This window comes from Dasypus novemcinctus, chromosome 18 (genome assembly GCF_030445035.2).
Source record: "Dasypus novemcinctus isolate mDasNov1 chromosome 18, mDasNov1.1.hap2, whole genome shotgun sequence".
NCBI lineage: Eukaryota > Metazoa > Chordata > Mammalia > Cingulata > Dasypodidae > Dasypus > Dasypus novemcinctus.
The window spans coordinates 44,384,923-44,617,380 of record NC_080690.1 but is presented as its reverse complement, the minus strand read 5'-3'; the positions used below and the strand labels follow the sequence as shown (position 1 = coordinate 44,617,380).

At 40.1% G+C, this 232,458-nt stretch overlaps 4 protein-coding genes, 2 non-coding genes and 1 pseudogene across 12 annotated transcripts in view; 3 read left to right on the top strand and 4 right to left on the bottom strand.

Moving 5' to 3' along the window:
- The window catches only part of SHCBP1 (SHC binding and spindle associated 1), a 35,896-nt gene extending 28,914 nt beyond the window's left edge, over nucleotides 1–6,982 (bottom strand). For both annotated transcript variants that reach the window (XM_071209187.1, XM_058280076.2), the window contains exons 1-4: nucleotides 6,849–6,982; nucleotides 4,415–4,582; nucleotides 4,116–4,231; nucleotides 2,501–2,709 (exon numbers count right to left, since the gene is read on the bottom strand). In XM_071209187.1, coding sequence (XP_071065288.1) covers nucleotides 2,501–2,709; nucleotides 4,116–4,231; nucleotides 4,415–4,582; nucleotides 6,849–6,957 — 602 coding nt within the window. In that variant the 5' untranslated portion in view covers nucleotides 6,958–6,982. The remainder of the gene's footprint in view (nucleotides 1–2,500; nucleotides 2,710–4,115; nucleotides 4,232–4,414; nucleotides 4,583–6,848) is intronic.
- An 81,484-nt stretch (nucleotides 6,983–88,466) lies between these two features.
- VPS35 (VPS35 retromer complex component) lies at nucleotides 88,467–123,061 on the bottom strand. 3 transcript variants are annotated; one of them, XM_071209184.1, is made up of 18 exons: nucleotides 122,983–123,061; nucleotides 122,613–122,872; nucleotides 115,550–115,648; nucleotides 114,422–114,518; nucleotides 113,516–113,639; nucleotides 112,743–112,925; nucleotides 111,198–111,411; nucleotides 109,391–109,474; nucleotides 108,804–108,913; nucleotides 106,884–106,980; nucleotides 106,628–106,776; nucleotides 105,105–105,312; nucleotides 100,166–100,321; nucleotides 97,848–97,970; nucleotides 95,335–95,514; nucleotides 94,589–94,828; nucleotides 90,765–90,908; nucleotides 88,467–89,440 (listed from the first exon to the last, which is right to left on the bottom strand). In XM_071209184.1, exons 2-18 carry the CDS (start codon nucleotides 122,613–122,615, stop codon nucleotides 89,261–89,263), a joined length of 2,391 nt encoding a protein of 796 aa, XP_071065285.1. In that variant the 5' UTR covers nucleotides 122,616–122,872; nucleotides 122,983–123,061; the 3' UTR covers nucleotides 88,467–89,260. The 3 variants fall into 3 exon arrangements, with proteins under 3 accessions (XP_071065285.1, XP_058136056.1, XP_071065286.1); XM_058280073.2 differs by lacking the exon at nucleotides 122,983–123,061 and adding an exon at nucleotides 121,909–122,102 and having other exon boundaries at nucleotides 122,613–122,859; XM_071209185.1 differs by lacking the exon at nucleotides 122,983–123,061 and having other exon boundaries at nucleotides 122,462–122,668.
- LOC111760879 (small nucleolar RNA SNORA31) lies at nucleotides 98,137–98,268 on the top strand. The gene has a single exon (XR_002794452.1). It is a non-coding gene; the product is annotated as a small nucleolar RNA SNORA31 (small nucleolar RNA).
- ORC6 (origin recognition complex subunit 6) lies at nucleotides 122,954–129,390 on the top strand. The gene is made up of 7 exons (XM_058280075.1): nucleotides 122,954–123,249; nucleotides 124,425–124,554; nucleotides 125,782–125,945; nucleotides 126,156–126,245; nucleotides 127,513–127,625; nucleotides 128,215–128,283; nucleotides 128,838–129,390. The coding sequence occupies exons 1-7, from the start codon at nucleotides 122,954–122,956 to the stop codon at nucleotides 128,963–128,965; spliced, it is 990 nt and encodes a 329-aa protein (XP_058136058.1). The 3' UTR covers nucleotides 128,966–129,390.
- Nucleotides 129,391–139,664: 10,274 nt separating this feature from the next.
- Nucleotides 139,665–139,767, bottom strand: LOC111760878 (U6 spliceosomal RNA). The gene has a single exon (XR_002794451.1). It is a non-coding gene; the product is annotated as a U6 spliceosomal RNA (small nuclear RNA).
- Nucleotides 139,768–141,120: 1,353 nt separating this feature from the next.
- Nucleotides 141,121–220,482, bottom strand: MYLK3 (myosin light chain kinase 3). 4 transcript variants are annotated; one of them, XM_004479674.4, is made up of 13 exons: nucleotides 220,279–220,482; nucleotides 193,478–193,568; nucleotides 191,603–192,032; nucleotides 187,654–188,114; nucleotides 185,382–185,487; nucleotides 184,598–184,691; nucleotides 183,842–183,951; nucleotides 182,785–182,926; nucleotides 152,948–153,018; nucleotides 147,570–147,698; nucleotides 146,001–146,153; nucleotides 145,050–145,182; nucleotides 141,121–143,925 (listed from the first exon to the last, which is right to left on the bottom strand). In XM_004479674.4, exons 1-13 carry the CDS (start codon nucleotides 220,294–220,296, stop codon nucleotides 143,866–143,868), a joined length of 1,998 nt encoding a protein of 665 aa, XP_004479731.2. In that variant the 5' UTR covers nucleotides 220,297–220,482; the 3' UTR covers nucleotides 141,121–143,865. The 4 variants fall into 4 exon arrangements, 3 of the variants coding, with proteins under 3 accessions (XP_004479731.2, XP_023440737.2, XP_004479729.2); XM_023584969.3 differs by lacking the exon at nucleotides 220,279–220,482 and adding an exon at nucleotides 206,943–207,096; XM_004479672.5 differs by lacking the exon at nucleotides 220,279–220,482 and adding an exon at nucleotides 199,508–200,297.
- On the top strand, nucleotides 164,359–173,154 carry LOC101432581 (serine/threonine-protein phosphatase PP1-gamma catalytic subunit-like; annotated as a pseudogene).
- Nucleotides 220,483–232,458: the final 11,976 nt, after the last annotated feature.

The following is a 232,458-nucleotide window of genomic DNA, read 5'->3' as shown; positions in this document are numbered from 1 at the left end:
GTTACCAGAGGTTCAGAAGGGGAGAGGGGAGGGATGAATAGGTGGAACACAGGGCGTTTTTGGGGCATTGGAATTGTTCTGTATGTTACTAAAATGAGGGATACATGACATTATATGTTCATCAAAGCATATAAGCATTTTACAGTGCAAAGTGCAGTTTTATTGAGATATATTCACACATTATACAATCTATCCAAAGTGTATAAACCAATGGCTTTTAGTATAATCTAAAACTTCTCTAGAAATAAAACGACTGGAAGAAAACACAAAATAACAAAAAAATTTCTGGCTCCCCAGTTGCCCTCAGAATGAAGCCCAATTTTCTCAGCTTGGTGATATTCCACAGACTCATAATCTCATTCTAAACCACGCTTTCTAGCTCAGAGCTCCTGCATGCAGACTGCGCTCTTCTTTACTCACTCCACCCCTCAACCCCCACCAAAAAAAAAAACTCTTCCAATTTCATATACACATCAAACTATTCCAAACCTTCAAACCTTTGTAACATGCTGGCAAGGCTGCCAGAAGGGACTCCCAAATTATATTTACATTTTATGAGTCGGCTCAAACATCATCCTCACCAGTATATTATAGCAGGCATTCACATCTGCTCCTCCTTCAGTGTTTATTCTCTTAGGCAAGAAATATGAGAATGAACCTTGACTTGTCCCTCACCCTTACTCTCCACATGCACTCCACCCTCACATCCTGGCCATTCTACTTCTCAATAAGCCTCACTGTCTTCTCCATATCCCCTCTTGCCTTTGAACTGGTATCCCTATTCCATCTCCCTCAATTCATTCTCCACATAGCAGCCTTTTAAAACAGAAAGCTGATATATTCAACCTTGAATGAAAATCCTTCAGCGGACTCCCTTGCTCTTTGAACATGAAGATTGACTGTATAGGCCAACTTATCAGCCCTGCCAACTCACAAACCTCATTTCCTAGGTCTCCCCAATACTGTCTGTGCTCCAGGCACACTGGTCTTTCAGGTCTTAAAATCACCAAGCTCCTGACACTGTTCCCTATCCCACTCCACCACAACCTGTTTCATCTAACCCTTTAGACCAAGTTCCAATGTCATTGTCAAGCCTTTCTTGACTCCTGAACCATATAGCAGCAATCTAATATGGCCTTAGAACACTTCATAGCACTTTTCACAGTTTACAATCACGTATGTATCTGTGTGTAATCACTGCAACCAGGTTCATTTCCCACCTTTACACTGACAGCTCCTGATGATGACGATTGTGCCTATTTTATGCACCTCACCCTCAGTCAGGACCCTGCACTCAAATATTTATTGAATTAAAAAAAAAAAAAAGAAAATCCTCATAATTTGATCTTTTCTGGGCACTGGCCCTTCAGACACATCATTACCAATTCCAGGTACTTGCCTCTCTACTAAATTCAATACCCATAAAGAAAGTTTAACTCCCTGATTCCTAGTGTTCTAAAATCATTCCTTTACTTTCAAATGCTTTAATTGCTGGGTTTTACAAAAAGTAATAGAAACATAAGGGAGTTATTCTGTTATGGGAAAAAAAAACAGTTTTTTAGATTTATGTTGCGTGGCCTGATATTGAACATCTAGGGTTAAATGTTCTTGCATACAGTTAGGAATTTTCCATAAGATATCAGAGTCAGGGCATGAAACACGCTGCTTCTTTATGGGGTATTCAAATTAAGCTCGGCAAAAGTAGGATAATTTACTAAATTGTGTAGAAACTGGCCAGTACTTTTTAAACTACAAAACACCAAGAAATATTATTAGCATTATGATCATTACATTATCCTCCCATTTAGTACCTAGAGAAATATAAGTCCATTTCTAAAGAGCTAAAATTAAGCCTTTAGTGAATATATTTACATACAGAAAATCCAAACAGCCAAGAACTATCTGATCAATGATATACTTGAAAAACATACATATTTTATCTAAATATGGGCTTTCCTTCTCATTTAAGGAACAAGAGGTATATCTGTACAAGTTGAAACCACCTATGCCAAAAATCACTCCCCCATGTATCCTAGAAGATGCTTTCTTTGAACAGACATCCTTGAAAAAAACTGTGTTAGTCTAATGAGTGCACAGATCATGGTATATAGCTCTTTCTTCACTTTATCTTTCCTTCCTTTTATATTCAAATATACTAATCCCAGAACTTCTAAGGCAGTTCCTAAATATATATAACACAAATCAAGAATCCCCTATCTTTTGTTAATATTTGGGAAAACCAGGGGCAGGGCATATAGGAATTTTTGTACTATTTTTTTTCCTCCATTTTAAGACTGAAATTATTACAAAATGAAGATTTTAAACATATAAAAATATTTTTAATATAAAAAGACTCCTATCTTTGAATATTCTTAAATATTGCAAAGATGCAATAACCAAGTTGACAGTTTTTAAAATCTGGTTCTAATACAGAGCAGAATTCCTTTGTTTCATTTGCAGTTTCTAGCCACAAGATAGTTTTATCAACTTCTCTTCCTACCTGATGTGCTCAATTGCAAGTGCAGTCTGGTCAAACACTCCCGAGTCATCAAACACCACCCACAGCTCCTGCAGGGGTAGCTGATGATCCTTCAGCTCTAAGAGCTCTTTCATGCACTCCACAGTAAATGTGCTCACTTGAGATTCACAGAGGTATGGTTCAGCAAGCCTCACCACTGCCTTCAGGGCTAAGAAGTCCACATCTGTGACCTGGAATGTATTAATAAAATAAGCCAACTTAACACATGGAAAATTAAAATTAAGACTCACATATAAAACACTAACTATAGCCTGATTTTTTTTTACAACATGAAGTTGGTATGTGGGAGAGAAGCTCCATCTATTACATAAAGGATAAACAAGACAGACCCGTCTCTTACCCTCATGGAGGTTATGTTATAATCAGCAAGACAAATAAACAAACAAATGAGATGGTGACAGTTATGTAACAAAAAATAACTGGCAGGGATGGTCTGGTTTTGCTAGGATGGTCAGGGGGAGTCACTTCTGAGCCCAGACAGTAAGGATGAAAAGGAAGCAGCCATCCAAAGGGCCAGGGAAGGTATAAAAGGTGCTGTGGCAGATATAAATTTGGCAGCTGGAGGAGCAGGAACAACACAGGTATGGGGGATAGCATAAGGAGATGACGTGGAAGAGAGGGGCAAGGAGAACAGAACATCCAGAACATGAAGGGCCTTGGAGGAGCTTGGATATTATGTGTTCTCTAGCACAGTGAGGAGCCATAAAGTCAAACTAGGCCCTTGGTAAATGCAATGAATTAAGGGCTTTGAGGAAGATAATGACACATCTCCCTTTTAAAACAATGACGCTGTTTTTTAGAGAACAAACTGGTGTGGGGGTGAAGGGAGACTCACAACCAAATCAAGAGGCCTGCACTACAACCAAAGATACTTACATAATCCAAAATTTAAAACTTCACGAGGGAACAGTAGCAAACTACTGCCTAGTACATAATCACTGCAGAATATGATGGTGTATTCTAAACGAGCAGCAGCAACAACATGGACTCATACTCCCTGGTTTAACATTTTAGTTTACAGGGTTTTTTGTGGTCCAGTTAACAAACACTGAGAAAAATTCATAATTGTAATTAGAGTGCAAATTTAATGTAAAGGCCCAGTCAGTTGAAAAATAAGATTTTTTTTACCTTTTGCAGTGGGCACATTATCAAGAAATTAACCACATACCTACAAATTTGTTAAGGAAAAAATAGGCTGGTTTTAAACTGCCTATTTGGTTTGAGTTACTTAATGAGCTACAGCTAAGAAGGTAAAAAATTAATTGAAACTCACTGACTTCATAATTAGGCCCCCTATTTTCTAAATGATCTCAAATATCTCCTCCATTTCATAGGTTTATAATCCATTTCCCCTTGTCAAAGACACTGAAAAGTAAACCACCACCATTCTCTGCCACTCCTCCTCAGTTGCCTTTAAATGTGTAGAACACTTTCTACACCATGGCAATTAGATGTGAAAAACATGTTATTTTCAATCAGCTCATAAACTTTAATTAAAAATAAACACTTTGGCTATATCAGTCTCAAGAAAAGTGCTTTTAGCTAGAGACAAACGTCTTAACAGAATTAAATTTACCTCAACCAGCACCTCAAACACATTAGTGTGCCAGACTGCCCGCCATCCAGATGGTTCAAGGACCTTCTCCAAGAACTCAGCTGTGAATTCCCTTACTTCAGAGGCCTTGCAGTCAGCTAGGAACAAATTAAACACAATAAGAACTGGGACTGCGTAATGCAGAAAGTTAATAAATTCATTAAATCTGCATCTCTCAGACCCAACAACTGGCCAACTGGCCATCTGAGAGACAGAAATAGATCATCTATTTATACAAATTAAAAATACAAAAAAAAAAGCAAAAAACAGAACGTACTTACCTAAAATGTAATCCTGATAGGCTCTAAATCGTTCATAGAACAGAAGTTGATTTGTGTGGAAAATTTCTGGAAAAAGTGTTTTCCCTTCTGGCACAAAACTTTGTAAACTAGTGCCTGCCTTATCACAATCGCTACAATCACTGCATGAGTCTCCATCTTGGAACAAACCTAAAAGAACAATAACAATAAGCAGGCTCAACTTTCCCCAATATTTCCAGTGTTTGTAAAGTGCTTCTATTTTCATATCCTTGCATAAAATCTCACGCAGAGTACAAGCAAAGCTTTGGGGACAATGCTTTACTTACCTCTGTCATTGTCAGAAGAAACTTGTATGCAAAGCTTAAAAATACCTCAAAATCCAAGTTCTGCTTCAAAACTATAAGAGCTGAAGAGCTTTCACTTGTTAGTTTTTTGTTGTTTTTATTCTGTGAGGTTTTGGGGGGAGGCAGAGGAGAAGGGTTGCTTTTTAATTCAGTGGAAGCCACCCAAGTTCTCCTTAAAAGGATAAAACTATGATATTTATTGTAGTTAACAGCTTATAACGGTCAAGTCTCTTGCAATCCTTTTGCTGTAAAGCTGCACCAAAATCGGGATATGACTGATTTCCTATACTTCTCACACAAGCTGAAGCCTGCCTTTATTTCCTACAATATCAGTCTGGCAAAGGCATCTCAATAAACAGTATTTGGGGAATCTTAATGCATAAGGTTTATTTCATTAAGGCTACTAGGTTCTTCCTCACTAATTTCAATGACTGTTTCTAAGGAAAAGGTTAGAAAATGCTAATCTCATTAGGTTTAGTCTGTGTGTAATTATGTTTCATAAGGCATGACTCAACCAGTGGCATATCTAATTATGTGTTAATAAGATGTTTTTAATAGATGAAACAACTTCTAAATAAACAAATGCTGAGGATAGCATTTCAACTAGCAGAGAAGTTGGTTTCACAGAGGATATCTGAGACTGTTAATAGCAGCAGTTTGTCCCCTGTTCACTTTTATTCTCTCCTTCCCTTTTCTCCTTCTTTCAATTTCTTTGCTCCCGTTCAAGCCACTAGAATTACTTTCTCTACAGATAATTCACATATACTCAAGGGTCTACTGCTCTCAGACAAACATGGTTGCACATGAGCCTTGGAAGTCATCAATACCTTACTAAGAGTGTGACAAAAATCTCTCTATGCCTCAATTTCCTTGGCTATAAAAGGAGGATAAAATAATATGCCTACTTCAATTAATTAAGATAATTAAAGTACCCCAAGGATTCAAACAAATATTTGCATACTTATGTTCATAGCAGCATCATTCACATTGAGTTAAATAAGTCAGACATAAAAAAAAAAAAAAAAACAAATATTGTATGATCTTACTTATATGAAATAGCTAGTATAAGCAAATTTCATAGAGACAAGATAATTGATTACCAGGAGGTGAGGGAGATAGAGAGTTATTGCTTAATGGGTACAGAATTCCTGTTTGAGGTGATAAAAAAGTTGGAATAATGGATGGTGGCAATGGTAGCACAATATTTTGAATTGTACCCATGAAAGTCGTTAAAATGGGAAATTATCATTTGTATATGTTACTACAATGAAAAGTTAAAAGAGACTGTAGAAAAAAATAAAATATAATGTCCCCATCATGCAGTATATATAAATGTTTGTCAAATATGCAACGCCTTCCTTCAACACAATTCTTTACAGCCAGTTTGGAAGTAATTACTCTTCTCACATCATCTCATTCATCTTTGCAGTTACATAGTTTTCCAGATGGGAAAACTAAGCCAAATGACTTTTGCCAGTTCGCCAGGTTAGTTATAAGTGAAATTAACTCACTCATATTTCTCAGTTGGCCAAGACCCTTTCCACCACACAATTTAAAATATTTGAATAAAAGCCTGACCAACTTCAAATGTCAGGAAAAGCCTAATGCATGGAGCATGGAGAAGCAGAATGGACTGGGAATTTGCAGACCTGGGTTCTAACTCTAGTCTCTGTCCCAAATTAGCTCACCTAACCGTGGGCTGCCACCTGCCTTTCGAGTACTCAGGAAATCTAACTAGGCCAAACATTCAAGCTTTCGTCTTCTGGGGAGGAGAATGTGGTTCATGATCTTCTCGGACGTGGGACGAGACATGAGCCCGTACTCCATGCCTCAGGGTGCACGAAGCGCCTTGGGGCCCATCCCGGCATCCAACTAAGGTTGAGAGTTCCCGGTTCCGTCGAACTCGATGTCTCGGAATACAGGGGCCCTGGAGGAACTGGGAGAGGAGCAGCCCCGGTCCCAACTTGGACGTCCTGACAAATGTGTCGGCCTCGCATAGCCATCCGCACGGCCCTAGCCAGCCGGATCCGGAAGGCCTGGGACCCTGGTGCCTCCGAGATGTCTGGCCGCTGGGAAGTGGGTCCTCGGGTTCGGATATGGCAAGCGCTTACCTTTCTCCAGGCGCGCCGGTTCCTCCTTGGCCACCCAGCTGGTGCGCTCCGGCTCTGGAGCCATCACTTCTGACCCCAGACCGCTACCCACCAACAACCCGCCCGCCATTTCAAATTTCCGCGGGTTGACGCCTCAGCCCAGCAACGTGATGACGCCGGGACTTCTGATTGGGTAGTCAGGCGGAGGCTCTTACCAATTAAAGGAAGATTGTGTGCCGCCATTAGGCACCAGCCCCGCCCCTCCCCGTCCCCCTCCGGTCTCCACTAAGGTCGGTAACAGCGCCTCGGCGCCACCTGCTGTCTGGACGGATGGCTGTTGTCGCTCAAGCTCCTGATCTTCTGAACAAACCGAATAAAATTCAACCTGGACAAAGTTGATTTGGGGCATAATTTCGAATGATTTCCAAAAAACTAATAGGGCAAGCCTGAAAATGGGAGTATAACAGAAAAGGCACTGGCTTAAGAGACAAAACACACCATGTTTTGACTTATTTCTGCCGTTACTTGTGTAATCTTGGGTAGGTCACTCCATGTTGCCTAAGCACATCTTCAACAGAATCAGGATCTTGGTCTAGGTCGCCCAAACCTTTCACCACCAAAAACCAGCTTGCTTGCTTGCTCTCAACTAACGCACACACAACTGAGTGAATATTTTCTAACAATGTCAAATTATATTTATTACCTAAAAGTATATTTTACTAATGTTATTAATCAAAGGCCTCCAATAATCTCTAATCTCCAATAATAATCACTAACATTTATTGAGTACTAAGGGCAAAGCACTCTGCCTCATACTTTACCTGCATATCTTATTTAATCTTCAAAAACCATTCTATGAGACAAGTAGTCGTATTTTTCCCATTTTACATGATAAGGATATAACTTCAAGAATTCAAGTAACTTGCCCAATTTAATGCAGCAGAACTGACATTTGAAACCATTAGACTCCAGAAGCTGCTCTTTAATGGCTTTGCTAGACCATAATTATAGCTGAGACCAGCCACAGGTAGCAGAGGTTACCAGGACACCAAGCAGGATGCATCCCACAGAGGACATGTCATGACAGCCTGTGCAGTCTTGTCACTGTAAAGCATTTCCATTTATTGCTTTCAAGGAAAACCTTGGGTTAAAGTCCTTCTGGTCCCTTATAGCTGAAACAAACTGGAGCCAGGAGAGCCAACTGTGGAAACCTGCATTTAATCCAGCTAGCTTCTCCAATAAACAAGATTTCTTTGACACTTGAGTGCAGAGTCTGACCTTACATTTATTCATTCACTGAACAAATATTTATTGAGCACTACAAGGGATTCAACATGAAAATAAAAGAATAAAATCGAGACTAGCATCAGGCCTTGAGGACTATGTTAACATTCTCATCATTTTCCCTTTTAACCTTCCCACTCTACAAACCCCACAAGAGGAAGAATTTTTTTCTTCATGCATTTCCTTCACCACTGGAAACAGCATTTCTCTCTTCTTGTTCAATTACCCATTATTTAATCAACCCTCAAGATATCACACAAACCAGTGCTTCTGGAAAAGTCTTGGAAAAGAACAAGAAGCAACAAAGAACCTATGCTATTGAAAAAAAAAATCCATTTAGGACAAATTATTTATTAAACTGGATATATTTGCTATATATAGCCCTTCTCATTGCCAAAACTATGTCAACATGTATTGATTATTTGCTCAGTTTATATTAAGGTATTCAGCATTTTCCCCAAAGTGGAGATATTTTAGGAACACACATTTCCTGGGAGTATGCTTCTCATCCTCCCCCACCTGTCCTAAGGAGAGCATTTTGTCCTTCTGCCTTTCCAATCCCTTCACCTGTGGCCCATCAAAACCTTCTAGCTTCCCTAAGATGGGGGTCACTCACTGTCCTCTTTCTTTTTTATATCTTCACTCTTTTTCTTGCCTCTAAGCCCTTACACCATGTAGAAAAACATGCTCAAATCTGCTCCCAAAAGAACTACCCAAAATCTCACAGCACCCTTGCCATGCTGCCCTCATGCTTTATTTCATTCTCTGTAGCATCAAACTTCTCAGAACAGGGCCTTCCTTCTCTGACTTTTCTGAAAACCCCCTCCCCAGGCCTTTCCCCATCTCATCACCATCCACCCAGCTGCAGCATTCAATTCTGTCACACCCCACCTTTGGAAAGTCTTCCCACCCTTGGCCTTTGGGTCCTCACTCACCTGATTCTCCTAGTTCTCTGACTGCTGCTCCCCTTCTGGACTCATTCCTCCTCTTCCCCTCATATTCCCTAAACTTAGGTCATTTCCAGGGGCATAGCCTGGGTCTTCCTTACTCCACAGGTGACATCAAAGTGTGAAGAGGACCAGCTGGAGACTGTGGCAGTCACTATGACCATGCGGAGAACTGAACTTACTAATTCACTTGACAAATATTTATTGAGTATAGACTGTATGCCAGGCACTGTTCTAGGTTCAGGAAATAGAGGCAAACAAGGCAGGCAAGTTTTCTGCCTTCATAGAATTCATAACCTAGTGGGAATACACAATAGTCAAATAAAAAATAAATGAGCAAACTTATTTCAGGTCATAAAAATACTAAAAAGAAAAACATATAATAATGTAATAGAGAATGATGGGTGGGAAAGCAAGATTCAGATTTTTGTGTGAAAAATCCTGATTTTAAAATATTAACTAATTAAAAATATTTTCAATACTATGTAAGCCAGACAAATCTCATTTCTTGGGCCAAATGTGGCTCATGGCCCAGGAGATTTAAACTTCTGCTCTAAGCTCTGGCTACAAAGTCTAGTCCAAGGACCAGGAGATTGTTGGAAATGAAGAGTCCTCATCCCTACCTCCATCCCCAGACCTTCCAGGTCAGAATCTGCCTTTAACAAAATCCTCAATCCCAGGGGATCATTCACAACCGATACAAAGGCCTTCAGTTCTGACCGCTCTCCTGAAGTTGTTTGCATTTTTATCTTCCTCCTGAAAGCTCCAACAGGGATTCTTGTCTCAGATTCACATTCACGGTGATGTGAAGCCAAACTTAAATCCAGCCTATCCTTCAGTTTAAACAGCTCTCCTTTCATCCCACTTCTGGCTTCCACCACCTCCCACTCTGGCAAGCAGGCCACCACATCTTGGAAGTCACCTCTTCTGGAGAAGCCCTAACCTACTATATTACCCCATCTGTTGCCTCCAAAATTACTTGAACCTCTCTTGCTGCTACTAGTACATGAATCTGAACCTTAAATGCCCAGAAAGGACAGACAGAAACGCAAAAGAACAAAGTAGATCTGGTGTACATCCAAAGGGAAGTGGTGGGCAGTGGGTCCAGTGTTGCCATATTGATTTTTCAAAAGAAGCCAGACATCCACATTCTATGAGAAATTTCCCATTTTAAAACGTTGGCAAATGGTTTTTTAAAAAATTTAAACACCATGCCAGCTAAATAAAACCTATGTGTAGACTCCCAGTTTGCAACTTATGAGACCAAGTTCACTTGTTACATGGAGTCAGAGGCTGCAGATTCTTTGAAGGCAAGTACCATGTCATATTCATCTTCGTATGGCTAACACCAACTACTAAACCTCATCAAATAAAGGGGTAAACTAAATTAACACTGCTCCTTTTACATGTGATATAATATTGCAGTGGCATTAGCCAATTGGTTCAGGTTTAAATCAAGTAGCAAAGAGCCTGGGCCATTTTTTCACTTTTTTTATTTTTTAAAAGATACTTCGATTACGTAAATGTTACAGAGAATATATAGGGGATTCCCATATGTCCCACTCCCCACACCTCCCTCATTTTCTCACAATGGCAACATCTTTCATCAGTGTGGCACATTCATTGCAATTGATAAAACACATTTTGGAGCATTGCCACTAAGCATGGATTGTAGTTTACATTCAACTCTGTAGGTTATGGCCAGATATATTATAGTCTGTATCTATCATTGTAATGTCATTAGGATGACTCCCAAATCCCAAAAATGCCCCCCCCCACACCTGTTTTTCCCTCTCCCTCACCCCAGAACATACATGGGTCATTGCCTCTACATCAATGGCATTTCTTCCATTGCTAGATTCACAAGTAGTCTATAGTAGAATACTAGTAAATTTATTTTGGTCCATAGTTCATTTCCCAATCCTGAGGACTCTGGGATGGTGATGCCCACTCCACCATTAATTGAGGGGGGCTTCAATCCTATACATCCAATGGATGAGACTCTCTTGCTTGCAGTTGTAGGCACTCTTTTCCTGGTCTGGACCATTTTTGCTACTGCTATCCAGAGGCCTCCAGTCAAAGCTGGTGGAAACAGCCTGTATGTGGACCCCACTGTGCCCCAAAACCAACCCACCAACTTCCCCAAGAACAGGAACACCCACTAGGGTGGCAAGTCACTCTATACCTAAGGGCTTTCTTCCCAGGAGTTGGGAGCCTCACTCTAGGTTATCCTGGACATTTGTGTGAATGAGAGCAAAGAACAGATATGGACTAGGACAGGCAGTGCATTTTCTCAACAGCAAGGACAGGTAAGGAGGACCCCCAGATCCTGAGAGGGCTCCCATTGTGGTGAGGCTTGCCCTTCCACTTTCAGTTTTACGGAGCTTCACATGTACTCAGGGTGGGCCTGAGCATCTTCAGTAGGAAGGGAAGGTAGCCCATGGTGTCCACTCTGCTCAGGGAGAGAGAATATGCTAGATCCCTACTATTCTGATTTTTTTAGGTGCTCAAATCAATATTTATTGAATAAATTTAAAATCCCAGGCTAAATTATCTTTTACAATAATCAGTAGAGTTTTGTGGGAATTGTGCCAGCATTAGAAAGAGGAATTCTTCAGCTGTCTCCAGAAATGAGGCCCCATACAAAGGGGAATGCTGACAAAAGTCCAACTTGGGCAGCAGCTTCCTGGAGAACTTCCTGCCTAGACGTATAAGTCTGTGTTTCCAAATGTGGGTAAGAAGGGCAAGTAGTTCACTGTACTGGGAGAGCTGGTCTGAGGTCCCAGAGCTTGCGGTCCTCTGCAATCAGCAACCTGGGCTCTATGGGACTTGTAGCTGCTAAGTGAATGGGTGCAGTCAGGAAACCTGGATCCAACTCCACATCTACTAAGCTCTCTCTCTGAGTCTCAGTTTCCTCTGATTTGAAGTTCAGGGCTCCCACTGACAAAAACAAAAACTAAAGCCAGGCGCAATTATGACTTGTATTTTCCACTAGAGGGCAGCTTGAACTTTTTAAAGGAAATAAATTGTCAAATATTGCAGAGTCCTTTCAACAAGTTTCCTCCTGAGCCTCTAGACCTAGTGTGAGGCCCTAAGGATAAGAGGGCAACAGACTAACCCAACCTTTGCCTCATGGACCCAACGAGTCAGTGGGGGAGCAGCATATTGAACAAGAGAAAATCCAGTGATGATAAATTCCAAACCTGGGTTAACTGCCATCAGGAGAGCCCACTGTCAGTTCACTGGGAATGGGCACTGGACTGCAACCTTCCTTTGAGACAGAGGCAGTCACTAGTGGGAAGTGAGGGTGGGGAAATTCGGGAAGAAGGAGGTTTGGGGACAGGGGAATCTGGGACTGAGAGTGGAGGGAAGTCCCAACTCTAGAAGCCCTGAGGCTGAGGAGAGTTTGGAATGTTCCAGAAACAGAAGAGTCCTTGAGGCTTCAGTGTAGTATGTGAAAGAGGGCTGTAGATGATATTGCTGGGGTAACGAGGCCTTGAAGGCCATTGTGAAAGTGCATATTTTAAGGTGGAAACAACTCAAGTGTCCCATCAACAAATGAATAGATAAAATGTGAAACATACGCACAATGGAATATTATTCAACCATAAGAAAGAATGAAGTTTTGACATGCTGCAACATGGAAGAACCTTGAAAACATTGTGTTGAGTAAAATAAGCAAGATACATAAGGACAAATATTGTATGGAATCACTTAGAAGAGACATCTAGAAATAGCAAATCCACAAAGACAGAAAATAAATTAGAGTTTATCAGGGGATGGGGGAAGGGAAAGGGGTAGTTTATGTTAGGTGGATAAGGAGTGTGCATAAATAAAACTAATAATAATTTTAAAAATTTAGGTTCAGATTTTATTTTATTCATAAGGGGATGCCATTGACAGACTTCATGGAGAGTCAAGGTGACCCAATTGATGCTTTGGCAAGAGCACTTAACTGCTGTAAGAAATGAATTGCTGAGAGACTTTGGTTGTTTGGTATATGTGCCTCCTACCCACAAATCTTACATTAAATTAATAGGAACACCCCACATTTGCAGAGTGCTTTCTAGTTTACAAAACTGATCTTAATTGATCTCCCCTTATTCTTCCCCTTCTCCAATCCTATTATGATATGTTTTTAGTCTCATTTTATTTATTTATTTTTTATTTTATTTTATTTTATTATTGACTTTGTAATAATATTACATTAAAAATATATCTGTGAGGTCCCATTCAACCCCACCCCCCCACCCCACCTCTCCCCCCCCCCCCCCCAGCAACACTCATTCCCATCATCATGACACATCCATTGGATTTGGTAAGTACATCTTTGGGCACCTCTGCACCTCATAGTCAATGGTCCACATCATGGCCCATACTCTCCTCCATTCCATCCAGTGGGCCCTGTGAGGATTTACAGTGTCCAGTGATTGCCTCTGAAGCTCCATCCAGGGCAGCTCCATGTCCCAAAGACGCCTCCACCTCTCATCTCTTCCTGCCTTTCCCCATACCCATCAGCCACCATGTCCACTTTTCCCAATCCAATGCCACCTCTTCTATGTGGACATTGGATTGGTTGTGTCCATTGCATCTCTATGTCATGAGGAGGCTCAGATTCCACATGGATGCTGGATGCAATCCTCCCATTTTCAGTTGTAATCACTCTAGGCTCCGTGGTGTGGTGGTTGTCCTTCTTCAACTCCATCTTAGCTGAGTGTGGTAAGTCCAATAGATCAGATTGTAGGTGCTGGAGTCTGTTGAGGCTCAGGACCTGGCTATCACATTGTCAGTCCAGAGATTCAAATCCCCTAGATATATCTTAAACCCCAACATTAACTGCACCTCCAACACATTAGCATGAAAGTCTTATGAAGGAAGATCCCATCTGAGTCCAGATTCATCACACATAAACACCATTTCCAAAGAAGGGCCATCTGACCTGGTAGTTAACCCCATCGGCCATGACCATAACTCCCATGGGTCTCTTTAGCCCTCAAAGGAACCAATATCTGGGGGTTGCATCTGCTTTATCTGTCTCTCTGACTCTGCTCAGTTGTGCATGAGGGCAATCCTTCTGCCAGCCTCCAGACTCTTTTTTAGAAACTCGTAGCCATATAAACTCATTTCTCCTTTCCATTTCCCCCTTACTTTAGGTCAAACAGCATTTTAAAGTCATGTTATTTTATGTAGACAGGGATATTCTGCTGATCCACATTGAACCTTCCGTTTAAGGTCATTTTCCAGTTGCATCATCAGTTGGTAGTTGATAGTGGTCCCTCGATGCCAGGGAGGCTCATCCCCGGGTGTCATGTCCCACGCTGGGGGTAGTCTCATTTTATACTAGAGGAAATTTGTTCAGTGTATTCTCATGAGTTGCCCCAAGACAGTGGGATCAGTAATTGGGGGATCTGGATGTAGCCTGAGGACTGCCTGATTTCCAGCTCTTTTCATTTTACTTTAGCCACATGGCCCAAATATATTTGTGCACATCAAGCAAAGGTAATGCCCATATCCTGGAATTCAAACACCTGCAAAGAAGAGGTCAGGTATATCTAGGGACCAGTGTAGGACAGAACTGAAAAGTCTTTAAAAAGTTTAGAAGAGGAGAAAAGAGTCATTGCCCACTGATCTGCCCTCTTATTCCAACATTGGCATACCCTGACTTACCCAGATTTAGTGGCTTATGCTAGACCTATTGTAAAACACACTTCAGTACTTCTGCTCTGACTATGATGACAAACTGGAACTCAGCATTCACAGAGACAGAGATGGCTGAAATTTAGAAGGAGAAATTGTTAATAACTAAAAGAGTTTCAGAAATATGCATAGGGGTCCTCTCTAGTCTGTGTTTCACATTTGTAAAGGGTGAAACTACAGGAGGCTGGACAAGGAACTATAAGTTAAACAATTACCACAGCTCCAACCACAAGGTGTTTTACCTAAAAAAAAAAATAAAGAACCCTCAAGACTCAACAGTAAAAGCACAAGCAATCCAATTAGAAAATGGGCAGAAGACATGAGCACAATTTCACCAAAAAGGATATACAGATGGCAAATAAACACATGAAAAGAGGTTCAATATCATTAGCCACTAGGGAAATGGAAATTAAAATCATAAAATATCACTAAACCCTTATCAGATTGGCTAAAACAAAAAATAGTGACACCACTAGATGCTGGTAAAGATACAGAGAAACGGCATTACTCATACATAGCTAGTGGGAATATAAAACGGTAGCAACTGTGGAGAAGTTTGGCAGTTTCTTTAAAAACTAGACTTGCAACAACCATATAGCCTAGCAACTGTACTCCTAGGCATTTATTCCAGAGAAATGAAAATTTATGTTTATACAAAAAACTATATAACAATGCCCATAGCAGCTTTATTTGTAATTGCCAAAACTGTAAGTGTCCCAGGTGCCCTTCAACAGGTAAATAAACTCTTGTACATCCATACCATGGAATATGACTCACCAATAAAAAGAAATTAACTGTTGTTACACACCACAACTTGGATGAATCTCCAAGGAATTTTGTTGGGGGAAAAAAAACAGTCCTAAGAATTTACACACGATAGAATTTCACTTATATACATTTTTAAAATAACAAAACTTTAGAAATAGAGGAGTGATTTGTGTTAGCTAAGGACTGGTGGGGAGTTGGAGGAAATATGTGTGGTTATAAAAAGGTAACATGAGGGATCCTTGTGGCAGGTATCTTGACTATAGTGATAGATATATGAACCAACACAAGTGATAAAATTGCATAGAACTTACACACACATACACACACCATGAACACAAGCAAAATTGGGAAAATCTAGTTAAGATCAGTGTCAATGTCAATATCCTAGGTGTATTCTTACATTATACTTTTGACCAAATATTACCTTTATGGGAAAATGGACAAAGTATAGGAATCTTAATACATCAGGAGGTTTTTGTTGTTGTTTTTAGATCAACTATTTAAAGTTATAATTTACATAAATAAAATTCAAATAAGTTTTAACGAATATATGCAATTGTATAACCACCATCACAATCAACATATAGAATATTTTCATCACTCCAAAGATTCCCTTTATGCCTCTTCTCAGTCAAGTACCCCCAATTCCTGCTTCCAGTCCCTGGAAACCACTGATCCATTTTCTGTCACCACAGATTTGTCTTTTTAAGATTTCATATAAATGGAATCAGACTTTTTCTGTTTGGCTTCTTTTCCTTTTTTGAAATTCATCTGTGTTGCTGCGCATATAGTAGCTCATTACTTTTTTCCTAAATAATATTCCATTGTACATATATACCACAATTTATTACCCATTCAAATATTGGTAGATATTTGCATTGTTTAAATTTTTCCATTACAAATAAACCTTCTATGAATATTTGAGTATGTCATTTCTTTGTGGTCATGTTTTTGTCTTTCTTTGGTAAATACCTGGGAGTGGAATTTCCAGGTCATATGATAAATGTGTGTTCAGCTTTTGAAGAAACTGCCAAATTATTTTCTAAAGTGGCTATCCTATTATCCATTACTACCAGTGATAATTGGGAGTCCCAGTTGTCCCTAATACTCACCATCACTTGGTATTGTTAGCCTTTTTAATTTTAACTGTTCTAGTGTAATAGTACTCTCTCACTATGGCTTAAATATGTATATGCCTGAAGACTAATTATGTTTAGCATTTTATCATGTATTTGTTGGCCATTTGTAAGGTATTTATTCAAGTCTTGTGGAACATCAAATTATGTACCCCAGAAAATCATTTTCTTACTCTTAACCCATTCCTGTAGGTATGAACCCATTGTACCCAAGAGCTTTTGAAGATGTTATTTTTAGTGAAGATATAATCAACTGAATCAGCAGGGGTCTTAATTCTATTACTGGAGGATTTCTAGAGAAGACCACAAGTAGAAAACCACCACAAAAGAGTAGAAACTGGAAGTCAATGGAACTTGGACAAGAAATAAAACATCACCATGTCCATTGTCATGTGACAGAAAAATCAAGGACTCAAGGATCACCAGCAGGTAGTCCTAGAATGCCACAATCTTTGGGGGGAAAAGCATTGCCTTTTGGTGCCTCAATTTTGGACCTCTTAGCCTCAAAATTGTAAGTCAATATATTCCTGTTGTAATGCTAAGACTTTGTATGGTATTTGTTGTAGAAGCTGGGAAACTAAGACAAGTCCTCTGCACATTTTTGTTGTTTTTATTAAATAGTTTTATTGAGATATAATTCACATACCATACAATTCACCTTTTAAATGGTACAATCCAATGGCTTCTAGTATACTAACAGGATTGTTCAACCACCACCACAATCAATTTTAGAATTTTTCTTCAATAAGTAAAAAGTTAGCTGTAGATTTTTCATAAATGGTCTTTATTAGGTTAAGGAAATAAACTTCTCTTCCCAGTTTATTGAGTGTTTTTTATCATGAATACTCATTGAGCTTTTTCAAATGCTTTTTCTATGTTTATTGATATCATCATGTGGTTTTTGTCCTTTGTTCCATTGACAATGGTATATCACATATAGCATTTGCAGCTGTTAAACCACTCTTGCATTCCTAGGATAAATCCTAATTCATCATGGTATATAGTACTTTTTATATTTTGCTGAATTGAACTTGCTAGCATTTTTATAAGGATTGTTATATCTATATCCATAAGAGATATTGTTCTGTTATTTTTTTATCTTGTGGTGTCTTCATCTGGTTGTGGTATCAAGTTGGTACTGACCCATAGGATAAGTTGGAAAGTGTAAACCCCTTTCTGTCTTAGGGAAGAGTTTGTGAAGGTTTGTCAGTCTGTCTAAATGCTTGCCAATTTTATTGATCTTTTTCAAATAACAAACTTCTATATTCTTATTATTTCTTTCTTTTGCTTTCAAGATTTTTCTTTTTTGTTTGTTTGTTTTTTTATTTTTGACTTTCAGTATTTCTACTATGGTGTTTCTGTTTGTGGATATCTTTGTGTTCATTCCACTTGGATTTCATTGCATTTCTTGGATGCTTAAATTAAAACTTTTCATGAAATTATGAAGTTTTCTTCCATTCAAATATTTTTTATGCTCATTTCTCCCTCTCATGTCCTTCTAAAAATCCCATTACATGTATGTTGGAGCTCTTGAAGGTGACCTACATTTCTTGAGACTCTGCTCATTCCTCTTTATTTTTTTTTCTCTCCATTCTTCAGATTGCATAATCTCTATTGCATAATCTCTACAGGACAATAGAAGAAAGAAAAAAGAAGAAGTTTCTTCTTCCAGTTCAAAACTACAGTTAAGGCATACTAGTGAATTTTTCATTTTGATTATTATACTTTTAATCTCCAGAATTTCCATTTGATTCTTTCTTATAATTTCTATTATAAAATCATAAAAATTTTATAATCTCTATTCAATAAAGCAATATCATCACACCTTGTTTTTAGTTCATTAAGTGTTGTTTCTTTTAGTTACTTGTACACATTTGTAAGTCTACTATGAAGTCTTTGTTAAATCTGACATCTGGTCCCTCTCACACTCTGCAGTTTTTCCAATGTATGGGTTATACTTTCCTGCTTCTTTGTATGACTCATAATTTTTCTTTGAAAACTAAACAATTTATATTAGAGCAACTCTGGATGTTGATTCACTTCCCTTCTCTCTGGTATTTTTGTTATTATTTTTGTTTATTTTTCTTATGTGTTGGATAGGCTATTTTAGTGAAATCTATTTCTGCTGCAATGCAAAATCCTCTGGTGTTGCTCCTTGAAGAATACAGCCTTGAAGATCTGCACACCTGGCATGATGGTGGTTTTAGCAGAGCTCTCTTTGATGGTCTTTTGACCCTCTCTTTCCCTGAATACTCTGTTAAACTGTCTGGCTCATTTCATAATACATCCAGCTCATTCAGCTCCACTGATTACTGACTAATTGCTCTATTGCTTTTAGACAATGCTCTGTGGCATAAATTGTTTAGCCGTCTGTTTTATTTTTTAAATCTCCAGGGGGACTCTTTTTAGCTGTCTCTTTTCCTGGTTCCCCCTGGTGAGCTATCTAGCCTATGGTTCAGCTTGCTGCTCTTAATTAAGAAGAGTTATTGTTTTTGATAATATCCTTAGAGTTGAATTTCACCACACTTTGTTTCAGATAAAATCAGTTTCTTTGGAGAGAGCTATAGAGCTCTCTTTTCTTGTGGAATACCACTCCCTTGGGAAAAAATCTCTGAACCACTACTTTGAGCATTGGGAAATGTGGTAGCCATCAGTCTTCTTGGCTCACCCCTCCTGACTGGAACCTCTGATCTATGAGTGAGATGTAGCAAGGGTAAACCCCAATATTCTAATTTTCTGCACGTGGAGTAGATCTTACATCATATGGGTAGGGACTGGGTGGAGGAAGAGAGGAAGGGAAACCCACACTTCTTGGCTACACTCATCATGAATTTAACCTCTGCAACTTAGAGTTGGAAAGGTGAGGGTGCTGGCATCTTGTCCCTTCCAGTGAGATAGTCACTCTCAATTGGGAGCTGAGGAGAGAGCAAGCTCAGTATTCTTGGCCACATTCACCCATCAAGAGCAGTAGGTGAAGGTGAGAGAAGTAGGTAGTGGCTCAAATACCACAGATTTCCACTATTCTTACAAAGCTTTACTAGATATTCTTGAATAAGAATTTGCTGTAAGCCTTTAGGAAAATTTGCAGGGAAATTAGATGGTTTTAAAAATAGTTTTCACCAGCCTTGTTTGTTTTGTTTTATCTTTCCTAGGGAGTGGATTCACAGAGCTCTTCACACAGTCATCTTGAAAGCCTTTCAGCTATTATTTATTATAACTGTATATGAATCTGCAATTTCATTTAAAATTTTTTTCTTTTTTTTCCCAATTTCATATTTATTTATTTAACAAATCAATTTTATTGATACATATTAATAAAGCATAAAATTTATTGAAAGTATACAAACAGTCAATGGCATTTGGTATAATCACATAGTTGTGCACTCACCATTTCAATCATTAAAGCATTTTCATTATTTCTTTTTTTTTATTGACTTTGTAATAATATTACATTAAAAATATATATGTGAGGTCCCATTCAACCCCACCCCCCCACCCCCCCTCTCCCCCCCCCCAACAACACTCGTTCCCATCATCATGACACATCCATTGGATTTGGTAAGTACATCTTTGGGCACCTCTGCACCTCATAGACAATGGTTCACATCATGGCCCATACTCTCCTCCATTCCATCCAGTGGGCCCTGTGAGGATTTACAATGTCTGGTGATTACCTCTGAAGCACCATCCAGGGCAGCTCCATGTCCCAAAGATGCCTCCACTTCTCATCTCTTCCTGCCTTTCCCCATACCCATCGTCCACCATGTCCACTTTTCCCAATCCAATGCCACCTCTTCTATGTGGACATTGGATTGGTTGTGTCCATTGCACCTCTATGTCAAGAGGAGGCTCAGATTCCACATGGATGCTGGATGCAATCCTCCCATTTTCAGTTGTAATCACTCTAGGCTCCATGGTGTGGTGGTTGTCCTTCTTCAACTCCATCTTAGCTGAGTGTGGTAAGTCCAATAGATCAGATTGTAGGTGCTGGTCATTTAAAATTAAAGTCCAGGAGTGATGTCATCAGCATGGCAATATAAGTCATCCCCTGGGAAAGTCTCCCCTCAGAACTAATAGAAGGACAAATCTCACTTGCTTGGAACTCTGGAGGATGATAGTGACTGGAGAAGGACTCAAGAAATATTGAATTAAAGGGAAAAAATTTAATACCAAAAAAGATAGTAAGTAGATCTACAACCCAGACATGCCAGGCTACATACCTCTGCCCTACTTGGTCTCACACAATTTAAGAGTCACATAGAGGCAGCATGGCACAGGGGTTTCCTGCCATGGTTTGAGACCATAGAGCCACTCCAGCAGTGAGTTAGAACCCCATGCATATATCCAGGAATAAGGACCCAAATCTGCAGAAGCACAGGGCAGAACACGAGTGGCTGGTGAGATAATGCATACAAAAGGGCCACCCAGGAAATAAAAGAGACCATGGCAGAACTGTTTGCAAGAAGTGCACATACTCAATCCAGTCTCTGATTACTGGATCAACTAATCAACAACAACAACAAAAAACTGGACTTTTATGAACATTGGGATACCCTAATAAGGAAGTAACCAGAGGCAGAAAAACATCACAGAAAAAAAAGGGGGGGGGGGGGGAACGACTGAATTGCTGTAAGATAAGATGGGCTCAGAATTGAAAAATGTAACTGGAAGGAGGATCTATGTATCTTTTTTTTTAAAGGCAATTAAAAAATAAATTTAAAAAGTAATGAAAAGGAAAGGAACCTAATAGGAAAAAAAAAAAAAGGAGACACTGAGTAAGGGAGAGAAATTGAACAAATATAATAAGGTGAAAGCAGAGAAAGAGAAAAACTGCCACCCCAAAATTCTTTGTCCAGCAAAACTCTCCTTCAAAAATGGGGGGGGGGTGGGGGTGGTTGAAATAGTCATGGATATGTAGAATCTGAGCAGGTTTATCACCAAAAGGCCTGCCTACAAGAATTTCTAAAGGGAACTGAAAGATAAGTACAGGAGAGAATGTTTTAGATCAGAGTGAAGAAGTGAAAGTCTTCAGTAAAGGACACTGAGTAAGTAAATGTAAAACCCAATAGAACTGTGTCCTGAATATATAACTCTAGTCTTTACCTCTTATAAGACTTAGAGTATGATTGAATAAGACATGATCGTATTTCCTGACAATGGGCACATAAAATATAAAGCGGTAGTGTGGAACAAAAACAACATAAAGAGGAGAAACAGAGGGATATAAGAGCAGAAAATATGTATACTATTGAAGTTAAGAAGTTAAGTTGGTATATTTTCAAATTAGTTGGTTATAGACTTGGGGTATATAATACAAATCCAAGGATAGCCAGAAAGAATTTTTTAAATATACAGGAAGAATATTGAGAAAGGTATCAGTCAGATACATCACAAAAGACAAAAGATCAATGTGATGGTGAGCCTCATGTGTCAATTTGGCCAGGTAATGGTGCCTAGTTGTTTGGTCAATTACAACGAAAGAGGTTGAATCAGTAATCAAAAGCCTCCCAACAAAGAAAAGCCCAGGAGTAGATGGCTTCACAGGGAATTATATCAAACATTCCAAGAAGAATTTGTATCAATTCTGCTCAAACTCTTCCTTAAAAAATGAAGAGGAGGGGGCACTTCCTAATTCATTCTGTCAGGCTATTACCCTAATACAAAACTCAGAAAAGATAGTAAAAGAAATGAAAATTATGGACCAATTTCTTTTATGAATATAAATGCACAAATCCTTATGAAAATACTAATGAATCAAATTTGACAAATCAAATTTGACAAAATCCAGTATCCTTTTTTTAATTAAAAAAACACTTAGAAAAATAGGAACAGAAGGAAACTTCCTCAACATAATTAAGTGTATATGTGTTGGTTTGAGTATTTTATGTGGATACCAGAAAATTATGTTCTTAAACAGAACTTATTGTGAAACTTTGGTTAGAACAGTTAAGTGACATTTGATTAGATTGCTCCAGTAGAGCATAGCCCAAGGTGGATATTAATCCTCCTATAAGTGTCTTTTATAAATGGAGGAATAAAAGCTACAGTGGCAAAAATTGGCAGAGAAAGAGAAACCCAAAGAGGCTGAGAAAGAGGCCCCAGAGACTGGAGGTTGGAATCAACAGAGCATGGAGGCACAGAAAGAAATCCCCAAGAGGCTGAAAGAGACAAAGCCCAGAGGAGAGGGGAGAGATGACCCAGATGCCTGATCACTCACAACTGAGCTCAGGGAGAAAGTAAGTCTGGAGGGGAAGACAAAGATCTTGGCAGAGCTGCCACTGTGCCTTGACATTTGGCAGGAGTACAGGGTCACCAGGAGCTGACCTTTCATAAGACAGCATCTCTGATAATGCCTTGATTGGGACATTTTCACAGCCTCAGAACTGTAATATTTTAACTGAGTAAATCCCCATTGTAAAAGTCAACTGCTTGTTGATGTATTGCTCCTAGCAGCATATACCAGACTAAAACAGCATATATGGCCCACTGGATGGAATGTGGGAGAGTTTGGGCTATGATGTGGACCATTGACCATGAGGTGCAGCGGTGCTCAGAGATGTATTCAACAAATGCAATGAATGTCTCATGATGATAGAGGAGATTGTTGCAATGGGGGGAAGAGTGGTGTGAGGGGGGTGGGGAGTAAAAGGGGACCTCATTTTTTTTTAATGTAATATTAAAAAAATAAAGACAAAAAATAAATAAAACAGCATAAATGAAAAACTATGACTAACATCATCCTCAATGGTAAAAAAAAAGAAAAGAAAAAGAAAAAAGATGACAGGATCCTATATATAGAAAGTCCCAAAAAAGTACAACAAAACTAATAAAGCTAATAAATGAATTCAGCAAAGAGGCAGGGTACAAGATCATTGTGCAAAAATCAGTAGAGTTTCTATACACTAGTAATGAGCAAACTGAGGGGTAGATGAAGCAAAAAAATCCATGTATAATAGCAACTAAAAGAATGGAATATATAGTAATAAATCCAACCAAGGATAAAAAGGACTAGTACACAGAAAGCTATAAAACATTCTGCAAGAAATCAAAGAAGACCTGGATAAGTGGAAGGACATTCTATGCTCATGGATTGGAAAACTAAATATTGTTAAGAAGTCAACTCTACCCAAATGACTCACAGATTCAATGCAATCCCAATCAAACTTTCAACAGCCTTCTTTGCATAAATGGAAAAGCCAATCATCAAATTTATTTGTAAGGGTAAGGGGTCCCAGATAGCCAAAACCATCTTGAAAAAGAAAGTCAAAGTTGGATGATTCACGGTTCCTGACTTTAAAATTTATTACAAAGCTTCAGTGGTCAAAACATCACAAGGGTAGATATTTGCACCAATGGTATTGAACTGAGAGTTCAGATGTAGATCCATACATGTTTGTCAATTGATTTTGGACAAGGCTGGCAAGTCCACTCAGGTAAGAATAGTCTCTTCAACAAATGGTGCTGGGAGAACTGGATATCCATATGCAAAAGAAGGAAGGACCACTATCTCATACCATATACAAAAACTAACTTAAAATGGATCAAAGACCTAAAAATAAGAACCATAACTACCAAAGTCCTAGAAGAAAACATAAGGAAGCATCTTTAGGACCTTGTGTTAGGCAATGGTTTCTTAGACTTTAGGCTAAAGCACAAGCAACAAAAGAAAAATAGATAAATGAGATCTCAACAAAATTTAAAACTTTTGTGCATCAAAACACTTCATCATGAAAGTGAAAAGACAACCTGCTTAATGGGAAAACTATTTGGAAACTGCATATAGCCAATAAGGGTTTAATATCCAGAATATACAAACAACTCCTACAACTCAACAAAAAAGACTAGCAGCCTATTTTTAAAAGGGGCAAAAGACTTGAATAGACATTTCTCTAAAAATGATGCACAATTGGCCCAAAAGCATTTGAAAATATGCTCAACATCATTGGCCACTAGGGAAATGCTAATCAAAACCACAATGAGATACCATTTCACACCCTCTTGAATGGCTGCTATTAAAAAAAAAAAAACAGAAAATTACAGATGTTGGAGAAGATGTTGATTGTTGGTGGGAATGTAAAATAGTGCAGCCACTGTGGAAGACAGCTTGGAGGTTATTCAGAAAGGTAAGTATAGAATTACCGTATTGCGGTCACCCCTCGGGCTGAAGTGTGGTTTGCTGGCCTGGCGGGGGGGCAGCCGCGGCAGGCCAAGCCGCTGCCCCCATAATAGGGTGGTTGGTCAGACTCACCGCCACCCCTGAAGGAAGCTCGGCATGAGCGCAGAGTGCCCTTGGGTCTCCCCTTCTCGGCAGCCATGCTTCCGCGGCCGCCCCTCCTCCCAGATGGCGCCGCACGATGCCTGTGGGGCGGCACCCTTCTTCTTCTTTCTCCCTGCGCAGGCGCAGGGCAGAAAATTCCAGTCTGCCCTTTTCCCCTCCCCCGACAGCAGCAACAGCCAGGCGTGGGCGGAAAAATCCAGTCTGCCCTTTTCCCCTCCCCCGACAGCAGCAACAGCCAGGTGTGGGCGGAAAAATCCAGTCTGCCTTTTTCCCTCCCCCTGACAGCAGCAACAGCCAGGCGTGGGCGGGAAACTCCAGTCTGCCCTCTACCCCAGCAACAGCAGCCACCAATCCCTAAACCCTGCCCCTTCCCCCAGCAACAGCGACAGCCAATCCCTAACACACCACCCCTCCCCCATCCAGCACCTCCCACTGACCTTTCTCTGGCAACCAATCAGAGCAGGGTGTGGCTTCAACCAATCAGCCTTCCCCATCCCCTATAAAACTGTTGCCTCTCCCTCAATAAAGTGGACTTGCGTGTTTACCTTGTCTCCGCGGTAGTTCTTCTGCCGTGCGCCCTCCAGTCCTGAGAGCCCCCGACAAGGGCCTGGCCTCCCTTGTCCCCAGTTCGTCGCCTGCTTCTCCGGGCGACCCCTTCGTCGCCGGCTTTGCCAGGCGACCCTGTCAGCCGAACCGCGCAACCCCTGTGAGACCGACCCCTCGTCTGCTGCCGGACCGACCCCTCATCCCAAGTGGGACCGACCCCTCGTCCCAAGCGGGACCAACCCCTCGTCCAAAGCTGGACCAACCCCTCATCCGCAGCCAGACCCCACCTCTACCAACCGAGCAAGCCGCCACAGTTGGCGCCCAATGTGGGGCAAGGCAACCCCACCACAGCCTCACTCCATAACCTGGCGGCCCCTCCCCCTTCTCACCATGGGGTTTCTCTTGTGCAACATTGCTGCTACCTGAGCCTTGGCTACCTCATATGATCCACGGCGGTCTGGGAGAATTGCTGGATGGCTTTCTCCTTCCATGTCGGGGGCTTATACCGACCCGCTATGATTAAAAGGAGCCTTGGATTTCTCGGGAGCGCGCGCTTGCACGTCTGAAGTAACCCTCCCACAGCCCTACGCCCTCCTCTCTTCTCACCCCTATCTTTTCACTCTGCATTGCTGCTCCTGAACCTTGGTGACCTCATATGATCCACGGCGGTCTGGGAGAATCGCTGGATGGCTTTCTCCTTCCATGTCAGGGGCTTATACCAACCCGCTATGATTAAGAGGCGCCAATAAAACTCTCAGGAGAGCGTGCCTGAGCACCTCCACCCCTGCCTTCACCTCTGCCTCCTCCCCTCCGCGCTAGCTCCCCTTTGACTTGCTCCACTGCTCATCGTTCCGCCCTCCCCTCATCGGGGCCTTCTTTTGGCCCGCGACCACCGTCGGAGTCCCATCGGCTCCGACCCCTCGTCTCACCGCGCACCTCGGCTCCCATCGCTGCGCTCTCAAGGTAAGGGCCCCTTTTCTTATCGGCTCCAAAAGGCCATTAGCAATGGGTAACATCCTATCTGCTAAGCAAGCCCCGCAAGTTCAGGCTCTCGCCGGTCTCCTAGACACTCACCGGTGTAAGATCTCTCTGAAACAGTCCCAAGTCTTCTGTAACCGTGGCCCCCCATGCCACCATCACTCTCAAGCAGCTCCAGCCCCGCGAAACGGCCCGCAACCCGCTTTCCCTGGCCCGCGGCCTGCTTTCTAGCATCCAATAACGTTTCTACTCTTGCCTCCCCATACTTCTGCGGAGCTTCCTCCTGTCTCAACCTCACTCCTCTTCTCAGCCATCCAAAGCGTCCTTTCTCGTCCCCTGTCCCCCTCCTTTTTTGTTTGAACCCCCATTGCGTTGCAGATTGGGCCGCCCCATGTCGGCCCGCCCCGTTAACATCGGCCTCTCTCGCGCTCGTGGAGACTTTGGCCTTCTTATTGCCCTCGCCTACGTCTCCACCACTCCTGACGCTGCCGCCACCACCGTCGCTGGTGCCCTGACGTGACTTGTCCTCACTGCTGCGATCCTCCAGACCATCTCATAGTCTGCCTCTACCGCTCTTCGCCGCCAAGAAGAGATCAACTACCTGTAACGCGCTGTCTTTCGGGACTTTTAACAGCAAATGGATCTTATAGCCACCGAGATCAACAAGAATTGGACATTGGCCACCCTTGCTTGCAACGGCAAGATACCGCCCCCTAAATTGTACATTTATATCCCCTTCATACTCACCTCCCTCTTCAGCCCCACTTCCCTCATTGCTTACTGCCTCTTGGGCCTCGGCTACTTGTTGCTGCTGTCATCCTGGCCCTTATTTGAAAAGAAGGGGGAAATGCGGTCACCCCTCGGGCTGAAGTGTGGTTTGCTGGCCTGGCGGGGGGCAGCCGCGGCAGGCCAAGCCGCTGCCCCCATAATAGGGTGGTTGGTCGGACTCACCGCCACCCCTGAAGGAAGCTCGGCATGGGCGCAGAGTGCCCTCGGGTCTCCCCTTCTCGGCAGCCATGCTTCTGCGGCCGCCCCTCCTCCTGGATGGCGCCGCACAATGCCTGTGGGGCGGCACCCTTCTTCTTCTTTCTCCCTGCGCAGGCGCAGGGTGGAAAATTCCAGTCTGCCCTTTTCCCCTCCCCCGACAGCAGCAACAGCCAGGCATGGGCGGAAAAATCCAGTCTGCCTTTTCCCTCCCCCCCGACAGCAGCAACAGCCAGGCGTGGGCGGGAAACTCCAGTCTGCCCTCTACCCCAGCAACAGCAGCCACCAATCCCTAAACCCTGCCCCTTCCCCCAGCAACAGCGACAGCCAATCCCTAACACACCACCCCTCCCCCGTCCAGCACCTCCCACTGACCTTTCTCTGGCAACCAATCAGAGCAGGGCATGGCTTCGACCAATCAGCCTTCCCCAGCCCCTATAAAACTGTTGCCTCTCCCTCAATAAAGTGGACTTGCGTGTTTACCTTGTCTCCGCAGTAGTTCTCCAGTCCTGAGAGCCCCCGACAAGGGCCTGGCCTCCCTTGTCCCCAGTTCGTCGCCTGCTTCTCCGGGCGACCCCTTCATCGCCGGCTTTGCTGGGCGACCCCGTCAGCCGAACCGCGCAACCCCTGTGAGACCGACCCCTCGTCCCAAGCGGGACCGACCCCTCGTCCAAAGCTGGACCGACCCCTCGTCTGCAGCCAGACCCCACCTCTACCGACCGAGCAAGCCGCCGCACTGTATGACCTGGCAATCCCACTTCTAGGTATATATCCCCATATAATTGAAAGCAGGGAGGGGAGCTGATGTGGCGCAGTGGTTGAGCACTGGCTTCCCACATAAGAGGTCCCAGGTTTAAGCCCTGGCCCTGGTACCTCAAAAAAAACAAAACAAAACAAACCCAGATTGGGAAACGGACTTGGCCCAGGGGTTAGGGTGTCCGTCTACCACATGGGAGGTCCAGGGTTCAAACCCCGGGCCTCCTTGACCCATGTGGAGCTGGCCCATGTGCTGTGCTGATGCGCGCAAGGAGTGCCGTGCCACGCAGGGGTGTCCCCTGTGTAGGGGAGCCCCACGCGCAAGGAGTGTGCCCCGTAAGGAGAGCCGCCCAGCGCGAAAGAAAGTGCAGCCTGCCCAGGAATGGCGCCGCCCACACTTCCGGTGCCACTGACGACAACAGAAGTGGACAAAAGAAACAAGACACAGCAAATAGACACAAAGAACAGACAACCGGGGGGGGGGGTGATTAAATAAAATAAAAATAAGTCTTTTAAAAAAAAATGAAAGCAAGGACTTGAACAGTTATTTGCACACCAATGTTCATGACACTATTATTCACAATTGCCAAAAGGTGGAAGCGACCCAAGTGTTCCTCAACCATTGAATGGATAAATAAAATGTGGTATATGCATATAATGGAAAGGAATGAAGTTCTGATACATATGACAACATAGATTAGCCTTGAAGACGTCATGTTGAGTGAAGTAAGCCAGACACAAAAGGGCAAATATTGTATGATCTTACTAATAAGAAATAATTAGAATAAGCAAACTCATAGAATCAGTGTAGGGAATGGGGTGTTAATGCATAAGTGTCTCTATATGTATTGAATGTAAAGAATTGGTAATGGATGATGGTGATGGTAGCACAGCATTATGAATGTAATTAACAGTGCTGAATTCTATGTGAATATAGTTAAAAGGAGAAATTTTAGGTTGCATATATGTTATTAAAATAAAACTTTTTAAAAAAACATAGTACTATACAACACAAACTATGAAGCCTGTTGTAAACAACTGACTATAAATAATAGTACAATTATAAAAATCTTCTTTCATGAATTGTAACAAATGTACCACACTAATGCAAGGTGTTAATAATAGGATGTATGTGGTAATGTATTTTATGCATGATTTTTCTGTAAATGCACAAATTATTTAATTAAAAAAAAAGAAATGCTCATGGGAATGGCCACACCAGCACTATCTCAGACCAGAGGCCCATCAAAGGGCCTTCATAAATGTCTAATCCAAAGATTTGACATAGATTGGCCATCTTGCTCAGGGCATTTATACTACCATGTGCTTTAAAGAAAACACAAAAGTGATTAAAACATTATTTTTACATGTTTGTGAAATGTGATTGATTTTTTTTCAGACAAAGTGTATGCCAAATATTTCCACAATATGTGTATATTTAAAAATAACTTGATGGAGGTTCAAAATGGCAGCAAAGAGTGTTTTACAAATCACTCCTTCCACTAGAAAAATGAAAAAGCTGGGAAAAGATACTGGAATTAACTATATGGTAACTCTGAAACCAACATGGACATTTAGAACAACTACAGGAGAGTCAGAGACTGCCAAGAATTTGGCTTTTGTAAGTGAAAGCACAAACCAGTGACTAGTCCCTTCTACTCAGCCACATAGTAGGAATGAACTTGGAGATTTCCAAGTTAACTGTGAAAAATGCAGCCTGGTTTCTCCTTGCAGCTTACAGTGAAATGTGAGAAGGAAAGGATAAACTGAAAACTGAACTCTTAAGCACAGAAAAAACAGAAACTGATAGTTTGGAAAATTCTGAGCCTATCTAGATAGTGTGCTCTGAGAATAGGGCCAGAAGTGACTCTATTGGACACCGCCCCAAGCTTCCAAAAAGTGAGTCCTCAGAGTATAGAGCGCCATCTGAGGATTTAACATGGAATCAGTCAGCCATTTCAATGGAATTCAGAATTGGAAATATTTTGTTCAGGAAGAGTGCTGCCACTCAATGCTTGGAGATGGTGAGGGTTGTGCCCAGGGTTTACAGAGAGTCTGGTCATGACCCCAATCCTCAAAGAAGGTTGTGCCTGTGTTCTAATGTTTGTGTTCAGGAAAATATGGTCACTGTGCAAGTACTTGGAATAGGTGGACTGCTGATCCATCAGGCCCAGAGGACAAAACATTAATATATAGGTAACTCCCAGACCTTGAAATCTAATGGTATTTACCCTGCTGGATTTCAGAATTGTTTAGGACCCATGACCCCAGCTTTCCTTACAATTTTTTGCTATTGAAATTGGAATGTTTATCTTATGCCTATCCTTCCATTTTATATAGCAGATAACTTGTTCTCTAAGTGTCACAGATCCACAGACAGAGGGGAATTGTGCCCCAGGACAGACCACACCCATAGCCGATTTTGATGAGAACTTGGCATTGTTTCTGAAATGACTTAAGACTTTTGGGATGTTGTAATAGTAATGAATTTGCATATTGGAAGAGCATGTCTTTTTGAGGTCTAGAGGGTAGAATGTGGTGATTTGGAGCTGCATGTATCCCAGAAAAACATGTCCTTAAATTTAATCCATTCCTGTGGGTATGAACTCATTGTAAGTAGGACTTTTAAAGAGGTTACTTCGGCAGCGGACTTGGCCCAGTGGTTAGGGTGTCTGTCTACCATATGGGAGGTCCGTGGTTCAAACCCCGGGCCTCCTTGACCCGTGTGGAGCCGACTCATGCGCAGTGCTGATGTGCGCAAGGAGTGCTGTGCCACACAGGGGTGTCCCCCCGCGTAAGGGAGCCCCATGCGCAAGGAGTGCGCCCCGTAAGGAGAGTCACCCAGCATGAAAGAAAGTGCAGCCTGCCCAGGAATGGTGCTGCACACACGGAAAGCTGACACAACAAAGAGAAACACAGATTCCCATGCTGCTGACAACAACGGAAGCAGGCAAAGAAGACGCAACAAATAGACACAGAGAAAAGACAACCAGGTGAGGGGGGGAAGGGGAGAGAAATAAATAAATAAATAAATAAAAATCTTTAAAAAAAAAAAAAAGAGGTTACTTCAATTAAGGTGTGGCCCAATCCAATCAGTATGTGCCTTAATCATATTACTGGATTTCTTTATAAGCAGAATGGAATTCAGACAGAATGCAAGAAAGCCATAAAGCTGAAGATCGATGGAACCCAGAATAAAAGGGAGAGGCCAATATGGGCCACTATGTGCATTAACATGTGACAGAAAAGCCAAGGACCAAGGATCACCAGCAGCTGACCCCAGAATGTTAGTCTTTGGGAAAAAAGTGTCACCTTGATGATGTCTTGATTTGGACTTTCTTTTAGTTTGAAAACTCTAAGCTTTTATAATTTCCATTGCTTAAACCAACCCATTGCATGATATTTGCTTGAACAGCCAAGGAAACTAAAACATATATATAGAACATTTCACCCAACAATGCAGAATACACATTCTTTTCAAGTGCAAATGGATCATTCTCTAAGATAGATCATATGTTAGGACATATAGCAGTTTGATATTGTTTATGAATTCCAAAAATAGATATTGGATTATGTTTGTGAATAGGTCTGTTCCCCTGGGCATATATGATTGTATTGGATTCAGAAGTTTCACTTTTACTTGATTAAATTATGATTAAGGCTTTGATTGGGCCATGTCAGTAGGAGAAAACTACATGGCAGAGGAGTTAGTTAAGAGTTTTGATGCTAGAGTGTTGAGCTGGAGTCTCTGGGAAGTAAACACACAGAGAAGCTGATACATGAGGAAAGAGAGAAGGATCCATTAGCAAGGCAGAGGCCCCAGAAAGAGCAATCAGCCATTTGTCTGATATTTTACAGCTGGCCTTGTGGAGAGAGGAGAGCAGCTGAGCCCACAGAAAAATAAGCCCAGAGAGAGATGAGACTTATCCCAAACTACAACTGATATTGGAAGAAGCTGGGGCCACAGGGCCTAAAGAGGAAGAGAAAGAGGAAGAGGAAGCCTGACCCTGGCAGACATTGGCAGCCATCTTGCTCCAACACATGGCAATAGACTTTGATAAGGGAAGTAACTTATGCTTTATGGCCTGGTCACTGTAAGCTTCTACCCCAAATAAATACCCTTTATAAAGGCCAACAGATTTCTGGTATTTTGCATCAGTATCCCTTTGGCTGCCTAATACAGGGCACAAACAAGTCTCAGTACATTTAAAAATATTGAGATCATTAAAAGTAATCTCTCTGACCACAAGGGAATGAAACTCAAAATCAACAACAGAAAGAAAAGTGGAAAATTTTCAGATATGTGGAAATTAAACAGCACATTCAAACAGTCAATGGGTTAAATAAATGATTACAAGGGAAATTAGAAAATACTTAGAGGCAAATGAAAACAAAGACACAAAATACCAAAATTTACAGCTATAAATGGCTATATTAAAAATGAAGTTTGAGCTCAAACTAATAACCTAAATTTACATCATGAGGAACTAGAAAAACAAGAGAAAAATGAACCCAAAGTTAGCAAAAGCAAGGAGATAAAAAATATTAGAGTGAAATAAATAAAATTTTAAAAATAGAAAAGCAGTTGAGAGAATAAACAAAACAAAAACTTGGTTCTTTGAAAAAATTAAGAAAACTGAAATCTTTAGGAGACTGACCAAAAAAAAGCAAATAACTAGAATCAGAAAGGAAAATGGTGATGTCACTACTGACTTTTCATGACCTTTCAGAAATATAAAGAGAATAATATGAACAACAGCTTGCCAACAAACTGGATAATCTAGAAGAAATGGAAACTTTCCTAGAAAAACATGAATTATCCAAATTGACTCAAGAAGAAATTGAAAATATCCACAAGTCTATCACTAGTACAGAGATTAAATCAATGATCAAAAACTTCGTTCAAAGAAAAGTCCAGGACCAGATGGCTTCTCCAAACATTTAAAGAAGAATTAATACCAGTCCTTCTCAAACTCTTCCAAAGAATTCACGAGGGGGGAACACTTCTTAACTCACTCTATAAGGCCAGCATTACTCTGACACCAAAGCCTCATAAAGACATCATTAAAAAAAGAAAAAGAACATTGTGGACGAAATTCCTTTATGACTATGGATGCAAAAATGCCTAACAAAATACTAGCAAGCCAGGAGGGAGGGGCAAGATGTCAGCAGAGTAGGGTGCTCTAAGAGTCAGCTCATCCTATAGGGAAGTTAATAATCAGCCAGGATCTCTCTAAATCTCCTGTTTGCGGGGCTCTGGAGACCAGAAGAATACCATACGTCATCCAGGGGAAAAAGGGAAGGAAAAGACTGGCCATGTATGATGAAGAGTCATGAGTAGATCCCGCCACATTTTGGAGGCCAGTGCCCATCCCCCCCTTGTGGGGCAGGCCACTTTGGGAGGCACTCCCTGGTGGGAATTGGAAGCTCCACTTCCCAAAAACAGGAGAGGAGGAGATGGCCCAGGCATGGACTATGGCTATTGATTAGCAAATTAGGCTAGCTAGATTCAAATCCTAAGTATAGCTAAAGTTTGAACCTGTCCAAGGTGAAAAGAAGCCAGCAGTCTCCATTTTAACTCTGCCCCTGGCAAGAGTAGAAGCAGGGCTGATTGAAAATCACACTGACTTCCTGGACAGTAGGAATCTGCTTCTTTCTACCCATTTCAGGTTACTGTCCTAGCCTAGTCTCCAACCCCACCTCTGGCAAGGGAGCAAATTTGGTGGAGATACATAAGTCTCTTCAGAAATATAAAGAGAATAATATGAACAACAGCTTGCCAACAAACTGGATAATCTAGAAGAAATGGAAAATTTCCTAGAAAAACATGAATTATCCAAATTGACTCAAGAAGAAATTGAAAACATCCACAAGTCTATCACTACAAAGAGTTTGACCCTGCAGGGCTTAGTTTACTGCATGCACCCTCGACTCCATTCCCACCCCCGGCAGGGGAGGAAGGCAAGCAGAATTTCCTCAGTCTCTCCAAGCATCTACAGTCTCAGCCCCACAGTCTTCCTCCTGGTTCTAACTTTTGTATGACAGCCAGAGATTTTCAGGAGACATATTCAGAATGCACTACCTGGGACTGTATTACTACCAGTTTCTTCATAGACACAGCTCATAATATAATTTATTATATTAATACAATATGGAAAATACTCAAGCCAGGGAGAATTTGAATAAATCTATGTCCTCTGTTGTACCACTTTGAAAATTTGGCAAATCAAGTTTCTATAGAATTGAGCTATGAAGATATAAAAAATGTTGTTCTACAGTATGGATTACAAGTGGGGGGCAGGAATCCATTTGTCAAAATATAATATACTCTGAATGATCTCTCCATGATGAAATACTACTATGAATTTGTCTTGTTTGTGGTCCATAAATCACAGTAATTGTCTCAAGTGATGTCACCAGGAAAAAAAATTTTCTAAGTGCAAATCTGAACTAAACAACTCAAAATCTACTATCAGTAATGACAGGAACAACCTCAAATCAATGATGTCTTCTTATTCCTAACAAAATTTATAAATAGTGTCTATTTTCTAAATATGTTTTTATTGCTTTTTCAGAAATATACATTATGCTTATTTGTACTACACAAGTGAAAATGGGAAATGTCTTTAAGAACACTTTTTCCTTGAAACACAGAATTGTTATCTTTCAGTAGGAAAAAACCTTCTCTCAAGTGTCTTCATGAAGCTCTCCTGTTTCAAGGCTGCCTTATTCGTACTGAAATCCATAACAATCTTCCTTTTTATTTTGTACCCATTGCACATGTTCTGTTTTAGGAGTCTAGGGATCCTCTTACATTCAACATCTGAAACTGTGACTTGTTCGTTTTTTATATAATCTAAAGTATGTCTATTCGTTTATCATTCAAATGATTTGGGTTTTTTTTTCTAGCTTAGCTTGAAAAGAGAAGCTTCAAATATTTCATTTTTATGAAGTGCTAAATTTAATAGCATCACAGGGCAGTAAAACACATTCAGGTAATCTGAGAAAATAGTAAGTCTTTTTTGGCAACAGTTACTGGAAAACTTTTTGAAATCACACTCATCATTGGATCACTTTGAAATATTTGAGATCTCAGTATCCTAAGTGAGGTACAAAAGACTTTATTAAAGGTAATACTGAAGAAAGTGCTAGTAAACTGGGAAAATAAGAATAAAATTTGCCCATTTGAAATGTATCAATCAATAGAAATGTCACTGAAGGATTTATTTAATTTTGTATTCCTTGTATTTAGTCCTAGCTACTGAAGTGTATAAACTGTATTACCTCTTTTCCTTAAACTAGCTCTCTATGCAAATGTTTTCATTCATTTTCATGAAGTGGGGAGGAAATATGTTATTGTGATTGCCTTTTAATTTTAGTTTTTAATTTTTATTTCATAAATTGAAGAGTACAAGTAAGGTTATGTTAATCAAGTAAGCAATGTGGAGTATGTAAAATATAAAAAGAAGCTGTATAAATCACAGTATGTAATTACAAAGTTTAGGAACTTTAAAGTGTACTCTATTTATATTTAACGCTCATTCTAAAAGTTACCACAAACACAGAATTGGAAGCTTCATGTCTGCATGAAATTTCTTATATTTTTAATGTGTATTAAAAATATACTTTTAAATTTTTCTTGATTATCAAAGTCTGACAATAGCTACAAAAAATTATCTCCAGCACCCTCAATTCCATCCCCATCCCCAGTGAGGGAAAGAAGTGTGCCAAGTTTCATCAGTTTCTTTGGACAAGGTGGTCAGTTTCAGCCTAATCAGTTCAGAAAGTGAAGAACTGTGGCTAATTTAGAGACATAGTGCCCTCTTGGAACAGTGGGAAGCTTGTTAGAGGGAAGCTCTTCCCCAAGTAAAGGAGGGTGGGGTGGGCAAGGCCCAGCACAAGTTGTGGAGGTTGATTAGAGATCTCAGACCACAGTCGGGGATCTGTGCAATAATTTCATCCCAGTGTGGTTGCAGCCTCAGTCTCAACCATGCTTTTGAGAGGAACTAAGTCAGCTGAGAATTAAAGGAGCAACATTCCTTCAGGGCTGTGGGGACCAAGCACCACCTGTTGGGGCAAGAATCAGATGTACAAGAGCTGAATAAATCTGATTTGTTAAACATGAGCTACTGTAAAGTTCCAAAATAAGTTGAATCAAGTGTCAAGGAGTAGCTTTAGCACACAGCAAATCAACAAGAAAGTCCTAGGTTAAAGAAAGAAACTGAACCCAGAATAAAGAAATAAAGAAAATCACCTAAATGTCCAACAAAAGACGAATGGATAAACAAAATTTGGTATATACATACAATGGAATACTACTCAACTGTAAGATGGAATACAGTACTAACACATGGGATAACATGGATGAATCTTGAGGACCTTATGTTGAGTGAAGCAAGCCAGACATTGAAACACAAATACTACATGACCTCTCTCATATGAACTAAGCAAATCAAGCTGTCTCAGAGAGCTAGAAAGTGCAAGACAGGCTTACAGGAAATAGGGGGAGAGAGGAAGGTTGTGAGCCAATGCCCACATGAGTGAAATCTATGATAAAATGGAGGTAAGTAGTTGTGCAGTGAAGGGATAAGACAGGGGCATAGGGATACTATTGGGTTGGGCTTTGCAGGCTTGAAGGGGGCTAAGGTTGGGAGGATGGGTCAGATGGTCCAAGAAACTGGGGGGAAAGTTAGGAGGGAGTGGTGAACATAGGAGATTGTCAGGTATGTGGTTGAAACTATAATGCTGAGAAAATTCTTTTGAAAATATAAGGAAGGGTTACAGGTTTAAGGTGTCTGATGGGGGACATCTGGCACAGGGTTCACCTGGGGCAGGCTTCTAGGGAGTATGTGAGTGCTCATCTTATTGTCATAGTGTGTTATATCAGTGGGTGGAGACCCATAAAATGAGCAGGGTAAAATGTTATACCCCTATCCTGGGGAGGCCTGATGTTCTCAAATAGAGGGGATGATGTCTCTTGAGAGCATGCATGACTCCCAGTGGGGGAGGACAGAGTAGTGTGTCAAGTCCTCAGCATTGTTGCAAGTATCTATGAATCTTGTCCTTCAAGCAGTGAAGCTTGGTTGTCACTGTGGGCCCCAAGGGGAGGGGGAGAGAGGAATAGAATAGATGGAAGAGGAGGAAACTGGGGGCAGTGGAAGTGTTCTGCGTGATCATGCAGTGATGGATACAGGCTATGTTAAATTTCACCAAAAATTCATAAAAATGTATAGTCTAAAATGTAAACCATAATATAAACCATGATGTAACCAAAAGTTTATAAAAGTGTACAGTCTAAAATGTAAACCGGGAAACGGACTCTGGCCCAGTGGTTAGGGCGTCCGTCTACCATATGGGAGGTCCGCGGTTCAAGCCCCGGGCCTCCTTGACCCGTGTGGAGCTGGCCATGCGCAGCGCTGATGCACACAAGGAGTGCCATGCCACGCGTCCCCCGCGTGGGGAAACCCCACGCGCAAGGAGTGCGCCCGTGAGGAAAGCCGCCCAGCGTGAAAAGAAAGAGCAGCCTGCCCAGGAATGGCGCCGCCCACACTTCCCGTGCCACTGATGACAACAGAAGCGGACAAAAGAAACAAGACGCAGCAAATAGACACCAAGAACAGACAACCAGGGGAGGGGGCGGGAAATTAAATAAATAAATCTTTTAAAAAAATAAATAAATAAAATAAAATGTAAACCATAATGTAAACCATAATGGAACCATGGTTAGTAGCTATGTTTCAATACCTGTACATCAGTTGCAGCAAATGTAACAACTACATGTAAAAAGATCAGTGCTGGCGAGGAGAGAAAAGGGTTTGGCCTTTGGTATATGGAAGTCCCCTGTATTTTATATGTGACTTTCCTGTGACCTAAAACTTTTTTGAAGACATTTTTAAAAAAAGGATGTAGACACTGAGGAAGAAATGGAAGAGATTGCCTTGCCACTGTACATACAGTGCAACACCTATTACAATGATGAAAGGCAAAATGTCAAAAAAAATTTATATTTTTCATTTTTTAATAACCCAATTTATTTTTTACTTTATTTTAGTTTTTCTAAATTATTATGTATTCTATTTCTAATCCTTAAACCTATCATTACTATTACATTTTCCTATTTATTAAATTTGGCAATATATTAGGCTTCACTTTTTAAGAAGTTTTGGATCACAGAGGGGCTCAACTTTGGCAGAGCTAGAGAACTGATGTGGGGTGTCATTGATGAGGGATGCATGTGTGGGAGGGAGTTCTCCAGGGCATGCATATAAGGTATATAGATATGTTCGTACATTTGTTGAGTATTGACATAGTGGGTAGAGGTTCAACAATTGAGGGAGTGCTGAGTTCCCATTCTGGAGAACTCTGTCACATTTCCCAATGGAACAGCAACAATTCCCCAAGTGCAAGGGCAAAGACCAGTGAAGAATGACCCAATGATGGGCCCTTGATATTGATGATTATGCTTATGAAGCTGTGTGCTTGAAATTTCAATTAGGCCTAGAGCTGCAGAGGGCCTAAGAGTTACCTCCTGAGAGCCTCCATCTTGCTCAAATGTGACCACTCTCTAAGCCAAACTCAGCATGTAAATACATTACCTTCTCCCCACCATGGGACATGACTCCCAGGGATGAGCCTCCCTAGCACTGAGGGATTACTACCAAGCACCAGCTGGTGATGCAACTAGAAAAAGACCTTGAATAAAAGGGGGAAATGGTAAAGACAAATGAGTTATATGCCTAAGAGACTTCAAAACTGAGTCAGGAGGTCATCAGAGTGGATGCGCTTATATACATCTCAGCACTGATCTCAGAGATAGCCAAAGTAGATACAACTCCAGGTAGTGCTGCTCCTGAGGGCTACAGAGACACTCAGGTCATACAGTCATGGCAGATGACTCTGGAGTTCAGTGCCTTGCCAGTGGACCCTACTTTGGAATTTGTGCTCCTGAGTGTGATGGAGTTGGACTCAGATTTGACCTTTCTACACATGCCTCTTCTGTCACTTTTACTGAACCTGTGGTTGGTGCTGGGATTGGTGTATGCTAGCAGACTTGAATCTCTGGACTATCCATGTGCCAGACAGGTCCTGAGACTCAGCAGAGTTGCAACACCTCCTCTCTAGTTCATTGGACTTACCCAGGTCAGCTAACAGGGAGATGAGGATGGTCCACCACCATACCAGGAACTAAGATAGTCTACAACTGCAAGCAGGAGAATCCCATCCATCGGCCATGTGGGATGTAAGCCCCCTCTCAATTTAGAGATGCAGTGGACATTACCATCCTAAGGTCCTCAGGATGGATGAATGAAATATGGACTAGAGTGGACTTACTGGTATTCTACTATAGAATTAGTGTGACTCTAGCAATGGAAGAAACTGTATCATTGATGTAGAGACAGTGGCCACAGGAGTTGCTAAGGCAGGGAGAGGGAGGAAGAGGTGGATATGGGGGCATTTGGGGACTCGGAGTTGTCCTGAATGATATGCAAGACATTATATATCCTGCCATAATCCACTGAATGGACTGAGAGAGAGTGTAAACTACAATGTAAACTATAATCCATGCTGTGTAGCAGTGCTCCAAAATGTATTCATCAAATGTAATGAATGTGCTACAGTGATAAAAGAGGTTGATGATGTGGGAGGAGTAGGGGGTGCAGAGTGGGGTATATGGGAAACTCTTATATTTTTTAATGTAACATTTTGTGTGATCTATGTATCTTTTAAAAAGAGAGAGAGATTAAAAGATTTTAAAAAAGAAAATCAGGTGCCAAGACACAAGCAAAAATTTATAAGCCATACTAAGAAATAGAAAGATATCACCTAGTCAAAGGAACAAATGAAACCTCCAGAAACCTACAGGATTTGAGACAACTAATCACAGATGTTCAAACAAACCTCCTTAATAAATTCAGTGAGATGACTAATAATATTAAGGATATTGAAAGGACACTGGGCAAGCACAAAGAAAAATTTAAAAGCATGCAAAGAAAAATAACGGATTTTATGGGAATGAAAGCCATAATAAATGAAATAAAAAATACACTGAAGGCATACAACAACAGCTTTGAAGAAGCAGAAGAAAGATTCAGTGACCTAGAGGACAGAATATCTGAAGTTGAGAAGAACAAAATAACAGGGAAAAGAATAGGAAAAAATTGAACAGGATGTCAGGGAACTGAATGGCAGCATGAGATATACAAACATATATGTCATGGGTATCCCAGAAGGAGAGGAGAAGGGAAAAGGAGCAAAAGGAATATTTAAGGAAATAATGGTATAAAATTTCCAAACTTTTTTGAAGGACATAGATACCCATATTCAAGAAGCACAATGAACTCCAATGCAAACTGAAAGAAATCTACTCTTAGACACATACTAATCATAAAACCAAATACTAGAGATAAAGAGAAAATTTGAAAGAAGCAAGAGAAAAGCAATTCATCACATACAAGAAATGCCCAATAAGATTAAATGCTGATTTCTCATCAGAAACTGTGGATGTGAGAAGGCAGTGGTATAATATATTGAAGATACTGAAAGAGAAAAACTGTCAGTCAAGAATCTCATATCCAGCAAAATTGGTCCTTCAAAAATGAAGGTGACTTTAGAATATTTGCATATAAACAGAAATTGAAGGAGTTCGTCACCAAGAGACTAGTCTTACAAAAAAATACTAAAGGGAGTGCTGCAGCCTGAAAAAAAAGCACAGGAGAAAGAGGCTTAGAAGAGAGTCTAGAATAACGATTATCAGTAAAAGTAACCAAAAGTGTAAAAAGAGTGTGAAAATAAAATATGACAGATAAAAGCCAAAGGACAAAATGGGTGAAGTAAGTGCTGCCTTTACCATTATAACATTGAATGTTAATGAGTTGAACTCCCCAATCAAAATATATAGAATGGCAGAATGGATAAAAAATATGAGTCATCTATATTCTGTCTACAAGAGACTCACTTAGACACAAGGATACAAACAGGCTGAAAATTAAAGGCTGGAAACAGATATTTCACACATACGGTGACCAAAAAAAAGCTGGGGCAGCTATTCTAATATTGAATAAAATAGACTTCAAAAGCAAAGCTGTTGTGGAGCAAATGTAATTCAAGTGGTTGAGTGCCTGCTTCTCATGTATGAGGTCCCAGGTTTGATCCCTAGTACCTCCTAAAAACCAAAACAAACAAAACAAAGCTGCTGTAAGAGACAAATCAGGAGGCGCTTCCGCCTGGAGCCCCATCCCCACAGGTCCGGCTGCCGATCTGCAACGGAATTGGATTTTGAGCAATAAGGGGACACAATTGGGAGACTGTTGTAGGGTGCAGTGAGGGAGGAGGACACGTCTGGAAGCTGATTGGGGAATATTTTGCGAAGTTTGGGATTTCGGATCTTAGAGTCTGTTTTCCGCGTTTCCAGCTGAAGCCCACCCCACCCGGTGGGGCTTGGGATCTGGGTCATTGAACTGGCCGTGGTGTAGAGGCGCCCTCAAGTGGCCGTTGCGTGGGAGCACAGGGAGCGAGCTGTCCAAAGGCTGATACCCTGAGGAGTAGGTGAATTTCAGGGATTAGACATTCAATTTAGAATTCGCGGATCTGGCTTCCCCCACGGGGCTGGCACCCAGCTACGGGGATCCCTGAGGGCTGTGTTGCACTGCGGGGCTCCTAAGCTTTCCGTGGACCAGATTTGAGGTTCCCAGGTCTGGGTCCCCTGGACTCTGGCAGTCCACACCCCAGACTCACACCTCTTGAGTCTTCAGTGTCTCAGACTTTCCACCCCTGAATCCATCACGCTCTGGGGTCTACCTGGGATCCTTGAGTGCTTTGGACCTTAACGTTTGTGTTTTATCTATATTGGTTCATATTGTTTTGTTTTTATTTTCACTTTATCTTATTTTTTACTCTTTTTGACGCCCTGATTGCTAATATTGCATTATCCCCTAGTCTTTTCTCCTAGCGTGTCCCCCAAAGTCCTTTTTTTTTTAATATACAGTTATTTAGGGGTTTTTTTGGTTGTTGTTTTAGATAGTGTTGCAATTGTGACACGTGTATACCTGTATCACTCTTCCCCCTATCTGTTCCCCACCATTTGCTTATCTTCTTTTTCTTTCTTCCTTTCTTCTTGTCTTTCTTTTTTTCTTTATTATAATTAGTTTTTTTTTCGGTTTTCTCTTTCCCTCTTGTCCCTCATTTTCCACTTATTTTATTTTAATTCAAGTACACAATAGGTGCTACAGGGAACACCTCACATTTGCTGGGTTTTCCCATCCTCCACTGCCTCATTTCTGTGTGAACTGATTTAGGTTACCTACACTATCCCCCTTCCCCTGCATCTTGATATCCACTATCATCTACTGTCTCTACTATATTCCAACCCCCACCTCCCATTCTTTGATCCACAAAGTGTCTAACTCTTAATTTCTAATACCTTTGCTCTGTTTTTTGTCTGTTATCCACTCTTGAAACTATTACCTTTCTTTTCTTTTTCCCTCTCTCATGAAAACAATAGCTTTGTAGTTCATACCATATTCCGCCCATATTCAGTCATCTACTTCATAAAAGGTACTCTACCTACAGCTATAACTCTGTACAATCTACATGAATCTAACCTCCATCCTCCCAGATCTCATATTCTTGCTTTGTTAACATACATTACTAATACTACTTTACACTTTTCCCTTGCTGACACAATTGCCTTTCCCCAACACTAATACTTTCTTCTAAAGTGAACTTAACCAACAACAAGTAACTTGAATAAGAAGAAAAAAGTGACAAAGAGAAGATATAACACCTATGCAAAAATAACAACTAATTAACCTCCAAAAGCAGACAAAGAAGCTAAGGAACTGATTAAATTCATCAAAATAAAGAGATGACCAGAAAGCAACAAAAATCTACAAACCAAACCAATAATCAGGAAAACATGACTGAATCCAATCAACAAACCAATAATCACGAAGGGGAGCAAAACTTGGCACAAGCAATGAAAGAACTCAGAACATTTATCACCGACAAATTTGATGCAGTAATGAAAGAGGTTAACAACATGAAGACATCACTTGGAGGGGAAATTGCAGACATACGCAAAAACATAACAGATATGATGGGAATGAACACCACAGTTCAAGAAATCAAAAATACACTTGCAGCAAATATCAGCAGACTAGAAGAGACAGAGCAGAGAATTAGTGATGTGGAAGACAGTACATCAGAAATCAAACAGATAGTAGAAGGGGTCAATAAGAAGATAGAAAAAATCCAATTAGGATTTAGGGACCTGAATGACAATGCAAAATGCTCAAGCATACGTATTATAGGCATTCCAGAAGGTGAAGAGAAGGGAAAGGGGTCAGAAGGAGTGTTGCAGGAAATAATGGCTGAAAACTTCCCAAATCTACTGAAAGAGACAGATGTACATATCCAAGAAGCACAGCACACTCCACAAGTCATAAACCCCAACAGGCCCACCCCAAGACATATACTTATCAAATTATCCAAAGCTCAAGACAAAGAGAAAATCCTAAAAGCAGCAAGAGAAAAGAAAACCATCACATACAAGGGAAGCTCAATTAGATTAAGTGCTGATTTCTCTTCTGAAACCATGGAGGCAAGAAGACAGTGGTATGATATAGTCAAGGTACTAAAGGAAAAAAACTTCCAACCAAGAATACTCTATCCAGCTAAACTAGCATTCAAACATGAAGGAGAGTTCAAAATATTCACAGACAAACAGAAACTGAAAGAGTATACCAACAAGAAACCTCCCCTTCAAGAAATTCTAAAGGGAGTTCTGCAGGAAGAAAGGAAAAAACAGGAAAGGCAAAGTTGGAGGAGAGTATAAGACCAACAACAACAACAAAAAAGACAAAAAAATATATACAAACAAAATATGACAAACACAAATCCAATCAAAATATGGCTAACACAAATAATTCCTTGATAGTAATAACACTGAATGTCAACGGATTAAACTCACCTATCAAAAGATTCAGACTGGGACATTGGATAAGGAAATATGACCCATCCATATGCTGTCTACAAGAGACACATCTTAGACCCAGAGACGCATGGAGATTGAAAGTGAAATGGCTGGAAAACAATCATACAAGCTAACAATAACCAAAAAAAGGCAGGAGTAGCTATATTAATATCAGACAAAATAGACTTTAAATGTGAAACAATTGTGAGAGACAAAGAAGGATACTACATTTTAGTCAAAGGGAAAATCTGTCAAGAAGATCGAACAATCATAAATATCTATGCCCCTAACAAGGGTGCCTCTAAATACGTCAGGCAAACGCTGGAAAAACTAAGTGAAAGAATAGATACATCTACAATTATAGTGGGGGATTTTAATACACCACTATCAACTCTGGACAGAACATCTCAAAAGAGAATCACCAAAGAAACAAAACATCTGAATAGTATATTAGAGGAGCTCGATCTAATAGACATATATAGATCGCTACACCCAAACACAGCAGGATATACATTTTTCTCAAGCGCACATGGATCATTCTCCAAGATAGATCATATGCTAGGCCACAAAGAAAGGCTGAACGAATTCAGAAAGATTGAAATCATACAAAACATTATCTCTGACCACAGTGGAGTCAAGCTGGAGATTTGCAAGGGACAGAAGCCCAGAATTCACACCACAATTTGGAAATTAAACAGCACACTCTTAGAAAAACAGTGGGTCAAAGAGGAAATCTCAAAAGAAATCAATGACAACCTTGAAACAAATGATAATGATAACACAACATACCAAAATTTATGGGATGCAGCAAAAGCAGTACTGAGAGGGAAGTTTATAGCCATAAATTCATATATCAAAAAAGAAGAAAGAGCAAAAATTGAAGAACTAACTGCACATTTGAAGGAATTAGAAAAACAACAACAAAGTAGCCCAACAGGAAGAAGAAGGAAGGAAATAACAAAGATAAGAGCAGAACTAAATGAAATAGAAAATAAGAAAGCACTTGAACAGATAAACAAGACCAAGAGCTGGTTTTTTGAGAAGATTAACAAAATTGACAAACCTTTAGCAACACTAACAAAGAAAAAAAGAGAGAAGATGCAAATACACAAAATAAGAAATGAGAAAGGTGATATCACCACTGATCCCACAGAAATAAAGACTATCATAAGAGGATATTTTGAAAAACTATATTCCAACAAAAATGACAATCTAGAGGAAATGGACAAATTCCTAGAAACACATAAGCAGCCCATATTGACGAAAGAAGAAATTGATGATCTTAACAAACCAATCACAAGCAGAGAGATAGAATTGGTTATCAAAAATCTCCCAACTAAGAAGAGCCCAGGACCAGATGGCTTCACAGGTGAATTCTACAAAACATCCGGAAAGAACTGACACCAATCCTGCTGAAACTATTCCAAAACATTGAAACGGAAAGAACATTACCCAATTCCTTCTATGATGCCAACATTACCCTAGTACCAAAGCCAAACAAAGACATCACAAGAAAGGAAAATTACAGACCAATTTCTCTAATGAACCTAGACGCAAAAATACTTAACAAAATACTTGCTAATCGTATTCAACAACACATTAAACGTATTATACACCATGACCAAGTGGGATTCATCCCAGGTATGCAAGGATGGTTCAACATAAGAAAATCAATCAATGTAATACACCATATAAACAGATTGAAGGAAAAAAATCACATGATTATATCTATTGATGCAGAAAAAGCATTTGACAAAATACAGCACTCTTTCTTGATAAAAACACTCCAAAAGATTGGAATACAAGGGAATTTTTTGAACATGATAAAGAGTATATATGAAAAACCTAAAGCCAATATTGTTTACAATGGAGAAATCCTAGACTCCTTCCCTCTAAACTCAGGAACAAGACAAGGATGCCCACTGTCTCCGCTTCTATTTAATATTGTCTTAGAAGTACTTGCACGAGCACTGAGGCAAGAACCAGAAATAAAAGGCATTCAAATTGGAAAGGAAGAAGTCAAAATTTCATTATTTGCAGATGACATGATCCTATACATAGAAAACCCTGAGAGATCTACAACGAAGATTCTAGAACTCATAAATGAGTTTAGTAAAGTCGCAGGATATAAGATCAATGCGCAAAAATCAGTAGCATTTCTGTACACCAATAATGAGCAAGATCAGGAGGAAATCAAGAAACAAATACCATTCACAATAGTAAATAAAAAAATCAAATACTTAGGAATAAATTTAACTAAAGAGGTAAAGAACTTATACAACGAGAATTATACAAGATTGTTCAAGGAAATCAAAGAAGACCTAAATAAATGGAAGACTATTCCTTGTTCATGGATAGGAAGACTGAACATTATTAAGATGTCTATCCTACCAAAACTGATCTACACATTCAATGCAATCCCAATAAAAATCAACGCAGCCTTCTTTAAGGAACTAGAAAAACTAACTATGAAATTTATTTGGAAATGAAAGAGACCCCGAATAGCCAAAGACATACTGAAAAAGAAAAACGAAATTGGAGGAATCACACTACCTGACTTCAAAACATACTATAAAGCTACGGTGGTGAAAACAGCATGGTATTGGCATGAGGAGAGACACATAGACCAATGGAATCGAATTGAAAGCTCTGATATAGAACCTCACATATACAGCCACATAATATTCGATAAAGCCACCAAACCCTCTCAATTGGGAGAGAGTGGCCTATTCAACAAATGGTGTCTGGAGAACTGGATAGCCATATGTAGAAGAATGAAAGAAGATTACCATCTCACACCTTATACAAAGATCAACTCAAGATGGATCAAAGACCTAAATATAAGAGCCAAGACCATTAAAACCTTAGAAAGCAGTGTAGGGAAACATCTACAGGACCTTGTAATAGGAAATGGATTTATGAATATCTCACCAAAAGCACGAGCAGCAAAAGAACTAATAGATAAATGGGACTTCCTCAAAATTAAAGCCTTCTGCACCTCAAAGGAGTTTGTCAAGAAAGTAAAAAGGGAGCCCACACAGTGGGAGAAAATATTTGGCAATCATATATCTGATAAGAAACTTATAACTTGCATATATAAAGAACTCCTATATCTTGAAAATAAAAAGATAAACAACCCATTTAAAAAATGGGAAAAAGACTTAAACAGACACTTCTCCGAAGAAGAAATACAAATGGCAAGAAACCACATGAAAAAATGTTCCAAATCTCTAGCTATCAGGGAAATGCAAATCAAAACTACAATGAGATACCATCTTACACCCATAAGATTGGCAGCTATGAAAAAAACAGAAGAATACAAGTGCTGGAGAGGATGTGAAGGAAGGGGAACACTCATCCACTGCTGGTGGGAATGCAGAAGGATCCAACCATTCTGGAGGACAGTATGGCGGTTTCTCAAAAAACTAGCCATAGATTTGCCATATGACCCAGCAATACCACTGCTGGGTATATACCCAGCAGAACTGAAAACAAGGACACAAACCGATATATGTACACCAATGTTCATAGCAGCATTGTTCACTATTGCCAAAAGTTGGAATCAACCCAAATGCCCATCAACAGATGAGTGGATCAATAAAATGTGGTATATACACACAATGGAATACTACTCGGCTGTAAGAACAAACACACTACAAACACATGTGATAACATGGATGAATCTTGAGAACATTATGTTGAGTGAAGCAACCCAGACATTGAAGGACAAATACTACATGACCTCAATGATATGAAATAAACAAGCTGCCCTAGATAGCAAGAGACTGAACGATAGGCTTACAGGAAATCGGAGGGTGGAGGAAGGATATGAGCCGATGTCTGCAGGGGGGGAATTTAAGACGAGATGGTGGTAAGTATGAACACAAAGAAGAGATAAAATGGGGGCAAGGGGTTGCCTTTGGTTGGGGCTTTACGGGTTTGAGGGTGGCTGGGGAGGGATGGTTGGGTAACGTTGCCCAAAAGTGGGGGGAGGGAGGGGGAGCATACGAACACAGGAGAGGGTCAGGAGGTGGTGGAGAGTAAAATGCCGAGAAAATCATATCAAAATATAATAAAGAGGGTACCTGTTTAGAATGCTCGGAGGGGAGGGTCTGATGCAGGACGGGCTCCTGGGGAATGCCTAAATGCTCATTCTGCCAGAGTGGGTGACACCATGGGGTAAAATCCCAAGTAGTGAGAGTGGGGGTGGACCCACATCCTGGGGAGGACTAATGCCACCAAATAGAGGGAACTGTATCCCTCGAGAGAAAGGGTGGCTCCCAGGGCATTGGGGCAGTTGAGCAAGTTAGGCCCTGAACACTATTCCATCTATTTCTGGAAGTGGCTCCTCAGGAAACGAAGGTTGGCTGTCATTGTGGGCACCAAGGTGGAAGGGAAAATGGACGTTAAATGTGTGGAACCAAAGTAAAAGGGGGGCAAGAGAGGAGTTTTTTGAGAGTACACAAGGATGGATATAAAACATGTAATATTACACCATAACATATAGGAGATGACAGACTGATAATGTAAACCATAATGTAAAACATAGGATAACTAAAAATGTAAAGAACTGTGTATCCTAAAGTATGCACCATAATGTAAGCACAGATATTACCTTGTTAGAAAGCTAATATCTCAGACTCTGTACATCACCTTAAGTAAATATGATGTGAAAAGGGTGTAAGAGTATCGCTGTGGAAGGAAAAAGGTTTTGTGGTGGATGTATGGGAGTGCTGTATATTATATATATGCATTGCTGTGGTCTAGGACTCCTGTGAAGAAATGCTGGATAATTAGGGGGGGGGGGGGAAGGATAGGATGTGGAATTTTTTCAAGTCAACATTCTTTATCTAATTTCTTTATCTAACTTTATCCAAGTTCTTTATCCATCCTTTAAACCCATCGCTATATACCATTCCCTAGTAAGGGACCATGACATTATATTGGGCTTCAAATTTCAGGGAGTTCTGGACCACAGAGTGTTTCAACAATGGCAATGGAGGGATACTGGTATGGGATGCCAATGACAGGTGATATATGGCTGACAGGGAGCTGTACAGAACATATGTCCAGGGGGCATGGTAATGATTGGATATACTCATAGTGGCAACAATTAAAAACCACAGCAGGGGGGGTACTGGGTTCCTGGCCAGTGGTGCTCTGCCGCGGTCCCTAGGGGAGCAGCGACAGTCTCCCAGGTACAGCGGCGGGGACCTGGAGGGAGTGAGGGTTCAACAGTGAGCCCCTGATGCTAATGACTATGCTTGTGAGCTGATAAACCTAAAATAAGAACAAGGCCTAGAGCAACATTGTGCCTGGGAATTTCCTCCTGTCAGCCTTCATGTTACTCAAATGTGGCCAGTCTCGAAGCCAAACTCAGCATGTAAATGCAATGCCTTCCCTCCAGCGTGGGACATGACACCCGGGGACGAGCCTCCCTGGCAACGAGGGACCACTATCAAATACCAACTGATGATGCAACTGGAAAAGGACCTTATACGGAAGGTTCAATGCGGATCAGCAGAATATCCCTGTCTACATAAAATAACATGACTTTAAAATGCTGTTTGACCTAAAGTAAGGGGGAAATGGAAAGGAGAAATGAGTTTATATGGCTACGAGTTTCTAAAAAAGAGTCTGGAGGCTGGCAGAAGGATTGCCCTCATGCACAACTGAGCAGAGTCAGAGAGACAGATAAAGCAGATGCAACCCCCAGATATTGGTTCCTTTGAAGGCTAAAGAGACCCATGAGAGTTATGGCCATGGCCGATGGGGTTAACTACCAGGGCAGATGGCCCCTCTTTGGAAATGGTGTTTATGTGTGATGAATCTGGACTCAGATGGGATCTCCCTTCATAAGACTTTCATGCTAATGTGCTGGAGGTGCAGTTAACGTTGGGATTTAAGATATATTTAGGGGATTTGAATCTCTGGACTGACAATGTGATAGCCAGGTCCTGAGCCTCAACAGACTCCAGCACCTACAATCTGATTTATTGGACTTACCATACTCAGCTAAGATGGAGTTGAAGAAGGACAATCACCACACCATGGAGCCTAGAGTGATTACAACTGAAAATGGGAGGATTGCATCCAGCATCCATGTGGAATTTGAGCCTCCTCTTGACATAGAGGTGCAATGGACACAACCAATCCAATGTCCACATAGAAGAGGTGGTATTGGATTGAGAAAAGTGGACATGGTGGACGATGGGTATGGGGAAAGGCAGGAAGAGATGAGAGGTGGAGGTGTCTTTGGGACATGGAGCTGCCCTGGATGGTGCTTCAGAGGCAATCAACGGACATTGTAAATCCTCACAGGGCCCACTGGATGGAATGGAGGAGAGTATGGGCCATGATGTGGACCATTGACTATGAGGTGCAGAGGTGCCCAAAGATGTACTTACCAAATCCAATGGATGTGTCATGATGATGGGAACGAGTGTTGTTGGGGGGGGAAAGGGGGGGTGGGGGAGCGGGGTTGAATGGGACCTCACATATATATTTTTGATGTAATATTATTACAAAGTCAATAAAAAAAAAAAAAGAGACAAATCAGGAAAGAGCAGCCATTCTAAAGAGAGAGAGAGAGACAAATAAGGACTGTTGTGGGAAACTGGCTTACTTGTTCCTTATTGTAAATGTTATATCTGTTCTATTGTAGATGTTGCAGTTGTGAGGTGTTGCAGTTGTTCCTTATTATTGTAGATGATGTTGCAGTTCTAATAGCAAACAGCTGCTTGGTAGTTTCCAATAAGTACAAGGTGGAAACTAGGGTCAAGGCTCTCAGTTCCAGAAACTGTGAGTCCCCTGGTCCCATCTTTATCTCCTCTCTTGTGTCTCTCTCCTGGTCTTTTATTTCTTTAAGTTCTTCATTGCCTTCCCTTCAAGCCAACCTTTCACTGAGCTGATCTCAGCAACTGGTGCCCAAGGGGGGGCCCAAAGGGAAGTTCAGCAACCTGCACCAAACAGGGACTCAAAGGGAAGAAAGGTCGTTTTGAGCGAAATTAAGGCCTTGAAGGGAAGAAGGATCACCTCAAGCAAAACTAAAGTTGGTGTAACAGAGCAGAGCCCCAAGTGGAAAGACTTCAAAGTCTTTGAGGTTTTGCTTGTATTTCCCCAGGAGACGGAGAACATCCTGTGTGGGTGCCAGCTCAACAGATAGAACTGTGTCATGGACACCAAGAGATGATAAAAGTTCCTGTGGAACTCAGAACCTCCAGTCATGCAGATGACGAGAGACAGACACTGGAAACTGCGTGGCTGGGTCTCATTCTGAAGATTAGAATGGCTTTACCTCAAAGTATCTAAACTACAGAACTTGTTCAAGCATGGCATCATAAAGCAAGTATGACTTGGGGACAGAAAGAGATTAAGAAGGAAATTGAGAGGAGAAAAACTGGGAAAGAAATGTTGAATTATAAAAGGAAGCAATGAAGAAATTCTAGATTAATAGATTTGGAACTGCTTTTGTGTTTATCTGTCAGTGTGTGTGTTGTAATTGTTTCAGTGTGCGTGATTGTTCAAAAAAGAAAGAGAAAGAGAAAAGAGAAGGAAAAAAGACAGAAAAGAATGAAGAAAGAGAGATAGAAAGAGAAAAAGGAAGGAAAAAGAAAAAAGAGAGAGAAAGGAAGGATAAAATGAAAGATATAAAAGTTAAGCAAATATTGAAAAAGGTAAAAAGTTTTGGGGAATGCTAACTGAAATTTAATAAGGTATATTTAGTCCTAAAATAAAATGGTTACTTTTATAAAATCAGAAATGGAGATATGAGGGACAGAACTAGTATGCATATAGCAAGTTATAAAAGTATTGTGGTAGCATTCAGTGAGATAATGTGTTTTGTAAAAGTAAAACAAGCTTTAATGAATACAAAAAGTGCAAAAACTGTGTAAAAAGGTCAACAATGGACTTTTGCAGTTCTTCAAGGCTTTCTGCCCTGGCCTGATGGCAATGAATTTGGCTGCAAAGAAGAAACCTGTGGCAGTGACCCTACTAAGAAACATCAGAGACAATGGTATTTTAAGTGTCTGGAAAAGGCCAACAATTGGGACAAGCTGTAAGGTTCCTGATGCTCAATCAAATTCTTAAATGTTTAGGTAAGACGAAACCATAATCTCTGCTGTAATTGGTAAATACAATGTTTTCTCATGTTAATGGAGTTTGTAATGAGTTAGCCTGTGAATTGGATGTGACCAGCACTAATATTGAGTACTGGTCTATATATCCTTGCCAGTTGGGAATTTTAAGCCCATGAGAAATGAAAGTCTATTCATTAAGTGTCTGCTAGTTGGAAGTCTTATTGTTTGTTGTTGTATAATCTATAGTAGTTGTGGATTATGTATAAAATTCTTGATTACTAATCAGAAATTTAATAATGAAGCATATTGTATACTTAAGTGATTTGATGAACTGTAAGTGATATACAAATGTACCTTGATGTAAATCTTTTGTTTTAAGTTTGAACAATCCTGGGACTGAATATATTGAGAAAAAAATTTAATGAGTATTGTTCAAACCTAAAAGTGAAAATATCATGCAGAAAGCTTTCTTAATCAGTGAAACATCATTTGTGTAGACTTTGCAAAAACAAAAAGGGGGAAACGTTGTGGGAAACTGGCTTACCTATTCTTTATTGTAAATGTTACACCTGATTTATTGTAGTTGTTGCAGTTGTGAGATGTTGCAGTTGTTCCCTATTATTGTAGATATGTTTCAGTTCTAATAGCATACAGCTGCTTGGTAGTTTCCAGTAAATATGAGGTGGAAACTAGGATCAAAGCTCTCAGTTCCAGAAACTGTGAGTCCCCTGGTCCCATCTTTATCTCCTCTCGTGTTCTCTCTTGGTCTTTCATTTCTTTCAGTTTTGCATCACCTTCCCTTCAGGCCAACCTATCACTGAGCTGATCTCAGCAAAGGACATTATATATTATTAAAAGTGCCAATCCTGGGAAGCGGACTTGGCCCAGTGGTTAGGGTGTCCGTCTACCACATGGGAGGTCTGCAGTTCAAATCCTGGGCCTCCTTGACCCATGTGGAGCTGGCCCACGTTCAGTGCTAATGCACGCAAGGAGTGCCATGCCATGCAGGGGTGTCCCGCGTAGGGGAGCCTCATGTGCAAGGAGTGCGTCCCTTAAGGAGAAAGGAAGTGCAGCCTGCCCAGGGATGGTGCCGCACACACGGAGAGCTGATGCAACAAGATGACACAACAAAAAAGAAACAGATTACCATGACGCTGACAACAAGACAAGTGGACAAAGAAAATCACACAGCAAATAGACACAGAGAACAAACAACTGGAGCCAGGCGGGTGGGGGAATAAATAAATAAATAAACAAACAAACAAATAAATAAATAAAATCTTTAAAAGAAGTTTTTAAAAAAACATAATACTGGTAACATTTTTTTTAAAAAGTGTCAATCCACCAAGAAGAAATAACTATCATAAATATCTATGCAAGTAACCAGAGTGCCCCCAAAATATATGAGGCAAATTCTAGCAAAATTGAAGGGAGAAATAGACACATCTCCACAATAATAGTTGGAGACTTCAATACACCACTCTCACCAATAGAGAGAACATCTAGACAGACAATCAATAAAGAAACAAAGGACTTGAATAACTTGGAAAATGAACTAGACCTAACACACATATACAGAACAGTGTACCCCCAAACAGCAGGATACACATTCCTCTTGAGTGCCCGTGGATCATTCTCCAAGATAGACGAAATGTTGGGCCACAAAACATGTCTCAATGTATTTGAAAAGACTGAAATTATACAAAGCACTTTCTCTGATCATAATGGGATCAAGCTAGAAATCAATAATAGGTGAGAAAGGGGGAAATTCACAAGTAAATGGAGGCTAACCAACACTCTCCTAAACAATCAGTGGGCCAAAGAAGAAATTGCAAAAGAAATCAGTAAATATATCAAGACTAATGAAAATGAGAACACAACACATAAAAAACTTGGAATGAAGCAAAAGCAATGCTGAGAGGAAAAATAGCATTAAACACCTACATTAAAAAGAAAGAGCTAAAATCAAAGCCCTAACTGCACACCTGGAGGAACTAGAAAAAGAACAGCAAACTAATCCTAAAGCAAGTAGAAGGAAAGAAATAACAAGATTAGAACAGAAATTAATGAAATTGGCAACAAAAAACAGTAGAGAAGATCAACAAAACCAAAAGTTGGTCCTTTGAGAAGATCAACAAAATTGAACCATAGCTAGACTAATAAAGCCAAAAAGAGAAAAGATGCAAGTAAATAAAATCAGAAATGAGATGGGGGACATTACTACTGAACCCACAGAAATAAAAGAGATCATTAGAGGATACTATGAACAACTATACACCAACAAACTAGACAATGTAGTTAAAATGGAAAAATTCCTAGAAACACATGAACAATCTATATTAGAAGAGATAGAAGACCTTAAAAACCAATCACAAGTAGAGGTTGAAAGTCTTCAAAAAACTCCCCAAATGAAAAGACCAGATGACTTCACAGGTGAAATCTACCTTCATTCAAAGAAGATTTAATACCAATTGTGCTCAAAAACTTCCAAAAAATTGAACAGGAGGGAATACCAGTAAACTCATTCTATGAAGCCAACATCACCCTCAACGAAAGCCAGATAAAGACACTACCAAGAAAATTACAGACCAATTTCTCTAATGAACACAGATGCAAAAATCCTCAAAAACACACTCACTAATTGAACTCAACAGCACATTAAAAATTTATTCATCAGATCAAGAAGTGGGTTTCATCCCAGATATGCAAGGGTGGTTCAACACAAGAAAATCAATCAGCATAATACACCACATTAATAAACTGAAGAAGAAAAATCATTTGACAAAGTTTAGCATCTTTTCTTGATATAAACACTCTGAAAGATAAGGATAGAAGGAAAGTTTCTCAATATGATAAAGGACATATATGTATTAAATGATGAAAGATCCTACTGAGAACAGAAACAAGACAAGGATGCCCAATGTCACCACTGTTGCTCAATTTTTCCTAGAGGTTCTAGCTAGAGCAGTTAGGCAACAAAAAGAAATAAAAGGAGTGGGTGTGGCTTAAGTGGTTGAGTGCCTGCTTCCCACATAGGAGGTTCCAGATTTGGTTCCCAGTGTCTCCTAAAAACAAAAAACAAACAACAAGCAAACAAACTTGGGGGAGCCAATGTGGTTCAGTGGTTAAGCACCAGCTTCCCACATATGAGGTTCCAGTTTCAATCCCCAGCCCTGGTACTTAAAAAAAGAAAACAGAAAGAAAAGAAAAGAAAAGAAAAGAAAAAAGAGATAGGAAAGCAGATGTGGCTCAACTGATAGAGTGTCTGCCTACCACATAGGAGGTCCAGGGTTTGATACCCAGGGCCTCCTGACCCATGTAGTAAGCTGGCCCACACGCAGTGCTGCCGTGCACAAGGAGGGCCATGCCATGCAGGGGCGCCCCCACAGAGGGAGGCCCCACATGCAAGGAGTGCACCCTGCAAGGAGAGCCACCCCACGTGTAAAAAGCACAGCCCGCCTAGGAGAGGTGCTGCACACACGGAGAGCTGACGCAGCAGGATGATGCAACAAAAAAGAGATGCAGTTTCCCAGTGCTGCCTGATTATGCAAGTGGACACATAAGAACACACAGCAAATGGACACAGAGAGCAGACAACGGGGAGGGGTGGAAAGGAGAGAGAAATAAATAAAATAAATCCTTAAAAAAGAGAGAGAGAAAGAAATGGGACCCAAATAGAAAACAAAGAAGGAAAAGTTTCACTATTCATAGATGATATGATCCTCTACCTAGAGAGTCCAAAAACATTTACAAGAAAGCTACAAGAAAGAGGCAAGTGTAGAAAGGTCACATCTGAGTCCAACTCCATCACACTCAGGAAAACAAATTCCAAAGTAGGGCCCACTGACAAGGCACTGAACTCCAGAACCATCTACCATGACCATAGAACCTGTGTGTCTCCATAGCCCTCAGGAGCACCAGTACCTGAGGTTGTATCTACTTTGGCTGTCTATGGGATCCTTCTGAGGCATGAGTAAGCATGACCCCTCTGATGACCTCCCAACTCTATTTTGAAGACTCTTAGCCATATAAATTCATTTGTCTTTACCATTTCCCCCTTTTATTCAAGATCCCTTTCTAGTTGCATCACCAGTTAGTGATCAGTAGTAATCCCTTAATGCCAGGGAGGCTCATCCCCAGGAGTCATGTCCCACACTGGGGGGAAGGTAATACATTTACATACTGAGTTTGGCTTAGAGAGTGGCCACATTTGAGCAAGATGGAGGCTCTCAGGAGGTAACTCTTAGGCATCCTGCAGCTCTAGGCCTAGTTGAAATTTCAGGCACACAGGCTCATAAGCATAGTCATCAGTATGAAGGGCTCATCATTGGGCCATCCTTCTTCACTGGTCTTTGCCCTTGCACTTGGGGAATTGTTGCTGTTCCACTGGGGAATGTGACAGGTCTCTCCTGGCTAGGAACTCAGCACTCCCTCAGTTGTTGTTTGTAACTGTGACCTGGGGTTGGTGTATAGTCAGAAGACTTGAATCTCTGGACTGCCCATGTGCCAGCTGGGTCCTGAGCCTCAGCAGAGTTGCAACTCCTACTCTTCAGTCTGTTGGACTTACCCAGGTCAGCTAACAGGGAGGTAAAGAGGGTTAACCTCCACACCAGGGAAATGAGAGTACCTACGATTGCAAGCAGTAGAATTGCATCCATCAACCATGTGGGACTTAAGCCCCTCTCAATATAGAGGTGGAGTGGACATCACCATCCTGGGCCCACAGGATAGAGGAATAAAATATAGATTAGAGTGGACTTACTGGTATTCTACTATAGAAATATTGTGACTAGTAATGGAAGAAACTGCAGTTTTGATGTTGAGAAAGTGTTCACGGTAGTTGCTGATGACAGGGAGAGGGAAGAACAGATTGATGTGGGAGCATTTTCAGGACTTGGAGTTGTCCTAAATGATATTGTAGGAACAGATGCTGGACATTATATATCTTGCCACAACCCACTGAATGTACTGGGGGAGAGTATAAACTACAGTGTAAACTATTATCCATGTGGTGCAGCAGTGCTCCAAAATGTATTCACCAAATGTAATGAATGTGCCACAATGATGAAAGAAATTGTTGATGTGGGAGGAGTGGGGGGGGGGGCGGTATATAGGAACCTCCTATATTTTTTAATGTAACATTTTTTTGTGATCTATGTATCTTCAAAAAATACAATTAAAAATGCATTTATAAGAAAAAAGGAAGAAAGCTACATGAGATAATAAGTTTGGTGAAGTGGTGGGATCAAGATTAATATGCAAAAATCAGTAGTATTTCTATACACTAGTAATGAGCACATGGAGAAGGAGGTCCAGGAAAAATTGCATTTACAGTAGTGACTAAAGAATGAAATATTTAGGAATAAACTTAACCAAGGACTTAAATGACCTGTATGTAGAAACTACAAAACATTACTAAATGAAATAAAATATGACTTAATTAAATGGAAGAACATTTATGTTCGTGGACTGGAATTCTAAATACCATTAAGAAATCAACTATATCCTAATTAATTTACAAATTCAATGTAATCCCAATAAAAATTCTAATAACCATTTTTGCAGAAATGGAAGAGACAATTATAAAATTTATTTGGAACAGTAAAGGGCTCTGAATAGTCAGAAACATCTTTTTAAAAAGAACAAAGTTGGAGGACTCTCACTTCATGACTTTAAATCATATTACTTAGCTCAAGTGGTTAAAAACAACATGGTACTGGCATGAAGATAGATGATTGACCAGTGGAATCAAATTGAGAGTTCAGAAATAGATCCTCACATCTATGGTCGAGTGATTTTGACATATGACTGTCAAGAAGGTAAAAGGCATTGGGAGAAAATTTTCAGAAACCACATATCCAATAAAGGTTTGATCTCTGTTGGAGAAAATACGGTGCTTACTGGGACACAGAGACTGATTGACTACGAACAAAGAAAGATTTATTGAGAAGTTCTCCCAATGGAGGGGGTCTGAAGAACAGACTTAAGCCCCACCCCCACCCCTCACCAGCATGGTGGGGGTCTGAAGAGAGACTTCAGCCTACCCCTGGAAGGGGGGATTTGGATTTATACAGAACTTTCCTAAGGCAGGGAAATGATAGTTGGTGGGAAGGGGTTGAGGGTCCAAGTGAAATACAGGGGCCAATGGGAAACCCTTAGAGCTAGAACTTATCCTGATAGTGACTGGAAGATAGTGGGTTAGGGAGTTATGGTTTCTTGGAATGCTGCAGGAGCAGATGTTTCTTTGTTCTGCAGGAATTTTATCTCCCTCTGATATGTGGATAGGGAAGCTTTCCATTTCCCTTTACTCGGGTCTCTATGGGGTTTCTTTATTTAACCTGTGGGGAAGCACCATGCCCTTGGACACGTAGGCTTATGGGGGATGGGGTTAGCCTTTCCCCAGTGCATATCAGGGGAAATTGAGCTACAGCTTGTTAATTATTGCAAACCTCTAACATTCCTAACTAGGGGGGACTGGGTATTGGGGTATAAGGTACTGGGCAGGATGGGGGGGTGAGGGGATTTGGGGCGGCGGTTCATTCTGCCTACTTATTGCTGTTAAGGGGCAGAGAAAAGTTCCCTTCCATCCTGTACAGTGGGCTGTGGTTTCAGGTCCTGCAGGGGTTAATATTGTTGTTCACACAGCAGAAAGACACCATTTACGTATTCCTGGGTTATTGACTGTACAATTTGGTGTATGACTCAGACAAGAAGCTGTAAGAGAAAAGGATCAAAAAGCAGCAGCAGCAATACTATTAATAATGGTGTTATACCCCAGGTATTGGTTCTTCTGAGGGCTACAGAGACCCACAGGTTCTATGGTCATGGCAGATGGAGTTCAGTGCCATCTCAGTTGGCCCTACTTTGGAGTTTGTGTTTCTGTGTGATGGAGCTGGACTTAGATGTGATCTTTGTCCACAAGTCTCTCCTGTCACTTTTACTGGAACTGTAGTTGGTGCTGGAGTTTAATGTATACCCAGGGGACCTGAATCTCTGGACTGACCATGTGATAGCCAGGCCCTGAGCCTCAACAGACTAGCAACTCCTACACTCTGGTTTATTGGACTTACCCCACTCAGCTAACATGGAAGTGAAGAAGGTCAACCACCACACCAAGGAGCCAAGAGTGCCTACAACTGAAAGCAGGAGAATTGCATCCAGCATCCATGTGGAATCTAAGCCCCCTCATGATATAGATGTGGAGTGGACACAACCATTCCAAGGTCCACAGGATGGAGGAATAGAGTATGGATTAGAGTGGACTTACTGATATTCTATTCATGAAATATTGTGATTAGTAATCGAAGAAAATGTGGCATTGGTGTGGAGAAAGTGGCCATGGTGGCTGCTGGGGGTGGGGAGTGGGAGGAAGAGATGTGATGTGGGGGCATTTTCAGGACTTGGAGTTGTCCTGGGTGGTGCTGCGGGGACAGTTACCAGACATTGTATGTTCTCCCATGGCCCACTGGATGGACTGTGGGAGAGTGTGGGCTATGATGCGGACCATTGATGGTGAGGTGCAGCGGTGCTCAGAGATGTATTCACCAAATGCAATGAATGTCTCCTGATGATGGAGGAGTTTGTTGTTATGGGGGGAGGAGTGGGATGAGGAGGGTGGGGAGTATATGGGGACCTCATTTTTTTTTTATGTAACATTAAAAAAATAAAGACAAAAAAATAATAATGGTGTTACAATGGGTAAAAGGATTGATTTTAAGGATGAAGAAAAATAAGAAAGGAATGAGGATAGCCATAACTGATTTCCAAGTTATTTCTAGGATACTATAGACACTTTGCATGATTTGTGAAGTAAGTGCCATTCCGATGTCTGACTGCAGGGAAGAGGGAAGGCCAAATCTGGGAATGATTTCTGTTAATAGGGTTTTAACAACAAAGTTTGCCCCTTCTGAGGTTACCGGGAATGCTTTAGCCCACCCAGAAAAGGTGTTTGTGAGGACTAAGAGAAATTTATTTATTTATTTATTTATTTATTTATTTATTTATTTATTTATTTATTTTGGTGGCATGTGAGTGAAGTTTAATTGCCAATCTTGTTCTGGTTTAGAGCTTCTATACTGGTGTGTTTTAAAAGAGAGAGAAGTAGAATTTCTGAGGATATTAGTTTGTTGGCAAAAGGAACAGTTTTTTGTAATTATTTTTAAGAGTTTTGAGAGCTCAGGACAATGTAGAGAATTAGGAGTAATGAGAGTGGTTTGTGTTTTACATGGTATTGATTGTGTAAAGAAGTGAGAATGTTATGTTTTTGCAATTCAGTCTTTTCTGTCTTTCATGAACCATCCTTTGATTTGTTTTGCTCCAATAAGGGGAAGCTTTGAGGTTTTTTCAGGTGTATAAGGGGAAGCAGGATATGGGAGTGCTAGGAGAATGGGTGAAATAGTGGTGTGTGCACTTAAGTAGGGTTTTGGTAGCCTGTGCTTTGGCTTTAGCATCGGCTCGATTATTGCTAACAGATACGGGGGAATTTGATTTTTGGTGCCCTTTGCAGTGAATTATAGCAGCTTGGGTGCTTGGGTTGGAAGTGATGCAGTGTTGAGTAATTGTAGGATGAGATCTTTATTTACAACGGAGGATCTGTTAGAAGTTAGGAACCCTCTCTCCAGCCAGATGGGTGTGTGTGAGTGTAGGATGTGGTATGAGAATTTGGAGTCAGTGTAGATGTTTAGGGCTTGCCCTTTGCCTCTGACTAGTGCTCTGTGAGGGCTATAAACTCAGCTTGTTTGTGAGGTTGTACCGGGTGGGAGGACACCCTATTCAACGGTGTCAGTCAAGGTAACAATAACATATCTGGCCTGGGTGGAATTGTTAAGTTCAGTGGAGCTGCCATCAATAAACCATGTGTGAGTAGGATTAGGAAGAGGAGTATCTGAAATATTGAGAAGAGGGTTAGTGAGGAGATTAAGCACATTACCACAATTATGAGTGTAATCTGTGTCCAGTGTTTCTGGGGATGGATTAGGATCAATGGGGAGGACGGTGGCAGGCTTGAGAGGAGGACAACAGTGTAAGAATATGCCAGAATTTTGTAGAAGAGTTGCATGAAGGGTTTGAAGATGGGAGGAGAAATAGATGCAGTAGCTTTGTGAGTTAAAAGAGGAGATAGGGAATGTGAGGAAAAACATTAAGACGATTAATTAGGGATAGTTTAAAACTTTCTTGGACTAGGAGAGAAGCTGCAGCGAGGACTTTGAGGCAGGTAGGCCAGCCTAGAGTTATGGAATCTAGCTGTTTGGAGAAGTAGGCAATGATTTGGTTATTAGGGCCATATGGCTGCATTAAGATTCCTAGGGCATATCCTTATCTGGCATCTACGTAGAGAGAGAAGGTTTGGAGGGATTGGGGAGAGCTAGAGCAGGTGCAGTTAATGGGCTTTTTAAAGCTTATTGAAGGGAAGTTTGAACGATAGGGGGTGATCAAGTGGCTCATGTAAGGTGCCAGAAGCATCTTAGTAAAGGGGTTTAGATACAGGTTTAAAGCTTGGAATCCAGAGATGGAAAAAGTTGACAAGCCCTAGGAAAGAAAGGAGGTCTGCTTTAGTCTGTGGAAGAGGATAGCTTTTGATGAGCTGGATTCGGTCTGCAGTTAGATGTTTATGTGAGGGGGAAAGGTGGAGCCCTAGATAGGTTACTTCAGATTTTAAAAATTGTCCTATGCTTGGGGAAACCCGATATCCCTTATTACCGAGAAAGTTAAGAGGGTGATAGTGTGGATTATAGAGGTTTGTAAGGAGGGGCTACAAAGGAGGAGGTTATCAACACATTGGAGAAGGGTACTGGCAGGGAGTTGAAGATCAGAGAGATCTCGGTATAGGGCCTGTCCAAAGATATGGGAACTACCTCTAAAGCCCTGGGGAAGAACTGTCCATGTTAATTGCTGGGGATTTAGAGGGTTTTCAGGATCTGTTCATGTAAAGGCAAAAGTGTTTTGGGAAGTTTTGTCTAGGGGAATAGTGAAAAAGGCATTTTTGAGGTCAGTTACAGTGCAGTGTGTAGTTTGAGGGGGTATGTGGGACAGAAGACTGTATGGGTTAGGAACCAGAGGAACAATAGGCTGCATGGCTTTATTAATAGTTCTAAGGTTTTGCACAAGATGATAGCTTCCATTAGTTTTTTTTACTGCTAGAATCGGAGTATTGAAGGGTGAGTTAGTTGGACGTAGAAGGCCAGCATTACAGAATTTGCCAATGGTAGGTTTCAAGCCTTGTCGGGCAGTGATGGATAGGGGATACTGAGGAATATTTGTGAAAGACAAGGGTTTTTTAAAGACTATTTTGACAGGGGGATGGTGTGATGCGACTGAAGGGGAGATGGTATTTCAGACCTGGGGATGAAACTTCTGTTTGTGATATAGGTGGAATGTTAGCAGGGATCTGGGAGGGGGAGGGTGTGGTAGACAGAAGAAGGAAGTTGGTTTGGGAGGATGGGAGTGTAAAGGAAATGGAGGAGTGAAGTTTAGACAATATAACGTGACCTAGAAGTGGAGAGAGGCAGGTATGGATTATGAGAAATTGGTGGGAAAATGTATGATTTTTTATTGAGCAAATGAGTGGTTTGGTGATTAAAGGAGAAGGGATGCCGTCAACTCCCACAATAGAGATAGAGGAAGTAGAAAAAGGTCCTGAATGTTCTACAAGGACTGAATATGTGGCCCCGTGTCAATTAAAAAGGAAATCGGCTTACCTCTAACCTTGATGATAACCTTCGGTTCGGACTTACTGATGGAGATTTGGGGCCGTTCTGTACTCAGAACTGGTCAATCATCTTTTGTTTTGTTTTGTTTTGTTTTGTTTTTAAAGATTTATTTATTTATTTAATTTCCCCCCCTCCCCTGGTTGTCTGTTCTTGGTGTCTATTTGCTGCGTCTTGTTTCTTTGTCCGCTTCTGTTGTCGTCAGCGGCACGGGAAGTGTGGGCGGCGCCATTCCTGGGCAGGCTGCTCTTTCTTTTCACGCTGGGCGGCTTTCCTCACCGGCGCACTCCTTGCGCGTGGGGCTCCCCCACGCAGGGGACACCCTTGCGTGGCACGGCACTCCTTGCGCGCATCAGCGCTGCCCATGGCCAGCTCCACACGGGTCAAGGAGGCCCGGGGTTTGAACCGCGGACCTCCCATGTGGTAGACGGACGCCCTAACCACTGGGCCAAAGTCCGCTTCCCTCAATCATCTTTTGTCAGTCCGAGAAGGTCTGGAAAGGGAGATCTTAACTCTGGATCTGTGGGATGCACTGGAGGAACTTTTCTGGAAACAGGGTTTTCAGGACAGTCTGACTTAAGGCCCTTTGTCCTGACACACTGGGCAAGGCATAGATGGGGGCTTTGAATTAAGGCAGGAACATGCTCAGTGCCCTTTCTTTCCACATTTGAAACAGGGTCCGGGTGGTGGCCGAGGGGAGGAAAAGGGAGCGGGTTTTCAAGAATTGATCCTGAGGGCAGCAGCAAGGAGGGAGGCTTTAACCTGATCTCGCTTATGCTTTTCCAGTATGGCTTCCCCTCTCTATTGTTAAAGACCTTGAAAGCAGCTTTAATTAGGTTTTTCTGAGGCGTTTGAGGGACTTTTTTTAACTTTTGTAGTGCTTTTTTTTTAAATATCAGGATAAGATTGGGTAATGAAGTAGGTGTGTAAATAGAGTTGACCAGAGTCCGAATCAGGATTTAAATTAGTATATTTAAGGAGAGACTTGGTTAATCTGTTTATGAAGGCAGCTGGATTTTCATCAGATTTCTGTGAGATTTCTTTAATTTTATCATAATTAACTGCCTTAAGAGCAGCTTTTTTCATGGCTTCTATTATGCAGGTTAAGAAATGGGCCATACAAGCAAGGTCAGTGGAGCTGACCCCAGGAGGGGTTAGTGGTGGGTACTGCAGTGGGATTGGCTGGATGCTTATTGGGATCTTGAGTATGCATGGAGTCTGCGAAAGCAGTAGCTACAGCCCAACAGTGATTTTTTTCTTCTGGAGTTGTGGAGGAGGTAATGATAACGTATGTGTCCTGATATGTGAGGTCATATGAGCGAGTGAGGTGTTGAAATTCTTTGATACATGTAGCAGGGTTTTCAGGGAAAGATCCTAACTGGTCCTCTATTTGGCTTAAATCTGAGAGTGAGAAAGGAACGTGTACTCTGACTATTCCCTTAGCTCCTGCTACTTCCCAGAGGGGCAGGAGAGGATCTGGCATTTGCGTGGAGTTAGGATTGTGTGCTGGTAGAGAGGGAGGGCCGAGGTGCAGAAGGAGGGGGAGGTAATCCTCACGAGTGAGTATGAGGAGGAGAGAAGGGAGGGTTAGAGGGCAGTGATGATGAAGAGGAGGAGGAAGAAGGGATGGAGGGTGAGTTCGGGAATAACACCAGAGGATTATAGGGAGGAGGCACAGGAGAAGCGTGATCTGCGGGATCAAAGTTGGAGTTTTCAGAAGTTTTAAGGGGTGGAGTTGATGAGGAGGGAGATTTCTGAGGAGGTTTCTGGTATAAAAGAAGAATTTGATAGGAAGAACAGGACTGGCAGAGAGAGGGGTGATTTCAAAGATAGAAAAATGCCTGAATGTAAGGGATCTCTGGCCATCTGCCATGGCGCAGATAAAGTTCTCTAAGTCTTGGAGAACTTGGAAATCAAAAGTGCTGTTTTCCGGCCACTGATTTTCATTGTCCAATTCGTATTGTGGCCACACAGAGGTTGAATAGAAAATGAGTTTTTTAGGTCTGATGTCTCCTTCCGTATACAGAGTTTTAAGGTTATGAAGGAGACAGCCCAGAGGCATGGATTGGGGCGGGGTGGTGGTGAAATTGAATTCCCCATTTTAGGAGGCAGGGGTGAGACTAAGGACCTCTAGAATGGGGGAGATTCTGAGTGAGACAGGTGAGCCCGAATCAGTTGGTTAATCAGTTAGATACCTTCAAGGAAACAGGAAACCACTCTTGGAGCCAGACGTCTCTGGAGCCAAGGGGTTTCTTCCCACGAGGACGCAGGCATACCGCCCGCCATGGCCCTCGGGGAATGGTGAGAATCCTGACCTAGCGCTAGGTTTTCCCAGTGGGTTGTCCTGAACAAAGGGAAAGGAAAGGGAGAGAGACAGCAGGATCCTCCGGTGGAGAAATCCTTAACTCGCCCAGCCAAGATTTGATGTCTGGTGTTGGATGGGTGTTTGGCGTTGCAGAGAGGGATTCCTCACTAGTCAATCAGTCTCAACATGATCCCAGTCCCGGACTTTTGGCACATATGTTGGAGAAAATACGGCGCTTACTGGCACACGGAGACTGATTGACTATAGACAAAGAAAGATTTATTGAGAAGCTCTCCCAAAAGAGACTTCAGCCCCCCACCAGCATGGTGGGCGTCTGAAGAGAGACTTCAGTCCACCCCTGGAAGGGGGGATTTGGATCTATACAGAACTTTCCTAGGCAGGGAAATGATAGTTGGTGGGAAGGGGTTGAGGGTCCAAGTGAAATGCAGGGGCCAATGGGAAACCCTTAGAGGTAGAACTTTTCCTGATAGTGACTGGAAGATAATGGGTTAGGGAGTTATGGTTTCTTGGAATGCTGCAGGAGCAGATGTTTCTTTGTTCTGCAGGAATTTTATCTCCCTCTGATATGTAGGTAGGGAAGGTTTCCATTTCCCTTTACTCGGGTCTCCGTGGTTTCTTTATTTAACCTGTGGGGAAGTGCTATGCCCTTGGACATATGGCTTATGGGGGATGGGGTTAGCCTTTCCCTAGTGCATATCAGGGGAAACTGAGCTACAGTTGGTTAATTATTGCAAACCTCTAACAATCTCTATATTATATTAAGAGATCTTACAACTCAACAATAAAAAAACAAGAAATCCAGTTTTAAAATGGGCAAAAGACTTGAGTAGACAGTTAACAAAGAAGAAATACAAATGGACAAAAGGCACCTGAAAAGATGCTCAACATCACTAGCTATTAGATAAAAGCAGATCAAAACTATAATGAGATGTAATTCATGCCTTACAAAATGGTGATTATTAAAAAAACAGAAAACTACAAGTGCAATGGTTAAGAGCTTGGAGTCTCAGAAAGACCCATGTTCAAGTCTTGGATCTATCATTTACTGGATCACCTTGAGCTTATTCTCCATGGGTTTCCTCATCTGCAATATGGAGTTAGTAACAATACCTCCCTCCAACGTTGTCAGGAGTATTAAATAAGAGGACGAGGCAAAGCTCTTGACATGGCATATGCCGAGACTAAGCATCTCTAAATGTTCACTGACATTATTAGATTTTCCCCTAAAATATTTGCAATTGTAAATGGCTCTGTTATGAAACAGAGATTCCTGAAATTGAAATTTCGCAGTATGCCCTCTTTCAAGGTTCTCAGGAGTTTGCCAGATTGTTGTTCTGAAAGGTAGGCAACCTCACCCCACCTCCAGGCCAGAAGACATTCAATTATTAGCAACAAGAAGTCTTTGTCCCTCTTTCCCTCTCTTCTCACCTTTCTCCCTCTGCCTCCTCCTCTTTCTCTGCCTCCTTTTGCTCTTCCTCTTCCTCTTCTTCTTTCTTCCTCTTCTTCCTCTTCGTCTTTGTTCTCTTTCTCTTTCTTCTTTACCACTCCAACGCCCCCTCTCCTGCTTCCCCCATGCTATCCTGACCCTCCTTTGATAGAGGCCTGTGTCCCAGTCCCTAAGATAGCTGCTCTTTCATAATCCCAGAAGAAGCCAGCATCTGGGGCCTGATAACTATAGAGAGCCCCTGAAATTCAAATACCATTTTTCTTTTGCCATTTGGAGAGTCTTTAATCAGCCTGCTTTCAGTGTCTGTATTTTACCCAGCCTGTTATGTTATCTTCATTCTTCTCTCATTTATTCATCCAGATAGAGTAATTTCAGGAGCATTCATTGCCATTTTATGCTATCATTTTAATTTATTCTGTTTAAAATATGTGTGCCTGCCTAGCTCCTTCTGTGCCTTTTACAGAAATCTGGTTTTGTTTCTATAGCAACCCAGATATTATAATCAAATATCAAACCCCATTAAATCACAATCGTCTCATCCCAGCTATCGTTTCCTCTGACTTTTATGCTGCATTATACTGCTTTTCTTCCTGCATCCTCAATCAGGCAGTCAGTACTCATTTCACACATTTGACTATAATGGACAGAAGTTGCCTGGAATGGCACTCTTAATGGTTTATGAATAGGCATTCAAAAAATTATGTCCACCTCAAATGACAAAGCCAAATGCACATACCTGATTGAACTTTTAAAAATGCAAAGTTTCAAAGAACAATGTTTCCCTCAGCAACATTCTCATGTCATAATTACCTGTGATTTCCATATTTTACTCTAAATTCTAAATCCACAATAATGATATCAATAAGCTGTCATGTATTGAATACCTACTGTAAGTCAGGTACTGTACTGTCTTTTCTATTGTTATTGGTTGCTGTTTAATTTTTGAATAAATAATAGACCACAAGTTTCCAAATTTTAAAAGTTAAAAAGTGTGGGAAGTGAATGTGGCTCAAACGATACGGAAAGTCCAGGGTTCGATTCCCGGGGCCCCGTGGTGAAGGCAAACTGGCCCGAGCAGAATGCTGGTGCAGCAAGATGATGCAAGAAAAAGAGACACAGAGGAGAGACAATAAAAGACACAGCAGACCAGGGAGCTGAGGTGGCACAAGAGATTGAGCACCTCTCTCCCACTCCAAAGGGTCCCAGGATCAGTTCCCAGTGCCACCTAAAGAGAAGACAAGCAGACACAGAATTCACAGTGAATGGACACAGAGAGCAGACAATGGTGGGGTGGGTAATGATGGAAGGGATAAATACGTAAAATTTTAAAATAATAATTTTTTATAAAGTAAAAACGTATATAGAGTAAAATTTTCTCTTCCCACCCATCCCTCCATCACCCAGTTTCCCTCCCCACAAACAATTCATGTTATTATATTTTGTATGCTCCCAGACATATTTTGTACATATGCCAACAAATATGTATGTATGTAATCCGTATCCTACTGTTTCCACTTAATAGCTCTTGGAAATAATTTCATATTCATTCATAAAGAACTTCCTTATTCTTTCTGTGGTAAGATATTTTTCCTTTTATACAGAAATGCCATAATTTATTTAAACATTTCTGTACTACTGAACATTTGGGGTTGTTTCTAATCTTTTGAATAATCTTGTGCAGTCTCATTTCACATGTGTACAAGTATCTATGCAGGAAAATTCTTAGAAGAGAAATGCTGAGCCAAAGGGTAAGCACATTTTAGATTTAAATAGATATTGCAAAATTGCCCCCAAAGATGTTTTACCAATTTACACTGCACCACCTATATATAAGCATCCCTACTTTTACATAGCTTTATGTAGCAACCAAGAGAAGAATTTGTTTTGCTGGGGTGGAGGTTGTGCAGCAGGGAAGGGACAGAGTACCTCGCAGACCTAGGAGGGTGGCAGGCTTCATCATGATGTGACCCTCAATCTTCAACAGAATCTGTTAAACTCATTCAATGTCTGATGGGACTACATTTATCATGAAAATTGGTGAAAAGCTTCATTTTGCTTCTAGCACATGTAATGTGAAGCAGAGGCAGCCTGTGGGGATCCAAGCAGAAAGGATATGAGGACACTCACAGAAACTGGAAAGAGGGTTTGGGGCTTCCAAGGACTGTGGATGATGGAGTGCTAACCAAGTTTACCTCTCCAGAAACAATAGGCCACAGGGCACATTTAGGGGACACACCCACTCCCAATCACCTGGTAATTCATATGTTAATGGAGCCAGTGCTCTCTGGAAGATTGGTCTTGGGAGACATCCATCTCTCACCAGTCATTAATGTCCTGTCTGGAATAATAGCGTTGCCGTTCCCCCCCCCCCCCCCCCCCGTGAAAATGGTTTGTCACTCCCTTTGGGAAGTCCTCATACCAAACATGAAACCCCGTCTTTATTCCGAAGAACTGCCTTTGCCTGAGCTGGTATGCCAGCGTTGCATAGGTTCTCTCATATAACCCTCACAACCAATCTCTAATACAATGGTTTCCAAACTTTACTGCCCATAAGAAACACCTCTGAGCTTTTAAATTTTAAGACTCCCCATCACCAGCCAAACCACATATGAATTAAGTCAGAATGTTTAGGGATGGGAACCAGTAGTGGCACTTTCTAAGACCCCCAGGCAACTTATTTTGCAGCCAAATTACGGATAAAGAAACTAAGGCTCAGTGTGGCTAAAGACCCACTACTGCTGAATGTTCTGGAGCTGAGACTCAAATCTCCTTTGCCAGACTTCTAAACCCACCTGCTAGCCACCAGATTGAACTGCCTCAGAACCATGCAAAGCCCTCACTACACATATCAGGAAATCGAGACCCAGAGAAAGGAGGGGTCTTGCCTAAGGTCATATAGCTGGCTGGTGGCAAAGCTGGAACTGGAGCCCACTCAAAGGGCCACAAATGGGGCTAAGGTGGCATTAGCCTGTGGCATTAGTGGGACAGTTCCACTAATGAATGCACGAGTGACTTGGCCATATGGCTTTCTGAGACTAAGACAGTTCACACTGTTCGCAGCCACCAGCCCCAGCCCTGACCCAGAAACAGGCTCAGGTTTGCTTGGCCTGCAGGCCTTTGCTGAGTGCATATCACCTCCTTTCTCTGACTCACCTCCACCCCTGGAAATCTCTGAGCTTCAGAGAAATCAAAGGGTTACTCCTCCTGTAAAAGTGCTGGGAACTCTTCAACTCTTTTTCCTATAGATGAAAAATCTAAGGCTCTGTTAGGCAGAGTGAAAAAAAAAAAAGACAATCTAAAAAGGTTATATACTATATGATTCCACATATATATCATTCTCAAAATGATAAAGTTATGCAGATGGGGAACAGATTAGTGTGATCAGAGTTTAGTGCAAGGAGGAAAAGTGGGCAGGGAGGCGGGGTGGAGCAAGAGAGTTGCAATTATAAAATTAGCACAAGGGAGTTTCTTTGAGGTGCTGCACAGTTTTGTGTCTTGACTGTGGAGGTGGGTACACAGGTCTATACATGGGATCAAGTTGCATAGAATCAGACACACACACAAACAATTGCATGGAAATGTTGATGAAATATGAATAAGCATGAAAAAGCTCTGTTATTGTCCCAGTGTTATTTCCTGGCTTTGATGCTGCACTGTTGTTATACAAGATGTCACCACTGAGGGAAGATGGTGAAGTAGATAGAGGACCTCATCTACTATTTTTGCAACTTCTGAGTCTATAATTATCTCAAAACTTAAAATGGTAAAAAAATAAAACAAAATGAAGGACCAGAGAAGGTGGTGAGTTGCCCAAGACTAAGGCAAGTTAGCAATAGAATCCGGATGAGAACCCAAGCCTCACCATCCAGGGTTCTTTCCACAAAATAAACTTGTTTATTTTGCCCATTGCAGTAGATAGCTGTCCTTTTGCTGTGCACCACCTGGTACCCTGCTACCTCTAACTGCAGCCTAGTTTCCCTTGGAGAAACACCAATCCTCAACTCAGTCCCTGTGTTTCAGGAGGAACTGCACCATCTCCCCATGCTAGTTTCCGGAGGGTGTACACAACCTGGGGACCTGGCCAATCAGAATACTCCACCCTCCTGGCCACAGTGATTGGGTCCAGATGGCCATGTGACACCAGAGGTCCAATGAGACAGAACCCTAGAATTTTTGCTAGAAATACTACAGAAGTTTGTACTCACTGTCACACTTGATGATGGAAGCCCACAAATAAACCACCACTGAGGCAGCAGTGCCAAGAGTCAGAGAGAGACCAAGTACTGATCACATTGTGTGAGCCCCTGGATCTACCCATACTTGAAGCAGGTATCCTCTGACTTTACAGTTATGTAGTTAGATGAACCAATGGATTTCCTTTACTGACTAAGGAAACTTGAGTTGGGTTTCTGTCACTTGCTACTGAAAATGTTCTAAAATATCTACTAACTGGCTTGAGACACTGACTTTAATGATCTGAGCTTTAATTCCCTCATCTGTAAAATGTGGGTGATGATATATGCATATTCAGGGTTGAAGTAAGGATCAGTGGATAAAGCAGGTAAAGCACCCATTGGGTCACTGCTATCTAGTGGGTGTTCAGGAAATAACAGCTACTTTTTTTTAAAAGGTGAAAAATAATAAAAAATTTAATCATTTTCAATATAATGTCATGTAACTAATTCGAACTTTCTCAGACCGAATAAAAAAAATATGTAGTGATAGAAAGAACCTTGTGATTTCTCATATGCCAATAGCTAATTTTACTGAGTACTTCTAAGAGTTCTCTGAACATTATCTCATTTTACTCTTAAACAACCCTATAAATAGTATCATTTTTTAAATTGGAGAACTTGTGAGTTTACAAAATAATCATGCATACCATATAGGATTCCCATATACTGCCCTACCACCAGTACCTTATAATGTTGTGACACATTTGTTACAATAATGAAAGAACATCCTCATAATATTACTATTACCTATATTCATTGCTTATACTTGGTTTATTTCACCCAGAAACCATCCTAGACTGCCCCTTTCAATCACATTCATGTTTATAAGTCAACAGTGTTAGTTACACTTATTATAATGTATTACCAGCAACTCTATCCATTTCCACACATTTACAATCAAACTTGTTAACCATTCTACATACATTCAGCATTATCTCCCCCTTCTCCACCCACATGGTCTCCTAGTAAGCTATTCTCTATAGTTTAACACGATGAGTGCACTCATCATATTTAGTTCATGTTAGTAAGACCACACAATATTTTTCCTTTTATATCTGGCTTAGTTCACTCAACAGAATGTCCTCAAGGTTCATCCGTGTTGTCAGATGCATTTCAAGTTCATATCTTCTTACAGCTCAATGGTATTTCAATCGTACGTACATACCATATTTTGTTTATCCATTCATCAGTTGATGGATACTTGGGTTGTTTGCATCTTTTAGCAATTATGAATAACACTAAATATCTGTTTTAATCCTTGCTTTTGGTTCTTCTAAATATATTCCTAGTAGCAGGATTTCCAGATAATATGGCAGATCTATACTTAGCTTCCTGAGGAACTGCCAAACTGTCTTCCACAGAGGCTACACCATTTTACATTTTCACCAACAGTGGAGGAGTGTTCCGATTTCTCTGCATTCTCTCCAGCACTTGTAGTTTTCTGTTGTTTTTTAATAGTGGCCCTTCTGTAATATGTAAAACGATGTCTCAATGCAGTTTGTTGATTCTTTAAAAAAGATTTTTTATTCATTTCTCTCCCCTCCCCCAGTTGTTCCTCTCTGTGTCCATTCACTGTGTGTTCTTCTGTGTCTGCTTCTATTCTTGTCAGTAGCCCAGGAATCTGTGTCTCTTTTTGTAGTATCATCTTGCTGCATCAGCTCTCCGTGTGTGCGGCACCACTCCTGGGCAGGCTGGACTTTCTTTCACGCTGGGCAGCTCTTCTACAGGCTCACTCCTTGCACGTGGGGCTCCCCTACGCAGGGGACACCCCTGCGTGGCACGGCACTCCTTGTGCGCATTAGCACTGCATGTGGGCCAGCTCATCACACGGGTCAGGAGGCCCTGGACTTGAACCGCAGACTTCCCATGTGGTAGGCGGACACTCTATCCATTAAGCCAAGTCCCTCAGTGTAATTTTGATAAGCATTTTCCTAGTAGCTAGCGATGTTGAACATTTTTTCATGTGCTTTTTGGCCATTTATATTTCCTCTTTGGAAAACTGTTCAACAGGTGTGCCCATTTTTAAATTGGGTTGCCTGGCTTTTATTGTTGTTTTATGATCTCTTTATATAACATGGAAATGAAACCCTTATTGGATATGTGGTTTCAGAAACGTTTCTCCCATTGAATAGGCTGCCTTTTCACCTTCTTGACAAAGTGATTTGATGCACAAAAGTGTTTAATTTTGAGGAAGTCCTATTTATCCATTTTCTCTTTAATTGCTGGTGCTTTGGGTGTAAGGTTTAAGAAACCACCACCTACCAAAGATCTTGAAGATGTTTCCCTACATTTTCTTTTAGGAGATGTATGGTGCTAGCTTTTATATTTAGATTCTTGATCCATTTACAATTAATTTTTGTATAAGGTGTAAGATAGGGCTTCTCTTTCATTCTTGTGGTTATAGATATCCAGTTCTCCCAGCACCATTTGTTTGGCATGACTGTTTTATCCCATTACCATGGATTTGGTAGGTTTGTCAAAAACAAGTTGGCCATACAGGTGAGAGTTTATTTCTGGATTTTCAATTCTATTCCATGTTCAGTGTGTCTAGCTTTATGCCAGTACCATGCTGTTTTGACCACTGTAGTTTTGAAATATGTTTGAAGGTCAAGGCAGTGAAATTCCTTCCATGTCACTCTTCTTTTTCAGAATGCTTTTGGTAATTTGGGTGCAACTTCCTTTCCAAATGAGTTTGGTAATTGCCTTTTCTAATTCTGTAAAGTAGGCTGTTGGAATTTTCATTTGTATTGCATTGAATCTATAAATCAGTTTGGGAAAGACTGACATCTTCATGATATTTATTTTTCCAACATGAACACAGAATGTCTTTCCCTTTCTTTAGGTCTTTTAAAATTTCTTTTAGCATTGTTTTGTAGTTTTCTGCACATAGGTCCTGTACTTCTTTGTTAAATTAATTAATTCCTAGGTATTTGAGTCTTTTTAAATGGAATTTCCCTCCTGATACTTCAGAATTTCCTAAATAGAGGATCATATTATCCACATACAATGAGAGTTTACTTCCTCTTTTCCTTTTTGGATGCCTTTAATTTTTTTTTCTTATCTAATTGCCCTAGCTAGAACTTATAGTATGATATTAAATAACAATGGTGACAGAGGACATCCTTGTCTTCTTCTGGATCGTAGAGGGAAAGCTTTCAACCTTTCCCCATTGAGTGTGATGTTGGTTGTGGGTTTTTCATATATGCCTTTTATCATACTGAGGAATTCTCCTTCTATTCCTTGCTTTTGAAGTTTGTTTATCAAAAAAGGATGCTGGATTTTGTCGAATGTCTTTTCTGCATCAATTGAGATGATTATGTATTTTTTTCCCTTTAATTTGTTAATGTGATGTATTACACTGATTGATTTTCTTATGTTGAACCAGTCTTGCATACCAGGAATAAATCCCACTTGGTTGTGATGTATTAGTCTTTTGATATGCTGTTGGATTCGATCTGCAAGTATTTTGTTGAGAATTTTTGCATCTACTTTCGTTAGAGAGATTGGTCTGTAATTTTCTTTTCTTGTATCTTTATCTATCCTTGGTATTAGGGGGATGTTGGCTTCATAAAAAGGGTAGTTTTCCCTCCTCTTCAATTTTTTGGAAGAGCTTAAACAGGATTGGTGTTAATTCTTTTTGAAATGCTTGGTAGAATTCACCTGTGAAGTCATCTGGTCCTAGGCTTTTCTTTGCTGGGATATTTTTTTTATGACAATCTCTTTAAATGTGATTGATTTGTTAAGTTCTTATATTTCTTGTGGGTCAGTGTAGGTTGTTTGTGCCTTTCTAGGAATTTCTCCATTTCATCAAAGTTTTCTATTTTGTGGACATACAATTTCTCATAATATCCCCTTATGATCCTTTTAATTCTGTAGGGTCAGTCATAATGTCCCCCCTTTTATTTCTGATTGTATTTATTTGCATCATTGCTTGTTTTTTCTTTTTAATCTATCTAGGGGTTTCTCAGTTTTATTGATTTTCTCAAACAACCAGCTTTTGGTTTTGTTGATTTTCTCTACTGTTTTGTTGTTGTTGTTGTTGTTCTCAGTTTCATTTATTTCTGCCCTAATCTTTATTATTTCTTTCCTTCTGCTTGCTTTGGGATTGGTTTGCTGGTGAGCCAAGTGCCTGCACAAGTGCTGCCATGGTGAGCCAGTGACACACGTGGTGAGCTGAGTGTTCATGTGGTGAGCCAGGGCCTGCACAAGTGAGTCACGAAGCAAGATGATGATGCAACAAAAGAGAGACGAAGGGGAGAGCCAAGGTGAAGCACAGCAGAAACCAAAAACTGAGGTGGCACAATTGACAGGAAACCTCTCCACATCAGAGTTCCCCAGGACTGAATCCCAGGGAATCCTAGAGGAGAAAAATGAGAAGAGAAGACAAAAAAGAGAAATAGATACAGATCACACAGCTAATGGACACAGACAGCAAAAATAGCAGGGTGGGGAGAGGGGGAGGGGGATGGGAGGGGAGCAGGAAAGAGTCCCTGGTAGGGAGTGGCTTGAAAGTATTTTTAGAATAGAAATGCCTAAAGTTCACATCAAAGCCACTAAGCTTGTATTTCTGAGAAGCCCTTCCTGTCTCTATTACCCAAATCATGTGGCGCAGATTTTAGGGAAATCAAGGAAGAAGCTGAGTTTCCCACCTGGGTTGAAATGGTCCAGAAAAGAGAAGACACCCAAGGGATAGTGAGACAATCCACAGACAGTGTTCCAAGCTCATATCTGGGAGCTTGCAGTAACCTTGGGAAAGTCTTTGGACCCTCCCAGCTGTTCTAAGAGTCAACAATCTTATCTCCAACTCAAGAGGCCTAGAGGATCCAGCAAATGTCTTTATTGTTTATCTGCCTTGGGGCATGCATTGTGTACTTACTGTCCAATCATCTTTATAGCAATGTCACTATCATCACCACTTGATGCTGCATTAAGTCAGCTATCGTTGCCTCAAAGGGAAGGCACACAGCACTTTATGGAATAAAAGACACAGAAAGAGAGATAAGAGAGGAGGTAAAGATGGGACCAGGGGACTCAACAGTTTCTGGAACTGAGAGCCTCAATCCTAGTTTCCACATCATATTTATTTGGAAACTAATGAGCAGCTGTTTGTTATCAGAACTGCAACATTGGGAAGCGGACTTGGCCCAGTGGTTAGGGCGTCCGCCTACCACATGGGAGGTCCGTGGTTCAAACCTCAGGCCTCCTGGACCTGTGTGGAGCTGGCCCATACACAGTGCTGATGTGCGCAAGGAGTGCCCTGCCACACAGGGATGCCCCCGCATAGGGGAGCCCCACGTGCAAGGAGTGCGCCCCATAAGGAGAGCCGCCCAGCGTGAAAGAAAGTGCAGCCTGCCCAGGAATGGTGCCGCCCATGCGGAGAGCTGACATAACAAGATGACACAACAAAAAGAAACACAGATTCCCATGCCGCTGACAACAACAGAAGCAGACAAAGAAGACCCAGCAAATAGATACAGAGAACAGACAATGGGGGTGGGGGAGAAGGGGAGAGAAATAAATAAAATAAAATAAAATAAATCTTTAAAAAAAAAAAGAACTGCAACATCATCTACAATAACAGGAAGCAACTGCAACATCATCTACAATAACAGGAAGCAACAAATAGGTAAGCCACTTTCCCACAACAATTTGACAGCTCACTAAATAAGATTCAGAGGTTTTGAAATTTGTTAACCTCATCTGACAATTTGGTGGCAGGACAAGGATTCAAACTCAAATCTGTCTGCGTACAGAAGCAGGAGCATCTTTAGGACCTTGTGTTAGTAAATGGTTTCTTACACTTCATACCCAAAGCACAAGCAACAAAAGAAGTAAAGATAAATGGAACCTACTCAAAATTAAAAACTTTTGTGCCTCAAAAAATTGTCATGAGATTGAAAAGAAACTACTGAATGAAAGAAGATACTTGGAAACCACGTATCCAATAAGTTTTTTTCTTTAAGATTTATTTTTTATTTATTTCTCTCCCCTTCCCCACCCCACCCCCCAGTTGTTTGCTCTCTGTGACCATTCTCTGCATATTCTTCTGTGTTTGCCTGTATTCTTGTCAGTGGCAGTCAGAATCCGTGTCTCTTTTTGTTGCATCATCTTGCTGCGTCATCTCTCTGTGTGTGCGGCACCATTCCTGGGCAGGCTGTATTTTTCTCGCACTGAGTCACTCTCCTTATGGGGCACACTCCTTGTGTGTAGGGCTCCCCTACACAGGGGACACCCCAGCGTGGCATGGCACTCATTGTGCACATCAGCACTGCGCATGGGCCAGCTCATCACATAGGTCAGGAGGCCCTGGTTTTGAACCTTGGACCTCCCATGTGGTAGGTGGACACCCTATCTGTTGGGCCAAATCCGCTTCCCCCAATAAGGTTTTAGTATCCAAAATATATAAAGAAATCCCACAACTCAACAATAAAAAGACAAAAACCCAATTTAAAAATGGGCAATAGACTTTAGAATAGACATTTCTCCAAATAAGATACACATGCTAAAAAGCACATGAAAAGATGCTCACCATCATTAGCCATTAGGGAAATGCAAACCAAAATCACAGTGAGATATCATTTCACTTTACAATCACTGGAACAGCTACTTTTCAAAAAAATTAAAACAGAAAACTATGAGTGTTGGAGAGAATGTGGAGAAATAGGAATGCTCATTCATTGCTGGTGGAAATGTAATATGGTGCACCTGCTATGCAAGACAGTTCAGGAGTTCCTCAGGAAGCTAAATAGAGAATTACCATATGGCCTGGCTACTAGTTATTTACCCAGAACAATTGAAAGCAGAGACTTGAAGAGATATTTGCACACCAACATTCATAGCAGCATCATTCACAATTGCCAAAACATGGGAGCACCCCAAGTGTCCATCAACTGATGGATAAGCAAAATGTGGTATTTACATCAATGGAATATTGTTCAGCCATAAAAAGAAATGAAGTCCTGATGTATGCTACAACTTTGCTGAACCTTAAAGACATCATGCTAGGTAAAATAAGCCATGAACAAAAGGACAAATGTTATATGTCCTCACTGTTATGATGTAATTATAATAAGTAACCCCATAGTTAGAATCTAAATACAGATTATGAGGGATCGATTAGGGTTAGAGAAAAGGGAGTTAATACTTAATTTGTACAGAATTTTTCCAGGTAATCCTTGTGCTTTTGGTCCAGGGACCACACTTTGAGTAGCAAAGCTCTACATGACAATTCTATAGGAAACATTTTTTAAAAATTTTTAACAAATCAATTTTATTGATACATATTATAAAGCCCAAATCCAGACAAGGTGTACAATCAATGGTATTCAGTATAATCATGTATTTTTGCATTCATCACTTCAGTCATTTTTAAAGCACTTTCATTATTCCAATGATAATAATAATAATAAACAAAAAACAACCAAAACTCATCACCTTTCAATCTTTTTATGCTTCCCCTGCTGTACATAGCTGCCATTCCTTTTCCTTCTCTCTAGTATATTTGTATTTATATTTTGTAAAAACAATCTTATATGTGCTATATCACCCATATTCATGTTTTACATGAGGTCTGTATTTGTCAGCCAAAGGGGTGCTGATGCAAAATATTAGAAATGGGTTGGCTTTTTAAAAGGGTATTTATTTATTTGGGGTAGAAGCTTTCAATTACCAGGCTATAAAGCATAAGTTACTTCACGCACCAAAGTCTATTGCCACATGTTGGGACAAGATGTCTGCCGATGTCTGCCAGAGTTCAGGCTTCCTAGGTTCCTTTCTTCTTGGGGCTTGCTTTTCTCTGAACTCAGCTCCTCTGTTAGCTCCACAAGGCCAGCTGTAGTCTATCAGGCAAATGATTTATTTCTCTTCCCTCAGCCTCTTCTCTTTCCTCACGACCAAGTTCCTCCATGTGCTTACTTCCTGGTGCTCCAGCTCAAAAAATCTAGCATAAAAACTCCAACTCTGTCCTTTACCATGTCTTCTATCTGTGAGTCCCAGCTCCTTGGTGGGTGGGAACTCAAGACCCCCACTGATGTGGCCCAATCAAAGCCCTAACCATAATTTAATCACACCCAGTACAGACCAGTTTATAAACATAATCCAATATTTCTTTTTGGAATTCATCAATAATATCAAACTGCTACAAGGTCTTACAGTTTTTAGCTTTCCTTCTAGTAATATAAATGACCTTAGACTTTCCCTTTCAACCATTGTCATACCCATACAATAGTACTGCTAGTTAAAAAAACATGATATACTTTAACCATTTCTATTCATTTCCAAAGATTTATGAAGAATATTTTACCAATTCTGCACATATTAACCCTTAGCTTTCCACTCTCTACCCTCCTTCTCTTTTCTTGTGACCTATATTCTAACTATTAACTCCATGAGTTTACACAATATATTTAGTTCATAATAGTGCAATCATATAATAGTTTGTCCTTTTTGTCTGGCTTGCTTCACTCAACATAATGTCCTCCAGTTTCATCAATGTTATCATATGCTTCATGACTTCATTTCTTCTTACTGCTGCATAATATTCCATTATGTGGAATACAATTTGTTTATCCATTCATCAGTTGATGGACACTTGGGTTGTTTCCAACTTTTGACAATTGTGAATAATGCCTCTATGAACATCATTGTGCAGAAGTCTGTTCGTGTCACTGCTCTCAGTTCTTCTGGATATACACCCAGTAGTTGTATTGCAGGGTCACATCAGAAGCCTGTATTCAACTTCTTTAGAAACTGCCAAACAGTCCTCCACAGTGACTGTACCATTCTGCATTCCCACCAAAAGTGACTAAGCATTTTTCTCTCTCCACATCCTCTTCAATATATACAGTTTTCCAACTTTTTAACAGCAGCCAATCTAATAGGTGTGAAATTATATCACAATGTAGTTTTGATTTGTATTTCCCTAATCGCTAATGGTGCTGAACGTTTTCCCATGTGTTTCTTCGCCATTTTTATTCCTTCCTTAGACAATTGTCTTTTCAAGTCCTTTGTCCATTTTTTAAAAAACTTATCCCCCCCCCTTGCAGCTTCCTTGTTGTTTGCTCTCTGTGTCCAGTTGCTGCATGCTCTTCTGTGTTTTGTTTTGTTTTGTTTTTGTCTCCCTTTTTGTTGCATCACCTTGCTGAGTTGGCACTCTGCGGCACTTGCAGGCCAGGCAGCTCTCCACAGTGTTCGGGCCAGTCTGTCTTCGCAAGAGCCTGCCATCACAAGGACGCCCCAGGACATGAACCCAGGGCCTTCCACATGGTAGATGGGAGCCCAGCTGATTGAGTCACAGCCACTTCCCCTTTGTCCATTTTTTAATCAGGTAGTTTGTCTTTTTATTTTTGAGTTGTATGATCTATTTGTGTATCATGGATATTAAACACTTATTGAATATGTGATTGCCAAATACTTTCTCCCATTGAGTCAGCTGCCTTTTCACCCTTTTGTCAAAGTCCTGTGAGGTACAAAAGTGTTTAAGTTTGAGGAAGTCCCATTTATCTATTTTTTCTTTTGTTGCTCATGTTTTTAGATATAAGATTTAAGAAGCTACCACATACCACAATATCTTCAAGATGTTTTCTTACATTTTATTCTAGGAGTTTTATGGTTGTTCCTTTTATATTTAGGTCCTTAATCCATTTTGAGTTAATTTTTGCATAAGGTATAAGGTAAGAGTCGTCTTTCTTTCTTTTGGGTATGGATAACCAGTTCTCCCAGCTCCATTTGTTGAATAGACTGTTCTGGCCCAGCTGAAAGGCTTTGACAGCCTTGTTAAAAAATCACTTGACCATAGATGTGAGGGTCTATTTCTGAGTTCTCAATTTGGTTCCATTGGTCATTTATGCCTGTACCATGCTGTGTTTACCTCTGGAGCTAAGTAAGATGCTTTAAAGTCCTGAAGTGAGAGTCCTCCAAATTCGTTCTTCTTTTCTAAGATCTTTTTGACTATTCAGGGCCCCTTACCCTTCCAAAGAAATTTGGTCATTGGTTTTTCCATTTCTGCAAAAAAGGCTGTTGGGATTTTTATTGGGATTGCATTAAATCTGTAAATCTGTTTGGGTAGAATTGACATTTTAACAATATTTTGTCTTCTAATGGATGAATGTGGAATGTCCTTCCATTTGCTTAGGTCTTTTAAAAAAATTCTTTTAGCAATGTTTTGCAGTTTTCTGTGTACAAGGTCTTTACATCCATTGGTTAAATTTATTCCTAGATATTTTATTCTCTTACTTGCTATTGTAAATGGAATGTCTGTCTTGATTTTCCCCTCAATTTGGTCATTACTAATGTATAGAAACACTACTTATATCTGTTTGTTGATCTTGTATATTGCTAAATTAGTTTATAAACTCTACTAGCTTTGTTGTAGATTTTTCAGAACTTTTTAATAATTGGATCATATCATCTGCAAATAGTGAAAGTTTTACTCCTCCCTTTCCAATTTGGATCCCTTTTATTTCTTCCTCTTGTCTAACTGCTCAAGCTAGAACTTCCTATATGTTCCTGTAAGTTCCTTAAGTTCCTGTAAGTTCCTGTAAGAGTGGTAACAGTGGGCATCCTTGTCTTGTTCCCAATCTTAGAGGGGAAGCTTTCAGTCTTTCACCATTTAGTATGATGTTATCTATGGGTTTTTCATATATGCCTTTTATCATGTTGAGGAAGTTTCCTTCTATTCCTATTTTTCTTTCTTTTTAAAGATTTTTTATTTCTCTCCCCCCCACCCTGTTTTCTGCTCTCTGGGTCCATCTGCTGCACATTCCTCCATGTCCGCTTGGATTCCTGTTAGCAGCACCTGGAATTCATCTCTTTTTGTTGCATCATCCCACTGCGTCAGCTCTCTGCATGTGCCACACCTGGGCAGCCTATGCCTTCTTCATGCAGGGGGGCTCTCCTTACAGGGTGCACTCCTTGCACGTGGGGCTCCCCTATGCGAGGGACACCCTGCATGGCAGGGCACTCCTTGCGTGCATCAGCACCTCAAGTGGGCCAGCTCACCGCATGGGTCAGGAGGCCCTGCATTTGAACCCTGGACTTTCTATGTGGTTGGCAGACGCTCAATCCATTGAGCCAAATTCACTTCCCTGTTCCTATTTTTTGATGTGTTTTTTTATCAAGAAAGTATGCTGGATTTTGTCAAATGCCTTTTCTGCATCAATGCAAATGACTATGTAGTTTTCCCGCTTCATTTTGTTAATATGTATTATATTAATTGATTTTCTTTTGTTGAACCACCCTTGCATACCTGGAATAGAATACCCTTGATCATGGTGTATAATTCTTTTAAGGTGCTGTTGGATTCAATTTGCAAGTATTTGTTGAGGATTTTTGCATTGATATTTGTAAGAGAAATTACTCTGTGATTTTCTTTTCTTGAAATATCTTTATCTGGCTTCAGTATTAGGGTAATGTTGGCCTTATAGAATGAATTATGTATGATTCCCTCTTTAATTTTTTAAAGTTTTTTAAAAAGTTTGAGCAGAATTGGATTAGGATTGGAGCAGGATTAATAATTCTTGGAATGATTGGGACAATTCACCTTGTTAAGCCATCTGGTTTTGAGGTTTTATTTGGGGAAGGTTTGTTTTTGTTTTTGTTATTGTTATTTTTATTTATCAAACATTTTTATGATGGTGTTTTTTTTTCTTTTGGGGGAAGGTTTTTTTTTTTCTTTTGTGTGTGTGTCTTAAGATACTTAGATTACATAAATGATACATAGATAATATAGGTGATTCGCATATGCCACAGTCTCTACCCTCCCACAATTTCCCACATTAATAACATCATTCATTAGAGTGGTACATTTGTTACAATTGACAAACACATATTGGAGCATTGCCATTAAGTGTGAATTATAGTTTAAACTCTCTCCCACACAAATTAGTTAAGTTATGACAAGAGATATAATGGCCCATATCTGTCATTGCAACTGTATGCAGGACAATTCCAATGTCCAAAAAAATGCTCCCATATTACATTGAGTTTTCCCCTTTTCCTCCCATCAGAACCTCTGGTGGCCACTGCCTCCACATCAATGATAAAAGTTCTTCCATTGCTAGAATAACAATAAGTCTATAGTGGGATAATAATAAATCCACTCTAGTCCTTTGTTCATTCCCCAAACCTGATGATTCTGGGATCCACTTCACCTCTAATTGAGAGGGGACTTAGATCCCATGGGACAGATAGATGGGACTATCTGGTCTGCAGTTATAGACTCTGTTCCTTGGGATGGACATTGTCCATCATAATTTCCTTATTAGTTGTCCTGGGTGAGTTCAATGAACTGGAGAGTAGGTGTTGCAACTCTGTTGCAATTCAGGGCCCGACTGGCAGAAGTAAAGCCTAAAGATTTAAGTCTCTTGGACATACACCTATCAACTCAAGTACTAAATATAGATTCAAATAGAAGGGGTAGAACCATGTGTTAAGGAACCAGAAATGAGTCCAACTCTGTCACACTGGAGAGCATAAATTCCAAGGCAAGTTCAAACCTAATGCCGGAGTTGTCTGCCCTGCCTATAGTGTCTGGATGTCTCCAGAGTCCTCAGGAACCCTGCTATTTGAGGCAATATTTACTTTGGTAGTCAATGAGATCCTGCTGAGATGTGCATTAGCATAATCTCTGTAATGACCTTCTGACTCACATTGAAGTTTCTTAGCCATATAAACTCATTTGTCTTTTCCCTTTCCCCTTTTTGGTAAGGTCTTTTTCCAGTTGCATTGCTAGTTGGTGCTTGGCAGTAATCCCTTGGTGTCAGGGAGGCTCATCCCCAGGAGTCATGTCCCATGCCAGGGGTTGGGGGTGGGGGTGGGGGGGGAGAAGTAATGCATTTATATGCTGAGTTTGGCTTAGAGAGAAGCTACATTTGAGCAACAGGGAAGCTCTTGGGAGGTAACCTATATTACTAGGCTAAGTTTCCCTTTGGGGGACATTTTGATTGATTCAATCTCTTTACTTGCATTTGGTCTGTTGAGGTCTTCTATTTCTTATAGAGTCAATGTAGGTTGTTCTCATGTTTCTAGGAATTTGTCCATTTCATTTAGGTTGTCTAATATGCTAGCATACAATTGTTCATATTATCCTTATGATCCTTTATATTCCTGAGGGGTCAGTAGTAATGCTCCTCCTCTCATTTCCAATTTTATTTATTTGCATCGTCTCTCTTTTCTTTGTCAGTCTAGCTAAGGGTTTGTCAATTTTATCAATCTTTTCAAAGAGTCAGTTTTTGGTTCTTTTTTATATTTCATTCTCATTTATTTCTGCTCTACTCTCTGTTCTTTCCTTCTGCTTGTTTTGGGATTAGTTTGCTGTTCTTTTTTTAGTTCTTGTAGGTGTTCAGTTAGGTCTTTGTCTTTAGCTTTCCTCCTTTTTAATATAGTCATTTAAGGCTATAAACTTCCATCCCATAAGTTTTAATATGTTGTGTTCTTGTGTTCATTTGTCTGTTTCTTGATTTCTGTTGCCATTTCTTCTTTGATCCACTGATTAAGAGTGTGTTATTTAACTTGCATATATTTATGGATTTCCCAGTTCTTCACCTGAATTTGATTTCCAGCTTCATTCCATTATGGTCAGAGAAGATGCTTTGTATGAGTCATTCTTTTTAAAATAATAAGACTTGTTTTGTGACCCATCATGTGGTCTATTCTGGAGAATGTTCCATGTGCACTTGAGAAGAATGAGCATCCTGCTCTTTTGGTGTGCTATGGTCTGTATATATGTAAGGTCTAGTTCATTTATCAAAATATTCAAGTTGTTTCCTTATTTATCTTCTGTCTAGATGGCCTATCTATTGATGAGAATGGTGTATTGAAGTCTCCAACTATTATTGTACAAGTTTCCACTTCTCAGTTTGACTTTGCCAGTGTTTAAGTGCATAAATATTAATGATTGTCATTTCTTCCTGTGGTTTGCCCCTTTTATTAATGTAAAGTGTCCTTTTATAACAGCTTTTGACTTAAAGACTCTTTTATCCAATATAGTATATCTACCATAGCTAGCTATTTTTTGGTTACTATTTGCATGGAGTATCTTTTTCCAAACTTTCACTTTCAATCTAACATCTCTTTTAAACCACATATTTTTTCATCTATTCTGCCAACCTGTGCCTTTTGATTGGGGAGGTTAATGCATTAACATTCAAGGTTATGTTGTACAGTAAGTACTGTAAAGGCAGTACTTACCTCAGCCATTTTGTCCTTTCTTTTTTATATTTTTCACCTTTCCTTGCAACCTCATTTTCTGTATAGTTGATCTTTTATGATCTATCTGACTGATCCCTTTCTCATTTGTCTAGATTTTAAAAATACTTTCTTTGTGGTTACACTGGGGTTTATATTACACAACCTACATCTATAACCTACTAATTTGAAAATATACCAAGTTAGCTTCAGTTGTATACACATTCTTTGTTTCTAAATTCATCTCGCCTCTTTATGTTGTTTTTAGCCATTATTTACTCAAATTTTCTGCCTCTTTTCCTTTCTTTTCTCCTTCTGGGACACCCATGATGCATGTATTTGTGCACATCATGCTGTCACTCAAATCCCTGAAACACTGTTCAATGTTTTCTACTCTTTTCTCTACCTGTTCTTCTGACTGTATTGACTGTTCTATCTTCTAGTTGCTGATTCTTTCTTCTGCCTGGTCAAATATGCTATTGTATGCCTCTAGTATATTCTGAAATTCTACTACTGTGCTTTTCACTCCCATAATTTTTTTTTTTTAAGATTTTTTATTTATTTCTCTCCCCTTCCCTCCCCACCCCGTTGTCTGCTCTCAGTGTCCATTCGCTGTGTGTTCTTCTGTGACTGTGTCTATCCTTATCAGTGGCACTGAGACTCTGTGTTCCTTTTTGTTGCATCATCTTGTTGTGTCAGCTCTCCATGTGTGTGGCGCCATTCTTGGCAGGCTGCACTTTCTTTCGCACTGGGAGCCTCTCCTTACGGGGCACACTCCTTGCACATGGGGCTCCCCTACGCGGGGGACACCCGTGTGGCACTGCACTCCTTGCGCGCTTCAGCACTGTACACGGGCCAGCTCCACACGGGTCAAGGAGGCCTGGGGTTTGAACCGCGGACCTCATATGTGGTAGGCAGATGCCCTATCCATTGGGCCAAGTCTGCTTCCCTCTATTTTTTTTAAACTCTCAAATTCTTTGTTCCCTTTTTTTTCACTTATTCTTGCTCCCCCTTCCCCCCCCAAGATGGCACCCTTGCCTGTCTGCTCATTGCTTCAGCTCATTGCATCTGCTCTTCTTTAGGAGGTATCAGGAACTAAACCCAGGACCTACCATGTGGGAAGCAGGCACCCAACTAATTGAACCATATCAGCTCCCCACACTGTCTTTAATATCCTTTTTCTCTTTTTATGGTATTTTCCTATATCGCTTTGCATTGATTTAGGGAGTTTGTTTGAATTTCATTCTTCCAAATTGTGCCTCCTCTGAAGTTTGAATTTGTTCCCTTGACTGAACCATATCTTCCTGTTTCTCACTATTGCTTTTTTTTCCCCCCTGATGTCTAGGCATCTGATTATCTTGATGAGTTAACTCTGAAGATCAGTTTCTCCCACTTATCTAGGGTTTTGTTGATTGCTTTTGTTACGGTTCTTCTTTGGCACTTGGTCCAACTTATTCTAGACCTTTAGAATAGCCTGTATTTGATCAGATATTTTCAGTTCTTCATCTGATTCTTGCCCTGAATATTTGATGCAATTTTTAAAACTGCACTTTTGTGTGTTTCTCTGAAGAAAATTTCTCCTCTATTCCTTCTTCAGGAATCTTGTTCTGTATTTTGTACAAAATTTTCTTCCCAGCTCCTATGATTTAAATTCTTTCACTCACTGCCCTTTTCCTTATTTTTTTTTTTCAATTCTGGGATCCTCCTGTCTTACAGTTTAGCCCTCCCTTTACTTTTTCTTATGAGGCTTTCCTGTCTCTGGTTTCTTTCCCAAGAAATTATCCCACTATGGGGAAATATATGAGGTCAATTCAGTAAGATGAGTCACTTCAGAAAAGTGTTTTGCATTTAGATTGTCAACAGAAAATGGATTTGGTGAGCAATTTCCAGTACAATTTTACCATGGTCTCGTTTCTATGTCCTGGGGCCTTTTGAATGCAACTCTTCTTAGCAGGTTGTGCTCTGTCCTGCATCTCTGTGGACTTGGATTCCTTTGCCTGGATATGCATGGGGTTCTATTTCTGCTGTTCCAATTGGGAAGCGGGATGACTTTGGGCCACATCCTCTGAGCAACTTCTCAAGCTGCATGGGAATGAGTGAGGGACAGGGTATGACGGAAGTTTCCTACCTTATTTCCCTTTACTTTTGATTCAGTGTTTGTAGAGTCCCTCTCCAGTATCTACTGTCCTCCAGAGTTCTAAGCAAATGGAATTTGTCCTTTTATTCACTGAATCTCTGGGGAGGCTTTCTCAGGGGGTAGTATGTCACCATGTTGATAACATCACCTGTTTTTTTCCTAGTCTTTTCCACTGAGAAAATATGAAATACTTTACACTCTGCATATTGACACAGTTTTGATTCTGACCTATCCTCTTATTGTTGAGTCATATGCATTAGTTTTCTGGCCGTATTTCACAGAACATGTGAATAAAATGGACGTCAACTTCTAATACAAAACTATGTTTACATAAGGTTAACACCTGCAAACGAAAAGGCTTTCCTGCACTGTGAGATAGCACAGGAAGGCTTGGCATATATGATAAATTTAATGGCACTAATTCTACAACATTGGAAATGTTTGTTTTTATAAAACGTGCTAGACATCTCTAAGTGGGAGGGCAAATGGTGAGATGTTAAGTGATGTGGTCACTGGAAAGTGTCCAGAAATTCTTTAATATTTCTCCCTTAATATCCTTACCCTTGAGTATGTGCTGCACTTAGTGATGCTTTTCTAATAGAGTAAGATGAAATGACAGTACCAGTTCTAAGTTTAGGTATGGCCTTCTTGCTTTCTCTCTTGGATTGCTCATCCTGGGAAGCCAGGAGTCATAAAGATGATCAACCTGCCCTAGGAGGCTCACAAAGAAAGGAAATGAGGCTTCTAGCCAGTAGACATGCTGAGTGAGCCTCAAGTCTTAGATGACTGCAGTCCCATGAAAATCCTGATTGCAATCTCACGAAACTCTGAGACAAAACTACTACTAAGTTGATTCCAGATTCCTGACCCAGAGGAACTGAGAGATATATGTTTGCTGTTTAAGCATTAAAAATTATGGAATAATATGCTACACAATAGTTAACGAATATAGGTGGTGAGCCTTTTGGGAATTTACATGTTGAGGCAAAGCTGGATAAGGCTGAGGAAAGCCAATGGGTAAAATGTGACTGAAAGAGTAGATGGTGCCTTACTCAGTAAGTACATAAAACTAGAGTTGGATGAGTGAGCTCTGTTAATATATAAGAATGTCTAGTAAACTCCATAGATATTTTATTAGTTCTTTTTATGAAAAATAGTATGAAAGGGGAGGGAAGTCCATAATTGTTAATAACTTTATTGTTTTACTGATGAAAAAAAAATCATGATAATTTTGTGATGCATTTCCCCCTGAATTTACAATGAAGGTTAAACATAAATTATATAGATCACAAATTTTCTATTTTATACTATTTAGAACAAAGTTATTTGATAAATATGCCCAAAGGACAACATAAGTTCTTAATGTATGGCTAAGTCCAAATATGCAAAATATAGCCTCTGGTTTTGACCATGGTGGCTTTAAAATTCTCAAACATGCATTAATATATTCTAGTTTTAGGAGAAATATTACATATGGCCTCATCTTGCATTTAGGAAAGAGCCCAAGCTGAATTCCTCATACAGTATTCCTTTCCTCTAAATTAATTTCAAGTTGAACTACAGAACAAAGAGACAGATACCTTTGGGTTAGTACTCCCCAGTAACAAAGAAAATTACACAAACAACAACAAAAAAAAAAAAAAAGGAAAAAAGGAAAGAGAACTTCTTTAGTGGCCAAGATAAATGTGGTTTTTTTGTTTGTTTTTTTAATAGATCACAGGAATTTTAAATAGCAGATCAGTCATGCTACTTGGGTGATCAGCCAGACCTGAACACTTATGAAGTGAATAACTTTAATATTAAGGTCCTGAAGGTGAGTGTCTGGAGGTGCTAGGTAAAACACATCACAGGTAAGAAGAGGGAAACCTACCCCAGCATTTCTGAAAGGCACAATCTATGGAAGGAAAACCTAGTATCATAAAACCCTTATACTGGATGTATATGGAAAGGAATATGGTGAGACTGTTCCCTTTTTAAAGGATGAGACCTTCATAAATTGGCCCCTCAGATTCTGGTGACTCCCGCCTCAAGCGCAAATGCTCCAGTGTGTTATGAAAATGTTTGTTAATCTGTTCTGTTTCTTCACTGGACTCAAGGTTCGGGAGGTCTTCTCGAATCTTCTGGATAAGCTGATTCAAAACCTGAATTGTTACCTACAAAAGAATACGCACAGTTTATGACCAAGCACGCATCACAAAAAAAAAAAAAAAATCGATTAAAATTGTTTTGAGGAGGTTGTGTTACTCTCAATGGTTATGAGAAATCACAGACGAGAACTAGATTCTTGGTTTGAGCAAAAACAGTTGGCTATTCACAATTTTTTTAAAAACTCAAAAACCAAAAAATTTAATAAAATAATACAAAGCAATATGAATAAAAGAACAAAAATTAAAATTTATTTAACCTACTAATCTTGACCAACACTATGCTAAAAGGATAATTCATTCAGCAATTAGTCTAAACTTGTCCATGATGAGAAATCAACCCCTATTATTTGGCATTTATAAATAGTTTTTTATTTTTCAAATGGACAGTGATTATTTTATGTAACATTCCTAAGCAAAAGAAATGAGAATTTCCTTATATATAATTAGATCTTCCATTAGAGATATGAACTGATTTGGTTAAAAGGCTGTATAAGTTCCACGACAGCAACCATATCTGTCTTGTTTACCATTGTACCTGGACAAAGTGACTGGCTTCCAGTAAAGGTTCAATATTTATCAAAGAATAAATCAGTAAGATCATACTTTATGCTCTCACAAAAAATTACAAAGGGTATCTATATAGACAGAAAAGAATTTTGGAGAATGAAAGAAACAAGTAGCTGGACTCTGTAAACTCTAACCCTTGTAAACAAATAAGAAAGTATCAGAATGGTAAACTTTTTATGCATCAAATCTCCTAAACGCAGGAAGGGAAATGGCTTTTACACAGCATAATTTGTTTCTCAGCAGGGCAAGGCCAAAGGTAACATAATCATTATCACTGAGGAAAGTATGAGAGATAAAGAATTGGGATTATGAACATAATCTTCTATGGTCATTTGAGAATAAGAAGACATTGACAGGCAGTTTGTTAATAGTTGGAGATAAAGTGATAAACAATTAGTGACAAGATCCCTGCCCTCACAAAAGTCACAAAAGAACTCAAATATAAGAGAAGTCAAGGCTGTTAAACATAAGGACCCATGAAAACAACCTTAAATATCCAACTGAAAGTTCAATCTGAGTTAAATAAGTGATCAATATTTTCACTTGCATCCTCTTCCCCAAATTTTCATACTCACAGTGGTAATTTGGTGAAATGATTTATAGAAGAAACCAAAGTTGAATGAAAACTGAATACATTTTATTAACTCTAAGAGCAAAGGGTAAGCTCAAGGCATTAAGTTCAAGGCAGAATATGATGGCCCATCTTTATGCTCTCAGAACTATCACTTTATTAGTTGACCAACATCAGTTTATTAGCTCTTACCGCGTCATTTTCCTTTTCATAAAAATAGATGTATCTGTTCAGAATTTCTATAAAAAGCTGCACTTGTAGAGAGGGGTCCATGCACTGATTTGCTATTTTTAGAGCTTTCTTTAGGCACTCCATTACCCTCTTGCCTCCATGAAGCTAAAATCAAAGTACAGGGGGTGGGGTGAGATATTGAAAACATTAATGAATCACAAATGTCCTGTTCCACATTAAGAAATAGACACACTACAGTGCTTTGTTCATGTTTTAAAAGGCCTCAACAAACTTAAATCCTCTTCATTAAAAAAAATTTTTAAGTATATCACTATTTTAAAATGAGTAGTGGTATAAACTTGCTATGTAATAATATCTTCAAAGTGGAGGTTTCACCATTGGCTGTGACTCTCAATACCTTACTGTCCACTTCATTTATTTTTTATTTTTAAAGAAGTTTTAGATTACAAATGTTACATAAAAAATGTAGGGGATTCCCATATGCTTTACTCCCTCCCCCTTCCACACTTTCCTATATTAACATCTTTCATTAGTGTGGTACATTTGTTACAACTGACGAACACATATTGAAGCATTCTACTAACCATGGACTATAGTTTACATTATAGTATACTCTCTGTCCTGAACAATTTTGTAGGTTATGACAGAATAGCCTGTATCCATCACTGCAATGCCAGGCAGGACAATTCCAGTGTCCCAAAAATGCCCCCATATTATACCTATTCTTCCCTCTCTGTCCCCTCAGAACCTCTGATGGTCACTGCCTTTTTATCCATTGCTAGAATAGTAAGTCTATAGTAGAATAATAATGTCTACTTTAGTTCACTGTTCATTCCCCCATCTTGAGGATTGTGGGATGGTGATGCCCTCTCTGCTTCTAATTGAGAAGGGGCTTAGATCCCATGGGGCAGATGGATGGAACTATCTTGCTTGCAGTTGGAGACACTCTGTTCCTTAGGATGGGCATTGTCCATCATCATTTCCATGTTAGTTGTCCTCGGTGAATCCAATGAATTGCAGAGTAGATGTTGCAACTCTGCTGAGATTCAGGGCTCAACTGGTACAAGGACAGACAAAAGATTTAAGTCTACTAGAGATATATTTAACAAGTATAGTGCAAACTATAGGTTCAAGTAAAAGAGGCAGAAGAGCCATGTGTAGGGAAACTATAAATGAGTCTAACTCTGTTATACTGGAGAGCATAAATTCCCAAGTAAGGCCTACTGACAGAGTAGCAAATTTCTGAGCAGTCTACCCTGCTTACAGTGTCTGGATGTCTCTCGAGCCCTCAGGAGCCCTGCCATGTGAGGCACTGTTTACCATGGCAGTCAGTGGGATCCTGCTGAGACATGTGTAAGCAAAACTTCTGGAATGACTTCCCAACTCACTTTGAAATCTCTTAGCCATAAAATCTCATTTGTATTTACCATTTCCCCCTTTTTGGTCAAGGTCTTTTACCAGATGTCTTGCTAGCTGGCACTTGGTAATAATCCCTTGGTGCCAGGGAGGCTCATCCCCAGGAGTCATGTCTCACATTGGGGGTAAGGTAGTGCATTTATATGTCAAGTTTGGCTTAAAGAGAGGCCACATTTGAGCAACAAGGAGGCTTTCAGGAGGTAATTTTTAGGTAATATATAATACTAGGCTAAGTTTTAATTTCACAAGATTCATAAGTACTGTCATCAATATCAAGGGCCTACCATAACGGTCTATCTTCCTTCACTAGGCACTGCCCTTGTACTCACTGGATTCTTGCCGTTCTATTAGAGAATGTGGCAGAATTCCACAGGATGAGATTCAATATTCTTTCGGTTATTGAGTGAGTCTCCACCCACCAAAACAATGACCTGTGAACATACTTGAACATATTCATATGCCTTAGATGCATGCATACCCTGGTGAACCCCTCCCCAAGCATCCACTCATCACTGACACCCACACCAGTGATCCTCCACTGCCCCCCTGTGATCCAAAACCTCTCCAAAAATGAAGCCAATAAAATAACCTAATAAAATTAATAAGAAAATGAAATAATAATAGTTCTTGAAATAAAAATACACAAAAATTTTTAATATGAAATAAAATTTTTTAGACATTATGTCTTTTATCACTGTAAGATCATGAAGAAATCTTAAAGACCTTATGTTGAGTGAATTAAGTCAGGCACTGATGTACAAATATTACATGACCCCATTAATATGAATTAAGCAAACTGAGCAGACACACAGAGCTAGAGTCTGGAAGACTGGTTTACAGGAGACAGAAAGGTAACAGAGGATGGTGAAGTGATGCCTATATGGGCAAAATCCATGATGAGGTGGAAGGGTGTGGTTGGGAGTGGATGGCCGTGACAGTGGTTCAGTGGTGTGATTGGGTTTGGGGGTGCTGGTCTGTGAGGGGGAGTAGGGTGGGAGGATTGGGTTGGACTATTCATGATACTGGGGGGAGGGTTGCGGGAGGGAACAGATAAACTCTGGGGATTTGCAGGTCTGTGGTTAAAACTACAATGCTGAATATGTTCTTTTGGCAAATATGGCAGGGGAAAGGGTTACTGGTGAGGGTGTCAGGTGTGGGGGAGTATAAGGGACAGGGTGCACCTGGGGCAGGCTTCTATGGAATATGTAAGCATTCATCTTATTATAGTGTATTATATCTGTGGGTGGAGACCCACACAATAAACAAGAAAATATTAAACTTCCATCCTGAGGAGTCCTGCTATGTTCTCAATTAGTGAGACAAGAATTCCTTAAGAACACAGGCAGTGCCTAATAGAAGAGAACAGACCAATATGTCAAGCCCTCAATACTATTACTATGAATCTTAGTCTTAAAAAATTGAAACTGTGGTTACCATACATCCCCAGGGGAGAGGTAGGGAAGAATAGAATATATGGAGCATAGGGTATTTTTAGCGCATTGGAATTGTTCTGCATGATCTTGTAATAATGGATACAGGCCATTTAAAATTTCATCAAAATATATAAAAGTGTATGATCCAGGGAGTGGATATGGCTCGGGCTGTTAAGTACCCACCTCCCACATGGAAGGTCCCAGGTTCAGTTCCCAGTGGCTCCTAAAGAAGACAAACAATGAGCAGACAATGAACGAAAAACAAGCAGGGAACAGATGTGGCTCAAGCAGTTGAGTGCCTGTCTCCCATATGAGATGTCCCAGATTGGTTCCCAGTGCCTCCTAAAGATGATGAGCAGAGGTTGAGCAAGAACAAGCAGACAATCAGCAAAAACAAAAAGCAGGGAACAGATGTGGCTCGAGCAGTTGAGTATGTACTTCCCACATGGGAGGTCCCGGGTTCGGTTCCCGGTGCCTCCTAAAAAAAAAAAACAAGCAGACAACAAGCAAAAAAACTTTCAGACAAGCTAAAAATGGAGCAAAACCAACAAGCAAACAGATGAGGGAGCCATTGGGAGAGGGGAGGAAGGAGTGTACGGTCCATAAGGTAAACCACTGACCACAATTAGTAGCAATGCTTCAATATTTATATGTCAATTTTACCAAATGTACTTTCTGCATGTAAGATGTTATTAACAGGGGAGAGGGGAAAAGGGGAAGGGTATTGGGCATATGGACTATGTTCTACACGTAACTTTTCTGTAACCTAAAGCTTCTTTGAAGATACAATGAAAAATAACTGGGGGACTATATGGAAGAAAATGTCACTGTACACATAAGACACTTCTTTGCTTTTAACAAAGCAATTTTCTTTATCAGATTTCCAAAGCACTCCAAATGTTTCGCCTCCAGGGTACAAGGCCATGGCAGCTGTTCTCTATAACGAATATTATAAGGAATGGCCTTCTACCTTACCTCCTCTCCATTTTTGTCTGTGTTTCTGCCAGACCAGAAGAGATGTGCACAGGTGCTCACAGCTCGGCCCTGATCAGGCTTCTTCAGAAGTTTAGATGCAGCAAGTGCACACTGAGTCCTCAAGGGTTCATGATTCTCTTCACTGAAGCACTTCATCCTCTCAAATGTACCAATGATTAAGGTGATGGCAGCCAGCTGTGCTTTGGAATCGCTGATTTCATCTTCATAGAGAGAAAATGCCTGGTGGATACAAAGCAAGAGACCTTTAGGAGCCTGCCATCCATCCCAACATTCCCAAAGTACATTTCACCAAACCCCCATCCTGTGAATCATTCTGCAGACATTTCCTTCATATCAGAACATGCTGTACTATCTCAGAAAGGCACAAAACAGTTGATATACTGAAGACTTTGACATGTCTTGCAGTCAAGAGACCATTTTAACTTTGATTAACTTAGGGTTCCCAAACTGAACTGACAAAAGAACTTTATTCCATAAAAACACTTTTACCAAGATGTGCTTGGAAACCTTAGATTTCATTAGAACCAGCATCTGATCAATTCTGCTGCTCCAAACTTATCAGTATGACTACAGTACTAAGAGGTTCCAAGATGGTGGTAAAGAGGTAGTTATATATTCAATGAAAATAAGAGTAAACACATGTGCACTACCACCATAACTTCAGACAAGCACCTGAACTCAGCAAAACTGATTTTAACAATCCAGAGAGGAGGAAAGCAGATCACCTGGGACATAAATTCATATGCTACTGTTTCATGATTTTCAAAACCAATTTCTCCAGCGGCTAGAGCCCCTTGAAGAAAAAGTCTTAAGGGTAATTCTGCTAGCTCGGCTTTGATCAAAGCACTGATAGTCTGGTGAGCAAACGAAAAAATCTTCTGGCATTTCTTTTCCCATTTGTCATCCTAAAACAAGAAAAAATGTTTTAAATTACCTTAAATTCAAGATAAACTTGCTCAAAAATATCTATTTTCTTTAAAACTTCCAACAGAACAAACAGTGAAAGCAGTAAAGCTGGACTCAGTTTTCCTTTCATCTTTCTTCTCTGTCTCATTTGTAGGATACACAGAGTAAACCAAAGAAGATATCTTCTCAGAATATCTATTTGAGATTGCTAGATTTACAATTTTTATATATTTGGTGTTTGGTTTTTTACAGATAAAATTTGGAAAATGTGCAAAAGAATTTTAAAATTAAAGGGAAATGGACTTTGGCCCAGTGGTTAGGGCGTCCATCTACCATATGGGAGGTCCGCGGTTCAAACCCCGGGCCTCCTTGACCCGTGTGGAGCTGGCCATGCGCAGTGCTGATGCGCGCAAGGAGTGCCGTGCCACGCAAGGGTGTCCCCTGCGTGGGGGAGCCCCACGTGCAAGGAGTGCGCCCGTGAGGAAAGCCGCCCAGCATGAAAAGAAAGTGCAGCCTGCCCAGGAATGGCGCCGCCCACACTTCCCGTGCCGCTGACGACAACAGAAGCGGACAAAGAAACAAGACCCAGCAAATAGACACCGAGAACAGACAACCAGGGGAGGGTGGGTAATTAAATAAATAAATAAATCTTTAAAAAAAAAAAAAAAAAAGCTATCCCTAAATCTATCACCCAGCAATGACTGCTGATAACATTCTGTTAACCTCTTCTTTTCCTTTCTTCAATGACCAAACGAGTATTTTAATATAACAAGGACCTCTGTGTATGGTTTTGTTCTCTTTTTTAAAATAGCTCACAAAAAAAGAAATACAATCTGGCTCATATTGGATATTTGTATACAACTTTTTTTTCACTTATTTTCTCATAATTTTCCTCATGACACTAAGTTATCTGAAAACATTAAATGACTACAAGCTATCCACAAACTGGATGTAGCATGATATATTTATTCCCATTTGGAAACAATCTGTAATACCATAATGAATGGTCTATGGACAAAAAGTTTACCTGAATCCCTAAAATTTCTTTACTATAAATTCTTAGAAGTGGAATGACTGAATCTTTTAAGGCGCTAGTTACATATTGCCATAGGTTTCTAGAAAAATACAATCCTACCACTATCATTATGAAAAGGAATTCTCATCACTCCCTTGCCAATGCTGAACCTTATTTTTCATTCTTCTTTGCCAATTTTACTTTTATAATGTTCACTGTAGTAATTACTATTGTGGTTAAAGATTTTATACATATGCTATCTAAATTTATTCTCATTAGAGAAAAGTATTAATCAGTTCTTTTATTTCAAAAAGAGAATAGTTTTGTTACAAGAATTAAATGCAACAATCCAAATATGCCGTACTTGGCACAGTGCATGGCACACAGTCCAAAAATGACAGTTGCTGTTGTTGCAGCTATAAATACCTACCCATGGAAAAGGAGTGAACGAAGAGGCTGACTTAATGAAAACTCGTCAAAAGCAGCCATGTTGTGCTGTAAGACTGAACGAGTAAATCTTTTTTCCATATTATTAGAAAAATAATTTACTCAAGTTTGTTTCTTAATATAAATCTCACTCTCAAGCATTCAGGTACTTTAACAGAAGTATTTTCTTTAAAACTACACCACTAGTGGAACAGATATAGCTCAGGGGTTGAGTGCCTGCTTCCTATGTATGAGGTCCTGGGTTCAACCCCCAGTTCCTCCCCACAAAAACAAACAAAACAAAACAAAAAAAACTATACCACTGAAGACTTAAGCCATAATTCTGTCTGTAAAAGGAATAAACTCATAAAAATTGCACACTGCTCATGCAATTATTCAATTATATACTTTTAGAGAAGAGGTGATTATATAACTAGGCCCTTTTCATTAGACAAAGCTATCTTGAAATATATCTTATCTGCCATGTGTTTGCAATCTCTGCATGAGACTTCTCCATCACTTCAGAATTGATACTTTTAAAAATGCCAAGAAAATAAAATCATTCTTAAAAAACTAAAGCATTCTGAGCCAACTTTGTAATAAATTTATCAGTATCTCACAAGAAAAAGTTCTGGCATAAATTTAAATTGTTCTAATCTTTCATTTCATTTAAAAGTGTTTTTACGTGATCCCTCTGTTATTATGGAATCAACTAACATCACTGGTTAGGAAAATTTAAAGGATGAGTTAATGAACAGATAATTACTGAAACTTGAGTTTAATTATTGTTTATTCTTGTATAAGTTTGAAAATTCTCCTTAATGAAAAAACTAGGAAACACACAGTAAGGAAAAAGGGAAAAAGTAGTGACATACTTAAAAATAAACCCACCACTTTAGAATTCTCTTTGTAGCGAAAAGCCAGCTGGTAAGCTGCAAATACCAAAGGTGGCAGTGTGAAGCGAATCCGTTGATTTCCACCAGCTCCAAAATGTTTTCGTGCTGTGTTTAAAATCTGACCAAAAAAAGATTAATTTTTCCATACTATGATCAATAATTTATAAAACTAAGTGATTTATAAATCACCACCATTTTTTGAATACATATAAAATACCAGGCTCTACAGCGGACTACATTTTTTATTTTTGCTTTGCCGAGTCATCACAAATACCCTAGATACAATGCATCTCTGACAGCCCTGGAGCAGTTCCTGTCTGCTGCTAAGGTTTCCACTACAGAAGCAAGAAAAAGAAGTCCTCGCGCTTTCTGTCTGTCTGGTTGTAGCAGCCAAGATTGAATCGGGGAATACAGGAAATCCTAAAACCAGGGAAGGGGAAATAATCTTCACAGCTCAAATGAACTTAAAAATAGCAAATAGCCTTTTTACTCCACAAAAGGAGTATGAGGTTTGGATTTACATGAGACATGTTGTATGACAATGTTCCCTACACCATGCCTTCTGGTAAAGCTTTAACAACCGAAAGGTTAAAAACAAACAAAAACCCAAATACCCTAGATATAGATGCTAACTCCACTTTACAAATGAGTAAATCTTAAGTTCATAGAGGCTACATAACTTGTTCAAAGCTACACAGCTTATCGGGGGTAGAGATTAGATTTAAACATATTTTCATAGACACATGTACAAAGAAAACTGTGTTAATAAAGAGCACAGACTCTGAAATCAGACAAGACTCACATTTAAAAAGCTTCTACCACTTCCTACCTGTGTGACCCTGGAAGAATTACTTTCTCTTAACCACAAGTTTCAGTTGCAAACTGGAGTAGGATACTTCCAGAGTTTTTGGGAAGATCAAACAGGAACACACAAAATCTTTCCAGTGGTAGGCACTAGGCATGTGCTTAGAAAATGTTGGCTATTATTTTGATACATATACAGCTATTAGCATATTGCTGGCACATCATCCCTCCTAATTCAGAAAAATATTCAGATCATTTAAGTCAAATGAAATGTCAACACACTTGAAAAGAACCATTGTGAAAAAATGTCTGGTTGTTTCAGAAAAACTTACAAGGAAACCACATACCAAAGTATGACATATTAAGGTTTTCTGAATTTCTCTGATATAGTAGATGGATAAGAGACCTCTGAACACAAACCTCCTTGGAGAAGTCAGACTTAATGATCCTACCATTAAAGGTCTCTTTACACATGGGTAAAGCCTATCAGTCCCATGTAGAAGGCATACTTTCTAACTACATTTGGTATGCAATAGAAAAGCACAGTTGTGACTACATATACACATTACACACAGAAACGTATGAGAGTCATTTAAAATACTTGAATAATAAGCCACTGTGTACAGATAGATCACAAGCAATGCACAATGCCACAACTCTTAGGCTATCACACTACCAACTGAAATCAGCCTCTTATTTCACCACACCAATTATGAAGAAGCACAAGAGTGTCTGTGACAAAGTCACCAGGAGAAAGTTAGGACATATCCTCAAATAAAGATGGTCTTTGGTAGAGCAGCCTAATACTTATCCTTGTACATCCAACAATGGTCAAACTACTTTGGCAAAATAATAATTAAGTAGACATCCATGCTAAACTTCATGAAAATTAACTATCCAGTATCAACCATTGGTATCCCTATCCCTATTCAGGCAACATGCTATATTCATTTTACAAAGATTTATTGGGGACTAATTATGATAAAGAGAGACAAAACTCTCGATTGTTCTTTACCAGAACAAAAAAAGGTTAAGAAAAAGGCATTTCAAATTTTAGTCTTAACACATTTGCCGTGTGGTACACAAATACAACTTATATGTGCAAACTTTAGAAACATAAATACAATTGAATATGCAGATCACACTTCTTATACTTTAAAGTTTATTATGATAAACAATTGAACATTCCTAAAAATGATATACAATTCAAAAAGAAAATAAACATGGAATAATTATGGGACACCAATTAAAGGAAGACAGACTTTAAGACTCATTAAACCTTCAAAAGATATTGGAGCAACTGATGTGTTAGTAACCAGCTCCAGAAGTTTACAATTACATGTGTATATATAAAATAAAAGTCCACAGATGCCGCTTAATCTTCTATTGAGCTGCAAGTCTTTCAAAAATTTCTAATATGATCACAAGCTATATTAGATCATTTAAAACACTTCTATACATGATTTCATTAGGACCTTATGAAGAATTATAGTAAGAACAGACTCATACCAAGTACTGTTGATCTGGGTCCTCAGATCGCAGAAGATGAATGAATCGGCCTACAAGACTCTGCTCATCAGCAAAGTCTTCTGGATCAGGGTCTTCTACAGGTTGATCTGGCTGGTCCTGAATCAATGTGGATACCAAATTCATTATTGAATCCACCTGTAACATGGGAGACAGAAGAAACCCACTGGGGTTAAGCCATTAGTAGATAAAGTTACTATTAAAAGTGTTTTTAGAAATGGGATGGAAAGACAGCAAAGTACGAAGTTCCAGGAATCAGTCCCTCCACCAGAACAATTATTTAAGAGAAGGAAATTGCTGAACCAACTATTTTGAAATTACAGAGGCAAACAGAACATGGTACAGCATCCAAGAAAGAAAAGGAGGAAAAGCCTAGTTAAATTACAGTAAATTGCTCTCTCTACATGGCAGTTATCACGGGCCTCCTTGACCCGTGTACAGCTGGCCCATGTGCAGTGCTGATGTGCGCAAAGAGTGCTGTGCCACGCAGGGGTGTCCCCGCGTAGAGGAGCCCCACGCACAAGGAGTACACCCCATAAGGAGAGCCGCCCAGCGTGAAAGAAAGTGCAACCTGCCTAAAAATGGCACCACCCACATGGAGAGCTGATACAACAAGATGACACAACAAAAAGAGACACAGATTCTCCTGCCGCTGACAACAACAGAAGCAGACAAAGAAAGAAGAAGCAGCAGACACAGAGAACAGACAACCGGGGTTGGCGGGGAGGGGAGAGAAATAAATTAAAAATAAATAAATAAAGGGAGAAATGGAAAATTTGCAAATACATGGAAATTAAAAAACATACTTTTAAATAACTAATGGACAAAAGAGAAAATCAAAAGGAAAATAAGAAAATTTCATGAGGGGAATGAAAATTAAAAACACAACATGCCCAAACTCATGGGATGCAGCAACAGCAGGGCTGAGAGGAAAATTTATAGCTCTAAATGCCTAAAAAAAAGAACCACTTCAAATCAGAGACCTAACTTTGGCAAATCGTTAGCTAGACTGACAAAGAAAAAAAGAAAGAGTACACAAATTTAAAAAAGAAATTAAAAAGGGGACATTACTACTGACCTGACTGAAAAAAAAAGGGACTGAGGTTCTATTAACTCTATGCCAACAATTTAGATAACCTAGATGAAATGGACAAATTCCTAGAAACTACCTACACTGACAAGAAGAAATAAAAGATCTCAACAAACAAATAACTAGTAGAGACAGAATCAGTTAAATAAATAAAATTAAATTTAAAACTCCCTATAAAGAAAACCCCAGGACCAAATGGTTTCATAGGGGAATTTTAACCAGTACTCTAAGATTAACATTGATCCTGCTCGAACTCTGAGAAAAAACTGAACACTCCCTAAGTCATTCTGTGAGGCCATCATCACCCTCATACCCAAACCAGATAAAGATAACACAGGAGAAGAAAATTACAGACCAATGTCCCTTATGAAAATAGATACAAAAATCCTCAACAAAATACTAGCAAACAAAATCCAACAGCACATTAAAAAAATTATACACCATGATCTGCTTGGGATTTAGCCTAAGTATGCAAAGATGATTCAACATAAGAAAATCAATTAATGTAATTCACCATATTGATAGAATGAAGGAAGAAACCACATGACCATCAATTGATGCAGAGAAAGCATTTGACAAAATTGAACATCCTTCTTTATAAAAACACTTAGAAAACTAGGAATAGAAACTTCCACAATATGATAAAGAACATATATAAAAAACCCACAGCTAACATCATACTCTATAGTGAAAGACAAAGCTTTCTGCAGCTTATATGGCTTTGCATTTCCCCCCCAACCCTTCCAGTTCTTTCCTCCCCAAATTGCAGCAGCATTCCTGAGTAGTTAAAAAGGCAAGGCTCAGGAAGTGGTTGCAAACTGGTGACTGATCAACAGATCTTGTCCTAATCACCCCTATATCAATAAAACTTTTCTGCCTTGCCAAACACATCTATTCCTTTAGGATCTGTTTCCTGTCTATTTGGTTCCTGAATTCACTTGCATTCCTTGGAAGAAAGCTACCTTTCCCCTGCTGCATGCAGACATGACCCATGAAAGAACCCCTCCTCTGGTGCTGTGTGGATGTCAACCCTAGAAGTGCCATCTCTCCTCCCACCACTGAGGACAAGGACTAGGCCATACCTAGGCTTGGAGCCATCTCATCCTCCTGCCACAGAGCATGAGGACCCCACGTAAGTCCCGTAAGTAAACGTTCATTACTCGCCAAGCTAGACTTGTCCAAGTCTTTCTTTACATTAGTATTCATATCAATTCAGCAAGAAGCTATTGCTTTATGTAGCTCCTGGCCACATTCACTTTTCCTCTAAGCTCATGAACAGGATGAGGATGCTTACTGTCAACACTTTACTGAAGTTCCAGCCTGAGTAAGAGAAAGAAATAAATGGCATCCAAATTGGAAAAGAAGTAAAACTTTCCCTGTTTGCAGATGACATGATCTTATATACAGGAAATCCTGAAAAATCCACAACAAAACCCCTACAGTCAATAAATGAATTCAGCAAACTAGCAAGGTACAAGAAAAACACTTCCAAATCACTAGTGTTTCTATACACTACTAATGAACAATCAGAAGAAATCAAGAAATAAAATTCCATTTACCATAGGAACTAAAAGAATCAAATATCTAGGAATAAATGTAACCAAGGATGTAAAAGACTTACACACAGAAAACTACCAAACACTGCTAAAAGAAACAAAGAAGACCTAAATAAATGGAAGGACATTCCATGCTCATGGATTGGAACACTAAATTTTGTTAAGATATCAATTCTACCAAAAGCAATTTAATGCAATTCCAATGAAAATTTCAGCACTCTTCTTTGCAGGAATGGAAAAGCCAATCAAGTTTATATGGAAGGGTAAGGGGCCCCAAAAAGCCAAAACTATCTTGAAAATCTTTTCAATCTTTTCAATCTTAAAACTTACTATAAAGCCACAGTAAGTAAAACAGCATGGTACTGGCAAAAAGACAGACATATAGACCAATGGACTAGAATTGAGAGTTCAGAAATCAACTCTCACATTTATGGCCTACTGATTTTTGACAATGGGACAAAGAGTACTCAATGGAGAAAGAGCAGTCTTTTCAATAAATAGTGCTGGAAAAACTGGATCTCTACATGCAAAAGAATGAAGATGGACCTCTACCTCATACCACATACAAAAATAAACTCAAAATGGATCAAAGACCTGAATATAAGAACCAGGACTATAAACCTCCTAGAAGAAAATGTAGGGAAGGATCTCCAGGACTTTGTGTTAGAGAATGGTTTCTCACTTTATACCCAAAGCACAAGAAATAAAAGAAAGAAAAATATATATATATATATAAATTGCTTTTCATGAAAATTAAAAACTTTTGCTCAAAGGACTTTGTCATGAAAGTAAAATGAGAGCCTTCACAATGAGAGAAAGTATTTTGAAATCACATCTCTGATAAGGGTTTACCATCCAGAATATATACAGAAATCTTTCTACTCAACAACAAAAAGACAACCCAATTTTTAAAATTGGCAAAAGGCTTGAATAGACATTTCTCCAAGAAGATAAAATAAATGGCAAGAAAGCACATGAAAAGATGCTTAACATTATTAGCCATTAGGGAAATGCAAATCAAAACCACGAGATACTCTTAAAGAAAATAAGCATTAGAGAGGATGTGGAGAAATAGAAATACTCATTCACTGCTGGTGGGAATGTCAAATCATGTAGCTGCTTTGGAAGACAGTTTCACAGTTTCTCAGAAAATTAAGTACAGAATTAAGTTAAGTAAAGAATTACCATAAGATCTGGCAATCCTACTTCCAGGTACATACCCAAAAGAACTGAAAGCAGGAACTTGAAAAGATATTTGCACAGATATTCATAGTGGCATTATTCACAATTGCCAAAAAATGGAAGCATTCCAAGTGTCTATCAACTGATGAATGAATAAGCAAAGTGTGGTATGTACGCACAATGAAGTATTATTCAATAATGAAGGTCTGATATATGAGACAACATGGATGAACCTTGGAAGACATCATGTTGAATGAAATAAGTCAGGCACAAAAGACAAATACTGTTTGATCTCACTGATATGAAATAATTAAAATAAGCAAACTCATAGAATCAGAATCTAGAATATCTAGAACATAGGTTACCAGGGGACAGAGTGGGGAGAGAAAATAGATGGTTAAGATTAAAATGTACAGTTTCTATTTGGAGATGATGGGAATGTTTTGGTAATGAATGGTAGGGATGGTAGCACAATATTGTTAAGAATCATTAACAGCATGGAATTAAATATAAATATGGTTATTAGGAAAAATTTTTGGTGGTATATATCTTACTAGAATAAAATTGGGGGAGAAAATTTATGGAACCGCACAACACAAAAAACAGTGAACCCTAAATTAAACCATGGACTATGGTTAATAGTATAATTAAAAAATGTGCTTTCATCAATTTTTATAAATGTATCACACCAACCCAAGTTGTTAATAATAGGGTGGAATATGGGAATCCTTTATTTTATGCATGATTTTTCTGTAAAACAACTTCCCTGCAGTTGTGTAAAGCTACGAAATAGTATCAATAATTTATAATGCCTTTTTTTAAGAAAGTATATGTATGTCAATAAATACACTCATGGACAAAAGTCTGGAAAGAGATGCATGAATTGTTATTTAACAGTGGTTATTCTCTCTGGTGGGATTATAGGTATGTCATAATTTCTTTTTATACACCTCTAATTTTAATGAATAAGCAACTTACTGTAACTTTTATTAAGTATCTCTCCCCTCCCATCTCAGGCGATCTGGTCCCAAGGTTTAAAATAGTTAACTACATTATTTCTGTTTAATTAAAATGTAGGCTGGTATTCTCTTACCTGGTCTTGAGAGACAATTTCTGTGTTGTAATCCAAAACATTACTGAGCACATAACAACTCATGCTTTTTCTGGACTCATAGTCAAAGTACTCAAAGAGTGGATGAAAATGTTTTAATTTCAAAACTGTTAAAATATTGTTATAAGTATCAACAGGTATCTTCAAAAGTCTGGTGAGCTCCTTTGAAACTGCACTACTGGTAGCAATGCTACAAAAAGAAAAACAGCAGCCCTTTAATGGATAAAATTAACTATCTATATACATAAATATCACTTAATTCATAAAGCTTTCAAAATTTTCATTTACACATTAAAGGAAATGGACCACAGTGAATCACATAATCTAAAAATACTCCTCCAAAAAGGATAAAGATGCTTATTTTAAACAGTGTATTTGTCTAGTATTGTTCAACAAAATAAGATATAATAATCTCCAACTCATGAACAGGTTTACAGCTGGAGTTAAGATAGCTTTCTAGAACTTGATGTTTTGAAGGAAAGTATTTTAAGAGGTTGTTTGGTTCCTACATCAGCCAATAAGTAATAATTTTTATGAAAATTAGTAGGCTCATCTATGAAAAACCAGAATTCCACAAAATAGAAAAACACACAAAGTATATCTTCTGTATCAAATGTTGGTAATTAAGAAATAGCAGGTTGAATTTAAGATAGGAACTTGTAGGAGCATTTTGTGCAGATTGAGGCATATCCACACTTTAGAGGTTGAGATTTCTAATTCTTTGGTCTAATTTTACCTTAACACTTACTTGATAGAAGACAATATAGTTATATCATTTGATTTTTTCTCACAGTATTTAAGATCTGGACTGTTTTTCAGTTCACAAAAAAAAATGGGAGTGACTAAAAAGAAAAAAAGGGAATAAAAAAGAAAAGAAATTTTCCTGATGTATCTGAACTACTGGAAGTGTGATGGAAAGGTGACTACCTGAAGTGATATTATAAATTATACAGGGAAACTGTTCAGAAGCTTGGGGTGGGGTGGGAGATGCATAAGGAACTGCTAGGAAAAAAAGATAATAGGATCAGAATTGCCCACAGCAGCCACTAGAGGACACCAAAGGTCTAGGAAATCACAGCTGAGGAAGCTCCAAGAAAGGAAAAGATTATATTTCCCTTGATAATATCAAAATCAAAGCTCAAAACAAAACAGTCAAGTCAATTTAAGTTCTACACCTTAAATGCAGATATGCCCCTAATTCTTCACAATATACTCACCTGTACAAAAACATCTCTTATGGAAAACCTGCTTTAGCTAATTTAATAACTAACTCATAATTCATTTATAGAAATGGGTCTGAATAGGGAGACTCCATGAATGTACTACTTAATCAATGGACACAACCAACTGACTGATTGCCACTTTCTGCCCTGATTACACCAACCATGACAAAATGCTTAAAACAAGACAAATGCTAACATTTCAAAAAGCAATTGAGAAAGAAAAAAGAATCTGAAAAAAATGTACTTCACGAGAACTTTTACAAAAATATAATTCTGACTTACTGTTCAAGGTTGAGCTTATTAAATATCTCCACTGTTGTTTCTAGAACTTTATCAACATAGTCCACACGATCAGGGTAACATTTCATGGCAAGATTAATGAGAGAAACTTGTAAAGATACAACATCTTCTGAAGGCATGTCTTGTCTAGACTGGAATGTTTAGAAAACCACAGGAATTATTTCAAACAATTATGAAAAAGACATACCAGCAGAAAAGTTTCAAAAATTCAAGAACTTAGAAAAAAAGTCACACAAACCTGTATTACTGTAGCAACCTGCTGTGAAAATATGTCAAAAAGTTTAATATCTGCTGGGATTCCAGGTCCATCTTCACGGTGAGCAAATAAAGCTAATCTAAAAAAAAAAATCTTTATTTTAAAAGATACAGGGATCTGGGTAATGGGATCATGGATGACATTTTATTCTTTATGCTTTAATATATTTTCTACAATGAATTTTATTTCCCTACAACATTAAAAATAGTTTTAATAAAAGGACTAGGAGTATAGCTGATCATTCCCTCAATTCAATTTTTTATAAACTAAACAGCTTTGCCAACAATACCTGATTTTATCTGCTTTATTACTTATACCATATTATGAATTTAAAGAAGCTGATTTTCCCTCTCTCAGAAACCTAAATTAAATACAGATAGAGGCGGCGGACTTGGCCCAGTGGTTAGGGCGTCTGTCTACCACATGGGAGGTCCGCAGTTCAAACCCTGGACCTCCTTGACCCGTGTGAAGCTGGCCCATGCGCAGTGCTGATGCGCGCAAGGAGTGCCGTGCCACCCAGGGGTGTCCCCCGCGTAGGGGAACCCCACGCGCAAGGAGTGCGCCGGTGAGGAGAGCCGCCCAGCGTGAAAGAATGCAGCCTGCCCAGGAATGCCGTCGCCCACACTTCCCGTGCTGCTGACGACAATAGAAGCGGACAAAGAAACAAGATGCAGCAAAATAGACACAGAGAACAGACAACCGGGGGAGGGGGGGAATTAAATAAATAAATAAATCTTTTTTTAAAAAAAAATACAGATAGAAAATATTAAAACTAAAGATGGAAATGCAACTGGCAAATCCATTAAACAAACAATTTAAAAATATATAATTTTAAAAAATAAAATGTACATAGCTATTTTGATACTGCATTTTCAATATCATATGACGTTTAAAAAACTAGCTCTAGAGTAATAAGTTAAATCCTATTTTCCCAAATCTTAAACTATTCAAAACAATGTCTGTCCCATTCCCAATAGTACAACAACTATTATTATTTGGTTTGTTGCGGTCATAAATGCATCCAGATTTTGTTATGGACTACTGACAGGGATAGCTAAGTAACATTACATTCAACACAACTCAGGAAATAGCTTCCTTTAAGAGTAGGCCCAATTAGCACATAATTTTCACTGCCTAGAATTGAGCTGACAATTTGGAGAATGCTGCTGTATAAATTCTCAGACTTTTAAACTAATAATTAGGTATTTAAAACGTAACAAAGGGTATTCGCAGAAATAAATCTTCACTTGGGTTACTGGCTTCATAATAACAGTAATACATATGTTCTCAAGTAAAATACACCTTATGCACTGTCACTCATCATGATAGCTCAGCAGTCATTCAGAGCCATTATCATAAGCCAAGTTTTATACCTTTAACAAACTAAGACCAATAGCTAAAAAAATTTAAGTTATACCAAAAGGGGATTACTAAACATTTAATATTTTAAAATTTTTAAGAAAATTTTCTGATTACAAAGTAACTACTTGAATATTTTCTTAATCATAGATATCTTATGGTTACTTAATGAAGTAGACTCTAAACCAAATCAGTTCCCAGTGAAAAATAACTTTCACCACGTTAAAAAAACAGATTTTGTTCTTACAAATCTTTGGATTTGTAAGATTTAAAAATGATGGATCTGAACAATAATATCTTTAAATGTCAATTAAACCAATGGATTTTATTGAGGCCTTGTTGAAATGAATACTCATCTCCATCTGTCTTTCACAACTTAGATAGACTAATGCCTAGATTTCCAACCTATTTAATTAAATCATTCATAATACAATTAAATTAGACCAGATACAATAAAGACACAGCAGAAACAATTCACAAAAATGTTTTAAATTTATTATTCCCAAGTCAGAGTATTTGCCTTCCAGTGTTGGAAGCTCTTACCTATCAATTAAAGCTATAATTATGTTTTTCACATTTACATTTTGATGTAACTCAGCACAGGCCCGAAGAAAAGGATTCAAAGTCTGAAGGTGAAATTCATCAGGGAAAACCTGAAAATCAAATAATTGAGTGATACAAGCAAAAGTATTTCACATAATGTTCTGAACTCATTTATAGTATTTAAAATTATGGGTAAAAAATAATCTTATGTAACTAATTCAAATACATAACTCAAGTGTGTCTCTAAACGTTAACACAGATGAAAATAATCCACTAACCAAAGTATACCTAGTAACTAAACCTAACCTAACGAGATATAGAATGCAGAGGTTACTTCTCCCTATGAAAAAAAATATAGAAATACAAAGATGAAGTTATTATTTGGCGGGAAAAAAAATTCTTTATATAGGAAAGCATATTTGATAAAAGATTTTTTAAAAGTGATAAAAATTAAATAAAAATAGGTACTTTAAAAAATGAAATAGGGGAGTGGGTATAGCTCAGTGGTTTGAGCACCTGTTTCCCATGTATGAGGTCCCAGGTTCAATCCCCAGTACCTCCTAAAAAAAAAAAATGTTCCCACCTACCTGAATGATACACTCCATCAGATATTCTTGAGCCAAAGCATCCCGACAATTTACAACTTGCTCCAATATGCCAGGCAAAACAATCTAAAACAAAAAATGTGTAAAAGATTATTCTTAAAATCCTAAACTACTCCTTAATAATACATTTATACTTTTAACTTGAAACTTTAATAAAAGTATATATTTTTCTCACCCATACTTCATTTGAGATTAAAATTTTACAGAACATATTTCAAACCAAAAATTCTATTCAGTGAAAGCCATTTAGAAGTTCTTTTTACCAATTTTTTTCTCTTTTCTGCTTTGGGCTTTCAGTATGCTTTGAAATCTTTGTAAAATTCAGGTCACAGAGAAGCGGGTGTGGCTTTACTGACAGAGTGCCCACCTACCATGTAGGAGGTCCAGGGTTCAAACCCAGGGCCTCCTGGCCAGTGTGGTGAGCTGGCCCATGCACAGTGCTGCGACACACAAGGAATGCCATGCCATGCAGGGGTGTCCCCCGTGTAGGGGAGCCCCAAGCACAAGGAGTGTGCCCTGCAAGGAGAGCCACCCCGCGGGGAAAAAAGCGCAGCCCACCCAGGAGTGGCACCACACACACACACATATCTGACAAAGCAAGATGACACCACAAAAAAGAGACACAGATTCCCAGTACTGCCAAGAATACAAGTGGACACAGAAGAACACGCAGAGAATGGACACAAAAGAGCAGACAATGGGGGTGGGGTGGGGAAGGGGAGACAAAATAAATCTTAAAAAAAAAAAAATTCAGGTCATAAATATTTTCTGTGTATTTTCTTCTAGAAGTTTTATTGTTTTAGGTTTTACATTTAGAACAATAATCCATTTTTGAGTTTTTGTACTTGATGTGAAGGATGGATGGGTTAAGGTTCATTTCATTTGCTTATTTGTATACAGATGTCCAATTGTTCCAGACCCATTTGTCAAAAAGGTTGCCTTTGCACCTCTGTCAAAAAATCAGTTGATGGGGAGCGGGTGTAGCTCAGTGACTGACTACCTGCTTCCCATGTACAAGGTACAGGGCTCAATCCTCAGTACCTCCTAAAAGAAAAAAAATCTCACTTAAAAAAAATCAATTGATCATATACATGTGAGTCTATTCTGGACTATTATTTCAGAGATCAGCAAATCTGGCCCAATACCTGTTTCTTATGACTAGTTTTATGGAACCCAGTCACACCCATCACTTACATATTATCTATGTCTGCTTTTGTATTGTTGGTTGCTACTTTTGCACTAAGAAATCCCTATATCTGCTGGGTTGAGTGGTTGTAATAAACCATAAGGGCTTACAAGGCCAAGAAATATTTAAGCCCTGGTCCTTTAAAGAAAAAGCTTGTCCATCCTTATTTTATTCTCTTCTGTTGATTTATGCATCTATTTTTTTGCCAGCATCACACTAATTTACAGTAGTTTTAGAGTAAATCTTGAATTCAGATTGTCTGAGTCCTCAAACTTTATTCTTGTTAAAAATATAGTTTTGGTCATTCTAGGTTCTTTGCTTCATCATATACATTTTAGAATCAGTTCATCAATTTCCACAAAAAAGTCTGTTAGGATTTTGTTGCACTGAATCCACAGATCAATTTGAGGAGAACTGATATTCTGTCTATATTGAGTCTTCCAATCCAAAAACTCCACGTATCTTCCCATTTATTTAGGTATTCTTTGATAAAAGCCATTTTTTAATGGTTTTCAATGTATTTTCAAAATATAGATTTGGAAATTCAGACTTCAATTTATATCTCATTACTTAAGAAAAGGTGACAAGTAGAAAGATATATACCTGTTTATAACGTTCCACATTTACACCTTCCAGCTGACTGAGACGCACCAAATTTGTTCCCACTAAAATTCTCAGTTCTTGTCTTTCTCTTTCTCTTTTTTCTCTGTCGCGGCTATGTCCCTGATGTTGCATTCGCACCCAGAGCTTGTTCATTTCTGCAAAGTTGAGTAGTACAAAATCCATGGAATCACTGATATCACCAGTTGTTTCTTCACTGCAAAGAAACAGTTGGAAAGTCTTTATAAAATATTTAAATTACAGAACCAACTTACTGCTGTCACTCTCCTTTGTGCATTACGTTATCTCTAAAACAGCAATGCTTCATAAAAGCCACTTTCAACTGTATTTGGCTCAGTGTTAGATATCAAGGGGAAAAGACTTAAGAGAAAAAAGTCCGAGAGGGAGAAAGCAGTACAAATGAACAAATAACCTTTCCCAATTCCCTTCCCTGGGCCAATTTGACTTGCTCTTATAGCAACTTCCTTAATTTAAAAAACCTTAAAAAATGGACACTTTTGATGTACACTAACTACATCATTTTAGTGCTGAATATTTTGTTTTCATTTGGATTGTAAGCTTTTTGAGGGAAGGAACAGCATATTTCCTTGATTTATTTTTGTATATCCTCTAGGTCAGGGAATTTAATTACTGTCAAATTTTTAAATTAATTGCCTAATTAAATGCTCAAAACTAAGAGTCAATATTATAACACAGTAAATAATCTCACCATCTTTTCTACCCTGTGAATTTTTTATCTTTTGGGTACTGTTTAAATTTGTCATATGCATTAAATTTTGTGTTTTCTTTTAAAAAGAAACTGATGCAAAACATACTAAAAATCACTGGGTTGTATACTTTAAAATAAATAAATGAGTGAATAAACTTTAAAAAAAAGGTTCCTCAATCTAGGAAAGCTGTTTCATTGAAGTTGGTTGAAAAGCACAGCCAGCTGCCTACCTGCCACTGCTCTAGGATAAAAGCACAATGACTTGGATGCTGGAAAACTAGTTACATAAATGACAGAGCTCTCTCTGAATGGCCATTTTCTTTTTTCCCCATATTTGGAATTAACCTGTGTGCACATATCATTAAAATCACTTATATTTTAGAATAACTAGGATTCCATAAATTCAATAATTATAAAAAAGTGACACACATCCAAGAAACAAGATGAAAACTGACTAGTTCATGGAAAAAAGCTAAGCATACTTCATTATTTCATCACAAATACAATTTTCAAAATGTAACTCATTTGAAAAGTCCTATTTTCAAAGAATATTTGACATAATGAAAAATGCTCTCAGTTAAGCTAAATGAAAACTGCAGGATCTAAAATTATGTCTACTTTGTATAAGAGTACATGTGTTATCATTTTGTATTATACTATAGATAGTGCAGTCGAAAGAAACTCTATATACAAAATGTTACTAGTGGCTGACTACACATGGGAGAATTTTTATATTTTCTTTGTTTTTTACAGTTTTTTAAAATGTATTTTACAATAAAAACACATTACAACTATAATCAAAAAAGAAAATCACTTACTCTGTTGGCTCTCCTTCATCAGGTAAGATGTTTCTGGTACACTGAAGAAGATAATTTCGAAGAAATAGACCCCTCAAGGGATGTTGCACACCACGGCACATTTCTACCAAATCTTTTAAAATATCTTTTCTGGACTGAGGAAATGACTTGACGTATACAACTCCAACTGTGATCAAAAGGTAACTAGAAGAATTATGAAGAAACATTTGATTAGAAATAAAACATTTAAATACAAGAATTTCATTATGTCCAGATGCATAAAAAACATTATTTAAATAAATGAAACAGGGACCAGGTTCCTTTCTCCTGCACAATGAAGAAAATACCATCTGATTTAAAATATAACCACTCAGTGACCCCCTAAATCTATTTCTCTCACTAGCTGGTCTTTAAACATGTTAGGAAGAGAAGAATTGTTGTGATATTAGGTTTTCTCATAATCGTGACATTAAACAAAATATGTCTTTTTTTCCCCATTTCCAAAATGTCTCAAATATCTATATAAAAAGTTAATTTAGTTCACCCTAAAAAACCTAAATAAAAATAACTGAGTATCTACCAAGAACGCTAATCTCACTTTGATAAGGGTTTGGTCCCCTAGTGCCTCCTAAAAGAAAATTAAAAAAACAAACAAGTAAACCAACAAAAAAGCCAACTTGGGAGCTGATGTGGTTCAGTGGTTGAGCACCAGCTTCCCACATACAAGTCTCAGGTTCAATCCCCAGCCCCAAAACCTAATAGGAAAAAATTTGTCCTCAGTCTTCATTACTTACAGCCTAGGGATAATGTTTCCAGCATATTGTACGAGTTCATAGAGATCTGCCACTTTCCTTCCTTTAGCAAACTCATCTGTCAGGTAGACCTCCAAATAGTGCAGTTCATCAGAAATAGCCATATCTTTTCATTATTATTAAGGACACATAATAATTAAGAGACAGAAGTAGATTACGGGTAACCAGGGCTGGAGAGTGAGGGGAACACAGAGGTGTTATTTAATGGGTACAGAATTTGTTTGAGGTGATAAAGTTGGACAGTGGATGTTGGTGGTAGTAATACAATACTGTGAATGTAATTAATACCACTGAATTGTACACTTCAAAAGGGGTTAAAAAGGGAAATTTTGAGTTGTATATATTTTACTACAATAAGAAGTTTAAATAAAGCTAAGCCAACCTAAGCAATACTCTGGAATTTATTGGAATCATTAAACTTTTGGACAGATACTTGAGTTAGTCCTTTAAAAGGATATATTTAAGTGAAGACAGAATGTCAGTTGGACTCTCATTTTAAAACATAACATGAAATCAAGGGTGTCTGTGAAGCAAAGCAGTAAAAAATAATGTTTGCCTTTCAGACTACTAAAGAGTTTAGAGCTAGCAAAATCATTGTATTCCTTTTTATTTTGGAGTCTTACATGACAAAATCTAACAGCCCCAATCCTTTGAGGTATCTGAAATTCTGGATCTAACAGCAACCTATTCTAAAGAAGTTGAAGCATTGAAAAAGGTTATTCTAAAAATAAGTTTTTCTTTTTCTCTTTAGCACATCTGGCATAGAGAAGGATTACCATTTGGTTAACACAATGAAGAATAATATAAGTACAAAAAAACTTAATAAGCAACAAACATAATATGGTCTTATCAAGAAGTGTGGTCCATGCTTCCACATTCAAAAGATACAAAGTTCATAGTAGCTCTTTGGTGACAACATAGAAGTCCGGAGTTCACCAAGCATATTAGAAGCATGTTTCAAAGCATCCATAAGCTTGTTTTTGTCCTACAGAAACATAAGAATTGATGAGAATGCTTTGTTTAAATAAACATTTAACCTGGTTATACAAACTCTCTACAAGGATTTAGTACATAAGTTTAACAATACCCAGTACTTAAATTAATATAAAATCAATTTTAGATAGTGTCACCTTGCATTCTTTCCAATGAATAGAAAGATGTGTGATTCCCCACAGGGCTGCAGAGCTTAGCAAGTCTATATGTTTAGGATTGCAAGCTTCCTGGTATGACTTTAATCTTTCTAGAGACTATGAAACTAGCTCCATTAATTCACATTTTATTTGCAACCAAGACAGCTAGCAAACTGATTCTTTTGAAACAAGATACTATCTGGATTATGACTCTGACATAGGTCAAACAAAGCTAGCAAATCTGTCATAAGTTGTCTGGAATGACTATCCATGTAAATTTGTTTTCTTCAAACCATCACAATACCCTTTATCACACTTCACTCATAAACAATTCCTTGAGATACAGGAAATACTATCCATACACAAAAAGAGAAAGAAGTAAGGAATAGCAAATTCCACACCCACCCATTTTCTCCATCCCAAGAATTTTATTTTTATGCAAAATTTTTTGCAAGGATATCAATACAAGTTCAGTTGACAAAAAAGAATATTACTGAGCCTTAGAAACCTTAGAAACTTAGGCACTTTCCACAGCAAGATAGTACCATCATTACCATCACAGTAACTTATGATGTAAGAGGTTAGCAATTTAAGTCAGTTATTATTGTGATGATAATTCATTTATACGCAAATAAAAGGCAGGGTCTCTTGTCCTTATGGAGCTTACATTCTGACAGGGAAGACAATCTCAAATCATCAATATAAATGTGAGTGAAGAGGCCCATCTGCTGAAATTGCTCCACACAATATTTGGGGGAGGTTTTTACGGTTCTTGGAGACAAATACTAGATTTACCAGAAGCAGTAGTGCTATACAGTTTTAGAAAATACTTTCGATGCTTCGTAAGTTAAGACTGTAGTTATGCCTTCCATATTGTCATTCTTACCAGGCATCTTTTCATTTGGAATGACTGGACCTTCACAGCCTGTATGGCTTCATCCAAGAGCTTTTCCTGCTCATCTTGAGGTGACTGCTGTGTTGTAGGCTGGGAAAAAAAAAATCTTTTAATATCTTATTAGCACTTTCTACAGTCCTCCTAGAGTTTCATATAAGGCTCATTCTAGTTCTACATGAATAGCATTGTGAAGGGGAACATTAATGTGTACAGAAAATTGCCTCAGTCTCAGAAACTGACTCAACTTTTATAGCAGACTGTCCTCAAAGCAACATATGGTAATTTATGACTGCCTGTATTCTGCTACCATGCTCTTAATCCAACCAAAACAGAACCATTCAATAGACCTAATTCTTGTGATAGGTATAGACTAACCTAAATCTTTAAAAGCCTCTCTTTTTCTCTAAACTATTTTTCAACTGTGTTTTGATCTACCCTTAGACAAACCAAGTAAATATTTTATAAAAACACTGATTCTCTTCCTCTTTGGCAATATATAATAAGGGATTAACAGGTTAGAAATAAACTAAAGCTGAAATTGTTAGTGACTGATACTAGAATACCATAAAGAGTATTCTCCTCAAGTACTCAAGTTTCATTTCAAATATATATATATATATATATATATATCTGCAGCTATTATGGACAAAATACATCCAGATACTCTTCCCTTTGCCATCAGCAAAAATCTGCAAACTAAATTAGATCTACCTGTCAAGCAGAATTAACCACTCCTTCCTCTGCTGTATATCAACAGTGCTTCTACCTCTACTACAGCATCACATTATAATTGTAAATTCAGATCATTTTATGTCCTTGGGAACCAACAAACTGTCTGACACATAATGAATGCTTCTTAAATGTTCATTGTATGAATGAACAAGTTAGTTTGAGAATGTTTAGATTATATATTTAATAAAAAATGATGCAAGACAATGCTTCTTAGACAAGTGAGTTAGAAAGGTAGAAGGCAAGGACTTAACACATAAACATGAATGGTTAAATCTAGTCTGTTTCACTATTCAAGACTATCAAAACAACACTTCATTTTAGATTAGTAAAGGAATGTGACCCATATAAAACCCTTCTGAACTAGAATAGTTTTTTTATATTTATTTATTATTTATATTTATATATTATTTATATTTATATATTTATATATTTATATTTATTTATTATTTATAAAAGTAGAAGACTTTCAGTTGGTCTCATTTGGAAAAGAGAAAAAATCAACTGGCTAATTAGTAATGCTAAGCATTTCCTTTTATTTCTTTTCTATGACAAACTGAGTTTCCCTATGACCAGACTCTACCTCAGAAGTATAAATAACACAAACACATCAAATTTCAAAGAAAAAGTTAGGCGCCTTTTAAATCGAACTTAAAGGGAAGACTAACTTAAACAGCAGACCTATTAATGTAGAACACTGGCTTCAGAGGCAAGGATGTCACCAGCATTTAAGGATTCTGACAATGAAATTCACTATTCACCACGGCTAGCCCTTTGAGAGCTTCAGTGAGGGCAAGCTATAGTTTGGGTTTTGGGGGATGCAATAGATCTAATAATCGTTGGCATCAATTGATTTCATTAAGTTTGGATCATTAATTTAGAGATAAGCAGTGACAAATCAGGAAATTTTTATAACTACTTTTTAAGGAAATAAAACTGTGGTTATAAAGAGATTACAATCAGTTTCAAAACATTTTATAGAATTACAAACAAATGAATAAAATTTTAGCAAAATTCTATTTTATATCAACTGGATTTAAAATTAAATATAAAGTGTTGAAAATTACAGAAGACAATTTATTATAAAATAGGCGACAAATAAAGAAATAAAGCTAGAATAAAGAAATATATTTTTAAAAATCACTCAACAGACAATGTAGTTATGATACAAGTGGCTATTCTAAAGGAATATTTTGATGCCCTTCCTGAGAAGAATCACATAGAGCAGGAACAGTTAAAACATACACATTCTATCATTAAAATACAAACCACAATATCTCCTCACTCAAAAAAGTGGTTCCTCATTCACAAATGACTAGAAACAATCTTGGTACTTATCAGCTACATGGATCCTAGCAAAATAGAGATGGTATCTACTCACGAGATCAAAATTGTAGCTTGAGACCAGTGCCAAATAGTCCTCCCAAGTCTACACAGTTATGAGGTACAGAGAAAAGCAAAGGTCACCATGAACTGTTCACTTATAAAATTACTTTCCACTCATACACTGTGCCTTAGTTTCCTCTTCTAAACAAGGATATTAAAGTACTTACAGGAAGCAGACTTGGCCCAATGGATAAGGCGTCCGCCTACCACATGTGAGGTCCGGGGTTCAAAGACCGGGCCTCCCTGACCCTTGTGGAGCTGGCCCATGCACAGTGCTGATGTGCACAAGGAGTGCCCTGCCACACAGGGGTGTCCCCCGTGTAGAGGAGCCCCACGCACAAGGACTGCACCCTGTAAGGAGAGCTGCCCAGCGCAAAAGAAGGTGCAGCCTGCCCAGGAATGGCGCCGCACACACAGAGAGCTGACACAAGATGACGCAACAAAAAAAGAAACACAGATTCCCCGTGCGGCTGATAAGGATAGAAGCAGTGACAGAAGAACACACAGCGAATGGACAGAGAGCAGACAACTGGGGGGGGGGGAGGGGAGGAAGGGAGATAAATAAATTTAAAAAAATAAAATAAAGTACTTACACATCAGTGCTTTGAAGAATAAATCAAATGAGGCAGGTAAAGCTCAAAACTTGCCTAGCACTTAGTTATATCACCATTACCATTATTATTATATCCCCTTAGGAACAATTATCTATACCCATACTATCAAACTATTTGTTGGTCAATCTCCCCACTCATATGCTATAGTGTAGTCTGACGACAAATCAATTGTAAATGAAAACACTACTCTCACACAAAGAAAATTTCAAGGTATTAATGAAAGTGCTACCTAAAAAATGAGAATATGGTAGAAGTTAACAACTGAAATAGGGCAAATTAAGGATGATGAGGGATGGGAATTACAAAACATAATAATCCATCAAAGGATTAAGGAAGGTGGGTGAAAAATTACTGCATTCCTCAAGCAGTTCTGAAAAAAATAACGCTTTTATGATTGTACTATAAAGGTCAAATGTAAAGTGATTTTTCCAGCAATCAAAACTTGATTCATTCTTTATTTAATCCAAGACTAATACTTCACTACAGTTATAGCCTACATTTAAAAAAAAATAATTTTTGAAAACTTACTTTCATAATTTAGTTCTTTTTTCTAGATAGAGTTTCAAACAATTCCTTTTCCTCCTCCTGTTTACTATGAACTGTTGGTCCCTATTATAAATAAAGCCAGCTTCACCTGGCTTTTTTGCAATTCCAATTACCTTCATACAACAAGGACCTCCTACACTGTCATTCATATACTTGGATCTTCACAAAGACAAATCCCAGGTATCCTTCAGATTCAAATACCACATCCTCCCCCTAAAGCCTTCCCCATAAAAAGTTGATTCTGCCATTGAAATTGAAGTTACTTAACTGAAGATATTTAATCTATACCCTTCTAATATAACACCCTGTTTTAAATTTTAATTATTTGTTTATATCACTACTCGACCCTGAGCCACAAATTCAATTAAAAACAGGCCATAGTCAGTATTAAAAAATAGAATAGAAAATATGAGAAGGCATCACACAAAATAAACTACTATTTTGTGAAAGTTTTGCTTTTGTTATATATGTGTGTGTGAGCGCTGGCTAAATGTATTCAAGCGGGTTACAGTAAAAAAAAAAAGCTAGAAAACACTGTACTAGACTACATTTCTTAAGCAGTACAAAATTGCTCAATCACTTTTTGGCACTCAGTGGTTTATACTGACTCAGATACCTACTGAATCTTTTTAGTTTATTTTCCAAATCTAAATCATTTCTCTCCTTTTTAAAAATATCCTACAAATGTGGTCCTCTTAAATTTAATATCTTGTAACTTAATATCTCAAAGACTTAAGACATGACATTTCAGGCTTTATTATTCTTTCGACAAGGATCATCTAGGATGGCAAGGTAGGGTGTAGTGTGTCTAAGAATCCACTGAAACTGCATTCAAAGTGTGAGGAACTAAAAATTTAACTTGACAAGTTAACTTGCAAAAACAAAGGACTCTTTTCTACAATTACAGGAACTCAGAGACTTCCCATATACCTTTAGAGACAGAGAAAACAGTACATTTTTCTGTAATAGTATTGCTTCAATTTGATTTTTGATCAGATATTCTTTTAATGGTTCACATGATTTTGATTTATTATGCTTTACACGTGATTTTTTGCCTTTTTTCATTTAAAAAGTTTAATGAAGTATATCAATCATATGTAAACATGCATAAACAATAAGGATATAGTAAAAGTTGTGAACTTATAAAACAAACACACATAACATCATACAGGGCTCTCATACCAATACCTTCCATTGTTGTGAAACATTTCTAACAAATGATGAAAGAACATCCTCAAAATAGTACTACTAACCTCCCCCCAAACAACCCTATTATTACTTTTTAATATTATTAATACGTGAACATACAAAAACAGTTAAGTGTATTGTAAAAGTTGTGAACTTACAAAACAAACATGCATAACATCATACAGGGGGTCCCATACATCAACCCACCACCAATACCTTGCACTGCTGTGTGACATTTGTTTCAAATTATGAAAGATTTACACATGATTTCGATCAATTATCCAAGTCACACACACACACGATACTCCATATAATAAAATATTTATGTCACTTTGCCTGCACAGAAGGACTGGAGGAAGTTATATGACTGATTGCTACCAATCAATTCTTAGCACAAGCCCTCATTTTTCTAAAACACAAAACTCATTTTGTCGCTTCTCAGCTTAAACACGTTCCATGGCTTTCCTCTGAGGAAGATATAAAGCAGAAACCTTCAGCAAAATAGATCTCCACAAACTTCATTTACCAATATCTCTCCCCAGGAATCCTACGATGGAGCACACCATCAATATTCATGCCTCTCAATTTCACTTACTGGCAATAAGTGAAGCTCACTGCCTTTTCCTCTCCACCTGGAGAAATTCTGCTTACCCTCCTCATCCAGTTCACGTTACTTCCCGTAGTCTTTCCTAAGCTCCCCAGGCAGCACTCTCCCTCTAGGACCCAAAGCACTGATTTGATAGTGCTTAAGTAATTCCCACACTGTATCATGTAAGTCCCACAAGCAACAGTCTCCCCCGTTCAATGGGAGCGATGTGGTTCAAGCAGTTGAAGCACCTGCTTTCCACATGGGAGGTCCTGGGGTTGGGTTCCCAATGCCTCTTAAAAACAAACAACAAAAAGCAAGCAAACAAATGAAAAAACCAACTCAGGGGAGCTAATGGTTGAGTGGCTGAGCCGCCAGCTTCCCACATACAAGTTCCTGGGTTCAATTCCTGGAACAAAATTTTTTTAAAAATTATTAAGAGCAAAAACTGTATCTAGTGCCTGGCACTGTCTTTGACATAAAAGACATGGAGGATTTTTGATAAATTGAATTCAATCCTAGAATTTTAGGCATCGAAAGAGTCAAATAGGCCAACACTTGGTTTCAGATGCACTAGTGAAACTCAGAGAAGAATGAGTGAAATGCCCAAGTCACTGTGGAATAGCTGTGACAAGACTAATACCCAAAGTTCCTTTCCCAGTAAAATCCATGAGGACAGGTCTGGCTCACTGCTCCAAACTGGTTCATCCAGCACAATACCAGGTGCTTAATAAATCCTCAATAAAGTGCTTTCTATTTCATAACACTATGAATGTAAATTCACAGATGTTCAGAAACTGACAAATCCTAATTTAAAAATTTTTTAGGCGGTACCTGGATTAAACTCAAAACCTCATACATGGGATGCAGGCGCTCAACCAATGAGCTACATCCACTCCCCTAATTTAATTTTTACACTGGTCCTATGTCAATCCCCAATTGTAAAATTTCTGATAAATACATATGAAAGTAATAAATGTCAAAAATTTAATTTTGCTTTCCAGCATTAATACAGTGAAAGCCTGGAAACAGTGAAGCCTGTTTCCAGGTATACAGGTTTACAGAAGCTTGCCTGTACAAAGTAAAAAACTAGACAATTAAAACTGACATACAGTACACCAACACCCAAAAATATTATTTATACAGGGCAGACTATGTCAAACTCTAATAAAACTCAAGTGACAACTTGCCTTTGTAGAACTAGACACAGGGTTCACATTTTGAGGAAGTTCAAGTTTACGGGCCAACAGCCCCACCACGATTTGCTGCCATCACTGAGAGGAGCTAAAGAGAATACTTACAGCTACTAATAATTGGATTTCATCAATGAGGAGACAAGCAGAAGAGCCAGGGTGCCCAAGGGACAAGGGTTAGAGGAAACAATCAGTCTCCTTTCCCTCCGTCAGTATTAATGGAAGATAGCAACAGTCCTTCCAGGAAATTCTCGTAAGCGGGTCCCTAGAATACGCTGATAAACACTGACAGCCGATAGGGTCTACAAGACAAGAAAGACCAGGGTCCCACTGCGGCCCCTCCGGTGGGTCTTTTGTGCCCTGGAACGGACAGGAGGCCACCGAGCACCATTAGGCACAAAGGTGAGAACGCCAGCAGCCCCCGATAAGCCTCAGGCCCCCCGCACGCCCCACGCTGCCTCCCAGACCCGGGACTCGAGCACCCAGCAAGGAGGGGCGGTGGCCGACACCACACAAGAGGGACCGTAGGCCTTCACGGGTTCCCAGAGCCTACAGAACGATAAACCCCTTGGGAGAGGCCGCCTCGTCTCAGAGCTACAGCCGAGGCCGAGAGCCGCCGCCCACCCCAGCCCGGAACCGCCCGCCTGCGGCCTTCGCGGACCTGTTCCCTGTCCCGCAGGCCAAGCCTGGACAGCGTGAGTTCCGGTCGGGTTGGGGGGAGCCAACTCCGCCCGCAGGGGTCCAGGGCAGTGGGACAGAGCAGGGCCTGGCGGAAAGGTCCGCTCGGGGCGCGACTCCCCCTCGGCACTCACCATGGCGACCCTCCACAACCTGCAGCAAGCAGCACCCACTCGGCGCTGAGCCTCCCGCGGTCAGGTGACTCTGCGGCCGCTCCAAGCTCCGCCCTCCCTAGCCCCGCCCACGGGCTTCCAGGCGACTCCCCGATTGGCCAGCTTCGAGAAACTGAAGTCTTGCGTGTTAATTGGCTCTTGCCTCTAAGGCTGAATTGACGGACCTATAAGCCAGCCAGTCTCTCGACAAAGAATGAGAGAGAGTGGGGCGATGGACGTGCCTAAGAGGAGAACAGTGGGAAATCCCTCGGTTGATAAGAAAGAAACAGCAGGAGAGAAAGAGAATGCTTAAGAAGTAAGACATGGGGATGAGGAGACCCTCCCCACTCACGTTCACGCCCTGCCCTGGCGAGTACTCTCTTGGTGCGCTTGCGCAGAAGAAAGTTCATTATAGGTTTACAGGAAAGTCTCAACTTCTCGTTTCGACCAGTCCAGGTGCCACGGAGGGAGGGCCTGGCTCTCATTGGCCGGCTCGAACCCTGCGCGCGGGTTTCGTGGCGCGGACCCTAGCGCGAGTTGTCTGCGTCTGCAACATGGAGTCGGGGCTGATCGCGCGTTTAGCCCCTCGCCTGGGCATCGCCCAGTCCGACGTGCTGAGGTGAGTCCGGCCGCCCAGGCCTTGGGCCCTCCTCGGGCGAGGTCCGCGGGACGGGCGGCCCCGGAGTGTGAGTAAAATACGGGGGCCGGGCGGAATTATGTCCTTGAGTCGAGAAAATCTTCCCGGCTGCTGGCTTGTAGGAGTGGACACCCGCGCGAACAGCTGGCTCTGTGGGATGCACGGAGGTGGGAAAAGGAACGAGCGGGGGAGCATTTCCAATCCTCCTGCAGATGTCTATTGAGGGGCTTTTACAGACGTGCTCCAGGCCTAGTGAAAGGTCTATAGCGGAACGAGCTATATAGATAAAACAGTGATGAGACAGCGCCTGGGATGTGGCTCAGAGCACCTGTTGTCGATACAGATATTCAGGAAGATCCTCCGAAGAGGTGCCATTTTCTCTGAGACCGGATTGATGGAAGGTGCCAGCCTTGGGAAGTTGTGGGAAGAGCGGCCCCAGCAGAAACAACAGCCCAAGCAGAGGCCTTGGGATGGGAAAAATCTTTGCATGATCTAGAGGTAGAAATAAAGCCATCCTAGGTAAAGCGTGGAGAGCAGGACTAGGCTGGGTGCCTCGGTAGTCAGGAAGGTGAGGGAAGAAAAGGAGCACTTAAAGGATTTGGAGCATGGTTCCTGGATTCAGTAACCATTTCTAACAGTGTTTGTCAAAGTGTGCTCCTGACAGCACCAGTGTCTTGACATTTGTTTGAAATACAAATTCCTGGACCTTGCCCCTGACTTACCAAGTCCGTCAAGGTGCTTCTGATGTACAAGTTTGAGAAACACTAATTTAGAGGAAAGAGGGGAAAAGACCCCTGGTCTAAGCCCTCGACCTCTGTGATTATTCATGCTTGTTCTAGTAATGGAAGATAGAATGTTGTTTTTGTTTTTGCTTTTTTTGTTTTTAGAAGAATTGAAAAACTTGCTTCTGCCCAGTAAGCACTTGAGCATAGTGGTGTATAGAGTGTGTGTGGAGGGGGGAATGGGTGGTTCAGGTATGGAGGGTACTGATTCTGTTCTTATAGAGCCCCCAAAGAATGTGAGCTTCATTGCCAGCCCCAAACTTGTATAGTAGTTAGGCTAAGGATGAAGTCGGCCAGGTTGTATCCCTTCTTACCAAAGAGTTGCGCAAACTCCTAGAAAAAAAGTTTTAGTAGATGCCTTGCTTTTATAACCAGGAAAGCAGAGGAGTACTTACGACTGTCCCAGGTGAAGTGTAGTGGCCTGTCTGCACATACCACAGAAACCAGTAATGCAGTCATGTGCCTGGACCTTGCCGCTTCCTTTATGACATGCCCCTTGGACAGGGTAAGTAGGTCCCACTGAACTCGGAATAATCCACTTCAACACTGAACCTTAATCACACATTTTAATTTCTAGTTGGCCTATATGCATGTCATAATTCTTTAAGTTTTAGAATTTTCCTGGCTATTCTCATGTTTATTATTCTTGATGAACTTTAGAATCATTTTATCAAATTTTTTGCAACATTCTCTTTCTTATCTAGTTTCCCTGACCAACTCTTTCTTTACTCGAGGACATCTTCACTACCACTATGCATTACCTTCTACAGCACTTACTTTAAAACCGTGTGTTGTTTTTTTTCCTCCCACTAAAAAAAGTGGTTGAGAGAACAAGCTTTTGGGGCCAGAAAGACATAATTACAAATCTTAACACCACCAGTTACTAGTTCTGTAAGTCTCTGGTTTCTTTATCCGTAAAGCTGGGATAAGAACTTTATTCCATTTCACTGGAATAGTAGAAGGATTAGACCATAAACTGTGTGACACACTTAACATAGGGCCTAGTGCATAATGATATACTTGTTAAATGGTGGCATTAAAAAGAAAGCTATATTGGCTCACCATTACCATCAATTTCTCCAGCCTCCCTGTTCAAGCTGCAGTGTTCACTCTACAGACCATGTTTTTTAATGACTTAGAGCTTTGTAAATGCAACCTTTTTTTTTTCTTGGAATGCTCTTCTGGCAAACCTTTAGTTGTCCTGAGTGACCTTGCTATTACAACCTTTATGAAGCCTTCCTTGATCTCCCAGTTAGAGTTGACGTGTCTCTCTCTCTCTCTCTCTCTCTCTCTCCCTCTCCCTCTCTCCCTCTCTCCCTCCCTCTCTCTCTCTCTCTCTCTCTCCCCCTGTCTCCCCTCACCACCCCCTTCCCTTCTCCCCCTCCCCCTCTTCTCCTTTCCCTCTCCCCCCCTCCCCCCTCCACTCCCACTAAGCCATATATGTGTCTCCCACAGCTTTTTATTCACATAGCTTGGCTATAGTAACACTTCGTTGCATCTAAATTATCTCTTCATGTGTGGCTGCCATTTTATCTTATGAGCTTGAAAGCAATACTTACTCTGCCTTAAATAACTACTGATTTTTGACTAAATGAAATTAAACCCTTAAGTACTGTGAATGACTTGCTGTAGAATTAGTTAATTTTGAAAAGTTGATGCCACTTATTAAACAAATGCTTAAGAGTGCTAATATATTGACTTACGATTAGTGTGTATTTTTTTCCTTTCAAAGGTTTATTTAATTAAACTTTCTGGTTTGAACAAGAAGATGTATCAGAGCTGCCTTAAATCTTTTGAGTGTTTACTGGGCCTGAATTCAAATATTGGAATAAGAGACCTAGCTGTACAGTTTGGCTGTACAGAAGCAGTGAACATGGCTTCAGAAATATTGGAAAGGTATGGAGCATAAAGAACCTTAAAGTGAAAACTTATACTGATATATAAAGCAAAATTATCCAGTGTTCTATTTTGGTTTTCAGTCCTAAAAAAAATACACTAAAGTGACAACACATCTTTCATGCATTATAAGTTCTGATTTATATTTATCAGTCACTTGAATGCTAAATAATATTTTTTCATAGTTTTCCAAATGCTGCTTTCTTTTAGCTATGAATCCGGTCTTCCACAGACACAGAAAATAGACCTTGACTTATCCAGGCCCCTTTTTACCACTGCTGCTTTACTTTCAGCATGCAAGTAAGTGTGCCTTTTAGTATTCAGAAAAGTCCCCAATTTACAGATGGGCTTTTCATTCCTAAGAAATACTACTAATTTGGTTGATCACAACTCAGAGAATATTTTTCCCTGTAAATAAAGAATGGTGGCTATGTGACCAAGTGACCATATGCCCAGTTTATCCTGTAATGAAGCTTTTAACAGTTTTGCAACTAATGTTGCCAGATGTCCACTTGTCAAATGTCATCCATTCATATGTAAGTTGAACATTCTGATTTCTGGGTCTGTCTTTTGTAAGTAGTAAAATTTTTTCATTAAACAGTGGTCATTTGTGATTTTTCAGTAATTTTTTTTTTTAAGTATTGATTGTTCTTTAAGTAATTTATATTTCAGTGACAAATTCTTATATCTGAATCTTAAAATTTTGGTATCTGTGTATCTGATACCCTGGAAATATTAGTAATTTTTATATTCTTTTCTAAAGTTGTCTGGTTTTGTCTTGCTGGGAAACTCCTTAGAAAACAAAGTGTAGTTGACCCTTAAAGGGTTAGTTTCTCACTATCCAACCACTAATTTTGGTGTGTTACATATTAACTACATATGTAGGAGTGATTAATTGGCATTCCTGAAAAAAGACCCTTTAAACAAAGATGTATGTATGGGGAGGGAATGTGGCCATTATTGTAGAAAACATTGAGAACTGTTTTCAAATTAACCCCAATTTTGAAACCAAATTGCACTGAAGAGTTCTCTTACCCTGGATAAGAAGTTTATTTTGTATTTTTCATTAGTGATTGTTGTGGTTTATTAGTATTAGGTGTTTTATTGGGAGGTGGGAAACAGTTTATGTTCTGTAGTATACATATAAGCTCCATGGGTTAAAGAGAGTTGAACAGTTAAAAACGCTGTAATTGTTATTCAGCAAATTAGCAATATCTGAGATTTACTAAGAGTTTTAAAAGGTATGAAGCAAAAATTAAAAAATTTCTTAATTTAAAAATTAATAAATAAAAGGTATGAAGCACTACAGCAAATGTCTTTTCTGTACCCCTTTTGTTATAAAATAGATCCCATGTGTATTTTAACTCAGTCCAGTAAATAACTAAATAAAATAAGACAAATTTGCATGTTATACCTAATGTCATATTCTTGGAATAAAGGAAAAACTTAACATTTGGGAGCTCTTTGTAAAGCATGGGCAAAAAGGAAATAAGTTGATAATCTGATCATACAGAGACGATTGCAGTGCTAGTCTTAAGTAAATTAAGTTTTTAAAATTGTTTTATAGAATTCTGAAGCTAAAAGTGGATAAAAATAAAATGGTAGCCACAAGTGGTGTAAAAAAGGCCATCTTTGATCGACTCTGTAAACAATTAGAGAAGATTGGACAGCAGATTGACGGTGAGAATTCCACAGTTCATAGTTTATAGTAAAATTATTAAAATGGTCTTTAATCATTTGTAAGTAACCACACTAACAGAAGGTGTGAATAAAATGTTGGTATATAGAAACTCTGTATGTTATGCATGATTTTTCTGTAAACCTACAACTTCTTTAATAAAAAATAAATAAAGTATCATTCAAAAATGTAGAAAGTCCAAGATTGTCAAACTTGTAAAGTGCCTGCTTTCTGAATTGTACATTTAATGTAGATCAGTTTAAAGTTTTTAGTGAAAAATTGGTTTTTCTGTTTTTCAAATAAAGCAGATAACTTTAAAAAGGTATGGCTACATGGGCCTGGAAAATAGATTATCAGCATGCTCCAAATAATGCTAAATTCTAGTCTGCATATACAGAGGCTAGAATAAAAGTGATTCTCAAGTTTAAAAGAGAAACCTTAGAAGAGAATGGCAGTTTCTTTTGCCTTTTCCCCTATCTTATTATGAGAGTTTTTAGTCCGTCTAATTTTTATTTGTGATCCAAAATATGCCCAAATACTAAAATTGAGAAGAGGAAGGAATTAACCTTGATAACACTTTTTTTCTTATAGGAGAGCCTAGAGATTTAACTACTCCATCACTCAAAAAAATGAAGACAGTGGTTGAACCCACCACAAAGGGTAAGGATAACTAACACCGTACTAACATTGGAATTATTGAGATGGAATTAGCCTGTAATTGGGTTAGTGCAGTGGACAGTTCTGTGTTGCTTTAGCAGTTTGCCTGACAAAAGTCAGACTGTAAATAAATTTTTACTGTTAATCATTTGATAAGACCAGTTTTCCAAGCAAGCATTAATAGAAATAATAGAGGTATGATGTAATTAAGAACATGTTCTGAAGCCAAACTATCTGGGTTCAAATCCTGTTATACCACCATTTTAGGAAAGTCATAATTTCTGGGAGCCTCAATTTCTTAATCTATAAAAGGCAATTAATAAAAAGTATTTGGTTCAGTGCCTGGCAAGTGCAGGATAAATACTTGATAAATGTTGGCATCTTGGAATGCCTGGAGTGTAAGGAGAAAGGAAAAAATCATGTAGTAGCTACTGTTCCTTCTTTTCATTATTTCAGTATTTTATTACCTATTTATTAGATATGTTAGGCAGGTTTACTTGTTCTTTCTTAGCAAATATAAGAACTTTGAAATCACTTTTGAAATTTTTCTCTTGTAGAAATAGAGAAAGTAGCGAAGATCCCACATAAGCTGCAGAAAGATGAAGATCTGTCTCAGGATTATGAAGAGTGGAAAAGGAAAATTTTGGAAAATGCTGCTAAAGCACAAAAGGCTACAGCAGACTGATTTCAGTTTCCAGGCTAGCATATGCTGCAGGCCAGCAGTACATCTGCCACCTCCAGGAAGACTTGAGGGCTTGGAAATTTTATTTGAACTTTTATAAGAAGGATCCTAAGACTATATTGCCTTAATAGCAAAGAAGCCAGCATTGGGTCTGAATTCCTGGGTAGTGTGCTGATACCTTGACATTGGCACCAAAGCCATAAGCTCAGCCACAGTGTCTGATTTGTGTAGACTTGACTTAGCACAGGTCTGTGCTTTCCTACCAAATGGAACTGGAAGTGTTTTATTTTTTGTAAGCAACAGCAGTCTTATAGCCTATCCAAAATATAAATTCAGGTTGTATGGAATCTTACAGATTTTACTTAAGTGTATACATTTCTTGGTTTGACTGAGTCAGCCTAAGTTAATAAATGCTGTTTTTATACACATTTAAATTGTACTTGATCTCAGTTTGGGGAAATCTTTGTCATACCAAAAGCTAGCTCTATTCTAGCAGAAGAAAAGTGCTTGTTGCTGTACACTGAGCCACACTGCAAAGCAGAGCACAAACTCTTAAGTCAGAAATCCTGGGCTTAAATCTTGCTCAGCTACTTACTACCTGTGAAACCTTGAGTAAGTTCATTAACTTTTTTTTTTTAAGCTTTACTTTATTTATTTCTCCCCACCTCCTTCTTGTTTTTCACTTGCTGTGCCTGTTCGTCTTCCTTGTTTCTTTAGGAGGCACTGGGAGCTGAACTCAGGACCTCTGATTTTGGGAGGGAGGTGCCTAATCACGTGAGCCATCTCCGCCCCCTGCTTTGTTGTGTCTCTCATTATATTATTCCTCCTGTGTCTCTTGTTGCACCAGCTCACTGCACCAGTCCATTGCATTAGCATTTGAAGGAGTACCTGAGATAATATACGTCCAGCATTTAACACTATGTCTGGTACGAATAAGCAGGAAATACTGGAATAGAGAGACTCATATAAAGAGAACTCACAAATATTACACATGGACAACATATAAAATCAAGAAATAGACCAAGGCTTATTTTTCTTCGATATGTGCATATATGTAAACTGAAAAATTAATCTATGTAAATACTATTTATTTTTAAATTATGGGGAACGGACTTCATGGAAAATAAGTTCTTAGGGACTCTAAGGCATTATGCCAAACATGATTTCAAGCAAAATTAAGCATACATAATCTAGGCAGTGGACTTGGCCCAGTGGTTAAGGCGTCCGTCTACCACATGGGAGGTCCGCGGTTCAAATCCCAGGCCTCGACCTGTGTCCAGCTGGCCCATGCGCAGTGCTGATGCACGCAAGGAATACCATGCCACGCAGGGGTGTCCCCCGCGTAGGGGAGCCCCACATGCAAAGAGTGCGCCCCGTAAGGACAGCCACCCAGCGCGAAAGAAAGTGCAGCTTGCCCAGGAGTGGCGCTACACACACAGCTGACACAAGATGACGGAACAAAAAGAAACAGATTCTGGTGCCGCTGACAAGAATAGAAGTGGACAAAGAAGACTCAGCAAATAGAGAACACACAACGGGGGGGTGGGGCAGAAATAAATAAATCTTAAAAAAAAAAATACACTATTTAACAAATGTACTACGCTAATGAAATGAAAGATGTTTTTAATAGGGGAAAGTGTAAGAGAAGGAGAACGTGGGGTACATGGGAATCCCCTATATTTTTTATGTAATTTTTATGTAATCTAAAATTTCTTTAAAAACAAAAAAAAAAACACATGATCTAATTAAATATTCCCATAAAGAATGCAATAAAGTGATTACATCTAAATTTTTAAAATCTGTTCAGAATTGCAATAATGGCTGCCTTCTGTCTGCTGTAATGAAGACAGATATATATGATGTATAGACCTGGAGTTACTAAAAAGGAGATTTCTCCCTTTTCCCCTGCCCTTTTTTTTTTTTCCTGTATAAAAACAGCTTTATTCAATTAAATAAGTTTTAGGTTATATCAAATGATTATAGTAATTGGGTAATCACATAGAAAATAATTAGAGATATAGGAAAGAATGAAAGTACATACACTCACCAGACTGGGGGTAAACAAAACATATGCTCTTTTACAAGGCCCGGAAGTCCCTTTGGTGGCCAATTAGAGTCCCAGTTGGGAAAACGGTCCCAGGCAGAGCATCCCCTCCTGGATGAGACTTCAACCAGCAGCCAATAGGGGCCCAACTTTTATGAGATCAAATCTATGATCTCAGGGTGAGCATGCAACTCATGATCTGTCAGCTCCCCCTGGAACAACAATGCCCATCTCCAGGGGAATGGCCACTTCTCCTGAGGAGGGACATTATGCCCCAAAATGCTCTATTCTGTACATGGTACACTGGAGAGGAACATAAAGGTTTCCACCTTTTAGTTTTACAGCAAATGCCACATCTAGTAACTTGTTCCTTTTAAACATTTGGGTTTTTTGTTACTACATGAGGGTGTTGCCTGCATAACAGCATTACAACATTCCAAAGGACAAGGGACAAGTTAATCACTCCACAATTCTAGGCTAAAACAGCATACACTATTGATTAGAAAGCTTATGAATTCACAATAATTTTCTCATAGTACATCAGGGAAGCAGATGTGGCTCAAGAAACTGGGCTCCCATCTACCACACAGGAGGCTCCAGGTTTGAGTCCCAGGGCCTCCTGGTGAAGGCAAGCAGGCCTGTGTATGACAGAGCACTGTCAGCCTGTGCCCCAGAGAGCTGATGGCCTGAACCATGGAGAGGTGATGGCCCACACCACTGAGAGCTGGTGGCCCATACCGCAGACAGCTGGCACATCAAGATGATGCAACAAAGTGAGACGCAGAGGGGAGACAGTGAGAGATGCAGCTGACTGGGAAAATGAGATGGCTCAGGTGACTGAGTGCCTGTCTCCCACACTGGAGGTCCTGGGATTGGTTCCCAGTGCCTCCCAAAAAAAAAGCAGACACAGGAGGCACATGCAAGTGCAGAAACAATGAAGAGTGGGGGGGATAAATAAATAAAACAAATCTTTTCACAAAAATTAAACAAAACTTTCACAATGAAGTTTACTTTATTCACTGAAGAGAGTATAGATCTACATTTCCTTCTTTTAATTTCATTAAACATGAACTTAAAATTTTCATCATCTAAAAGATTTAATAAATATAATATTTATTTAGTTGATATATAATCACAGGGAGATTACATCTAAGCTAAATAAAATTGAAACCATTATAGTTTATTCCAATGGTTTATAATATAAACCATTATAGTTTATTCTTGGAATAAAAAACTCCTTTACAGGAGGCTTATAGCGTTTAATAAAATTCTAATGCTGTGAATAATCTTAAAAGCATACTGAATGCTAGGTTCTGGAATATATTACAATTTGTTTAACTGGTTTTAATTATAATTTAGAAAAGATCTTTCCATAGCATTCAAGGACTTTTCCTTTACTTACTGAAATAGGATTATTAACCACCCTTATTTTAAGTCTGTTAAAAGGTTTAAATTGGGAAACTACAGTCAAACTAATGCTTAACTCCCGAGCCTAGAAGATAGTTTTACTCTGCCACATGTAGCCCTTCCCTCAGAGCTCTTGGAAAGAGCAGGCCCTGGCAGTTGGGTAGGTTAAAGGGCCCAGGAAAATCTTTTCCTTTCCCAATTCCCATTTGCCCCACTCCCTCCCCTTCCCACACTTGCCCACATTAACAACATCCCTCATTAGTGTGGTACATTTGGTACAAGTGAAGAACACATATAGGAACACTGCCACTAAGTTTGGATTACAGTTTATAGTATAGTTTAAATTCTCTCCCACACATTTTTAAAAGTTATAACAAGATATATAATGGCCTGTATCTGACATGGCAATGTCCTGAAAATGTCCTCATATTATACCTATTTTTCCCTCTCCTCCTCAGAACCACTGGTGGTCACTGCCAACACATCAATGATAAAAGTTATTCCATTACTAGAATTACAATAAGTTTATGATAGAATAGCAGTAAGTCTATGCTAGTCCATCATTCATTCACCAAACATGAGGATTCTGGGATGGTGATGCCCACTCTGCCTCTAATTAAGAGGGGGCTTAGTTCCCATGGGGCAGATAGATTGGACTATATTCTTGTAGTTGTAGATTCTCTCTTTTCCTTGGAATGGTTGTTGTCCATTATCATCTCCTTGTCAGTTGTCCTTGGTGAGTCCAATGACCTGGAAAGTAGGTGTTGCAATTCTGTTGAGATTTAGGGCTCAGCTGGCACATGGAGAGCCCAAAAGTTTAAGTCTCTTGGCAATAAACTTATCAACTCTAGTATTAATTATAGGTTCAAATAAAATTGCCAAAATAGCCATGTGTAGGAAAACCACAACTGAGTACAACTCTGTCACACTGGGGAGCATAAATTCCAAATTAGGGTCCACTGGCAAGAGGCCAAACTCCTGAGCTGACTGCCCTGCCTATAGTGTCTGGATGTTCCAGAGCCTTCAGGAGACCTGCTATTTGAGGCAATATTTACTGTGGCAGTCAATGAGATCCTGCTGAGATGGGCATAATCAAAACCTCTAGATTGACCTCCCAGCTCACTCTGAAGTCTCTTAACCATATAAACTCATTTGTCTTTACCATTTCCCCCTTTTGCTCAATGTCTTTTTCCAGTTGAACTACTAGTTAGTGCTTGGTAGTAATCCATCAGTGCCAGAGAGCCTCATACCCAGGAGTCATGTCCCATGCCAGGGGGAAGTTAATAAATTTATATGCAGAGATAGCTTAAAGGTCATACTTGAGCAACAAGGAGGCTCTCAGGAGGTATTGCTTAGGAAGCCTCCAACTTATCATAGACTTCACCCATGTAGGCATCAACTTGCAACCTTCCTCTCCCCCCTAAATTCCTTTAAGCCTATCTTCCAGTCTCTAGCTCTCTGAGACAGCTCGGTTTGCTTATTTCATATCAGAGAGGTCATGTAGTACTTGTCCTTCAATGTCTGGCTTGCTTTACTCAACATGAGGTCCTCAAGATTCATCCATATTATCACATGTGTTTGTACTGTATTCCTTCTTATAGCTGAGTAGTATTCCATTGTACATACATATATACCACATTTTATTCATCCATTCATCTGTTGATGGGCATTTGGGTTGATTCCAACTTTTGGCAATAATGAATAATGTTGCTATGAACATTGGTGTGCATATATCAGTTTGTGTCCTTATCTTCAGTTCTTCTGAGTATATACCCTGCAGTGGAATTTCTGGGTCATATGGCAAATCTATAGCTAACTTTTTGAGAAACCGCCAAACTGTCCTCCAGAATGGCTGGATCCTTCTGCATTCCCCACCAGCAGTGGATAAGTGTTCCCATTCCTCCACATCCTCTCCAGCACTTGTAGTCTTCTGTTTTTTTGATAGCTGCCAATCTTATGGGAGTAAGATGGTATCTCACTATAGTTTTGATTTGCATTTCCCTAATAGCTAGAGATTTGGAGCATTTTTTCTATGCTTTTTAGTCATTTGTATTTTTTCTTTGGAGAAGCATCTGTTCAAATCTTTTTCCCATTTTTTAAATGGGTTGTTTGTCTTTTTTTTTTTTCTTCGAGATATAGGAGTTCTTTATATATGCAGGATATAAGTCTCCTATCAGATATATGGTTACCAAATATTTTCTCCTATTGGGTAGGCTCTCCTTTCAGTTTCTTGACAAACTCCTTTGAGGTGCAGAAGGCTTTAATTTTGAGGAAGTCCCATTTATCTATTTGTTCTTTTGCTGCTGATGCTTTGGGTGTGAAGTTCATGAAGCCATTTCCTATTACAAGGTCCTGTAGATGCTTCCCTACATTGTTTTCCAAGGTCTTTATGGTCTTGGCTCTTACATTTAGGTCTTTGATCCATCTTGAGTTGATTTTTGTATAAGGTGTGAGATGATAATCCTCTTTCCTTCTTTTGCATATGGATATCCAATTCTCTAGGCACCATTTGTTGAAGAGGTCATTCTTTCCCAGTTGAGTGGGCTTGGTGGCCTTGTCGAATATCAGATGAGTGTATATATGTGGATCTATATCAGAACTCATAATTCAGTTTCATTGGTAAGTGTGTCTATCCTTGTGCGAATGCAATGCTGTTTTAACTACTGTAGCTTTGTAGTATGTTTTAAAGTCCAGTAGCGTGATTCCTCCAGTTTCACTTTTCTTTTTCAATCAATCTTTAGCTATTCAGGGTCTCTTTCCTTTCCAAATAAATTTCATAATTAGTTTTTCTAGTTCATGAAAAAAATGCTGCATTGATTTTTATTGGAATTGCATTGAATCTATAGATCAGTTTTGGTAGGATAGCCATCTTAATATTTAGTCTTCCTATCATGAACAGGGAATATTCCATTTACTTAGGTCTTCTTTGATTTCCTTGAACAGTGTTGTGTCATTTTCTGTGTATAAGTCTTTTATATCTTTAGTTAAATTTATTCCTAGGTACCTGACTTTTTAATTTACTATTGTAAATGGCATTGTTTCTTGATTTCGTCCTCAGATTGCTCATCATCAGTGTACAGAAATGCTACTGATTTTTGTGCATTGATTATATTACCCTGTGACTTTACCGAACTCATTTATAAGTTCTAGAAGCTTTGTTGTAGACTTCTCAGGGCTTTCTATGTATAGGATCATGTCATCAGCAAATAGTGAAATTTTGACTTTTTTCTTTCCTATTTGGATCCCTTTTATATCTGGGTCTTGCCTCAGTGCTCAAGCAAGTCCTTGTAACACAATGTTAAATAGAAGGGGTGATAGTGGGTATCCTTGTTCCTGATCTTAGAGGGAAAGATTTTAGGATTTCACCATTGTAAATGATGTTAGCTATGGGTTTTTCATATATACCCTTTATCATATTCAGAAAGTTTCCTTCTATTCCTATATTTTGCAGTGTTTTTATTAAGAAAGGGTGCTGTATTTTGTCAAATGCTTTTTCTGCATCTATAGATATGATCACGTGATTTTTTTCTTTCAGTCTGTTTAGGTGGTGTATTACATAATTGATTTTCTTATGTTGAACCATCCTTGCATACCAGGAATAAAACGTACTTGGTCATGGTGTATAATTTGTTCAATGTATTGTTGAATATGATTAGCAAGAATTTTGTTGAGGATTTTCGCATCTAGATTCACTAGAGAGATTAATCTGTAGTTTTCCTTTCTTGTGTTGTCTTTGTTTAGCTTTGGTATTAGGGTAATACTGGCATCATAAAATGAGTTAGGCAATGTTCCTTCTACTTTGATTTTTTGTAAGCATGTAAGCAAGATTGGTGTTAGTTCTTTCCGGAATGTTTGGTAGAATTTACCTGTGAAGCCATCTGGCACAGGGCTCTTCTTAGTTGGGAGGTTTTTAATGACTGATTCTATCTCTTGCTTGTGACTGGTTTGTTGAGGTCATCGATTTCTTCTTTCGTCAATGTAGGCTGCTTATGTGTTCCTAGGAATTTGTCCGTTTCCTCTAAACTGTCTTTCTGTTGGAATACAGTTTTTCAAAGTATCCTCTTATGATAGTCTTTATTTCAGTGGGGTCAGTGGTGATATCCCCTTTCTCATTTCTTATTTTGTGTATTTGCATCTTCTCTCTTTTTTTCTTTGTTAGTCTAGCTAAGGGTTTGTCAATTTTATTGATCTTCTCAAAGAACCAGCTCTTGGTTTTGTTTATCTTTTCAAGTGCTTTCTTATTTTCTATTTCATTTAGTTCTGCTCTTATCTTTGTTATTTCTTTCTTTCTTCTTTCTTTGGGGTTATTTTGTTGTTTTTTTTTACTAATTCCTCCAAGTGTGCAGTTAGTTCTTCAATTTTAGCTCTTTCTTCTTTTTTGATGTATGAATTTATGGCTATAAATTTCCCTCCATACAGCATTTGCTGCATCCCATAAGTTTTGGTATGTTGTGTTATTATTTTCATTAGTTTCAAGGTAGTTATTGATTTCTGTTGAGATTTCCTTCTTGACCCACTGTTTTTCTGAGAGTGTGTTGTTTAGATTCCATATCTTGGGGTCAAATCTGGGTCTCTGGCCCTTGAAGATTTCTAGCTTCATTCCACTGTCGTCAGAGAAATTATTTTGTATGATTTCAATCTTTCTGAATTCACTGAGACTTTCTTTGTGGCCTAGCATGTGGTCTATCTTGGAGAATGTTCCATGTACACCTGAGAAGAATGTGTACCCTGCTATTTTTGGGTGTAATGTTCTGTGTATGTCTATTAGGTCCAGCTCCTCTAATATATTCTTCAAAGTCTTTGTTTCTTTATTGATTCTCTTTTGAGATGTTCTGTCCAATGGTGATAGTGGTGTGTTAAAATCCCCCACTTGTTTCTCCAGTGTTTGCCTCATGTATTTGGAGGCACCCTTGTTAGGGGCATAAATGTTTATGATTGTTCTTTCTTCTTGAAATATCATCTCTTTCACTAATATGTAGTGTCCATCTTTGTCTCTCACAATAGTTTTGCACTTAAAGTCTATTTTGTCCAATATTAATATACCTACTCTTGCCCTTTTATAGTTATTGTTTGCCTGTAAGATTGTTTTCCAGCCATTCACTTTCAATCTCCTTGAATCCCTGAGTCTAAGATGTGTTTCTTGTAGACAGCATATAGTTGGGTCATATTTCCTTATCCAATCTTCCAATCTGTGTCTCTTAACAGGTGAGTTTAATCCATTGACATTCAGTGTTATTACTTTCAAGGAACTATTTATATTAGCCATATTTTCTTTGGATTTGTGTTTGTCATATGTTGTTTGATTTTTTTTTTTCATTTTGTCCTTTTAGTTGATCTTACACTCTCCTCCAATTCTGTCTCTTCTGTTTTTTTCTTTCCTCCTGCAGAACTCCCTTTAGTATTTCCTGAAGGGCAGGATTCTTGCTGGCATACTCTCTTAGTTTCTGTTTATCTGTGAATATTTGGAACTTTCCATCATTTTTGAAGGCTAGCTTTGTTGGATAGAGTATTCTTGGTTGGAAATTCTTTTCTTTTAGTACCTTGACTATGTCATACCACTGCCTTCCTGCTTCCATGGTTTCAGATGAGAAATCAGCACTTAATCTTATGGAGCCTCCTTTGTAAGTGATGGTTCTCTTTTCTCTTGCTGTTTTCAGTATTTTCTCTTTGTCTTGTGCATTGGATATTTTGACAAGTATATGTCTTGGGGTAGGCCTGTTGGGATTTATGCTGTTTGGGGTGCATTGTGCTTCCTGGATATGTACATGCATCTCCCTCAGGAGGTTTGGGAAGTTTACAGGCATTATTTCCTCCAAAACCCTTTCTGTCCCCTTTCCCATCTCTTCTCCTTCTGGGATGCCTATGATGTGTATATTTGTGCATTGCATTGTCATTCAAGTCCCTACGTCCCTGCTGGATTTTTTCTATCTTTTTATCGATCAATTCTACTGTTTGTTTTCAGATGTATTGTCTTCCACATCACTAATTCTTTCCTCTGCCTCTTCAAATCTGCTGTTATTTGCTGAGAGTGTATTTTTGATTTCTTGGATTGTGCTGTTGATTCCCATCGTATCTGTTATCTTTTTGTGCATGATTACAATTTCTTCTGTATGCTCTCCAAGTGTTTTCTTAATATGCTTAAACTCTTCCTTCACTTCATTGAAATGATCTACGATGCATGTTTTGAGAGCTTTAATCATTTGTTTGGTGTTCCACTTCTCTTCCTGCTTTTCAGTTTGTTCATTGGATTGGGCCATGTTTTCCTGATTATTGGTATGGTCTGTAGTTTTTTGTTGCAGTCCAGTCATTATTTTATCTTGATGGGATCTCAGGATTTAATTAATTGTTGTTTTTGTGTGCATGTTATGTCTTCTCTTTGTCACTTTGTTCTTCTTATTCTATTTCCTTGTTGTTGGCTAAGTTCCCTGGAGCAAGCACTAATTCTGCTGCAGTCTCTCCAGATCAACGTCCAGACACCTCCTGCCCTGTAGGTTCCCAAAACAGCCCACTCCGGCAGAATTCCATCACCACACAGCTGGTCTTTTGCAGGAGAGATGACAATGGGGTACTTACTCAGATGCCATCTTGCTCTGCCTCCTCCCTTTTTAATTCTAGACATTTAGCAGGCTAAGACTAAAGAATGAAGAAATCCAGTGATGCCAACACAGGCACAATGTTCAGCAAGCCCTGTGATTGGGCAAGAACATGAGCTTTGGAATCACAAAATGCTTAGGTGTAATTTCCAGCAGTGCCACTTCTACCCTAAGAAATTCTCAAAACCTTAAGACTCAATTTCCTTATTTATAAAATGGGAATATTATCTACCCTGTGAAGATTAAAGGTAATATTTGTAAAGCACATTGTACTTAGAAAACATTAACTAATGTTACTTTGATCTAAAATGGATAGATAAGTGATTTTTTTCCTCATTGTTTTAAGAAGGTACATTGTTTTATTTTTACCTAACAGCTATTTTTATGAGAGCATGCACAATATCTGAAAAAGGAAATAATAATAAATAGCTGTAGGTGCATCACAAGATACCCCTTTATTTAATCACAGTAGTGGATCTTACAACTATATTTTACTCTAAATATTTTTCTTTAGTCTTCAGATTCTCCAGGTTTATGGATGTCACCAATCTTCAAAATCATTCTAACCATTTGTGTTACAAGAGATATCTATTGCTTTTTACCAATCAAGGTTTCTGTGACATGTTGCTTCATATCATTTGTGCCCTTATGTAAACAGAAACATATGGAATGCTTCGTGAATTTGCATGTCACCCTTGCACAGGTGCCATGCTAATCTTCTCTGTATCGTTCTAATTTTACTATCTGTGCTGCCAAAGCAAGTTTTTAATTTTTTAAAAACTGATGCCAAGAATTAGATTTCTAGCTTCAGGCCAAAAACAGTCTACTAGTCATGTAAAATTGTTAAACATTCACATTTATTTTAGGAAGTAGAAGGGATTGAACTCAGGACCTTGTATATGGCAAGCAGGCACTCAACTACTGAGCTATAACCGCTTTTCTAAACATTTGCTTTTAAATTACACTAATGTGGGATTCTGATAAATCTGAAACTTTTGAATTTTGTTTATATACAGTTTGAGAATAAACATAAGATGTGCTGCTTGTGATTTTTCCCCCCTTTATATCAATAAGCCTTAAAAGCAGGTGATGAGGGAAATGAATGTGGCTCAACCAATTGGGCTCCTGTCTACCACATAGGAGGTCCAGGGTTTGATGCCCAAGGCCTCCTAGTGAGGGCAAGTGGCCCACATAGCAAGCTGGCCCACACAGAGTGCCAGCCCATGCTGGAACGCCACCCCGTGCAGGAGTGCCACCCAGGGCAGGAAGCCTCCCAGAGAAGGAGTGCCAGCTGATGCTGAGAGCTGGCACAGCAAGATGACGCAACAAAAGACACAGAGGAGAGAAAATAAAAAGTAGCAGAACCGGGAACTGAGGTTGCGCAAGAGAGTAATTGCCTCTCTCCACTCCAGAAGGTTCTAGGATCAGTTCCCAGAGCTGCCTAATGGGAATACAAGCAGACACGGAAGAACACACAGCGAATGGACACAGAGAGCAGACAACAAAGGGAATGGGGGGATTTAAAAAAAAAATTTTTTTTAAAGAAGGTGATGGTAATTATTTCTTTAGTACAAAAAATATCTTAAGAGTTAGCAATAACTAGAACCTAGCAGGTACTTGGTTATTTCTTAAATTAGTTGGGGAATGGAGGAATTGCCTTAAATAATCTTATCCAAATGCCCTTCTAGAGTAGGAATCCTTTCTACAATTTTCTAATAAATTCACACAGTGTCAAAAGCTCCCTACTTAATGAGTCAGTCTGTACCAGTATTGTTCAATAATTCTCACTGGTAGAGAGATTTAGGGTTTCTTATTATTTAATTTTAAATTAGTGAAAACTTGTTGGAAGCTCAATTCTTTTTTGGCTCCCTCTAGTTTATTTAATTAAAAAATCTTTTCATAAAAAATTTCAAATATATACAACAGTAAAGAGAGCAATATAATGAACACCCATACCCATCACCCAGACCCAACAGTTAACAAGAATTGTTATACTTGCTTAACTATACTTTCTTTTTTCTTGATCTCATTTGATGTACAAAACCACATTGCCATTATCATACCTACCAAAATGAATAGAAATTCTATTATTAAATATACAATTTGTAACTAAATTTTCTTGCTTGTCTCTAAAATATATTTTTATTGTTCATTTGCTCAAATCCAGGTCAAAATAAGATCCACACTTGACATTCACTTGCTAATTTTTAATTATGAAAGCAATACATGCTTATTGTAAAAAAATTTTTTCCAATAGTTCAGAAAGGTTATTATAAAGTAAAAACTAGAATTCCCCTCACCCTATCACCCACTTTCCCTACTCCACTGTTAGGTTTTTTGTATATCCTAAAAAATTTTAATGCATATATACACATGTCTCTTCAATAAAGGGATTATATCATATGCTGTTTTATCTCTTTTTTTTCTAGTGAAATGATGTTTGGCAATACATCTAGATCTACCTTTAACAGTTACAAGATATTCTACTGAATGGATATGACAAAATTTATTTAACTAGACCCCTACTGATAAACATGAAGTTTGTTTACTTTGGGCCATTACCAATAGTGCTACTGAAAAATTGCACATAAGTCTCTGTCCATTTGTTCAAGTATTGCTGAGGGATAAATTCCTGGAAATGCAATTGCTTGATGAAAGTGTATGCATGACTTATTTGGATGCATATCCATTAAAAGGGGGAGATGCCTATTTCTGTACATCCTCATCAGCTCTGGATATTATCATACTTTTTATCATCACCAATCTGATAGGTGAAAAAAGTAGGCCCTGGCTACCTTTTAAAGTTTCTCTGCCCAGCAGTTTCCAAAATACTATCATTCAAATGGAAAAGCCATGTTAGAAATAGTTGATAGAAGCACTGTGTCAATCTAAAAATTTTTGAGCTAAGTACACACTAGCAGACACTGAAAAACATCCAGAATATTCAAGCTTCATTAAAGTTCTCCCTTGCATTTCAGATTAAGGAGGTTAAAATCCATATTAGCTATCATTTATGTCATTATGCCTGGCTTAAACACACCCCTCAAAGGAACCTGGGGAAATTTTTTTCTCCAGGTAAAGAATAATAGTATATGCGGGAAAGTAAATTAAAATTTCATAGATGCAGGATTCTCTCTAGATCTGCCCTGCCTAATACTAGCCACATGTGACTATGAAGTGCTTTAAATGTGGCTGGCTAGTCTGAGTGCAGAACTGAATTTCTAATTTTAATTATATGTAAAAATGGATACATAGTTCAATTACTAGAAAACTTTTAAGTATGTTTGGAATAACTTGAGTATGTGAATATATTTTCCAACAGCAAATTTTATGAAATTAAATACAAATAAAATGTCCGGTAAAAATAACACCTTACTAGCGGTGTGTTTTGTATGTGGCTCATATTACATTTCAGTTGGGCTGTGCTGCTTAGATCAAGGGTAATTAACTTGGGATCCGTATCTGTATGTTTTTCTGGGAAGAAGATTCATAGTATACCCCAAATCTTAAGCCTCAAAGAGGATAAGAACCTCCATACTAGACAGAACTTCAAAAAGTCCTCTCTAGCTCCCTCTGGAAGCCGCCCTGAGAACACCCTTAAATCTGAACCATTTTACCAAAGCACCGTTACTTTCTCAGCAGTCATCTCTTTTGATGTTCATTCATTAGGTGGCCACCTTTGAGCATGCTTAGATTTTCTGGTACAGGACATCTTGACTTCCTGACAAGTTAGCTTTCCAGAGGAAAGTTATAACTTGAAAACTGCAGAAGCAGTATAACCTCTCCACCTTTTGCCTTCCTCCCATATCCATGTCCTCTGCCCTAAAAAAGTCTTTCGTCTGGGACAAAGATCCTAAAAAGCTGTGAAAGATATTGCATGTCTAATTAAAAACTAAACATATCTACTTCGACTAAAACTTCTGACCCTAGTAGTTGGAAATAGCAAAATAAATTACTCCTTGTTAATCATTTAGCCAGTTAAATGACAGCATTAAAAGTGGCATATCTGTAGTGAAAGAGTAGAACAGCTTTCCTTTATTTTCCTATGGTATATCTTTTATTTCCGTGTTTCTCTCAGAACGCTGAGCATCAATACATTATCTCCTTAGTTCCAGATATACTAGACCAAGTAATTTATAACTGAGTAAGGAAGGGGTCAACAGGGGACTGGTAGTGTCAGGATAGAGCAGAGGTGGGAGAGAGGGTTGGGATGTGGATAGATTTTAAAAGCATAGTCGAAATTATCATTGCTCTGCCCTGTTTAGCCATATGATTGATATATTTTGAAATTTTGAAGAATGTTAAAGGATGCCAGTTTATGTTGATTCTCCAAAGAGAGCATAAGTCAAAACAAGTGGGAGGAACATGTTCTAAATCCACGTTGCTTTACACTAGAGTGGGGCAGTACAATAAAATGTCAGCTCATATCTGAGCAAATAAAAATTCTAGGAATCCTTTGTACGGGAGGAGATAATATTGAATAACATGCCCCCATGTGTAATAGTCTACTTAGCTCTTAAATCAGACTAAGTTAGCTATTTAAATTTGATAAATGCAAAGTAGGAACTTTCCTAACCTACTTAAATTAAAGCATGCCCACACTTACCACCAAAAGTAGGTACACTTGAAAAGTTAACACAGCATTTCAAACTTAGTGATCTTACAAGGCAAAAAATCGTTCTTAAATCACTTTCTTTACAGCCACTTTTCATCCACAAGGAAGGCCACAGTCAAACTTTTTATAAAGTAAATAGAATCAATAATAGTAAAGGCCAGATTATTAAAAATCTTGAGATATTGCATCACTTCACCAGCAGACTCAATCATTTCTTGGCCCTTTGGAGCAGCAGAGTTTAGGATTAGGGACAAGCTGGAAATTTCCTTAACCTGTTGGCAGCAGTCACCACATAGAAGTGTTTCTTGAGGTAGGGAGAGATAAAAGAAAACGTGTAATTTTAGACCAATTGCTTTAAGAAGAAACAATAAAGGATAAAAACAATTTTTAAAAAAAGCACATCTAGTCACTTGAGTTTATTTAAAACTGGTAACCAAACTTCTAGAATAATTATAGTAATTGTAATTAGGGGGAAACAAGCTTCTAGAATAATTATAGTAGTCAGGGAGCAGAGGTGGCTCAAGCAGTTAGGTGCCTCCCTCCCACATGGGAGGCCCCAGATTTGGTTCCCAGTGCCTTTTAAAAATAAAGATGAGTAGAGAGTGAGCAAACAATGAGGGAAGGGAGAGTAAATAAAAAATAAATAAATAAAATAAATGTGGAATTTTTGCTGAGTATGTGTGCAACCACACACATACTTGTGTACTGGCTTCCTAGGTACAGTATTCTGTTTTGCTTTTTTTCCCTGAGGATCTGAGTCCATGTCAAAATATTGGAAAGCTGGTTCCTTGGAGGAGAAAATGCTTTTAAGACAGGTTTTAAGTTCACAGTACCAAAGAGATCTGTTGTTAACAAAATTGTAATACTTTTACAGCTTAATAGCACCTCCCATTTCTGAAATGTGGAGGAACCGGCCTCAAGTTACAACAGGTAGTTCTAAGAGCTTCAAAACTATTGCCAGTGAGAACATAATGCTCAAATTCACTCTTTTGCTTCAAGTGTCCATGTAAGAAAATGCCACTTTTTATACCAGTTATATTTTGGTCTGTGGCATTTTTCAATCAAGCTAACGGCTTTTGGCATGAGAGGTTTTTTTCCAGTTTTCTTTTTTTCAGCTTCAAAAAAGCAGTGCCAGATACAGGCCATTGTATATTTAATCATAACTGGGACAGAGTGTAAACTATAATGTAAACTGTATCCATGATTAGTACCAATGCTTCAATATGTGTTCATCAATTGTAACTAATGTACCACAGTAATGAGGATATTGTTGGTAAGGGAAAGTGTGGGAGGGGGAGGGAGTGAGGCATATGGGAATCCCTTATATTTTTTACTTAACATTTATGTAATCTAAAGCTTCTTTAAAAATAAAAAATTTAATTTAAAAAATTAAGACAATTGCTTCCTTTACTAAAAGAAAAAAATTACCTTCCATTTTCTCTGAGCCAAGTATTTCTGCAGCAGTAGTTGGGATTTGAGATGAACATTGTATTTTGAAGCTTTAACAGGCAAATTATTAATCCACTCATGTTTCAGACATTGTGTGGCACTCATTCTGCAGCTATGAAATCAAACAGTAGTTGAGACTTAGTTGGGTCTCTGTTCAACTGTGTAGGAAGCTTGAATCAGTAGAACAGATTAATCACTGAGGCAGATTTATGCCCTGTATCAAATAGGGAATTCCTCATATCTAAAATTTCCTTACTTAAAAGTACAAGCAAGTCCTTAGCAAAACTTCCCTGCTATCTGTGGAGGAGACATGTTCCAGTGACCAGAAAGTTCTGAGAAATTGAGACAGGGCAATAGGAAGATCAGCTGTGCCTGAAATTATGCTGAAGTAAGACTTTTCCTCTCATGTAACTTTTCACAGTCAGAAAGAAACAAGTCAGGAAACTGTAGGCTGTCTCACTCCCAGGTCATTAATGCCTTGGATTATTTTCTGTTATTACTTTATGTCTAAATATAAAATGCAGTTCAACCCCTGGCTCTGGTATTGCTGCCAAAGACGAGATAGGGCTTCATCACCAAGAAATTGGATTCTCTGGTCTTTATTCTGGGAAATAACATTTGCATATCTCAGCTTCTTTTCAACATTAGCCTATTGAAAGTGACAGCTTGGAAATAGGAGCATTTTGTAGATATGTCCTTTTAAAAATTATCTGGGTTTTATAATGCTAGTTATTTTTGAATCAGTTTCATTTGACCTTTCCTCGCTGCCTTTTTTGCTTCAAAGAAGTAGCAGCCTGAGAAATCTTAAACATACCAGTCCATAGGAAGAACAGACCTTTAGCAGCCCTCCCAACACCCACTTGTCCTCGCCAGCACCCAGACTGTGGCCCACCATCAGAATGGCTGTGAGAGACAAGCAAGGAAAGGTACCTCTTCTCCTTGACCAGTAGTTGGGAAACAAAGTCCTTGGCCTCCTCTGACAGCCCTTCAAAGGTATCAGCATCAAAATCCCAGCTACAGTTCACAATGAAATTCATGGTCTCTGCATCTGTTTCCCCTAGAAATGGGGACAAACCACTGAGTCTACAGAGGAGAGAAAGGACCGTCAGTATGTAGAAGCCACATTTGCCAGAATAGAGGAAAGTGGCTTTGGCAGAAGAAGAGAAATTAGAGGGTTTGAACAGATCTAAATAGAACCAAGCAGGTTCAAAATAAAAGTGCCAGGGTACATGGAGAAAAATACATTAAATGTACTCTATGGACATTAATGGAGTAGTCTGATGATATTCTTTCGTAAGCTGTAACTAATGTTCCATGACAATGTAAGGTCTTGGTAGAAAGGTGATGTATGGGAATTTTACACACATTATGCATGACTGTTTTGTAAGCTCACAACTTCTCTAATAAAAAATGTATATGTATATTTAAAAAGTGTCCATTTTACTTCTCCCACAGGAGACAGTCCAGTGCATTCTTTAAGGGGAGGAAGTGGAAGGAATAGAAATTTGGAGGCAGGAAGGGTATGCAAAATAAGTCCTCCCATCATACTCACCTCTTTTCCCCTTATCACGGAAAAAAAATAGTACATTAAGGCCCAACCCAGTATGTCCAGGTATCAGGCACATATTGATTATTTTAAAATAGCTTGTAATGTGTCTGAGTCAGCCAGGCTAGGTTAGATGCTCCCCAAGCCTCAGGAACCAAAGGAAAATTAGCCTCCTGCTAGAGCGAAGGCAGAGAGGCAAGGCAAACTAACTGGCTGATGGCAGGCTTAAACTTCCCAGCCTGAACAACACACATATACAAAGTACAGGGCCACAGGGTAGCAGTCCCACTATAACAGTAAGATTGGAAGAAAAGTATGACTTTGCTGGGCCTTTGAGGAATTTGCCAAGGGAAGACCACAGTTGGGGAGAAAGGAGGATGTTTAATCTACACACAATGCCCCTCTCAACCCATCCTAACTACTTCCTTAGCTATGGAAAAGAGGGAGACCAGGGCCAAGAGTGGCAAGGATCGATGGTATAGCAGAGAGGGTCCTGCCCTGTCGATCCCTTCTCCTGCCCCTTCGATGCTCTTCAGCCTCTGTAACTGCCGGCTCCTGCATGTTTTTGCTAGGGGGCTTTCTCTTCAGCTGAAGCTTGCTTTATCCACCCAAAAGGACCAGGAAATTACTGCCACATAGGATCAGCCCACACACAGTAAGTGACAAGAGTTGGTATAAAAATACCTCAAAGCCCTCACCCCTCAGATGGAGCATCTCTGAGGCGGTGTTCCACGCTGGCTCCCCGAGGTCCCCTGCAGGATGGAGTGCCAGTTTCCCACAGTGGTAACTGGCTCAATAACACTCGTCCCTCTTCCCCACTCCTCTACTTGTGTTTCTTGGGATCCCCTCCTAAACAAACTACTTGCATTCAAATTCTTGCTGCTTCTGAGGGTACCCAAACTAAGACAGATGGCCCCCACCCCACTGGGGAACTGGGCCTCCCAGGTACTCACAGCATGTAGGTGATGACTCCCACACTCCACATGTCCGTGGGAAAGGAGACAAACTCATAGTTGACAACTTCTGGGGCCAAGAATTCAGGGGTTCCAAAGTTTACCTTTAGCTTCTCCCGAGGCTTGTACCTGGGGAGAAAGGGGCACAGAGGACCACGGGAGTGAGCCCTAGGAGGGGATGTGGACTGGGAATAACTTCTGGTGGAAGGCAGACATTCCCAGATGCTTAGCATCAGTGCATTGCCTAGACCTCACACTCCCACCACACATGTGGTTTACTGGGGAATTGTTACACTTCAGCTCTCCTAAGTCTTGCCCAGAACACAAATCACTGGGGAAACTCAAAAAGCCACAGTCCTACTCAAAATCTCAAAAGGAGAGATCAATATATCTTATTTTGCATGCAGCCACATGGACACAAAGAGTATGGAGGACTGCTCTGTGGGTATGCCCAATGTGGTTGGAAGGATGATAATAAGAGCTGGAAAAAGCTTTCTGGATTTGAAGTCCAAGCAGGGCTAGGAAGACAGTTGATGGCTGAGAAGGGGGCTGCAAATGGTGTTTTTTATGATCACCCTTGAAGGAAAAAGTCTTTGGATGATGGGAAGTGGACTTGGTCCAACAGACAGGGCATCCATCTACCATATGGGAGGTCCGCAGTTCAAACCCTGGGCCTCCTTGACCCGTGTTGAGCTGGCCCACGCGCAGTGCTGATGCAGGCAAGGAGTGCCGTGCCACACAGGGGTGTCCCCGCATAGGGGAGCCCCACGCGCAAGGAGTGCACCCTGTAAGGAGAGCCGCCCAGTGCAAAAGAAGGTGCAGCCTGCCCAGGAATGGCACCGCACACACGGAGAGCTGACACAACAAGATGATGCAAGAAAAAGAAACACAGATTCCCATGCTGCTGACAACAACAGAAGCGGACAAAGAAGAACACGCAGCAAATAGACACAGAGAACAGACAATTGGGACAGGGGTGGGGGGGTGGGGAAGGGGAGAGAAATAAATAAAATAAATCTTTAAAAAAAAAAGAAATGATAATAGCTAAACTTTAACGGGTACTTCCTACTACCTAGCATGTTCCACGCTAAACATTTTCATGCATATACTGTCTCATTTCATCTTCACAACAGTTCTATAAAGTAGGTAAGATTATTGTCCCCATTTTATAGATGAGGCGATTGAGAAGAGTGAGGAATACAATGAAGATTCTGCTACTGTGCCCTGCTTCCTTTAATCCTTTAAACACAGCCTACCCCCATCCAGTAATATTACAGAATAATTAAATGCTCATTATTTTCTCCTTAATAAAAACTATAGAAAATAAAGTTGTATGTTTGGATGGGGCTATTAGAAGGTGCTGAGATTTTCAGTGGAGGCACGGCCCCCAGAATAGGGGAAGCACATGCAAATCTTCAGAGGTCATGACATCCAGCAAGAAGGATGGGTAGTAGGAGCTATCAGTGGATCTAAGCAGGGACATGATGGTTAAGGCTGAGGGCAGGATGAGAACTACCTTGTTGAAGCTGGGTTTTCCAACTTGTTGGATACAGAATTGGGCCTCCAAGGGCTCACATTACTGGTGTTTGTTAAGCAGCAGCATTGTGGCATTAGCTAACTGATACATCCACCCCAAAGCTATGTCAAATTGCCTCATCCACCCCAAAGCTATGTCAAATTGCCTATCAAGAAACTCCTGCCCCACTGGGACTCTTAGCACACAGACAACTGTCCCTCTTTCCTATCTCATAGGGTTTGGGGTCATTCCCTTGCCCTGCCAAAGGATCTGATGAAATGGGTTTGAAGTCCAATTTGAACTTTGGAGGCCCAATTCTGTGCCTCTGACAGTCCAGCTCAGTTGAGTGCAGTTTGCAAAGTATTGAGATTGTCAGACACCTGCACATCTGCAATTCCCAGCAGCAGCTTTACCTGGGGGAAAGGAGGAGAGGAGAGCCTTAAATTTGGCTCCCCGTGTTTATTTTCTTTGGCTTTGCCCTCTGTCTCTGCCTCTGACCCTGGTCCTAATGACAAAATTAGTCCTCAATGACCTTCACCAGCTTAAAGAATTTGCCTGACAGAGTTTAAAGTTAGGGCATTAATGGGGAGTCTTGAAAACTGCTTTCAGCTGATTAATTTTTTTTTTTAGCTGGTACCAGGGATTGAACCCAGGATCTCATACAAGGGAAGGAAGTATTCAACCATTTGTACATCTGCTCCCCATCCCAATTAATTCTTGATAAATTGAACTGCAACCCTTTTCAGCTTCCTACCAGGTACAATGGCCTATAGGATAATGTTCAAAGTTTTGAGCCTAACATTCAGGGCTCCCTATGAACACCCTCATCTTGTACTGTACCCCCACACCCACCCAGCTCTTGTCTTCCCCCAGACCAACCTGCTCACACCAGGTGAACACAGTGCTGCATTCTAGGCCCCACAACCCACACTCCCTCCTGCCTTCCCTTAGGCAGGATTGTGCTAGAGGCCCCTCATCAGTGCATGAGTCATTTCTCACTTCCCTTCCCCACTCCTCCTGCAGTGATGTCATGGTAGTAGCTTGAAATTGGCCACGGTGGAAATATTTATGTCACTGAAATTGGCAAAGGTTACAAATCAAGTCCCTTCCTACCCCAAACCAGTTGTTAAATATTTAACTTTGTGCAAATAACAGAAACCTTTCCATCCTTCCCTTCCAGTGGCTGCCTAAGATAGTTGCTTCTTGTTTTGAATACACAGCATCTCATATGGATCATCTGGCATTTGCGGGGGTACTGTATATACTAGACATACATTCTCAATGAGGGTGATATTGCCCCATTAAGATATCTGATGTCTTAGATATTGCAATTGTTTGTGACTCTTCAAAGGGCCACAGTACATAAACAGATACACAGTTTATTAGTGGTATTATATTTCATGGTTGGGGCGGTGGCTGGTGATTAGGAAAAGAATGTCTAAAAAGGTTAGTGGTGGTGGGGGGCAACAATCAAATAAAGTCTAACAAAGAAACACATCCCAGTTTTGCAAGACATAATTTGGAAAGATATTAAGCAATTTTTTTACCTTATGAATTGAATGTAATTTTTAAGTGTTTGAGTTGGGGACATTTTATTTTGTTCATCAAATACAGCACACCATGCAATGGAGGTCCTGAGGTACAGTGGAATGGTAGGAACTTCCTTCTGCTCTTATGCTAATGACATCACCATTTGCCTCCCTTTCACTGTTGAAAATGTATCTTTCACCCCCACTAACAGATACCATTTACCACCTTACCAGTGAGGAGTGACCTAGAAGACCCGGATGGGTAGTGACACACCATTTTGGTTTTTGAATCCTATCTCTGGAAGGCAAAAGTGTGGGAAGCACAGGCCACCCAGTTATGCAGCCCCTGTCTCCATGGCAACAAGACTTGGCTCTTTCGACTTATGGATGGAGTGGAAGATGCTGGAATGCTCAGAGAGTAATAAAAACCATTTCTTTGAGGGAAAAGACCTCCAGGGTAAGACAGAAAACCTCAAAAAGAGTTGAAAATTCAGGTGTGGTGTGAAGACCTACCAAGAAAGTATACAATTCCCTGAGAAATGCCATTCTTGGTGGAAATAGAATTCTGGCAGAAGCCTAGAGGGTGGGCTTAGAGCTATTGCCATATTTATGGGCCACAGATTCCCAAAGACTAGGGCAGCTCTCCCAAATGCCAAGGTTCTGCTGCTACCACTGCTATGAACCTGCAATTTAAGGGTGTTTCACATGGGGAAGGGCCCTACAGGGGCACAGCTGTCATTACATATCAGTATATGACTGGGCAAGATTATACAAGAAAGCTAACTACACTTCACTGGTTTTTTTTTTTTAAGATAGATTTATTTATTTGTTTGTTTGTTTATTTATTTATTTATTTCTCTCCCCTCACCCCTACCCCACCCCAGTTGTCTGTTCTCTGTGTCTATTTGCTTCATCTTCTTTGACCGCTTCTGTTGTCAACAGCACGGAAATCTGTTTCTTTTTGTTGCATCATCTTGTTGTGTCAGCTCTCCGTGTGTGCGGTGCCATTCCTGGGCAGGCTGAACTTTCTTTCGCGCTGGGCAGCTCTCCTTACAGGGCGCACTCCTTGTGCGTGGGGCTCCCCTACGCGGGGGACACCCCTGTGTGGCAGGGCACTCCTTATGTGCATCAGCACTGCGCATGGGCCAGCTCCACACGGGTCAAGGAGGCCCGGGGTTTGAACTGCAGACCTCCCATGTGGTAGACGGACTCCCTAACCACTGGGCCAAGTCAGCCGCCTTCACTGGGTTTTAAGGAACTTTAAGCGTATCTTTTATTATATACAATGTTCATTATATACTGAAACTTTAGACCCTAACCACCCTCACAGGATAGGTCCTTATAGCTGGCCCATGCCAGGAGGTTCCGCGATTACATCACCACTTTACCAAGGTCCAACCCAGTTCTGACAGGCTCCAGAACCAGGGCCCTTCTCCATGGCCCTGTAGCTGAGCGTGAGGGTTTCGACCTTGCTCAGGCCCAAGAGTCGGGGGGGCTTGCTCCTGCCAGGCAGCCGGCGGGGGGTGCTCCAAAGGGAAGCACCAGTTCTCCAGGCGTGGGGGATGCGCGGTTGGGAAAAAACCACGGAGACTGCTTGAGCGCAAGAACAGGTCTGCTTTATTGCGGAAGTACACTTGGTTATATAGGCAGGGAAGGGGGTAGAGTATGAAGGGGAGAGCAGGGCGGAGGGGTGGCTGCGGATTGGCTAAAACTGGGGGGGCAGACCTCTGATAATACGCCGTAAGCAGTTACTGGGGAAGAGGGCAGATTGTAGGTTGGTAATATGGGCGGGACTGGCGGGAAGGGTGGCGGGGGCTGGAAGGGGAGGAGGGGCAGAGAAAGGCGGCAACATGGCCCAATTCCACACTATGTACCCACTTTCCTTTTTAACCCAGACATTTCCCAGAAGGCAGGAATGGTGTCAGATGTATCAGATAGTCCAACACATCCTAGCCCCAGGAGGCCCTCTTTAAGAGAGGTCTAGAGAATGAATAGAATTGAGCTGCTAGCACTGGCATTCAATGCCCCCATTTCACCATCGCTCCCCCTTTACTCAGACAGGTGGCTTGAAGGAGAGTTTACCACATAGCCTTTTTTTCCCAAAGATACATAGATCACACAAAATGTTACATTAAAAAATATAAGAGGTTCCCATATACCCCACTCCCCACCCCACAACCATTCCTCCCAGAAGAAGCAGAGCCTGCAGCACAAAGTCACCCCTGGGTCAGTTCCAAAACTCGAGAATTGGCTGAGCCGGGAGTAACCGCGCTCAAGGCAGCCACAAAGAGTCCCCAAAGAGCTTTGCCAGTGTCAAAATAAAACCTCCTTACCTTCTGGCCAACCCGAAGTCGATGATCTTAACTTGGTGTCCTGTCTGATTGACACACAGAATGTTCTCTGGCTAGGAAAGAAAGGGAAGTCTTTTTAACTCAATAAACAGAGAAGGCAGTCTACAAGCCTCAGTTTTCTACCATCCAGTGTAAGTTAATGGCTCAGGATGGACTACAGTGGTTAGACAGATAATGAAAATGGATAAAGTGGGTTGGTGTGAGACAAATAAGGTGTGGTGTGGACTGTGAAGAGCAGGAGGACTTGTTCATTGTGAAATTCCACCATTGCCTTGCAGGAATGTAGGCTCAGTTGCCAGAGTTTCTCATTCTCCAAGAAAAGTCAGAAATCCAGATTTTTATGTGAAAATTCCAAGCTCCTATATGTCAGCAATAAAATCAAATTTAAGCACACATTCACAGGATGTGGAGCTAAACAGAAGGCCTCTGGGATGGAGCTTTGACCCACAGCTGCTTGTTTAAGACTTCAGGCTTAAGGCAGTGATTCTCATCCCTGGTGGCACATTAGAACCATCAGGGGGAATTTAAAAAATCTTGATGTCCAAGCCACAACTCTGATCAACTACATTAGAATCTCAGGAGTGGAGCCAAAGCATCAACAGCCTGGTCAAGGAGATCAGAACTGCTAAATTACAAATTTGGTGGGGGGAGGTAGGGAAAGATGGAGGTTTATGGTAGAAAGAATCTGGATCTGGGGCCCTGTGCCAGCTCCACCATTACCCAGATGTGTGGCCCTAGATGAGTCCTTTCTCCTTCCTGAAACCTCAGTGCGTCTATCTGTAAAATAAGAATAATAAACTCCACTTGCTTGCTGGGAGGTTGTGAGGATCATATATGTAGGAAACACTTCACAGTTTTCAAAGCAAATGTCAGGTACTATTTCTCCCAACAGAAGGTTTTATTGTTATTTATGTTATGATGGAGTTGTGAGATTCCTCAGATAGTACAGGGGAATGAGGTTGAAAAATCTCTCTACTTTTTATGGTCTAGAACTACATTGTCCAATAGAAATACAATGCAAGTCACATATAATAATTGCAAATTTTCTAGTAGCAACATTAAAAAAGTAAAAAGAAACAGGTAAATTAAATATTTTAACAGCCTTATTGAATTCTAAAAGATAAATATAAGTAATATAAATAATAATGGTACTATAAAATTCACTCATTTAAAGTGTATAAGTCCGTGGTTTTTCATACATCCACAGAATGCACAATGGTTGCCACTAATTCCAGAACATTTTCAGTACTTCAAAAAGATACCTTGTAACCCATTAGCTGTCATTCCCCAGTGTGCTCTTCCCAGCCGCTGACAATCACTAGTTTAATTTCTATCTCCATGGATTTGCCCTTTCTGGGCATTTCATATAACTGGAATCATACAACATACGGCCTTTTGTGTCAGGCTTGTTCATTTACCATAGTGTTTTCAAGGTTCTTCTATGTTGTAGCATGTATCAGTACTTTATTCCTTTTTATGGTTGTATAATATTCCATTGTATGGATATACCGCATTGTGATTATCCATTCACCGGTTGATAGCCATCTGGGTTGCTTCTACTTTTTTGGCTGTGTTCATAACTATTATTGCTATGAATATTCCCATATAATTTTTGTCAACTTATGTTTTCGATTCCATCCTACGGGTGGAATTGCTGAGTCACATGGCAACTCTCTGTTTAATAGTTTAACAAATTGCCAAACTGCTTTCTAATGTGGGTGCACAATTTTGCAATCACACCAGCAATATATGAGGGTTCCAATTTCTCTACATCCTAGCCAACACTTGTTTTCTGTCTTTTTTTAATTTTTTATTTCAGACATCCTAATGGATGTGAAGTGGTATCCCATTTCCCTAATTACAGTAAGGTTTCATGTGCTTATTGGGCTATTGCTTATTGAACCTACAGGTCCAACCTTAGAGAAATGTCTATTCAAATTTTTTGTCCATTTTTAACCGGGTTATTAGTGCTTTAATTATTGAGTTGTAAGAGTTCTTTATATATTCTGGATACAAGTCCTTTATCATATATATGATTTGGAAATATTTTTCTGTGGTTTGTCATGTCACTTTCTTGTTGGCGTCCTTTGAAGGACAGAGGGGCAAATTTTGATAGCACATATTATGGTGAAATCCAATTTATCTATTTTTTGTTTTTTTTGCATGTGCTTTTGTTGTCATACCTAAGAAACCAATTACCAATCCAATTCAAGTGACCAATCCAAGGCACAAAGAGTTATTCCTATGTTTTCTTCTAAGACTTTTATAGTTTTAGCTCTTCCATTAGGTCTATGATCCATTTTAAGTTAATTTTTATATTTGATTAGGTATGAGTCCAGCTTTATTCTTTTGCATGTGAATATCCCAGCACAATTTTTTGAAAAAGCTGTTCTTTCCCTGATTGAACTGTCATGGCACCATTGCTGAAAAAACAACTGACCATGAATGTAAAGGTTAATTTCTGGACTATTGATTCTATTTCATTGATCCTATCCTTATATCAGTACCACACTGACTTGATTTCTGAAGCTTTGTAGTAAATTTTAAAATCAGGAATGTGAGTTCTCCAATTTTATTCTCCTCTTTCAAGATTGTTTTGATTTTTCTGAATCTCTTGAATTTTCCTATGAATTTTAGCATCAGCTTGTCAATGTATGCAAAGAAACGAGTTGGGTTTCTGATAGTCATTGCGTGAATCTGTAGATAAATTTGGAGAGAACTGCCATCTTAAAACTATTAAATCTTCTACTCCACAAAAGTGGAATGTCTTTCCATTGATTTAGATTCTATTTAAATTCTTTCAACAATGATTTGTGGACTTCACAGTGTAAGTCTTACACCTGTTTTGTTAAATTTGTTTCTGAGTATTTAATTTTTTTGATGCTATTGTAAATGGAGTCGTTTTCTTATTTCTTTACAGATTGTTCAATACTAGTGCATATAAATACAGTGGATTTTTAAAAAAAGATTTATTTATTTAGTTACTCCCCCACCCCCCCCCACCTCTGCTTGCAGCTTGTTTTTGCTGTCTGTTCTCTGTGTCCATTCGTTGTGTGCTTTTCTGTGTCTGTTTATCTCCCTTTTTGTTGTGTCATCTTGCCGTTTCAGCTCTCCGCAGCGCACAGGCTGTCAGCTCTCCGTGGTGTGTGAGCCAGCCTGCCTTCACAAGGAGGCCCTGGGATGTGAACCCAGGGCCTCCCATATGGTATACAGGAGCCCAACTGATTGAGCCCCAGCTGCTTTCCCTACAATTGATTTTTTTATGTTTGTCTGATATGTTGCCACCTTGGTGAATTTGTTTATTAGTTTTAATAGGTTTTAAATCAGTTTCTTAGGATTTTCTATATACCACATCATGTCATCTGCAAATAGAGATAGTTTTATTTCTTCCTTTCTAATCTAGGTGCCTTTTATTTCTTTTTCTTGCCTGATTGTTCTGGCTAGAACCTCCAGTATAATGTTTGGTAGTTGTTGCAAAAGCATACATCCTTGTCTTATTCCTGATTTAGGGAGAAAGAATTCAGCCTTTCACTATAAGTGTAATGTTAGCTGAAAGTTTTTCATAGATGGCCTTCATCAGTTTCACGAAGTCCCTTCTATTCCTAGTTTGCTGAGTGTTTTCGTCATGAAAGGATATTAGTTTTTTTTAAATGCTTTTTCTATGTCTTTTGAAATTTTCATATTATTTTATCCTTTATTCTATTAACATGGTGTAGCAGTCTAATATTATTTATGAATTCCAAAAAAAGAAGGATTATGTTGGTAAACCAGTCTGTTCCTCTGGGTGTGATACCCTTTGATTGCATTAGATTCGGTGAGGGGTCTCTGATTGTTTACTTGATAAAAATCAATTTAGGGCTTCTGATTGGGCTATGCCAGTAAGATGTAGCTTGGGTTGAGTCCCCGCCCCCCTTGGCCTATATAAATGGACACTCACTCAAAAAGACACACAGAAGAAGACACAGAAGAGGAGATAAACTGGTTATTTCAGTCCACCATGTGATAGGAAGAGAGAGAGCTCCATAGACAGGAAGAGAACTTTGATTCTGCAGCCCTGGAAAGAGAGATAAGCCATTTTCCTGACAGTTTGCAGCTGAGCAGCTGAGAAGACCCAGAGAGAAGCAAGCCCTATGCCAGCCTACAGCTGAGATCAGAAGAAACTTGGACCACAGAGCCTTAAGATGAAGAAGGATAGAGAGACCAGGCAGAGATCGCCAACCATCTTGCTTCAACACATGGCAAATGACTTTGTTGAGAAAGCAGCCTTGAGTTGGACTGTTTAGGGCCTTGTAACTCTAAGCTTTTATCCCAAATAAATACCCTTACTATAAGCCAAAAGATTCTGGTACTTTGCATCAGTACCCCTTTGGCTGACTAATACACATGGTATATTACATTGATTTGAGTTTCATGTTGCCAACTTTGCATTCCTAGGATTAATCCTACTTAGTTATGTGTATAATCCTTTTTATATGTTGCCAAATTCAGCTTGCTAATATTTAATTAAGGATTTTTGCATGCATATTATAAGGGATATTGGTATGCTCTTCTCTTTTTCTTTGATGTCTTTTTCTGCCTTTGGTATCAGGGTATACTGGCTTCATAGAATGAGTTAGGACATGTTCTCTCCTCATCTATTTTTTGGAATAGTTTGTGAAAGATTACTGGTTTTTTTTTTAGATTTATTTATTTCTCTCCTCTCCCCCCACCCCCCCCACCCCTGTTGTCTGGTCTCTGTGTCTGTTTGCTGCATTTTCTTTGTCCACTTCTGTTGTTGTCAGTGGCATGGGAATCTGTGTTTCTTTTTGTTGCATCATCTTGTTGTGTCAGCTCTCCGTGTGGGCGAGCCATGCCTGGGCAGGCTGCACTTTCTTTCGTGCTGGGCGGCTATCCCGCTGGGGCACACTCCTTGAGCGTGGAGTGGGGGGCAGAAACGACACCCCTGCGTGGCAGGGCACTCCTTGCATGCATCAGCATTGCACATGGGCCAGCTGCACATGGGTCAAGGAGGCCTGGGGTTTGAACCGCAGACCTCCCATGTGGTAGAGGGATGCCCTAACCACTGGGCCAAGTCCGCCACCAATTACTGTTAATTCTTCTTTAAAAGTTCGGTAGAATTCACCATTGAAGCCATCTGTGGATGGCTTTTCTTTGTGGAAAGTTTTGTTTTGTTTTGTTTTGTTTTTTATTATTAATTCAATCTATTAACTTATTATAGGTTATTCAGATTTTCTTTATCTACAAACTTTGGTAGTTTGTGTCTTTCTAGATCTTTGTCCATTTCATCTAGGTTATGTAACTTGTTGGCAAACAATTTATCATAGTACTCCCTTATAATCCTTTTTTAGTAAAAGGATAAATTATAATAAAATGTATTTTTGTGATAAACCCTTTCATTTCTGATTTGGTAATTTGAGTCTTTTCTCTTTTTTCTTGGTCAGTGTAGTTCAAGGTTTGTACATCTTTGCAAATAACCAAATTTCATTTTCAATGATTTTTTCTATTATTTTTCTATTCTCCATTTCATTTAAATCCATTCTAATCTTTATTTCCTTCCTTATGCTTGCTTTGAATTTAGTTTGCACTTCTTTTTCTAGTTTCTTAAGGTAGAAATGTAATTTGAGATCTTTCTTTTTAAATAAATGTGTTTAAATATTTAGGAGTTTACAACTATAAATTTCCTTCAAGCACTGCTTTTGTTGCATCCCTTAAGTTTTGAGATGCTGGGCTTTCATTTTCATTCATCTCAGAGTATGTCATAAAACTTAATTTATGATACATTTTATTTAGCCCAAGAAATCCAAAATGTTATCATTTTAATAAGTTATCAATATAAATTATTACTGAGGATTTTAAAAAGTGCATCAGGGGAAGATGGTGGAGTAGAGAGCTCCAGGATTCAGTCCTTCCACCAAAACAGCTATTAAATAAAACAACTATCCTGGCAAAAATGAAATGTCTGACACACTACTTTGAAACTCCAGAGGCCAGAAGAACATGGTACAGCATCCAGGAAAGAGCAGGAAGAAGAGGCTGTTAAATTATTTAAAGAACAGTAAATTGCTCTCTCCACATGCATCTATTGCTGTCCATAGCCCACTTTTGCAGCAGGCCACCATGGGATCTAGTCCCAGGCTAGCTCACTGGTGACAAAAAGGGATATAAAAAGCCTCTTCCCAAAGACTGGGGTGAGCACAGCTGATCACTGATCATGGCTTTTAATTAGTGACTTTAGATTGCAGGGGACCCAGTTATGAGGGCAGCCATTGTTTCAACCTGCCTGGACAAGGGTGGTGGACACCATTGTTTCAAGCCACCACAGACACAGGTGGCAGCAGAGGAGACTTTAAGGACATTGCACTTCCTCAGGGCAGTAGGTGACAGTTAGTTGAGGGGCTGCATTTGTTTAGGCAGGACAAGGAACACCCAGCTTTGGGGAAGCATGCAAGAAGATCTTGATGCCCTTCCTGATTCCTTCCTCAAGGTACTATGGAGTCAGTCTGTGCTCCCTTCATGGGTTCCTGGCCCTGTTTCAGCTGGGAAAGACTGACTTGGGGAAGTCTTCTTCAGTGTGTCCTCCCTCCTCCCAGAATTTGCCCTACCAGCAAAAACATTTTGAGGCAATGAAAGAAGTATAAAAAAATACGGAGGTGGAAAGTTGAGAAAGATAAGGGATAAACAACTAACTAGCAAAAGTCCAGGACAAGACAGAGGCCCAGAAAGACACAGAAAACCCTGCACACTGCATTTGCTTTGGGCAGGCCTTCCTGATAGGAGGGCCAAAGCTCAAGAAAATCTCTATCTTGTCACCAGGTGGTTACAAAACCAAGAAACAGATATCTCAGGGAATATCCAAGAGTTAGCATTTTAAAACATTCAGATATTCAGTGTGTAACAAAAGAGTACAAGCAAAACAAAGAAACAGGAAATACTGGTCCATCCAAAGGAAAGGACAAAAATCCAGAAGATATCAACAAAGAATGTGAGAATGTGGACAGACCAAACAAAACCTTTAAAAGAATGATCTTAAAAAAGCTCAAGGAGATGAAGGAAAAACTAGAGAAAGAACTAAAGGATATTAAAAAAAAAAAAAAAAAAAGAATGAGCAATATGAGAATTTTAGTAAAGAGATGGACATCTTTTTAAAAGGAAACAAACAGAACTCTTGGCATTGAAGACCACAATAACTAAAATGAAAAATTTCCAGGAGGGTTCCAAGAGCATATTGGAATAGGCAGAAGAGTGAATCAGTGAACTTGAAGAAGACAAGACCCATAAAATGAGTCAGGCTGAGGAGCAGAGAGAAAAAAGAATTATAAAAAAAGTGAAAATAGCCTAAGACATCTCTGCTATGCCATCAAGTGTACCAATGTGTGCATTACGGAAGTCCCAGAAGAAGAAAGGGGCAGAATGAATATGCAAATACTGACAAATTTGAAGGAAGAAATTGTTTTACATGAATAGTAGGAGACTTCAATAATGATAGAATATCTAGTCAGAAGTTCAATAAGGAAATATGAGATTCAAATAATACTACAAATCAACTATACTGTACAGAAATTTATAGAACACTTAACCCAACAAAAACAGAATACACATTCTTCTCAGGTGCACAGTGATCATAATCCAGGATCAGCCATATGTTAGGTCACAAAACAAGTCTCAATAAATTTTAAAATATTGAAATAATAAAATGTATATTCTCTGATGACAACAGAATGAAGCTAGAAATTAATAACAGAGGGAGAAATGGAAAACTCACAAACATGTCAAAATTAAACAGCATACTTTCAACCTATGGGTAAAGGAGAAATCACAAGCAAAAATAAAAAATATCTTGAGGCATATGAAAGTGAAAATACAGCATACCAAATCATATGGGTGCAGCAGAGGCAGTGCTGAGAGAGAAATTGATAGCTCTAAATGTTTACATTAAAGAAGAAGAATTCACATCAGAGACCTAAGTTTAAAACTAGAAGAAGTAGAAAAAGAAGCGCAAACTAAATCCAAAGTGAGCAGAAGGAAGAAAATATCAAAGATTAGAGCAGAGATAAATTAAATAGAAAAAAAAAACAGTAGAGAGAATCGGCAAAACTGAAAGTTGGTTCTTTGAAAAAATCTATAAAATTAGCTAGACTAATGAAGAAAGGAAGAAAGAAGATACAAATAATGAATATTAGAAATGAAATGGGGGACATTACTACTCACCCCACTGAAATAAAAAGGAATATAAGAGGATACTATGAACAACAGTATGCCAATAAATTAGATAACCTAGATGAAATGGTTCCTTTACAGAAAAATTCTTAGTTTCCTTTACAGACAAATTCTTAGAAATACACCAACTACCTATATTTACTCAAGAAAAAATATGAGGAGTGATGTCATCAACATAGATGCCCTGAAAAAAACTTTTCCAGAGATTCAGTCAATAAAATCCCATTTGTAGAGAACTCTGGAGGACAGTAGAGACTAGAGAAGGACTCCACAAAAGCTGAATCAAAGAAAAATAAAACTATCAGGTAGAAAACTTCTGTCCCAGACAACTGGTCCACTTTCCTCCCCCTCACTCAGTCCTGCACAGGTAGGGATTTGCCCAGAAATAGAGGCCCAGATCCATCCCACCCATCACCTGGGCCAAAGATTATAGAGGTACCCACAGCAGTGAGGTAGAGCACCATACATGTGTAAACATGGGAACCCAAGTGTGTGGAGTCTCAGGTTGGAACAAGCGCCATTGAGGAGAGCTACATGCTAAAGGGCCCACCAGGGAAGACCCTGGTAGAACTGTGGCTGGCAAGTGCTGTGCTCACTCAATCAAGTTTCCATTGTCTGGACTTTCTAAGGACAAAATGGACTTTCCTGGAGTAACCCACTTTTCTAGATTGACCATTTCTGGCTCCCAGGGTGGGATGCACTAATAGGGAAGAAACTAGAGTCAGAAAAACCTCACAGAGGAAAAAAAAATGTGTGGGTTAAATTGAACTGCTGTAAAACAAGAAGGTCCCAGAACTGAAAAGACTAAGGAAAATGGGGCACTGAGGGAGAGGATTTAAACAAATCATAGAAAATTTGGCACAAAAACAAATAGAACAGATCAAGATTACCAGAGAAGGAACAGAAAAAAAGAAGTTTTCTCCTGGAGCTGAAACAACCACACACACACATGAAAATGCAATCTTAAAAATTGCACCAAATATCCAAGGAAAAAATCAGATGAAGAAGAGCTGAGAAAATCTAATCAGTTAAATATCAGCTATTCTAAAGGTCTAGAATAAGTTTATCAAGTGTCAAGGAATAGCCTTAATCCAAAGTCAATCAACAATAAAACCCTACAAGAGATAGAACTGATGCTCAGAATTAACTCATCAGGATAATCAGATACTAGATACCAGCAAATATTTACCAGCCATACTAAGAAAGAGGAAGATATGGCTCAGTCAAGGGAACAAATTATAATTTCAGAGGAGACACAAAATTTGGAACAACTAATTAAAGAACTTCAAACAAAACTATATCAATTCAAGGAGATGAAGGAAAATACACTTAAGAGATAAAGAATATTAAGAAGACAGTGTGTGGACATAAAGAAGAATTTGAGAGTATAAAAAGAAACATGGGGGGGGTGGATGTAGGTCAGTGGTTGAGCACCTGCTTCCCATGTATGAGGTTCTGGGTTTAATCCCCAGTACCTCATTTAAAAAAAAAAGAAACATAATAGAAATTATGGGGATGAAAGGCACAATAGTAGACATTAAAAATACACTAGAGGCAAACAATAGCAGATTTTAACAGGCAGAAGAAAGAATCAGTCAACTAGAAGACAAGGCAATCAAAATAATACAGTCAGAAGAAGAGATAGAGAAAAGAATAGAAAAAAAAATGAGCAGTGTCTCAGAGATATGAGTCTGACAACACAAAGCACACAAACATACATGCCATGGGTGTCCAGAAGGAGAAGAGAAGAGAATATGGGCAGAAAGAATATTTGAGGAAAGAATGGCTGAAAATTTCCCAGCTCTTATGAAGGACATAAATATACATATCCAAAAAGTGCAGTGTACTTCAAACAGAATAAATCCTAAGAGACCCATTCTGAGACACATATCATTCAGAATGTCAAGCGCAAAGATAAAGAAATAATTCTGAAAGTGACAAGAGAAAAGTGATTTGTCACATATAAGGGATCCTCAAAATACTAAGTACTAATTTTTCATCAGAATCCATGAAGGCAAGAAGGCACTGGTATAAATATTTAAGGTACTGAAAGAGAAAAACTGCCAGCCAAAAATTCTTTATCCAACAAAGCTGTCCTTCAAAAATGAGGGAGCATTTAAAACATTCACAGATAAACAGAAACTTACAGAGGTTGTCCACAAGAGACCTGCCCTACAGGAAATATCAAAGGGACTTCTGCAGGTTGAACAGAAGAGGCAGGAGAGTGTGGCTCAGTGTAGTGTGAAGGAATAAGGATTATCAGTAAGGGTAACTAAAATGGTAAGTGCAAAACCCAATTGTACTGTATCCTCAAAATACAAAGCTACTCTTTAATTCCTATAAGAATCAGAATACAGGGAAGTGGACTTGGCCCAGTAGTTAGGGCATCCGTCTACCACATGGGAGGTCTGTGGTTCAAACCCCGGGCCTCCTTGACCCGTGTGCAGCTGGCCCATGCACAGCGCTGATGCGTGCAAGGAGTGCCGTGCCACACAGGGGTGTCCCTGCGTAGGGGAGCCCCAAGTGCAAGGAGTGTGCCCCATGGGGAGAGCCACCCAATGTGAAAGAAAGTTCAGCTGCCCAGGAATGGTGCTGCACACACGGAGGGCTGACACAGCAAGATGACGCAACAAAAAGAAACACGGATTCCCGTGCCGCTGATAACAACAGAAGGGACAAAGAAGAACACGCAGCAAATAGACACAGAGAACAGACAACTGGGGTGGGGAGGGGGAAGGGGAGAGAAATAAATAAATCTTTAAAAAAAAAAAGAATCAGAATACAATTGAACAAGAAAAAGGCATATTTCCTGAAAATGGACATGCAAAACATAGTGTGGGACAAAAACAAAACAAATGGGAGAGGGATATGGTAGCAGAGACCATGTATGCTACCAAACGTAACTAAGTTGGTATCATTTCAAATTAGTAGGCTATAGATACAGGTTGTGTAATATAAACCTCAGAGGAGCCACAAAGAAAATATTTTGAAAATATATAGAAACAGTCTCATGGATCCAGCAGGGAGAGAAGGAAGAAGCAGGCATGGGGCGGCTAGGGGGAACCTGCCATGGCTGTTACCACCACAATCTACTCTGTGCTCAGGGTGTGGGGAAGAAAGTGTGAGTTCCAGGCACCAGCCAGCAGCACTCAGTGAGGGTTGGCAATAGGAAGGTGATGGTGGATATAGATAAACTCAACTTCCACAACATCATCCAATGGCTGCTAGAAGACAGAGAGTCTAATCCTGGTTAGAATGTCCAGCTACAGGAGAACGAAATTAGAGAACTGTACTTAAAGTCTTCTGAGATCTTTCTCAGTCAATCTATCCTACCAGAACTTGAAGCATTACTCAAAATTTTTGGTGATATCCATGGGCAATACTATAATTTGCTTAGACTTTTTGAGTATGGTGGTTTTTCACCAGGAAGCAACTATCTGTTTCTTGGGGACTATGTAGACAGAGGGAAGCAGTCCTTGGAGACTATCTGCCTCTTCTTGGCCTATAAAATCAAATATCCTGAGAATTTTTTCCTTCTCCACGGAAACCACGAATGTGCCAGCATCAATAGAATTTATGGATTTTGTGATGAATGTAAAAGAAGATACAACACTAAGCAATGGAAAACTTTCACAGAATGCTTTTACTGTTTACTGATAGCAGCCATCATGGATGAGAAAATATTCTGCTGTTATGGAGGTTTATCACCACATCTTCAATCTATGGCACAGATTTGACAAATTATGTGACCAAATGATGTACCAGATCAAGGTCTTCTTTGTGATCTTTTGTGGTCTGACCCCAATAAAGATGTCTTAGGCTGGGGAGAAAATGACAGAAGAGTGGCCTTCACATTTGGTGCAGAAGTGGTTGCAAAATGTCTTCATAAGCATGATTTGGATCTTATATGTAGAACCCATCAGGTGGTTGAAGATGGCCATGAATTTTTTGCCAAGAAGCAGTTGGTCACTCTGTTTTCTGCACCCAATTACTGTAGAGAGTTGACAATGCAGGTTCCACGATGAGTGTGGATGAAACGCTAATGTGCTTTTTTCAGATTTTAAAGCCTTCAGAGTAAAAGTAGCTGAATGCCACTAGACCTGTAATACCACCAAGGGGTATGATCACAAACAAGTAAAGAAATAGATGTTGTTTTGACATTGCCTAGTTGGGACTTGTAACATATTGTATAAATCTTCATTTTTAAAATTGTAATGTGTACTGGTCAGATTGCTCAAATAGATCTGTGTTTGTGAGTCTCCACCCCCTGCCGGTTTTTATTTAATGAATGGCATTTGGTGGTTATAACAGCAAATGAAAGACTTTTCTATTCCCAAGAATAGTATTTTGTTTTTTAATTCTCTATTCCTTTTGCAAACTTCAATGATGGTGTTAAAGCTGTACACCCCAGGACAGTTTAACCTAAGGATAAGTGTACCATTGATCTTTTTTCTAATTCAGTGCAACTCGTGAATAATGTAAATGCTTCTTTTATTTAGGATATAAAGGGAGCCCCTAGGGTGCTCTGAATCTCTTTGTGTTATTTTTTTTTAAGATTTATTTTATTTATTTCTCTCTCCCTTCCCCCCATTGTCTGCTCTCTTGTGTCCATTTACTGTGTGTTCTTCTGTGTCTGCTTGCATTCTCAGTGGCACTGGGAATCTGTCTCTTTTTGTTGCATCATCTTGCTGCTTCAACTCTCCATGTGTGCAGCACCACTCCTGGGCAGGCTGTGCTTTTCTTGCACAGAGGTGGCTCTCCTTGCGGGGCATGCTTCTTGCATGCGGGGCTCCCCTATGTGGGGGACATCTCTGCATGGCATGACACTCCTTGCACACATTAGCACTGTGCGTGGGCCAGCTCACCACATGGGCCAGGAGGCCCTGGGTTTGAACCCCAGACCTCCTATATGGTAGGTGGATGCTCTATCAGTTGAGCCACATCCACTTCCTTGTATGTGTTATTGTCATAAAATGCATACTGTCAAAGCAAACCACTGTCAGCTTTTTTTTCCTCAAAAATTTGTTTCAAGGGATTTCTCTTTTTCTCTCATTGTCTTGTCACATACAAACTAGTTTTTTTATAGCTGTCAATATTAGGAGTAACTTTCAACCTTGCCAGCATTGCTGGTATGATGTACATTTAATTAAAGCACACTATTCCCCTACCATACACTTAAAATGGCAAAGACATTGTTTTAAATGTTTGTTACTCTTTCCTAAAATCAAAGTTTCTCTTGGGAATCTGTATTTTTTTTAATTGTCCTTTTTAAAAAAGATACATAGATCACAAAAAAATGTTACAATAAAAAGTATAAGAGGTTCCCACATACCCCACACCCCACACTCCCACTCCTCCCACATCAACAACCTCTATCATCATTGTGGCACATTCATTGTACTTGGTGAATACATTTTGGAGCACTGCTGCACTGCATGGATTATAGTTTACATTGTAGTTTATACTCTCTCCCAGTCCATTTAGTGGGTTATGGCAGGATATATAATGTCCAGCATCTGTCCCTGCAATATCATTTAGGACAACTTCAAGTCCTCAAAATGTCCCTCATCACATCTCTTCTTCCCTCTCCCTGTCCTCAGCAACTACTGTGGTCACTTTCTCCAGATCAATGCTACAAGTTTCTTTCATTACTAGTCACAATAATTCTAATTCTATAGTAGAATACCAGTAAGTTCACTCTAATCCATATTTTATTTCTCCATCCTGTGGACCCTGGATTGGTGATGTCCACTCCACCTCTATATCAAGAAGAGGAATCTATATTGACACTAGGTGGGATGTTCATGTACCTGTACCATTTTCTAGGGGATTCAAAACAGGTTTTTAATTTTGAATAGCAGTTAGTAGTATAGTGCTTTTTAAGCTGTTAATAATTAAAGTTAATAGCATTTTGTACAATTTCTGTCTAGTCTATTCATTCAGTTGCATCAGGCCTGAAACCAACCATTCAGAAAGCTTCAAATGAGTGTCTGATTATGCTTTCCTTGGCCTACATTCTTTATTCTGAAGTTGAGGCTTATAAGTCAGAGGAAAGGAATTTACTATTCACCAGTTTATACAAAACTCACAGTATCTATGACTTTTTGAAATTAAGATCTGTTAAAAAGAAATCTGTTTCAACAGATGACTGTGTACAACACTATGTGGTGAAAATGAATTCAGACTTATTAAATGAAGAACTTGTTTAATCCTCTCAGTGTTTACTTATCAGTATAATATACACAGGAGAACTGCTGATGGCATAGTGAATAGAATTTAATGAATAAATTGCTCTGGAAACCACAAAAAATATATACAGAAACCAAAACGAGTAAAGAATCAGTCAGATATATCACAAAAGATCAACATCCAGAAAAGGTGGTTACAGGAAAGGAAAAGAAAGAGAGAGAGAGAAAAAAGATATAACATATTAAAGCCAAAACCAAAGGACAAAATGGCTGAGGTAAGTACTACTGTTATAGTAATAACTCTGAATGTTAATGGATTAAACCTACCCAATCAAGAGACACAGAGTGGCAAAGGGGATATAGCAAAAAGTTTGACTCAACTATGTGTTGTTTATAAGAGACTCTCCTTATATTCAAAGACAAAATTGTTTTAAAGTGAAAGGTTGGAAAAAGATATTCAATGCAAATAATAAATAAAAAGAGGCTAGGGTAGCTAAAATAATATTGGATAAAATAAGCTTTAAGTAAAAAACTGTTGTGAGACAAATAAGGACATAATATACTAACAAAAGGGGCATTCCATCAGTCATAAACATTTTTTTAATGTAATTTAATTTAATTTTCTTTGAGGTAGCAGGGTTGGCTATTGAACTCATGGCCTTGTTTGTGGGAAGCCAGAGCTCAACCATTGAGGCATATCAGTTCCCCTGAGTTGGTTTTTTTGATTGTTTGCTTGTTGTTCATTTGTTTGTTTGTTTTTAGGAGCACTGGGAATCAAACCCAGGGCCTCCCAAGTGGGAAGCAGGCACTCAACTGCTTAAGCCATATCTGCTTCCACAATCATAAATATTTATGCACATAACCACAGTGCCTGAAAATACATGAGGCAAACACTGGAAACACTTAAGGGAGAAATAGACACCTCTACAATAACAGAGACTTCAATATATCACTCTCAACAATAGCTAGAATATCTAGAGAGAAGATCAGTAAAGAACCAGAGAACTTGAATAACATGATAAATGAACTAGACCTAACAGACATATACAGAATACTGCCCCTCCCCCAAACAGCAGGATATACATACTTCCCAAGTGCACATGGATCATTCTCTACACATAGGGTCACAAAACAAGTCTAAATACATTTAAAAACATTGAAAGCATGGAAAGCATTTTCTCTGACCATAATGGAATGAAGCTGGAAATCAGTAAAAGGCAGATAACTGGAAAATTCACACATATATGGATGTCAAATAGCATACTCTTAAATGATCATTGAGTCAAAGAAGAAATTGCAAGGGAAATCAATAAATATCTTGAGACGAATGAAAACAAGAAAAAAAACATTTCAAAACCTATGGGATGCATCCAAGGCAGTGCCAAGAGGGAAATTTATAGCCCTAAAATGCCTACTTTTAAAAAGAAGAAAGCACTAAAACCAAAGATCTAACACACCTGGAGGAACTAGAAAAAGAACAACAAATTAACCCCAAAGTAAGCAAAAGGAAAGAAATAGCAAAGATTATAGCAGAAATCAGTGAAATTGAGAATAAAAAATGGGGAGAATGAACAAAATGAAAATCTTGGTTATTTGAAAAGATCGATAAAATCAGACAACCTATATCTAGACTGACAAAGAAAAAAGTAAGAAGACACAAATAAATAAAATCTGAAATGAGAGGATGATTTTTACTACTGATCCCACAGAAACAAAAAGGATCATAAGAGCATACAATAAATAACTGTTCCAACAAATTAGACAATGACATGAAATGGGCAAATTCCTATAAACACACAAATGACCTACTAACTACTAACCTACTAACTGTACTAGAACTAGAAGACTTCAACAAAGCAATTACAAGTAAAAAGATTGAATCAGTCATCAAAATCCCACCAACAAAGAAAAGCCCATGACCAGATGGCTTCACAGTTGAATTCTACCAAATATTTCCAGAAGATTAATATCAATTCTGCTCAAACTCTTCCAAAAATTTGGAGAAGAAGAAACATTACTTAACTCATTCTGTAAGGCCAACATCACCCTAATACAAAAGTCAGATAAAGATAGTATAAGAAAAGAAAATTACAGACCAATTTCTCTTACAAATATAGATACAAAAATCCTCAAAAAAATATTTGCAAATACAATCCAACAGTACATTAAAAGAACTATACACCATGATCAGGTGGGTTTTATTCCAGGTATACCAGGGTGATTCAACACAAGAAAATAAATGAATTTACTACACCATATTAACAAAATGAAGGGGAAAAAACACATATCATCTCCATGGATGCAGAATGGCATTTGACAAAATCCAACATCCTTTCTTGATAAAAAAAATACTTCAAAAATTGTAATAGAAGGAAAGTTCCTTAACATGGATAAAGGGCATATATACAAAAACGCAAAGCTAACATCATACTCAATGGTGAAAGATGAGCAATCTAAGGAGGAAATCAAGAATAAATTTCAATTTACAATAGCAATTTAATGAACCAAATATCTAGGAATAAATATAAGCTAGGATGTAAAGGCCTTGTTCAACCGAAAACTGCAAATCATTGCTAAAAGAAATCAAAGAAGACCTAAATAAATGGAAGAATATTCCGTGTTCATGGACTGGAAGACCAAATATTATTAAGATGTGAATTTTACCTAAAATTATTTACAGATTCATTGCAATCCCAATCAAAGTTCCAACAGCCTAATTTGCAGAAATGGAAAAGTGAATTAGCAAATTTATTTAGATGGTTAAGGGGCCCCAATTAATCAAAAATACCTTCAAAAAGAATTATGACATTGGAGGACTCACATTTCCTGACTTTAAAGAATGTTATAGTGATCAAAACAGCATGGTATCAGCACAAGGATAGACATATTGACTAATGGAATCAAATTGAGAGATCAGAAATAACCATCACCGGACTGTGGGAGAGTGTGGGCTATGATGTGGACCATTGGCCATGAGGTGCAGTGGTGCTCAGAGATGTATTCACCAAATGCAATGAATGTCTCATGATGATTGAGGAGGTTGTTGTTATGGGGAGAGGAGTGGGGTGAGGGGGGGTGGGGGTTATATGGGGACCTCATATTTTTTTAATGTACCATTAAAAAAATAAATAAAGACAAAAAAAAAGAGAAATAACCATCACATCTATGGCCAATAGATTTTTCATAAGATTGCCATGACTACACAATTGGTAAAGAATAGTCTCTTCAAAAAATGGTGCTGGGAGAACTAGATACCCATTTGCTAAAGAATGAAAGAGAATCCTTATCTCATACCATACACAAAAATTAACTCAAAATGGATCAAAGACCTAAATATAACAACCAGGACTATAAAAATCCTAGAAGAAAATGTAGGGAAGCTGTGATGTTTTGAAGCTGTTTGGACCCCAGAGAGGTATACTCTTAAACTTAGACCATTACTGTAGTTGTAGATCCACTGTAAATAGAACCTTTGGGGTAGGATCTTAACTTAGGATGTGACCCATCTCATTCAGTATAGATCTTAATCCTCTCACTGGAGTCCTTTAAAAGAGAATAAAATTCAAACAGAGAGAAAAAGCCATGGAAGCAACAAAACATGGAAGAGAAGGGAGAGACCAGCAGACACTTCCATGTGTCTTGCCTTGTGACAGAGGAGACCAGGATAGCTAGCAGATGATCATCAGGGAGAAATCATCGCTTGATGATGCTTTGATTTGGACATTATTCTCAACCTCAAAACATTAAGTTTGTAAGTTAATAGATCCCTATTGTTAAAAGTTGACCCATTTCCTGGGTATGCATTTTGGTAGTCTAGCAAACTAAATCAGAAGCATCTTCAGGATCTTGTGTTATACAATAGTTTCAGAGACTTTATACAAGCAATGGAAGAAAAATCAGATAAATGGGATCTCCTCAAAATTAAAACATTTTGAGCATCAAAAGACTTTGTTCTGAAAGTGAAAAAGACAACCTACTCAATGGAAGAAAATATTTGCAAAGCATGTATCTAATGAGGGTTTAAAATTCAGAATATATAAGTAAATTCTACAACTCAAAAATAAAAAGACAAACAATCCAATTTAAAAATGGGCAAAAGATTTGAATAGACATTTCTCCAAAGAGGATATACAAATGGCTAAAAAGCATATGAAAAGATGTTCAGCATCACTAAGTATTAAGGAAATGCAAATCAAAACCCCAATGAGATATCATTTTTACACTCACTAGAGTGGCAACTATTTCTTTTTAAAGATTTATTTTTTTTTTATTTCTCTTTCCTCCCTTCCCCGCGCCCCCAGTTGTCTGCTCTTTGTGTCCATTCGCTGTGTGTTCTCCTGTGACCACTTCTATCCTTATCAGTGGCACCAGGAATCTGTGTTTTTTGTTGTTGTTGCATCATCTTGTTGTGTCAGCTCTCCGTGTGTGTGGCACCATTCTTGGGCAGGCTGCACTTTCTTTCACGCTGGGTGACTCTCCTTATGGGGTGCACTCCTTGTGCGTGGGGGCTCCCCTACATGGGGGACATCCCTGCGTGGCACAGCACTGCTTGTATGCATCAGCACTGTGCATGGGCCAGCTCCACATGGGTTAAGGAGGCCTGGGGTTTGAACCACAGACTTCCCATGTGGTAGGCGGACACCCTATCCATTGGGCCAAGTCTGCTTCCTGAGTGGCTACTATTGAAAAACAGAAAACTACAAGGGCTGAAGAGGATGTGAAAAAATAGGAACACTCATTCATTGCTGCTGGGAATATAAAATGGGGCAGGTGCTATGACAGTTTGGCAGTTCCTCAGGAAACTAAATATAGAATTACCATACGACCCAGAAATCTTGCTCCTAAGTATATATCCAGAAGAATAGAAAGCAGGGGTTTGAACAAATATATATAGACCAATGTTCATAGCAACATTATTCACAATTGCCAAAGATGGCAGCAACCCAAGTTTCATCAACAGATGAATGGATTTTTTAAGATGTCATATACACATACAATGAAATATTATTCAGCTGTAAAAAGGAATGAAGTCCTGATGCATGCAACAACATGGATGAACCTTGAGGACATTGTGCTGAATGAAATAAGCCAGACACAAAAGGACAAATATCGTCTGATCTTGCTTATATGAGCTAATTGTAATAAGCAAATTCATAGAGTTAGAATCTAGAATATAGGTTAACAGGAGAGAGGTTGGGGTTAGAGAATGGGGAGTTGATATTTAATTTGTACAGAATTTCTATTTAGTTTGCTTGTAAAGGCATGGAAATGGATGGTGGTGAGGATAGCACATTATTGTGAGTGTAAGTAACAGCACTGGATTATATAGACAAATGTGGTTAAAAGGGAATATTGGTTGTATAGGTTACTAGAATAAAAATTAAAAGATAAAACATAGGACTATATAACACAGTGAATGCTACCATAGACAATAGCCTATAGTTAATAGTATAAGAATGTTTTTTCATGGATTATAACTAGTGTATGATGCTGATACAAGGTGTTACTAATAGGGTGGTATATGGAAAAGTATACCTAATGTAAACTATGGATGATAGCTAATACTACTATTTAATAATTTTTTCATCAATTAACAAAGGTAACTGTTTAAGAAACAGTACACAGGACTTCCAGGAAGATAGCAGACTAGAAAGACACAGGACTCTCTTCTCCCCCAGAAAAATAGCTAGAGGACTGGAAGAAATGGCCTGAAGAAAACTTTCAGGGTTTAGGATACAAGGGGAAGGCTGGGTACCGCCCAGAAGAAAGGACAGAGGAAAATAATTACCATTATCAAAACTGTGAGTTAAAAGCGGCAGCTGCTACTGCTGGCACCCTTCCTCACACTAGAGACACTTTCGAATTCTCAGGCCTCTGGGCCAGCAGTTACAGACAAAGGGGGCCCCAGGGATCCACCTCCCCAGAAAAGGGGAGAAAGAGGGACACAGCCTAAGTTTGACTCAGCTTTTGACCCAAATTTGGTCTGCTGAGTCCCAGGAGCCCTTCCAGGCCAGATGGGGCCCTGCCATTGTTCACCTTGGGAGCCAGTTTGAAAGTAAAGATACCCAAGACTAAAGAGATCATCTCAATCTCCCTCTGTACTAACTGGGACTAATGGTTGAAGATGCAGAGGGGAGTGGAACTATTTCCTACCCAGGAGAAGGGAGGGGGCTGCCAGTGAATGTTGGAGAACTGCCTCTGAGAAAATTTGAATTACAAGGCTCTTGGCAGCAGGGCAGGAACCTCCATCACAACGCTCCAGTTCCGGTTGCAGCAAACATACTCTGCCCAGGCATTGAAATGAGAGGGCTGCCAAAGAACACCATCTGCTGGCAGACCAAAGAAGTGCATGTGAGGAAATTAAAAGTAAGTGAGTGAGAGGCTGTTTCCAGCCTTTATAGACTCCCTCCCCAAGGCCCTAGGAAGCAGATCTACAACCCACTACTGAGTCCAGTGCCCAGTTTGAGCAATTAACAGGGACAATCCTAATGACCCAGGATGAACCAAGAATCAAAGCATGGCAGTAACACCCAGTCTCCTACCACTAACTCCCTATGAAAGAGAGAGAGATTGAGCAGCTGAGTAAACCTACTCTCCTACTCAGATGCCAAGACATCAGCAAAAAAATCATGAGCCATACTAAGAAAATGGAAGACATGGCCCAAGAAAAGGAATATATCAAAGCCCCAGAAGACATGCAGGATTTGAGACAACTAAAGAGATGCACACAAATTTCCAAAATCAAATTAATGAGTTGAAAAGTAATATGACTAAAAAGATAAATGGCATCAAGAAGACATTGAGTGATCACAAATAAGAACTTGAAAACCTGAATAGAAAAGTAACAGAGCTCATTGGCATGAAAGATATAATAGTGAGATAAAAAACACATTAGAGGGAAGTGGACTTGGCCCAATGGATAGGACATCTGCCTACTACATGGGAGGTCCACTGTTCAAACCCCGGGCCTCCTTGACCCATGTGGAGCTGGCCCATGCGCAGTGTTGATGCGCGCAAGGAGTGCCGTGTCATGCAGGACTGTTTCCCGTGTAGGGGAGCCCCACGCACAAGGAGTGCACTCCATAAGGAGAGCCACCCAGCGAAGAAGAAAGTGCAGTTTGCCGAAGAATGGTGCCGCACACACAGAGAGCTGACACAACAAAAAGAAACACAGATTCCCTGTGCCGCTGATACAGATGGGAGCAATCACAGAAGTAGAACACACAGAGAGCAGACAACTGGGGGGGAGGGGGAAGAGGAGAAAAATAAATAAATAAATAAATAAATCTTTAAAAAAACACACACATTAGAGGGGGAAGTGGATTTGGCTCAGCTGATAGAACATCCACCTACCACATGGGAAGTCCAGGTTCAAACCCAGGGCTCCCTGGCCCATATGGTGATCTGGCCCACATGCAGTGCTGATGAGCGCAAGGAGTGCCATGCATGCAGGGGTGTCCCCCACGTAAGGGAGCCCCACGTGCAAGAAGTGCACCCTGTAAGGAGAGCCGCCCCACACAGAAAAAGTGCAGCTTGCCCAGGAGTGGTACACATAGAGAGCTAAAGCAACAAGATGACACAACAAAAAGAGACACAGATTCTTGCTGCCGCTGACAAGAATACAAGTGGACACAGAAGAACACACAGCGAATGGACACAGAGAGCAGATAACGGTGGAGGGGGGGGAGGGGAGAGAAATAAATAAAAAATAAATCTTTAAAAAAGGAATAAGTCATACCAAAGACAGAAAAGAGAGAAAAGAACAGAGAAAGAAAAGTATGGGGAAAAATTGAGTAGGGGCTCAGGGAGTTGAATGAGAACACAAAATGCAACACCATAAGTGTTATGAGAGTTCCAGAAGGAAAAGAGAAGGGAAAATAGACAGAAAGAGTATTTGAAGAAATAATAGCTGAAAATTTCCCAACTCTCCTGAAAGAAAAGAACTTACATGTCCAAGAAATGCAGTATACTCTGTTCAAAATAAAACTGAATAACACTATTCCAAGACACTTACTACTCACAATGTCAAACATCAAAGATAAGGAGAAAATTTTGAGAGCAGCAAGGAAAATCAAGCCATCACATAGAAGGGACACCCGGTAAGACTTAGTACAGATTTCTCTTCAGAAACCATGGAGGCAAGAAGACAGTGTTATGATATAATTAGGATACTGAAAGAGAAAAACTGCCAGCTGAGAATTCTTTATCCAGCACAATGTCCTTCACATATGAAGGTGAGTACAAAATATTCACAAATAAACAGAAATATAGAAAGTTTGTAAAAAAGATCCACCTTTGCAGGAAATAAAAAAGGAAGACTTAGAAACTGAAATAAAAAGATAGGAAAGAGAGGATTGGAGGAGAGTATAGAAGAAAGGATAATCAAAAGAGTAAAAAGACAGATGAAAATAAGATATGACATATGAAAACCAAAGAATAAAATGGTGGAAGTAAACAATGCATTTACAGCAATATCACTGAATGAGAATGGATTCAATTCCCCAATCAAAAGATATAGGCTGACAGAATGGATAAAAAAACATGAGCCATCCATATGCTGCCTACAAGATACTCACCTGAGACCCAACGGTACAAACTGACTGAAAGTGAAAGGTTGGAAAAAGAAAATCCACACAAACAGTAACCAAAAAAAGATACTATTATCAGACACCACAGGCTTTAAATGCAAAAATGTTATAAGAGATACAGAAGGTCATTATATATTAATAAAAGTGACAATCCACTAGAATGTATGTAACAGTCATAAATATCTATGCACCTAACCAGGTTGCCCCAAAATACATAAGACAAACACTGACAAAACTGAAGGGAGAAATAGACAACTCTACAATAATCACTGGAGACTTCAATACAACACTCACATCATTAGATAGAACAACTAGGCAAAAGATCAATAAGGAAACAGAGAACTTGAACAATATGATAAACAAGTTATATCTAACAGACATATACAGAACGTTGCATGCAAACACAGCAGGTTATATATTCTTCTCAAGTGCCCATGGATCTTTCTCTAGGATAGACTACATGTTAGGGCATAATGCAGCTCTCAATATATATAAAAAGATTGAAATTATACAAAGCACCTTCTCAGATCATAATGGAATGAAATTGGAAATCAATAATAGAAAGGAAAGAGGTAAACTTGCAAATGTGTAGGCTAAACAACACACTCCTAAATAATCAGTGAGTCAAAGAAGAAATTGCAAGTGAAATTGGTAAATATATTGAGACAAATGAAAACAAGAACACAGCGAAGGCAGTCATGAGAGGGAAATTTATAGTAACAGAAGAAAAATTCCTTAATATGATAAAAGGCATATATGAAAAACTCACAGCCAACATCATATTCAATGGGGAAAGGTTGAAAACTTTCTCTCTAAGATTGGGAACAAGACAAAGATGCCCACTGTCACCACTGTTATTCAACATATTACTAGAAGTTCCAGTTAGAACAATTAGACAAGAAAAAAAAAAATTAAAGGCATCCAAATAGGAAAAGAGGAAATAGAACTCTCATTATTTGGGGATGACATGATCCTATATTTTAAAAATTATGAAATGTCTACATCAAAGCTACCTGAGCTAATAAATGAGTTCAGCAAAGTGGCAGGATACAAGATCAACACACAAAAATCAGTTACGTTTTGGACACTAGTATCGAACAAGCTGAGAGGATAAATGGGGGAAATTCCATTTACAATAGGAACAAAAAGATTCAAATATCTAGGAATCAATTTAAACAAAGGAGTACAAGACCTATATGCAGCAAATTATAAAACAATGCTAAAAGAAATCAATGAAGACCTAAAGGAAAGGAAAAACATTCTGTGTTCATGGACGGGAAGACTAAATATCATGAGGATGTCAATCCTACCCAAACTGATTTGTAGATTCAATGCAAAAGCAATCAAAATTCCAAAAGCCTATTTTACAGACATAGAAAAGGCAATTACTGAATTCATTTGGAAAGGAAAGTGTACTCAAATACCCACAGCATTCTAAAAAAGAAGAGCAACATGGGAGGGCTTTCATCTGCCTGACCTTGAACCATATTACAAAGCTACAATGGTCACAACAGCATGGTAGTGGCATAAATATAGACACATCGATCAGTGGAATAGAATTGAGAGTCTAGAAATAATCCTTCACCTCTATGGCCAACTGCTTTTTGACAAACCTACCAAGTCCATGTTAATGGGACAAAAACAGTCTCTTTAATAAATGGTGCTGGGAGAACTAGGTATCTATAAGCAAAAGAATGAAAGAGGAACCCTATCTCACTCCCTATAAAAGAATCATCTCAAAATGGATCAAAGACCTAAATATAAAAGCAAAGATCATAAAACTACTAAAAGAATATGTAGGGAAACATCTTAAATATCTTGTGTAAGGTGGAGGTTTCTTGGACTTTTACACTAAAAGTAGGCACAACAAAAGAAAAAATAGATAAATGAGACCTTCTCAAAATTAAACAGTTTTAGGGCGGCGGACTTGGCCAGTGGTTAGGGTGTCCGTCTACCACATGGGAGGTCCACAGTTCAAACCCCGGGCCTCCTTGACCAGTGTGGAGCTGGCCCACGCGCAGTGCTGATGAGGGCAAGGAGTACCATGCCACGCAGGGGTGTCCCCACGTGGGGGAGCCCCATGCGCAAGGAGTGTGCCCCGTAAGGATAGCCGCCCAGCGCAAAAGAAAGTGCAGCCTACCCAGGAATGGTGCTGCACACACGGAGAGCTGACACAATAAGATGACACAACAAAAAGAAACACAGATTCCCATGCCGCTGACAACAACAGAAGCTGACATAGAAGAAGACACAGCAAATAGACACAGAGAACAGACAATCAGGGTGGGGGGGGGGGGGGAGGAGAGAGAAATAAATTAATTAATTAATTTTTAAAAATTAAACATTTTTACACCTTTCAAGGCTTTGCCAAAGGATGAAAATGCAGCTGACTAATGGGAAAAAATAATTGGAAATCACCCTTCGGATAAGGGTTTAATAGCTATGATATATGAAGAGATGTTACAACTCAGCAATGGAAAGACAAACAACCCTATTAAAATATGGGCCAAAGACTTGAATGAACATTTGTCCAAAGAAGAAATACAAATGGCTAAAAGAAACACATAAAAAAATGTTCAACATCACTCATGATGAGGGAAATGAAATAAAAACTACAATGAGAAATCACTTCATCTCTATCAGAATGGCCACTACCAGAAAGACAGAAAACTACAAGTGTTGGAGAGGATGTGGAGAGACAAGAAATGAAAATGCTCTAATAATGATTGAAGTGATGAATGTACAACTATATGATTATGCCAAAAACCATTATTCACATTTTGGATGAATTGTATGCTTTATTAATTTGTATAAATATAATTGATTTGTCTTAAAAAAAAGAAAAAAGATAAATAAAAATTTTAAAAAACAATACAATCTTTAAGTGCTATCATCAATTGCAACACATGTTCCACACCAATGCAAGGTGTTGGTGATAGGATGGTGTATGTGAATTCTGTATTTTATGCATGATTGGTCTGTAAACCCCCAACATCTCTTAAAAATCAAAAATTAAAAAAAGAAAGATCCAAACTTATTACTAATAAAGAGATTGCATCAATAATCAAAAACCTCCCAACAAAGAAAAGGCCAGGACCAAATGGTTTCACAGAGTTCTACCAAACATTCCAAGACAATTCAATTCCAATTCTGCTCAAACTTTTCCAAAATATTTGTGCCTCAAAGGATATTACCATGAAAATAAAAAGACACCTACACAATTGGAGAAAATATTTGGAAACCACATATTGATAAGGGTTTAATATCCATGATATATAAAGAGATGCAACAATACAACAATGAAGACAAACAACCTGATTGAAAAATGGGCAAAGGACTTGAATAGACATTTGTCCAAGGAAGAAATACAAATGGCAAAAAAAAAAAATATGAAAAAATGTTTAACATCACTAGCAATTAGGAAAATGCGAGTCAAAGCTACATTGAGATATCATTTTACATCTGTTAGAATGGCCACTATTAAAAAAAAACTATGAATGTTAGAGAGGATATGGAGAGATAGGAATACTTATTCAATGCTAGTGGGAATGTAGAACGGTACAGCTACTGTGGAGGACCGTTTGGCAGTCTTCAGAAAACTAAGTATAGAACTACCATATGACCCAGCAATCCCACTACTCGGTATATACCCAAAAGAACTGAAACCAGTGACTCAAAAAGATATTTGCTGGGGAGCAGATGTAGCTCAGTGCTTCCTATATATGAGGTCCTGGGTTCAATCCCCAGTACCTCCTAAAAAAAAAAAGAAGATATTTGTACAATGCTGTTCATAGTGGCATTATTTACAATTGCCAGAAGTTGGAAACAACCCAAGTGTACATCAACCAATGAATAGATAAATAAAATGTGGTATATACATACAATTGAATATTATTCAGATGTTGCATTTTCTAATACATGTAACGACATGTATGAAACTTGAAGACATCATGTTGAGCGAAAGAAGCCAAACACAAACTGCATGATCTCACTGATTTGAAACAATTGGTATAAACAAACTTATAAAGTCAGAATCTAGAATATAGGTTACCAATGGATGGGGTAGGGATAGGGAATGAGTAGTTAAGGCTTAAAAAGTACAATTTTCCTATTTGGAAAGATGGAAGTGTTTTGGTAATGGATGGTAACACAACATTGTGAATGTAATTAACAGCACTGAAATATATATTTGAATATGATTAAAATAGGAAATGTTAGATTGCATATATGGTAACAGAATTAAAAAAATGTTTTAAACCCATGGAACTACAGTGCACAAACAGTGAACCCTTAATTAAACCATGAACTATAATTATATGTAACAATCACAAACATGTGCTATCATCATTTGTAATTAACAAATGTTTCACATCAATGCAAGATGTTAATAATAGGGTGGTACAGGGAGCAGATGTAACTCAAGTGGTTGAGTGCCTGCTTCCTATGTACAAGGTTCTGGGTTCAATCCCTGGGACTTCCTAAAAATATTAATAATAATAATAATAATAATCGGGTGGTATAAGAGAATCCAATATGCATAATTGTTTGTAAACCTACAACTACTCTAATAAATTTTAAAATGTTAAATATTGAAAAGATATTTTCCCATTATTTTTTCATATTAAATCTTTGAAATGCAGTGTGAAACTTATACTTACAGCACATGTCAATTCAGACACTAAATTTTCATCAGAAATATCTAGTCTCATTTAGATTTTATGAAATTCAAAGTTAAAAAACAGATTCACATATCTAAGTTGTTCCAAATATACTTAAAAGTTTTCCAATTTTTTACTGACTTGAGTATCAGTTTTAGATTTTAAATTAATGAATTAAAATTAAGTTTCTCAGTCACACTAGCCACATCTTAAGTGCTCAATAATCATGTGTCTAACATATTGAAGAGTGTGGCTCTGAAGCCCTTTCTCCATAATTTATTCCACACACATCCATAGAAGGTAGGCATTATTATTATTACCCATTTTGAAAATGATGAATTCAAGAAACTTACCTAAGACCCCACAGCTAGGAAGGGCTCAACAATCTCAAGTCTTCCTCTTGGCTGGGAAATGGGCCTCAGTAATGATCCCCTCTCTGTTGCAGAGTCACAGAGGCTGTCCCAAAGAGACTTCCTTGACCCCAAAGTGGATTCCTGGACCTGCCCTAACTGCCCACCCCTCAGAGCAGCCCAGTGGGAAGCCTTGGAATTAGCTCCAGAGTACAGGGGAAGCCTGAGGCCAACTCCCCACTACCTCTACTTTTCTGACTGTCCCAACCTGACAGCCTGATTTCAATCATAAAAGATCATCGGAAAGAGCAAAGTGTACCCCTACAGGTCCAACTAATCTTCTTTCCATCTTCCATAGTGAGCCACTGAAATTGTTCTCCCTTCTGAAAGGGGCTGTGGAAAAACACCCTCCTGCTGGCCCCATGGAGTGCAAAATCACAGAACCAGGTGGCATGTATCCAGTGCTTACCACGAACCAGTGGTGCTGCTACATAAACTGTGATCAGGGCTTTATGTGCATGATGCTGCTAGAAACCTATCCCATATACACTGTCCCAGGAGGGGCAAAAGTGAGGGTGAGGAGACTCATCATAGCCTTGTTTATAGTAGTAAAAAATGAAACACAACCTAAATATTCATCAGTAGGAGGCCCGAAAGAAGTTGTAATACATCCATTCAATGGAATATTACACGGCTCTTAAAGAGAATGAGGAAAGATGTCTACAGAGTATTACAGTTTAAAGCAAGTTTAAAAACATAAGTGATAGTATGATCCTCTATGTGTGTACTTGTGTATTGTAGCAATTTGATATTATTTATGAATTCCAAAAAGAGATACAGATTATGTTTGTAAAATGGTCTGTCCATCTGGGTGTGATATCCTTTGCATAAAATTCAAAGGTTTTATGTTTATTTGATTAAATCAAGATTAGGGCTTTGATTTGACCATAAGAGCAACTCAGGGTTGAGTCCCCACCCCTTTAATGGGCTATATAAAATGGACACTCACACAGAAGAAGATATACGGGAATAGAGAGAACTCCATAGACACAGCAGAGGAGAGAACTTGATCTTGGGGCCCCGGAGAGAGATGAGCCATTCGCCTGATAGTTTACAGCTGGAGAGACCAGAGCCCTGAGTAACTAAGGCAGCCCAGAAAGAAATGAGGCTTCCAGCCTACAGCTGAGATTGGAAGAAGGTGGGCCCATGGAGCCTTAGGAGGAAGGCTGAACCCTCACAGATATTGGCAACCATCTTGCTCCAACACATGGCAACAGACTTTAGTGAGGAAGTACCTCTTATGATACCTTGAGCTGGACTCTTTAGGGCCTTGTAACTGTAAGCTTCTACCCCAAATAAACATCCTTTATAAAAGTACCAGATTTCTGGAACTTTGCATCAGCACCCCTTTGGTTGACTAATACATGTATCATACCAGATTGCCAACAGAGAAGAACTCTTAGCATGGAAATGGAAATGGGAACAACTTTCACTGTGCATTTTATACACTTCTACATTTTTCATATTTGTTACCACAAGCATATACTCCTATTTTAATTTTTAAAAACTAATCTGAAACTTATTTTGAAAGACAAAGTCATTGTATCAATCTTCAAATAAGAGGTACACTTTTCCACATTTTACAATTGGGAGAGGCAGCATGACTTGCCTGTCCAAGGTTCCAGGGCTAGGAAAAGGCTGAGATCCAGGAAAGGAAGTCAGGACTGCCTGTTAATAAGACCCCCAAAGATGAAGAGGCACCAGAGGTCCAGGAACCCAGGGACCCCACCCTACCATGTACCCAGGGCGGAGCCTGACCTTGAGGTCCAGGTGCAGGATGTAGTGCTGGTGAAGGTAATGCACGCCCTCACAGATCTGCTTGGTGAATAAGATCACGTCTAGTTCAGTCAGGTGGTGCTTGTCATCCGTGATCCTGTCAAAGAGCTCACCCCCGTCCACACTGTCAAAGAGAGAGGCAGGCACTAGACCAAGTGAGGCTCTCAGAGGCTTAGTCTGCTGGCATCACCACGGGCCAACAAAGGTCCCCCCAGGTAAGCCCGAGGGTGCTCCCTGTGGGCCCAGGGGCTGCTATCATTGCCACCTGGGGGTTTATCAGGAGGGAAGTAGCAGCCAAAGGGAAGACCCAGGATTGTCTCTGGTGTTGCTAATCCAGGCCCATTCTGGATAATCTAGACTAGGCTAGTAAACCCATTTGCCTGCAGTAACTAGTACCGACATGGCAAAAAAACTCAATGGGCAAACCAGACCAGATGTGAGAAAAAAATTTTTTTCTTGAAACACACAGCCTCCTTAGTCTATCTCCTGTTTTTCCACTTATGATAGAGATATAGACATATCAGAATTTTTACTCTTCTCAGTTCTACCAGAAAGAAAACAGTAATATACAAAGCACAAAAATAAGCAGCCTCTGAGCCCTTGGCCTCAATGTCAGGGAAGCTGGGAGTGTGAGGACTGTGGCAAATGGGGCACCAGCTGCCCTATCTGAAAAGCCAGTACACTTTTTCCAGCTGGACCAACATTGCTATATCTTTTACATTTTCAAGAAATGCCAGAAATCTAGGCTTTAATGTAAAATTCCCCAATTTCCAACTGACAACTAATTCAAAAAATTTTTTTTCATTGTTTAGTACACATTGACATACACCGGCAGATCAAAATCAGGCTAAATGTCTACTGGCTTGTGAAAATGAAAATGTCTTTGTCCTCCGCACTCCATATGGGAGGTCGGAGAGCCAAACCAGAGCAGAAAGGACAACATGGATGCCACAGTAGGGATTAAGGAAAGGGGGGTAACTAATCTCAGCTCTGAGGCTGCCTGAGGGAGAGCCACTGTCCCACCTCCCATGGCACTCACTACTCCATGATGAGGGTGAAGCTGTTTTTGCTCTCGAAGGCATCGTAGAGCTGGATCAGGTTCATGTGGCTAAGCTGGTTCATGACGTTGATCTCGTTCTTCACATCCTCCTTGCAGAGCCAGCCGGGACAGGAGTGTCCAAGCAGACGGATTAGGAAGGAGAGACAGCTGAGCCCCTCAAGATACATGCACACACACACACATGCACACACCCACTCACACAGGTGCACATACTCACTCATACACACAAACACACACACACAAATATGTACGCCCACACACAAACACACATAAGCACACATTCACCCAAACATACACTCAAACACCCAGCACACGCACACACACTTATTCACACCCACTATATACCCTCATCCTTCAGTTTCCAGCTGTCACACCAGGTCTCTTGGACTCACCATCCAAACCAGATTCTTAGAACCACGAAGGATCTTAGTCTGACCCACTGATTTCACAGATAGGAAACAAGAGTCTCAAGAAGGAAAGGGCCTTATTGCCCAGGGTCACACAGGCATCATACAAAGCCACATCTGGATGACCAGCAGGCTGGGACTGAGGGGCTGCAAGGTGACTTGGTAACAGGAGTGAAGGAGTCATGGAAAAGAGGCAGGAAAGACGGCCTGCTTTCCTGCTCAGCCTGGAGGGACCTGGAGCAATATGGGCCCAGGGGGCCGTGAAGAATCTGAAGGAATTTCTGAGCTTGGCCAGAGGGGCAGGGCTGGCCCAGGGCTGACGCCTCACCCGGTCCTTGGTGCTCTTCACTTTGATGATCTTGGCTGCCAGCGTGAGGCCTGTGGACTTCTCTGTGCACCTGTGGACCTGGCCAAACCGGCCCCTGCAGAGACATGTTGGCATGGCAGGCTGAGAGCACAAAAGGCTCACCACCACATGACTGACTTTCCTAACCCTCTGCACATACACCATGTGATCTAACCTGCAACCTAGAGGCATCCTGGTCATCACTCTTACACCATGTGAGTCATCCTGAAACCCAGAAAATAAGTTCTTCATCTACACCCTACATGGGCTAGCCTGCATACTAGAAGAAAATCTCACATTATACCATATAGACTACCCTGCAACCTAAGGGATAGCCTTCTCACTCACACCACATGGGCTCTCCTACCCCCTCCTGTAGACTCTCTCCCTATCCAGGCCTGTGGGCCATCTTGCACCCTACTTGTAGACTTGTGGACACCACACTCACTATGTGGACTAGCTTGCGCATAGGGGATATCCTCTTCACCCCACTCTCTGTGGGCTATCCCATTCACTCCTATGTTGTATCAGATATCCTATTCTCAGCACTGGTTCAGTCAATCAGTTCCTGAGAATCAACAGCAGCAACCCAGCTTGGTTCTCCAAGTTTTTCTGCCCCATCCCTCCTGTTTCTGCCCCTCATAAGGCAAAAGGCCCACCTTGCAAGAGCAGATTGCAAGAGAGATCCATTTTTAATTTGTACTTTTGCCACTATACTCACTAATTATGCTGGAGACTTTTGATACTCTGGAAATCATACACGTACCCTCCCAAGACTTCATGTGGACACACTGTGTAACCCGCTGAGATCGAGGTCTCTTTGACACTCACCACCCGGTGTTCAAAAGGGGCTGGCGGGGCTGGACTGTCATCTGTTCAGGAGACAACAAGGAGTTATAAACCTCTGACCTATAGCCCAAACCCTTAGCCACCCTTTCCAGACCCACCTAAGCATGCTAGCTTGGCCCTTCTTACCAGCTCCTGGTATTGTGAAAGCCCTTTCTTGCAAATCATCTCACCCGAGTCCCCTCCTTAGGCAAGGTGACTAACCCGAGGGAACAGTGAGCTGGAGATGGATGGGGGGCCCAGCACCTAGGACAGTGCTCCTTGCAGTTAATCATCACAAGGTCAAGCTGTTCTGTCCAGTCTGTTCATTGATGTCTAGAAGGGAATCCAGGCTAGGTCCATTGGGTCCCATGGGAAACAGAAGGCATACTTGCACAGGGCAGTTGAGGAGAATTTAATGAGGAGACTACTCGGAAAGGTCTACAGGAACCAGCAAGAGGTGGTGTGGCAGGGAAGAAGCTGGAATGATAAATGCCCCACCCTCTCTCTCCTCTCACCTTCAGATCTCTTGACAGGTGACCACAACCAGAGGCCAGAGGGCCTGAGATGCAGACCAAGGGGTCAGCTCTGGGACACAGGAGGGTGGAGAGGGATGAAGAATGGATCTTAGGGGAAATGGAGGATTGCCCAAACAGAAAGATAAGAAAATGGTTTTGGTTTTAACTGTTTTCACATCTTGTCCTTTGGAGGTGATACGAATACCTAGAGGTGTCCCATGAAATGGAGTGAAGGAATGAAGCAGAGTCCAGGACATGCCCCAAACACAATGACATAAACATTTGTGCCTTAAAGCAGGGAAGACGCCAAGGCAGGAAGTAGCAGCTTGGATTGGCATTTGTTCAGGACTTGTCAGTGGGAGCATTCTGTTCGCTTCCCAATGACAGGGAGCATTTCAATTCTAGTACCTCCAAACCATATGCCAGAAGCAGTGGAAATACTATTTGATTTTGGTTTGCTTTAGTGCAAGCAGTCATCTACTTACCGAAGTCAAAGTGTAAACACAGTTTGAGAGCACACTGCTCTTTCTTTTGTACCTGCAAAGACAAGACCTGAGCCCTGGGCTACTAGGGGGCAACATTTATGCATTTGTTTCTTTGCTCTGGTCCCTGAGAAAGGTTGGGGAGCCTGGATTTTGGGGCTTGGGGGTTGTAGTCATGTAACAGAGACTCAAAATCCAGCATTTGGAGTTCTCTCTTCTGCACAATAACTGCCCTGTGTTCTGAAAAGCCATTTAACTAAGGTTTACATGCAAGATTCTGGAGCATGAAGGCCAGGGTCAGGTGCTGCTTCCACCATCACTGACTCTGTGGCCTAGAGTGTGCTTCTTCGCCTCTTCTGGGTTTCAGTCTCTGCATCTGCAGAGGGTCCCTCATATCTCATGCAGGTTAATGTGGGTACAGATGCACAGGGCTCACCTCATGGGGAGCTTTCAGTTAACATTGGCTTTGTCACCATCCCAAGTCTTCAAAAGCCTCTGAGTTGCAGCCTGCTCTTAGCATATTTCAGGAGATAAGGGAGCCTGTATCCACCTTTGGACCAGGTCATCATGGGGAGAGGAAGAAGCTTGGAGAAGCCAGGATGGCAGGAGACTATGGAGTCCACGGCCACAGACAAAAGTGGCCAGGACCTCCAGGGATGACCTTCAGGACATGTAGCCATTCCTCAAGGAATCCAGAAGTTCTGGGCAGGGAGCTGGCATAGGCCACATGGGATGGGCTTAGGGTGGGTTGCTGAGGGTGGGAGGATACCTCTACCACCACTGGGGCAGAAAGCATGTGGACAGCCCTCACCAACCCTTTCTCTCCCCTAGGGTGACATCAGTTCCCTGGTGTGAACTCCTTATAGTGGGTTATATACTCCAGTTACACAATTTGCTTTTTAACAGGAGCCTTCCCTGTCTCAGTCCCCAGTGATACAAATGGTGGGAAGCTTGGGCAGGTGGGTGACTTTGAGAATCTACCCTCTACCTGCAAGAGCCCCTTTTTTCCTACCAATCCAAGTTTCACCATATGCATCTTGGGGCCTTGGTCTCCAACCTGGGCTGTACGGCAGACTGTTCCCGAGTCTTGGATTTCTCCAGACCCCTATCAACTACCCCCGTAAGCTGCAGCAAGGCTCCCAGGAACCAGCCCTCCAAGCTCACTCCCCTCGGAGCACAGGGAATGTCTGTCAGGCTAGTAACAGCCACTTACCCAGAACCATGCTGCCCGCCTCAGCCCCCAGGAGCATCTTCATTCCTGCTTCAGCTCTCCCCAGGTCCCCGGCTGTGCTGTCCTTCCCGAGCTCAGGGCTTCTTACTTCTGGGCCTCTATCCTGCTCAGGGCCTAGAGCCCCAGCAGCAGCATCCCCCCTGTCTCTTCTGACCCAGCCTGGTCCCATGACAGGCTTGGATCCAGGCCCTTGCCCTGCCTTGGCCTTGGCTCCCCCATCGCTGCTCCTCTTCAGCAGGGGGAGAGACTCCCTGGCCCCGTTGGGGGTCTGTTCTCCCGACTCAGACCCAGCGGCTTGGGAACAGCGCCTGGGCCTGCCTGGGCCCAGGTATCCTGGATGGACGGCTGCTGGAGCCCCCTTGGGGGGTGTGGGTCTGAGGCTAGCCCCTCGTGTCACGAGCAGCTCCCCAGGCACCTCTGTCTCTTGCACGTGGATGGAGATCCTGGGGCAGAAAGAAACATGGGCCTGAGGTTCAAACAAGGACTCTAGAGTCCAAGCAGGCTTTAGTTTATCATTCACTGACCATGCTATCTCCCTTGGCGTCAGCATTCTCATCTGGAAAGCAGGGTTCCCAAGGCAGTTATACAGCAAGAATTACCCTAAGTTTGACACAGCACATTCAGCCCTGGCCCTCTGGATCCCTCACAACCTCTGCCCAGACAGGACACCAGGGGACAGGCCAGCTTCAGGGATAGGCAGTGCTGTCAGCTCTTGGGATCCCCCTGGATGGGCATCTGCTTGGAGCCCTGCATCTGCCCAGAAGGACTGTGGTTTGGAGGAGGGAGACCTGGTCTCCTGCCACCCATAGCTGAGCAGTAGATTGCCTTCCTTTCTCTGGGCCTCCATTTCCCTTTCAGTTAAATGAAGGGGATGAGTCAAGTTAACCATTACACGTAAGTCCCAGATTGTATTAAAATGAGACAATTCCTCTTAAGACTTGGACTGTGGGACAAACAGAAGACCTGGCTGTGCTGGGCCTGCAAGGCACAAAGCTGAAGAGCAATGGTCTGTTTCCTCATAGGTCCCACCATAGGCACAGTTTGTAACCCAGATTCTGTAGCATTGGGATTTGTGACCCAGCTGGGAGTCATGAGGTCTCTGTGAGCCCTAATCTTCAGCGGGTAGGACTCTGACCCTCACAGACACTTCCTCTCAGTTACCCCCCACAGTGACTGTCACAGTTGGGCTTCTTTTTGATGGATCATAATCCCCCTGCCCCTGGGGCTATGTGTGTTGGTGGCAGGGTGTGAGATAGTATCTGAGTCCTGGGAAGGGAGCCAGGCAGCCTCGATTCTGGTCTTAGTTCTGCCACCCAGTTCCTGGACAACTTTGGGCAAGTCCAGCCTCGGTTTCCTCTTTTGTCAAACAGGATGGCAATACCTCACAGATTTGCTGAGAAATCCAACTAAGAGACGAAAGCACAAATGCAGGGTTCAAAGAATGAGGCTCTTTTTCAGCAGTGGAAGGTCCAGCCCCCTCTCTGAGCTGCTAAAACTCCAGGGACAGTGCCAGTCCCTGGGTAGGTCTGAGAGACTGGGTAGGTGGCAACAGAATCCCTCCAACACCATGCCCTCAGGATTGAGTGTGGGCTGGTGATGATGAGGTAGGATGGGAAGGGTGGCCTCACGTCAAGCCACCTCAAGCCAGTCCGAGGGATACAGCTGCTGGAGGAGCATCCAGGGTCAGCTGCGAAGGCCAGCATCCTAGGGCCAACAGTCACTGCTCCTCCCCTTAGTTTTCAAACCATGGGGGCCAAGATGACCCTCAAAGCACTGCCATGTCCTCCATGACACTTTGAGTGTCCAAAGCTTTATCCCTGCTGCAGCACACAGGCGACCACTCTCCCCTCCCACACCCACGGCAGGCATTCCTAATGAATTTCAGCACTCTGTCCCATCCTCCAGATATGTCCTCAGGGTGCTTGACATAAGGTGCCACTGACAAGCAGAATCAGCACTTTAATTCAAATCTATTTTCTTCAAAACATACCCACAAACTCAGTGAGGATGGGCAGGTAGTGATGCCCCCACTTCCTTAGCCCTGCAGCAAGGCCAGTGTGCCTGAAATTCAGCATAGGGCTGAAACTGAGATAGAGACCTTCTCTTCTCAGAATTTTTTTTGGGGGCCCTAACAAGTTCATGTAAAGTTCACCCCTTCCCCAGATTCCACATTTAGACCTTGGCAGGGACCCAGGGATGCCTGCCAGGAATGCCTCCTTCCAGCTTACTGGGCCTCCTGGGAGGCTTCCCTTTCCTACCAGAACAAAGGCAGACAAATGACCTGGGCTTCTCTGCCAGTCACCACAGCAAACACAGACACCAGATCCTCTCCCCGAGCCAGGCCTCAGGGAGGCTCCATTATAGGTCAGAGCAGCCCAGGGAGACTTTGAGAAGCCCAGGAGCAAACTGCTCTTCCAGGAGCCACCTAGGGCTGCAGTATAAGGGTTAGGGGAGGACATGGGAGTCGTCAGCTCTGGTTTTCATTCTCCTATGCTGTGTCCACAGGTCCTGAGACCTCATCCTAACATACCCCTCGCTCCCAGCATAATCCCTCCAAGGTCAAATCCACCTACACCGACCTCCCACCTCTCTGAGTTCCCTGGCCACCTCTCCCCACCATATTATTAAGATCGATTTTTTTAAAAATTTTTTTTTATTGACTTTGTAATACTATTACATTAAAAAAATATATATATGAGGTCCCATTCAACCCCACCACCCCCACCCCACCTCTCCCCCCCCCCCCCCCAGCAACACTCCTTCCCAATTAAGATCGATTTAAATGCTGGCCTGATGAAGCAGGATGGTGCAGTGGTTGAGGGCACAGATTCTGGAGTCAAATATCCTGGATTCCAATCCCAACTCTAGGAATCCCAGCTGTGTGGCCCTGGATACTCTGGGTCTACATTTCATTGTCAATAAAATGGGACAGCAATAACCCTCACCTCCTGGGGAGGTTGAGAGAATAAAATAAGATAATGCCTGTAAAATGTTTGGCCAAACCCTGCATATTAAAGTGAGCAGCCAGCCCATCTTTAAGCTATTACTGTTGCTTTAAGAGTTAGTGATTCTCAGCCCTGCTTCACGGTGGAATCACCTGGGGAGCTTGTAAAAAGAAAAACAATACAAGAGACCAATGCCTGAGCCTCACTCCAGACCAATTAAATCAGAATCTTTGGATCACCATCCCAGGGTCCACAGGATGGAGGAATAAAATATGGATTAAAGTGGACATACTGGTATTCCACTAAAGAACTATTGTGACTCTACCAATTGAAGAAATTGTATCATTGATGTGGAGACGGTGGCCACAGTAGTTGCTAAGGGCAGGGAGAGGGAAGAAAAGATGTGATGGGGGGCTTTTTTGGGACTTGGTGTTGTCCTAAATGATATTGCAGGGACAGATGCTGGACATTTTATATCCGCCATAACCCACTGACTGGACAGGGGCTGTGTAAACTACAATGTAAACTATAATCCATGTGGTACAGCAGTGCTCCAAAATATTTTTTTCACCAAATGCAATGAAAGTGCCACAATGACGAAAGAGGTTGTTGATGTAGGAGGAGTGGGGGGTGGGGTGGGGTGGGGTGGGGTATATGGGAGCCTCATATTTTTTAATGTAACATTTTTGCTGCCTATGTATCTTTTTTAAAAAAGACAATTAAAAAAATAAATTAAAAAAACATCAGAATTTTTGGGCATCAGTATTTTTTCAATCTCACCAGGTAATTCTAATGGGTGGCAGGTGAGAACCAGTGCTCTCAGCTCCTGATCTCCTGAAGGCCTAGACCGTCTTTCCCTCATCAGGCTAGACCAGAGCTGTGCACACAGTGGACATCCAACATGGGCAGCTAGTCCATTAGCCATGCTCTAGCTGAGGGGCTGCAGTGATTCCTTCCCTTGTCCGGCTTGGAAGAGCACTCCTTACCTTGGAGACCTTTCTCTACTGCCCTGAGCTGCTGTGGCCTGGAGTGAGGGCCCTGGAGGCTCTGAGGGCTGGGGACTGGATCCTGAAGTCACCCGCTCCTCTGAGGGCTGAGGGTCAGGTATGCTGGATGATGCTCCTTGTCCTGCACCCAGTACGGCCTCCTGGGTAATGGGGACCCCACTGGCCCTGCTGGGGCCTGCAGACAATTCCAGGTCAGTCCCAGGGCTCTTCCTGGATGTCCGAGGAGCCTTGGTTTCCACTTCTGTGGGCAGCACCAGGTGGTCAGAGGGCATGTGGACTGGGCCAGGATCTCTGTCTCCTTGACTTGGTGAGGCCCCTGCCTGGGTAAGGAGGTCAGCTCCCAACCCTGGAGCATTGATAGGGGGCAGACGTTCCAATGTCCCTGCTGGTGGGTCCACCTTCTGTCTCTCTACAGCAAACAGGATAAAAATGCACTATTAAGAAGCAATCCAGGGGAAGTAGCTGTAGCTCAACTAGTTGGGCTCCCATCTACCATATGGGAGGTCCTGGGTTCGCATCCCAGGGCTTCCTTGTGAAGGCAAGCTGGCCTCACCCGTGTGCCACGGAGAGCTGATGGCCCATGCGCCATAGTGAGCTGGCGCAGCAAGATGACACAGCAAAGGGAGACAAGCAGATACAGAAAAAATGTGCAGCGAATAGACACAGAGGGGAGACAGCAAAGAATAGAACAAGCAACCAGGGGTGGGAATAAATAAATCAATTAATCTTAAAAAAAAAAAAAAAGAAGCAATCCAACTTGGTAGAATCTATCCCAGAGATATCACCCAGAATATGCACAAAGCCATTTGGTGCAGCACTGTTTATCTGACTGATTAATTATGCTACATCCATACAATGGAATATCTCACAGTCATAAGAAAAGGAGAAAGGAATATCTCTATGTATGGTTATAGAGTGATCTCAGCATATGAGGTAAGTGGAAAGAGCAAGGTGGAGAAAAACGTAAGGGTGTGCCTCTGTTTATCCAATACTGGTGTATGTATTTACATGGGCATCCATACATATAGTGCTTATAATAAAAATTAATGGAGGGGGAGCAGATGTGGTTTAAGTAGTTGAGCACCCACCTCCCACATGGGAGGTCCCGGGTTTGTTCCCAGTGCCTCCTAAAGAAGACAAACAAGCAATGAGCAGCCATCATTGGCAACGTGCAAAAACAAAACTGAGCAGACAATGAGAAAAAACAATAAGCAGACAATGAGAAAAAAAACAAGCAAAACAGTGAGTAAACAATCAACAGAAAACAAGCAAAAACAAATGAGCAGGGAGCTGAAGTGGCTCAAGCAGTTGAGTGCCCGCGTCACACATGGGAGCTGGGTTCTGTTTCCAGTGCCTCCTAAAGGAAAAAAAAAACAAGCAGACAACGAGCACAAACAATGAGCCAAAACAAAGAGCAAACAGATGAGGGAGCCATCTGGGGGTGGGGAATTAATGGAAATGAATACAACAGGGGAGGGAGGAAACAGGGTGCAGGGAACAAGGTTGGAAGCTAAACGACCCCTACCATATTCTGTTTTGTCAATTTGACTTTGGAACCATATAAATATTATGCAAAATTATAAAACAAAATTAAACTTTAAGAAAGCAATCCACAAAAATTGAAAACAAAGTGAAATAATAAAACTGAGTTGGTAGCACAGTCTACACAGAGATGAACTATATCAAGTGAATTTAAAACACAGCAGTTGACTGTGTAGCAGGGTATACATAAAGGACAAAAAGCAAAGTACCTTGATTTTTCGGCAACCATTACACTGCTGGTGGTGTTGCAACTTTTATTCTGAAACTGTTGTGTGTGCAACATGGGATAAAGCATATGGTGGTCCCACTCACCTTCCCGGGCTCCCCGGATCTCAGCTTGGACTCCTCTGGTGCTTACAGCATGCTTTGGTTTTGCTCCCTTCTCTTCTGCTTTCTCTTTGTTCTAAAATAACAACCATAAAAGCTCTCATCATCACCCTCGACATCATCATTCCTGTTGCTCACCCACTGTGTTAAGATAGAGGTACTTAGGTTATTTCATGTAGTCTCACAATAATACTAGAGAGTGGGTGTCATTATTATCAATTTAGGGAGAAGGTCATTGAGGCTTTTGAAAGAGGGGTAGCCCAGATTGAAAACTAGAACCCAGTTCTTTACAACGCATGCCAGAATTGCCAGTGAGGACAAGGGTATCTAAAGAGACTGGACCTTTTCAAAAGACTTCGATGAGGGATGGAAAATAAACTCAACTTATAATGTCAACTCTGATCAACTGGTCATGGCTACTAGAGTGTTGGTTTGAGTTGGATCTGTAGTCAAATAAATCCATGCTTAGTGGGGAGAGAGTGCCATGATAGATTAATAATTTCTGCTTGGAGTCGGGCAGGGGTCCCCCACAGTCACTACAATATAGCAATTAGTTAGGACCAGGGACTTTCAGGCCAGACTTGTTGGATATGAACCCCCACAATCACCACTTGGCCAAGATCCATAACTTCTTTATGTCCCACTTTTCTCATCTGTAAAATGAGGATAATAATATGATCTACCTCATAGAGTTAGTGGAGTGTCCTGAGAAAAGTTCCCAGGGCATAGTGAGCACTCATTAGCTCTGGTGACTTCATCCTGCTGGAGACAAAGAGTTGCAGTGTTCAATGAGCTCCATGCCTGGCACAGAGAGGGTCCCAGCAACTCTTCATTAAATTGGAATGATCCACCCTGACCAGCACCTGGTGTCCATGCACCTTTACAGCTGAAACAGGCCCGAGAACTTAATATGCTCTTGCTGCAGCCCAGCATGAGCTTTCAAGCAAACGTTTCTGGATGGATGGACCCCTTGCTGGGGAATTTTGAGCCTTTGACCTTGAAGTCCCTAAGACTCCTTCTGGCACTTGACACAGCAGCAGGTCTGGTCCCAGCCCAGAGCCCAGGCTGGGCCCTAGGTCCCAAAGCACTCACATTGAAGGGCCTGTAGACTGCCTTGGCAAAAATGCCCTTAACAGGTAGCCCAGGGCCAAACACAGCTCAAGACACATTTTGTTTTCTAGCACAGCATTTAAAATTTTTAAAAATTGATCAACATTTAAAATGTAGAAGGTTTTACATTAAAATTTGAGATTCCCCTTTGGAGTGATGGGATTTTTCTCCATTTTGATTATGATGATAGTTACATTTGTTGAACAGCATACATAAATTGTGTCATTTACTTTGTGTGCAGTTTTTGAGCATGTGAGCAGTTTATTGTATGTAAATTATACTTTTATAAAGTGTATAAGGAAAAAAAAAGTCTAGGTTTCCAGTTTCTTTTGAAAAAAATCTGAAGATCTGGCAACTGGAGCAGTTCCTTCTAACTAGAACATTATGGTCCCAACCTCTCCCTAATGTCTCTCTGACCCTAAGGCTTAGGGTTGGTTCCACTGTTTTTCCTGTCTTGCCCACTTCACTCAGTCCTACAACCTGCTTATCCTTTTGGGATTCCAGCATACTACATTTTGCCCTCTTTCTTTTTTGTTCTCTTTTTCTTTTCTTTATTTCACATTTTGCCCTCTTAATGATAAGGACATAACATGTGGGAAACACATCACATATTAGCTGGCATATGTCGACACTCTCACTGCTGCTTGCATCATCATCACCATCATCATCAATATGATCTGGACTCCCTGCATAGTTGGGGGAACTGGAGGCATTATCATGAGCCTCCTCCTGTTTCACCCTACCAGTAGAGAGGACGCATACAGACTGTCCTTTGGCAGACCTTGTTGAGTTCAAAATGTCCTCTCCCTTCCTGTTTGCAGTGTAGGCGCGCACGCGCACACACACACACTTATAGCTGAATTCTGGCTTCAGGAGTCCTGAGGGCTCAATCCCCTGGCACCTGCCTTGTTTTGAGCATCAAGAAGAAGTAGAAGAGACCCCAAACACCATTCTAGATTGACATCTAATATTGTCTGAATGGCTTGGCTGTGTTGGGCCACCCCTGGCTGAGCTTGAGCCTGTCCTTCATGAAAGAGCTCCTGGCTTCCAGTAATAAGCTAGCAAATTCATTGTAAGAAGCAAAGGAAGTGCCACTGAACACTTCAGAAGTTCTAAGAAGGTCCTTCATGAAGTCCTGGAACATTCAAATTTAACGGTCAATGCTAAGATTTAATTCAATTCCACAAAATAATTACTATGCCTTTACATTATAAACAGGCTTAGGAAACACCAAGAGGGTCTTCATAAAGTCTCCTTAATACACAATGTTCTGCACTGACAATGTGTTAAAAAGCTGTGGCTGTGCCTCAGTTCACTATCCTTTCTAAGACCATCCTACAAGACCAGCCCTGTCCTCAGTATAGCAGGGAAAGTAGAGGCCTCATATCATGGGCCAATAAGAAGATGATAGCTTAATTGGAAGACTAGACCCAAATCTATAGACAGTTACTCATTTGTGCATTAAATACATGGACCAGAGAGATAGCAAGCCAGGGCTGATAACAGCAGAACAGACAAGAAATCAGAAAAGAGAATGTTCTATAACTTTCCCCAAATCAGAAAATTTTTGCAACATGTCTAATAACTAATATTTTTTAATATATATAGTGCTTACAAATCAATAAGAAAAAGGCCAAAAACCAAAATAGAAAAGGACATAAGCTGATTATTTAGAGAAAAATAGTTTTAAACCTATGAAAGATGCTCAATTTTAAGTAGTAAAATAAATGTACATTAATACTACAGTGAGACATATCATTCTCTCTACTTTTGCTTATTTTTAAATTTTTGATAATAAAAAGTTTGAAAAATGTATTAATTCAAAATAAAAAGTTAGGTATAAGAGACATATGACCAGTTACAATGCATAGGTCTTATTTGGACCTGATTCAAACAAACTGTTTAAAAAGATTGCAAAAGATTTTTATTTTGATGATTTCCATTTTTTTCTTCTGTTGCTCATATTTTTGGTATCATACATAAGAGATCACTACCAAACCACACTATCCAAAAAAGTGAAAAGACAACAATAGAGTGGGATAAAGAATTATATATATCTGATAAGGGCTTAATATTCAGAATATATAAAGAACCACTACAACTCAACAAAAGAAGGACAAATAACCCAGTTTTAAATTGGGCAAAGGATTTGAATGAACATTTCTCTAAAGACAATATACAAATAGCCAATAAGCACATGAAAAGATGTTAAACATCATTAGCCATTAAGGAAATGCAAATAAAAATCACAATGAGATACCACTTCATGCCCACTAGGATGCCTATTATTATTATTTTTAAGGATGGCTATTATTTAAAAAAGAAAGGGGGGGGAATGAGTGCTGGCGAGGATGTGGAGAAATAGGAAACTTCAGCCATTGCTGGTGGCGCTGGAGAATGGTGCAGTCACTGAGGAAATCAGTTGGTGGTTCCTCAGAAAATTGAAAATAGAATTACCATATGACCCAGCAATCCCTCCTTCTTGGTATAAGCCCAAAAGAATTGAAAGCAGGGACTCAGATATTTGTATATCAAAGTTCATAGCAGCATTATTCACAATAAAGTGTATGCAACCCAAGTGTTCATCAACAGATGAATGGATAAACAAAACGTAGTATAAACACTCAATGGAATAATATTTATCCGTAAAAGGGAATGAAGTTCTGTCACAGGCAAAAACATGGATAAACCTTGAAGACCTTGCTGAGTGAAAGAAGCTAGACACAAAAAATCACATATTGTATGATCTTGCATATATGTAATATCTGGAAGAAGCAGACCTTATAGAGATGTAGTTCCTAGGATAGTTTATAGTCGTTTATAGGATACTATGGGTAGGGGTAGGGAGCAGGTGGTGGGAAGAGAGAACTATAGTTTCAAGAATGAAGAGTTTCTGTTTGAAGTGATAAAAAAGTGGGGGTAATGGATATTGGTGATGGTAGCACAACATTGTGAATGTAATTAATACTACTGACATATACTTGCATGTGGTTAAAATAGGAAATTATGAGTTGCATGTTTGTGACTACAATAAAATGTTCAAAAAATAAAGGATAAGACAATCAGGGAAATTTAAACACTGACTTTAGTGACATTTAAAAGTCATCCTTAAACTTAAGTATGATAATGGTATTATAATTATGTTTTTAAAAGAGCCCTTATCTTTTAGATAAAAATGATAAAGTGTTTATGAGAGAAATGGTCCAATGTCTTCAAACTAATCTGGAGAGGTGAAAGTGGTGAGAATAGATGAAACAGCATTGGCTGCCAGTTGATGGCTAAAGCTGAGAGATGGGTTCACAGGGTTCATTATACTACTCTCTCTATTTTTATGTATGTTTGAAACTTTCCATACAAAAATGTTAAAAAATACATGCACAATAAATACCTCGTTCTTCATCCACCTCACAAAGAATCAAAAAACTGGATAAAATGCTTTGTTAACATAAGTGGAGACAACAAGCATTCCTATATGTTATTGATAGGACACTAAATTGTAATAACTTCTTTAAAGGTTTGTTTGGCTCAGCATTTCCACTCTTAGGACTGTATCATAAAGATAAACTCAAGCTTTTTTGCACCTATCTATGGATAGTCCCTGCGTCATTATTATAATAACTAAAGATGAGAACAATATGAACAACAACATGGGACTCGTGAATGAATTAAGACACATTCCCCCAAATGGAGCTCTCTGCAACCTGCAAGAAGAAAAAAGAACAAGAAAGCATTCTAGGTAAAAATATGATAAAATACCCAAAAGGTAGTAAATAAAAATTTTAAAAATCAAGGCCAGACCATGCAAATAATATTTGAGTTAACAGCAAACATGGGAATTGGTACTTAGGATTGCCTTGGGAAGGGGTCCTGGAGGTGGGCTAGGAGGGAGGCTTAGACTTTTTTTTTTTTTTTTGAGGTACGGGGGATTGGGGAACATTGCTGAGGAGGAGTGAGGAATGCCCTGAGAGGTGCTCCTGGAGGACAGGAGGATGGGGGAATGGGTCAGGAGTGAGCTCTAGTCTGGGAAGTAGGCAAGGAAGACACATTCCTTCAGCCTTGTCTCTGAAAGCCTCAGTAGCTGACAGAACCCCGTTTAGACCTAGACTTATCTCTTGCCAGAGGCTGGTGGGTAATGGCAGGGAATGGAAATGGTGGCTCCAGGCAGTCTGAGTGCTGCTAAGTGTCTGCCCACTTAGCTGTTCCTAAACACGATGGTGTCTCATCCACCCCCTCAGCTCCCAGCCCTACCCCCAGCCAAACCTCCACTAGCCAACGGGTTTGATTATGCAACATTTCGGAACAGCCGCTCACAGAAATTCCACCCCTGTTCCCCCCACCCCATGTGGTCACCGGTCACTGTCAACACTCATCTTCCCACAGGCAGCTGCACACTCCGCCTACCCTGGGGCAGAGCACAAGGTTGAAGGCAGGAAAGTGTGGGTCAAGTTTGGATATCTGAGGGGTAGGTTGTCAGGGCCAACTGACCATTGACCACCTGTCTCCTAACCCAGGTGTAAAGGAGCAGGAAAGGGTGCTGCAGGAAAGAGAAGTCTGTGGAGGTGGGGAAGCTTGAGGGACCTCCTCTCCCCAGTGGCCATTCGGCCACACTTCTAGGCTTCCTGGAGGAGCCCCAGGTCCCACGGTCCCCACCAAGACACTGTCTCTTCCTCTGCCGGGGAAGAGCCGCTAGTCAGTGCCCATCTAAGCCAAGAGGCAGCCCCCTGAGTCCACCTATTACTGCAGAATTCCCATCTTTCCTTTCCCACTACAGGGTCACAGAGGAGATGCAAGAAAGGGTAATATCCCCCAGCTCTCCTAAGACAAACTGCTGGCCAGTGCCCCAGCCAAGGTTCTGGGCCTCCCTTCCTGTCAGGAGGGCACCAATGCAGGTAAACAGGAACCAACCTCCTCAGGGCCATCAGCTAGGCTTCCTTTCCTCCAGGGGACACTTCCTTGCATGATGAAATCCACCACCTTCGAGTTTCTGAACGTGGCCCCCACCAAAGCGATGGCCTTGTCCACAGCTACCACCATCCTGAAGAGGGCTTCGAGTCTGGCACTATGCTGAGCAGCGTCCTGCCGCACGGCCCGTACCAGCTCCAGGACCTCGGGGCCCCCGGCCTGAGCGTCCAAGGAGAGAGCACTGCCGGCCCCAGCCAGGCCTGGAGGACGGGAGGCCTCCAGCCGGAGCAGGCCTTGCTCCAGGTGGCCCAGGCCACGGCACACACTCTGCAGTTTCTCTGTGACATCTTCTTGGAAATGCAAGAGTCTGTCAACCTTCTCATTGAGTACGTTGAGCTTTTTGTCCATGGTGGTTAAGCAGGCCTTGCCTAGCCCCGGCAGCCCCGTCTCATTGGAGGCTCCCGACATCTGGATGCAGGCTCAGTGAGGGCGAGGAGACGGGAGAGCCACTGAGCTTCACTCAGGCAACGGCACCTGGAAGTTCATCGTCTTCGGAGGCTGACCGCCTGCCCCACAGTGCCAGATTGCCTGGGTGGCTCAGGGAGCCTGGAGAACCAGGTTCTCTCTGTGCCTTTGCTTATCTTCCCCCACTGCCATGGGCCAGAGTGACAGGCTGGGTTTGGCCCAGGCCCTTCTCCTTGGGGCCCCTTTGACATCATGTAACATTCCTCTATGAGAGGCTGCTGATGGGCAAATATTTTAAGAATCTACCCAGGGCAGGCCATTCGTGTGGCTGAAACAAAAGGTTAGAATAGAAGGGGTCCTTTAAGTAAAGTACCTGACCACTGGACTCCAAAAGGGGTTTTAGGATCCCAGGGCAAGACCCAAAAAAGCCCAAAGCACTGACTAGAAAACAGTGCCCCTACCACACACACACATACATAAACACACATACTTCACAATAAGAAGCAAAATGTGCGAGGCCCTTCAACTAAATGCTGATTTTTTCCCATAAAATGCTGATGTTTTTATGAATTAAAAACAAAGATTTGACAATTCAGCCATAAAAGGAATGAAGTTTTAATATATGCTACCATGCAGAGGAACTTGGATGACATCACACTGAGTGAAATAAGCCAGACAGAAAAGGACAGATATTGCATGATGTCACTTATATGAAATAACCACAATAAGTAAATTCATAGACACAGAAAGCGATTTATAGGTTACCAGGAGTTGAAGGTTAGAGGATGGGGAGTTATTGCTTAGTGGGTACAGAGTTTCTATTTGAGGTGATGAAAAGTTTAAGTAATGAATGGTGCTGATGGTAGCACAATATTGAATGCCATTAATACCAGTGAACCGTATACCTGAAAGTGACTAAAATGGGAAATTTTGAGTTGTATTTATGTTACTTACAATAAAAAGTAAAAAGTAAAAAAAAAAAAAAATCTGGTGGTCCTATTTTACTTATGCTCTAAACATGTTTTTAGGCTGCCTGTGGGGTTTCTGCAGCACCACCATCCCCAACACACATGGAGCCCTCAGTCACTAGTCACTTGTACCTAAAAATAGAACTGAGGGACAATGGCCCAGGCTACCCGCGAAGTGCCACTTTCAGGTCACGTTCCTTGCAGAGCTTTCTGGGGAACATTTACCAGTGATTGCCCCCTCTACTCCCCCAATAATGACAATGCAGGTAACAGGCACACAATTTCTAACCTGTAACAGACTTGGTAGGGCCCTGGTGTCCAGACCGTTTTGCCCCAAGAGCCCTTAGTTTGAGTGAAACATTTCACAGAAGTATAAATAAAGCAGATAAAAGCAGAGCTATTCAGGTTGGTGCTGAGCTGGGGGGCAAGGGGTGCCACCGACATTCAACATACACTCTGTTCACTTGTCCCTCCAACCAGAAGGAGTAAGGCCCAGAGAGGATAATTTGTTCAAGGTACCTCTTAAGGATGGGTCAGGGACAGTCACGGCTGACACCAAGGGTATGGGGGTAGTGTCCCCTGGTATCACCACCAGTTCAAATATAGGCAATTATGATAATAAACTTTGACCTGGATATTTGACATCTAAAAGCACCTTTAGATCATTTTGCTCTTTTAAGTGACAGGTAACATAGAAATGCTGTGCTTGCTATGCAAATGTAGCTTGACCTAAGCACCCTTGTTCTACATTCTGCTATTCAGATAGCTGCTCCTCAGTAGCCCTTATAGAAATCCAGATCCATTTCTGGTAAAGAGCCCTAGTGTGTCGTTAGCAGCATGGCACAGAGCATGCCCAAAACAGCTCTAATTTGTTAGATTTACTGTGATTTAAAACAAACACAGATGAACAAGCCCTCCTTGGAAAAAGAAGTTTGGGAAACTCTGCATGCTCCAGACCCTCTTGGGAACTCAGTATGCTCCTCAACAGAAGCACATCTTCCACAGAAATGTTTCCCTACAGTTGGCACTCATTACTTGCCTATGGATCAAACTTTGGGAAATGGCTGCCTAGAGAAATCTCTGTAAATCTAACACCCAGTCTGATGCCTCTCCCATAGGAGGTACTAATAATTTTTCTGGACTTAAGTCCCCCACCCACCCAGTCTAAAGAGATAGACCCCAGTCTTTGGAATAAAGGAACTCCCAACAGGGACAACAGAACACTTCATTCTTACTGCGACCAGCAAGATCTTGAGAACAACTGATAGCCAAGCAAGTCCCAAATTAATAAAGGGAAGTGGACGTGGCTCAACTGATAGAGTATCTGCCTACCATATGGGAGGGTCCAGGGTTCGATACCCAGGGCCTCTTGATCCAAGTGGTGAGCTGGCCCATGCGCAGAGCTGCTGCGTGCAAGGAGTGCCATGCCACACAGGGGCACCCCCGTATGGGGGTGGCCCAAGCACAAGGAGTGCATCCTGCAAGGAGAACCACCCCACGTGAAAAAAATGCAGCCCACCCAGGAGTGGTGTCGCACACATGGAAAGCTGACGCAGCAAGATAACGTAACAAAAAAGAGACCAGTTTCCTGGTGCCACCGAGGGTGCAAGCGGACACAAGAACACACATTAAGTGGACACAGATAGCAGACAATGGGGAGGGGCATTGTAGGGTGGGGAGAGGGGAAGGGGAGAGAAATAAATAAAATAAATTTTTAAAAACAAAAAAAGCCTAGAAAGACATCTTATAAGTCCAGATGAACCCAAAGGAAACAAATAACCAAGACATATTAGAGAATAAGTACCTATATCAAAAACTAGTTATTTAAGTTACAAAAGGATTTGCTCCAGATCTCCCTTAAACAAGGCTGCTCATCAGCTGTTCTGGAACCACCTCAAAGCTTATTGAGGTCAAGGATGGTGCCAGGCTCACCTCTGTGTCTGGCCCATGGACTGAAGGAATGAACTAACATGGCTATGGCAGGAAGCAAGCAACTGAGCTACATTTGGAAGACTTCCACCAAAACAGTGGGCAGCAGCTCAGGCTCCCCAGAACAATCAGAGTAAGTACAGAAAAGGAAACCCTGACAATTCCCAGAAGTAAGCTCTGGCAACTTCTGGAGAAAGCTTAGCACACGCCAACAGGAAAAGCTCCTGATGAGAAAGAGTAGCCAGGAGGACATGCTTTGAATCCCCTTCATGTCTCTGCCTGTAGGAGACTTGAGTTCATGAGCACATAGCTTCTCTGAGGGTGGATGCATGGCTTCTCTCCAACTCTACCTGATGTACAAGACTCAGGAAGTACCACAGACAATTCTTTTTGGGCAACAGTGCCTTCCTAGAAGGGAGGGGAGGCGTTATACTTCCAAAGCAAGAGCACATGGATTAAAGAAGAGGCAACATGCTTGTAGGCACAGAATAGAAAGTCCTATAACGCCTCATCTTTCCTGGGTGAGGAGAGGGTGATGGTCCACCAAAAAAACACAGGTTGACCTCTGTTTGCCCTAGGGTGGGGTCAAGACATTTCCCTAGTGATTCAGGTGACCTGATAGTCTCTGGGTTCATGGAGTGGGAGATACTACAACATCTCACTTTAAAATGACATCAGGGAAGCAGATGTGGCTCAAGTGATAGAGCTTCTGCCTACCATATGGGAGGAGCCAGGTTCGATCGCTGGGGCCTCTTGTTGAAAAAGAAGAAAACGCATGCCTGCATGGTGAGCCAGTGCCCGCGCAAATCCCCACGTGGTGAGCTCCAGCCCCCACGTGGTGAGCGCAAGTACCTATGTGGTGAACCAGTGCCTGCGCAAGTGCCATGTGAGCGCCCATATGGTGAGCCAGTGTCTGCACAAGTGAGTCACGTAGCAAGAGGATGACACAACAAAAGAAAGACAAGGGGAGAGTCAAGGAGAAGCACAGCAGAAACCAGGAACTGAGGTGGCACAATTGACAGGGAGTCCACATCAGGAGTCTCCAGGATTGAATCCCATTGAATTGTAGAGGAAGAGAAAAGTAGAAGAGAAGACAATACAAACAGCAAAAACAGCAGGGCAAGAGGAGGGGAAGGGGGAAAAATAAACAAACAAATAAATAAATCTTTAAAAATATAAAATAAAAATAAATAAAATAAAATGATATCAGAATTCTGACTCAGGTGGAAAGATAGACTTTATCTCTTTCCCCTCCAGAGTCCTCATTAAAATGATAGCAAAGGAAGAAAACAGACACCCTCATTGACAAAGAAAATGGAAGAGGAGCCATTGGTGAATGAGTGTTGTCAAGAGATTTCTGGAACACAGAAAGCTATCAAAGGAAAAGGAACTGGAGAAGCAAGAAAGAGAAAATGACCGTCTAACTCAGCAGGCAATACTGGCAGGAATGGAGCCAGCTTTCCCTGATAACTGCGAGAAGCCTTTGGATCTTGAGATTCCCCCGGGTGGGGGGCAAGGTACAGAGCAGAAATGCAAGGCTGCAGGGTCAATTCCAAAACAATGGCTTTGCTCCTTCCCCAAACCTCTGCCAAAATGGATATGGCAAGGAGACCCCCTCCTAACTTCCCAGGAGATCAGAGGTCTGTTTCTAGAGAAATCAATGATCCCTAATACAATAGTTCTATGTACTGGTTTTAGGGAGTCCCCTGAAGATGGCTGTACCTGATCACCCTCAACAAAGCCAAGCAGTCTATAAGCTCCAACCACTCACGTTTTAGTGCTTTATTCTAATAGGCACAGACAAAAGAGGATCACCAGATATTTAAAGAAAGTCCCAAAGATGAAAAAAAGAAGATTAAAACAAATGGAAACATAATCCTGAAGGAAACAGAGAAAATGGGAAATAGAAGAAAATTTCAAAAGGCTCTCATTAGTAACCACAGAAAAGAGTGAAACGCTCTTCCATGAATTAAAAAAAGGACACCATAAAATAAAAGAGAGCTCTTAGAAATTAAAAATTTCTATGTTAAAAGCTTAAAATTTCTATGTTAAAAGCTTAAAATCCAATACAGAGAAGGGAAAATAAAATTAAGAAAATACACCAGAAAATAGAACTAAAGGATGAAGACATCATATGTAAGGAGAGAAAAGATTAAAAAGTTAGATAATGGATCCACTGTGGATTTTTAGAATATAGGGATAAAGAGACTATAAAAGCTCCTAGAATTTTAAAAGAAAAACAAAACCAAATATAAAGAAATGGATCAGAATACCAAACTTCACATTTCACATACTAAACAGAACTGGATGCTGGAAGACAATAAGGTTGGATGTAGACAGCCCTTAGAACTTTGAACACACTTCAATTATCAGAAACTAGAATGGAGAGTTTACAGACTTGCAAAGGTACAAGAAAAATGTATACACCCTTTTTAAAGATGCTAATTTAAGAGTATAATCCAGCAAAATGAGGGAGTAAACAACCAACCAAGCAAACAAAAAGCTCTAGGGTACAAAAGCTTCAAACTAGGTCCAAAGAACCTAAGTGGAAGCAGGAGGATAGAGAGTCCTCAGAAGGACTCCAGGGAGAAAAAACCAGGATGTAATATGACTTAATTAAGGACATGCAGTAAAATGTTGAGCATGGGGCCTAGGGTCAGCACTGTCTGGTTTTAAATCTGGCCTCTGCCACTGAGTAACAGGCATCCTGGACCAGTTTACTTAACCTCCTGTGCCTCCATTTCCCGATCTATAACATAAGAATAACAACAGTACTTACACTTCACTGAGTTGTCAGATTACATAAGAATGCTTGTTAAGACCCTCAGAACAGTGTGTGGTGCAATGAAAGTGCTCAAACATTAGTCATTATTGTGAGAAGGCAGGTATGGCAAGAGAGGAACAAAGGGAATTCTAGAAATCAGAGTTCTTATGAGAAAGAGTAAAATTATAGCACAATAATTGATTCTGCAATGGATAATATTTAGAGCTACAATAAAATAAACACTTTAAGTAAAAATAGTGCTGTATCTATTGTGAGGATGGGAAAGAGGGAATGGGGAGAGTAAAAGAGCTAAGTCTTCATTTATCCTAGTGGGAAATCCATAGATATATACAAATTTGATAATCAAGTAGCTAAAGAGAATGTGGAGGTGAGCACCTGAAGAAACAGACGAAAGGCTTACATATGGTTGCTCCCAGGAGCAGGGCAGGCACGGGTGGTGCAGAGCTCCAGAGCACAGCAACTGAAGACACTGCATGCACCACACCCATTGTAATTTGTAACAACAATGTTCCAGCACACAGCCATGTTCTAATAAATATTATGACAATTTTCTGACAAATGGAAGCCAAATGTCTTGAGGTAGGGTGTCCTTTTCCATTTCACACTAGATGCAAATGGGCTGGCTGCACATCTGGGATGTCCTCTGAACACAGCTTTCATCATCGGTGATGTGTGCTCATAGTGCAGTCGCATAATGTTGCCCTTTGAGTGTTAAATATAAATGAAAGCCAAGGCCCGGAGCCTGGCATAGGGTCAGCACATGTTAGCTCTGATCAGGTCTGTGGTCCTCCAGTCCCCACTCCCGCCCTCAAGTTCAGCCACCAAGATAGTCATGTGCCCGGTCACTGTGTGGAGGAATGGGGGCAGGAGGAAGAGGGAGGAGGCGTTTCCCAGGCCTAAATCAAGGCCCATCCCCAGGCACCTGGGTGGACCCAGGCCACCTCCCCAAATTCTCAGCTGGCAGCTGAACCCTCCATTAAGCCAAGTATCCTTAGGAAAGGAAGACAATGATGAAAAAGAACCCCAGGGGTGCACCGGGGCCCAACATGGAGGACGTTGGGGTTAGCTGCCTTCAGACACTGCCACCCACCCACCCAGGCACTGGGGAAGATCCAGTCTGACCATCCCCAGGCTGAATTCATCCAACGAAGCTTTCTGCTGACTGAGTTTCCTGGGTCAAGAGAGCCCAGAGCTGAGGAACAATTGTCACCAGGGCTCCCTTAGTCCCGTGACCCTTCAGATTGCTCCTCAGGCTCCAACTTCAAAGCCAACTGGAGTGGAGCTACCTTACCGCAAATGCCTGGGTGTAATCCGACGCCCGCTGCTGGCCTCTGGCGCTGGGACCGTGCAGCGCGGGAGCCGGGCACAAAGTCCCCATCCTGTGGCCACGGTCGGGCCAGCTCCGTGTTTACTTCTCCTGGAGACGGATGCTGCCAGCTGCCCCGAGCCTGGGAATGAGGAGCCAGCTGCACAGGATGACTTCTCTAGAAGGACTCGGGGGCCGTGATAAGCCTGGCATTTCCGCTTATCTCTGAGTCTGCCCCAGGCCTCCCGAGGCATGCAGAGGGTTGCTTGCTTATCTGCTTTGCGGGGCTCTATCTGCCTCCGGGGGCCTACTTCCTGCCTCACTTAGAGGAGAGTCCAGCTGTGAAACAAACACCCTGCGCTGCAGGAGGGAACACACAAGGGCTGAATCCTAGGGCAGAGATAGGCTGAGTGCAAAAAGCCCAGCATCCTGAGCCCAGGTTCCAGGGATGGGCTGGAAATCATCGCCTTGGTATAGCATCTAGGACAGAGGAAAGTTCTGATCAGTAGTAGGACTGCCACCCCGCTTTTCTTCCAGGGGGCGCTCTCTGGAAGCACTCTGGCTGGGAGCCTGTCAGTCGCCTCTAGGAGGGAGGGTCTGGCAGTCCTCTAAAACTATTCAGGCAACAACCACGAGGTCCAGAGTATCCCTCTCACTGGAGACCTCAGGGAGGGCTCCCTGCCAGATCTTCCCAGAGTGGCCCTGGGGGGGCCAGGCCTTGCACACATGGACACACGTGCCCCGGCACATACACACATTCACGCTGTTCCTTTGGCCAAGATATGTTGAAAATTTATCTTTTTTTTTTCTTTCAGTATCCACCCCTATTCCCTATTTAGAGTGAATCTTACCTCACATAAAGAGTCTTGGTAGGAGGTAATGCCCACCATTGGGGATTGGACCATGTCCCCTACAAAGACATGTCCAAGCTCTAACCCCTGGACCTGTGGGACTTCCAGCCTCCAAAACTAGAAGACAATAAATCCCTGTTGTTTAAGCCAGCCAGTGTGTGGTATTTGTTGTAGTATCCCTGACAGACTAAGACACCCACCTCTGGAGACAGACTGCCAAACCTGAATGGGATTCTGGGCAACCACTTGGCCTCTCTCCTTCAGTGTCCTCATCTCTAGAAAGGTGCTGCAATAGACCCACCTCACAGGCTGGTGGGAGAATTAAACGAGATCTTTCAGTTGAAGCACTTTGATCTGTGCACACAGTGAATGCTCAGTGAATGTTACCCTCTTCACTCTCCTTCTGCTCCCTGTTCCACATGCCCTGATCAGATGCTATACCTGGGACTTTTAATCTTTGAAGAGTGATGCAAAGAGGAAGAGTCCAGTGTTTTTAACTCCCAGTGAGGCAGGGGTAATGCCCTGTGACCAGGTTCACTGCAGTGACTGATTCTCATCTTCCCTGAGCTGTGTGTTGCCTTCCCCTACTTGATCCACCTTCTGGAAAATTCTCTTTCGACTTAGGGTGACCAGAATAATTTTCAATTGCTCACACCTGAAAATAGACTAACTAAAATGGTCCTGAAGCTAAAAATAAAATAAAATCAAAAATAAGAAAAAGTGGAGTGGATGTAGCTCAGTGGTTGAGTGCCTGCTTTACAGGTACAAGGTCCCGGTTTCAATCCCTGGTATCCTAAAAATTAAAAAAAATAAGAAAAATAAAACATTTTCTGTGTTTGCCAACTGCCGATTCAGAAAATTCCATTTGCTAGTTGGAGCCAGGTCAACCAGTTTTATACCACTGCATTGCATTGCCTACACATCTACCAGCTCACAATGGTAAAGCACCTCTGTGTGCAAAATGCTTTGAGGAATGTCCTCGCATTTGTAACCCAAGCAAGGTGGACAGATTATGATCCCCATTTTACTCATGGAGACACATGGGCTCACAATGAAAGCCAATAAAGAAGGAGCTGGGTCTTGAGGCTGGCTCTATTGCCCCAGGACCTGTGTTCATTGCAGATGAGGAATTCCCCCCTACTCTCCTGCATCAGCTTACCTGCTTACCTACCCCACTCACCCTGCTCACTCTGCTCATCATTCACCTGCTCACCCTGTTTACCTGCCCCGGCTGACAGGATTAAGAGAAGGGCCAGACCCTATGTTAAGCACGTTAGATGCAAAACCCCAATTAGACCCCACTACGACCCTATGAATTAGATTACTATTTATCATCCCCCTATTACTGAAGGGGAATAATGTAGATAACTTAAGTGGCTTGCCCACAGTCACTCACAAAATAATGGAGCCAGGATTCTGGCTCTGTACTCATAACCTATGCCATTCTGTCACTTTTAGAGATAGAAGGTTCTCAGAGATGATAGAGTCAACTCCTCTATTTTGAGGATGGAAACTCTGAGGCCCAGAGAGGGGGAAGGATTTTCTTATGGTCATATAGCAAGTCAGTGGCAAAGATGGAGGACTAGATGGTTAAAACTGATACCCTCGGAGTGGTGATTGATACTGTCTTACTCTATGGGTTTGAGAGATATGTGGGGTGAAATTGGCCTGTGTACCACAGGCCTGGTTCAGACAATTGTCTGAGGAGATGAGGAGGTGACCCCCAGATGTCAACATTGGTTGCTAATTCTTTCAAAGTTAAATATCTATAAAATGCCTCATCCTGGTCATGCAGAAAGATAATAAAACAAAAGTCACAGTCCCAGAACTGTGTTGGGGAATATAACGTATAACCTAACTGGCATCCCTAAAGAGGTAGAAAGGGAAATGAAAACTGCATGGAAGCTTGGCCTAGGCTTGGGGGAAGTCCCCTGCCAGCTCTAGGTAGCTGATGAGTCTGGCCCCAAGATCTCACTGTCTTCTGTATTCAGCATTCCTACCCTGGGTGAAGCCTCTTCATCATTTCCTTCCCCACATGCCCAAATGAGATTTTTCTTTGCCTGAACAAGGTCAGATGGCATCAACCTGAAAATACTAGAGAAGAAGAAAAAAGCACCTCAGGAGCCAAATCCAGACCAGCAGCCACTCATTCATGTGTTCATCCATTCACTCATTCAACATTTAATGAGCATTTATTGCACCAGGCCCTACACTTCAATAAATAATAAAAGTGCCCGTATTTATTGAGCACACCTATGGCACTGTGCTACATCTTTACATAAATTATCTTTTCTGCTCCTCACAATAATCCTAAGAAGAAGGGACTATTTCCCCCATTTTGTAGACAAGGAGACTGAGGCTTGGAATGACTGAGTCACTTTTCCAAAGTCAGTAGCAGAGGGTGAATTTAAACCAAGGTAATTACACTCCAGAGTCTACATATTTAACCCCTTGACTGTGCAGCCTCCCACAAGCTCACACCCCTGCTGTGGACCATGGGAAACTGCTCATAGTCTGGGCAAGAGTAGAGGGATAGTCACTCACTGCTAGATGTAGGGCATGGACTAGTCCAGCAAACGGGATGGGTGGGCAAAACTGCATAGCATATGAGTATTTTCAGTCTTCTCTCATATCTTCCTGTATCTGATAAAAATTATTTTATCTTCATCTGTTCAAACTCTCTCCCATCAGTCTGTCTGAGGAGAGGACTTTTTAGCATCAAATGTAAAGAATGGGTAGCCAGAGGCTGAAGCACTAAGAGCAGGGAAGGAAAGAGGGGGTGAGACAGAAACAGCAAGCAGGGCCTGGGGGGTTGGTGAGTGATAGATGCAGGGCAGTCCCATGATGCAAGAGAACAGTAAAGAAAGAAAGGAGAATTTGGAAAAATGTTTACTGAGGAATATAAATGGGTCATCAGGAATCACAAGGAGGAAAGACACAGCATCTGGGTTCCTAGTCTTCATAGAAATTCAGCCAAGTGGTACCAGCTCATATTCAGGGTGTAGGAGACCTTCTTGGAGGAAATGGACTTGAATTTAGGTTTAAAGAATGGGTGAGATTTGGGGAGGTAAAATAAAGGGGCACAGAGTGAAGGAAAGCCCATATGGAGCCTGGCAGATGGAAGGGATGGTGCAGTGACTGGCCTCAGGCCAGGAGGTATTGATGGAGACCTGGCTGATCCAGCAGGTGGGACCCATTAGAGGCTAGACCCAGATAATCAGGCAGAGATGTTTATACTCAAGATAAAGAGCCAACAATCCTATGGAATATTTTGAGCTGGGGAGAACCATGATCAAATTGGTGTTTAAGAATGGATGGAATGGATGGAAGTGATACCTGGATGAGGGTGTCAGCACAGGTAGTGATACTGTGATGTTCTGGGATGCTGGAGATGTTTTACTTCCTAGATGGTGGTCATATGAGTGATGCATATGTTAAAGTTCAATGGAGATTGTGGGAAGATGGCTCTAGGACTATCCTTCCATCAGAACAATTAATAAACAGGCAGGAACTGTCTGAAACAACTATTTTGAAACTCCAGAGACCAGAAGAACACTGTACAGCATCCAGGGAAGAGTAGGAGGAAAGGACTGATAAATTATAGTAGTGAACAGTAAATTGCTCTCTCTGTGTGGTGGCTACCAGCTCCCTTCCCCCACTCTCATGGAAGCCCACAATGGGGTCCAAGCTCTGGCTACCTTGTAGGTGAAAAGGGACATAAAAATCCTCTTCCCCAAGAACAGGGATGAGCACAGGCAGTCACTGATCACAGCTTTTGATTACAGACTTCAGATCACTGGGGCACAGCTCTGAGAGTAGACATTGTTTCAACCCATCCTGCACAAGATTGGCAGTGGTGGAGAGTTAAGGATGCTACAGGGTTATATGAAGGGCTGCATTTGCTGAGCAGACCAAGAAATCTCAGCTTTGGGGAGTCATACAAGAAGCTCTTGGCACTCTTCCTGATTCCCTCCTCAGAGCACTTTGGAGCCAGTCTGCACACCCCCTTGTAGTTGAAAAATACTGACTTGGGAAAGCCCTCTCTGGTGTGCCCCTCCTCTCAGAATTTGCCTTCCAGACAAATGCAGCCTGAGACAACAAAAGAAGAGTAAGAAATGATTGAGTCAGAAGGTCAGTGGTAAAGGCTTGCCAGTTTAAAACACCCAGGAGGAGATCTGTCTCCTAGGAAACAGAGGGGCTACAAAACTCCAATACATGAAGATCTACAAAACAACTAACAAGCAAAACCCAGGGGCAAGATAGAAGCCCAGACAGTCAAGGAAAACCATGAACACTGAATTCACTTTGGCAGACCTTCCTGAAAGGAGGGATGAAGCTTGAAAAAAATCTGTCTTATCACCAGTTAGTTACAATACCAAGAAACAGACATCTCAGGGAATATATCCCAGAGTTAAAATGTACAGTGAGTGACAAAAAGAGTACAAGACAAACAAAGAAACAGGAAATGATGGCACACCAAGGGAAAGAGGATAAAAACCCAGAAAACGCCTACAAAGAAGAACAGAATGTGGACATAACAAATAAAGTCTTAAAAAAAATCTTAAAAATTATCATGGACATGAAAGAAAATATAGAGAATGGACTAAAGGTTATTAGGGAAAACAATGAATAAACAATATGAGAATCTTAGAAAAGAGAAAGAAATTTTTATTAAAGGAAACAGAACAAATGAAGTTGAAGGTCACAATAACTGAAATGAAATATACTGAGGAGAGTTTGAAGAGCATACTAGAGCTGGAAGAAGAAAGAAATCAGTGAGCTTGAAGTCAAGACACTTGAAATGAGTCAGTGAGGAGCAGAAAGAAAAAATAATTTAAAAGGTGAAAATAGTCTAAGACACCTCTGGGATACCATCAAATACACCAATATACACATTATTGATATCTCAAATGAGAAGAAAGATAGACAGGGGCAACAGGAATATTCAAAGAAATAATGACAGAACTTCCTAAACTTATCAAAATACATGAATATGCACATTCAAGAAGCACAAAGAACACCAAACAGGATAAACATGAAAAAAAAATACACCCCATTATATTGAACACACTATCAAAAGCAAAGGTCAAGGAGAGAGTTTTGAAACCAACAAGAGAAAAGCAATTTGTTATGTACAAGGGAATCACAGTTAGATTGAGGGACAATTTCTCATTAGAAACTATAGAAGCAAGAAGTCTGTGGGTTAAAACACTTCACAGGGAAACGGACTTGGCCCAGTGGTTAGGGCATCCGTCTACCACATGGGAGGTCCGCGGTTCAAACCCTGGGCCTCCTTGACCCGTGTGGAGCTGGCCCATGCGCAGTGCTGATGCGTGCTAGGAGTGCCCTGCCACGCAGGGGTGTCCCCTGCGTAGGGGAGCCCCATGTGCGCCCCAAAAGGAGAGCCGCCCAGCGTGAAAGAAAGTGCAGCCTGCCCAGGAATGGCGCCGCCCACACTTCTCGTGCGCTGACGACAACAGAAGCGGACAAAGAAACAAGACGCAGCAAATAGACACAGAGAACAGGCAACCGGGGGAGGGGGGGGAATTAAATAAATAAATAAATCTTTGAAAAAAAAAAAAACACTTCACATACTGAAAGAAAACAACTGCCAACCTAGAATATTATATCCAGCGAGACAGTCCTTCAAAAATGAGGGAAATATTAAGACATTCCCAGATTAAATAAATAAATAAATCTTTAAAAAAAAAAGACATCCCCAGATAAACAAAAGCTGAGGGAGTGCTGTAGACCTGCCCTATAAACAATGCTAATGGGAGATCTCCAGACTGAAAGAAAAGGACACAAGAGAGTGGTTCAAAGTGACAAAAAGAAATAAAAACCTAAGGTAAGGGTAACCATTTGGGTAATTATAAATGGCAGTATTATTGCAGTATATTGATTGGTATGTAACTCCACTTACTTCCTATAGATACTAAAATGCAAATGCATATGGGAAACGGACTTTGGCCCAATGGTTAGGGCGTCCGTCTACCATATGGGAGGTCCGCGGTTCAAACCCTGGGCCTCCTTGACCCGTGTGGAGCTGGCCATGTGCAGTGCTGATGCGCACAAAGGAGTGCCGTGCCACGCAAGGGTGTCCCCCGTGTGCGGGAGCCCCACGCGCAAGGAGTGCGCCCGTGAGGAAAGCCGCCCAGCGTGAAAAGAAAGTGCAGCCTGCCCAGGAATGGCGCCGCCCACACTTCCCATGCCGCTGACGACAACAGAAGCGGACAAAGAAACAAGACGCAGCAAATAGACACCAAGAACAGACAACCAGAGGAGGGGGGAAATTAAATAAATAAATAAATCTTTTAAAAAAATAAAAAAATAAAATAAAATGCAAATGCATAAAAAGTAATGAAAAATTGGTGGTTTAAGACATACAGCATACAAAGATAAAAGTGGTAACAAGTACAAAAAATAGGTGGGGGAGAATGAAGGGTATAAGAAAAGTATATGTGCATGCTATTGAAGTTGTTATCAAACCAAATATGGTAGTTATGTATTTATTATGTTAAATTTTAACACCATGGTAATCATAAGGAAAATAGATGAAAAATATATCCAGACAGAAAAGAGAAAGTACTCAATATCGTGCAGCAACAACAACAAACAAATAAATATAAAAGTAGGCATTAATGGAAAAATTAAGGAGCAAAAAAGATATAAAGCATATAAAGGCTAAATAGCAAAATGGCAGAAAATAGTCCTGCATTATCAGTAGTGACTTTAAATGTAAATTGAGTAAACTTTCCAGTCAAAAGGCAGAGATTGGCAGAATGGATTACAAAAAGCATGATTCAATTCTATGTTGTCCTCAAGAGACCTTAAAGTAAAAGATAAAGCCAGTTGATAGTGAAAGGATGGGAAAAATATACCATGCAAACATTAACCAAAAGAGAGCAGGAATAGCTATACTACTATAGATAAAATAGACTCAAAGTAAAAAGAGTTATGAGGGACAAAGACAAATACTAATAAAGTGGACAATTCAACAAAAAGATACAATTATAAATATATATGCACCTAACAGCAGAGCCCAAAAGTATATGAAGCAAATACTGACAGATTTGAAGGGAAAGACTGATGGTTCCACATTAATAGGAGACTTTAATATACCACTCTCAAGAATGGATAGACCATCTAGTCAAAAGATCTATAAGGAAAGATGAGACTCAAAAAATACTCTAAACCAACTACACATTACAGACATATACAGAACATTTTGCTTCCCAAGCAAACCAAAACAAAACAGAATATACATTTTTCTTGAGTGCAGTGAGTGCAGGATAGGCCACAAAACAAGTCTCAGTAAATTCAAAATTATTAACATCATACTGTATATTCTCTGACCACAACAGAATGGAGCTAGAAATCAATAACAGAGGGAGAAATGGAAAAGTCACAAATATGTGAAAATTAAACAACATACTCTTAAACAATCTATCAGCAAAGGAGAAATCACAAGCAAAAATAGAAAATATCTTGAGGCAAATGAAAACACAGCATACCAAAACTTATGGATGCAACAAAGGCAGTGCTGAGGGAGAAACTGATAGCTCTAAATGCTTACATTAAAAAAGAAGAAAAAATTCAAATTGGAGACCTAACCTTAAAACTGGAAGAAGGAGAAAAAGAAGGGCAAACTAAACCCAAAGTGAGCAGAAGGAAGGAAACAACAAAGATTAGAGCAGAGATAAATTAAATAAATTAAATAGAAAACAGAGAATCAACAAACCCAAAAGTTGTTTCACTGAAAAGATTAATAAAATTATTAAACCATTAGCTAGATTAACAAAGAGAAAAAAGAGGATACAAATCAGAAATAAAAAGGTGTGGGAAACGGACTTGGCCCAGTGGTTAGGGCGTCCGTCTACCACATGGGAGGTCCGCAGTTCAAACCCCAGGCCTCCTTGGCCTGTGTGGAGCTGGCCCATGCGCAGTGCTGATGCATGCAAGGAGTGGCAGGGGTGTCCCCCGCGTAGGGGAGCCCCACGCGCAAGGAGTGTGCCCCTTAAGGAGAGCCGCCCAGCACGAAAGAAAGTTCAGCCTGCCCAGGAATGGCGCCGCCCACACTTCCCGTGCCGCTGACGACAACAGAAGCAGACAAAGAAACAAGACGCAGCAAATAGACACAGAGAACAGACAACTGGGGAGGGGGGGGGGCGGGATTAAATAAATAAATAAATCTTAAAAAAAAAAAAAAAGAAATAAAAAGGTGGACATTACTTCTTACCATGCTGAAATAAAAAGGTTTATAAGAGGATACTGTGAAAAACTGTATGCCAATAAATTAGATAACCTAGATGAAATGGACAAATTCTCAGAAACACACAAACTACCTATGGAAGGAATAGAAGATCTCAACAAACCAATTACTAGTAAAGAGATTGAATCAGTCATCCAAAACATTCCAACAAAGAAAAGCCCAGGATCAGAGGGTTTCACAAGGGAATTCTATCAAACCTCCAAATCTGCTCAAATTCTTCCAAAAATTGAACAGGAGGGAATATTACCTAACTCATTCTATGAGACCAATATCACCCTCATACAAAAGCCAGATAAAGATACCACAGAAAAAGAAAACTACAGACTGACATCTCTTATGAATATAGATACAAAAATCCTCAATAAATACTAACAAACTGAATCCGAAAGTATATTAAAGGAATTATACACCATGAGCAAGTGAGGTTTATCCTTACTTTGCAAGGTTGGTTCAACATAAGAAAATCAATTAATGTAATACACCACATTAACACAATGAAGGAAGAAAACCACCTGATCATCTCAATTGATACAGAAAAGGGATGTGACAAAACACAGCACCTCTTCTTGGCAAAAACACCTAGAACACTAACAGTAGAAGGAAATGTCCTCAACATGATAAAGGTCATATATGAAAAGCCCACAGCTAATATCCTACATAATGGTAATAGAATGAAAGCTTCCCTCCTCAGATAAGGAACAAGACAAGTATGCCCTCTGTCACCACTATTACACAACCTTGTATTGGAAGTTCTTGCCAGAGCAATTAGGCAACAAGAAGAAATGAAAGGCATCTAGATTAGAAAGGAAGAAGTAAAATGTTCCCTGTTTGCAGGTGATATATTATATACAGAAAATCCTGAAAAAATCCATGGTAAAGCTCACAGCTAATAAATGAATTCAGCAAAGTGGTGGGGCACAAGATCAATACCCCAGAATCAGAAGTGTTTCTATACCCAAGAACTCAAGAACATTCAGATCAAGAACTCAATAAAAATTCATTCATAATAGCAACTAAAAGAATCAAATATCTATGAATAAATCTAACCAAGGATGTAAAGGACTTGCACATAGAAAACTGAAAAACACTGCTAAAAGAAATCAAAGACCTAAATAAATAGAAGCACATTCCACTTTCATAGATTGGAAGACTAAATATTGTTAAGATGTCCATCATTCTGAAAGCAATTTATAGATTCAATGCAATCCCAATCAAAATTTCGACAACCTTCTTTGCAGAAATGGAAAATTGATATGGAAGGGTAATGGCCCCCAAATAGCTAAAGCCATCTTCAAAAAGAAGAATGAAGCTGGAACTCACACTTTTGGATCTTAAAACTTATTACAAAGGTACAGTAATCAAAACAGCATGGTACTGGCACAAGGACAGCTATATAGGCCAATGGAATAGAATTGAGAGCTCAGAAATTAGCCCTCACATTTAAGACCAACTGATTTTTCACAAGGTAACAAAGACCACTCAATTGGGAAAGAATACTTTCTTCAATAAATGGTACTGGGAAAACTAGATCACCATTTAAAAAAAAGAAAGAGGACCCTTACCTCACACCTTATATAAAAATCAACTCAAAATGGATCAAAGACCTAAATGTAAGAACCAGGACACTAAAACTCCTGGAAGAAAATGTAGAGAAGCATCTTCATGATCTTGTCTTAGGCGATAGTTTCTTAGACTTTACACCCAAAGCACAAGCAATGAAAGAAAAAATTTAAAAATGGGGCCTCCTCAAAATTACAAACTTTTGTGACTCAAGGACTTTGTCACAAAGTAAAAAAGACAACATACTCAATGGGATAAAATATTTGGAAGCCACATATTTGATAAGGGTTTAATATCCATAATATATAAAGAAAACCTACAACTCAATAATAAAGAAAAATTTTTTTAATGGGCAATAGACATCTCTCCAGAGAATTTATACAAATGGTCAAAAAACACATGAAAAGATGCTTCACATTGTTAGCTATCAGGGAATTGCAAATCAAAACCACAATGAGATACTGTTTCACACCCATTAGAAGGCTGCTTTAAAAAAAACAAAAAAACAGAAAAGTGTTGGAGAGGATGCAGAGAAACAGGAACACTCACTCATTGCTGATGGAAGGTAAGATGGACGGTTTGGCAGTTCCTCAGAAATCTAAGTATAGAACTACCACATGATCCAGCAATCCCACTACCAGGTATAGACCAAAAGAATTGAAAGCAGGGACTCAAACAGATATTTGCACATGGATTTTCATAGCAGCATTATTCACAATTGCCAATAGATGGAAGCAACCCAAGTGTCCATCAACTGATGAATGGATAAACAAAATGTGGTATATACATAACAATGGAATATTATTCAGTGATAAAAAGGAATGCAGTCCAGATACGTGTGCCAACACAGATGAACCTTGAAGACATCATGTTGAGTGAAAAAAGCCAGACATAAAAGGACAAATAAAGTATGATCTCATTTATTTGAAATAATTAGAATAAGCAAATGCATATACTCAATATCTAGAATAAAGGTTCCCTGGGGATGGGGTGGGGATTGGGAATGGGAAGGCTTAAAATGTACAGGGTTTCTGTTTAGAATGATGGAAATGTTTGGGTAATGGATGGTGGTGATGGTAGCACAACATTGTGAACACAATTAACCACACCAAAATACATAGCTGAATATGATTAAAAAGGGAAATGTTAGGCTGTATATATGGTAACAGAATAAAAATTTTAAAATACAAAGTCCATGGAACTATAGTACACAAACAGTGAACCCTAAATTAAACCTTGGATTATAGCTAATGGTACAATTATAAAAATATGCCTCATCAATTGTAATATATGTTCCACACCAATGTAAGGTATTAATAATAGGGTGGTATATGGGATGCATGGTTGTTTTTTAACCCCCAACTTCTCTAATTAAAAAAATTATTTCAGCTAATAAAGAGAAATGATTCAATAGAAAAATTTCAATGGACCGTAAGAGTCATGCATTGCACTTCATGTCAGTTATACCTTAATCAAATTCTGTTAACATAAAAAAAAAGGGTGGACCTGGCTTCAGGGTACAGGTCTATTGAGAGGGCCTGGGACTAGCATCCACAGAGAAGCTAAAATCCCCAAGTGTTTTCCACCCCACCCCACCCCCAACACCCCCCAACCCCGGGGGACATGTGCTGTTGTCAAAACACAGGAAAGCTAAGGAAGCAGAGGGGTATCTGAGAGGACAAGTCTTTGAAATTTCTTCTGCAAGTGCCAACTGAAGTTTTGAGGCCCCAGTATGCTAGCAGCAGAAACAGGACCCCTCCCCATGGGTCTTCCCAGATCTGGTAGTTGAGGATATCACCCCAAAAGCAGGTCACAAAGCAGCAAGTACACTAGAATCCCATTTTTTGTTTAAAATAGACAATGTATACTCAGAAAATCTTTCAGCAGTATGGTTAACTCTGCATAAGATTGCAGATAATCTTTATTTTCTGCATTTCATCTTATCTTCTAATTTTTTACAGTGAAGTATAATATTTGTTATTAAACAAAAGTATGTTTTTCTATAATAGTCACCATTCACCTGGGCCTTTAGGAATTTCTGTATATAGAGACGACAAATCAAAGAGAAGTTTAATTAACCAAGAACACAGAGTGATAGGCTCCCTCAGGACTCCAGCTAAAAGAAAACAACATTTAATAACCTTATTGGGAGGTCAGAGGTCAACTGCTTAGCCTGAAATGAGCAAAAAACACTTACACATAAGATATTCCTTAGAAATAGCAGAGCCCCACGGGGGGAAAGCAACTATTCCTCCCTGCACTTTCTTTTTCAAATAGATTTTTGCTCTCTTCCAACTTGGGAAGGAAAAACTTCACGTAAACGACATGGTACAATTAATTTGGGAATTTTTAAAAAGGCAAACATTTGGCAACAATCACAAATTATGACATTTTCAAATGACTGAAGCACCTCTGAGTATTACTAATCACAGCAAGAAGTGGAACACAGTTCTGAAATCTGAGTTACACATGCAAGACCCCCAAACCTGACAAAGATGAATGCATGCACTTAAATCCCAGAGCTGTTAGTTTTTTTGGTTGGTGTTTTTTAATCCAAAAGTGTTTTCTGGAGAATCTACACATCCTAATGCACCTACTAAAAGCACAAACACACAGTAAGTTTATCATCTGCACTTACATACCACCTTCCTTCCATGGATCCCCAATGGTCTGTCAGAAATAGTGTTTTTGTATGTCCCCAGTGAGATGGATAAACATTGTTACCTCCATCTTATATGCAGATAAACTTAAACATGGGGACAGTTAAATGGCTTGTCAAGACAAAATCCCTGCAAGCAGCCCTCTGATCTCCCTCCCTCCCTTCCTCTTCTGACCGTTCCTTTGGCCCCAGTTTAAATCATGCACGCAAACCATTGTTTCCTTGGTGATGGAGGGGCATTCTATTTCCTGCCCTGAATATGGCCCAGAGCCCTGGCTGCACTGCATTTAGCCACAAGTGCATCAGCCGTGTGTGAGTGGGGACAGCTTGGCTCCTTGGAAACCTAAGTGGCATGTGTCAGCTGGCCTGGCCCCCTGAGAGCCACTCCAGGCCACCTTGCCAACTCCTCTGTGGCTGCCCAGAGCAACCCACAATCAAGGTGATGACGCCTCTTGGAGCTGGGTGAACAACTGGGAACACCTCAAAGGCAAATTTGCAGGGACCGCTTCAGTCCAGAGCTGAGGAAAAATAACCCTTAGACATCTGGGACCCAGGCCCGAGACCAGTGCAGCCCACCCACTGCACATTTCTACGGACAGCACAGCAAAGTGTGCTGGTCATCAATTATGTTCCTGATAACCTGCTGCCTCCTTGAATTTACACTTCCAATTTCCAGTGGCAGTGTTTATTTTTATGTTCTATTAATCATAGAATTAACAATGCATCCTAGAATGACCACTCAGAATCAGATCCAGAAAAATAAGAAAGTTCTAAGAGCATCCAGTGGGTAGCAGGAGTTTGAAAAATGTTCCTCTGAGGATGGTATTCACTTTTTAAAAAGATTTATTCTATTTATTTTATTTTTTTATTTATTCCCACCCCCCTTGCCCAGATGGTTCTCTCAACTGTCTGCTCACTGTTTGCTTGCCTTCACCAGGAGGCACTAGAAACAGAATCCAGGACCTCCCACATGAGAGGGAAGTGTCCAGTGGCCTGAGCCACATCCACTGCCCGCAGGCTGCAGTGTCTGTTGGCCTCTGCTTGCTGGAGTGGGAGTGGCATCTAAGCTCATTACAGTGGGAGGCAGCATCTGCTCATCTTCTTTTAGGAGGCAACAGGACCCAAACCCAGGACCTCCTATGTGGTAGGTGGGTACCCAAGTTGTTGAGCCACATCCACTTCCTGATAGTCACTCTTAGAAATTGGAAATAGAATTTTTTTTCAATTCTCTGTCATATATTGTCCCTTATAATTAATTTCAATTAGTTTTTTTATACTAAAACGACCTGTTTAACTTACTGGATGGCCATGTGTATCATATGAACTTGAGGATAGGTTGATTGACCTTCCCATGTACCATCAGAGCACCCCATATATACTACCCTATCAGGGTCCATCAGGAATACTAATACCTTATCTCTGTTGATCATTTACCATGTTCCAAGCATCCTGTCAAGAATTCTATATTCATTACTATTATTGTTTTGGCGGTACTAGGGTGTGAACTTTGTACATGGGAAGCAGGTGCCCCCGGGACTTCAAGTATGGGAAGCAGACACTCAACCACTTGATCCACATCTGCTCCCCCTTTACTATTTTTTAAAGATATTTTTTATTTATTTGTAAAAGATACATAGATCACACAAAATGTTACATTAAAAAATATGAGATTCCCATATACCCCATTCCCCATACCCCTCACTCCTCCCACATCAACAACTTCTTTCATTAGTGTGGTACATTCATTGCAACTGATGAATACATTTTGGGGCACTACTTCACAGCATGGATTATAGTTTACATTGTAGTTTACAGTCTCCCCAAGTCCACTCAGTGGGCTATGGCAGGACATATAATGTCCTGCATCTGTCCCTGTAATTTCATTCAGGACAACTCCAAGTCCCAAAAATGTCCCCATATCACACCTTCTTTTCCCTCTTCCTACCTTCAGCAACTCCTGTGGCTGCTGTCTCCACATCAATGATATAATTTCTTCCATTGCTAGAGTCACAATAATTCTATAGTAGAATACCAGTAAATCCACTCTAGCCCATATTTTATTCCTCCATCCTGAGGACCCTAGGGTGGCGAGGCCTACTCCACCTTCAATTGAGACAGGGCCTCAGTCCACAGTTGTAGACTCTCTTGGTTCCTTGGTGTGGTGGTTGTCCATCCTCACCTCCCTGTCAGCTGACCTGGGTAAGTCCAACGACCTGGATAGTAGGTGCTACAACATTGCTGAGGCTCAAGGCCCAGCTGGCACATGGACAGTCCAGAGATCCAAGTCTCCTGGGCATACACCAACCCTTACACAAACCACAGGTTCAATAAAAGGAACAGAAGAGGCGTTTGTAGAGAAGTCACATCTGAGTCCAACTCCATCACACTCAGGAGTACAAATTCCAAAGTAGGGCCCACTGGCAAGGCACTGAACTCCGGAGCCATCTGCCATCACCATAGGACCTGGGTGTCTCTGTGGCCCTCAGGAGTACCACTACCTGGGGTTGTATCTATTTTGACTGTCTCTGAGATCCTGTTGAGAGGTGCTTAAGTGCGACCCCTCTGATGACCTCCCATCTCATTTTGAAGTCTCTTAGGCATATAAACTCATTTGTCTTTACCATTTCTCCCTTTTATTCAAGGTCTTTTACTAGTTGCATCACCAGCCAGTGCTTAGTAGTAATCCCTGGGCACCAGGGAGACTCATCCCCAGGAGTCATTCCCACACTGAGGGGAAGGTAATACCTTTATATGCTGAGTTGACTTAGAGAGTGGCCACATTTGAGCAATATGGAAGGTCTCAGGAGGTAATTCTTGGGCACCCTGCAACACTAGGCCAAGTTGAAATTTCAGGAGCAATAGATTCATAAGCATAATCATCAGTATCAAGGGCCCATCATTGGACCATCTCTCTTCACTGGTCATTGCCCTTGCATTTGCAGGAGTGTAGCTGTTCCGTTGGGGAATGCAGTTGTCGTGTGAATTTCTATCCACTGTGTCAACACCCAACAAACATCCAAGCATATCTATATACCCTATATGCCTGCTCAGGTTAACTCCCTCTCATGCATCCACCACCAATGATATCCTACACCAATGCTCCTCCCCTGCTATAGCTGAAGCCCTCTGTCCAAAACTTCTTCAAAAATGAAGGCTAATATATTGACAAATTCAATTAATAGGAAAATAAAATAGTAATGATAGGTTTAAACATTCATTACTACTATTTTTTAGGAGGTTCCTGGGTTTGAATCCTGGACTTTGTACATGGGAAGCAGGTGCTCAACCAGTGAGCTACATCCACTCCCCAATGAGAGCTGGGGTTTTTGTTTGTTTGTTTTTAGGATGTTTGTTTTTAGGAGGTGGTACAGGGAATCAAACCCAGGACCTCATACATGGGAAGCAGGCACTCAACCTCTTGGTCTATATCTGCCTCCCCCATTATAATTTTTTTTTTTAAATTCTAGGTATGTACCTTTAATATCCTCATTTTACATATCAGGAAAGTGAAGCAAAGAAAAGTCACAAAGTCATTGTATTAGTTTCCTCCAGCTGCTGTAACAAACATCACACACTTTGTGATCTTGCTTAAAACCACAGAAATTTATTCTCTTATAGTTCTGGAAACTGGAAGTCTGAAATCAGTGTCACTGGGCTGAAATCAATTGGCAGGGCCACCCTCTCTCCAGAGGCTCTGGAGGAGAATCAGTTCTTTATCTCTTCCAACTTCTAGTGGCTGTCACATTTCTTGGTTTGTGACTGCATCATTCCAATCTCTGATTCCATGGTCACACTGCCTCCTCTTCTGTGCATGTGTCAGATCTTCCTCTTTTTCTCTTTTATATACATGTGACAAGAATACATGTGACTGCATTTAGAGCCCACCAGGAAATCCAGGGTAATCTCCCCACCTCAAGATCCTTAATCACATCTGCAAAGTCCTTTTTTCCATTGAGAGTAACGTTCAAAGATATGAGAGATTAGGACATGGATATCTTTGGGACCATTATTTAGTCTACCACAGTTGCCAGCTAGTAAGTAGTGCCTTCAGGTTTCTCTCCTCATATGTTCATAAACATTCACTGAGTAATTTGAAGCCCAGCTCACATACATTCTTTGTGACTTTAGCAGGTAACTAAACCTCTCTGAGCCTCAATTCCCCCATCAAACCTAACTAAATACGGCTGTTTTGAAGATTAAATGAGATAATGAATGTGAAATGAATACTACAGTGCCTGCACATAGTAATATGTTCAGTAAATGGCAACTGTTGCCATTCTTGTTGTTAAAAGCAGGTTGTAAGCTGGAGTTCTGACCTAACCTTGCAAAGGGAAGCCCAGGTGAACACTGGGCTTCTACAGATAAGTAAAGGAAAAAGCAGGAGTAAAGTTATTCCACCACAGAGCCAATGAAAGTCAATACTAATGTATACATGTTAGAACTTTCAAAAGCTTTTGGTTTAGGAAAACAGTAGATGAACACAAACAGAATATCAATAGAGATGGAAATTATCAAAAGAAGCTGAAGTTCATAGTAAAAGAAATTTAAACTTCCCCAGAGATTTCCAACAGCAGAGCTGGCAGAAGAAAGATAAATGAACTGGATGATAAGACAACTGAAATCATTCAGTCTGAGTAACAGAAAGAAGAATGAAGAAGAGTGAGCAGAGTCTGAGGAACCTGTGGGACACCATCAAGTGTAACAATATACACATTGTGGAAGTCCTGGGGAGGGGGGTAGAAGAAAGAGAGAAAGGGACAGAGAGAATATTCAAAGAAATAATGGCTGGAAACTTCCCAAATTTAGCAAAAGACATGAATATACACACCCAAGACATTCAACAAGCTCCAAACAGGATAAACCCAAAAAGACCTTCACCATGACATGTTATAATCAAATGTTGCACACCAAAGATAAAGTGAATTCTGAAAGCCACAAGAAAGGAGTAATGTGTCACATACAAGGGGTCCTCAATAAGGCTAAATGCTGATTTCTTATTGGATACCACGAAGATAAGAAGCCAGTGAAATGACATATTTAAAGTGCTGAAAGCAAAAAATTGCCAACCAAGAAGTCTTTATCTGGCAAAACTAGATTTCAAAACTGAGGGAAAGATTACGATATTCTCAGATAAACAAAAGCTGAGGGACCTTATTATCACTAGACATGCTCTACAAGAGATGCAAAAGAGAGTTCAATAGGTGGGAAGGAAAGAACAATAGATAACAAATCAAAGATGTTTAAAGAAATAAATATCTCCAAGGATGGTGAAAACATGGGTAAATATAAGTGCCAATATTGTGGTAATTTTGGTTTGTAACTCCACTTTTTACTTCCTGCAAGATCTAAAAGGCAAGTTTTAAAATGTAGTGATAAATCAGTGGTTTTAGGTTCATAATGTATAAACATGTAATTAGTGTAAAGACCTACATAAAGATGTGGGATGGGATGTATAGAAACATAGTTTGTATGTACTATAGAAGTTAAGTTGGTATCAAAGCAATCGACACTGTTATAGGTTTAGGATGTTAAATTTAAGCCCCATGGCAACTACAAAGAAAGTATCAGAGAATATACAAGCTCACAGAGACAAAAAGTAAAGTATAGATTACTGGGGGAGGGGGACAGAAGAATGGGGAGTTAGTTTATTATGGGTGTAAGGTTTCTGTTTGGAGAGAAGAGAGAGTATAGTAATGGAAGATGGTGGGGGTACTACAGCATTGTAAATGTGATTAACCCCACTGAACAGTCTGCTTGAGAGTGGGTTAGAATTAGTTTATGCTGTATATATAATTTTTTTTTAAAAATTGAAGAACATCTAAAGGGACAATGACAATTAGATGCAATACATGCATTGCATTCCTAGATGGAATCTAATAAAGAAGGAGAAAAGGCTCAAAAAGACATTATTGAGATATGTGAAAAAATTGAATATAGACTGTAAGCTTTAAATCAATGTTAAATTTCTTGAACTTGATAACTGCACTTAAGTGATTACATAAAATAAATGTAAGAATGTAAATAGTGGCATTAAGTGTTCAAAGAGCATGATGTAGACAACCTACACTCAAGTATTTAGAAACTGGATTGATAAAAAGATAGGTAGGTAGATAGAAGATGGATAGATAGATAAGGGATGGATTGATGGGTAGATAGAATGATATAGCAAAAGTGGCAAAATATTAATCTTGATGGATCTGGTTATCTGAGATGGGGCATGTTGGAGTTCCCTGTATGGGTTTTGTACTGTTTTTGTAACTGACCTGTAAGTTTGAAAGTATTTCAAAATAAAAAGTTTAGGGGAGTGGATATAACTCAGTGGTCAAGCACCTGCTTCCTGTGAATGAGGTCCTGGGTTCATTCCCTGGTACCTCCTAAAAAATAAAAAAAAAATTTTAAAGTTTAAAAACAAAACAAATAAACCAAAAAAATCTTTCAGTGTGGAACAACACGAAGCCCCCCAGATCTGGCCATGCAAAGAATTTCTGTTTTTCCAAAGAAGACAATGAGCTTCCTCCAGTGTATTTGAATCCCCAAAATGTATATTTTTGTCATAGACAAAATGTCATATATCCCACCATAACGTACTGAATGGACTGGGAGAGAGTGTAAACTGCAATATAAACTATAATCCATGCTGTGTAGCAGTGCTCCAAAATGTATTCATCAAATGCAATGAAAGCACCATACTAATGAAAGAAGTTGTTGATGTAGGAGGAGTGGCGGTTGAGGGGAGTGGGGTATACGGGAACCACTTATATTTTTTAATGTAACATTTTGTGTGATCTATGTATCTTTTAAGAAATAAGATAATAAAATTTTGTTTTTAAAGATGATCCTATATGCTGTTTTTAAATGGATTTACCTGGAAATAAACAGTCTGTTGGTCAACTTAAAGATTAAACTGATTCCAATTTCAAGGCCTATAACAAAAGGAATGACCTATAAAGCAAGAACTTAGAGCATAGTAGAATAAACCAAGAAAAAGGGACAGAAAATAGTAGGAAAAGAACAGCAGGGAAGAAACAAGAATATTTTAAAATTGGGTGTTTATTATTAGTATGTTCGGGGAAAAGAAATGCAAACAGGCATGTCTCCCTAACTGAGCAAAACAAATGTGATTTAGTTATGGTCTATTTAGCAACTGGGGTAGGGTAACATGAATTTTAACAAAGAAGTTTTAGTATTTGATTTGGTGGATTTTTAACTACACTTATAAATATTATCATGCATTATTATTATATGTTCAATTTACTATATTTCATCCAATTAGGTTTTCAGTTTAATGCATTGGGATTCTTTACAAATACGACAAGAATATCAGTTTAAATGGGAAGTGTCCTAAGAATCAATGAAACAAGAAAGTAATAGATTTAACTATTTTAGAAAAGGAAAACTATAAATTGGATTAATGAAAAAATGATAAAGTATTTAAATGTCAACCAGTAGGGAAAGAATGATAGCTCTACATCTACTGACATAGAAAGCCAACCAGGGAAGTGGACTTTGCCCAGTGTTTAGGGCATCTGTCTACCACATGGGAGGTCCACGGTTCAAACCCCAGGCCTCCTTGACCTGTGTGGAGCTGGCCCATGTGCAGTGCTGATGCGCACAAGGAGTGCCGTGCCCCACAGGGGTATCCCTGCATAGGGAAGCCCCACGTGCAAGGAGCCCCACGTGTAAGGAGAGCCGCCCAGTGTGAAAGAAAGTGCAGCCTGCCCAGGAATGGCACTGCACACATGGAGAGCTGACACAACAAGATGAGACAACAAAAAGAAACACAGATTCCCATGCTGCTGACAACAACAGAAGCAGACAAAGAAAGAACACGCAGCAAATAGACACAGAGAACAGACGGGGAGAGAAATAAATAAACAAATCTTTTAAAAAATTTTTAAAAAAAGAAAGCTATCCAAGACATATGGTCAAGTAAAAAAGTAATCCAGAAATGCAAATCAAAACCACAATGAAATACCATTTCATACTCACTTGAATGGCTACTATAAAAAAAAAAGCAGAAAATTACAAGTGTTGGAGATGATGTGGAGAAATAGGAATATTCATTCATTGTTGGTGAGAATGTAAAGTTGTGCAGCCACTGTGGAACGCAGTTTGGCAGATCCTTGGAAAGTTGGGTATAGAATTACCATATGACCCAGAAAACCCATTTCTAGGTATATATCCAAAAGACATGAAAGCACAGACTCATGCACACCAAAGTTCATAGCAGTATTAATCACAATTGCCAAAAGATGGAAGCAACCCAAGTGTCCATCAACCAATAAATGTGGTATAGTCTTACAATGGAATATTATTCAGCCTTAAAAAGGAATGACTTTGTGACACATGCAACACCATGGATGAACCTTGAAGAAATCATGCTGAGTGAAATAAATCAGGCACAAAAGGGCAAATATTGTATGACCACAGTGACACTAAATAATTGGAATAAACAAGTTCATAGAGTCAGAATCTAAAATACAAGTTACCAGAAGATAGGCCAGAAGTAGGAATGAGGAGTTAATGCTTTAACTGTGTAGAGTTTCTATTTGGGTTGATCATATAAAGTTTTGGTAGTAAATAGTGGTGATGGCATCACAACATTATGAATGCAATTAACACCACTCAACTATATATGTGAATATATATATATGTGAATGGGCTAAAAGGAAATTTTAGGTTGTATATATATTACTAGACTAAAAGTTAAAAACAAAATACAGGACTGTACAATGCAAACAGCGAATGCTATTGTAAACTATGGACTATATTTAATAGCACAATAATAAAAATGTTATTTTATGAATTTTAATAAATGTACCTCACTATTTCAAGATGTTAATAATAGGGCAGTGTATTAGTCAGGGTTCTATAGGGAAACAGAACCAAAAGGAGACATCTGTAAATACTATGAGATTTTATAAAATTGCCTCATGCAACCGTGGGGATGTACACATCCAAATACCATAGGACAGGCCACAAGCTGGGAACGCGAATGAAGGTTTTCGATGAATTCCCCAAGAGAAGCTGGCTGACTGAAGTAGAGAGGAAAATTCTCACTTCTGACGGCTGAAATGATCATGTCTCCTTTTAAAGCCTTCAACTGATTGGATGAGACTTCTCTCATTGCTGCAGGCAATCTCAGTTGATTGTAGATGTAATCAGCCACAGATACAATCAATTTAGTGATGATTTAAGTCCTTGAAATGTTCTCACAGTAACCATTAGGCCAGGGCTTGCTTGACTAAACAACTGGGCACTATTACCTGGCCAAGTTGACAAATTAGCCTAACCATCACAGGTGGTAGATGGGAACTCTGTATTTTATGCATGATTTTTCGTAAAGCTACAACTTCTCTAATAAATAAGAAGTAATCCATAAAACAACACATACAATTGTGATCCCATCTAAATTAAAAAGGCAGACTAATAATTAGACAGATGGCCATAAATATTATTCACTTATATCTCTTAGTGATAATCGAGAAGGATGTATACTCAGTTATTAATAGTAGCTACTTCTTGGGAAGAGAGCAGAATCGGGGTGGGGGAAAAGGAAAAAAGAGCCATTTTCCCTTTAGGGTCTATATGCTTTTTCATTTGCATTTTCATACAAGCGTGTTTTTGTGTATTACTTGTATACTTTTTGTAAGTACTACAAAATTTTTTTTTGTTTTTTTATTGAAGTATATCATTCATACATGAACACTCATAAACAATAAGTGTATAGTAAAGATTGTGAACTTACAAAATAAACATACATAACATCACACAGGGGTCTCATACATCACCCCTCCACCAACTCTTTGCATTGGTGTGAAACATTTGTTTCAAACTATACAAGAGCATTGTCAAAATATTACTACCAACTATATTCCTTATCTTACGTTTGGTATATTTTCCCCCCATCCCATACTATTTTTTTAAATGTATTTTTGTTACAATTCTTTCACTGGAAAGATAAATCCTGGGATAACCACAGAAAATGTGGCCCTTTTTTTTTTTTCTTTTGTTCATGAACCAGACATTTCTTGATACTTTGTATTAAGAAACAGAAGTAAAAAAGAGGAATAAACACATATCTTGAGGAGAACAGGCATCACCTAGTGATGAGAGAGTCTATACATAGCTAGAATGTATGGTGATGGGAGAATGTTAACAGATAAACAAGACCTAGAGAGTCATAGCCCAGAACGAGGTTATGAGATTTGCCAAGAAGGAGGGTTGCTCCTGGGAGTCAGGGCAAGCTCTGATGGTGGATCAACTGTACCCATCTGCTTTTCTCTACCACACCCTGCAGTTCACCCCATACACACACCCACCAAGTGCAAGCAGATGGTATTTACTCTCAGGGTAAAACTAACAGACAAATCCTTGGCAGCACTTTTCTAAAGAAATTAAACATTCCACATTAGAGAATCTCAGTCTTCTAGTCATCAGTTTGGTGCCCCAAAGTAAAACACTCATGTGCAATCAGGTGACCTCAGCCAGAAAATGAATTCCTACCAGCCTCTCCTGCCCCATGCTTAAAGTGCCTAGTCAGAATTTTTGCTGGGAGAAGCCATTCCAGTTATAGAGGCCCCTTTTCTTTCTTTTCTTTTCTTTTTTTTCTTTTCCTTTAACATATTTTTTTTGTGGAAAATACTTATTACTTAAAATTTACCATTAAAACCAGTTTTCAGTTTACAGTCCAGTAGCATTACATTCACAGTGTAATTCACCATCTATTTCATAATATTTTCATCATCCCAAACAGAAACACCAGACCCATTAAGCAATAAATAACCCTGTTGTCCCCTGGTAATCACTATTCTATTTCTATCTCTATGAATTTGGCTATTCTAGATAATTGATATAAGTGGAATCATAAAATATTTGCCCTTTTGTACCTGGCTTATTTTACCCAATATCATGTCTTCAAAGTTCATCCATGTTGTAGCAAGGATCAGGACTTCATTTTTATTGCTGAATACCTTTCCATTGTATGGATATGCCATATTTTGTTTATCCTTTCATTTGTTAATGAATGTTTAGGTTGTTTCCACCTTTTGGCTAATCTGTATAATGCTGCTATGAACATTGGCTGACAAATACCTGTTTGAGTTCGTGTTTTCAATTTTTTCTTTTCGTTCACTGGGGTATATACCTAGGAGTGGAATTGCTGTATCATATAATTCAATCTTTAACTTTATGAGGAATCACCAAACTGTTTCCAAAGTGTCTGCACTATTTTACATTCATTTCCACTAGTAATGCATGGGAATTCCGATCTCTCCACATCCTCACCAACACTTTCATTATGTTTCCTTTTTTATACTAGCCATCCCAGTGGGTGTGAGGTGATTTACCTTTGTGGTTTTTGATTTGCTTTTCCCTAATGGACAATGATGTTGAGCAAATTTTAATGTATTTAATGGCCTTTCGTATATCTTCTTTGGAGAAATGTCAACTCAAATCCTTTGCCCCCTTTTAAAAAGTATTTATTGTATTCACACACACTCCTTATCCATCAAACATACACTTCCCTTTCCCCTTTTCCACACCCCCTGGTAATTTCTAATATACTTTGTCTCTGTGGATTTGCTATTTCTAGACATCTCCTATACATACCTAAAAGTGGAATTGCTGCCGGATACGATAATTTTATATTTGATATATTTTTACTTTAAAGATTTTTATTTTATTTATTTCTCTCTCCTCCCCCCCACCCCCATTGTCTGCTCTCATGTGTCCATTTGCTGTGTGCTCTTCTATGTCCGCTTGCATTCTTGGCGGCACCAGGAATCTGTGTCTCTTTTTGTTGTGTCATCTAGCTGCATCAGCTCTCTGTGTGTATGGTGCCAGTCCTGAGTTGGCTGTGCTTTATTCGCGTGGTGTGGCTCTCCTTGCAGGGTACCCTCCTTGCGCGTGGGGCTTCCCTATGTGAGGGACATCACTGCATGGCATTGTGTTCCTTGCGTGCAGCAGCACTGCATGTGGGCCAGTTCACCACTTGACCCAGAAGGCCCTGGGTTGGAACCCTGAACCTCCTATACAGTAGGCAGACACTCTATCAGTTGAGCCACATCCAGTTAACATTTTTAATACATGAAAAATAGAGAGGTTATGAACCAAACCAAAAGTACAATACTGGATTTTATGCTTACCTATGAAATTTCC

Bases quoted from the DNA above. Each gene is read 5' to 3' on its own strand.
- VPS35 (XM_071209184.1), bottom strand. The intron at 109,475-111,197 runs GTATATATCTTT...TTTTTGTTTTAG, and splicing joins ATGTGGAACGTTATAAACAG to ATTGTTTTGCCTGGCATATT. The intron at 90,909-94,588 runs GTAAGGTAGAAG...CTTTGATTTTAG, and splicing joins CAGACAAAAATGGAGAGGAG to CTTCATGGAGGCAAGAGGGT.
- ORC6 (XM_058280075.1), top strand. From the start codon at position 122,954: ATGGGGATGAGGAGACCCTCCCCACTCACGTTCACGCCCTGCCCTGGC. The intron at 125,946-126,155 runs GTATGGAGCATA...GCTTTCTTTTAG, and splicing joins GCTTCAGAAATATTGGAAAG to CTATGAATCCGGTCTTCCAC. The intron at 126,246-127,512 runs GTAAGTGTGCCT...ATTGTTTTATAG, and splicing joins GCTTTACTTTCAGCATGCAA to AATTCTGAAGCTAAAAGTGG.
- MYLK3 (XM_004479672.5), bottom strand. From the start codon at position 199,972: ATGTCGGGAGCCTCCAATGAGACGGGGCTGCCGGGGCTAGGCAAGGCC. The intron at 192,033-193,477 runs GTGAGTGGGACC...TGTTTGCTGTAG, and splicing joins GATCCGGGGAGCCCGGGAAG to AGAGACAGAAGGTGGACCCA. The intron at 153,019-182,784 runs GTCAGGCTCCGC...TTTCTTTCCTAG, and splicing joins TCCTGCACCTGGACCTCAAG to CCAGAGAACATTCTGTGTGT.